Below are 274,778 nucleotides of genomic sequence, written 5' to 3'. Positions count from 1 at the left end.
CAGGAAAAGCACCCTCTGTGACTATCCCTCCTCCCCCCAGAGCTTCTCTCTGATGGAAGTCTGAACTAAACTGGAGTATTGTCACTTGGATTCTCTGTTACAGATTCTTCCATCCAGGGTAGGAGTTACATACCAGATGTGTAAATATTCTAGAGAGAAGTCACTATAATATAGTACTATAAGTACTATAAGATAGGACTATAAGAAGTACTGTAAGATAGTACTAACAACACACATACATTCGTGCATGCACGCACTCACACACACATACATCCTTTCATGGCCACTGCTGCCCTGAGTTCTGTTTCCCTGGTATACTTGAGGTGATTTCATTAATGCCTTTTAACACAGGAACTGCATCCTGAATTCTCGTGTAATGGAATCACTTCATTTGGTGACCTCTATGAGAAAAGAGGACTTAGAGATCAGCAGATGATTTGGCCCTAATCATGGGCAAAAGGCATGGAATTCTGCATTCTTCACCACAGGTGCGTCAGGACATTAAAAAGACACCATGTCAAGTAGTAGGCAGTCTCCTGCCAGTGTACAGAGTTTGTGGGGGCATGACTTGGGCCAGAGTTTGAGAACCCATCTGGGTCAGTGGAGAATTTTGACAAGGACCTTGAGATAAGATTGAGCTCAATTCGCAGAGGCCCCTCCATATTCCTAAGGGAAACTTCCAGTCATCATTGGTGTGGGCATGACTCTACTTGTAAATGCTTCAGCAGTAGGTGAGATGAAATCAAATGGAGTGATGAGACAAAAGCAGTCTTTTATTTGGTAGTATAACTTATTTTCATATCAAAATTATTGGAACAGTGCAGAAGCAGACAATAGTCACAAGATATAGGAAAATAGGTATAGAAGATTATAGTGAAAGTATGCAATGCGTTGTACATAAGTATGCAACAGAAACCATTAAGTTGCCATCGATTTTAATTATGAAACTTTATTCCCTGCATAAATGCTTTATATCCACATATTTAAAATGGAGCTCAGGGTTTCAGGCCTTTATTTTTCAATTTGCATCACATGTTTTGGTGACTTATCCTTGGAAAAAGCAAAATCCAATGTCTGATCTCCATAAGATGATGAGCAATGTCTTATCCTGAGCCCACAAGCCAAGTGTCTGTCTCATGGAAGCTCCTTTGCAGCTGGCAGGTCCTGGACAGGAAGGTGACCCTCCTGGCACAGATAGCACAGAGGTAGATATCCCCAAATAGGCGAACCTGGTAGACTTCGGGACCTCCTGTAAAGCCCTGCTAGTCCCACACTGGAAACACAGCCAGGCTGCAAGCTTTGAGCAGCTTCCCAGAACAGTATCTGTAATGGCTGTTGAGGATCAGAGCCCCTGAGATTTCTGATTCTGCCTGGTTCCACAGAGAGCAACAATCCATTGTAGTAACAGTGTGATGCTGATGGGGGTTACTGTCTTGCCACTGTGGTGCCAGGGGCTTTCAGGATCCTGGGGATCATTACAGGTGTTTTTGCTGGTCTTGGTACACCACTTGAGGCTGTCAAGCAACGTTTCACATCCATCTGCCTTTTCTGTGCGGTCTTCAAGAGCAAGAGTAGCCTCTGTGCCTGAAAGAGTGCAAGGCAGCTGTTGCCACATAGCAATACTTTAGCTCTGAACCATACCTAAGTGTGGACTTCTTTTTGTTTTAAAGACAGTAATTATATGATACCAGACTTTTCCAGATAAAACTATTTTTTAAATTAATTTATTTGGTTGCACTGGGTTTATAGTTGTGTCAGGTGGGCTCCTTAGTTGCAGCAAGTGAGCCCCTTAGTTATGACTTGCAGGCTTCTTAGTTGTGGCTTGCCAGCTTCTTAGTTGTGGCACGCATGTGGGATCTAGTCCCCTGACCAGGGATCGAACCCAGGCCCCCTGCATTGGGAGCATGGAGTCTTACCCACTGCGCCACCAGGGAAGTCCCTAAGTGTGGACTTCTTGGCACATTACACCTACAGATTCTGCCAACATAATTTTTGTCTGGGTAGGGAGACAGATTCCTGGTCCTTCCTAATCCCACCATCTTCCCTCTAACTCCACCTCCTTTTCATATTATTTAAATTTACAATGGTAAGGGACAGTGTTTTGTTTTATTTCTATAACAGCATTTTTAGCCATATTAAGTTCTATTGCTTATTTCTGAATGTTCTCCAGTTTGTGGCTTGGAAGTTCTCAGAGCTAAAGTCTCTATCCTCAATCACTGTAAAGCCAAGTATATTGTTTCTAGGAAGCTAAATGGTTTGGTCAGGTGTTTGATGTATGATTTATGTTGTATTTTATCTACAGGATTGTTCTTTAAGCCCATGGGAAAGATTTTTAATTTGGGGGGTAGTTTTCTGAGAGTTAAATCTCCCTACCCAATTATCTGGCAGTCTTGCTGTCAATTAACATTAATTTCACTCCATCTGGTGAGTTTCATTAAGACTATTTGTGAAACTTAATTATGGAAGACCTGGCATCTTTTATTTCCCTAATCAGACATGGCTTTCAGGTAGCCTTTATTTCTGTGGAAGGACTGTTTAGTGCTAGTAAACCAAAGGCCCCCTGAATGCCTATTGACCCTTGGGCAGACAAATCCATCATGAAAAGCTAGTACCTTGGGCTTCCCTGACGGCGCAGTGGTTGAGAGTCCGCCTGCTGATGCTAGGGGACATGGGTTCGTGCCCCGGTCCGGGAAGATCCCCACATGCCGCGGAGCGGCTGGGCCCGTGCGTCCGGAGCCTGTGCTCTGCAACGGGAGAGGCCACAACAGTGAGAGGCCCGTGTATCACAAAAAAAGTTAGTACCTTTTATTTTTTCAAAAACCACCACAGCTAATTAGCATTGGTTGGTTCCTTCAAGTTTCTTATTGGCATGTGGCCATCAAAATTAAGCCACTGCATTAAATAAGCATGTTGTATTTTAAACTAAAAATGTAGGGAAATGTGAAGAGCAATATTATTAAGTAATGTCATTCAAATTTAATAACAAAACAGTCAGAAAACAATTAACAAAATGGCAATAGTAAGTCCTTACCTATTAATAATTACTTTAAACATAAATGGGTTAAAGTCTTCCATGAAAATACAGAACGGTTGAATGGATAAGAAAAACAAAAAAATCCCACAATATGCTGTCTACATTAAACTCACTTGAATTTTTAAAACACAGGCTGAAAATGGAGAAATAGAAAAAAAGATATTCCAAGCAAATGGTAATCAAAAGAGAGCAGGGGTAGTTATATTTATGTCAGACAAAATAAACTTTAAGCTGAAACTGGTCACAAGAGACAAAGAAGGTCATTATATAATGATAAAGGAATCAATTCAAGAAGATATAACAATTGTTTAATATTTATGTACCCTACATTGGAGCAACTAAATATGTAAAGCTTGTACTAACAGAACTAAAAGAAGAGATAAACAGCACTACAATAATATTAGGACCTTAATACCCCCACTTGCAACAATGGATAGATCATTCAACACTTGTGAATTAGTGTTCATTGAACAACTCTATAGACCAAATGGACCTAACAGAACATTCCATCCAACAACGGCAGAATACATTCTTCTAAAGTGCACATGGAACATTCTCCAGGATAGATCATATGTTAAGGCAACAAAACAAGTCTCAACAAATTAAGGAAGATAGAAATCATATCAAGTATCTTTTCTGACCACAGTGGTATTAAACCATACCATACTGACACTTTCTGTGCTTTCCTTATTCAGAACCTTCACCCTACAAATATGTGTTAAGTTAATTTGCCCCATATATAAACCTAATAAATAACCCATTGTGTGTTCAGTGTAAATGGAAATGAAAGACTTATCCTTTCAGTTTATTTATGCACTTTCTCTCCCCTGCCCTTGTCAGGTGGAAGAGATAGCTAAGTATCACCACATCAATCAAGCACATTTTTGCAGTGGTAAATTTTTCACAAACAAACATTAATGATGCCTTTTTTATTTTGCCAAAGTCTTTTGTTGTTGTTCATTTATGTTGGTGATACAGACAAGTAAGAGTGTATAATTATTTACTAATCTTTTGATATTGTTTGTCAAGAAAATGTTGAAAAACAAAGCTATATAAATAACAAATGGAAACTTCTTTAACTATGTTCATTTTATTCTATGAATTCATTTTATGATGATGTGCTATGGACCCACTGTTTTGTGGCATTCTACTTCTTTTGGACATTTGTAAACATGATGAGCCATGATCTCCATCCAACCTGTGGACATGTGGGCAACACTAGAATTATGCTCAACCATTTAGTTTGGTCAGGTTTACTTGGGCAAATGGATGCTTATGTCTTTACAATCCAAACGTTAATCAAGTAACATTTAATGTGATAATTTATTTGGCCATATTTCCAACTAACTGGAAGTAACATATTCTATTTTTCCATCATTGTTCTTCAGGCACTTATTCATTTATCTTAATGGCTCCTGACTGTCTCTTGACAGTAACTGACCTTCCCCTCACTGTACTATCACTGAATTTTAAAGCCAATTAGTTACTCTTGATCACAGGCTACAATGATCAATTCTCAGATTTCCCTACTATTTCAGTCACTGACATAGGGAGCCCCTGAATAATGCCTCCCATAACCCCCATATCCCTGATCTTCAAATACTAATTTCTGACCACTCACTTGAATCTCTAACCATCACAGATTTTATGTGTCTGAGTCATCAAACAACATTATATCCCTTTATAATGGACCATATTGTTCACATATCACTGAACCTTGTGGCACTCTCCAATACCCATTTGTCCCAGCACTATACCCACAGGTCACTGATCAATACTCAGCAGAGACTATGATCATTGTCGGTCCCTTGCACACAATTACACAGCTACTCAGATCACCCAGTATCTCACCGCCACATCCCAAGTAGTGATTCCCCAAAGTTCTCAGTTGCTGTAAGCTGCAGAACTCCATTTCTTTTATCCCGTTTGACACCAATTAATTGGCCTTCACTTTCTTTGGACATCAACTGAACTAAACATTGAAGCTGTGTCTTTAGTTCCAGAATGGTTGAGGCTGGAGACCGATTTTGCAGTGAGCTTCGTACAGACACTGGATAACACGTTTAGAGTGGTTGCGCTTGCCCAAAGAGAGTAGGTGAAAAATAGTCAAGGTCAGAAAGTCACAAATCTAAGAATAAAGGGAGATGCAGAGAAGAGTATACAAGAAAGTCCAATAAGAACTATTTCCTGCTGAACTGTGCTGTCCACAAAAACAGACTTAGCTATGCTCACTGCTATCTCCTCAGGACCTAGAACAGTATTTGATACAGAATAGGCACGCAGGAGACATTTGTTGGCAGAACTCCCAGAAATATTTATGGAAAACTAGGAAAGTTAGTGTCACAGATGTCAAGAAAGGAATTTTTCTAACTGAGGGGATTGTCATCAGGACAAATTCAACAGACTACCAGTAAAACTAGAAAATCAAAGTTGTATGAGGTCTTCATATATCAAATATATTAAACTCTTTTCAGACAAATGTTTTGAAACTTATTCCAAGGTCATCATTTTTTTAAAAATTAGTAAGAATTTATGCTTTGGATATATAATATGTAAATGTGTATATATTCAAATAAATCAATCTTTTTATATTGTGTTTTCCTCACCTTATTTGAAACTACAAAACAACTCCATGTAATATCAAATGGCAAACATCTCCCAGAGATTTCAACATCAAGACCCAGCACCACTCAACGAAAAGCAAGCTACAGTGCAGGACACCCTATGCCAAACAACTATCAAGCCAGGAACACAACCCCATCCATTAGCACAGAGGCTGCCCCAAATCATAATAAGGCCACAGGGACCCCAAAACACACCACCAGACGTGGAACTGCCCACCAGAAAGACAAGGTCCAGCCTCATCTACCAGAACACAGGCACTAGTCCCCTACACCAGGAAGCCTACACAACCCACTGAACTAACCTTAGCCACTGGAGACACCAAAAATAACGGAAACTACGAACCTGCAGCCTGTGAAAAGGAGACCCCAAAACAGTAAGTAAAGCAAAATGGGAAGACAGACAAGCATATAGCAGATGAAGGAGCAAGGCAAAAACCCACCAGACCTAACAAATGAAGATGAAATAGGCAGTCTAACTGAAAAAGGACTCAGAATAATGATAGTAAAGATGATCCAAAATCTTGGAAAAAGAATGGAGAAAATGCAAGAAACTTTTAACAAGGACTTAGAAGAACTAAAAAGCAAACAAACAGTGATGAACAGCACATTAATGAAATTAAAAATTCTCTAGAAAGGATCAATAGCAGAATAACTGAGGCAGAAGAACGGATAAGTGACCTGAAAACAAAATAGTGGAAATAATTACTGCAGAGCAGAATAAAGAAAAAAGAATGAAAAGAACTGAGGACAGTCTCACAGACCTCTGGGAAAACATTAAATGCACCAAAATTCGAATTATAGGGATCTCAGAAGAAGAAGAGGAAAAGAAAGGAACTGAGAAAATATTTGAAGAGATTATATTTGAAAACTTGCCTAATATTGGAAAGGAAATAGTCAAGTCCACAAAGCACAGAGAGTCCCAAACAGGATAAATCCAAGGAGAAACATGCCAAGAAACATATTAGTCAAACTATCAAAAATTAAACACAAAGAAAACATACAAAAGCAGCAAGGGAAAAACAACAAATAACACACAAGGGAATCCCCTTAAGATTAACAGCTGATTTTTCAGCAGAATCTCTGCAAGCCAGAGGGGAGTGGCAGGACATATTTAAAGTGTTGAAGGAGAAAAACCTACAACCAAGATTACTCTACCCAGCAAGGATCTCATTCAGATAGGATGTAGAAGTTAAAACCTTTACAGACAAGCAAAAGCAAAGAGAATTCAGCACCTCCAACACCCTCTTTACAACAAATGCCAAAGAAACTTCTCTGGGTAGGAAACACAAGAGAAGGAAAAGACCTACAATAATAAACCCAAAACAATTAAGAAAATGGTAATAGGAACATACATATCGATAATTCCCTTAAATGTAAATGGATTAAATGCTCCAACCAAAAGACATAGCCTGGCTGAATGGATACAAAAACTAGACCCATATGTATGCTGTCTACAAGAAACCCAATTCAGGCCAAGGGACACACACAGACTGAAAGTGAGGGGATGGAAAAAGATATTCCATGCAAATGGAAATCAAAAGAAAGCTGGAGTAGTAATTCTCATATCAGACAAAAGAGACTTTAAAATAAAGACTATTAAGGGAGACAAAGAAGGACACTACATAATGATCAAGGGATCAATCCAAGGAGAAGATATAACAATTGTAAATATTTATGCGCTCAACATAGGAGCACCTCAATACATAAGGCAAATACTAACAGCCATGAAAGGGGAAATCAATGGTAACACAATCATAGTAGGGGACTTTAACACCCCATTTTCACCAATGGACAGATCATTCAAAATGAAAATAAATAAGGAATCACAAGCTTTACCTGATACATTAAACAAGATGGACTTAATTGATATTTATAATACATTCCATCCAAAAACAACAGAATACCCATTGTTCTCAAGTGCTCATGGAACATTCTTCAGGATAGATCATACCATGGGTCACAAATCAAGCCTTAGTAAATTTAAGAAAATTGAAATTGTATCAAGTATCTTTTCCGACCACAAAGCTATGAGACTAGATATCAATTACAGGAAAAGATCTGTAAAAAATGCAAACATACGGAGGCTAAACAATACACTACTTAATAACCAAGTGATCACTGAAGAAATCAAAGAGGAAATCAAAAAATACCTAGAAACAAATGAGAATGGAGACACAACGAACCAAAACCTATGGGTTGCAGCAAAAGCAGTTCTAAGGGGGAAGTTTATAGCAATACAAGCCCACCTTAAGAAACAGGAAACATCTCGAATAAACAACCTAACCTTGCACCTAAAGCAATTAGAGAAAGAAGAACAAAAAAATCCCAAAGTTAGCAGAAGGAAAGAAATCATAAAGATCAGATCAGAAATAACTGAAAAAGAAATGAAGGAAATGATAGCAAAGGTCAATAAAACTAAAAGCTGGTTCTTTGAGAAGATAAACAAAATTGGTAAACCATTAGCCAGACTTATCAAGAAAATAAGAGAGAAGACTCAAATCAATAGAATTAGAAATGAAAAAGGAGAGGTAACAAATGACACTGCAGAAATACAAAGAATCATGAGAGATTACTACAAGCAACTATATGCCAATAAAGTGGACAACCTGGAAGAAATCTACAAATTGTTAGAAATGCACAACTTTCTGAGACTGAACCAGGAAGAAAAAGAAAATATGAACAGACCAATCACAAGCACTGAAGTTGAAACTGTGGTTAAAAATATTCCAACAAGCAAAAACCCAGGACCAGATGGCTTCACAGGCAAATTCTATCAAACATTTAGAGAAGAGCTAACACCTAGCCTTTTCAAACTCTTCCAAAATATAGCTGAGGGAGGAACACTCCCAAACTCATTCTACAAGGCCACCAACACTCTGATACCAAAACAAGACAAAGATGTCACAAAAAGAAAACTGCAGGCCAATATCACTGTTGAACACAGATGAAAAAATCCTCAACAAAATACTAGCAAACAGAATCCAACAGCACATTAAAAGGATCATACATTATGATCAAGTGGGGTTTATCCCAGGAATGCAAGGATTCTTCAATATACGCAAATCAATCAGTGTGATACACCATATTAACAAATTGAAGGAGAAAAACCATAGGATCATCTCAATAGATGCAGAGAAAGCTTTCGACAAAATTCAACACCCATTTATGATAAAAAAAAAAAAACCTCCAGAAAATAGGCATAGAGGGAAATTTCCTCAACAAAATAAAGGCCATATATGACAAACCCACAGCCAACAAAGTCCTCAGTGGTGAAAAACTGAAACCATTTCCACTAAGAGCAAGACAAGGTTGCCCACTCTCACCACTATTAGTCAACATCCTTTTGGAAATTATAGCCACAGCAGAGAAGAAAAAGAAATAAAAGGAATCCAAATCGGAAAAGAAGAAGTAAAGCTGTCACTGTTTGCAGATGACATGATACTATACATAGAGAATCCTAAAGATGCTACCAGAAAACTACGATATCTAATCAATTAATTTGGTAAAGCAGCAGGATACAAAATTAATGAACAGAAAACTCTTGCATTCCTATACACTAATGATGAAAAATCTGAAAGTGAAATTAAGAAAACACTTCCATTTAACATTGCAACAAAAAGAATAAAATATTTAGGAATAAACCTACCTAAGGAGACAAAAGACCTGTATGCAGAAAGTTATAAGACACCGATGAAAGAAATTAAAGATGATACAAATAGATGGAGAGGTATACCATGTTCTTGGATTGGAAGAATCAACATTGTGAAAATGACTCTACTACCCAAAGCAATCTACAGATTCAATGCAATCCCTATCAAACTACGAAGGGCATTTTTCACAGAACTAAAACAAAAAATTTCACAATTTGTGTGGAAACATAAAAGACCCTGAATAGCCAAAGCAATCGTGAGAAAGAAAAATGGAGCTGGAGGAATCAGGCTCCCTGAATTCAAACTATACTACAAAGCTACAGTAATGAAGACAGTATGGTACTGGCACAAAAACAGAAATATAGATCAGTGGAACAGGATAGAAAGCCCAGAGATAAACCCACGCACATATGGTCACCTTATCTTTGATAAGGGAGGCAAGAATATACAGTGGAGAAAAGACAGCCTCTTCAATAACTGGTGCTGAGAAAACTGGACAGGTACATGTAAAAGTATGAAATTAGAACATTCCCTAACACCATACACAAAAATAAACTCAAAATGGATTAAAGACCTAAATGTAAGGCCAGACACTACAAACTCTTAGAGGAAAACAGGCAGAACACTCTATGACTTAACTCACAGCAAGATGCTTTTTGACCCACCTCCTAGAGAAATGGAAATAAAAACAAAAACAAACAAGTGGGACCTAATGAAACTTAAAATCGTTTTCACAGCAAAGGAAACCATAAATAAGATGAAAAGACAACCCTCAGAATGGGAGAAAATATTTGCAAATGAAGCAACAGACAAAGGATTAATCTCCAAAACATACAAGCAACTCATGCAGCTGAATGTCAAAAAAAACAATCAAGCCAATCCAAAAATGGGCAGAAGACCTAAATAGACATTTCTCCAAAGAAGATATACAGATTACCAACAAACACATGAAAGAATGCTCAAGATCATTAATCATTAGAGAAATGCAAATCAAAATTACAGTGAGATATCATCTCACACCAGTCAGAATGGCCATCATCAAAAAATCTAGAAACAATAAATGCTGGAGAGGGTGTGGAGAAAAGGGAACACTCTTGCACTGCTGGTGGGAATGTGCATTGGTACAGCCACTATGGAGAACAGTATGGAGGTTCCTTAAAAAACTACAAATAGAACTACCATATGACCCAGCAATCCCACTACTGGGCATATACCCTGAGAAAACCATAATTCAAAAAGAGTCATGTACCAAAATGTTCATTTCAGCTCTATTAACAATAGCCCGGAGATGGAAACAACCTAAGTGCCCATCTTCGGATGAATGGATAAAGCAGATGTGGCACATATATACAACAGAATATTACTCAGCCATAAAAAGAAACGAAATTGAGCTATTTGTAATGAGGTGGATAGACCTAGAGTCTGTCATACAGAGTGAAGTAAGTCAGAAAGAGAAAGACAAATACCGTATGCTAACACATATATATGGAATTTAAGAAAAAAATGTCATGAAGAACCTAGGTGTAAGGCAGGAATAAAGACACAGACCTACTAGAGAACGGATTTTAGGATATGGGGAGGGGGAAGGGTGAGCTGTGACAAAGCGAGAGAGAGGCATGGACATATATGCACCATTAAACGTAAGGTAGATAGCTAGCGGGAAGCAGCCGCATAGCACAGGGAGATCAGCTCGTGCTTTGTGACAGCCTGGAGGGGTGGGATAGGAAGGGTGGGAGGGAGGGAGATGCCAGAGGGAAGAGATATGGGAACATATGTATATGTATAACTGATTCACTTTGTTATAAAGCAGCAACTAACACACCATTGTAAAGCAATTATAACCCAATAAAGATGTTAAAAAAAAATCTAGAAACAATAAGTGCTGGAGAGGGTGTGGAGAAAAGGGAACCCTCTTGCACTGTTGGTGGAATGTAAATTGATACAGCCACTATGGAGAACAGTATGGATGTTCCTTAAAAAACTACAAATAGAACTACCATACGACCCAGCAATCCCACTACTGGGCATATACCCTAAGAAAACCATGGTTCAAAAAGAGTCATGTACCAAAATGTTCACTGCAGGTCTATTTACAATAGCCAGGACATGGAAGCAACCTAAGTGTCCATCAACAACTGAATGGATAAAGAAGATGTGGCACATATATACAATGGAATATTACTCAGCCATAAAAAGCAATGAAACTGAGTTATTTGTAGTGAGGTGGATGGATCTAGAGACTGTCATACAGAGTGAAGTAAATTAGAAGAGAAAAACAAATACTGTATGCTAACACATATATATATGGAATCTAATAAAGAAAAAAAATGGTCAGAAGAACCTAGGGGCAAGACGGGAATAAAGATGCAGTTCTAGTAGAAAGTGGACTTGAGGGTATGGAGAGGGGGAAGGGTAAGCTGGGTCAAAGTGAGAGAGGGGCATGGACATATATACACTACCAAACGTAAAGTAGATAGCTAGTGGGAAGCAGCCGCATAGTGCAGGGAGATCAACTTGTTGATTTGTGACCACCTAGAGGGGTGGGATTGGGAGGGTGGGAGGGAGGGAGATGCAAGAGGGAAGAGATATTGGGACATATGTATATGTATAACTGATTCACTTTGTTATAAAGCAGAAACTAACACACCATTGTATAGCGGTTATACTCTAATAAATATGTTTTTAAAAAACCCCAAAAAACTACCATATGATCCAGCAATCCCACTCCTGGCCATATATCTGGAGAAAACCGTAATTCAAAAAGGTATGTGCACCTCAATGTTCACTGCAGCACTATCTACAATAGCCAAGACATGGAAGCAACCTAAATGTCCATCAACAGAGGAGTGGATAAGAAGATACGGTACATATATACAGTGGAATACTACTCAGCCAATGCTACTGGCGCAGTGGTTGCGAGTCCGCCTGCCGATGCAGGGGACATGCGTTCGTGCCCTGGTCCGGAAAGATCCCACATGCCGCGGAGCGGCTAGGCCCGTGAGCCATGGCCGCTGAGCCTGCGCGTCCGGAGCCTGTGCTCCGCAGCGGGAGAGGCCACAACAGTGAGAGGCCTGCTTACCGCAAAAAATAAATTAATTAATTAAATAACGAAATAATGTCATTAACAGCGACATGGATGCATCTAGAGATTGTCATACTGAGTGAAGTAAGTCAGACAGAGAAAGACAAGTATCATATGATATCTCTTACACATGGAATCTTAAAAAATAGTACAAATGAGCTTATTTACAAAACAGAGTCACAGATGTGGAAAACAAACTTATGGTTATTAGGAGGAAGGAAGGGAGAAATAAATTGGGAGACTGGGATTGACATATATACACTATTGTATATAAAATAGATAACAAATAAGGACCTATTGTATAGCACAGGGAACTCTAAAACTCTGTAATAACCTATATGGGAAAAGAAACTAAAAACGAGTGTGTACATGATTCACTTTACTGTACACCTGAAGCTGACACAACATTGTAAATCAACTATACTCCAATAAAAATTTTAAAATAAATAAATAAAATAAAACTGATCTAAAAATAAATGTAAAAAAGAATAGCATTCTTTCCCAGCTCTGTAAGGGGTCATGGTGAGTTTATATAATATATTGGAATGTCATTTTGATGTACAATCCTTTGCCTCAAAAATGTATATGACTGTACCTTCAACTTCTAACAGGTAGAACAGTTCTCAGAGCTTTCCAAGTGTCTATCTCCTAGGTTATGATCCTCAGTTCGGCTCAAATACAATTCTCTTTTTTTTTCTTAACTTGATTTTTAATTGAACTTTTGTTGACCTTTCCTTGGTATAACTGGCATGATATCAGAGACACCCACCAGAGGACACCTAGAGTCTACCCTAAACTGGCAGTTGGTACCAGCATGGGCCCTTTGAGCTCCACCCACTTCTCAGTATTACTCAGGTGCTATGTGAGTTCTCCTGGTATCCAGACATAATTGCTATAAATGGCATCCTGAATTTTAGTCAAGCTTTCTTGGGACTTGGAGCCCTAAGGGGGTATTGGTACATTACCTAGGCAGGGACATAGAGGGAACTTTGGAGTTGGTTGGGCTTTTCTAAAATTTTGGCTTAAATTGGAAAACAAGTTGATGTACAGTCTAAACAAACTGTTTGCTAGTGAAATGAGAGACTGAGCCTGCTCAGCTCCAAAGAAAAGGGACATTTGCTCCTTCTGGCCACAGGAATTCTCAGGCAACTTAGAACCTAGTGTAAGTATCTGAGGATCAATTCTCATGATATGCAGTGCTCCCACAGGGGATCCCACTACAACCATTAAGTAAATTCTCCTCACCAGGGGACAACAAGGCTGACCACCTAGTGCTCCGAGCACCCAAGGCAGTTTTAGACTGTCAGAGGGAGAAATTGAGACATGTAAGAAAGGCAAATCAACCCAAGATTAATTCCTTGAGGAGCCAGACTTAGAAGCAGCACACATTCAATCCGTCGTACTACCCTCAGAAAGTTGCTCAGATCATATCTGACTTAGGCTACCAAATTAATAACGGGAAACCATACCTCAAAGACCAAATAGCTCCCTGATGGACAGCTGCTCACTGGAACCCCAGCAGGCTTCATGTACAATTGGAAAGAAGGCAATGTTTGCAAGTACTGACCTTAACTCTTAAATGGCTAGGATGGAGATCTTCTGACATTCCAAAACTGTAGAGAAAGGCAGCTTGATAAAGCATCTTTTCAAAATTCTGACTCTGAGAGAACAAAAATATTTCTAGGAGAAAGTCTGAAGTTATAACTTGTATTTTGTTCTTGAAATGTAAACACACCCCATGTCACCTGTGACTACAGCATTGGCTCAATTAGAAGAATCTAAAACATGAAAAAAAAAGGGAGTTTGAAGCCTTTTTTTAAACTCAAGAAGGAAAACTATGAGATCTGTGTCTATCTCGAGGTATGTATGTCTGTGTGTATGTTATAAATATGTCTCTACCTCTGGATGATACTATCAAAATTAATTTTAAAAGAGCTTTATTTAATTGACTTAAAAGTAAGTGCTTACAAATAAAACACCTCTAAATGTAACTTAAATTAGCCCAAATTTTTAAAGTATCATGTGATCTAGGATTAATCTTTAATAAATAAAAACAAGGTTAAATTCACTTAATATATACATGGCTTTAGAGTCTAAACACTAAGTATAACACTTTTATCATACCTAGGTTTCCTGAAAGTCAATACATTCATGTTATTTCTGTTATAAAATTCACCAACAAGAAAATTAACTTGGTACGTTGATATTTTCATAAGCAATGAAATAGAGAGAAATGGGATAAAATGTTTTGGGTGAACTCTAAAAATAACTCTCCTTTATGGCAGACATAAAACATAATTTATGTTTCATTTATGTAGAAACTAAAAACAGTTTCTCCAGATTTTGGGTAACTTGAAAGGTTACAGTTCTGCTAAATTAAGTTAAATGATGGAAATTCATTGAATGTCTGGATAATTTTAATAAGATAAAATACTGAAACGTTAATCACTAAAGAAGTCTATGTTTACCTACTTTTGACTTCTTATTACAAGGAGACTAAATATGTTTGACACTTTTAACATATTTTGTGCTTTATTGAAAGATTGTACTATGGAAATGCCATATATTACTAGAATTTTTTTTTTTTTGCGGTACGCGGGCCTCTCACTGTTGTGGCCTCTCCCGCTGCGGAGCACAGGCTCCAGACGCGCAGGCTCAGTGGCCATGGCTCACGGGCCCAGCCGCTCAACCACTGCGCCACCAGGGAAGCCCCTAGAAATTAATTTTTTTAACATCTTTATTGGACTATAATTGCTTTACAATGGTGTGTTAGTTTCTGCTTTATAACAAAGTGAATCAGTTATATATATACATATGTTCCCATATCTCTTCCCTCTTGCATCTCCCTCCCTCCCACCTCCCCCATCCCACCCCTCTAGATCACAAACCACCGAGCTGATCTCCCTGCGCTACGCGGCTGCTTCTCACTAGTTATCTATTTTACGTTTGGTAGTGTATATATGTCCATGGCACTCTCTCATCTTGTCACAGCTTACCCTTACCCCTCCCCATATCCTCAAGTCCATTCTCTAGTAGGTCTGTGTCTTTATTCCTGTCTTACGCCTAAGTTCTTCATGACCTTTTTTTTTTCTTAGATTCCATATACATGTGTTAGCATACAGTATTTGTTTTTCTCTTTCTGACTTACTTCACTCTGTATGACAGACTCTAGGTCTATCCACCTCACTACAAAAAACTCAATTTTGTTTCTTTTTATGGCTGAGTAATATTCCATTGTATATATGTGCCACATCTTCTTTATCCATTAATCTGTTGATGGACACTTAAGTTGCTTCCATGTCCTGGCTACTGTAAATAGAGCTGCAGTGAACATTTTGGTACATGACTCTTTTTGAATTATGGTTTTCTCAGGGTATATGCCCAGTAGTGGGGTTGCTGGGTCTTATGGTAATTCTATTTTTAGTTTTTAAGGAACCTCCATACTGTTCTCCATAGTGACTGTATCAATTTACATTCCCACCAAGAGTGCAAGAGGGTTCCCTTTTCTCCACACCCTCTCCAGCATTTATTGTTTCTAGATTTTTTTTTTTTTTTTTTTTGTGGTACGTGGGCCTCTCACTGCTGTGGCCTCTCCCGTTGTGGAGCACAGGCTCCAGATGCGCAGGCTCAGCAGCCATGGCTCACGGGCCCAGCCGCTCCGCAGCACGTGGGATCTTCCCGGACCGGGGCATGAACCTGTGTCCCCTGCATTGGCAGGCGGACTCTCAACCACTGTGCCACCAGGGAAGCCCCTGTTTCTAGATTTTTTGATGATGGCCATTCTGACCGGTGTGAGATGATATCTCATTGTAGTTTTGATTTGCATTTCTCTAATGATTAATGATGTTGAGCATTCTTTCATGTGTTTGTTGGCAATCTGTATATCTTCTTTGGAGAAATGTCTATTTAGGTCTGCCCATTTTTGGATTGGGTTCTTTGTTTTTTTGTTATTGAGCTGCTTGTAAATTTTGGAGATGAATCCGTTGTCAGTTGCTTCATTTGCAAATATTTTCTCCCATTCTGAGGGTTGTCTTTTCATCTTGTTTATGGTTTCCTTTGCTGTGAAAACGATTTTAAGTTTCTTTAGGTCCCATTTGTTTATTATTTTTTTATTTCCATTTCTCTAGGAGTTGGGTCAAAAAGGATCTTGCTGTGAGTTAAGTCATAGAGTGTTCTGCCTATGTTTTTCTCTAAGAGTTTGATAGTGCCTGGCCTCACATTTAGGTCTCTAATCCATCTTGAGTTTATTTTTGTGTATGGTGTTAGGGAGTGTTCTAATTTCATACTTTTACATGTACCTGTCCAGTTTTCCCAGCACCACTTATTGAAGAGGCTGTCTTTTCTCCACTGTATATTCTTGCCTCCTTTATCAAAGATAAGGTGACCATATGTGTGTGGGTTTATCTCTGGGCTTTCTATCCTGTTCCATTGATCTATCTTTCTGTTTTTTTGCCAGTACCATACTGTCTTGATTTCTGTAGCTTTGTAGTATAGTCTGAAGTCAGGGTGCCTGATTCCTCCAGCTCCATTTTTCGTTCTCAAGATTGCTTTTGCTATTCGGGGTCTTCTGTGTTTCCATACAAATTGAGAAATTTTTGTTCTAGTTTTGTGAAAAATGCCAGCGGTAGTTGGATAGAGATTGCATTGAACTTGTAGATTGCTTTGGGTAGTAGAGTCACTTTCACAATGTTGAGTCTTCCAATCCAAGAACATGGTATACCTCTCCATCTATTTGTATCATCTTTAATTTCTTTCATCAGTGTCTTATAATTTTCTGCATACAGGTCTTTTGTCTCCTTAGGTAGGTTTATTCCTAGATATTTTATTCTTTTTGTTGCAATGGTAAATGGGAATGTTTTCTTAATTTCACTTTCATATTTTTCATCATTAGTGTATAGGAATGCAAGAGATTTCTGTGCATTAATTTTGTATCCTGCTACATTACCAAATTCGTTGATTAGCTCTAGTAGATTTTTGGTAGCATCTTTAGGATTCTCTATGTATAGTATCATGTCATCTGCAAACAGTGACAATTTTACTTCTTCTTTTCTGATTTGGATTCCTTTTATTTCTTTTTCTTCTCTGGTTGCTGTGGCTAAAACTTCCAAAACTATGTTAAATAATAGTGGTGAGAGTGGGCAACCTTGTCTTTTTCCTGATCTTAGTGGAAATGGTTTCAGTTTTTCACCATTGAGGACCATGTTGGCTGTGAGTTTTTCATATATGGCCTTTATTATGTTGAGGAAAGTTCCCTCTATGCCTACTTTCTGCAGGGTTTTTATCATAAATGGGTGTTGAATTTTGTCGAAAGCCTTCTCTGCATCTATTGAGATGATCCTATGGTTTTTCTCCTTCAATTTGTTAATATGGTGTATCACGTTGATTGATTTGCATATATTGAAGAATCCTTGCATTCCTGGGATAAGCCCCACTTGATCATAGTGTATGATCCTTTTAAAAGCGAAAGAGTTTTATGCATGGTCAAGAGTTTTATGCATGGTCAAGACTGCCTAAAATTAGGAGCCTCTCTGGTAGTGCAGTGGTTAAGAATCCAGCTGTCAATGCAGGGGATATGGGTTCGATCCATGGTCCAGGAAGATCCCACATGCCGTGGAGCAATTAAGTCCATGCACCACAACTACTGAGCCTGCACTCTAGAGCTTGTGAGCCACAACTACTGAGCCCTTGTGCTACAACTACTGAAGCCCATATGCCTAATGCCCATGCTCCACAACAAGAGAAGCCTACACAATGAGAAGTCACACACTGCAATGAAGAGAGTAGCCCCCACTCACCGCAACTAGAGAAAGCCCACATGCAGCAACCAAGACCCAATGCAGCCAAAAAATTAATTTTTTAAAAGACTGACTAAAATTAGATTGAATTTAATTAAATGAATGCTTTTTAATATTAAAGATGAAATAATACAAAACTAGAATTTGGGGTTTTTCTCTCACAGTACAAAGTTTTCTTGAAATATTGATCTGTTTTTGATAACAGATTGTAAAGTTTCTTTACCGGTAGCTTTCTGCACTTGCTTTTGAAATCTTTTATTGTCACTTTGGTTAAGTGAGTAAATATTGTTTCACAGTGATTTATAATCCTACTTGGCCAAATATTGAAAACCTTTTGATATCTTTAACAAACTTTCTCAAATCAAATTCTAAATGTTCTTTTGACCTCTAGGTAATTTTGAGATGCTGAAGAGAGCCTCTGAACATCTCAAAGACAGATATTTAACTAATTAGGCTTACCTGGTCTGTTAAATTACATGGAAAACATGCTCAGATGAGTAATGATAAACTTTCTTAGGTTATATTGCATGAGTAAATATTATTAATAGAAATGTTCTAGAAATTATATGAAGTTCCTAAAATTTGAAATGTCCTGGTATATTTTCAGTCATAATTCTAGTTATCTTAAAATGTTGTATGTCACAGCAATAGCCAAATTTCTTTGACGATTGCATTGTAATCAGGTCTTTAACCATGCTTTTAAGTCTTTTGATGTTTATAGACAGTTATTGTCTTACTCTGATGCTTTAACAAAAATGCTTGTAAATGACTTGCTTTTATGTCCAAAGCTAAATTAGACTCATAGCAAAAGGACTTCCACCTTGTATGAGGACTATTTCAGCAATGTCTCTCTTATGTAAGGCTACTGAAGACATAGTAATAGAGTCTCCTTTAACTATTTATGTCCCACACTCAGCACTACGCTGCAAGCTGACTAACTTCTTACAAAGTATTGTTGATTTCTGCACCTAATACTACCTCAGTTCCATGTAATACTTTACCCTACAACTTTGTTTCCAGTACCACAGGAAGAAAACAAATTTTGTTAACTGATTTGGTTCTTGCTCCCGGCAATGATTTATAAGAAGCTTCTATTGATAATGCTGACCTAATTTAATTTACAGATGGGTCCTCCTTAAAGGATGAGTAGGGATTTACTGAGCTGGATATGCAATAACTCCCACAGTAGACATAATTAAAAGCTCTCATTTACCAGAAAAAAAGTCATGACAGCAAGCCAAATTAATTGCCTTAACCTGAGCTTGTCAGCTAGCTAAAGACCAGGTAACAAATATTTATACTAGCAGTCACTATGCTTTTGGAGTGGCACACAACTTTGGAATGCTATGAAAATAATGAGGTTTATAACTTCTTCCAGACAACCTATTTTAAAAATGGAAAACAGGTTACAGAGTTATTAATTGTTATACAACTGCCTAAACAGTTAGCAAATATTAAAACAGCAGGGCATTCCAAATCTGATATTATGGAAGCTACAGGAAATCAGCTTACTGATGCTGCAGCCAAACAGGTAGCTTTAAAATACTCATCCTGTCCAGCCTCAAGAACATCCACTGCTCTCCATTAACTCTGCTAACCCAGTAAAAGATTTCCTTCTTCAGGCTCAAGAAATTGCCACCAAAGTAGAGAAACAAATATAGCAGCAAAAAGGGGGAATTTTTAACCTTTCACGTAAATATGGTTTAGACCTGATTTAAAAAACAAAACGAAATTGATAGTGTCTCTTGGAGCACTGTGGCCATTACTCCAGCATATGTATTCTTTAACACATTTTCTTACCTGAGAAAATAGTTTTATGGGGAAAACAATATTTTTGGAAACTTTCACTCATGGTGTTCAAGAGAAATATATTATATTATTGTCAGGGTCTTATTGAGGCACTGAAAATAAAATTTGGTAACTAACTCCATTTACAGCAAGTTCCCAAGAGATGAAAACTTTAAGGATTATAAATTGCAAACTAAAGATTTTGTTTATTGGAAAGGACAACAAATAAAAGATTCTTTGAAGCCATGATGGGAAGAACCTTATCAGGTATTATTAACTAATCTATGTGCAGCCAAACTGAAAGACATAAATTCTTGGATTCACATCTCTCATTTTAAAAAGTCCCCTCCACCTGAATGGACTTTGGCCTCTGTTTGTAACACCTGCCTTCAACTAAGACAAGCATCACCAAGCTAGGACCAGAAGATGACAACAATAGCAGACAGCTCACCCAAGAGACTGAACCAGAACTTTAAGACCTATCCTACTAGTTCAATTGTACTGATTACCAAATGTCTCTCTGTCAAAATTGAAACTTATTGTTTTACTTCAAGCTATACTTTTGCCCCAGTGTTTAAGATGGAAGAAAAATTCTTTAGTAAATTTGTCACAAATTATAGCTACTGGAGGCAATTTGACTGATTCTTGGATCTGCCATCAAATTCCTTAGTCAAGGGCTGCCCAGGTGGCGCAGTGGTTGAGAGTCTGCCTGCCGATGCAGGGGACGCGGGTTCGTGCCCCAGTCCGGGAAGATCCCACATGCTGCAGAGTGGCTGGGCCCGTGAGCCATGGCCGCTGAGCCTGCGCGTCCGGAGCCTGTTCTCCGCAACGGGAGGAGCCACAACATTGAGAGGCCCGCGTACCGCAAAAAAAAAAAAATTCCTCAGTCAATACAAAGCCAATACAGGTCCCTCATAACTCCTGTCACTGACATTTTTCAGATGTTCCTATAATCTATAAAATGTTTCCCCATCAGCATATACCTCCATGTTATTTTACTACCTTAGATTTATTTACTCAATTCTGAAGTTTCTACGATAGGAAAGTGATTTGCAAAACTGAATGGCTCTTGGTTTTTTAAACTGCTTTGCAAAGAGAAACTTGTGCTATAATCCAGACAGACTGTTGTGCTTTCATACTGAATGAGTCTTCTAATATAACTCATCTAATGACTCACATATAAAATAAAATTCTTGTATTAAAGGATCCCCTTCCTAATCTAGGTGAAATCTTGGGTAGATGGTTCATCTCTGGGGATTCATGGCTTAAATGCTCTGCTTATGACTTTGTTATGGCTGTTGGCTATATTGACTGTGTTCTGCATAATTTATAGAGTAATCTCTTGTGCTTCTCAATGTATATTCAAAACTCCAACTAAAATAATGGTGGTTAAATGACTTTAAACTATTGATCATATCTATAGTTCTAGATAAGATAATGGACATGCACAGTGCACATACAGGGTAAAATTGACATAAATCCTATTGGACAACCTAGAATTGACTATCAGTCCTTGCTAAGCATTCTACTAGCATAACTCCCTAAAAGGAAAGAAAGAACCAGACTATTAAAACCTGGCATTGGGGGACATAATGGATTCAGGGCAGGTAAGCAACCACCCTGGCATTGGGGGGCCAAATATTTAATCACCTAATGCTTTCTATTGAATGATTAATGATCAGAAGGGGGGAAATGGTGAAATAAAGTTTGTATTTTAAGGCCAGACAAGAAAAAATTAAACATAAAATTCTCTGTGTCTGTTTGGACCTCCTCCCTCCCTCCCTAATGTGTAGTGTGCATCTATATTACACATTAACCAAACCTCCTCAAAGATGGGAGAGCTTGCTCAACCATAAAGATCAACTTTTTTTCTTCCTTCTGACACTAAGAATGGAAATTTTCACAAAATAGACTTTGGGGAATTGTCTTGCCTAGTGGTTAGAATTCCGGGCTTTCACTGCCATGGCCTGAGTTCAATACCTGGTCAGGGAACTGAGATCCCACAAGCCACACGGCGTGGCCAGAAAAAAAGAAAAAAATAGCCTTTGTTCCCAACTCTGTAAGGGGTCATGGTGACTTGCTTCTTGCTTTGTATGCACTTACCTGGACTATGTATATTTGGTGAACTATATATAAAATATCAGTATGTCATTGTCATGTATGATCCTTTGTCTCAAAAATGTATATGACTGTGCCTTCAACTTCTAACAGGCAGGAAGTACTCAGAGCTTTCCAAGATTCTGTCTCTCAGGTTATAATTCTGTTTGGCTCAAATAAAATTCCCTTTTTTCTTCTTAACTTGATTGTTAATTGAAATTTTGGCAACAAATCTAATAAAATATGTACAATATCTATATAAGGAAAACTACAAAACTGAAAGAAATGAAAGAATAACTAAATAGATGGAAAGGTATTCCATGTTTATGGATAGGAAGACTAGATATTGCCAAGATGTCAGTTCTTCCCAATTTGATCTATAGATTCAATGCAATCCCAATTTAAAAAATCACAAGTTATTTTGTGGATATAAACAAACTGATTCTAAAGTTTACAGAGAGGCAAAAGACCCAGACTAGCCAACACAATATTGGAAGAGAAGAATCAGGTCAGAGGGCTGATGTTACCCAACTTCAAGACTTACTATAAAGCTATAGTAATCAAGAAAATGTGGTATTGGTGAAAGAACAGACTGAAAGATCAATGCACCAGGATACAGAGCCCAGCAATGACCAACACAACTATAGTCAACTAATCTTTGACAAAGGAGCAAAAGTAACACAATGGAGAAATGACAGATTTTTCAATAAATGATGCTGAAATAATGGGATGTCCACATGCAAAACAAAATTTATCTGGACATTACATCCTCTACAAATATTAAATTTAAATGAATCATAAACCTAAATGTAAAGTGCAAAACTATAAAACTCATAGAAGATAACATAGGAAAAAATCTAGATGATCCTGGGTTTGGTAATGACTTTTTAGATATAAAACCAAATACATGGGCTTCCCTGGTGGCGCAGTGGTTGAGAGTCTGCCTGCCGATGCAGGGGACACGGGTTCGTGCCCCGGTCCGGGAAGATCCCACATGCCACGGAGCGGCTGGGCCCGTGAGCCATGCCCGCTGGGCCTGCGCGTCCGGAGCCTGTGCTCCGCAACGGGAGAGACCACAACAGTGAGAGCCCCGCGTACCGGAAAAAAAAAAAAAAAAAAAAAAAAAAAACCAAATACATGATCCATGCAAGAAATAATTGATAAGCTGCACTTCATTAAAATTAAAAGTGTCTGCTCTACAAAAGGCATTGACAAGAGGATGAGGAGACAAGACACAGCCTAGGAAAAATTATTTGCAAGAGACATATCTGATAAAGGACTGTTATCCAAAATATATAAAGAACTCTTAAAACTAAACAATAAGAAGACAAACAACCCGATTAAACAATGGACAGATCTGAATAGACACCTCACCAAAGAGAAGCATATGAAAAGATGCTCAACATCATATGTCATTAGGGAATTGCAAACAAAAACAATGAGATACACCCATTAAAATGGCCAAAATCAAAGACACTGACAACACCAAATGCTGAAGAGAATTCTCATTCACTGCTGGTAAGAATGCAAAATGGTTCAGCCACTTGGAAGTTAGGTTGGCAATTTCATACACAACTATACATACTCATACATATGATCCAGCAATCATCCTCCTTGGTAAACACTCAAAGGAGTTGAAAACATGTCCACAAAAAAACTTGCACATGGATGTTTATAGCAGCTTTATTTATAATTTCCAGAGCTTGGAAATAACCAAGATGACCTTCAGTAGGTGAATTGGTAAATAAACTGGGGTACAGCTAGACAATAGAATATTATTAAGTATCAAAAATAAATGAGCTATCAAGCCATTAAAAGACATGAATTAGTAAATGCATATTACTAAATCAAAAATGCCAATCTGAAAAAGCTACATACTGTATGATGCAAACTATAATGACATTATGAGAAAGTCAAAACTATGGGAACAGTAAAACATCAATGGTTACCAGAGGTTAGAGGGGAGGGACGGATGAACAGGCAAAGCACAAAGGATTTTTTTTTTTTTTTTTTTTTTTTTTTTATGCGTTACGCGGGCCTCTCACTGTTGTGGCCTCTCCCGTTGCGGAGGACAGGCTCCGGACGCGCAGGCTCAGCGGCCATGGCTCACGGGCCCAGCCGCTCCGCGGCATGTGGGATCCTCCCAGACCGGGGCACGAACCCGTGTCCCCTGCATCGGCAGGCGGACTCTCAACCACTGCGCCACCAGGGAAGCCCCACAAAGGATTTTTAAGGCAGTGAAACTATTCTGTATGATACTATAATGGTGGCTACATTGTTAAAACCCACAGAATGTATAACACCAAGAGTATACTCTAATACAAACTATGGATTTGGGTAATAATGATATATCAATGCAGGTTCATTGAGTGTAACAAATGCATGGCTCTGGTGCAGGATGTTCATAGTGCAGAAGGCTGTATGTCTGAAGGGGCAGGAAGTATATAGGAACTCTCTGTACTTTCCTCTCATTTTTTCTGTGAACCTAAAACTGCTCTAAAAAACAAAGCCTAGGGCTTCCCTGGTGGCGCAGTTGTTCAGAATCCGCCTGCCAATGCAGGGGATGCGGGTTCGTGCCCTGATCCGGGAAGATCCCACATGCCACGCAGCAACTAAGCCCGTGTGCCACAACTACTGAAGCCCGCGCGCCACAACTACTGAAGCCCGCGCGCCGAGAACCCGCGTGCCACAACTACTGAAGCCTGCGCGCCTAGAGCCCATGCTCCACAACAAGAGAAGCCACCGCAATGAGAAGCCTGCGCACCGCAACGAAGAGTAGCCCGCACTCGCCGAAAGTAGAGAAAGCCTGCACGCAGCAACGAAGACCCAACGCAGCCAAAAATAAATAAATAAAATAATTTTTTTTTAATTATTTTAAAAACCTATTAAAAAAAGAGGGAAAAGGACACAGAGCAAGCTGAAGGATCTCCCAATGGCAAGAGCTAGAACATATTTAGCAAAAAATATAGTAACGGATTATAGCCCAAGGAATGACATAAATCTTCACCTGTCTATACAGATAAAAACAAATGGTTGAATAAATAAATTGGGAGAAAGGACAAATCCTCCTTACAGAAGTCCAAATAATAACAGTAGAAGACATTAATGTACTTCAGCCAAATATCACCAGCAACATACTGGTAGTTGAACAATTTGGACTTTAATAGTCGTTGCAATGAGGCAGAGTGCACACCATATGGGAACCATAAACTGTTTTAGTAAAAGGGTATTAGGAAGGAATCATTGGATTTGAGCTTTGGTTAGTTCATTTTGCAGAGGTTCAAAGGCAGCTGAATTTAGTCTGGATTGGGTGTTGTTAAAAAAAAAGGCAGCAGTCACTCATATCAGCGGAGAGAGGGATATTTCTAATTTTGAGAGTAGCAGAACAACCTTGTTTTTGTCCCTACTTATGCAAAATTATAAACTAGTCTTGCTTGTCTTACATCATCATAGTCACAAAATGACCTTGTCCACTTGGTGTTCAGTGAGATTATGTCCAACACGAAAACAGCTCTGTTTAGCTCTGAGCACCAAGACAGCTTTAACAGACAGCCAGGTTCTAAGTGTCAGGCCAGTTCCCTAATGTCAGAGGCTGCTTTATACTTTCTCAAAGGAAGGCAGAAATTGAAAACCACCATTAGAACACCAGAGTAATCACTGATGCAGGCAAGATCCACAGATGAATGCTAAATTGGGTGGGTGATGCTATAAGGAGACACAGAATGTTTTACAGCCTCAAAGTATTTTTCTGCAAATATTTATTAGTAACTGTAGTGGTGCTGCATCTACACTGGTAGCACTGGACTTGGAAGAGGTGGAGCCCGGATCATGTCTGTGGCCCCTCTCAGGACATGAAGGCTGTGTTCCCAAGCCTGGCGCAGTGTCCTAGGCATGGGATAGGAGTGAAGGTCAAGCGTTTCCAAGGAAAGGAGCTGAAAGGCCTTATATTTTTTAAATGTTTGTATTCCTTAAGAACTTAAGAAATTTAGAATTTAAATTTTAAAACTTCAAAATTGGGACTTCCCTGGTGGTCCAGTGGTTAAGACTCCACGCTCCCAGTGAAGGGGGTCCGAGTTTGATTCCTGGTTAGGGAAATAGATCTTGCATGCCGCAACAAAGATCCTGCGTGCCACAAATAATACCTGGCACAAGCAAATAAAAAATAAATAAATAACTGATTTAAAAAAAAACAACTTTAAAATTGTCTTTTAAGTGCTTATAGCTTGAATCCCTATGAAAGTTATTTATTGTAATATGAATGCAATGGATATGGACTTACTTTGTTCTGGCACCTACCTCATTGTTCTAACGAGGTTACTGAATGTCCTTTTTCCACTATTGAAACCAGCTCTGATACACAATATGTTCTCACTTTCTTTTCTTCCTGGACCTGAACTTTTATTGCACAAGGATCAGTTGTTAAATATTTTAGCAGTACCATACATGTTAATATGGACACATTGTTATGCATTTTCAATTATTTTCTAATCATTACTAAATATTTTTATTGTGATGAAAGTCATAATTTTTCCTTTAGGTTTAACAAACAAAAAATACAAATGTCAAAGAGAAAAACACACATAAAAAACTTTTTTAGAATTCTGATTGGAACTTTAATTTTATTATTTTCATCTAGGAAAATACTACTTATTAAAGCTTCTGAAGTGTCAACAGATTAAAGTTTTATAACTTGATTCACAAAATTGCACTTACTGATAACATTAATCCTTTTTTCTTGCTAATCAAAACTTAACCACATTTTATCATTGCCATATAATCAGTGTTACAAAATATCAACCAAGAAAAGTGTGCGTGTGTGTATTTATATACAAGTATAAGCAGAGGTTTCTAATTTGGTTCTAATTTCAGAAGTGTGCACACAAATTTTAAGCAAGTTCATCCCTAGAAGATGCATAATTTGCATGATAATCATTTCCTTATTTGAGTTATGTGTACTTTCAGTTATTGCTTTTTCTTTTTTCCTCAGAAATAAACTCAGAGGATTACAGATCCTATTCTTTTATGTTAATCATAGTCTCCATTTTCCAGCATTTGTTACATTTTACAGTTTATTTACAAAAGCTGTTTATATGATAAAGTTAATTGTCTATCAGGACCCACAAAATGGGGGCCCACATTGCAAATCTAAACCTAAGTTGGGCTGCACTTATGGAACACATATCACAGTCGGGGAAATTTAACATACATCAATCACAATCCTCCAACTCAGCTTTAACTAGATTAACTTTAACCTAGAAAATAGGACCTGCCTTATACGAAAATCACCAACCTCCTAGCCAGTGATGTCCTGTTTCTATGCTGCCTCCTGCCCAAAACCCCTCAGAATAGTGTTCCACTGCTTGTTTCGAGAGGTAGACATTCTCAACATTTTACTATATTTGCCTTTTCTAGTTATTTTTATTACAAATATATAATACAATGCTAAGTACTTTAACATGCATTTCTAAAAAATAGTAAACTTACATAATCCCAATATTATAACAATTAACAAAGGTAATGATAACTTCCCTTAATGTTTCCAACATCCTGTCCATATAAAAATTTCCACAGTTGTTCCCAAACAGCCTGTTTTCTCCAAAGAGGATCACTGATCCAGGACCACACACTGGATTTGCTGTACTATCAGAGTTTAACACATAACCTCTGGGGCTTTGGTAGAATTTGAGCGTCATTCATCAGTACAGACAGTTAACAATATCTTATTGCTCCCTAACTCCCACCGCCTCTACACACACACACACACACACACACACACACACACACACACACACACACACACACACACACACACACACACACACACACACACACACACACACACACACACACACCCCAAATTTGCGAGTGATTGTAGCGTTTATGGGAAACGTAGTCTTGAACGTTTCCGGTTATCGCGCAGCATTCTGGGAACGGATGTCCTGGGCTTTGCTCCGCGCTGGTGAGGTAACCCAACTCTTCTACTTCCGCCCTTTCCCGACGGGTGGGCGCGGAGGCTTTGCGCCTGAGGCGAGGACGTTTTAGGCCCGGACATCCAGCTTGGAAGGGTAGGCTTGTGTCCCGGGTCAAGGAACGGCAAGTCCCGGAAACCCCTCCTGCCCCAACGTGGGACTCCCACCGCCTGTCTCCGTGCCCGGCCAGTGGATAAACCTGGGAAAGGTGAATGGGGGCGGGCTCCGGGGCCGTAGGTGGCGCTGAGTGCTGGGCAGAAATGCTCGGTGCGGCACGGGTGTGGGAGCTGACCGCAGCCGGACCTGGGAAAGTCCCTTGCCAGCAGTGGAAGGGCAATGCACGTTTATAATATTAACCGTGAACCTGCCACGAAGCGCGCGCGGGCGGTGGGTCTGAGTTGAGCTCCCGAGCTTAGGAGCCAAACAGATCGAGTAAATTCCTTCTCTGTTACTTGGGCATAAGTCAGGTTTCTCACCTAAAAATAAGGTTATTGATAACTGTTTCGTGGCGTTGTTCAGAGAGATAAGTCTTCACCGGTAAAGCATTCAGCCAAGTGCTAGGCAATAAGCACTAATAAGTAGTAGTTAATAAGCCAACATATAATGTTGGCTCGCATCATAGTTAGGAGACACTTTGTTCTTTTTTTTTTTTTTTTTTTTTTTTTTTTTTTGTGGTACGCGGGTCTCTCACTGTTGTGGCCTCTCCCGTTGCGGACCACAGGCTCCGGACGCACAGGCTCAGCGGCCATGGCTCACGGGCGCAGCCGCTCCACGGCATGTGGGATCCTCCTGGACCGGGGCACGAACCCGTGTCCCCTGCATCGGCAGGCGGACTCTCAACCACTGCGCCACCAGGGAAACCCAGACACTTTGTTCTTTTCATTTAGATTTTAATCCTCACAGCCACCCTATTTATAATAAAGGTATAATTCCATCATTAAAAAAAAGAAGAAAATGGTCTCAGAGAAGTGAAATAACAGACCCAAGGTCACAAAGGTGAGGAAGCTAGGATGTAAAAAAAGGTATACTTTCCTCCCAAATTAAAGCTGTTCCTAATATCCTGCCTACCCAAAACCCAGTGTTGCAGCTATCACAGCACTAGCAGAGTGACTTGTCCCCAAATCCCCAGGACTGTGATTGTAAAGTCAGTGTGAACTGAATCTCACTCTGTGACAGGTGTGTTTACTCTAGGATTTGTGGAATGTTTCCATGAGCCTCTGGGTTAAGACTAAGGCTCCTGGAAACTTCTGCACTGTCCAGGCTGTTTCTGTCCTCGGAAAGCACAGTCTGATGTTCTAGTGCAATGCTGTCCAATAGAAAGAGAAGGTGTGCCACGTATGTAATTTTAAATGTTCTAATAGCCACGCTAAAAACTAAAAAGAAACAAGTGAAATTAATTGTAAGAACATATTGTGTCTGTCTCAATATATCAAAAATGTTACTTCAACATGTGGCAGGAGCCACATTTCAAGTGCTTGATAGTGGGATGTGGCTAGTGGCTACCATAATGGATAAAAGAGTTCTAATGAATTCCAGGAGAAGCAAGTTTAAGGCCCTGCACCGGTGGTTCCCAACCAGGGTGATTTTGCTCCCCAGAGGACCTTTGGAAATGTCCAGAGACATTTCTGGTTGTCACAACTGGGAGAAGTGTTACTGGCACCTGGTGGGTAGAAGCCAGAAATGCTGCTTGACATCCTACAATGCACAGGACAACACCCCTCACCCCCATGACAAAGAGTTATCCAGCCCACAATATCATTAGTGCTGAAGTTGAGAAACACTGCTCTATATGAAAGTTTCAACTAAAATGCATTTGTTTCCTAGGCCTAAGTCTCAGCATCTCTGGAACAAAGCAGCTCTTTTGTGGCAGAAAGGCGGGGACAAGAGTCCCATCTCAGAGGAACCACCCTCATCAGAGCTTCAGAACAGATGCAGAAGAACCCAGAAAGGAGCAGGTTGTGATTCGCTCCAAGGTTATTAAGAACTAGATCTTAATCACCTTGCCTAGAGAGAGCCAGACTTGGTGATGTCACCACATCCAGAATCCATCACAGACTGTGTGACCGTGGAAACTGTGGATCAGCTTGCAGAAGGTGGTGAGCAGGGGTGGAAAGGGATGGGTGACTGATATACTGCACAGGTAAAGCCACAGCCAGAGTCAAGGAAGTTCTGTCTTCAGTCCTTAAATAACCCCCCACTTTCTTCATGCTCTCATTCTTTCAGATTCTGAGCCACTGTCACGCCATGTTCATTACACATGGCATCTAGAGGTAGGCTGTGGCTTCCTTTATGCTGAACATATAGAATCACAAAATGATAATATAGGAAAAGATTTCTACTTTTGACTCTTAAAACCTTAAAACAAAATACTGAACTTGAGATGTATGTCCCCTGGTCACCCAGGACAGAGCTCAGAGCAAGGCACAGTGCTGTTCAAAACACAGCACTGTTCATTCTGTCACAGGTAAGTCACTAAAAGTGTCTTATCAAAAGTCTTTTTGAGAAATTGCAACAAATCAGAGCAAAAAGGTTTAAAAATATTTTGTCATTATCTTTTTGTTCAGAGTTTTCTGTTGATTTTCTAACTCAAGGTGTAAATAATAGGATATTAATATTAATCCTCTGTTTTAGTTTTTTGTGAATTAGTCAGGGAGGACATACATTTTTTTAAATCAATAGGAAAATAATTTACATCACCCAGTGAAAAACAGCAGGGTTATATCCATATGATCATATCAGAGATGTACATATTCAGGGAGTGCTGTCTCTATGTGGTGCTTCCTGCTCCTCAAGGATCAACAGAACATTTTTCCATAGAGAGACTTTTTTCCCAACTGGTGTGATGAGATTAGGCTAGTGAATACAGAAGCTCACCAGACCTTTCCTGACTCCATCCCTCTTTTCTTTACACCCAGCTTATTCTTCACAGTTCTCTGCATTCTCTCAGGAGCAGCAGAAAATGAACATATCTCAGGTGAGTTGTTCATTAACACCTTTTTTTATAATGGATTGTATAGATGGTTAATTAACATGGCAAAGTAGATATAGAAGTGGATCAGAATTATTCAAGGAAGATAATAGAAAAGCAGATGAATAGCACAGCAGAGTTGTCATGTGGATAGATAAAGGTCCTCTGATATTACAGATTTTCCAAAGTGCAGCTGCAAATTTCTTCTGACCTTTCTGATAGCCGTGGCAGAGAGTTAGACGATATTTGTTTGAAGAATTATGTTGATGAGAAGCTTAAACCAGACATTCCTCATGGAATTTAAAGTCGTCAAAGTCAGGAGAAATGTCTTTGTTGGTCTTCATGTAGGTGATAGTGCAGATCTTTCCAATGACAACCCTGAAAAGAATTCCACTGAAAATAAAGGGCATATTGCCAAAGCAGGGCTTTTGTTAAAACAGGTGTTTGGATAAGTAAAACAGAAGTTTAGTTATCCTGTTGGATCCAGGGATAATTCTTAGACTAACTTAGAGGTCAGTATGAATGGCTGTACGTTCATGTCTATAAAAATAGCTCTCCATAAATATTCCTCTCAAGTACCTGTCATAAACAAGTTGTTTAGCAGACAGTTTAAAGTACTGTTCTTTGGCAAATGTTACCACACTTTCCATTCATACTTCATTCCACTGCATGAAGCCTTGGTGTCTCTCTTCATATGCCTGTGACCTGCACTCACCAGTGACCTAATTACAGTCAAATCTAATGGGTCTTGTGTAGTCCTTACCTCACTAGACCTGTCTCAGTGCCTGACTCCCCCCTCTCTGTGTCTCTGGAAGGTCTCCTGCATTAGTATGTGTGACACCCTCCTCTGCCACTGTCCTGCCTCTTGTTTCTTTCATGGAGTCATCTTCCTTCTCCTGCCCTTTCACATGTCTCCTCCACAAGTTTCTATTCCTTCTCACTATTCTTCTAACTATTCTTCTTGACTCATTTCATCCCATTTCTGGTTTTAACAATGATGTATTTGCTGGTCTCCCAAATGAGGCTCTGCAGCCCACCCTGACCAACGGCACTTTTTGTGATGATGGAAGTGGTCTATATCTGCATTTCCAAAATGGTGACCGGTAGCCATATGTGCCTCTTGAGCAGTTGAAATGTGGCTAGAGTGGCTGAGGGACTGAATTTTTAAGTTTAAAATAGTCATATGTGGCTACCGTACAGGACATAGTTGACTCAACATTTCTCTGTAGGTATCTAAAAGTATCTACAGCTCAACTGATTCAAAGTAAAAGTCAACATTCACAGCCCTTCCCAAACTAATCCTCCTCATCTTTCCCTATAGATGGTATCACCCCATTCAGCCAGGCACCCAAGCCACAAAAAATGGAATGCATGCTTGACTCCCGTTGCTCTCTCTCTCACTCTCTTAACTCCTGCCACATCTGGCCAATATCACGTCTGGGTACTTTTCCTATTTGTGTAGATCAGAGATAACAGCAATTTTATATGGTTCAATTTAATGTATTTTAAACATGTTCCTCTACGTTATTCCTCCTCTCAACTGAACTGGTGGAATAACTTCTTTACTGATCTGTCCCACCTCTTTCTTCACCTACTCAGGCACATCTTCCACATGGGTAGTTCATCTAAATGCTAATGAGGTAATGTATCATGCATTTGTATATCACCTCAGTGGCCTCTCATCCCTAAACAATAAAATTCACAATTTCTCAGAATAACATTCAGGCTTTGGAGAATTACAGATTTCATTTTGTCTTTTTACTTTATTGCTGCTCTGACTTTCTTGACAGCTATTTATTGAGTAGCCAAGATGTTGCAAGGAGGTGACACGTGCTCTAGTTACAACTTAAATAATACAGATACTTTTCTTTCTTAATAGTATTTACAACCTAGTGGGAAATATGACATTAAAAAATTCAGTATATAACTTTAAAGCAAAACCAAACCTCATTTAGTTTCTTAAACACATCCTACTGTTCCTGACTCTTGCCTCATATCCCATTCTCATTGTCTTCTCTGGATTGACCAAGTCTTCATTTCATTCACCTGGTGTTGTGGACTGATTTGGGTCCCCCCGAAATTCCTATGTTGAAGCCCTAACCCCCAATGTGATGGTATTTGGAGATAGGGTTTTTAGGAGGTAATGAAGGTTAAATGAAGTTGTTATGTGTGGGAATCCTAATTCAATAGGATTGGTGGCCTTATAGGAAGAGGAAAAGAGAGAGACTTCAGAAACACAGGCACTGAGGAAAGGCCGTATGAGGACACCTTGAGAAGGTGACACCTGTAAGCCAGGAAGAGAACCTCACCAGAACCCAGCCATGCTGATACCCTAATCTTGGGCTTCCAGCCTCTAGAACTGTGAGGAAATAAATTACTGTTGTTTAAGGCATCCAGTCTGTGGTATTTCATTATGGCAGCCAGTGCAACTGAGTCACCTGGCTCTTTACTTTCTTTTTCATTTTATTTTTAATTGTAAAATATAGACAGCATAAAATTTACCATCATAGCCATTTTTTAAGTGTACAGTTCAGTAGTGTTAAGTACATTTATACTGTTGTGAAACCAATCTCCAGAACTCTTTTCATCTTGCAAAACTAAAGCTCTATATCCATTAAACAGCATCTCCCCACTCCTCCCTCTCTTCGGCTCATGGCAACCACCATTCTGTTTCTATGAATTTCACTGCTCAAATAGGTGGAATCATATAGTTTTTGTCTTTTTGTGACTGTCTTATTTCACTTAGTATAAAGTCCTCAAAGTTCATCCATATTGAATCATGTATCAGAATTTCCTTCCTTTTTAAGGCTGAATAATACTGCATTGTATGAATATACCACATTTTGTTTATCCATTCATCCTGTGATGGACACTTAGGTTGCTTCCACCTTTTGGCTATTGTGAATAATGCTACTATGAACATAGGTGTACAAATATCTCTTCAAGACTCTGCCTTTAATTCTTGTGGATATTTGCTGGATCATGTGACAATTCTATGTTTAATTTTTCAAGGAACTGCCATACTGTTTTCAACAGTGGCTGCACCATTTTACATTTTCACCAATAGGGCACAAGGATTTCAGTTTCTCCAGATCCTTGTCAACACTTGCTATTTTCTGTTTTTCTCATAGTAGCCATTTTAATGGATGGGCGGTCTGGCTCTTTGCTTTTGACCTGTCATGAGTCAGCTTTGGTTGCCTCATCCAGGAAACAATGCTCTTTTTTTTCCCTTTGTGTCCCTCTGGGCTAATTTCCAGTCCTCTTCTGAATCTGCATAGCCCTCTGTCTTTCACCTATCTGCACTTCATACATCAGTGGAAATTACCTGATATGTGTTTGTCTGTCTGGTTAGACCATTAGCTCCAAGATCTGGAACCACCATGGGTTCATCTTCGTAGGCTTTCAGCTTTCCTAGTTGAGATTGCTCATTAAACTCTGTTCCAAATAAAAGATCATCCCCTATGTATATGGAACTGGGCCACCAAGAGAATATGGATTTATATTCTTCTCAGACCACCACTTCATTTCTTACAAGATAGAGCCCATTCCGTTATTATCTTCTCTTTTACAAACCTGTGCACATTTGTTCTGCTTGTGACAAATAGGCCTGTTCTTCTGAATGAAAGGCTTTCCAAAAGGAAGTTTTTCTGACTTTCCCTCTATATTGTGCTTCCTCTAATATGTTGTCATTTAGCCTCTTAACCTTTAAGATCATATCGCCTCTGGATTCTTTTCATGCTTATAAGAAGGACTAAACTTCTTGTGGACAAATACAGTCTCCTTGAAGGAGGTAATACACAGGAGATACTGGGAATAATGTGACGATTTCTTCCTCATACATGGGAAACAAAGTCAGGATTAAAGGAATTAGTTGATTGATTGATCACTTGAATTCAGTGAGTATCAGGATTTGAAGTTTGTCAAAGAAAGGACAGCCTGGTGGTATAGGCTCAGTTGATCAAAGGTGGAAGTTGAAAAGAATTGTGTCAGTCCTGAAGAATGGGTGGAATTTTGTTGCAGAGTATGAGCGGGTTACTGCATCTTGAAAGAATAACATCAAGTGGACTAAACAAGGGATACAAGGTCCAGTAAGAATCCTTGCCTATTACACTTTGGACTTCCTCTCAGGGAACACTAAGAGAGAAGGAGAAATCTTGGGACCAGACTAGGTGTATTAGTTTGTTATGGCTGCCATGATAAAGTACCACAGACTGGATGGTTTAAACAACAGAAATTTATTTTCTCATGGTCTCAAGGCTGAAAGTCTGAGATCAGGGTAAAGACAGGCTTGGTTCCTTCTGAGAGCTGTGAGGGAAGAATCAGTTCCAGGCCTCTTTCCTTGGCTTATAGATAGCTGTTTTCACATAATCTTCCCTCTGTACATATCTGTGTCCAAATTTCCTCCTCTTATAAGGACACTAATCAAATTGGATTAGGGCCTACCCTAATGACCTCATTATATATAAAATAAATCCTATCTTCAAATACAGTTACATTGTGAGGTGCTGGGGGTTAGGACTTCAATGTATGAATTTTGAGTTGGACTAAAGCCCCTAACACTAGAAGTCCTTCGATTACATCCTTAAGGGTGTGATGTCATCATGAGTTCTAGCATATGATATGGGGAAGAAATTCATGTAATAAAAGCAATTTTTTTAATGTGGAAGTACTAGCAGAATGGGAAAGACATGAAAGGGGTAAAGTAAGAGTCCAGGTGACTCCAGAGTTTTTCTGATAGGAGGGCAGAATGGTGATCCCTGTTGTAGAAGTGTATGAGAGCTGAGATTTTGCATAATTTCATATATTTTTAAAGTCATTTATATTTCTTTTTTGTGAATCAGTCTTCTTTTTTGCTAATTTTAAAGGCTTCTTAATTATTAAAGAATTTTTTAATTATTAAAGAATTTATCCTTTTATTCTGACATATGTGACAGATATTTTTCCCTATTTCACTATTTGTCTTTGGACACTTTTTATCCAGAGTTGACCAAGTTCTTTCATTTTTACTAGTGGCATTTTGAGAAATTGTTAAAATATAGAAAGATACAAAGGGATAATGTAATAAACCTTCCCTAATTATCAACTATAAAATTTTTTTTAATCTTTAAAAATTTTTTACTTATTTATTTAACTGAGGTACAGTTTTAATACTAGTAAAGTACACTCTAATTGTGAACTGAGTGGATTTTTACATATGTATATACATATAATTTACCACCCAGATTAAGAGAACATTTCCATCATCCCTGAAGTTTCTTTCCTTCCTTCCAATTTTCAGTTAATAGTAACTGCCCTCTTCTGCAGAGGTAACCACTAATCTAACCTCACTTACCAGGAAAAAAAGTATAAATTCATTTTCAACACCATATAAATGGCACCATACCAATGCATGCACTTTTTCAGGGGAAGGGGCGGCCTGGCTTTTTTCTCTGTACATATTTTTAGATCATCAATGTTGCTATGTATTTTAATACTTTTTATTGCTGAGCAGCATTCCATTATATGAATGTATGATGGTATGCTCATTCTCTTGTTGGTTTTTCATTTGTGTTTTTTCCAGTTTGGGACTATTATGAATAAAGCTTCTGTGAACATTCCTTTGTGTCTCTTGGCATATCTTCATTTCTCTTGGTTATACAAGTAGCTTTCTAAAGTGGTTGAACCAATTTATACTTCTATCTGTACCAAATTCTCACTATTGTTAGCCTTTTTGATTCTAGCCATGTGTAGTGGTCTCTCATTGAAATTTATAATTTGCTTTCTGTGATAAATACTAGCATTGAGCACCATTATTTGTGTTTTGGCCATGTAGATATCTTTTATGTAAAGTAACTGTTCAGTTCTCTATTTTAATTTAATTATTTGCTTTTATTGATTAGTAGGAGTTATGTCTACATTATCAATACAGGTCATTTGCCAGATGTACGTATTACTAATGTTTTTGCATTCTGTGACTTGACTATTTCTAGTGTCTTTTGATGAACTAAGTTATGAAATTTAATAAAGCTCAGTATCAGTGTTTCTTTAATGGTAATTCTTTGTGTGTCATGTTTGAAAGATCTTTCCCTACTCTGAGATCATGAAGATATTCTCCTGTGTTGTTAGTGGATGCTTGATTATTTGAGCTTGATTCACCTGGAATTACTTTTGTGTATGGCACAAGGTAAGTGTCAAGGTTCATATTTCCATATGGATATCCAGTTGCCCTAGCACCATTTGTTGAAAAGACCATCCTCTGTCCACTGAATTGCAGCAGGGCCTCTGTTGTTTAATCAAGTGAACCAGTCAAGTGGTCTATATCTAGACTGTATTCTCTTCCTTTGATCCAGTTATTTCTCTTTTTACTAGTACTTCACTATCATAATTACTGTTGTATTTCAGTAAGTCATGAAATCGGGTAGGCCTTAAAGTTTTACTTCTTAAAAAACTTATTGGCTAATTTTGATCCTATGTGTTTTCATAGAAATTTCGTTTCCACTGAAAATCCTGCTGTTTTTTTGTTTCGTTTTGTTTTGTTTTGTTTTGCGGTACGCGGGCCTCTCACTGCTGTGGCCTCTCCCGTTGCGGAGCACAGCTCCAGACGTGCAGGCTCAGCGGCCATGGCTCATGGGCCCAGCCACTCTGCGACACATGGGATCTTCCCAGACCGGGGCATGAACCCGTGTCCCCTGCATCGGCAGGTGGACTCTCAACCACTGCACCACTAGGGAAGCCCCTGCTGGGGTTTTTTAAGAGTAGAGGTGAAGTCTGACATTTCATTAGATTTACTCCTATGTATTTGATCTATTTTGATATTGTAAATTTTTTCTTTTTCGTTTTTGGGGTACGCGGGCCTCTCACTGTTGTGGCCTCTCCTGTTGCGGAACACAGGCTCGGGATGTGCAGGCTCAGCGGCCATGGCTCATGGGCCCAGCCGCTCCGCGGCATGTGGGATCTTCCCGAACGAGGGCACAAACCCGTGTCCCCTGCATCGGCAGGCGGACTCTCAACCACTGTGCCACCAGGGAAGCCCTGTAAATATTTTTAAATTTCATTTTTAGTTGTTGATTTATCAAAATACAATGGATTTTTAAATATTGATCTTATATCTAGCTATTTTGTTAAATTCGCTTATTCTAATAGCTTATTTTGGTAGATTCTTTTGGATTTTAAATGCACATCATGTCTTTTTCAAATAAAGAAAATTTTACTTCTTACTTTTCAATCTTTATGTCTTTAATTTCTTTTTATTCTTCTAGTACCATGTTGAATACAAATGATGATAATAGAAATCTTTTTCTTCTACCTCACATGAGGGGGAAAATACTTAATGTTTCACCACTGAGTGTGGTTTTAACTTTAGAGTTTTTGTACATGCCCTTCATTAGAATGAGGAAGCTCTCTCTGTTTTTAGTTTGCTGAGAATTTTTATTACACAGAGGTATTAAATTTGGTCAAATGCTTTTTGTGCACCTGGTGAGATAACAGTATAATTTTATTTCTTTATTCTGTTAAAGGGGCAGATTATACTGATTGAATTATCAGTGTTTAACCAATCTTGCATTCCTGGGATGTCTCACACCTGGGTCTGAAGTACAATCCCTTTCATGTATCATGCACCTTCTTGTTTAAATTTATGCTTAGTATTTACTTTTTATTCTATTCTAAATGGAATTGTTTTCTTAATTTTTTTATTGCTCATTGCTAGTGTTTAGAAATACAAATGTTTGTGTGTTGATCTTGAATCCTGAAAATTTGCTGAGTTTGTTTATTAGCAATAACTTTTTGTAGATTTAGTGTTTATGTATTATATATATTTATATATTAGATTATGTAGTCTGACTAGAGGTGGTTTTACTTTTTTCCTTTCCACTTTTATCTTTTTTTCTTGCTCATTTGCTCTGGCTAGAACTTCCAGTACAATGATAGAATTGGTTACAGTGGACATCCTTGTCTTATTCCTGAACTTTGGAGGAAAACTTCCTGTCATTTATTTTAGCATTGTGTATGGCATTAGCTGGGATTTGTCAAAAGTGCTTTTTAAAAAAAAAAAAAAAAAAAAAAAAGTGCTTTTTATTGTGTTGAGGAAGTTCTCTTTTATTCCTAGTTTGTTGAGTGTTTTTATCATTCGTGTTGGATTTTGTCAAATACTTTCTCTGCATCAATTGAGATGATCATGTGGTTTATTTCCTTCATTCTATTACTGTGCTGTTACATTGATTGATTTTCCTTTGGTGAGCCACTCTTACATTCCTGGGATAAATCCTACTTGGTCATGGTGTATAATCATTTTAATATACTGCTAGGTTTGGTTTGCTTGTATTTTGCTGAGGAGATTTGCATCTATATTTCTAAGGAATATTGATCTTTAGTCTTGTGATTTCTTTGTCTGACTTTGGTTAAAAGTAACTCATAGAATGAGTTAGGAAGTGTTCCCTCTTCTATTTTGGAATGAGTTAGAAAAGGGTTTGTGTTCATTCTTCTTAAATGTTTGGTAAAATTCACCAGTGAATCCAACTGGTCCTAAGCTTTTCTTTGTTGGGAGGTTTTTAACTACTAATTCAGTCTCCTTACATGGAACTCTTCAGATTTTCCATTTCTGTTTGACTCAGTTTTCATAGTTTGTATGTTTCTAAGAATTTGTCCTTTTCATCTAGGTTATCTAGTTTGTTGGTGTACAGTTGTTTATAGTGCTCTCTAATAGTCATTTTTATTTCTGTAAAGTCGGTAATAATGGCCCCATTTTCATTACCAATTTTAGTAAATTAGAGTCTTCTTTTTTCTTCGTTAGTCTGCCTAAAGGTTCATTGATTCTGTTGATCTTTTCAATGAACCAACATTCAGTTGATTATATTGTTTTTTATTCTTTATTTGGTTTTTCTCTGCTTTAATCTTCATTATTTCCGTCCTTCTGCTAGTTTTGGGTTTAGTTCACATTTATTTTTCTAGTTCCTTAGGATATACAGTTAGGTCATTGATTTGAGATCTTTTTTTAATGTAGGTGTTATAGCTGTAAATATCCCTCTAAGCACTGTTTTAGTTGCATCTCATAAGTTTTTGTATGTTGTGTTTTTGTTTTGTTATCTCAAAATACTTTCTAACTTCCCTTCGATTCCCTTTGATTTATTCTTTGATCTTTTGGATTTTTAAAGAGTGTGTAGTTTTATTTCCACATATTTTTGAATTTTCCAGTTTTCCTTTCCTTACTGATTTCTGGTTTCATTATATTTTGGTCATAGAAGGTACTTCATATGATTTTAACCTTTAAAATATATTGAGACTTGTTTCATGGCCTAACATATGGTCTATACCAGAGAATGTTCCATGTTTACTGAAGAACGTGTATGCTTCTGGTGTTGGCCTGAGTGTTTCTGTAGATATCTGTGATCTACAGTTCACAGCTTTGTTCAAGTGTGTTCTTCCAATATTGATCTTTTGTCTAGTAGTTCAATCCATTATGAAAGTGGGGAATAAAATCTCCAACTATTATTGTTGAATAGTTTATCTTGTCAGTTCTGTCAGTTTTTGCCAACGGAAGTTCTGTTGTTAGGTACATGTATGTTTATAACTGTTTTGTTTTCTTGATTTATTGACCCTTTTACCATTGTAAAATGTTCTTTCTCTCTCTCTCTCTCTCTTTTTTTTTGTCTTAACACATTATTGACCAGAGATATATTAATACTTAGTCTTTTGTTACCCAAACATTATTGACTGGAGACGGATCAATATGTTTGTAGAGAGTGATAAAATTAACATCACTGTGTGAAGTTGTTAGACCTTAAAATTGATCAAGAGTTCATTATACAACTTGTGATTGTCATTATCATTCACATTTTGCTCCGTTAGCTTTTTTGTTCCAACCTTGTGTATATTATAAATGTAAAATTTTCAAAAATGACACATCATGAAATTTTGAGTGAAGAAGAATTTTTTGGTGAATTTTATGCAGATACTTTCTCTGATTGTCCAAGCGACATATATACTAGTCTCTCAGGAGATGATAGTTCTTCAGAATATAGTTCTGATTCAGATGATTTGAATATTAGACCAACAGAATCATTGATTCTGATATGGAAAGTGAAAATGAAACTCAAGGTGCTGGAACTTGCTCCTTTGCTTCTACAGAAGAGAGGACTGAAGACAACATTTCACAAAAATTAGAAGACTTTACAGGTGTGTCAGGTGTAACTATTAAATGTAATAACCTGCAAAGTGTCAGTGAAATAACAGAATTAATTTTTGGCCAGCCGAAATAAAAATCGCCAGCCACAGGCATTAGTTTTTGCAAAAATCCCCCAGTCAATAATGAGTTAAAGTCTGTTTTGTCTAATCCTAGTATAGGCAATCCAGGTCTATTTTGGTTACTGTTTACATGATATATCTTGTGTTAGTCTTTTACTTTCAAACTGTTGTGTCTTTGAATGTGAAGTGTTACTTGTAGACAGAATATAATTGGATCATATTTTTTCAATCCATTCTGTAAGTCTCTGCCTTTTAATTCAAATATTTAACCATTAACATTTAATGTAAGAAGCATTTGTCTTCTATTTAGACATTTGCTCTGAGTATGTCCATTTTGTTTTTCTACTTCACAATTTTTGCTTTCTTTTGTGTTAAGTCAATATTTCCTAGTATACCATTTCAGTTACCTTGTTGTGCCTTTACTACATTTTTTCCCAGTTATTAGTGGTTACCTTGTTGATTACAATTAACAACTATAACAGTATTGTTCAGATGAATACAAACTTAATTTCAATAGTATACTAAAACTTTGCTCTTCTATAGCTTCACACCCTCCTCACTCCTTTATGCTGTTATTGTCATCTAAATTAACAACTTTATACATGTGTGTATTCTAGTAGCAATTTCTAATTACTGCCTCATGTAGTGGTCTTGAAATCATACAGGAGAAAAATAAATACAAAAAAATACATTTATAGTGTCTTTTATATTTTTACCTGTGTAGTTACTTTTACCTACATAGTTTTCTTTATTTCTTCATATGGATTTTTGAGTTATTGTCCAGTGTACTCTCATTATAGCCTGAATGACTCCCTTATTAATATTTCTTATACAGCAGGTATACTAATGACATTTTCCCAATCCTTATTTACCTAGGAGTGTCATAATTTCTTCTTCGTTTTTGCAGGATGGTTTTGCCGAATATTCAAGTCTTGGTTGACAGTCTTTCCCTTTGGTACTTTAAATATGTCATGCAACTGCCTAATGATTTCCCTGGTTTCTAATGAGAAATCAGCTATTAATCTTATTTGAGACCCTTTGGAGGCAATGAGTCACCTCTCGCTTGCTGCTTTCAAGTTTTATTCTTTGTTTTTCGGCCCTTTTTCCTCTCTTCTCTCCTACTTCTGGTATGTGAATGTTGCTATGTTTGATTGTGACCCACAAATCACTGAGACTTTTTGTTCATTTTCCTTCATTATTTTTACTGTATATTCTCAGGTTGGGTCATCTCAATAGATTTATATTCAAATTGGCTGATTTTTCTGCCTATTCCACTCTTGAGCCCTCTAGGGACTTATTCACTTCAATTATTGTACTTTCTACTCCAGAATTTGAGTTTGCTTTTTCAATATATGTATACTTTCTGTCTCTTTATTGATATTCTTTATTTGATGAGGCATTGTTTCCATACTTTTCTTTTGTTCTTTTGATGTGGTTTCCTTTAGTACTTGGTATATATTTAAAACAGCTGATGAAAAGTCTTGGCCTAGTAAGTCCAATGTCTGGACTTACTCAGAGACAGATTTTACACTGTTTCATATGTAGTCTGTTTGTTTTCCTATATATGAGTAATAGTTTCTCATCTGTTTACGTCTCAAATTTTTTTTGAAAACTGGACATTTAAAATATGTGTAATGTGTAAGCAGAATCTCAACAACTGCAGCTGTTGTTATGTATTTGTCTAGTGACTCTTTTGAACTAATTCTGTAGAATCTGTATTCTTTGTCCTGTGTGGCCAACTGAAGTCACTGCTCCATTAATTAAATAGCCAGCTAGTAATTGGACAATGATTTCCTTAAATACGTGTAACCAATAAGGCTCCCAATATTTGCTAAGTTACTCTGTGTGTATGTTGGGGCATGCCTTCAACAATTAGCCCAGCATTTTATTACTCCACATTAGCCTTCACTTTTTTTTCATTAGAGCCTCAAGGTTAGTGAGAGGCAAGGGTTTAGCACCTTCTCAGGTCTTTCCTGAATGTGAACTCAGCCCAGGGATTGTGTGTCACCTTTTAGATCATCAGGAATATACCTGAGCTTTTCAAAGCCCCTTCTGGATATCTCATTCTCCAGCTTTTCCCTTTAAGCTTTTTAGTAATACTGTTGTTTCCCTTAGCTGTTAAAAACTGCCTGTAGTAGTCAAGTAGCCATGATGGTAAACAATATCCCATGATTTTTTTTAAAAAGTAATGTCTTATCCCCAGGGAAAATGTTATTTACAGCTTTGAGTCATATCAAATGAAGAGGGGTGGTCTAGGAAACCACCGGACAGGCCAAATAACGCCAGTTCTCTGGGAATGGGGTTTATCTTCTAATTGAACCTCAGTCTTAGGTACTGAGAACTTGGGTCTCAGCATTTTATTACTTAGAAGAGATAGGACAGATAGGTCTAGGCAGCATTTTTGGTAGTGTCTGCTACTGCTCTCTTCCTACTGCAGTGAGATCCCACCAATCACATTATGTGTTCTGATGACTTTCCCCTTACAGATTAAGTATTCTTTAGTGGAGATATGCATGAAAGTATTCTTTAGTGGAGATATGCATGAGTCTGAGTGGATTTAAGCACGGACTGTTCTTCCTCTACACTAGCCATCACCACATGGGACAGAAAGGGGCTTCTTCTGAATTCTCCCCCAATCCTCTCTATGACAGATTGGCTTCCTTGAGAAAATCTCACAAAGAAGGTAGAAATTACCCTATGTCTGTGACACATACCATCTCCCTAGGGACTTCACACTCTTCACATTTGCATACATGTGGTTTTTATAGCTTAAGCTTCCTATCTTCTTATATGGAGTTTAGCATATGGTTCAGTAAGCAAATGAATGGGTCCTGATTCTCCCTATAGGTACCTATCTCTCCTGATTTCAGATTGTTTGCCATGCAATTTCATTTCTCTAATAAGTTCAAAAATACATTAATTTTCAGTTCACCAAGCTTTGTTCTTGTAAGATGTTAGTATTGCTCTTTTCAGCTTTCTACATCTTTGAGCTAAAATCTGAAGCCACACTGTATGATTGTAAGTTTTTCTAATTTGGCGAGACTTACTGTTTTTGTTTTATAATATGCAAAGTGTAGCAGAAAATAATTTATGTTATGATCAGATTATGCTTTATATTTCAGTTAGTCAAGTTGGGTAATTACATCATTTCAGTCTTCTGTCTCAGTGGTCAGCAAACTTTTTTGGTAAATGTCAGATAGTAGGCTTTGTGGGAGATATGGTCTCTCTTGGAACTACTAAACTCTACAGTTTTAGTCTTATAGCAGCCATAAATAATACATAAACAAATGAACATGAGCTGTGTTCTAATAAAATTTTATTTTCAAAAAAACAGGTAGTGTGCCAGATTTGGTCTTTGGCCCATAATTTTCTGACCCCTATTCTAAATCTCTATTGGTTTTTCAGTCTGCTTGTCCTGTGAGTTACTGAGAGAGTTGTATTAAAAACACTAATTATAATTGTGTGTCTGTATATCTAATTTCTCTCAACTATTGTTTATATATATACAATATACAGTAATACTCATTGTTCTCTGTAGCTATGTTCTGTAAAGTGGCCATGAACACTGCATTAGCAAATACTGAATCATTGCTCCCAGGGGAAATACAGGATTAGGTTCCTGCAAGCCCCTGGTCACAACGTTTTGGTTAGCCAATCAATATGTAACCTGGTTATGTGTGTTTCTGTTTAAGAACATCTTATTTAGTAATATTGTTGATTCATGAACATGAACTAACAGCCAACAGCACTGTAATTAATGCTTGAACACAGCCTATTAAACATGCTTGTTTTCTGCATAAGGCATATCACAACTTTTTTGCACTTAGGGACACTAGATAGCACTTCTTTTTCTTTTTTTTTAAATATGGAATTTTATAAATTTATTTTATTTATTTCTGGCTGCATTGGGTCTTTGTTGCTGTGAGCGGGCTTTCTCTAGTTGCAGCAAGCAGGGGCTGCTCTTCATTGCAGTGCACAGGCTTCTCATTGGGGTGGCTTCTCTTGTGCAGAGGATGAGCTCTAGGCACATGGGCTTCATTAGTTGCAGCACGCGGGCTTAGTAGTTGTGGCTCACGGGCTCTAGAGCGCAGACTCAGTAGTTGTGGCGCATGGGCTTAGTTGCTCCATGGCATGTGGGATCGTCCCGGACCAGGGCTCAAACCCGTGTCCCCTGCATTGGCAGGCAGATTCTTAACCACTGTGCCACCAGGGAAGTTCCTAGATAGCACTTCTGTACTACACAATGGGGCCATTCTAAAATGTGAAACCACCAAGAAATAGCACAAAAATGAAAAAAAGTGCTAAATAGACCACAAAAAGGATATGATTACTGTACAACAGCTGAAACAAAAAGGCAAGGCATTATCTTGTTCAGATTCAGCTGGGAAAACGTGTATTGGGCAAATTTTTTATCATTCTGTGAATGTGTGCAAATGAATGCAAAATCACAAGTACTGATTTGGAAGTTAAAAGTAAATTTTAGTGAGTAGGTGAATTTGCAAATACAGAAATCTGAATAATGAGAATTGACTGTATTTGGAAGCTGTGTTGATATGCTGTATTTGGAAGCATATCAATTTATGTTACATCTTCTGTTAAAAGAATCATTATATCATTATATATATGTGTATGTATATATATATATATATATATATATATATATGTATATTTCATACTTTCTTACATTCAGGTCTACTGCTTTTCATGTTAATATAACCATATCAATTTTCTTTTGGTTAGTGATTATGTATATATTTTTTGCATCCTTTTCCTTTCAATCTTCTTACATCTGCCTCTATAAATTGTGTTTTCTTTGTTATTTTTATGCTGTCAGTCTTTCCTTTAATTGTATTCGTTAGTCCAGAGGTTGGCAAATTTTTTCTGTAATGTGTCAGGTAGTAAATATTTTCAGTTTTGGTAGTCATAAAGTCTCTGATGAAACTGCTAGGGTCTGCTTGTTTTTGCATAAAAGCAACCATAGACAATACAAAATTATTGGGGGTAGGGGGGTTGCTGTGTCCCAATAAAACTTTTATTTTAAAAAGTGGCAAGCTGGATTTGGCCACAGGTCATAATTTGCTGACTGCTTCACTGGAGCATGCCCAGGGTAGTAGAGTGAGATGAAAATTGTAGGAAGTGTATTTATATTTTTTTGCTAAAAAATAAATTAAAAAGACAAAAGTTTTACTAATATACTTATTGAGAGTACAAGTATATAACTCATAAATACATACAAATTAAGTTATTAATGTTTTTACTAATTGAGTACCTCCAAAGTATAAGCTAAAATTAGATCCAAGATAGGCATCCTTTATATTCATTTGTTTCAGCTCTTTATGGTAAACATAAGAACTGTTTTCATGTGTATTTCCTATGTCATCTAATTCTAAACCCAGATTAAACAGAAATGTACTCTTGCAGGCATCAGTGTCATTCAAGGACGTAACTGTCGAACTCACCCAGGAGGAGTGGCAGCAAATGGGTCCTATTCAGAAAACCCTCTACAGAGATGTGATGCTGGAGAACTACAACAACCTAGTCTCAGTGGGTGAGCATATAAGCATAACTTACCCTCATAACTCCATACAGAAGGCATTTTCTTTTTATGCATCAGTACACATGAATACTTTAGATTTTAATGTCATTTAGGCTTTTTATGTGACCAAGCCCTACTGAGGAATAGAAAGTGTTTGACTGCCGTTGCCAACTGCCAATGATAAATTTAGCTGAGGGCCTTCAGGATGCTGTTCCTGAAGCTTTTTCCACTTCTGGAGACTAAAAAGCTCATCATCTGGCCTAAGTACTCAGTTGTTGCCTGTTTACAGGGAACTGCATTTTCAAACCAGAGGTGATCTTCAAATTGGAGCAAGGAGAAGAGCCTTGGTTCTTAGAGGAAGAATTCTCAAACCAGAGCCATAAAGGTGAGTTACTGAGCACTAATAGAATTCTGTGGGGTAGTTAGACTCCAGAAGGTCAGTTTTGCAGTGAACACCTTCATATTTCAAGACTTCTTATAAGTCCCAAAGGCACAAAAAACACCAGTCAAAAGAGAATGATTAATAAACTTGACTACATTAAAATTGAGAATTTTGTTCATAAATGATACCATTAAAAGGATGAAGAGACAGGCCACAGAGTAGCAGAATAGATATACAATACAAGTAACCTAGAAAGGATAAGCATCCTGAAAATGTAAAAACTTCTGTAAGTCTAAATAGGAAAGCATAGCAACTCAGTTTAGGTGAAAGACTTTATATATAGGAGCTTTCAAACAGCTGTTAAATCTTTGAAAATGTGTTCAATCTCATTACTTTTCACAGAATGCAAAATAGAGTATAAGGTGAGGTAAGTAATATGTATAGCATGAAATGAGATGAACAAATCTGGCAATGGCAAGTCATGGGGAAGATGTAAAATATTAAAGACCCTTATTTATTGACTGAAAATGTAAACTGATAAAACCACTATGAAATCAGGAAGATGTTATCAAATAGTTAAAGTTTTACATACCTGTAACCAAGTAATCATTTTCCCAACTGTATACCCTATAAAAAGGCATGATTGTATTCTCTAGAATGAATAAAACAATATTTATGGCAATATTGGTTATTTTTGCCAAAATTGGGCTCATCAGCAACAGAATAAAGGAATAGTATTTCTTAAGGGAGAATTATACAGCTATATGAAATCTTATACAATGATTGCAAACATAATATTAAACAAAAAATATAAATATGCATGTATGGTTACATTTATGTAAATGTCAGAAACAAGCAAAACTCAATTACATTTTTAGGAATTAATATATAGGTGGTAAAACTGCAAAGAAAATCAAGGAGGTAAATATCAGGAGAGTGATGAACTCTTAAGCATGAGGAAGTTGTTACCAGGCAGGGATTTTTGCAGAGCCATTTATGTTCTGTTTCTTGACATGGTTTCTAATTCGATGAGTGTTCACTCTATACTGTTAAATTGCACATATAAGTTTTATGCAAATATAAATTATGTTTCATGCTTAACAGAAAGTTACAAGATGAACCAAAAGTAAAATAGTATTCACAGTTCATATAAGCCAGAAAGGATGGGCATCTAGAATGCATAAGGAATTTGGATCTTTGCAGTAAGGTCTTCCATGATACCTCATTTAAAATTGCACCCCTCATATCAAACTGAAATGTGGAAATTTAGAATGAAGTGATCAGGTTCGCTTATCTGCACTTTTGTTAGATGATATAAGTCAAAGGTATCACAGCCAGAATTGAGCAGTGAATCTAATTTAATTACAAGAATTGATTTTCCTTTTATCAGTCTTATACTTGTTTGTATTTCTATGACTCACAGCTGCAAGATGGGTTTTATCCTGAGCTATAAACCTCTTCATTTAATCATGAGGAGGTTGGTGCTATCAATTTAATTTGATTTTGAAAGACTGAATGGAAATAAGGAATGATATCAAATTGAAGTATGAAGACTCTTGAGGATTCTACCAGTAGAGCCTAGATAATGTTGGACCTCTACTGTAATTTACTTCCTCAAACCAAACCATTCTCCTGTTGGACCTAGCCTATCAATGCTTATTATCTCCTAATTTTCTTGTTACTCTACTTAAGTTTATAACCCCTCATGTTGTATTAATTATCTGGTTTTCCTGCTCCCTAAAATCATTCCCATAAAAGTCTTAATTTCTCTCCCTTCTCTGCCCAGGTAGGAAAATCCAATTTATCACAATCCAACTACAGATAATGTATTTATAACCAGTTTCCTCTCTAATTTTCACTGTGTCAATATTATTTTTTAAAGGAGGGTGTCTCTCTCTCATACACACAAACCCACAAATTAATCTTGAGAAACCAAAAAATGAAATGCAACAAAGGCTGTATGTTTATAAGCCCCATCCATAAGAATAGTAAGATTCAAAGTGTTTTCAATTTTTCTGTTGTAGAAGACTACAGAGATGAAAATCTAATCAAGAGAAACAAAAAAATCAAAGACAAACACCTGCAGCAAGTAACATCTATAAATAATAAACAGTTGCCTAGAGAGGAGGAAGAAGTTTTGAGAAAACCATTTAATCTGCACATAGTTCCTGTTTCTTCATCAAAAATGTCCTGTAAATGTGACTCATACGGAGTGAATTCGCAAAGTATTTCTCAATTTATCATTAATAGTAGAACCTACTCAACAAAAAAAACAGATTGTTATAATGTATGTGAAAATTTGCCTTTCAAAATTAAGCTTGAAAGAACTCATACTGGAGAGAAATTTTATGAATATAATAAAAATCAGGAAACCCTCAGTTATAAGGAAAATCTTCCTGAACATCAGAAGTCTCAAACATTAAAGCAAGCTTTTGAATTTAATGGGATTGGAAAAGCCTTCTATGTTGAGGCTGCCTGTGTTAAACATAAGAGTACTCATACAGGACAACAATCCTGTAAAGATGAAGAGTTTAGGAAAAACTATGACAAGATAACTCTCTTTGACCACGAAAGAACTGGGACAGGGGAGAAACACACTTATCTTAACCAGTGTGGGAAATCCTTCTGTGAGAAGTCAGCTATCAAGGAATACAATAAATTTAACATGACTGTGAAACATTGTGAATGTATTACAAGTGGGAATAATTTCAGCAGGAAGTCATACCTTACTCAACCTCGGAGAACTCTCACAGAAGAGAATCCATTGGTATGTAATGACAGAACACAAACTGGAGATAAACACTTTGAATGTCATGAAAATAGGAAGTCTTACCAGAAAGCCCACAAAGTATGCCAGAGAACTCACTATGAAGTAAAACCCTATAAATGTAATGAATGTGGGAAATCCTTCTGTCAAAAAGGACATCTCATTCAACATCAGAGAACTCACACAGGAGAGAAACCATTTGAATGTAATGAATGTGGAAAAACTTTCTCCCAGAAGTCACACCTCAGTACACATCAGAGAATTCACACAGCAGAGAAACCCTATAAATGTAATGACTGTGGGAAAACATTTGTCCAGAAGTCAACCCTCAGGGGACATCAGAGAATTCACACAGGAGAGAAACCCTATGAATGTTGTGATTGTGGGAAAACTTTTGTTCAAAGGTCAACCCTCAAAGATCATCACAGAATTCACACAGGGGAGAAATCCTTTCAGTGTAACGAATGTGGGAAAAGTTTTGGCCAGAAGTCAAACCTCAGAATACATCAGAGAATTCACAGTGGTGAGAAAACTTATCACTGTAAAGAATGTGAAAAATCCTTCTGGCGAAAAGACCATCTCATTCAGCATCAGAAAACACACACAGGAGAGAAACCATTTAAATGTAATGAGTGTGGGAAAACTTTCGCCCGGACATCAACCCTCAGAGTTCATCAGAGAATTCACACTGGGGAGAAACCATTTAAATGTAATGAATGTGGGAAAAAATTTGTCCGGAAGGCAATCCTTAGTGATCATCAGAGGATTCATACAGGGGAGAAACCCTTTCAGTGTAATAAATGTGGGAAAACTTTTGGTCAGAAATCAAACCTTAGAATACATCAGAGAGCTCACAGTGGGGAGAAATCTTATGAATGTAATGAATATGGAATATTGCATAAGAAGTCAACCCTAAGTGTATACCAGAGAATTCAGGGAGGGCGAAAACCAAATTGATATAATAACTGTGGAAAATTCTTCTGACTAAGAGACCAACCTATTTGACATCAGAAAAGTCACAAGGAGAAAAACCATATAAGTCTGAATATAGGAAGAATTTTGCCCAAAAGGCAACTCCGAGAGTGTATCAGAGAATTCACACAGGATTTCTTTCAAGGTGCTCTGGAAACCCTGTTGGATAGAGTCATGCCTTGTTAGATAACTCATATCACATGCACTGGTAATCTCATTAGTAAGAATTTTATAGCTAAACTAAATTTCCCTATCTCCCTTTCATCTAACTGGGGCTTTGTGACTGTCTAGTAGACTGAGAATGCTCATGTTGTATGCCACACCTAGTTCTGACTTCCCTGATCCCAGCAGTATCTCAGTCATACATGGAATAGTAGCAACTATCCCTTAGAGAGGAAATGTATCCCCCACTTTCCTGCCTTAAGCAAAGCTGCTGGCTCAGTAGGACCCTCAACTCATAAGTACTCTAATTGGGCCTGTTTCACTGATGGTTTTGCTAGTTGAAACCTCTTGGACACTGTGACTGTTCAACCTCAGTGCCATTATGCAGACCACAAAACTAATGTGGCTGCTCCTGTCACTGGGCAGAACACAAAGATGTTCTCAACTCTAGCCAGTATTCCCTCTGATGAAACTTGGTGCGTTTTCATTGACTCTTGGGTTCTTACTGTACCTAGCTATCTGACATGCCTGTTGTAAAACTATAGGCTTATAAAAGGAACCCTGTTTGGCACTGTGAACTGTGGGGGGAAAATCACAGCTGCTGAGCACAACGTCTGGGTTGTTCAACTAGATTCACATGGTAAGAGACTATTCTCTGGTAAGACTGACTGGAATCAAGTTGCTGATCAGGCCCCCACTACCCTTATTCAGGATTGCTACCTGAATCCATATCATACTGATGGCAAAACATTTACCATCTTACCCTGGATACAAAGTAAAGGTCTGTGTATATATCCAGTGTTTCCTTTGATGTCATTTGATACAAGAATGTAGTTTTTTTCTTCTGGATTAGTAGCCTGTGCTCCATATGCCATTTGGTTAATTCATCCCTTTCCTACTGATTTTAAATATCTTCATATACTAACTTGTCATATGTAAACATATTGCATATAACTTATGACCATATTAGTAACAGATTCTTCTTTTATGAACAGGGATGGCACATACCTCATATGAGCCAAAATACCCTGTCTTTCTGGCCTGATACTGAATGTTTCACTGAAGGGTATTTGAATCAAGTTTAGAAAAGGAGAATACCTCCTAGGACTTCGGTAATGAAACATCACAGACCAGTTACATTGTTACTCCAGAGCTGCCAGCAGCATTGGGAAGAAGATTCAACTGTGATAAGAGAAAATAATGTCCAGTTAGTACTATATTCCCTGAAAATCAAGAGATTACTGTTTACTCCGTTTTTATAATTGTTGGTAATATAAAGTCATTCTTTCATAAAATTTCTCTGTTTTCTTAAGATATGTAGAATCATCTCCTTTACACCCCCTTTCAGATATCATGTTTTAGGATTGTGATTGGATTTGCTATTAAGTTCAGGACCATCTACCCTCCAAGATGGAACCAATTCACCCAAGTGGCCTGAATGGGAGGCCAGGTGACAAAGTCCCCTGATGGCACTCATGCTGTATCTGCTGTCTCCTTGGTGGGGAAGCCTCTCCAGATAATACATTATCAACTGGAGACCATGGTCTATGCTGTAGTCACAAACGCTCCATTCTCCCTGCCTGGTTCATCTCCTTTCCAAGTATTAACTTTTATTCCAACAGATGGGTGCCTTATCTAGAGACACTGGCAGAGTCAATTTTCTGTCTGCCTGCCTACTAAGGGTCTTCGAGCTAATAAAAGAAGCCTCCATGAAGGCAGGAAATTTTATCTGTTTTGTTCATAACATGTCCCTCTACGTATTGGACATTAAAAAATTATGAAGAGTCCCTCTACATATTGGGCACTAAAAAATACTTGTTGAACATAGAATTATTAAAGTGATGTCTGAAAATTGTTCCTTTTGAGTCTTCAAATTATATTTTGAGATTATTCATTATTACTATAAATAGTTAAGGAAATTATTGCTCTAAGCTCCCACTCAGACTCCTCTTTTGGATATTTTCTAAAATTGCTAAGAGAAAACTCAATATTCAGAAGTGTTCTTCAGATCTCTTTCAGCCAAAACAAAATTTGTTTTCAATAAACTAGTATTCCCAGTTCAAAATTATGTCTGCATAGCTATGTATGGGTACATAGCTATAGCTAAGTACCAATCCAAAAAATTGTGCATAACAAAAACAATGATAAATTAGATTTTCAGGATCAACCAAATGGGAAGGCAAAATAATTAGTTCTTGGGGTCATGTATTTAATTCATCATATCATTAGTTCTGCTCATTTTTACTTTACAATCAACTTCCTGACAGTTACAAGGAAAAGTTTTTTATTTTCTCAGGTCCAAGAATCTATCTCCTAGGAGACATGTCTGACCCCAAAAGAACAGGTATAACATCTGCTCTGACCTACCTCCACGTTTTGTTTTTCCTTGCCAGGTATATACTACCTCTTCTGTCACATTAAAGGTCTCCCTAGAAGCCTAGCAGAAATAGTATATACTGTCCTTCTACCAAGGCAGCTTCACACTATAATGGGTGTGAAACAAATTTGTTTTGTGGAGACTGCAGTCTCCAAGTACCATTAACCTGCCTGACCAACTGGCTATTTTAGTGATCTTCCAGTTTTCTAAGGAACTGACTGCCAACTGACAAAAGCATAATTAGCTTAATTATCAGCTAACTAGCTTGATACACAATTAATAAACTGAGAAACTACTTGGAATATTACTCAGCCATAAAAAAGAACAAATTTAAGCCATTTGCAGCAACGTGGATGGACCTAGAGATTGTCATACTGAGTGAAGTAAGAGAAAGACAAATATATGATATTGCTTATATGTGGAATCTAAAATGGAAATGAACATATTTACAAAACAGAGTCACAGATGTAGAAAACAAACTTATGGTTACCAGTGGGGAAAGAGTGGGGGAGGGATCAATTGGAAGATTGGGATTGACATACATGCACTACTATATGTAAAATAGATAACTAATAAGGACCTAGTGTATAACACACAGAACTCTATACTCTAACGAACTATATGGAAAAAGAATCTAAAAAAGAGTGCCTATATGTATATATATATAACTGATTCACTGCTGTACACCAGAAAATAACATGACATTGTAAATCAACTCTACTCCAATAAAAATTGTACAAAATAAAATCTTCAAACACTTGCAAATTAACACACTTTTAAATGTTTCATGGGACAGAGGAAGTTACAAAGGGAATGAGAAAATAATTTGAAGTGAACAAAAAGGAAAAATCTTGTCAAAATTTGTGCACTGGCAGTGGTTGAGAGTCCGCCTGCCGATGCAGGGGACACAGGTTCGTGCCCTGGTCTGGAAGACCCCACATGCTGCAGAGCGGCTGGGCCCGAGCCATGGCCGCTGAGCCTGCGCATGTGGAGCCTGTGGTCCACAACGGGAGAGGCCACAACAGTGAGAGGCCCGCGTACCGCAAAAAAAAAAAAAAAAAAAAATTGGTGCACTGGAGCTAAAGCAGTGCTGAGCAAGAAATTCATACCACCAAAAACTTACATTAGAAAAAAAGAAAGGTCTCAAATCAATAGTCTCATCTCTCATCTCAAGAAACAAAAAGAGCAGAGTAAAAAAACCCAAAGCAAGCAGAAGCAAAGAAATAATGTAAGAGCAAGATTCAATCATGTTGAGAAGAGAAAATCTAAGAAACCTGAACTTAATCCTTTGAAGATAGAAATAAAACTGATAAAACTCTACTATGACTGAAACAAAAATGATACAAATTAATTCAGGAATGAAAACTATGATATCACTACACAAATACTGAAAGGATAATCAAGGAACACTACAGAAACTCTGTGTGTGTCACTTTGACACTTTATGTGAAACCAACCAATACGGACGTCAATATCACAAAGCCACAAATTATGAAAACTCAAGATAAAACAAAATCTAAAATTTTCTATAACTATTAAATACATAGAATTCATAGCAAAAAGCATTCCTGAAAAGAAATGTTCAGGCTCAGTTGATTGCAATGAAGAATTCTACATTTAAAGAATTAACACCAGTTCTACCCAACTTCCTCCAGAAAAGGAGGGAATACTTTACAACTCATTTTATGAGGGCTGTACACAAAAACATGACAAAGACAAAAAGAAAACTAAATATTTATATCTCTCATGAATTTCCATTAAAAAATCCTCAAAAGCCTATTAGCAAATCAAATCCAGCAATATATAAAAACTTAACATCACAACAAAGTGGAATTTATTCCAGGAATGCCAGGCTCATTCAACATTTGAAAATAAATTAATGTAATCCAACATATTAAACTAAGAAGAAAAATGACATGATCATATTAATGCAGAAAAGCATTTGACAAAATCAATTCCATTTTATGGTTTTTTCTTTAAAGTCAGCAAATTAGGAATAGAGAATGTCACCAACTTGATAATTGAAAACACAGCTAACATTGTACTTAATAATGGAAGACTGAATATCTTCCTCAAAATTAGGACTAAGGCAAAGATGCCCACCTTCATCACTCTTATTCAACATAGTACTGGAAGTCTACCCAGCACAATAAGGCAAAAAAAAAAAAAAAAAAAGGCATATAGATTATAAAAGAAAAACATAAATATATACCTATTTACATATGACATAATTGTCTATGTATGTACAAAAATCCCAGAGAATCCAGAAAAAAATAAAAACTTCCTAGAATTAATAAATTAATTCAAGTTTGCAGGTTATAAGATCAATACAAAAAAGAAATTATATATCTGCTACACACACACACACACACGTATCTAAACCTAAAACCCTATGCAAAATTTAATTCAAAATGGATCAGAGATTTCAATATAAAATGTAAAACTATAAAATTTTAGAAGAAAAAGGGAAAATATTCTTAAAGAACTTAGTCTTGACAGAATACTCATAATAAATAGAAGATAAATATAGAACAGAAAACTGATAAATTGAACATCAAAATAAAACGCTCTGAGAAACACAATAGCAAGCAGATGGAAATAGGAACTTCCATGGTGGTCCAGTGGGTAAGACTCCATGCTCCCAAGGCAGGGGGCCCGGGTTCAATCCCTGGTCGGGAAACAATCCCACATGCATGCCGCAACTAAGAAGTCCGCATGCCGCAACTAAGAAGTCCGCATGCCACAGCTAAGCAGTCCACATGCCACAGCTAAGGAGTCCACATGCTGCAACAAAGATCCCACGTGCTGCAGCTAAGACCTGGCACAGACAAAATAAATAAATAAATAAGATAAAAATAAATACAAGCTACAGACAGGAAAAAAATTGCAAACTATATATCTGACAGAGGACTTGTATCCCAATTATACAAAGAATTTTTTAAACAGTAGCAAAACAACTCAATTTAAAAATGGACAGGAGGACATTGGGAAGGCTCACACAGGGCATACTTCCCAGAACTGCTGCCAGTGTCGTTGTACTAACAGTGAGCCACACCCACCCCCCACCTCTGCAGGAGACCCTCCAACACTAGCAGCTTCCATGGACCCCTGATTGCTGCTTGAGGAGAATTGCCCTGTGGATTTGACTGACCAACGATTATGCTATAAGCAGTTTCAGGTGACTGGCCCAGCAGGAGTAAGAAGAATTTATCTTCAGTATAAACTTCATTATTCTACAGCGTCTCTTCATTTGCCTGGGAGGTGAGAATATTGAGACTCAAGGAGATTAAGCAGTGGAGTACTTTCACTGCTCAAAGGTAATGATGCCATGACTTTCACGGAGTGTTGACCACCCTCATACACTGCTTTCTTCACCCAGGTGCTAATTCCTGCTGTGATGCTGTGTCCTTTCCTGCTGAGGAAACCAGAATCTACAGTGCCATGTGGATGAAAGGCTCTTGGTGCTCCAGCCAGGCGTCAGGGCTGTGCCTCTGAGGTGGGAGAGCCAACTTCAGGAAACTGGTCCACAAGAGACCTCCCAGCTCCACATGATATCAAATGGCAAAAATCTCCCAGAGATCTCCATCTCAACACCAAGACCCAGCTTCACTCAACGACCAGCAAGCTACAGTGCTGGGCTCCCTATGCCAAACAACTAGCAAGAGAGGAACACAGCCCCATCCATTAGCAGAGAGGCTGCCTAAAATCATAATAAGGCCACAGACCCCTCCAAAACGCACCACAAGACATGGACCTGCCCACCAGAAAGACAAGATCCAGCTTCATCCACCAGAAAACAGGCACTATTCCCCTCCACCAGGAAGCGTACACAACCCACTGAACCAACCTTAGCCACTGGGGACAGACACCAAAAACAATGGGAACTACGAACATCCAGCCTGAGATAAGGGCACCCCAAACACAGTAAGTTAAACAAAATGAGAAGACAGAAAAACACAGAGCAGATGAAGGAGTAAGGTAAAAACCCACCAGACCTAACAAATGAAGATGAAATAGGCAGTCTACCTGAAGAAGAATTCAGAATAATGATAGTAAAGATGATCCAAAATCTTAGAAGTAGGATAGAGAAAATACAAGAAAAGTTTAACAAGGAACTATATAGTATCATATCATCTGCAAAGACTTACAGTTTTACTTCTTCTTTTCTGATCTGGATTCCATTTAATTCTTTTTATTTTCTGATTACTGTGGCTAAAACTTCCAAAACTATGTTGAATAATAGTGGTAAGAGTGGGCAAACTTCTCTTGTTCCTGATTTTAGTGGAAATGGTTTCTGTTTCTCACAATTGAGAATGATGGTGGCTGTGGGTTTGTCATATATGGCCTTTATTATGTTGAGGTAAGTTCCCTCTATGCCTACTTTCTGAAGAGTTTTTATCATAAATGGATGTTGAATGTTGTCCAAAGCTTTTTCTGCATCTATTCAGATTATCATATGGTTTTATCCTTCAGTTTGTTAATATGGTTTATCACATTGGTTGACTTGCGTATATTGAAGAATCCTTGCATTCCTGGGATAAACCCCACTTGATCATCCTTTTAATGTGCTGCTGGATTCTGTTTGCTAGTATTTTGTTGAGGATTTTTGCATCTATGTTCATCAGTGATATTGGCCTGTAGTCTTCTTCCTTTGTGACATCTTTGTCTGGTTTTGGTATCAGGGTGATGGTGGCCTTGTAGAATGAGTTTGAGAGTATTCCTCCCTCTGCTATATTTTGGAAGAGTTTGAGAAGGCTAGATGTTAGCTCTTCTCTAAATGATTGATAGAATTTGCCTGTGAAGCCATCTGGTCCTGGGCTTTTGTTTGTTGGAAGATTTTAAATCACAGTTTCAATTTCAGTGCTTGTGACTTGTCTGTTTATATTTTCTATTTCTTCCTGGTTCAGTATCAGAAGGTTGTACTTTTCTAAGGATTGGTCCATTTCTTGCAGGTTGTCCATTTTATTGGCATATAGTTGCTTGTAGTAATCTCTCATGATCCTTTGTATTTCTGCAGTGTCAGTTTTTCCTTCTTTTTCATTTCTAATTCTATTGATTTGGGTCTTCTCCCTTTTTTCTTGATGAATCTGGCTAATGGTTATCAATTTTGTTTATCTTCCCAAAGAACCAGCGTTTAGTTTTATTGATCTTTGCTTTCGATTCCTTCATTTCTTTTTCATTTACTTCTAATCTGATCTTTATAATTTATTTCATTCTGCTCACTTTGGGGTTTTTTTGTTCTCTAATTGCTTTAACTGTAAGTTTAGGTTGCTTATTTGAGATGTTTCTTGTTTCTTGAGGTAAGATTGTATTGCTATAATCTTCCCTCTCAGAACTGCTTTTGCTGCATCCCACAGGTTTTGGGTCATTGTGTTTTCATTGTTATTTGTTTCTAGGTATCTTTTGATTTCCTCTTTGATTTCCTCAGTGATCTATTGGTTATTTAGTAGTGTATTGTTTAGCTTCCATGTGTTTGTAATTTTCTTTACAGTTTTTTTTCCTGTAATTGCTATCTAGTCACCATTGATAGCGTTGTGGTTGGAATACATACTTGATGCAATTTCAACTTTCTTATTTACCAAGGCTTGATTTCTGACCCAAGATATGATCTATCCTGGAGATCGTTCCATGAGCACTTGAGAAGAAAGTGTATTCTGTTGTTTTTGGATAGAATGTTCTATAAATATCACTTAAGTCCATCTTGTTTAATGTGTCATTTAAAGCTTGTGTTTCCTTATTTATTTTCATTTTGGATGATCTGTCCATTCTTGAAGGTGTAGTCTTAAAGTCCCCTACTATTATTTTGTTACTGTTGATTTCCACTTTTATGGCTGTTAGCATTTGCCTTATGTCTTGAGGTGCTCCTATGTAGGGTGGATAAATATTTACAATTGTTATATCTTCTTTTTGGATTCATCTCTTGATCATTATGTAGGGTCCTTCTTTGTCTCTTGTAATAGTCTGTATTTTAAAGTCTATTTTGTCTGATATGAGAATTGCTACTCCAGCTTTCTTTTGATTTCAATTTGCATAGAATATCTTTTTCCATCCCTTCACTTACACTCCGTATGTGTCCCTAGGTCTAAAATGGCTCTCTTGTAGATAGCATATATATGGGTCTTGTTTTTGTATCCATCCAGCCAGTCTATGTCTTTTGGTTGGAGCATTTTATCCATTTACATTTAAGTTAATTATCGATATGTATGTTCCTGTTACCATTTTCTTCATTGTTTTGTTTTTGTTTTTGTAGGTCTTTTTCTTCTCTGTGTTTCCTGCCTAGAGAAGTTCCTTTAGCATTTGTTGAAGCTGGTTTGGTGGTGCTGATTTCTCTTAACTTTTCCTTGTCTGTAAAGGTTTTTATTCCTCTGTCGAATCTGAATGAGATCCTTCCTGGGTAGAGTAATCTTGGTTGCAGGTTTTCCCATTTCATCCATTTAAATATGTCCGGCCACTCCATTCTGGCTTGCAGAGTTTCTGCTGAAAGATCAGCTGTTAACCTTATGGGGATTCCCTTGTATGTTATTTGTTGTTTTTCCCTTGCTGCTTTTAATATTTTTTCTTTGTATTTAATTTTTAACAGTTTGATTACTACGTGTCTTGGCATGTTTCTCCTTGGGTTTATCCTGTATGGGACTCTCTGTGCTTCCTGGACTTGAATGACTATTTCCTTTCCCATATTAGGGACGTTTTCAACTATAATCTCTTCAAATATTTTCTCAGTCCCTTTCTTTTTCTCTCCTTCTGGGACCCCAATAATTCGAATGTTGGTGCATTTAATATTGTCCCAGTGGTCTCTGAGACTGTCCTCAATTCTTTTCATTCTTTTTTCTTAATTCTGCTCTGCAGCAGTTAGTTCCACTATTTTATCTCCCAGGTCACTTATCCATTCTTCTGCTTCAGCTATTCTGCTATTGATCCCTTCTAGAGAATTTTAAATTTCATTTATTGTGTTGTTTATCATTGTTTGTTTTCTCTTAATTCTTCTAGGTCCTTGTTAAACATTTCTTGTATTTTCTCAATTCTATTTCCAAGATTTTGAATCATCTTTACTATCATTACTCTGAATTGTTTTTCAGGTACACTGCCTATTTCCTCTTCATTTGTTTGGCCTGGTGGGTTTTTACCTTGTTCTTCATCTGCCGTGTATTTATCTGTCTTCTCATTTTGCTTGACTTACTGTTGTTGGGGTCTCCATTTTGCAGGCTGTAGGTTCATAGTTCCCGTTGTTTTTGGTGTGTGCTCTCAGTGGGTAGGGTTGGTTGTGTGGATTGTGTAGGCTTCCTTGTGGAGGGGACTGGTGCCTGTGTTCTGGTGGATGAAGTTGGATCTTGTCTTTCTGGCGGGCAGGACTGTATCTGGTGGTGTGTTTTGGGGTGCCTGTGAAATTGTTATGATTTTAGGCAGCCTCTCTGCTAATGGGTGGGGTTGTGTTCCTGTCTTGCTAGTTGTTTGGCATGGAGTGTCCAGCAGTGGATCTTGCTTGTAGTTGGGTGGAGCTGGATCTTAGCATTGAGACAGAGATCTCTGGGAGAGCTCTCGCCGATTGATATTACGTGGGGCCAGGATGTCTCTAGTGGTCCAATGTCCTCAACTTGGCTCTCCCACCTCATAGGTTCTGGCCTGACACCCAGCCAGAGCACCAAGATCCTGTCAGTGATATGGCTCAGAAGGAAAGGGAGAAAGAAAGAAAGAAAGAAAGAGAGAGAGAGAGAGGGAGGGAGGGAGGGAGGAAAGAAAAAGAAAGAAAAACATAAAGTTATTAAAATAAAAAATATTGAAATAGAAAAATAAAAAAGGTAATAAAAAAGAAGAGAACAACCAAACCAATAAACATATCCACCAAATATAACAAACGCTGAAAACTAAAATAAACATAAAAATCAGAAACTAGTCAGTCGCATACAGCAAACCCCAAGTCTACAGTTGTCCCACAGTTCACTGCCTCAATTTTGGGATGATTTGTTATCTATTCAGGTATTCCACAGATGCAGGGTACATCAAGTTGACTGTGAAGGTTTAATCTGCTGCTCCTGAGGCTTCACAGAGAAATTTCCCTTTCTCTTCTTTGTTCTCACAGCTCCTGGGGTTCAGCTTTGGATTTGGCCGTGCCCCTTCATGGTGGTCACCCTCTGGAGTCGTTTGGGAAGTCTGAGTCTTCTGCCAGTGTTCGGTAGGTATTCTGTAGGAGTTGTTCCACATTTAGATGTATTTTTGATGTGTAAGTGGGGAGGAAGGTGATTTCCACATTTTACTCCTCTGCTATCTTGAAGGTCTTCTCCAGCCAATTGATTTTTGACAAAGGTGTACAGGCAATTCGATGAAACGACAGTCTTTTCAACAAATGGTGCTGAATAATTAGATATCTATAGGCAAAAAAAAAATCACAGAATGTTGACCTAAACACCACATCACATACAAATATTAGGGCTGTTTCTCTTTCTTATCATTCTCGTGTTCACTACAGTAGCACTTTTAATTCCCTTCAAGAACTTTTCCTTGCATTCACACCTTGGCTGTTTGCACAAGAGGCCTGGGTTTTAGTCTCTCTCAGCTTTCAACACACCTTCCTCACTAAGCTGAATCATTTCTAGCTGTTGATTTAATATGAGAGACCCATGATTCTTCCTTTTACTGAACACTTAGAGGCCACTGTGGGGTTATTAATTGGCCTAATTTCAATATTCTTGTGTCTCAGTGAATATGGAGGCCTGAGGAGAAGGGAGAGAGACAGGAATTGCTGGTCAATGGAGCAGTCAAAACATGCACAACATTTATCAATTAAGTTCATTGTTTTATATGAGTGAGGTTGTGGTGTCCCAAAACAGTTATAATAGTAACATCAAAGATCACTGATCACAAATCACCATAACAAATATAATAATAATGAAAAATTTGAAATATTGCAAGAATTACCAAAATGTGACACAAAGGCATGAAACAAGGAAATGTTGTTGGAAAAATGGCACTGATAGACTTGCTCAACTAAGGGTTGCCACAGACCTTCAATTTGTAGGCAAATACTTCAGGCAATGCAAAAACTATGTATCTGTGAAGCACAGTAAAGCAAAGTGTAGTAAAACAGGGTATGCCTGTATTTCCTTATTAATCTTCAATCTAGTATTCTATCCATTATTAAAAGTGTGATAGTTAAGTTTCCAACTATTATTGTTTGTTTCTCCTTTCACTTGTCTCCTTTCACTTAGCTTCTTGTATCTTGCGGCTCAGTTGTTAGGTGTGTGTATGTTTATAGTTGTTATAGTATCTTTCTGATGGAGTTACCCTTTTGTCATTGTAAAATATCTCTTTATATCTAATAACATTTTAAAATTTAAAGTCTATTTTGTTTGATATTAGTATAACTTTCTTATGGTTGCTGTTTGTATAAAATATCTTTTTCCACCTCCTTACTTTGAACATTTTTATATCTTTGAAAGTAATGTGTCCTTAGACAGCTCAAGCTGGATACAATTCATCTTGGTTTTGTTTTGTTTTTTTTAATCTAGTCTGACAATCTTTACCTTTTGTCTGAATTATTTAGTTCTTTCACATTTAGTGTTTTTATTGAGATAGTTGGATTTTTGTTTGCCATTTACATTTTGTTTCCTATGTCTCATGTTTTTTTCCCTCCTCTATTCCTCTTTTATTGTTTTGTTTTGTAGTATGTGAATATTTTTTCATGTAACACTAAATTCCTTTAATCATTTTTTTCACTGTATTTTTTAGAGTTTATTTCTTTAGTTGTTGCTCTAGCCCTTACCATATACACCTGAACTTATCAGATCACTTCTAGTGATCAGTCTGTTCAAATTATCTATTTCTTCTTGATTCAGTTTTGGTGGGCTGTATGTTTTTAGAAAGTTGTCCATTTCTTCTAGGTTGTCAAATTTGTTGGCATACAGTTGTTCATAGTATTCTCTTATTTTTTTTTATTTCTGAGGTATTAATTGAGATTTCTCCTTTTTCATTTCTTATTTTGTGTATTTGGGTTCTCTTTCTTTTCTTATTGATGAGCCTAGCCAGAGGTTTGTCAATTTTGTTTACCCTTTCAAAGAACCAGCTCTTCATTTTATTGATTTTTTTTCTGTTTTTTTTTTTACCTCTATTTTATTTATTTCCTCCCTGATCTTTATTATTTCCTTCCTTCTGCTGACTCCAAGTTTATTTTGTTTTTCTTTTTCTAATTCTTTTAGTTGGTACGTTAGGTTGTTTGAGATTTTTCTTGTTTTTTGAGGAAGGCCTGTATCACTATGAACTTCCCTCTAAGAACTGCTTTTGCTGCATCCCGTAGATTTTGTATGGTTGTGTTTTCATTGTTATTTGTCTCAAGGTATTTTTAAATTTCTTTTTTGATTTCCTTGTTGACCCTTTGGTTTTTTAGTAGCATGTTGTTTAGTCTTCATGTAATCATTCTTTTCTCATTTCTTTTCCTGTGGTTGATTTCTAGTTTCACGCCGTTGTGGTCAAAGAAGATGTTTGAAAGAATTTCTATATTCTGAAACTTGTTGAGGTTAGTTTTATGCCCTAGTATGTGGTCAAACCAAGAGAATGTTCCATGTGCACTTAAAATGAATGTGTATTCTCATTTTTTTGGATGTAATGTCCTGAAAATATCAATGAAGTCTAACTGTTCTATTGTATCATTTATGATGTCTGTTGCCTTATTGGTTTTCTGTCTGGAAGATCTGTCCATTGACGTGAGTTGATGAGTGTAAAAATCCTCTTCTTGTATTGATCCTTTTATCATTATGTAGTGTCCTTCTTTTTCTTTATAGCCTTTGCTTTAAAGTTCATTTTGTCTGATATAAGTATTGCAACTCCTGTTTTCTTTCATTTCCATTTGCATGAAACATCTTTTTCCATCCCCTCACTTTAAATATATATGTGTCCTTTGCCCTAAGGTGGGTCTCTTATAGGCAGCATATTGTAGGCTCTTGTTTTTTTTATCCACTCTGCCACTCTATGTCTTTTGATTGGAGCATTCAGTCCATTGACATTTAAGGTAATTATTGATACATATGTATTTATTGCCATATTAAACCTTGTTTTCCAGTTGATTCTTTGTTTCTTCTTTGCTCTTTTTCTTTTTGTGCTTTGATGATTTCCTTTTATGCTTGTGTTCTCTTCTTTTTGGTTTTTTTGAATCTATTGTGTGTTTTTGATTTGTGGTTGCCCTGTTTTTCAAGTATGTTAACCCCTTCCTATATCTGCTTGACTTATAGTCATATACGCTTAAGCACATTCTAAAAAAAAAAAGAAAGAATCTGCATTTTCTTACTCTCTTTTCCCACATTTTATGATTTTGATGTCCTTTTTTACATCTTCATGTTTATCCTTTTGCTATTCCTTTTATTTATAATTGCTTTCACATATAGGTTTTTTTTTCTTTTTTCTCATTTTGATCTGTATACTGGCTAATTTAAGTGATTTAATTTCCAATTATTATTTCCTCCTTCATATATCTTCTTGGTTCTTTTCTATTTAGAGGATATCTTTCAATATTTCTTTTAGGATAGGTTTACTATTGCTGTATTCGTTTAGTTTTTGCTTGTCAGAGAAATTATTATTTCTCCTTTTCTAAATGATAATCTTGCTGGCTAGAGTATTCTAGGTTGCAGATCTTTCCCTTTCAAGACTGAATATATTTTGCCACTCCCTCCGGCCTGCAGTGTTTCTGTAGAGAAATCAGCTGATAACTTTATAGAGGTACCTTTGTAATTAACTCTTTGTTTTTCTCTTGCTGCCTTTAGAATCCTCTCTTTAACTTTTGCCATTTTTATTATAATATGTCTTGGTGTAGATCTGTTTGGATTCATATTTTTGGGGACCCACTATGCTTCCTATATGTGGATATCTGTTTCCTTCTTTAGGGTTGGTAAGTTTTCAGCCATAATTTCTTCAAATACATTTTCAATCCCCTTTTCTCTTTCTTCTCCTTCTGGAATCCCTATTATGCATAGATTGGGACATTTTATACCATCTCATAGGTCTCTTATATTGCTTTCATTTTTTTTTAATTGGCTTTCTGTCTGCTGTTTCAATTGGGTAATTTCTATTTTTCTATCATCCAGATCACTTATTCTTTCTTCTGCATTATTCATTCTGCTATTCATTGCCTTTAGTTCAGGTTCATCTCAGCAAATAAATTTTCTAATTTCGGCTCTTCCTTATAGTTTCTAGTTTCTTTTTACAGTAATATGCATTTCTGTCAGTAGCCTTTCTAAATTCCTTCAGTATTTTTATTACCTCCTTTTTGAACTTCGTGTCTATTAGACTGAAGAGGTTTGTTTCATTGTTCCTTCAGGGGAGTTCTCTTGGTCTTTTTTTTTTTTTTTTAATTGTTTAAATTTATTTTTGGCTGTGTTGGGTCTTTGTTGCTGCGTGGGCTTTCTCTAGTTGTGGCGAACAGGAGTTATTCTTCATTGCGGTGCATGGGCTTCTCATTGCGGTGGCTTCTCTTGTTGTAGAGCACAGGCTGTAGGTGCACGGGCTTCAGTAGTTGTGGCACGTGGGCTCAGTAGTTGTGGCACATGGGCCTAGTTGCTTTGTGGTATGTGGGATCTTCCTGGACCAGGGCTTGAACCCATGCCCCCTGCATTGGCAGGTGGATTCTTATCCACTGTGCCACCAGGGAAGTCCTATCTTGGTCTTTTAACTGGGAGTGGTTCCTCTGCTTCTTCATTTTGCTTATATTTCTCTAAGTCTGTGAGTTTAGGAGAAACAATTATCTACTGTTGTCTTGGAGGGCTATTTATATATGGGAGCATCCCTTCGTAGCTTGTGTGGGCTTAATATTTTTTGGTGTGAAGGTTGTTTTTGGTTTGGATGCTTGCTATCTCTTTCCTCCATGTGTGCTGGCCATTATCCCCTTGATAGGGGGTGTGCAGTTATGCTGCCTGTGAATGCTTCCAGGAAGGAGGGGGTAGTGGTTGGCTCCCAGTCGCAGGTCCCTCAATAGTGGCGGCAGGTTGAGTGCACTCCTCAGGAGTTGGCATTGGGTCTCAGGACCCTTGGCAGTAGCAGCCAAGGTGGTCTGGGCCCACCTCTGGAGTCCGAGATGGCAGCTTTGGCTTGTGCCCATCCCCTGAGCTCATGTAGGCGGTGCCCTGCCACTTAAGAGAGCATGTGAAAAAAGAAGTTCCTATTGCAGGCCCACCCCTCTCCTTTCACACCACCCAATGGTGGTGCCCTGCCTTTCTGGTGGGCCCAGGCCACCCCCCATACTCCCTTGGTTGTGGCATACCACACCCTTGCCCCCTCAGGATGTCTCCATGCAGCCAACGCCAGTCTTCTCCCCTGGGTCTGGTCTCTGAAGCCTGGGCCTCAGCACCCAGGCCTGACCCACCCCCTCTGTCCCAGCTAATCTCCCCACCATTGAGGGCACTTCCCAGTGTGCAGAAACCTTTATTCTTTCACAGCTCCATCCAAGGGGCACAGGTCCTATCCCAATTCCTGTCTCTTTTTTTTCTTTTTTCTTTTGCCCTACCCACTTATGTGGAGATTTTCTTCCTTTTTGGAAGTCTGAGGTCTTCTGCCCATATTCAGTAGATGTTCTGTGAGAATTGTTCCACATGTAGATGTATTTTTGATGTATTTGTGGAAGAAGGTGAGGTCCATGTCCTATTCCTCCGCCATCTTGATCCGATCTCTTATGTGTATTTGTTTTAGTTTCCATGTTTAAAAAGCTAGAAACGGACAAAGTAGTGAGAGGTAGGTACTCATTACATGTATTCCTCACAAATGTGTTTGTTTCTATAAGAGGATTCAGGTCTTGTTACGTCACCTCAGTATGGCCTTCCACAGCCTCCCTATTTATAATGGCACTCTTCATTTCAAGCAGTCCGTTTCTTCCCTTGTTTTTTCTCCTAAGCACTTACTAGCTCTTCTTACTTCTGAAATTGTATTTCAAAATCTCCACTTATCTGTCCTATTTGAAAATTTGGGGGGCACTACATCTCTTTCCCACACTCTTTCTGCTTCCTTTGATGATACTTACTAATCATGATTCCTGAAATCAGCCCAACCTTTGATTTTATCATACTTTTGTCTGTGCTTCCCTAAGTGCTTATTCACATTAGTTGACCTGGTTAAAAGTTGTATCTTTCCTGCCTCAAACATAATAAGGCACAGACTAGGCATAAAATGGATATCTGAGAGTGAAAGAATTTTGATTCCCAGTCTTTTTCTCCTCCTAATTTGTCTATCTTTGAGCACTCTATCCTCAAGTTCTGCTCTTTTTCTTCTTATACAATAACTCTTTCCAGGCCTCATCCATACCTGCAGTTTAAGCCTTTTACTTTATTCTAATGACTTGTGCCCCTTCAAGGCAGCTATATTTCAGTGTTATGGTCTCTTTATTCTCAAAATGGTTGAAAACAACTAAATTTTTTTCCCTCACAACTCAAATATCCTTCTTTTTCCCCTTCCATAATTATTTTGTCCTGGTAGCCTATTCTCATAACAGACAACCAGGAAATCACTTTAAAGTTCTGAATCATCTCTGTTATCCTCATACCAATCTTTCAGTACTTCCTGACATTTTAGTTTTCCTTTGTACTCAGTATTTTCATGTCCTCACTGCCTAATGACATCACCCAAAACTAGAGCCCTGCTCTTTAATGCCTCAATTTTTCTTATTCCTAATTGGATTTAATTTTTACATAATGTATTAAATTCATTTTTCTCTGGGCTGACAAAATAACTTATGGCTTATAAAGCTGGGTTTTACATATAACTTCATACATGAAATTTAGTGACCATCAAATAAATTATGAACCCCTCTTACATTATCAGATGTATTTCTTTCTGTTGCCTACCCTGATGCCAGAGCTTATATGATCCAGTCTCCTTGTAAGTGTCACCCATTCATGTGCCATTCTTCCTTACATCACAGTTTTCATCATTGTATGCTTTCCCTATACAGCTACTTAAATTTTATATATTCATTAAATAGCTTAGCATGCCTGGCACAAGGGAGGGTCTTGTTAATTTTTGTTATTTTTGCAATATTAAGTTTTGGCTAAGATTCCTACTTCTATAAAATGATCATGGAATATATTAGCCTATTTTAATTTCTCCTTTTTTGTAATCTCCCAACTCATTTCATGGCTATTTCACAAGAAAATGAGACTTTTCAGACACTCAGTGCTAGATAACATACAGTCATTGAAAGAACACTTTTTCTTTCCTTGAAATTCACTAAAAAGTGTGGCCTCAGTTTTATTCTTCCATACTCAGGTTTGCAATGAAAATAAATATGATTACATTGTGGACTGGCTCCAAAGCCAGGTAGAGGAGAAGTAGTTCATATCAATTCACTCTGAAAGCACTATCTCAGATACAAATGCCCAGCTCAGGTTTCTGTTTCCCCCAGCAGTTACTTTTGATTAACATGAAATTCTTCAGTTACTTGTAATTACTTCTTTGCAAACGAAGCAACTGACAAAGGATTAATCTCCAAAATATACAAGCAGCTCATGCAGCTCAATATCAAATAAACAAGCAACCCAATCCAAAAATGGGCAGAAGACCTAAATGGACATTTCTCCAAAACAGATATACAGATTGACAACAAACACATGAAAGGATACTCAACATCACTAATTATTAGAGAAATGCAAATCAAAACTACAATGACCTCATTGTAGTGGATTGATACCTATCACCTCACACTGGTCAGAATGGCCATCATCAAAAAATCTACAAAAAATAAATGCTGGAGAGGGTGTGGAGAAAAGGGAACCCTCCTGCACTGTTGTGGGAATGTAAATTGATACAGCCACTATGGAGAACAATATGGAGGTTCCTTAAAAAACTAAAAAGAACTGCCATATGACCCAGCAATCCCACTATGGGCATATACCTTGAGAAAACCATAATTCAAAAAGATACATGTACCACAATGTTCATTGCAGCACTATTTACAACAGCCAGGACGTGGAAGCAACCTAAGTGTCCATTGACAGATGAATGGATAAAGAAGATGTGGCACATATATACAATGACATATTACTCAGCCATAAAAGGAAACGAAATTGAGTTATTCATACTGAGGTGGATGGACCTAGAGTCTGTCATACAGAGTGAAGTAAGTCAGAAAGAGAAAAACAAATACTGTATGTTAACTCATATATATGGAATCTAAAAATAAAAAGGTACTGATGAACCTAGCTGCAAGGCAGGAATAAAGAGGTAGACATAGAAAATGGACTTGAGGACACTGGGAGGGGGAAGGGTAAGCTGGGACGAAGTGAGAGAGTAGCATTGACATATATACACTACCAAATGTAAAGTAGATAGCTAGTAGGAAGCAGCTGCATCACACAGGGAGATCAGCTCTGTGCTTTGTGACCACTTAGAGGGGTGGGATAGGGAGGGTGGGAGGGAGACACAAAAGGGAGGGGGTATGGGGATATATGTATACATATAGCTGATTCACTGTGTGAAGCCACTCTTCTTGGCCACCACTGTTGGCGGAGAGGCCACCTATCACTGGGGGTGGAGATACATCTTCTGATAGGGATTGAGGAGGCCACTTTTGCTGGAGATGGAGCCAGTAAGGCCAATCCCACAAGAAAAGAAGACTCATCAGAATTTAGGCGCTCTGTGTCCCCAGTTTCATCAGGGTCTTCCACATGGCCCCACCCCAAATTACAGAATCCCATTCTTTCCCAAGCAATGCATTCACTTTAACAGAAGACATGCTGTGAGGCTGGGAGGTCAACTTGCATTATAATTCAGCCAATTGCTAGGCAAGGAATCAATTTTTGATTCTCAGAAATATCAGCCGTGTGGCTACAGGAGATATGGCTGTCCCTCAGGGCATTCGTAGACGCTCTTAGGTCACTTTATGCTGCACCTGAGCACCTGGAATTTGAATCCCAGAGCTCATCCTTTTCTTTCACCACTTTGTCCAACAACATTAGAAGCAACCAACACATTATATTCCTTGGTTTTCCAAAAATGTTCAAAAATGCCAAACACAGAGTCACTTAGTTCCTTTCTTCTTTTAAGTGGTTGATGAGGATATTCAATGCAGATGTTTTGCATATCTCTATATACTTTTCACACCATGGATTATCAGGGCTCTCTACTATGAAATGGAGTCATTAGCATCTCTAAATCTAGTCAGACTAGAGAGCCAATTCCAGAAACCCCAGAACCAATTCAGAAGACTCATCCTTAACATTTTGTTCTTCTAGTACTACTCCCCATACCCAAATCTTTACTAGTCAGGGTTCTCCAGAGAAACAGAATATATATAGCTATATGTAAACAGTGTACCATAGGAATAGTTCACATGATTACGGAGTTCAAGAAGTCCCACAATCCATCATCTATAAGTTGGAGAACCAGTAAAGCCAGTGGTATAATTCAGTCTAAATTCAAAGGCCTGAAAACCAGTTGAGTTGATGGTGTTAAGTCCCAGCCCTAGTCCAGAGGCTTGAGAACCATGGTCTAAGTCCCATTCTGAGTCTGAAGGCCTGATAACCAAGAGCACCAATATTTGTGGACAGAAGGTGGATGTTTCATGACAGTGTACTTGGCAATGATCTCTTATATATGATACCAAAAGCAGGGCAACAAAAGCAAAAAAATAAACAAATGGACTACATCAAGCTTAAAAGCTTTTGTGCATCAAAGGACACAGTCAACAGGTGAAATGATGTACAAATGACCAACAAGCATATGAAAAAATGCTCAACATCACTAGTCATGAAAATGAAAATCCAAATCACAGTGAGATATCACCTTACACCCATTAGGATGTCTAGTATCAATAAAACTGAAAATAACATGAGTCTTAGCTTGGGCCCTCATAACAGTATACCATAGACTGGGCGGCTTGTGTCAGCCAGTCTCATGGTCTAAAGGCTAGAAAGTCTAAGATCAAGGTCCCCACAAAGCAGGTTTCATTCTGAGACTTCTCCTCTTGGCTTGTAGGCAGCTGCATCTCCCTGTGCTCACATGGACTTTCCTTGATGCATGTGCATATAGGGTGAGGAAAAGAGCAAGCTCTCTGGCATCTCTTAAAAGGGCACTAAATCCATCATGAAGTCCCCACATTTATGACCTCATATAAACCTGATTATCTTCAGAGGTCACATTTCCCAGATATTATCATATTGGGGGTTAGGGCTACAATGTAGTAATTTGGGAGGGAACAAAATTCAGTTCATAGAACAAGTGTTAGCAGAGATGTGGAGAAATTGGAACTCTTGTGCACTGTTTATGGGATTGTAAGCTGGTCTAACCACTGTAGAAAACAGTATACAGATTCTTCAAAAAATTAAAAATAGAACTACCACATGATCCAGCAATGCCACTTCTGGGTATATATCCAAGAGCATTTAAAAGCAGGGTTTTGAAGAGATATTTGCACACCCATGTTGATAACAGCACTATTCACAGTAGTCAGGAGGTGGAAAGCAAGCCAAACGTCCATTGATGGATGAGTGGATAAACAAAAGATAGCATATACATACAGTGGAATATTATCCAGCTTTAAAAAGAAGGAAGGAAGTCTATCACATGCTACATGGGTGAAACTTGAGGACATTATGCTAAGGGAAATAAGCCAGTCACAAAAGGACAAATACTGTATGTTGGTAAAAGCAGTCTCATGTACGCAGTATCTTGACTCCCACTTGGTCACATAAGAATGGGCCTTGGGTCTGGAACACTTCCATACCAAGAGATAAAGAGCCCACATAGCCTGTGTGAGCTTATCATGCCATGGGAATATTCTCCTTGTTACAGCCACAGTTAGTACTCTCATCTCTGCTTTAAATGTGTGTGTCATATGGCACCTGGCCAACCCCACCGTCATATCCCTCCTCACAGGGAGGGGACAGGGTTCCTTCCACTGCAACATGAGAGGGATGCACATAGGCAAATTGGCCTGAGTCAGCCAACCAGGAGAAACTCCCTGGCCATGGAGGACTGACACATACTACTGAGGCTGATCTTGTTCTGTCTCTTCTCTATGTAAGTAAAGCATTGTTCCATCCAGTGCCTAATTAACTGTGTTGTGTTTTCCTTGGCAACTCCAATACCAAGATGCAATGTGCAAAAGTGTTTACAGTCCTTCCCCTGGTGTTGGTAACCAGTGCATGGTACTCTGCTGGACACTGGGTATGAGATATGTAAAGTAGTCAAATTCATAGAAACTAAAAAGTAGAATGGTGGTTGCCAGAGGTGGGGGAGGAGAAACGGGGAGTTGTTTATGCCCTCAACATCTTCACATCCCCATCAAGTATAAGTGAGAAGGGCCAAGAAAGTGAGTCATGCCCACACTCATGACTGATTAATTAATATAAAATATCTATCATGATTTGTGTTCCTGTGCTATTTCTTAAAGGTAGAGCTAACAAATACTTTTATACATGATTGATACCTACTATAACTACACTATTAGTCTGGAATATTTAACATATATTCTAATTAAGTAATTGAATGCTCTGTGTTATTTTGCTGGATTCCTGTTAAATTGGCCTGAAAGAATCTTTATTTATTAAAGTATCAGGTGGTTTTAGAAAAGAAGTATTAAATGATTTCTATCTAGAGCACGATCAAGTTGAAATATTGCCATTTGTACAGTTAAATTCACTTACAAAAGGAAACCACTGTTCGTTCAGTTAATATTTCCAGAACGTGACTGTTTTAATTTACATTTGTACCTTATCACTTGAGGACAAAAATAAAGTGACAGTTAAAGTAACAACATTGAAATGTAAAATCAGAATAAAATCATGCCCTTTCACAATATTCTATCTAGACAAAGTTGTAGACTGGTTCTTTAAGAATAGCTCAGATGGGAACTTCCTCCTCATAACTACACTCTCCGCCACCCTCCTCAACCCCCCAAAACACAAACACAGACATTCTCCTCAGGCTCCACCAAAATAAATTTAATTGTGAGCTTATCAATTATGAGGTAGAGGTTTAATCTTACTACTACAGAAACAGCAAAGATTTTCCATTAAATACTAGATTTAGAAACTTTATAGAAAGTCCCAGATTTATAATTCATTCTGTAATACTGGCACAATGAATTCAGATTGTTCTGTAAAATTCATGGAAAAAATCTTCCAAAGAAACAAATTTTTCTCCTAAATTATTCTCCCAAATCAGTAAGTTAATAAAATATCAAAGAAGCTATGGTTTAACATAACCACATTTATTTTTGAAATTTTAAAATGAATTTTATGATCTTTCAGCTGTATAAATTATGATGCTTCACAAAGGTGAATTTTAGGCCTTAAGGAAGGTAACTGTATTTTCCCAATTCCTCCATTACTTTGAAAATATAAATACCAGGTTCCAATGTTTAAACAAATGGGAGTCACTGTTTCTGATATGGATTTAAACAGATTATAATATATGCATATTTTAAAAAATATGTTAATGCCTATTTAACTTTATTTTTTTACTTGGGAATTGATAGCAATGTCATCACCTATGCCAAACAAAGAGTGACTCTCATAACCTTCTCTTTTTGTTTTCTGCATTTTTATCCCCTCAAGACCTGAAACACCTGTTACACAAGAAACAAACTGTCTTCTGTTGTACTGCAATCCAAATTGATCTCTCCTTGCCATAGAGAAGATTTGAAAAAGTTTTCTTTAAAGTCTTAATTAACTTAACTTAGTTGATTTGATTTTGCAATAACTGCATTAATGTCATATAAATTAAGAAACTTATCTACCATCTCTGAGCAATTCCAGGATAAGAAATCAGAAGCTGTAGCTTTTCAATCACAGACTGAAAAATCCCTATCATTTAACGTATAAGTTTCTTTGTGGTTGGTTCAAAGCAGTAGTGGCTCTTATAGCTATTTTGATGGTCATCTGATACCCCACTTGCTACCTTTATCCAATGAAGTCCCTATTTTTGCCTAAGTTTTCCTCTTGTAGTGGACGTTTAAGAGATTTAAAAAGAATGGAGAAGCCAGAAAGAAGACAAGACCTATGAAGAAACAAGTCAACAAAACTGCTTCATCAAGCAATTTGGACAGTTCCCCTGAAGACGGTGAGCTGAGCAGTGCATACCTGGTAGTAAGCTCCCACCCTTGTATCTTTGAAGATGGAAGGAAATAGGGAAGATGAAAAAAATGAAGTCTTCATTAGAGCACTCATTAACCTAATGAGATCAGTAAAAATGTCAGTGATTGCCAAAGGTTAGAGAAGCAGGAGGGAGGGATAAATAGGAGGAGCACACAGAATTTTAGGGCAGCGAAGTAGTTCTGTATGATACTATAATAGAAGACACATGTCATTATACATTTGTGAAAACCCATAGAATGTACAATGCCAAGAGTGAATGGTAATGTAAATTATGGACTTTGGGTGATAGTGATGTGTTCACGTAGGTTCGTCATTTTAACAAATATACACTCTGGTGCAGGATGTCGATAGTGGGGAAGGCTGTGCATGTGTGGGCAGTGGGTATATGGGAACTCATCATACCTTCTGCTCAATTTTGCTATGAACCTAAAACTACTCTTCAAAAAAGCTAATTTTTTTTAAGTTGATATTTATTTCCCACTCACAGAAAAGATAATAGGGTTTTTGTTGAACTTATTTGACTGTATAATTATATCCCTTTCATGTATGCTGAAAAATTTTTTAAATTGAAGTATAGTTGATTTACAATGTTGTGTTAATTTCTGCTGTATATATATATATATATATATATATATATATATGTTTATATGTATTCTTTTTCATATTCTTTTCCATTATGGTTTATCACAGGGTATTGACTATAGTTCCCTGTGCTATACAGTAGGATCTGGTTGTTGATTACTTCTTTGCTTTATCCTGCAGAATACATATAAAAGTCTTGAAATAACAATGCCAATATTGTATTGATACTATGTATGAAATAGGCAACTGATAGGAACATATTGTATAACACAGGGTACTTTACCTAATGCACTATGGTAATCTAAATGGAAGGGAAGTCCAAAAGGGAGGGGATATCTGTATATGTATGGCTGATTCCCTTTGTTGTGCAGTGGAGGCTAACACAACACTGTAAAGCAACCATACTCCAATAAAAATTAATTTTAAAAAATGCTAATATTGGCTACTGAATAGAATTTAAAATTTCTTAGTATTCTTTTTTTAATCTTGGAATATATCCTCCTAGGGATGTACAGTCAAAAATGTTCTGTTTTAGAGTCATTTGAAGTAGTTCTTCAGTATGTGGTTATGCCATCAGCTTGACATACAGCTATGTTCACTATAAAAAAAAATAGTTTATTTTTTTCAATTTTTAGAAATTTTTTCATTTTTTCATTTTGCTTTTTTAATTCTGTAAATATTTGCATGGTTACAAGTCAAAATTATAAAAAAAAGGAACATTCATAGAAATTTTGCTTCCATCCTCATCTCTGCAATTCTTTTCCTCTCTTTAGACCATTAGTTTTCTTAGTTTTGGTTTATCCTTTCATTGTTTCTTTTTGAAAATACAAGCAAATGCATTTAAATATAGTCACACTCCCTTCCCTTTCTTAAACAAAATTTGCAAACTATAAAAGTATTTTGCATCTTGCTCTTTTTTTTTTGGCTCAATAATATATCTTGCAGATCACTCCATATTGGTATATAGAGATCTTCCTGCTCGTTTTTACAGCTGCATAGTACTCCACTGAATGAACGCAACAGGTTTTTTTTTGTTTGTTTCCTATGATAGAGTTTTGGGTTGTCAAAATCTTTTTGTTATTAAAAACAGTGCTGCGGGAACTACCCTGATGGTCCAGTGAGTAAGACTACACGCTCCCAATGCAGGGGGCCCAGGTTCAATTCCCGCATGCATGCCACAACTATGAGTTCCCATGACACAGCTAAGACCCAGTGCAGCCTAAATAAATAATTAATTTAAAAAAAAAACAATGCTGCAATGAATAACTTTGAAATGTGTGCCAATTTTAAAAAATCAAAGTTAGTTGTAGTAAATGCAATAATAAGCTTATAGGAGTGTTCCAGCACTGTGGTAATCATTCATTGATAGTAATTAGTAATAACCTACCTCCACATTGTCTTCTTATTGAATATTATTTTATTTGCCCAGATGTGAAACTCCCACCATCACTCAGATACACACTGTCTACTCAAGTGTCTACTATGGAGTTGCAATCCTCTTATAAACTCCACATTCCTTGCCACAATGATAGGTCTATGCTTAGGTACCTAATCCAAATTGGGTCCATCAAAGAACCTCGATTGACTGGTCTGGGTTTAGTAATCTGACTCAAACTGTGCCATTCAGGGCTCTTCTCTGGCTTCTAAACGTGAGACCTAGGAAGGGTGTTTTATTCTGATCACCAATTTCAGTGTGTGTGCTGCGGTGGAAGAGGGTGAGGGTTCCTCTCCACTCCTCCAAACAATGCTCCAGACATTAGCTGGGTATCCTAACAATTCAACTCCATTTTGACATTATCTACTGGGAGATAGTATCAGATTCCACAGGTCATGGGTTCAGTTCCACAAGAATGGCACCCCTTACTTCAGATGTCAATCACAAGTAGTAGGTCCCCAAGTTACCCACAACTTCTGTACAGTTTAGTTAAAAGTCAAAGGTTCCCATGAGGGCCCTCAGGTTTTATTAACTTGCTAGAGCAGCTCACAGAACTCAGAGAAACATTTTACCTACTAGATCACAGTTTTATCATAAAAACAATATAACTTAGGAACAGCCAGGAGGATGACAGGGCAACGTGTGGGGAAAGGACATGGACCTACTATGCTCTCTCTCTGAGCATAGCACCCGCCCCAAACCTCTGCATGTTCACAAGCCTGGAAGCTCTCAGAACCTCCTATTATTGGGGTTTTTATGGAGGCTTCATCATGAAGGCATAATCAATCATTAACTCTATTTTTAGGCCTTCTCACTCCTTAAGAGCATGGGAAGTGGGGCTGAAAATTCCAAGCTTCTAATAATGGTTTGGTCTTTCCTACCAGTCCCTATCCAGGAGCTATCCAGAGCTGCCTCATTAGAATAAAAGATGCTTCTATCACCCAGGAAATAACAAAGGTTTTAGGAGCACTGTCAGGAACCAGGGTCAAAGACCAAATATTAGAACAAAAATGCCTCAAGAGCTCTTATCACTTAGGAAATTACAAGAGTTTCAGGAGCTCTGTGCCAGGAACTGGGGGCAGAACCAATATATATTTTCCATTACCTCACAAGGCGGAAGCTCAATTCATCCCCAGTGGAGTGTGTGAGACATGATTCTGGGAGTAGCCATGTTCTCAGGAACTGTATAAGGGGACAAGTTGAGAAAAGGAAACCCACCCATAAAGAGATGCAAAACTAGAAAAGAAGGAAGAAGTACCTGGTGGTGTTTTCTTCTGAGACAAGCCATATCTATGCCTTTCCTGCTATTTTGTTACATGCAACAATAAATTTCTCTTTTATTCTAAAAAATAAAAAGGAAATTAGGCAGTGAATTAAGGCATTACATGAAAAATAGAATTAGCCAACAAAAAAGCTCATACTAGAGTCAGAACCTACGTTGATTCTTAACTCTATTGTTTTCTCTCAGTTCATCTAGTTTTTCAGACAGAAGAGTTCACTGCACCTGGGACACAGTAGGTGCTCAATAAATGAGAGCTGTTTGAACAGATGAATGAGTAAACAATAGATGCATCGTTATTTCTTTTCAGTGATTATTTTCTCAACAATCTAAACAAGTAGATTATAATTCAATCTGAAATTAGAATATGTTTCCTAAATCCAAGAGTCCCTGAATTTCAAATTGATTGTCACACAACTGATAAAACATTGCTTCATCATCTGTTTACTAAATTCGTAAAGAAAGACTCAATGTCCTGGACTGGCAAATTTTAAAGAAAGAGGGAAAATATTCTCTCTGATTGTTGTTCTTATGTGGCTATAGAACATTTAAAATCTACCCATTGCAAATCAACAAGAATTTTATCTGCATGTTACTAAACAACAGTAGATACCACAAATGTACTTTATGAAACCACTTTGCAAGCAGAGCAAACTTGTTCCATTCATCAAGGGATGCTTGCTCTTATTTACTAAAAACTCAAACAGGCATTCCGTTTGCAAAGCCTTTTGCTACAATTCAGCAAAGATATTAATCATTAAGATAAGTTACATATCTTGAGATCTTTCATCTTAAATACAAACCTACTGAATGAAGAGCCCAATGAAGAGTGATAACAAACAAATTTCTTAAATGGAAAAAAATAATATAACAAACTATTAACTATATATAGGCAGTAACTAAGGGTGAAAAGATAACTCTAAAGAATATCCTAGGGCTGAGGAAGAGTGCTCAAGGAAGGAACAAACTTGTCAGGGGCTCCCTCCGCATGGCTAGAATTCAGTTTCTTCTGAGATGTGGATTTAGCCTATTGGATGATGGAGAAATTTGCTGGGTTTCCTAAGCCAAAGTTGGTCCATAGTCCAGGCAAGTGGGAAATACTCCTTCAGGCTGCAGGTGGGCAGAGACTACCAGATAGGCATGCAAAAGGAGCGGGGCATCAGAAGCCCACTGAGTGGTATTAAGCTTGGCATGTGTGGTGTCCACATTGGGAGAACAATAGGAACCAACCCTCCAGGGTGCAAGTGGACTGAGGCTGGCAGTTGGGTGAGCAGAGGGAGTCAGGGCATCAGGAGCCCATCTATGGGCAGTGCAGTGTGAGGCCTGGGGTACACAGTGTTCACACTGTGTGGGCTGCAACAAGGTGGTCACTGGGCCTGGGCCGGGACTGCAGGCTCACCAAGGGATTACCCGCTCCCGGATGCCCAGTGAGACAGAGCATCACTGAAGTCCGCACACGTGCACCCCTGGTAATTGTGAATTTGGAGCAAAGTGTGGCAAACAGAAGCACATCAAAACAAGAAGAGAAGCCCTTTCTCCTGCAACGTCCCTCCAGCACCCCTGTTTTAAAACGTAGGTCTTATTATTATTCAGGTATGGTAAGGCCAAGTCAGGAGACAATTGCCATTGAAAAGATAGTTTGTTGTTACAGTTCCCAAGAGGAGAGAGCAGGCCATGCCACGCAGGGCCACACGGAAGCATCAGAGTCAGTCAGGAGGCAGAGGGAGTGAGGGGAAAACATGGGCAACAGCCTTTATTGTGGTTTTCATGGGAAGGAATGGGAGAGGTAGGGTAAACAGGCTTAGGACTGAGTAATTTTAGTGAGCTCCAGGGTGTAGGGCCTGCTCCTAGCTGTCTGATAACTGGCCCCGTTATAATTAGTGCAAGGCAACAATGGCCTATAGCGTGAGAGCCCAATGAAAGAGTGGTGGAGGGGTATGGGCTCTGGATTGTTTAGCGTGCATCTGAAAGCTGTGCTTGCAGGCAGGTCTTTGCTGTGTCTAGGAACTGGCTTCTAGGCAGTCCCTCCAGGGTCAGCAAGGCCCCAAATGTCAAACCATCAGAAATACATGGTTAATACAGCCCCCTACTGACAAAATGTGTTTACTGCAAAGGAGAAATGCTTATTACCATAGAGTAAGTAATGAAGGGTGGATTTGCAGCTGAGATGCATTCATTACTAACCAGCACAACTATACAGAGATTGATCATCCTGTTTGAAGATTTTCAACCAGTTGAGTTCAGCTCTGATTGTTTATTTATTTTTTATTTCATTTATTTTTGTCAGTGATAATATCATCTTTGGAAAATGGATTTCTCCTTGCTTTGTACCCTGTAATGGTCATTTTGGCTTTTTCCCCCAGTGTCTCTTTTATTCAAATAATTAATTTAAACTAATCATGGATATTTAAGTCTTTGGCCAGAGACTGGTCTAGGGAAGGGCACGACTAAGCTATGTTGACCTGAAACAAATAGACTTCCAGATTTTTCTCCAGAAAAGATGGGTTTATTCCGAATCAGCAGGGAATTGCAATTCTGGGTCTGCAACCATAGTGAGCTACATGCAAGTTCACCCACCGCAAGGGAAGAAGAATACTTTTATAGAGGGAAAAGGAAGTTGGGAGGGCTATAAGAAGCAAAGAGTCCATCCATCTTGTGACCAGCCTAGGGGCAATGCCGATACAAAGGAGGATTGAACCAAGAGAACAGCTAGGAAGGAAGCCTTGATTTTACCACACCTAGAAACTGACTTGTCCCTGAATTTCCTGTTATGGTAGATAATAAATATCCTTAGGATGCAAAACAGTTTGAGCCAAGGTTTTCTGTCACTTGAAAAGAAAAATATCGTAACTGATACAAGTTCTCATTATACTTTATTCATACTTCTGCTATATTACTTATTGCCCTTCATCACAACTATTTATTCTGAGTTTATCTTCCCAACTAGACTACTGTCTCCTTCCCTTGAGCTTGGCTTAATTATCTTAATCTTTCTAGTTTCTAACAATGCCTGACACAGGGAAGTTACTAAGTAAATATTTGTTGACTCTGTGACTGGTTCTGCCTGTTGCATCCAGATTTCAAGGATTTGGGGCGTTTATATGAAACATAGCTGGTATTCGTAAGCTTAAAGTGTAAAGGAAACTACAATACATTGCAATTAATATTCCAAAAAACAAACACATTTGAGAGTAACCAAATGAAACATCCATACCAGAATAAGCCAAATTCTGTGGTGATCATTTGTGGCTTTACTCATGCTTTCTTCCTGTCACTTGGACTCTAGAACATTTTTTTAAACTTTACTTTTGGAACTAATTTTAGATATACAGATGAATCGCAAAATAGTACAGAGCTCCTATTTACCCTTTACTCACTTTCCTCTAATATTAACATCTTATATAGCTATAATACATTTGTTAAAACCAAAAAATTAACACTGGTACAACACAACTCACTAAAGTTCAGACTTTATCCAGAGTTCCCCAGTTTTTCCACTAATGTCCTCTTTCTGTTTCAGGATCCAATTCAGGATACCACACTGCATTTAGTTATCATGACTCCTTATCTCCCATCCGTGATGGTTTCTTGGTCTTTTGTGACATTTAACACTTTTGAAGAGTATTGGTCAGGTATTTTGTAAAATGTCCCTCAAATTTTGTTTATCTAGAGCTTTTTCCATTTTTTTTCTTCTTTTCTGATGTCTGAAGCTTTCTAAAAATTCTTTTGTAGTAATAATAATGCCTTATTTTAGGATATTTTATGCTTTGCAGACCTGACGTCAGTCACTACATTCCTTTGGTGATTCTCATCTCCACCTGGAGAAGTGACTCAGAAAGAACATTTCTCCCCATGTATGGGAAAGCACTCATGGAAAGATGCTGTAAGGAGGAGGCTGAAAGCACCAAAGCACCTGTAGGAATGAAGCCTGTGAGACAGGCTGGGACTTGGGACCTGGGACGCTTTGCTGCAGTGCTTATGATCTCGGGTGGCCTCAGCCTGCAGCGGCTTGGAACAGGATTTCAGTTCCCAGCCACAGATTGAAGTCAGGTCCCAGCAGTGAGAGCGCTGAATCCTAGCCACTAGATCACCAGGGAAGAGTGGCCAGTGACAAGGCCCTGGCCTGTCAGCTGGGTAGAAATGAATTTCCACATAGAGTCAGAAAGTAGTGAAACAAGTGTTATGAGGAAGAAAAACAGCACGTATGTGTGGATAGACACACGGGCGGGCTCAGAGAGGGAGTCATGCCCTCCCGGTAGTTTGAATCACCTTTATGGGGCATTTCTTCTGGGTTTCCTTTGGCCAATCATCTTGCTTTGCCTGGTTCTGAGTCCGTATATGGTGTATCTCAGGGTTCTCCCATGCGCACATCTCATAGCCACGATGGATTCTAGCGAAGAGGCCTATGGGTAGGTTGGCATCACTTACTGTGGGGTGGTGTCCCCTCCCTTTTGACCTCCGAGGAGCCTCTCTACGCATGTGTAGTCAGGGAGGTCTCCTTGACTTCGAGAATGAGGAATATGTGGTCTTTTTTTATCTGGGCAGGGCTCAGCTCTTCTCTAGCTCCTCAACTTGGAGTATCTGTCCACAGAGGACAAACTCCAGCTGCTCAGCCTGGGGCCCATCTATCTCCTGCCTCACTTACACCTGGACAAACATCTAGTCTAGTCCCAGCAAGAGAATACAAAGAAACTATAAGGGACTAAAAATAACTGTGTATGCGCAGTTGGGGCAAAGTATGAACAACAAGATGCAAAAAAAACAAAAACCCAGCTGCCACTTCTGAGGTGTCAGGAGCAAAAGCAGGCTACTGTGCATGATCCCTGCACACAGCACCACCAAGGGGGTGGCAGGCCACCCGCGCCACCCCTTCCACCTGACACACGGGTCCGCCCCTACCCTCACCGCAGTGAAGGGATCAGCTTGCCCCAGCTCAGGGGGCCTATTACTTGTTTTCACTCCCTCGTGCTGCAGCACCAGTCCCAATAAAGCCTTGTCTGAATTTCTTGTCTGGCCTCTTATCAATTTCTACTGATTAAGGAGTCCAAGAACCCAGGTCAGTAACACCTGGACATGAGGTCAGTGAACTTGGACCAGGCCTGAAGGGAGCTGGGCTTGAACTTGTGAGTTACCCTAAGAGGGTCAGATTCCTTACCTCCATGGGCGTAAGTGGTTTATAAAATGTCTTCCAGTACTAAAAGCCTCTATTATCTGTGTATTTCATTTCTCCTGCTAACATTGCACTCTGTTGACACTAATCCTTAACAGCTAATAATAAAACCCAAAAGTTGTCTTTCAGAGATAGCGTTCTACTGTACTTTCTTCTTTCTTAGACAAAGGGAGCAAAGTGAAACCTTGCTCTCTGGGCAAGGCTCTCTTCAAAAGGCTGATAGGGTATATTGGCAACAACTTATCCCTTCAGCCTAAGTTACTTCTCAATGAATTAACCTCTTGGGAGACACATTCCTTGTTTCAGAAAAACCAAGGTTCATTAGTGACAGCAGCGGACATGAATTCACCAGGAATGTACTATTTTCAGACTGAAGTACAGCTGCAGAACTCAGCCAGGTGTGTGGGTGATAATGGCATACCAGAAACATAGTGGAGGAGAACAAAATGAAAAAGGAAAGGCTAGGGAGTGGGGAGGAAGGTAGAGGGAGAAGTACAAGAGGATAAGGACAAGCAAAAAGAAGTTTATCCATTTATGAGTATTTATTGGGTACTCTCTATATTCCAAGCTCTGTGATAGATTCTGGAGATATGCAGAACAAAATGGACATGGACTTGTTTTCGGGGAGTTTATACTCAAGAAATGGATAAGAAGGGTAAGGGAGGGATAAATTAGGAGTTTGGGATTAGCAGATACAAACTACTATATATAAAATAAATAAACAACAAGGTCCTACTGTATAGCACAGGAAACTATATTCAATATCCTGTAATAAACCATAATGGAAAAGAATATGAAAAATATATATACATATATATGTATATATATATATATATATATGTATAACTGTATAATTGAATCACTTTGCTGTATACCAGAAACTAACACAACATTGTAAATCAACTATACTTCAATAAAAAAAGAAATGGACAAAAACCAAATAATTATTTAATCATAACTGTAACAAATGCTTTTTTTTAAAAAAAAGTGTGCGCAGTGTACCAAATAACCAGAAGTTAGGAGGTCAGGAAAATCTGGTAAGTTGGAATATTTGATGGTCTGGAATATATGATGTACCAAGTAACATATTCCCAGGTTCAACCAGGAAGTTTTGGGGAGCTTTGACCAGCTATTGGTCACAGTGTGAAGACAGTGTGGTTAGAGTCAGTGGTTAGCACCTAAACCAAGGAAACCTGGGCATCTACTGTCGGGTGAGGCGCACTCCTGGAATAATGTGAATGAAATAGAGCTGGCTGGGTGTTAGGTTGATGGGTTTCTGTGGACTGGCAAGCCTGCAGTTGCATATGTCCTCTGAGCTCTGCCCTGCTTGTTTCAGACAGTGGGAAACACCATTTCTGTAAGGCACTGTGACAACGTTGCTCCCATTCATACTCGATCCACGCCAGATGGTGAAAGGTCGCTTAGCGCCACCCTATCTTGCACATTCCATGCATTCACCAATCAGACAATATTCATGGAGGCCTACAATGTGCCGGGCCTTGCGCCAGTCTGCGAAGATATTACAATGCTGCAGAAGGCAAGGAGCTTACTGCCTGATTCAAAGCTTTCCAAACTTTCTTGGTTCACAGTAGTTTATTTCTTGGTGTCAGCAGTTTATTCACAGCACCCTTAGGCCAAAAGAAATTCCTATCAGTTTCTTTTATTTGGAAGTTAGATCCAAACAACTTAATAAGTATTTATGTCTGAACAACTTAGTAGCTATTTGAAGATACAACTATAAATTAAAAGAAGTAGTAATATTTTTATTTCATCCCAGAGTGCGCCTGCCTGTTGGACACTGCACAACTTCTCCAATCTTGGAATCAGACTGGACGTCCCCAACATCATTCCCTAAACACAGTGATTTTTGTGCGGTTTTAGGCTTTTTTTATAATTTTTAAATTTATTTATTTATTTATTTTTGGCTGCATTGGGTCTTCGTGGCTGAGCGTGGGCTTTCTCTAGTTGTGGTGAGCGGGGGGCTACTCTTCGCTGTGGTGCTTGGGCTTCTCACTGCGGTGGCTCCTCTTGTTGCAGAGCACGGGCTCTAGGCACGCGGGCTTCAGTAGTTGTGGCACGTGGGCTTCAGGAATTGTGGCTCACGGGCTCTGGAGCGCAGGCTCAGTAGTTGTGGCACACAGGCTTAGTTGCTCCGTGGCACGTGGGATCTTCCCGGACCAGGGATCGAACCTGTGTCCCCTGCACTGGCAGGTGGATTCTTATTCACTGCACCACCAGGGAAGCCTGTGCAGTTCCAGCTTTTTATCACAACTGTTAGAAACCCAACTTGGCAAAGATATGACATTATTCAAAGAAATATAGTGGAAAAGAAATGAAGTCTAATGTGAAATCGTGAACTATCTCCACTCACAAGCAGGATGTCAGGAGGATAACATCTGCTTCCCTCAAGTATTTAAAATATCCTGCTGTGACCCTGAGAGTGCATCTGTGGCACCCCAGCACTGGTGGAACATGACTTAGAAACAGGTCTATGATTAGAAATGTCCAAACCCACAGCAGAGTTTCTCAAACTGGGAGCACTTAAATGTGTGTTCAATAATGTATGTCTTCACACAACTGAAAGCCAGAGGATTCAGGATCAGTCTCTCCTGCACTTTGTGGCAGAGTGAAATTGGTCACTTTTACCTCACTAGCACTCTGCCCTTGATAAGTGTGATCCTGAAGGGGTTCCACTAGACAAATACCATAAATAGAGGATCGTATTTTCTGAACCACAAATCCAGAAACAAGGGTGGGTGAACTTATAAAGACAAAGAACCTGAATGTTGTCTGGTTCTGCCCTGGAAGACTTGGACACATGGTCATCATCTATGAGAAACCCCAGTGCAAGACCAACCTCCAAGTCCAGGACCAGCTGACTCTCACAGAGCTGGCAGAAATTCCTAAATTCCTCTATGCCTGCTTGCCTGCAGCCTGCCCCAGGAGAAATTAAGGTAGAACAGAGCCATTTAACTCCATCTTCCTCATCCTTCTCAATCCATCATTTACACACACACACACACACACACACACACACACAGAGTCATATCACTTGAGGGGCCTGGTAAACAGCTTTAGCAAGAAAAGTCTGAAGAAAGGACATGGACTCCTGAAACACCCTAGCACATTTATAAATAGATTTATTACACCTGCTCTTAAAAAATATAACTGAGGGAATTTTCTCAAGTGATAGCAATGGTCCATATTTTTATAGGATTGTGGATAATGGGTGGATAATCAGGCAAAACTCACCTAACTGTGGACAGATGCACAGATTCTGACAGAGTAAAATAGAATCTAGGTGGTGGATATAGGAGTGTTCCCTGTAAAATTCTTTCAACTTTTTGGGCATGTTTTTAAATCTCCATGATAAAATTTTGGCAAATTTTTAAATTTAAAAATTTAATTAAAAAATAAAATTTAACTCCACTTAAGATTTGTACATTACACTGTATGTTAATGATACCTGCAAAAAAAAAAACAAAAAAAGCACGAGAACTGAGGAGGGAGTGGGTTAAAAACAGACTAGAAGGAAAAACAAATCTATCGGATCATAAATATGGATGTGCTTGGTAACTGGTTCTCTTGAACAGATAAGAACTAACTTCGACCCAGGCGGCTACGGAGAGCAGGGGTTGCTTTCTTCCTAATTAACTCCTTTCTCGGCTTGGATCTCTCCGTCTCTCTCTCCATCTCCCTACCATGAATGGCTGAGTCAGAAAACGCGACAGCGGTTCCGTACCTTTCCGGAGCTTCGGAACCACCGGAGATGCGTACAGACTTGGCGAGGCCTAACCTGGAAGACAACATGTGCGCCCCGGATTGCCCCCGCGCGCCTCACTCTCCCCGGGCGCCACAGCGGGTCTGCACCTCAAGCAACTCCGCGCCGTGCGCCCCGCCCCGCCGTGCGCCCCGCCCCGCCAGTACGGCCCGCCCCGCCAGTACGGCCAGCTCCTTACGCCCATCTTGGGTAGCGACCCGGCCCACCAAAGATTCTGACCCCTACCCTCGCGAACCAAGGGCCCGCGGATGCAGGGCGCGATGGCCGCCGCATCCGTGGCCCCGGTAACGCGGCAGATCAGCGGCCGCGCCCCCCCAGCCCCAGTCCCAGACCCAACTGGCCCCGAGAGCGGGCAGTCCCTGGCCGCCGCCGTGGCCGACCTGACGGTGCTGGACGCCTCCGGGAGGCGGGTGCTGTTCGGCGCGCTGTTCCGTGAGCGCCGGGCTGTAGTGGTCTTCGTGCGGGTGAGCGCGGGGTGCGGGACGATCCGGAGCAGGGACCTCACCCGCAGGCTGGGACGGAGGTTGCTTCCACGGCCTACGCTGAGGGGTGGTTACATCGGGCCCCTGGACGGGTCCAGGGCCCGAGAGCGGAGCCCGCCGGGCCTGGTCCTTCCCGTGTTCATCCACTAGAAGCTTCCGGAATGCGAACTGCTCCTCTCGCTTCCTTGAACGGGAATGGAAAAGCAGCCCGCCAAGCCAAGGCCATTTTCTCAGCGAGCGAAGAGGCCTAGCACAGACTGGGTGCGGCCTAATTTCAATGCATATTTGGGCGCCCCGACACCTCTTTCTACCCGTCTTGGGTGTTGTGTTAATTAGCATCACGCATAATGAAGTATTTGGCCCTTTCTGACCCCGGGGGGTGTTAGTTGCTAACTTGTCCTTTTTGCCCGTATTGGGATTTCAGCATTTCCTGTGTTACATCTGCAAGGAATATGTAGAAGATCTGGCCAAAATCCCCAAGAGTTTCTTACAAGTAAGTTTCCTGAGAGTGGGCAGCAGCGAGCCCCGCTTCAGGGCGGCCTTGTGAAAATCACCTGCCATTTATAAGGAGTGCAACGGGATGAGGTGCGGAGTGCACCACCTCTCCAGCGCAGACACTTACAAACCCAGATTCTCACCATCCCACACATCTCTCCAACACCTCCAAAAAGGGGAGGCAGGCGTTAGAAGTCTACTTCTGGCCTGTTCATTATTGTTATAAACATACTAACCATAATAATAATTTTGATGTGACCTAATAACCTGCCTGTTCTCAAATGTTGATTGATAATGACCAAAAACAGAAATGCTAAAAATATTTCCTTCCCTGTATTTTTGTAATAAAGATACTCCAAATAGTTGTTCGTTATAGGAAAATACTAATATATCTTAAAGGTGAAAATTTGTATTGTTAATGGAATGCATGTTCCACATTGGTCTGACAACCACATACAGGTGTGTTTCTTCAGGCATATAGAGGTTTGTCCCCAGCTGAGCTTTTGAGTGAACGCATTGGGTGGATTTTGTAAAACTAAGATCTATTTTCAGCAGACCTTATCAATTGAGACGTGAAAGAATAAAGTTGTCTGATTAAATAACCCTACTTTAATAGTTTTTATTCTTGTTTAATGTATGCCTTTGGGGGAAGTGTAGAGAACTACTGACTATATTATTTTGAAATTCTTACTTAGCAAAAGAATTATCTGAATTAATTGAACATTTTAGCATACATCTCTTTGCTTTGACTCACACATTTTTGCTCTTTATACCATTCTTATAGAAGCCTATAGGTGGCATTAGAATGGAACAAAAGAGTTGGATTAGGGGAAGTTGTATGAAACATGTGATTTCCAATAATATGTACATGTCTTTTTTCTCTCCTAAAGGAAGCAAATGTCACTCTTATAGTGATTGGACAGTCATCCTACCATCATATTGAGGTAAACATATAGCAAATTGGGACTCTAACAGGTTAAATCTCTTTCAGACGTAAAAATTATATTATTTGAATCACGAAATGTAGGCTAAATTCGCTAAAATTAAGTCAGATTATCACTATTTTTCTCCCATTTCTTTTTATTAAAATTCCAACTATATTCTTTTTTCAGCCTTTCTGTAAACTGACTGGATATTCTCATGAAATCTATGTTGATCCTGAGAGAGAAATTTATAAAAGATTGGGAATGAAAAGAGGTGAAGAAACTACCTCCTCAGGTAAGACATGATATGTCTCAAGTAGAAAACACTAATGGTGTATTTCACATTTCACATATGCATATATATGCATAGGGGAACAAATGTTAAATTCATAAATCAGCCTGCTTTTTATGATTCTAGTAAGTGATCCAGATTCATGAGACTCTAAAAGATTCATTTCCTGTATGTAATGACATGGAAGGCTGTTGGCGAAGTACTAAATGAATGAAAAATGCAAGTTGCAGAGCAGTGTTTTCAGTATGATTCCATTTTTGTAAAAATAAAAACCATTTTCATAAAGGTCTATACTATATATGTGTGAAATGAAAAATGTTTTAAAAGATATTGCAATGATTACCCCAAGGCATGGGAATGAGAAAAGCGGCTTTTGAATTTTTTACAATAAGTACATTTTACTTTTGTAATTACAAGAAAAATAATATTGCTTAAGTTAATATATTTTCATACCTCAACACCATGGCTTTGAACGCTCTATGTTCTTTAATAGATGAAATCTTAGTTTCCATTTAAAGCCCAGCTCAAAGGGGCTCTTAATAGCTCTTCAAGCAGAAGCAATTTCTTCCTTCGTTGTATTTTAATAGCACCTTGTACTCGATTATATACTCTGTAATTGCACTTAAGGTGGTGGGTAGTACAGTTAGTTGAAAAGTTTGATATTTTATTCATCTTTATATGGTCCATATTCCCTGCCCTTACACAATTCTTTACAATTAGGTGTATAATAAGCTTTAGGTGAACTATTTATGTATATTTTAGGTAGAAAGAACTTGGCTTCTGAAATACCAAATAAGAGAACTCAACTTGAACTCAAATCACTTATTCTCAACAAATGCTGAGAATGACACCCATGGCACCCACTGTGCTGGATGTTCCTGGGAGGACTGTGATAAAAGACACAGCCCCTGCCAACCCGATGCTCATAATCTACTCTGGGAGACAGAAGCAAACAGTCAACTATATTACAGTTTAGGGCTCATAAAAGAGGAGATCATGTACTGGCAATACCTGTAATGAAGAAATGCCTATAACACCAGAAATGCACAGGGAGAGAAGAATCTGGGAAGGCTTCTTAGAGGCGGTGTTGTCTAAGCTCATTCTTTAAGGATTTAGCTGGGTGAAGTGAGGCTGGGAATGGTGCAGCTGACAGAAAGTAGCACGCACAAAAGCACACAGGTATGAAAAAATGTGACTGTTGGAGAGGTGCAGTTCCCTGTGTCTGGCCAGAGTCTAGGAGCCAGTTGGGGGATTGTGTGAGCCAGGGGACTGAGTCTGGGAACATGCCAAGGAGTTTGGATTTGTTCTGGAGGCAGTGGGGGAGTCATAAAAGAATTATATTTGAGTGGAGAAGTGATACCGTCTTGTTGCCCGGTGGAGGAGCAATTGGAATGTTCCAAACGGGAGTCGTTGATATTCTTGACAAGTTTGTAGTAATAGGCTAGAAAGAAATGACACGGCCTGAAGTAGGGATGCAGAGGGACAGATCACAGAGCTACTTATGAGGTAGAGTTGACAGGATCCCTTTATTGAAGTTTTTAAAGAAAGCGACCTAAACTTTATTAAAACCAATGATGAGGTAGCATAAATACAGAATTTGCTCTTTTTTTCCCCTCTCTTTTTAGTATAGGAAATTGCAACAGTACAGATTGTGAACCTTTGTCTTTGGTAGACTGTTTTCCTGTGCTATAGCAGAGTCTCAGCATGTGTAAGGTCTGTTTGTCATTTAGCCACCTTAGATATAAACTGTGAGTTTCACTTTAGTAACACCTCACCATTCATTGCCTCAATAAAGATGTGGAATTGCAAAGAAAACAGTTGCTTGTGATTATAAGAGAGAGTATATTTAAATCATTTAAACTCCTTTGATCTGTGTTAAAGTACTGTATTTCCAAACAGAGAGCATTAGGTTCTCACAAAATAATTTTTTAAAGTTCCTGCCTGAAAAAGCACAGATCTCAGGATCAGTTTCAGAATAATCCTACTTGAAAATTATGACACTGAAAATAAAATATAATAATTTAAAATTAATGGGACAGTTTATAAAGACAAAGAGTAAGAAAATAAAGCCACTAAATTCAAGGGAGTAATGGGTTTACCCAGTATTTCATTTTGCCTTACCATAAGCCAATTTATGGTGTTAAAACTACAGTGATCACTGTAGACAGCACATAAGCACAATGCAGAAAACATGCCTCTTATAATACTTACTTAATCTAATGTTTCAAGTTAAAATTCTGGTCTTGAGTCCAAGAATCAAACTAAGAGAAAACAATGAAAAACAAGAGTTTTACACATAACTAAATTCGTACTAGCAAAATTAGATTGTGCTTTACAGCAAAGATTGTGAAATTCTAGGTCGTGAAATCTTCTTCAATTGAATTTCTAAAATTTCAGAAATGTTAAATGACCCTTCTTCAGACATGAGGAGATAGTTTGGATTTAGGAACATCTATTTTAAGTGTAAAATCCTAAAAAACAGTAAACTTTAGTCCTTTACCCATGTCTCTAAGCTAATGAGCCTGTATTTGTTTCTTGGTGAGATGAATGTCCATCCTAATATAAACATGAAAGAAATAGAAAAGTTGGAGAGATGAAGGAAATAATAGGTATCTGGAAATATTAAGAAATCGGGCAGGTCAAAGGCAGCATAATCATCAAAATAAAAAGCAAAAAGCACTAGTAGGAACCGACTGCAGGGCTGAGGGTTGAGCTCTGTGCTGCGACCCGGCAGGAGAAGATGAAGGGGACTGGTAACTCCTGTACACTGGTGGACATGCACCCGGAGGGGCAGACGGTGGGCAAGAGGACCTGGGCCATGGTGTCTTGCTGCTCAACCAGTCATTCTCTGGCCTCAGAACTGGTGGAGTCCAAAATTTAAAAAAACTAAAAAGACATAAAAGGCAGGGATAGGAAAAAGATAAGTTACAAGAAAGGTAGAGACTGAGTTTCTTTACTCAAAGGGAGTGGAGGACTTCCCCGGTCGCGCAGTGGTTAAGAATCCTCCTGCCAATGCAGGGGACGTGGGTTCGAGCCCTTGTCCGGGAAGATCCCACGTGCCGCGGAGCAACTAAGCCCGTGCTCCACAACTACTGAGCCTGCGCTCTAGAGCCCATGAGCCACAACTTCTGAAACCATGTGCTGCAACTACTGAAGCAACAAGAGAAGCCACTGCAATGAGAAGCCCGCGCACCGCAACAAAGAGTAGCCCCCACTAACAGTAACTAGAGAAAGCCTGCGCGCAGCAACAAAGACCCAACCCAGCCAAAAATAAATAAATAAAAAAAATATTAAATTACTTTTTTAAAAAAAGCGGGTGGGGGAGTGGAAGTGAAGTATCAGTTAAGGTGAGAAAGGAAATAGAAAAACTGACAGCCAAGCAAAGATGGAGTGGTAGCTATAGTTGCTATTGTTACAGCTAAACCACAAAGTCTCAGTAGCATAACGTGGGAGAAGGTTCTTTTTTTTCACATTTCAAGAAGGGTATATCTATTGCGTGCTTGTCCAAGCAGCAATTCGGGGACACAGTAGGAAAGACTCAGGCCCTTTCTATCTTGTGGCTCTGCCACTGTCAATCCAGACTTCAAAGGATGTAGAAGAAACACGGAGAATCACTCCCTGAGAGGTTTTTAAGAGGTGCCCTGGAAGTGGCACACATCATTTTACTCATTGGTTAGAGTGTAGTCACATAGCCATACCAAACTCCAGGAAATGTTTAGCTGTGGTCCCAGAAAGAGGAAACGGGTTTTGACAAGCATATAACAGTCTGTGCCACAATGTCTCCTGAAGAAGAATGTAGTTATCTATTAGTTGGTAAGAGACTAAACAAAACACAAATGGGGAATTAAAAAGGAAAGCACTACCAGTTTGACAAGTCTGTAGCTGACATTTTTCTGTGGCAGAAAATGATCTAGGTCTGTCATCACTTCTTCCTTTAAAGCAGTAGGTTCTCAACTGGGAACAATTTTGACCCCTCCCCCCAGGGGACATCTGGCATTGTCTGGAGACATTTTCAGTTGTCACAGCTTGGCGAATGGTGGTTGCTATGGCATCTAGTAGGTACAGAGAGCAAGGATGATGGTAATTACCCCACATTGCACAGGACAAAGAATTATCTGGCCTAAAACATCAGTAGTGAAAGGCTGAGAACAGTTCTTTGAAGGAAGAAAAAAAGACAAGTCAAAAGTAAGATGGCACATAAGAGAGAGACTGTTTTCTAGAAATACTAACGTTATCTTAATATCTAATCAAATATAAAATGACAACTTCTAAAGACAATTCCTAATATTTCAGGACAGAGCCCCCATATAAAATCAAATATACTCTCAGGAAGCATTCGGAGCCTGTGGCGGGCAGTGACTGGCCCTCTTTTTGATTTTCAAGGAGATCCAGCTCAGCAAGGTGGAACACTCATTTTAGGTCCAGGTAAGCATCAAAGCCCAGCTTCAGCAGTACACTTCTCGTGCTTTTTAGAAGTCCAGAGGCCATCCACTTTCTTCATAAAATAGCCACCATGTAAAGACGGGCAACTGGACATGCTAACAGTCAGGATGCTGTGCTTTCATAGGGGTCATCGTTTGTTTTCAAATGCTCCTGTGTATTTTTGATGTTTGTTTACTGGATGTAATGTGGCCATGATTCCATACCTGAGTGATTCCAGGTATTTGGGATAGAAGAAATCAGCAGTGGTTTGGTGACTTGTATGTGGCTATAACACTCTTTAAAAATTTCAGTGGAGGTGAACATTTTCAAATGGGAGAAAACCATCAAGAACTTTTTTTTGTCAATAGAAGAATCAAATCTAGTTATCTATATCTAACAAAACTAGCAGACTTGCCCTATGTCAGAAAGCAAGTCAAGGGGAATTCCCTGGCAGTCCAGTGGTTTGGACTCAGTGCTTCCACCGCAGGGGGCATGGGTTCGATCGATCGTGGTCAGGGAATTAAGATCCTGCGTGCTGAGCAGCATGGCCAAAAAAAAAGGAAGCAAGTCAATCCCAGGGGCAGCTTATTCAGTAACAGTTACTCTAAGCTGCATCCTTTAAATAGCTTTCTTTTTTAATTTAATTTAATTTTTATTCTATATTGGAGCATAGTTGATTTACAATGTTGTGTTAGTTTCAGGTGTACAGCAAAGTGATTCAATTATACTTACAGATATATCCATTCTTTTTCAGCTTCTTTTCCCATATAGGTTATTACAGAATATTGAGTAGAGTTCCCTGTGCTATACAGTAGGACCTTGTTGATTATCTATTTTATATATAGTAGTGTGTATATGTTAATCCCAAACTCCTAATTTATCCCTCTCCCCCACCTTTCCCCTTTGGTAACCATAAGGTTTTTTTTGAAGTCTGTGAGTCTGTTTCTGTTTTGTAAATAAGTTCATTTGTATATTTTTCAGATTCCACATATAAGTAATATCATATGATATTTGTCTTTCTTTGTCTGACTTACTTCATTTAGTATGATAATTCCTAGGTCCATCCATGTAGCTGCAAATGGCATTATTTCATTCATTCTTGTGGCTGAGTAATATCCCATTGTATAAATGTACCACATCTTCTTTATCCATTCATCTGTCCATGGACATTTAGGTTGCTTCCATGTCCTGGCTATTGTAAATAGTTCTGTAATGAACATTGGGGTGCATGTATCTTTTTGAATTATGGATTTCTCTGGATATATGAACAGGAGTGGGACTGCTGGATCATAAGGTGGTTCTGTATTTAGTTGTTTAAGGAACCTCCATACTGTTCTCCATAGTGGTTGTACCAATTTACGTTCCCACCAACAGTGTAGGAGGGTTCCCTTTTCTCCACACCCTCTCCAGCATTTATTGTTCGTAGACTTTTTGATGATGGCCATTCTGACTGGTGTGAGGTGATAACTTCATTGTAGTTTTGATTTGCATTTCTCTAATAATTAGCAATGTTGAGCATCTTTTTGTGTGCTTTTTGGCCATCTGTATGTCTTCTTTGGAGAAATGTCTATTTAGATCTTCTGCCCATTTTTTTATTGGGCTGTTTTTTTTGATATCGAGCTGCATGAGCTGTTTGTATATTTTGGAGATTAATCCCTTGTGGGTTGCTTCGTTTAGACATATTTTCTCCCTTTCTGTGGGTTGTCTTTTCATTTTGTTTATGGTTTCCTTTGCTGTGCAAAACCTTTTAAGTTTAATTAGGTCCCATTTGTTTATTTTTGTTTTTATTTTCATTACTCTAGGAGGTGGATTCAAAAGATATTGCTGTGATTTATGTCAAAGAATGTTCTGCCTGTGTTTTCCTCTAGGAGTTTTACAGTATCCAGTCTTACATTTAGGTCTTTAATCCATTTTGAGTTTACTTTTGTATATGGTGTTAGAAAATGTTCTAATTTCATTCTTTTACATGTAGCTGTCCATTTTTCCCAGCACCCCTTATTGAAGAAACTGCCTTTTCTCCATTGTATATTCTTGCCTCCTTTGTGGTAGATTAATTGACCATAGGTGCGTGGGTTTATTTCTGGGCTGTCTACCCTGTTCCATTGATCTATAAATAGTTTTACTGATCAATTTGTACCCCCTGAAATTCCTTTGGCTTCCCTCTACAAAATGGTTGGGCATTGGATCTCTACCATGTTCAAGTATTGCCGTCAGGGACAAACACCCAAAAAGCCTAAATCACTGTGTTGTAAACTGACTTTTCTTGGTTCTTCTTCATGTTTAAAATTGTTCATATTAGTGAGCGTAGCTTCTACAGGCTATAAAATTAACATTTACTTTAATAAATTCCAGATGTCTATAAGGAAGTCTTTAGAAGGAGGATTTTGACCAAATATCATAACTTTTTTGGTTTTTTACAGCTGGAACACTATAGCTAGCTAAAATCTTTCATTTTATTTAATCTCCCTTTCCCTCTCTCTCATGAATTTACACTAGTTAGACTAGCCAAAAAAAAAAAAAGCCTTGTTTTATGAGAATATATCCTGTAAATCAGCCCAGAATGGCACCGAGCCATATTTCTGAATGAATTATTTCCATCCTCAGACTTGTAAGGCATTATTTTTTGAGTCCCTCATCTCCAGGTTTCAGCATCATTTGAGCACACGTTCTGTTGTGTGAGGATGAAGAGCACACAGAAAGCATCATTTGTGTGCCAAGTTGGGAGCAGACAATAAAGAGAAAATTTTGATACTACCCATTGGAAAAATTGTAGCTCCTTTAAGGAAAGAGCTGGGTTTACTTACTTATTTATACAAATCTATTACACGGTTGACCAAGTATTTCATTTTGCCTTATTTGATAATAAGCCAGTTTATGATATTAAATCTACAGTGATTACTGTAGACAGCAGATAAATGCAATGCAGAAAATATGCCTCATAATATTTACTAATCTAATGTTTTAAGTTAAAATTCTGGTCTTGAGTCCAAGAATCAAAGTAAACAGAACACAGACTATAAATTACGACTATTTGGGCTTCCCTGGTGGCGCAGTGGTTGAGAGTCCGCCTGCCGATGCAGGGGACGCGGGTTCGTGCCCCGGTCCGGGAGGATCCCACATGCCACGGAGCGACTGGGCCCGTGAGCCAGGGCTGCTGAGCCTGCGCGTCCGGAGCCTGTGCTCCACAACGGAAGAGGCCACAGCAGTGGGAGGCCCGCGTACCGCAAAAAAAAAAAAAAAAAAAAAAAATTACAGCAATTTTATTTGAGCAGATAAAAGAATTGTGAACATCAAAGTGTATTGTAACGGATTGTCTTAATGCCCTTATTTTTTTCAGCCTCTTTTGGTCTATGGTTATAATGTAGATAGCCTATTAAACCAGTATTTGGGAGTGAATTTTTTAAGGAAGTGATTTATTCTATTATTATATTTAAGAAACAGATGATTTTCCAGCTTGATATTTATGCTAATTCCATATTCTGCCTGTCTGTTTGACAGGATATTTTATTTAATTACATTTAATAAAACCTAACAGACGGTTATAATTTAAGAATCTTTCCCCTTGGATCTCATAAAACATTACGTATTAGCCTTATTTAACGATAATTTTTGTCATGCTTTATTACCTTAATTAAAAATTATTATGTGATTATATAGAGAATATTATGTACTCTAGGTAAATAATGTTTTCTTTTGGACTAATTTAAAGTTAAAATGCTTCCTTGATTCTAGTAAGCAGTAAATCTAATGAATAACACTGCATGTCAACCTTTACCTTTTATTCTTATTCTCTTCTAGGTAACAACATCCATTTTATACACTGTGATAGGAATAGGTTGGATCACAAACCCATCAACTCTGTTTTACAGCTTGTAGGAGTTCAGCACGTGGACTTTACAAGCAGACCTTCAGTTATCCATGTGTGACATTACAGACTCTGTCGCTTTCAAATGGACCTTGGGATATGACCTGAATTGTGGGAACGTAGTATACTTGTGCAGTGCCTAACTTGTTGGCTCTTCCCAGCCTTTGAGGAGTTATGAAACCATAAAGAGACCATGTACCACCAGTTGAATAGCATGCTGAGAGGCATCAGTTGTCAAAAATGTGATATATATTTATGATTTTATAGCTTTTAAGGTTTTATTTTCTATAAAAATTTTTGTAAATTATTTTATTTTTGCAAAATAAAACTTTAAAAGCTGTAAAATTATAAATACCATTCTTTATTTTACATTATGATATATCCATTCAATGAAGGCTTTTTTGGCCATTAAAATCATAAATTCTTTTTTTTTTTTTTTTTTTTTTTTTGGCGGTACGCGGACCTCTCACTGTCGTGGCCTCTCCTGTTGCGGAGCACAGGCTCCGGACGCGCAGGTTCAGCGGCCATGGCTCACAGGCCCAGCTGCTCCGCGGCATGTGGGATATTCCCAGACCGGGGCACGAACCCGTGTCCCCTGCACCGGCAGGCAGACTGTCAACCACTGCGCCACCCAGGAAGCCCAAAAATCATAAATTCTTATAAAGAACATATAAGGAGAAAGGGAAGCAACCCAAGACCATTTTATCCATTGAGAAAAGCAGGATCTCAAATTCTGTAAACAGTATAATCACATTTTTGTATGTATATGTTTATATTTTTGTATGCTTAGAAAGAAAAACAGGAAGTAAACACACCAGAGTATCACCAGTTAAGTATCTCTAGGTGGTAGGATTACAAGTGTTTTTATTTTCTTTTCCATACATTTTTATATTTCCCAACTATTCTATAATGAACATGATTCATTTTTTTGGCAAGGAAAAGGTCTTTAAAATGATACGAAGAATATATCCCTACGTAGCAAGTTCCACAAAGGTACAATTATATAGGCTGCAGTCCACAAGTTTCTATCCTGATTGCTTTACTCAGAGGAAATACAGCAGATCGAACCTTCACAGAGCCTGTGTTCACAGCATCTTGACCGCACACCCACCGTCCATTTCACTAGGATTTTGTTTGGGGCAACAGGGGCGGGGGTTGCTGGTAAAAGGAGAAAAATATGTTTTAGATATTTAAGATACGTATAATCAATATGCTTTCTGAAAGGAAATTTTAAGAATTGTTTAAACTGAAAACCAAAAAAGCTTTGTAATTTAAATGTACACTGTGGTTTGGTTGTATATTCCTGGACAGTTTCTATTTCTCACCTCCAAGTTTCTTTTATTTAGTAGACTATTGTCATCTTTTATTTTTCTGGAATCATAATATGTTTTGTTGGAAGTGTCCCAGGAATTCTGGTGAAAAGTACAGCAAGGGCTTCCCTGGTGGCGCAGTGGTTGAGGGTCCGCCTGCCACTGCAGGGGTCAGGGGTTCGTGCCCTGGTTCAGGAGGATCCCACATGCCGCAGAGCGGCTGGGCCGGTGAGCCATGGCCTCTGAGCCTGCGCGTCCGGAGCCTGTGCTCCGCAACGGGAGAGGCCACAGCAGTGAGAGGCCCGCGTACCGCAAAAAAAAAAAAAAAAGTACAGCAAAATTAAAGTATTTGTAATTATTAGCAAGTATAATACTGCTTTGAACTTATACAAGCATATGGAGTCATACACAAAATATAAATTTAAAGTGTCCAAAAATTTGAATCTATTTTCATGTGTATATAAATGGAAAATCATGTTTTTAATCAATAAAAATGAGTTATCTTATAAAAGTTAAAATTAAGATATCTTGTGCTATTTTTTTATAGTAAGGAGACTGGTGGCCCAGATCCTTCTACTGATGTTAGACTTAAAACTGCTGAATCATAGCTTACACAAAATTTATATATTTACATTTATAATATACATTATAAAAATGTACACCACATTTTTTAAGATACATAAATGTTCTTTATGTGGTTTCATGGAGGAACAGTTACATAAATACAGTGCAGTAGTAAATTGCCTACCCGAACAAACATTTAATATAAAAATTACTTATAATAGGTGCTGTGAAACATATAAGCATACTCCTTATCCAATAATGTACTGGACGCAAAATTTTGAAAAACCTTTTGGTGATAAATATGTAGAAGTGCTGGATAAAAAAATAATAACATCTAACAGTTTTGTGGTGCTAATTATTTGCCAGGTACTATTGCAAGTGCTTTACATACATTAGCTCTGTGGAATTGATATTACTATCATCATTATCATTGTCAACTCCATTCTACAGAACAGAAACAACCTCTTTTTTTTAAGTTGAATTTACAAGAAAGTGAGGAAACTCCACAAGGGCCAAACAGAAGCAGAAACCAGGCTGTTGACCATGTGTTGAAGCCATGGGCTGCCCTGAGGGCTGTCCCCCTCCCAGGAGTTAGAGAAGGCTGTTCCTTGGCCAACTCAAAGGCCTTACACTGTAGAGTTAAAAGTAAGTCCAGGGGAGGGGGAAGGGTGAGTTTTGACAGGGCGAGAGAGAGTCATGGACATATACACACTAACAAACGTAGTAAGGTAGATAGCTAGGGGGAAGCAGCCGCAAGGCACAGGGATATTAGCTCGGGGCTTTGGGACAGCCTGGAGGGGTGGGATGGGGAGAGTGGGAGGGAGGGAGACGCAAGAGGGAAGACATATGGGAACATATGTATATGTATAGCTGATTCACTTTGTTATAAAGCAGAAACTAACATACCATTGTAGAGCAATTATACCCCAATAAAGATGGTTTAAAAAAAAAAAAAAAAAAGTAAGGCCACTAAAGGACTACCTGAGACCTGGAACTTCTGAGGGCTATGACAGTGTAAGAATGGGCTGCAGTCAAATCCATCTATAGACCAAGGAGCCCTGTGAGGAAATATGTTGTAAAGTTTCTGCAATGAACCTTTGTGGCAAAAAGAATTTCAGTAAAATGAAAGTTCATGTTTAATTTAAAAATTAAAAAAAATTCATTTATTTTTGTTTCTCAAGGAGATTGATAACTAATGGCCTGCATAAAATGTTTGTTCGTGTTGCCATCTACCATGGGGGTGGGGTGCAAAGTGATAACACTGACCACATGAAAACTGGAAGACAAACTTTCTAAAGAAGCAACAACATCTACTTCAAGGTTAAGAGTTATTTTAAGAAGAGTGTTCCAGAAAATGATTTAAGACATGCAGTTGCAGAAGGTACACTTACACATCATTCTGTGAAGAACGATTTTTCATTTAGATCAGCGTTCTTTTAAATTAATTTCACTTATGTTCAACTCCAAGTTTTCTTGTGCACATTTAAAAAGTGAAGTGGTAGCTCTTCATGTACTGGCTCTGTTAGCAGAAAACTCTGAAAACAGTTTCAGGATGCCAGTTTTAAATCAGTATTATCAGATGCTTCAAATAGAAAATCAGATAAACTCATTCCTTAAAAAGGAGCTTAAAAAAAAAGATTCTTGGGCTTCCCTGGTGGTGCAGTGGTTGAGAGTCTGCCTGCCGATGCAGGGGACACGGGTTCATGCCCTGGTCCGGGAAGATCCCACATGCAGCTGGGCCCGTGAGCCATGGCCGCTAGCCTGTGTGTCCAGAGCCTGTGCTCCGCAACAGGAGAGGCCACGACAGTGAGCGGCCCGTGTACCGCAAAAAAAAAAAAAAAAAGATTCTTTTTTTTAAAATCCAGTTTACAAAATCAAGGCAAAACTTTCGGAAGATGAAATATCTGACAGTATGGTGTGTGCTACTCTAAATTCAGTTTAAAAATTCAACGCTGAAGAAAAACTGATTTGTTTCTGTGGTGACAATATGAGCATAGATTTGGATGAATATATATTTTGATAAAAGTAATGTTCATACTATATTAAGAGACCTATGGGGCAGATGTGTTTTGGAATGTGTTGTGGTGCAAACAAGCTGTCAATCAAAACAGAGATTAGAGTTGTTAAAATTTACCAATTAAAAATTTTCTATTGTGGTAAAATCTATATGACATTAAATTTACCGTTATAAGCATTATTTATTGTGAAGTGTACATAACATAAAGTTTACCATTTTAACATTTTTAAGTGTACAGTTCAGTGGCATTAGGCATATTCATATTGTTATGCAAGCGTCACTCCTATCCATCTCTAGAATTTTGTTATCTAATACTGAAACTCTGTACCCATTAAACAATAACTCCCCATTTGCCCAGCCCCCAGCCCCTGGTAACCACTGTTCTAATGTCTGTCTCTATAAATTTGACTGTTCTAGGTACCTCATGTAAGCGGATCATACAATACATACCCTTTTATGTCCGGCTTATTTCACTAAGCATAATATCCTCAAGGTTCATCCATGTTATAGCATGTATCAGAATTTTATTACTTTTTAAGGCTGGATGTTCTTGGGGGTGTGTGAGTGTATGTATCCCATTTTGCTTATCCATTCATCTGGATAGTTGGGTTATTTCTACCTTTTGGCTATTGTGAATACTGTTGCTATCAACATTGGTGTACAAATAACTGTTTGAGTCCATGCTTTCAATTCTTTTGTGTATATTCCCACAGTGGAATACCCACAAGTGGGCATTCTGTTTGTTTTGAAGAACTGCTGCACTGTTTTCCATATCAGCTGTATCATTTTACATTCCCACCAGCAACGCACAAGAGTTCCAATTACTCTACATACATTTTTCTGTTTTGCTTTTAAAAAAAAAAAAAGCCATTCTAATGGGTACGAAGTGATAGCTCACTGTAGTTTTGACAAAATGTGCCAGTTTTAAAAAATGTATATACAGAGTGATAAGGCAATATAATGTGTGAGAGAAGCTGATGGTGAATAGCAATTTTTTAAAAAGCGAGCATGACACTGGGCACTTTATTGTTGTTGCCCACCATTAAGCAGACATTAGAAATGTTTGAACTGTTGAACAACTGCTCTGGTAAGTCAACCTGTGCTGTCCTCACTGATAGTGAACTTGTTTTTTTAATGAATCCTGTATGTTTTGATTTCTTCTGTGTAGTAAGTTGGAAATATTTAATGAATTTACTCAATGAATGGTGTGCCAAAAAACTATCACTTTTGAAGCTTTTAGCAAAACTGTGATTGAAAACTAACCTTACAAATAAGAAGACATTGAAATTGGTCCTTAAGAAGAAAACTAAACAAAATAAATAATTGAAATCTCAAATAAGATAAAAGATATAATTGTTAAATTCTATAACTTTTTTTTTTTTTTTTTTTTTTTTTGCGGTACGCAGGCCTCTCGCTGTTGTGGCCTCTCCCGTTGCGGAAAACAGGCTCCAGACGCGCAGGCTCAGCGGCCATGGCTCACGGGCCCAGCCACTCCGCGGCATGTGGGATCTTCCCGGACCGGGGCACGAACCCGTGTCCCCTGCACCTGCAGGTGGACTCTCAACCACTGCGCCGCCAGAGAAGCCCTATAACTTTGTTTTATAGTTTCTGAACTTATGATAGAGCTCCTATTTTTAACTGGGTAAAAGTGAATTCTACATCAGAAAGGAATGAAATTTTTTTAAAAAAGGAAAAAAATGCCCTATGATTTTATAGCGTCAAAATGTGAAACATTCAAAAGAATTTTAAGTGGAGAATTTATTTTATGAGTTTCATCTTGTAAAAATTATGTGTTAAAGAAAGGCACTCTGGGCTTCCCTGGTGGCTCAGTGGTTGAGAGTCCGCCTGCCGATGCAGGGGACGCAGGTTCGTGCTCCGGTCTGGGAAGATCCCACATGCCGCAGAGCGACTAGGCCCGTGGGAGCCTGTGCTCCGCAACGGGAGAGGCCACAACAGTGAGAGGCCCGCGCACCGGAAAAAAAAAAGAAAGGCACTCTGAGTGGAAGCAAAAAATCAGTATCTGAAAATGTTAGGGCTGAATTATTTTCTTTTAATTTTTTATTGGATTATAGTTGATTTACAATGTTGTGTTAGTTTCAGATGCGAAGTGAATCAGTTATACATATACATATATCCACTCTTTTTTAGATTCTTTTCCCATATAAGTCATTACAGAGTATTGAGTAGAGTTCCTTGTGCTATACAGTAGGTCCTTATTAGTTATCTATTTTACATACAGTAGTGTGTATATGTCAGTCTCCCAATTTATCCCTCCCCCACAAGTATTTGTTTTTAATATGAAAATATTGACCTGAAAATATCCTTCATTTCGCAAAATTTGTCCTGAGCTTACCAGGTACCTCAGTATCTGTAGAGACTGAATATTCTCAACTTGAAATGTGGACTACAGAGAAAACTCAGATGAAGAGGTCTACGATTCTAATTCATTTAACCATAAAATGCAACGTTAGAGAAGGTTGCAAGGAATTTTATATAAAAGTTAAAAATAATAAAACCATATTGAAAAATACAGTTTTCAGAATATACCAATGACGGAGTATTAGAGACAGATTCAACTTACAAATGGACTAAAGTATATAAACATGGACTAAGCATAATTATTCTGCTTGCATTATTGTTATTTTTATTACTATTATTACTTTATGCCACATGGCTTGTGGGATCTTAGTTCCCCAACCAGGATTGAGCCCGGGCCTTCGGCAGCAAAAGCACAGAGTCCTAACCACTGGACTGTCAGGGAATTCCCTTTTTAAAGTTCAGATAATCAATATAAAAAGTTTTAAAATGCATAGAAAAAATTTTTAATAGTTTTTGAGTAGATTATTATAGGTCCCTTCACACTGAAATAATTGTCAATCAATATTTCAAGAAATTATATAATCTTAATTATTCTGTGGCTTTTTTCACTCTCATATGTTCTGGTTTGGACTATAGGTTATATGGTCACCTTCATTGATGGATGAAGCAAATAAAATAAATTTTAAAAATTAAGGATAAAGAACAGTTGAACAATAGAAATAATAAGCTTGATTTAATTAGCAAATTAAAACAATAATTAAAAGCACCTATCATTCTCAAGAACATAAAATATTAACCATATATTATCCCTTAAAGTAAATCTCGATAAATTTCAAAGACTCAATTTCATACAGACCATGTTCTGTTATCACACTGCAACGAAATTAGAAATCAATAACAACAACAAAAAACCTCTATAGACATTTTTAAATTTAAAAAACACTGAAAGTCATGGGACAAAATAGAAATTGTGATGGATGTTAAGAATTAGAACTGAATAATGACAATACTCATGGAATTCTTCAGAAATAGTATTTTAATGTAAATTTATACCCTTAAACACTCATATTAGGAAAGACAAAAAAGGCTGAAAATTAATGTACTAAGTGTTCAACTTTAAGAAGTTAAAAAAGCAGCAAACTAGGGAATTCCCTGGGGGTCCAGTGGTTAGGACTCTGGGCTTTCACTGCTAAGAGCGTGGGTTCCATCCCTGGTTGGGGAACTAAGACCCCACAAGCCATGTGGCGAGGCCAAAAACAAAGCAACACAACACAAACAAACAAAAAAAAGAAATAAACTAAACCTGTATAAAAAAGAAAGGAGATAAAAATTAGATTGGCCATTGATTAAAGACACAAAGAAATAATAGAGAGGAACTTCCCTGGTCATCCAGTGGTTAAGAATCAGCCTTCCAATGCAGGGGACACGGGTTTGATCCCTGGTCGGGGAACTAAGATCCCACATGCCGTGGGGCAATTAAGCCCGCACGCCACAACTACTGAGCCCGAGAGCTCTAGAGCCCGTGCGCCACAACTAGAGAAGCCCACACACCACAATGAAAGATCCCGCATGCTTCAACTAAGACCTGATGCAGCCAAATTAATTAATAAATTAATTATTTTTTTTAAAAAAGAAATAATAGATACAACAGGACAAAATCTGATATTAAGTAGACAAATCTGTGGCAAAACTGATGAAGGAAAAAAAGAGAGTAAGTACAAATATTAGTAGTAAAAAAGGGACATAGTACATGCATAGTAGAGATTAAAATATAAAAAAACTCTGAATAACTTTACGCCAATAAATTTGAAAATTTAGAGAAAATGACTATATTTTATCTAAAAAAATAGTAACTTTTCAAAAGTCTTAAAAAATATATAATAGAATACTATGTAGCCTTATAACCATTTAAAAATTGAACCAGCAGTTTCTTCTTACAAAGAAAACACCAGATCAAGAGGTAAATTCTATCAAATTTTTACAAGTGAATTCTACCAAATTTTCAAGGAAAAGATACTTCCAATGTTTTTTTTTTATTGAAGTATAGTTGAATTGCAGTGTTTTGATGTTGTATTAATTACTTTTGTACAACAAAGAGACTCAGTTATAGGTATTTCCAATCTTATACACATTTTCTGAGAATAGAAAAATGAGACTAATTTTACCTTGCTACTTCAATTGGACTAGGACAATAAAAGAAAGGAAAATCATAACTTTGACTCTCCCATGAACAAATGCAAAATTCTTAAAATGAATATTGGCAAGCAGAATCAAACAATATATAAAACACTTAATTTACCACAATAGAGTTTATTCCAGGTATGCAAATTTGGTTTTACAGATAAAAATTAATACAATTCACCACATTATCACATTTAAAGGAGAAAAAATGTGTATAGTTATTTCAAAGAAGCAGAAAACGCACATGATAAAATTTAGCCTCTGTTCACATTAGAAAAGAAAACCTTAAGAAATCTAGGAATAAAAGGGAATTTCCTCAATTTGATAAAATCTATCTGCCAAAAACCTACAACAGATATCATATTTAATGAGAAAATGCCATAACTATTCTATTTTTAATATTTATTTATTTATTTGGTTGCACCAGGTCTTAGTTGCAGCAGGTGGGCTCCTTAGTTGTGGAATGCAAACTCTTAGTTGTGGCATGCAAACTCTTAGTTGCGGCATACATGTGCGATCTAGTTCCCTGACCAGGGATCGAACCCCAGGCATTGGGAGTGCGGAGTCTAACCAATGCGCCACCAGAGAAGTCCCACTATTCCTTTTAAACAAAGGACTATGATGAGACTGCTCATTTTTACTGCTAACATTTGACATTATACCAAATTTCTAGCCAGTTCAAAACCACAAAAAAACTAACAAAAAGTATAAGAATTAGAAAAGAACTAAAACTCTCATTTATCACATATGCCATAATTGTCAACATAAAAAACCAAAAAGAAAGTACTTAGAATTAGTAAGGTACGTTGCTGAATATGACATCAATATTCAAAATTCAGCTGCATTTCTACATACCGTTAATAAATAGAAAACCTAATTTTAAAATCATTTATGGGAATTCCCTGACGGTCCAGTGGTTAGGACTCTGTGGTTTCACTGACGATGGCCTGGGTTCAATGCCAGGTCAGGGAACTAAGATCCCGTAAGCCGCGCAGTGCAGCCAAAAATAAAATAAAATAAAATAATTTATAACAGCAATAAAACTTATAAGGGACCCAGGAATAAATCTAATGTGTTAAACCTGAGAAAATTATATAACTTTATTAAGAAATATTTAAAGGAGCTGATAAATGTAGAGGTATAACATATTCATAAAGAAGAATTCTCATTATCCTAAAAATGTTAGTTATTCCCAAACTGATCTACAGATTTTTTTTCATGGAACTTGAAATGCTGGTTCCAAAATTTATGTAGAAGAGCAAAAAGTCAAGAAAAGTTAAGATATTCCTGAAGAACAACAAGCAAGAAGTGTCTTGTTCTATAAGATATCAAAATGCAGAATACAGCCATAACAATTAAGATGGTGTGGAATTGGCAAAATATATATACACAGGGCTTCCCTGGTGGCGCAGTGGTTGAAAGTCCGCCTGCTGATGCAGGGGACACGGGTTCGTGCCCCGGTCCGGGAAGATCCCACATGCCGTGGAGCGGCTAGGCCCGTGAGCCATGGTCGCTGAGCCTGCGCGTCCGGAATGGGAGAGGCCACAACAGTGAGAGGCCCGCGTACCGCAAAAAAAAAAAAAAAAAAAAAAAAAAAAAAAAATATATATATATATATACACACATATAGAATAGAATAGAGAGTCCATACACATACATGGACACTTGATACATGACCAAGTCTATGTTGCATAAAGGATAGAGAATTAACAAATAAATGGTACTGCGATATTTGATTACCATAGGATAAGGTAAATACACTAGTGCAATATTTGTAAGCCACTGTTTTTCAAATCAATATTATTTTCAGCTAAATCTAATCCTCTTTAATAGATTCCTAACTCATACCAAACACACAAACTCCACAAGAATTAAAGACCTAAATGTGAAAAACGAAACGTTTCTACTTTTATTTCCTGTAGGAGAATGTCTTTTTGAAATTAGGGTAGGAAAGAAATCCTTAAATAAGATTTTAAAGGAAGCAAAAATCATAAGGGAAAGACTGAGACACTCCATCAGATCAAAATCTTCGGTTCAATGGGTAGAAAAAAGAAGAAAATAAATTGGGTAAAGATATACACAATGCCTATAACAACAAAAAAATGATTAACATCAAGACTATATCAGAACTTCTACAAATCAGTTTTTAAACAAGATAAACAACATAATAGGACAAATAGTCAAAAGAGATCAATGACTGCAAAATTAGAGGGTACAGTACACAAGATCACCCTCCCTTCTGACACCCACTGCCATTTCAAGGGGGTCCCAAAACCATACTCAGGTTGGATAATTTGTTAAAAGGACTCAGAATTCACTGAAAGCTGTTATACTCACAATTACAATTTATCACAGGGAAAGGATTAAAATCAATAGGTCTTAAAAATCTTTAAAAGATTAAAATGAGCCAAGGGAAAAAGCACATAGGGCCAAGTCCAGGAAAGCACCACATGCAGAGCTTCCAGTTGCCCTCTGCCCTTGGACTCTGGACACTGTTTCTTTCCTGGCACTGATGAGTGACGATAGGCATGGGGTACTGCCAACCAGGGAAGCTCATCCAAGCCGGTATCCAGAGTCTCTACTGGGGATCCATGGTTAACTCCCCAAGTGGCTGACCTCAGTCTCCAGCCCCTCCAGAGGTTAAGCTGATACCACATGACTCAAAACTTCTACCATAAATTGCATTTTTTAATAGCTTAATTTTTTTGTTTGTTTTTTTAATTTTAATTTTATTTTTTTGGCTGCATTGGGTCTTCTTTGCTGCGTGCAGGCTTTCTTCTTTGCTGGCGAGCGGGAGCTACTCTTCGTTGAGGTGCGTGGGCTCCTCATTGCGGTGGCTTCTCTTTGTTGTGGAGCACGGGCTCTAGGCACGTGGGCTTCAGTAGTTGTGACACACGGGCTCAGTAGTTATGGCTCACAGGCTCTAGAGCACAGGCTCAGTAGTTGTGGCACATGGGCTTAGTTGCTCCACGGCATGCAGGATCTTCCAGGACCAGGGCTCGAACCCGTGTCCCCTGCATTGGCAGGCAGATTCTTAACCACTGCGCCACCAGGCAAGTCCCAACTGCATTTTTTTAATTGAACAAATTTGACATTTAACACTGTGTTAATTTAAGGTGTACAATGTGTTACTTTGATATATATTATAATATGATTGCAGTTGTAACAAAATTTTTCACGTTATATTTTTATAGTACAATACTGTTGTTTATATTCATTATACTGTGTATTAGATCTCTATGGTTTATTTACTACTTGTGGCAAGTTCGCACCCTAAACAACATCAATCTTATCCCCTCACCTCTCATGCCCTGGTAACCACCATTTTACTCTGTTTCTTAATGGGCTTGACTATTTTAGATTCCACATATAAGTGACATCATACAATACTTGTCTTTCTCTGTCTGACTTAGTATAATTGTACTAAGTCCATTAATGGACTCGAGGTCCATTAATGTTGTCACAGATGGCAGGATAACCTGCTTTCTCACAGCTGAATAATATTCCAGTGTGTGTGTGTGTGTGTGTGTGTGTGTGTGTGTGTGTGTGTGTATCTCACATCTTCTTTATCCATTCATCTCTTTTTGGGCATTTAAGATTGTTTTCCTATCTTGGTTATTGTGAATAATGCTGCATATATCTCTTCAAAATCCTGTTTTCATTTCCTTTGGGTATATACCCAGAAGTGGAATTGCTGGATTGCATGGTAGATCTATTTTTAATTTTTTGTTTTCCGTAGTGGTTGGACCATAAATTATTGGTGTTCGGGTTTTTCCATAAGATGATACGGAAAAACCTGAACTAACCTTCTGGCCAACCGAGTATATTGTTAATCCTATCATTAGTCTATCTGGTATGACCCAAGGCCCTCAGGCAAACAAAAACACTCCTATCAGGCATTACAAGGACTTAGAGATTATCTCTAAGAAGCTGAGACCAAAAGCTAGACCTCTTTTGGGGAACGACCATGTTCTTTACTATACAACCACAAATTTATAGGGGAAAAAACTTCGTAAAAGGCTAATAAACATACGAAAGTATGTCGAACCTCACTAGTAATTAAGAACTTGCAAATTAAAACTACAATGAGATACTATTTTATACTCAGGAATTTGGTAAAAAACAAAAAGTATGACAATACAGGTGTTGGGAATACAGAGTCATGGGTACTTTCATACACTGACAGTGAGAGCATAAATTGAAGAAACAATTTACAGAACAATTTGGCAATACCTAGTAAAATAAAAAACATGTATAGCTCTAGAGTCAGCCTTATATAAATCAGAAAAATGCATAAGAATGTCTACAGCAGCATTGTTTGTTCATGGCTATCAGCTGGAGACATCCTAATGTTCATCACCAGGAAAGTGGATGAATTAATTGTTGTATTAGGTTTCAAATAGTATGTATTGCTAAGGATACCTACATATGTATTACAGTTTTAAAGAAATGCAAGGGAATGATAAATAGCAAATTAAGGATAATGAAAATATTTTAGGGGATGAAAGTCGAGATAATTAGAGTGGTTATGGTGGGCTATGGCTAAGTTGGCAACATTTCATTCTTAAGTGGCATAGTGGGTACATGGGTATCTGTAATGTCATTCTTTATACCTTTTGTATTCTTAAATGGTGTATAGTACTTTTGAAAATTAAATGTATAGGTGTATGTATACATACACACATAAATATATGTAATATATTCAAAAAATATATATATACCATAGCCTGTTATGTAGATGTATTAATTGCTTTGTGCCTTACATTATTATCCAATAATTGCCTTTGCAGCTTATGCATTGAAAGAGAGGGCAGTCATCAATTTTATATTTATACATGGGAAGTGGAAAAATAATTTGTACACCTTTAGAACATGTAGCTCTCCTTTCAGTTCCCACCTAAAATGATAACACAGAGGTGTATTTCTTGCTTGGGATCTGTGCTGCGGTTCTGCCTTACAGGTGATGTAGACTGATAATCAAGGAAAAGATGTTTTGGAGTTCCTATTATGTGTTAGGTACTGTGGGAGACTTAAGGGATACATAAAGCAGAATTTCTGCCTTTAATCATTCAGAATGTATTTGGGGAGGGCAGGAAGAATATCAAGGTAACCAACAAAATAGAGTAGTAAAATAAATAGCCCACTGGAGGGGCAGTAAACCTCACAGTGGTTTGAAGAAGGTCCTGCAGGGAAATGCAGGAGACTGAAGTGCTTGAAGAAGGTTTGCACGTGAATTTCTAAAAGCAGCTCACAAGGACCCCAAGTGTAATTGGCCTTATTCATCATGATGAAGTATTTGATCAAAGCTCTTTTGGAAGTAAAGCTTGTTTCTAGAAAATTATTTTAAATATTATACCAATCTTCTTACAGTGCCATATTTAAAAATAGGTAGCACTCAGAATATTTTAAAGGTTTCTTTAGAAATAATTCCAGCTCTGTTAACTTTACTCTGAGAGCAGCCTGTAATCACTGACATTTCCAGACGTTGACTCCTAAGGACTTAAAATGCCATATGTTAATGTATTTACTGATTTGATGTAAATAAAAAATAGCTTCATATTTCCAAGCAACATGCCTACATCTCTTATAAACACAACATTCATCTTTCTTTCTGCCTAAACCAGCGCACTTTCCTCTCCATTTTTTAAAACTGAAAGCTCAGCATTTTTTTTTTTTTTTTTTTTTTGCGGTTCGCGGGCCTCTCACTGTTGTGGCCTCCCCCATTGCGGAGCACAGGCTCCGGACACGCAGGTTCAGCGGCCATGGCTCACGGGCCCAACTGCTCCGCGGCATGAGGGATGCTCCCGGACCGGGGCATGAACCCGTGTTCCCTGCATCGACGGGTGGACTCTCAACCACTGCGCCACCGGGGAAGCCCGAAAGCTCAGCTTTTGATGTTTTGTTGCTTGTGTCTATATTGGCAAGTATGAGGGCCTCCTGTCAATTAATTCTGTTTGCCACACAAGAGGAAAATGAAGCAAAAGAAAATTTTTTTAAAAATGTATTGGAGGGTCTTCCCTGGTAGCGTAGTGGTTAAGAATCTGCCTGCCAATGCAGGGAACACAGGTTCGATCCCTGGTCTGGGAAGATCCCACATACTGAGGAGCAACTAAGTCCGTACACCACAACTACTGAGCCCGCATGCCACAACTACTGAAGCCCTCGCACTGCAACTACTGATATCCACATGCCCAGAGCCTGTGCTCTGCAACAAGAGAAGCCACTACAATGAGAAGCCTTCACGCCACAACGAAGAGCAGCCCCCGCTCACCGCAACTAGAGAAAGCCCGCACACAACAACAAAGAACCAACGCAGCCAAAAAAAAAAAAAAAAGTATTGGATGGGCTTACCCGGTGGTCCTGTGGTTAAGACTCCATGCTTTCACTGCTGAGGGTGCGGGTTCAATCCCTGTTCAGGGAACTAAGATCCCATAAGCTGTGTGCAGTGGCCAAAAAACCCAAACAAAAAACAAAACCAAAAAAAACCCCAAACAAACAAACAAAAACCCAAAACAAGAAAAAAAAACAAAACAAAACTATACTGGAGACATTTTTCCAGGAAGACATACAGACAGGTACATGGAAAGATGGTCAACATCACTAATCATCAGGGAAATGCAAATCAAAACTACAATGAAATATCACCTCACACCTGTTAGCATGGCTAGGAGCAAAAAGACAAGAAATAATAAATGTTAGTGAGGATGTGGAGAAAAGAGAACCCTTGTGCACTGGTGGAGGGATGATACATTGGTGCACCTGCTATGGAAAACACTATGGAGGTTCCTCAAATAAATAAAAATAGAATTACCATAAGATCCAACAATTCAACTTCTGGGTATTTATCAGAAGGAAATAGAAACATTAACTTGAAAAGATATTTGCACTGCCATATTCATTGCAGCATTATTTACAGTAGCCAAGACATGGAAACAACCTAAGTGTCTGTCAATGGCTGAATGGATAATGAAGATGTGATATATATATATATATATATATATATATATATATATATATATACATACATACAATGGAATATTACTTAGCCATTAAAGAGAATGAACTCTTGACACGTGACAATATGGATGGAACTTGAAGACATTATGCTAATGAAATGTCAGACAGAAAAGATAAATACCATATGATCTCACTAATATGTGGAATCTAAAAACAAAACAAATCAAAACACACAAACAAAAAAATAAACTCACCAATAAAGAGCACAGATTGTTGGTTGCCTGAGATGGGGCTAAGGGGGTGGGCAAAATGAATGAAGGAATTAAAATGGTACAAATTCCCATTTATAAATAAATAAGTCATGGGGATATAATGTGCAGTATGGTGGTTATAGTTAATAATAACTGTATTGCATATCTGAATAGAGTTTTTCAAATATGAATCTTGAAAGTTCTCATCACAAGAAAAAAAATTGTAACTATGTACCGTAACGAACGTCAACTGGACTTATTGTGATCATTTAAAAATATATACAGATGGGCTTCCCTGGTGGCACAGTGGTTGAGATTCCGCCTGCCGATGCAGGGGACACAGGTTCGTGCCCCGGTCCGGGAAGATCCCACATGCCGCGGAGCGGCTGGGTCCGTGAGCCATGGCCGCTGAGCCTGCGCGTCCGGAGCCTGTGCTCCGCAACGGGAGCGGCCACAACAGTGAGAGGCCCGCATACCGCAAATATATATATATATATATACAGATATCAAATCATTATGTTGTACACTTGAAATTAATATAATGTTATGTCCATTATATCTCAAAAATGTATTGGAAACAATGATCCATCTATGTTTTGTAATGAAGAAAATAAAATATAGTACCAGAGACATTCTGGTAGAGAGACCTGTGACCACAAACATTTTAATCATCTTTCTCCCACTTTTTTAGGGAAAAAATGTAGCTAATTCTTAATGTTGAGATATTATTCTAATATTGACTTAGAATCTATGGATTGCAGTGTAATCTTACATATCTTTGTTAAAAATTATAGAAGTCATTCTGCTTGTAAGTTTTTTTGGGTCCTTTTGTTTTAAGATATAAAAGTAAACCACATATAGGGTATATAATAACCAATATATGCTTGCATTTACATAGACTATATATGGATACATAAAAAAATTGAAAACATTGTTTACCTATAGGAAGGCAGCCAGGTGATTTGCAGATGCCAGAGGGATGAAGACTCTTTACTGTCTATTGCTTTGCACTTTCTGAATTTTGAGCCATGTGGGTGTATTATCTATTTAATAATTAAATAGCTATTTTTATAAATAATAATCATCCAAATTGTCACTGCACTATAACCTTCTCTACATTATTTGATACTATTGGTTATAGAAGATTCAACTGCAGTACCACAAAGAATAGCAACCTCATTGCTTTATAATCCCAGTTCTCCTGTTATCTTGAACCGTATTATTTTCTATTTCCCACACACAAAGCAAATATTCTCAGTTACACTGGTAATCAGGCAAACGTAAATTAAAACAATGAGATGCCATTTTTCTACCATGTGAGAGGGGTTCTGGAGGAAGTGCTGCAAGGAGCGTAGCTCAGGGTAGGATTCTGTGGTGGTCAGAGAAGACCACACATCAGTTAATACTTGAATAGTTGTGAAAAGGAGTAAGAATTGGCCATACAGAAAAGTAGTGGCAAGGGCATCCAGGAAGAGCAAGTATATGGAGGAGCATGGCACTTTGGGGACTCTATGTGGCTGAGCACAGGAGGCAGTGACAGAGTCACAGGAGGGGATTTTCAGATGAGACCAAAGCCAGATCACAGAGGTCTCATATACTTTCTAAAAATCATTACCCAATGAAGGGAACTGGGCTTTCCTGAAAGAATGGATGATTCTAGGACCAGGACTCAGAAAGGACAACTTACACATGTTCTTGTGCCAGAACATAACAAAGCACTAAAAAATTGATGAGGACGTGTCAAAAAGACACAGAAGCTAGTATGAAGAGCCACCCACTAGTCAAATCTGGGACAATTTGAGCATCAAAATATACAATGTGAGGGATTATAACCCATTGTAGAAAACAAGTGATAATCCATAATCCATCCATCCGTCCACCTACATGTATACATACATACATTCATACATACATAAAAGGGAGAGAAAAGAAAGCTCTTTTTTCTATTGAATATGAATTTTTAAAAAAATTATTGAAATATAGTTGATTTACAATGTGTTAATTTTTGCTGTACAGCAAAGTGCCTCAGTTATATATATATAACTTTTTATTTTTCATATTCTTTTCCATTCTGGTTTATCACAGGATATTGAATATAGTTTCCTGTGTTGTATTTGTTGTTTATCCATCCTATATATACTATGCATCTACTAATCCCAGCACCCAAGCCTTCCCTCCCCCACCTCTCCCTTGGCAACCACAAGTCTGTTCTCTATGTCTGTCTTTCTGTTTCATAGATATGTTCATTTGTGTCGCATTTTAAATTCCACATATAAGTGATATCATACGGTATTTGTCTTTCTCTTTCTGATTTACTTCACTTAGTATGATAATCTCTAGGTCCATCCATGTTGCTGCAAATGGCATTATTTCATTCTTTTTTGTGGCTGAGTAATATTCCATTGTATATGTATACCTCATCTTCCTTATCCATTCATCTGTTGATGGACATTTAGGCTGTTTCCATATATTGACTATTGTAAATAGTGCTGCAATAAACATTGGGGTGTGGGACTTCCCTGGCAGTCCAGTGGTTAAGACTCTGCGCTCCAACTGCAGGGAGCATGGGTTTGATCTCTGGTCAGGGAAATAGGATCTCGCATGCCTCACGGTGTGGCCAAAAAACAAACAAACAAAAAACATTGGGGTGCATGTATCTTTTCGAATTATAGTTTTGTCTGGGTATATGCCCAGGAGTAGGATTGCTGAATTATATGGCAACTCAGTTTTTAGTTTTTTGAGGAACCTCCATACTGATTTCCATAATGGCTGTACCAATTTCATTCCCACCAAAAGTGTAGGAGGGATCCCTTTTCTCCACACCTTCTCCAACATTTATTATTTGTAGACTTTAAAAAAAAAATTATTTTGGCCGCACCCCACAGCATGTGGGATCTTAGTTCCCAACCAGGGATCGAACCATTTCCCCTGCAGTGGGAGCACAGACTCTTAACCACTGGACCACCAGGGAAATCCCGTATTATTTGTAGACTTTTTAATGATGGCCATTCTGACTGGTGTGAGGTGGTACCTCATTGTAGCTTTGATTTACATTTCTCTAATAATTAGTGACAATGAGCATCTTTTCATGTGCCTATTGGCCATCTGTATGTCTTCTTTGGAGAAATGTCTATTTAGGTCTAGGATGCCAACTAATGAATGTAGAAGACAATTAGAAAATCACCAGTCTGCATTGTATAGTATAATACAGAATAGTAACAACTCATTTGGAATCATCAATGTGTACTGAATCACTGGGTGAAAGTTTGTGGTCTTAAAGTATCTCCCCACAAATTGTTTATTAGATACAAAGGGAAAAATTACACCTCTACAGTGGAAAATCTGACAGACAACACCTTAATGAATCAAAGTTCATGAATTACCCGGAATGGGGGAAATTGACATCCTGGAGTCCTAATCTGATACATCAAGGATACACCATCACAGCAGAGAACTCCTGCAAAAAATGTACATCCTGAGGCTAATCTTTAGGAAAAGCATTTCTTCCTGGGTCAGGGGAAAAAGTGCTATAAAGGACAGTATTAGGACAACTGGTGAATTTTGAAGATGGACTAAATATTCGATAACATTGTAAGGATGTTAAGTTTTCTGAATTTGACAATGACATTATGGTTATGTAAGAAAATGTCCCTGTTCTTAGGAAATACAGTCATGATGTCTGTAACTTACTCTTGGATGGTTCAGATACTAAAGTTTTCCCCCTAAATTAAATTTTCCATAGGTTTGAAACTTTTAAAACTAAAAATCCCAAATCCTTATGCTGTACACCTTAAACTTATACAGTGTTGTATGTCAATTATATCTTAATAAAACTTGAAGAAAAAAAAGATAGAAAATAAAGATCACTCTCATAGAAATGTATAGGATGGTCCAGAAAATAAACTCAAGAAGACTTTCCCTACATGGGGCAGGGAGCTATTAAACATTTTAATTGATAATATGATGCTATTAGATTCGCCGTTTTGAAATTTTACTAGGGGAGCAGAGGGGAACATAGTCCAGAGCAAGTCTGATCCCCAAACTCATCACTTGGATTCTCTAAATACATTTTAGTGTTATTTTGGCAGCTAGATTTAAGTCAGAAGCATAGGTTTTAAATGTAATTTTTAGTAGTGCACAAACTAAAAGAATTAATACATTAAATGTGAAAACATAATTGCTTTTCTTTCAATAAATATTGTTAAATGAATATCCACTTTTACATACAATTTCTAGAAACTGATTGCCTATATTATGGATCGTTTCAGGCTTCTGTTTTTTTCTTTTGCATAGTCTCTACGTTTGGATAAAATAATTCACTGCTCACTTGAATCTGTATTTAAAAATGAAAAGAGGAAATTAATGAAGAATCCAACTTAATCTGCCCATTTGTGCTCTTGTATCATTGAAGAAGAAAAAAAGTCATGAATAGTGAAAACCTCTCACCATGTAAGAATTTAAAAGTATAGATCTGTGCATTTTACTCTTGCCTGCTTTCCCTACTCCTATAGGAAATAGTGGGTGCAAGTGGAGAACCAAGACTGGGCTAGGATTTCCTCATAGATGGGAAAATTTATAACAAAAAGACAGAAAAATCACCCAATGTATTGAAATTGGTAGCTAGTTTTCTCTGAAAACCTTTGCAAGGAATTTCCTTCCTAGCCACAACAGGAGATAAAGAATAAATTGCTCTTACACTTCTACAATTAGAGAAGTGACTTGAAATTGATGCCTTTAATCTACTTCTTTGTGGATGGGGCAGAGTCAGACAAGGATGTCTTTCTTGTCCTGCAACAATTGGAAAGAATAATGTGTGTAGTAAAGTGAAGGAGGCTATTAGCTACTTTAGATTACCTGGTTATCTCTCCTGATTACTAATCTCGCAAGCTCTATCCTACCACCACCAAGCCCCAGTGGGAGGAGACCTGGTGGACTTGGCCCAGCAGCTGGGGCCAAAGGCAGGGACAACTTGGGTCTGCAGCAAATTTTGCAGAGTCCAAGAGAAAACAGTCAAGTCCTGTATGAAGAAAAAGACTGAGACTCCAGCCAGCAGAGACCATCCAATTCAGTCAGGGTGAGAGAGCAGGAGGAAAGTTTCAGAAGCTAAGGTATGGCACCAAGGGGTGTCAGAGACGATGGAGAGCAGTAAGCAGGGGCAATGGAGGAGTGGGGGAATGGATTGGAATGGTAAGGGGGATTGTCAGGATAAAGGCCTGACACAGGGAACCATGCTCACCTTTGCATGGATGGTATTTTTAAAAGGTCCGTGATTCTGTATCTTGTTTTGGGTGGTGGTTACACAGGTATATATAATTTTAAAACTCATTGAGCTAATACCTAAAATCTTTGCTTTTATTGTACGTTAATTATACCTTGATTTTTTAAAAGCCTGTTGGAAGTAAATACAGCAGGAAACTTCTGTAGCTGAAATCACAGTTTTACCAACTGTACCCCCAGAGTTTACTCTGAACATAGGTTAATAAATCCTCACAAGGCCTCCTTTACACTTACAAAAATGAGATGATGAGAGACTGCACTGCCCAGAAATCGGGCTAAAATAAAGAAGAGTTTAATTTCAAAGTTGTGTTCGGCCTTGGTGTAAATAAAAGTGTCCCAGATGTAGTAGATTCTCTTTTTTGGTCAGAATGTAATAGGTGTAATTTCTTTTGCTCCAGTAGACCTCTGGGTCTTGTGAGAAGCCAGGAGAAGGAACTGAAATTAGTCTGGACAATAATTTAAAACACTGTCTCCCTGGTGAACAAAAGAAGCTGAGAAATATATGTTTAATGAAATAAAAACTTTGTATATCTTAGTATGGATATAGGCTGTACCTTGTAGAAACAATCGTAGGATACAAGAACAATACGTAAAATCAATAAGCTTCCCTGTCCACCAGCAATGACCAAGTAGAAACTGTATGAGAGAAAAAAAGAGGCCCTTTCACAATTGCAGCAAAATCATGCAATGCCTCATAATAAACCTATGATGATTTACTTACTGAAGGGCATAAGAGGACTTAAATAAATTGGAAGCTATACCTTTTGCATTAATTAAACAAATTTGATATTTTGTGAAATTTCTATTAAAGAAATTCAATACTGTAAATATATCAATTTCCCTCAAATTAGTCTAGCAATTGAACGCTACCCCAGGAAAAATCTAAGTAAGAATTTAAAAATATCTAAGACTATAGAGAAAAATTGGCTTTGATTATGAAAATTCCAAACACAGAAAAAAGTAGAAAGACAACGAAAAAACAAGTAACCATTACCTGGACTCAACAATTCTTACTGCTTTGCCATAGTTGCTGCATTAGACAGATGGACAGGCAGACAGAAAGTGATATAGGGTACACATTTACTGAACCATTTAAAAGGGTTACACTCTTAACACTTTATCCATAAATTCTTCAGTATGCATCTTACTGGATGTATTAGATGGTTTGGGTGCTATAACGAATACCACAGACTGGGTGGTTTAAACAATAGACATTTATTTCTCATATTTCCCGAAGCTTGGAAGTCTAAGATCAAGGTGAGGCAGGAGATAGATGGGCTTCAGGCTGAGAAGCTGGAATCTGTCCCCTGTGGACAGATACTCAAGAAAAAGATAATGGCAGGAGCAAGGAGAAGCTGAGCCTCACTTGGATAAAAGATAAAAAAAACACATATTTCTCATTCTTGAGGTCAAGGAGACCTCCCTGACTAAACATGCGCAGAAAAGGCTCCTGGGCGGGGGGGGGGGGGGGGGGGGGGGGGGGGGTCAAGGGGTGGGGGTGGGGCATCACCACATAATAGGTGGTGTCAGCCTCCTCATAGGCTTCTGTACTGTAATCCATCTTGGCAAAAAGATATGCATGCATGTTCAGGCAGGGGCCTAGGACAGGTCCCTGTGGAAAAGAAATGAGATAATTGGCCAAAGGTAAACAAAGACCTGGAAGAACTGCCCTATATAAGTGATGTGAATCACCTCTCTGGTGCACTCCTCCTCATTAGGGAGGACTCCCACACCCCTTCTCTCAGGGTGTCTATATCTGCCTTGCTTCTGTCTAAAACAAACTGTTTCTCTGTGTGCTCTCCCACTTGTTGTGCTGTGTCTCTAATAATAAATTTTGAACCTGTTTTTACAGTTTTTGCCTCCTTGAGAAATTCATTTTTCAACAGGGGCAAGAGCCAGGCCAACGTTGTTTCTAGCCTCTAGCGCCGGGTGGGCTGGTGGCTAGGATTCCTGGTTCTCACCCAGGCTACCCAGGTTCAATTCCTGGGCAGGGAACTAAGATCTTGCTTCAAGCCACTGCTCACTGCTACCTCCTCAAGATCAAAGGTGCTGGTGGATTCGATTGCTGGTGATGACTCTCTTCCTGGTTTGCAGACAGCCACCTTCTAGATGTGTCCTCACTTTCTTCCTCTTCTTATAAGGGTGCTAATCACAACATGAGGGCCACACCCTCTTGACCTCCTCTAAACGTAATTACCTCCCAAAGGCCCCATCTCCTAACACCATCACACTGGGGGTTAGGACTTCAAAATATGAATTTTGAGGAGACACAATTCAGTCCATACCACCAGAATAAGACCATTCTCCTACATGACCATATTATTATTATCATACCCCAAACATACAACATTTTCCTAATATCACCTAGTGCCCAATCCATATACAGATGTCTCCAGTTGTCCTAAACATGACATTTACAGCTGGAGAGTATATGCATTGCATTTGGTTTTTATGCTTCTTAAGGCTCTTTTCATTTACCACAGATCCCCTCACTCAGTAGACTCCAGTTTTTTTCCCCCAACATTTGCTTGTTGAAGAAACAGTTTGTAGAAAGTCCCACATTCAGGATTTGTTAGATTGTTTCCTTATAAGTCATTTAACTTGTTCCTCTACCCCCTATATTTCCTGTAAACTGAAATTAGATCTCAAAACTTGATTAGATTCAGGGTAAACATTTTTGGCTCTAATACTTTATTGGTGATGCTGTGTTCATCAAGAGGCACATCATCTCTCTTTGGCTCAGTCTTAGAGAGGCAACATTTAATATTTGGTTTAAAGTGGTGATAGTTTTATAAAAATATTTTTGGAAAAGAAAAACTGTAAGGAGGAACTAATCCCATTGGACACCAAACCATTCTATAAAGCTACAGTAATCTAAATAGTGTGCATAGACACAGAAATAGACAAAAAAGATCAATAAAAAAGAACAGAGATTAGAATCAGGCCACAGTATATATGAAAACTATACATACAAAAGGGTAGCATTTCAAATCACTGGAGAAAAGATGGACTATATCATAAGAAATGTTGGGGAAAAAAATAGATGCCTACTTTATCCTACATCCTCCAAATAAAATCCAGGTGGATTAAAGACCTAAATATAATAACATCTCTAAAAAAATAGAAGAAAATAAAGAATGCTTTTAAAATATTGGGATGGGACAAACAAGATACAACATCTAGAAGCCTTAAAAAGATTGGTAAAATTGATTTGACATTAAAACACAAAACTTTTGTAGAAACATGAAGAGAGTAATATGACAAAGAATAGACAGACAGGTAATATCAACCAAGATTGAAGGGATGATACCCATAATATATAAATATTCCCACCAATTTAAAAGAAAGTGAAAACAAATAGAGAAACGAGCAAAGGACATAAATAAGAAATTCTTAGAAAATATACTGTAAACATCTAATAAGCACTTTATAATATGCTTAGCTTCACTAGCAATCAGGGAAATGCAATGAAAATAACCGATATCATTTTTATCCTCAAACTTAAAAATATTAATTATATCCAGTGATTCAGGGTGCGGGTGTGGGGAAACACCCAAAATATTGTTGGTATCTATTAACTTCTAAAAGTGAATACCTTTTGATTCAGCAATTCCGTCTCCTGTGGATATACATACGTTAGGATATTCATCGTAGGACTGTTTGTAATAGCACCCCCCACAACACAACCTAAGTGTCTATCTATAGGAATATAAATATGGAAAACACAGGGAAGCCTATGCAGCCATCAGAGTGGATGAAATTGTCCATAAGGACTGACATAATTTTCAAGACGCAGTATTAAGTGAAAAAAATAAGTTCACAGAAAAATATGCACAGTATAAACCAATTTATTTTTACAAATCTTTTAAATCTAAATATAGACTGTTAAAGGTGGTTATGTAGGAAGGTAGGATTGAGGTGTGAAGGAGAACTTTCATATATATATGTACATATATACATACATATATATATATTTCTGCTTTTCATTTAAATTTAAAAAAATACAACCACATGTTCATGCATTATTTGGTCATATGCTATAAAATCAAGGAGAAAGAAAAACTCCTTACTAAAAAATCTTTGAGGTAAAAAGCCACTATCACAAAATAAGACCTAGATTTAAGAAGCTAATATTGATCATGTATGTTCATTCAGTCTTGGTAGAAGTGTTTAGTCAAGGGGCGCATGAATGTGCTGATTTACATGTATCATTTTCCATTTTTTCCAAATTACTAAATTCTACTCTACTGACATACTGAATATCTGACAGTATGTCAAAGGCATGTCAGCATGTTTCGAAAGGTAATGTGAGAGAAAGAGTTTGGTACTGCTCACTCAGCCCCCTAGGGACAGGGCTCTTTGGCTTTGCGGTGAAAGCATCCTCAGTCATACTTGATCACAAGACTCAAAATAACCAGAATTCTCCTCATTTTCTACCCCACCTCCACCCCAGCATTCCATTATTCCATTATTATTACTATTATTATTATTTGGTGGGAAGAAGCGTACATGACCAAAAAATCCAAATTACCATCAGGAATATTGTTTTAAAAATCCACAATGTTAGGGTCTGATCTGAGGTCCAAAAAATGAATCAAAATTTACAATATTTACACAACTATAGAGGTTATTCCATTTCAGAAACCTACCTACAAGGAAAGATCCCTTCAAACTCCGTTCTCAACCTGTGATGCACGGTGCTGGCCCCAAGAAAGAGCCATGGGTTTTCAAACCAAACTCACAGCAGAAGGTGGGTGGGATGACTGCTTTGACCTGTCAAATGAGGGATTTCTCACCAATAAAATAAGAACAATACCATCAAACAGGGCATTTGTGTGAAGCCCTTAGCACTGTGGCCAGCATGTGGTGGTAGCTATATATATATATATATATATATATATATATATATATATATATATATTTATTTATTTATTTTCTTCCTTTTTTGCAGTTCTAAGAGATTTTCAGTCTCAGGGTCGGGAACATAGGGGATTTCAGATTAACACTGAGATTACCAGAATAGCCAATGAAATAAAACCAACTGTTCTTAAATATGCTAGTGAAGATTTTAGTGTGTTTTCCCATATGCCTGCTACCTAAACCCTCTAGTTTTTATGGAAATTTGACTTTAAACAAATTATCTTCATATAATTAAAGCTGTAATTCACTGATTCTGATATTTATATTATCATTTGAAACTTTAGCATCATATATATACCCACCAGTTTTTACTAATTTTAGGGCAAGATTTAAATTCTTCAGAATACGAGTTACCTAAAATGTATAAGAAAATGTTCCATAATTGTTTTCCTTTCAGGGTCAATTTACCTAGTAGAAAGGACTATTTTAGAGAACTCCTCCCTTCCCTTTTTATTTAGCTTTTCACTGTGTTGCCCATGATGTTGAGGAAACAACCAAAAGACGATCAGAATCCTGGAGAGTGTCTGGATTCTGGCCCCAGGGCTGCCAATGCCACTTAGGTGGGTCCCCATGTCCTGACTGTAAAAGAACAGCCTTGCGCCAAATATTGTCTAAGGTGCTTTCAAGCTCTAAAATTCTATGATCAATGGTCAGTCTGAACAACAAACTAGCCAACCAACCAAGCAAACTAAACTATATTTCCTGTGGCCAAATTCTCAGAGCCCAGGAGCCCAGAGGTCAGCTTATTGAATAGTGGGAAGAGTCAATTTGTTCAAAAGACATGCTACACACAAAACAAGTATGAGTAAGAAATAGCACTTTTCTGCCACTATCTAAACATGACCTAAAAACAAAATATAAATAAGGTTTTAAACTTCAATATGTATACTTAGCATATGGACTATCTATTCCCCAAAATGGAAGATATTTCTGCATAATTTCAAAGTGTAATCATATAACTTCTCTCCTAATGATGTTATACTAACAAAACCATAAAATTTTAATGTTTTTAAAATGTGAAAATACTTAACGGTGTAGTTATCTGTATTTATAACACTTTTTCTTTTATTTAAATCATATACATTTCATTAGAATTTCTAGCCCAAACATTGTATTTGAAGGTGAGAGAAAACAAACTGATATAGGTGAACTTCTTGGCACTTTAGTCTTACTCTGACATTTAGATAAGTCACTCTCAAACAAATACAATGTCAAAGTGTACTTGAATTTCTTTAATCTAAGGAGCCAAGTGGACAACACCCAAGTATTACCTATTCAAAACAAGACCTACTCAGTGTTAACTAGATTTATTTTGATCATTTTGCAGTATATACAGATATCAAATCACTATGTTGTACAACTGAAACTAATATAATGTTATATGTCAATTATACCTCAACACAACAAAACAAAAACCAAGACCTACTCTTGTAAAATGCCAGATAGTCTGGGAAATGGCAGCCTTTCTACCGCTGAGCCTCTAGGCCAGTGTGAAAGGCCTCCTCTTCTCAGAATGGAGGACCTGGGATGGGTAGGTTTCTGCTTACCTAGACTCATTTGCACAGCACTTCACAGTCTCCCAAGTCTCTTGCTTCTTTGCTGCCCTTACAGACAACACATAGGCCTTTTTTTTTTTTTTCCCATTTTTAATTTAAGGCCTTCACTGACTGATTTCCTTATGGGAAATGGGAAGAATGAACATGATTACTAAATTTCTGGTCTAAGTGTCAGATCTCTAGCTCCAGACTGTTCAAATGCCACTGTCATGCAGAGCCCTCTTTCCCCCAGCCCCCATTCCTCCTTAATTGGTAGTGTTAAGGTAAAGGCCTTCAACAATAGAAGTCAAACAGCCTCTCTCCCCCTCCAGGTGCTCCATTGAAATGTGCATTTCTGAGAGGTTTCCTGGGTGACTGACTCAAATTCATCTTTTTCTTCTAGAGGTTGGCAGTAACTGCGGAACTGCAGGGTAAAACGTTAAAATACTGGTGAAAAATTAGGAAGAGCTTGCAAGATGTAGAATTTTGGGGTATGAGATCTAAATACTGCCCTCCAGTCTTAACACCCTTTTCTATGCCACCATGGAAATTCATTTAAAAGCTTTCCAAAATGACAGTTTTGGTGAAGTTCTAGAAAGATCAGGCATTATTTTAACCCAGTAGAAAAAAAAAAAAGAAATATGATTATACAGTTTGCAAGATAAAAGTTAAAGGATTAAATTCGCCACTTGCTTCAATATTTCAATAATTGGACCTGTCAATACCTTAGGTAAGAAAAACATAGCAACTGGTGTATAAAACTACTGAGTCAATTCGGGCACAGGATTCCGAGATGAAGAACTTCGAGGTGCAAACCTTTACAGTATATCGTGTTTCCATGGTAGTTTTATTGACTCCTTAAGAAGCTTTGCTTGGTCTATTTGAATCCTGGGCATAGGTCAATAAAAAGACCGTAGCTGATTTAGATAGTTCCTAAGTTCTGACATCAACTCTACCTTAAGTCTATATAACAGCAGACAATTTAAGAAGTCCATATTCTTCCAAGCCAGCAGCCATGGCAAGAGTCCCTTTCACTTGGCGCTATTACTGGGAAAACCAAGAAATACTTAAAAAAATATACAGGCCAAAGAACTGGAGTTAAGTTACCAGGGTGGGGCTGTGTAAAGCTTTGGTGACTCACTAAATGAAGTTGTGAACTGGGGTCTTGGCACTAGGGGAACACAGAAGAAACAGAAAAGTTGGGGGTCTTGCGTAGGGTGGCGAGCACACTTTTATCTTTGATTGGCGGAATCACTCAGACTTTTCTTTATGGCGTCACCGGCTACCTGCCTGTAGAAAAGCTCCGTCTCTGTGACGTCACGCCTCACTGACCAATGAAAGGCCTCAGTCTGCGGGCCCCGAGGAGGGTTGTGGGCCCCTTTTTGTGAATGAAGCTTTACGGACCAACCCTCCTGGAGTCCCTGGGAGCCGCGGCCCGCTGTGCTCGGGCGCCTCGGCGGCAGCGTCCGCGGCTGCGGTGGGCGCGCACGGTTACTCCGGACAGCCCCAGGCGCCGGCGGCAGCACCGTCGCCTCTGCCGCGCCAGCTGGCTGCAGGCACCTGGGGGCGGGCTGGGGGTCGCCGGCAGCGGCAGGAGGCGCTGTAGCGAGGGCTGTGGCGCGGGTCCCGCGGCGGCCGCAGGAGGGAGCGGGACAGCCGCGGTGGGCCAGGCCCCTCCTCCGGCTCCTGCGCGGCCACCTCCCGCCGGGCTCCGCCGGCGCCTGCAGTCGGCGCAGCGCCGCTCCGCGCCCGCAGCCCTGAGCGCCCGCGCGCGGGGCCAGCGGGGGCTTCGGCGGGCTAGCGGGCGCGCGAGGCCATGGTCGTGGTCCCTTGACGGGCCGCGGCCGCCTCCATGAAGCGGAAGAGCGAGCGGCGGCCGAGCTGGGCCGCCGCGCCCCCCTGCTCGCGGCGGTGCTCGTCGTCCTCGCCGGGAGTGAAGAAGAGCCGCAGCTCCACGTCGCAGGAACTGCACCACCTGGACCAGCAGGACGACCTGTACCTGGACATCACCGGTGAGCCGGCGAGCGATCGCATGGCGGGGCACCCCGGACACGCGGCACCCGGCGCGGGGGTCCTAGCCCACCCACCCGGGGCAGTAGAGGCGCCTCCCCGGGCCAGACTGACACGCCTCCACCCCCACCCCCATAAAAGCCAGAGCCGGCCACACCCCCTTCAGGATCCGGGCCCTGGGAGCGCCCCCCTACCCCGAGTTTTCTTCTGCGTTTGTTGCAAGCTGTAACTTTATCCGTTTTGCACCCTCCTACCCCAGCAAGATGGCCCCAGGGGTCACCTTTCTAAATTGCGGGCGTCTGCTCGGCGCCTCGGGATTTTCCTAAATTCGAGTTGATACCGCCTCCCGGGTTGCAAGCTCGGTTGGCCCTTAAGGAGTATGAACCTCCGAATCACTCCAAAGGATTCCCCGAGCGCGCTGAACACGCCGGCGCGGGAGCTGCAGTGTTTATTTGGCGTTTGCCAAACCTCCGCTGCTCTGTGGGAAATGGAGTCCCTCCCGCCTGGGGCGGCGTTCCCCGGCCCGGCGCGGAAGCCAGATCCTTGCCCTGGTCCTCATTGCACTCGGCCCCTCCCCAGCGCGCGTATGAGCACGCCCCAGACCTCCTAGGGATAATTCCCCTGCCTTGCTTCTGGAATGGCACTTAGATGGCATTTGAACCGGTCAGCTTGATGAATGTCCAGAGTTGTCACTTTTGAGAAATCACAGGTAGCTGTTTGATAACTGCTTTATTACTAGTGCCTATTCTACAATTCTTGAAGACTTTATAAATCCAATTTGGGAGCCGTTGGGTTTGCCAGGATTGACACTGCAGCGTGTGAAGGCATTAAATGAGATGATGTTTGTGGAAACGCTTTGTCTACAATTGTGAGGGATTTTTCAGTCTGTTTTCTGTGGCGCAGAGTGTGTAAACCTCGGTGTGTTGGATTTTTATAAACTGCTTCCCGCCCATTGATAAACCAGGTAAGCTGGAGTGGTCAGAACATTAATTAAGAAGATGCTCAAACACAGAAATTTAGTAGAAATTATTTTCTAGGTCGATGGATAGTTGTTTTGGAACTAAGGTCCGTTTCACAGAAAGTTGAGAGTAGAGCGGAAGGTATCTCGGCGTTGAGTGGATGGACCTTGGCGACAGAGGAGGTAGGCAGGAAGGGGTTGCCTTAAGTACCTGTCTCCAGCTGGCACCAGCCCAGGTCCACCGTAGCGCCTGGCGCTTTAGGAGGTGAAGGCCACTTGCTGAGGCTGAGACCAGATCCCACCACATTGTGTGCTCCCGGGGAGATGGCCCCGCAGAGGAGGGCCGCGGGTGCAGGACCCACACAGGCCTTATGCCTTGTTATGTATACCTCTTCGAAGGACATTGTTGAATAGCATTTAATTTGGGGGCAAGTAACACACTTACTTGGTACAGAATTCTTAATTACAAAGGTAAAGAGGAGTATTATACGTAGTGAAAAGTTGGTCTCAGCCACCGGGTGTTTTTCCCCAGAGGCAACTTATGTTCCTAGTTTCTTGTGAATCCTTACAGAAATAGACTGCATGGTTACACGTATACATTCTCTACCGTACATAAGCACGGCAGCATACAATGCGTTGTTTTGCACATTGTTTTCACAGTATTTCTTAGCAGAAAGATTGTTCTGTATTAGTACATGCAGAACTGCCTCATTTGGTTTTAATTACTGCTTCTGCCAAAATAGATATGGTTTAAAAGTATAAAACCATAAAATGGTGTACGTGGATTTAAATGTATATGTTTTATGACTTGTTTATATATATGTGTATGTTTTATGACTCGTTTAGATAGTTCCCTATTGGAGACACTTGTCTCCAATCAAAAAGGAAGAGTCTGACAACAAAGTCATTGGGGTAAATCTTGCTTCTTTATGGAAAAAAAGATGCAATGTGGCTGGCTTTCCTGAGGTAGTTAGTGATCAATGAATTAATTTCAGAAAACATCACCAAGCAGAATATTGAGGAAATAGTTGGTGCACTATATAAAATCATAATACTCTTATTTAGATGACAAGCCTAGATAATGGAAGGGTCCGATCTCAGTGTAAGATCACTCCAGGGGAGTTAAGGAAATCAACTTCCCCTACGATTTCTCCAGATGTCCCTTAGTGACAGTCTTGTATTCCTGGGAATAATAATACTTAATCAGTTTGATTGGTGTGATATACAAGACAAAGTAACTTTGGATGCAAGGTGGGGATTTCTTTTTACTGGGCTTGTAGGAAACGCTTGAGGCCTCATCCTCAGCAAATGGCAACCTGGTAGCATCCTTCCCAACTTGTTTTTCCCTCAGTTATTGTTTTCTAAAAGCAGTGCATGCACATTTTTAATGTCAAACATTACTAAAGGAGATATATAAATATAGTTAGTCCCCCTCGCCTGGTAATATTTTCTTTCCCTTCAGTTTTCTACTCATATTCAAGTTTCTACAAATTGTACTATACCAGTAAGAGTGGTCCTCTTTTTAATGGCTGCATGTTGTTGCATTGTATGGCTGAATTGTGATTTATTTAATGCTAATAAATAAATGGTTATTTGGGGGTTTTCCAATCCCTACTGCAAATGGCTGCAGTAGCATCAGTGTACATGTCTACCTACATGTGTAACTGTGTAAACTTGAAGTTAAGAGGCCAGGCCAAAGTATATATAGGTTTATCCATTTGTGAGTGGACTTTTGGGGCAATTATCAATAATGCTGCTATGAACGTTCACATACAAGTTTTTGGGTATATACCAAGGAGTAGAATTCCTTTGGGTATATACCTAGGAGTAGAACTGCTAGATCACATGGTAACTGCCAGGCTTTTTTCCAAAGCAGCTGTACCACCAGCATTCTCACTAGCAATGTATGGATTATTCCACATTCTCACCAACACTTGTTATAGGATTGTGAAGTTTCTTTCCCAGTGGGGTTGGTTTGTAAACATTATTACTTCTGCCCACTCTGCCTTTAAATACATTACTTTTTTTTTTTTAAACTTTGGTCCCTTCACATTTTTATTGCAGTCTATATCTATAGGTTGAATTCCCATAGATCCCAGGGTATTTCATGTGTGTACATTTAACATAGGAGGCCTAATTCCTATTTTTCTTCCTCTCTCTTTTGTTATGTGGTCATTATTTATTGTCTATCCTGCCACCCCGATATACTGGACACTACTCTTACTAGGAGCAGACTGACCCAGGTTTTATTCCTAAGCAGACCCCATCAACCTCTCATTGACCATTCATTCAGTTCTTGCCATATGCAATGATATGGAATTTTACCTGTATTCCTGGTGCAGTTCCAGTGCACCATGTGAAAGAAAGGTTATAAATACAGTATAAACTGTGTATGTTAATGCTAAAGAGACAACTGAGTAAAGATAAGATCCTAACGAGTTATCAGTCAGGAAGCAGGGGGAAGAAGGGAAGCGAGGAGGGCTTTCAGTTGGATTTGGAACTAGGTATCTAGATGAGAGAAATACCAAGGGAAAAAATGTTGGACACAGTCAGGTTTTGTTGTTGTTGTTTGTCTGGTTTTGGGTATTTTTTTTTGGCCATGCGGCTTGCGGGATCTTAGTTCCCCAACCTGGGCCCTTGGCAATGAAAGAGCGGAGTCGTAACCACTGGACCACCAGGAAATTCCCCACAGTCAGGTTTTTGATTTTCCTAGGAACCTCCTTGTGGCCAGAAGTCTGAATCTTTTTGATCTCTATACATTCCTGTCCCTTAAATAGGGCCCTCTGTAAATGACATTGCACATTTTCCTTTCCTCTTTATTAATATAGAAAAAAAATTAAAGATTATAACATTACTGCATAATCTGTTTTTGATAATTTATAGGATTTAATAGTTGGTATAGAAGTTCAATTTATTTTACTTTTTTTAAAAAATTTCTGACTAGTAACAAAAATTGTCAATAACTGTTGACTTAAAAAATATTCTTGGTGGTTTGTCTTAAATAGAAAAATACTTTTTTTCAGTGTCTGCCATTATGTTCTACCTTTTAAAGAGTGTCTATATTATAACAGTAACTAATTTTATTGGAGAAGCTCTAATTGAGGTCAGGATTGTTACTTAAAAGCATTGATTAATGGTGTATTGGATACTCATCAAATAAAATGAAACAGATACAGCACTACCCCTCCCCCCTTCTTTTTAGGATTTTAAAAATCACGCTAGACATCATTAGACAGGGGAAATTTATTCATTAATTGAAGTATTTTTTGAATGCTTACTATGTAAAATAGTCATGCGTATTCATTGTTTGCAGGGATAGAAATATATTTTTCTTGATAGAAAAGGAATGCTGTTAACCTGGGGCACTGATTCAAGGAGGAAATAAATTAATTTTTCTTCAACGGTTTCATGTAGTAGATTGAGCTTCAGTAACTGAAACTCATCAAAGTCTGTAGTGTTCATTTTTCTTCTTACTTATGACTTATGTCTATACTTACTCTCTGCGTAATGTGAATTTACTTTCTTGATTTATGTGCTCGCTTAATTCTTCAACATCTTTACTTCTGATGGCATTATGTTAGTCATCTGCTTTGAGTCTCATTCCTTAGGCACCAATAAAAAGGCAAAAACTTAACACAGTTTCAGTGTTGCTGCCACATAAAGAGTGTTTGGGCATAAAGATGAGGGGGAGGTGGAATAACTGGGTTACACAGATAGTTTTTTTTTTTTTTTTTAATATTTCTTTATTTATTTGGCTGCACTGGGCTTAGTTGCGGCATGTGGGATCCTCATTGAGGCATGCGGGATCTAGTTGCCCAACCAGGGATTGAACCTGGGCCCCCTGCATTGGGACTGCGAAGTCTTAACCACTGGAGCACCAGGGAAGTCCCACAGAGATGGTATTAATGCCAGGAGTTGACAGCACAAATTGATTGCGCTGTGCCTTAGAATGGGAATGAATTTCTCCAAATTTTGTTGGGGTTGGGGAGAGCTGGAATGAAACCACTTTGTGGATTTTTAGGATGGAAAGAAGGCACTGGCACATACCAATGACATTTCTTGGAAATTTCTGAGATAGTCTCCTGGGAACTCTGAATTGATGGACCTGGTATTTTTGGAAAGACTTTTAAGAAATCCCCTAGGAATTTCACAGTTGTCCATTTTTCCCTGTGAAGAAGCCAAGACCAGAGATAAGTAATTTTACAAATTTGTAAAATAAGTTTACAAATTTGCAAACTGCAAATTAATGCAGTTTCTTTTTGGGAAAGTCATGATCACCTGCCTTTTATTCTTTCTGACAGATAAAGCTGCTTCACAGTTATATATAAATGGTTTCTTGAACATCTACTAGTTAGTCCTTTGCTACTTTGGCTAGTAGATGATGTCATAGTAGATGCTCCGTAAGTAGTATCTATGAAGTTGAATTTAGAGAGATGAATAATTATCTAGTGAATTTGGAAAAATGAGCAAACTAACTACACAATTCAGGTCTTTCAGAGCTCATGCTATTTTCCAAGTTGGCCATCATTACACCCCTGATCTTCCAGATATTTCATTCCTTCAGCAAACATGTAATGAATATCTATTCTGCCAGCCTTTTTTTTTTCCTCCTTCAAGTGCATAAAATAGACCACTGCTGGGAGATAGTCCCTGCTCTCATAGAGGTTATGTTCTCTGCTTTACTTGAGAAAATAAAACTTGGAGGGTTTGAAGGAGAACTAATCTGAAGAGGAACCATATCTTGGTTGAAATCTTTGGGGAAGAAAAACTTTGATGGTAGCGTTTTTGAAGAGCTAATTCTGGTAGTTAGGCTCGAGGACACCAGGGAAAGCTGGTGTCTCCCCACACAGGGGCTGAACACAGCCAGATTTAATAACCTTTTGGAGGCTGGATTCTCTCATCTGTTTAAAAATAAAAAGTCTGCAGAGTTGTTGGGAGGATGAAATGAAGGGGATGCATGTTAAGTGCCTGGCTTGGTGCCTCGCTGACAACCGGGGCTCCATAAATGATCTCTGGTATTACAAGTTTGCCAGCAGTGGGCAAGGCCAGGGGGTACAGAGGGCACACTGAGTCATCATGGTTGGGAGGGTTTCAGGCTCAGAAGCAAACATTTCCCCCATATGTGTACTTGCACAAAAGGTTCGGTGAATCAAAACAGTGAAAATGCAGTGTGTTCCTCTCCCTGCTTCTGAATGTAATCTTCAGGGCAGAAACGCTGCACATGAGGCTGGCTCAGTATGTCAGAGACGTGGAGGAGGTTTGGCGCCGTGTTGATAATCTTTTCTGCCTTGGGGAAAAACGTTACAGTTTCACTTTAAAGATTTCTTGTAAGAGGAAGAATAAACCAAAACTCTTCGGAGGCTATTATTACATGCTTTTATTATACTGAAGAGTTTGTATGTTGCTACTATTAAATTGCAGCTAAGTTTATGGGGGGTGGTTCTTCATAAAAATGCAAAGTCCTCATGGGAGAGCCTCAGGTAGAAGGTTATTTTTAAAAAGTGTGTTAAGTTATTTACTGATAAAATACAAATTTTTCAGAGTGGCTAACTAAAAGCATGACTGTGCCCTAGTACATCCGTTTTAAAAGAGTATTTCACAGATCCAAAAGCTTTGACACTGGTGGTGCATATTATTGGCAGACAGGGTGTTTGTTTTGGGTAAAACAAATTACCTTTCAAAAGGCCTTTCTAATGTTTAATGTGTGGCACAGAGACCCAATTTATTTGGAAGGGGTGGGAGTTAGAAAATAAGATAAATAAGAAATGATATCTTTAAATCTATTTTCTTTATTACACTGGGAAAAAATAATTTTAGTAGCCAGTATTTTGTTTTTCTTCCCATCCTAGCTACAGAATATTTTTATTTTAATCTTAGTAAGTCCTTTAAGGTCCTTCAAACTAAAATTACTTTTATAATTGTCTTTAAAAAGAAATGAAAACATGGGTAGATTGGTTTATCTGAGTATTTAAAAGCCAGTCAGTCCTCACTTAGGTCAGGTACCATTATGAGTGAGGTAAGTAGGTCCAGGGGTTGCTCTGGGCCAAAAGTGGAGAGATTGTATGGAGACAAAGAAAGTGGTGCGGCAGGAGCTAACCAATTTTCAAATACTGTTTCTTTACATTTTTTGATTTTTAGCTTCCAAGGTTGGTTAGTCACTTAATTTGTAGAAGTGCTGACTACCACATTAGCCAGGGATTACCTTAGAAAACAATTTCCAAAATAAAATTGATTTTAACTTCTGAAACACAAGGCTATTTAACTGGAATTTGTACATCTCATCTGAATTCTCTAGTTTATTTGAAAGTTTTACGCCCTTCTCTCTCTCTCTTTTTTTCTATAGCTTTTCATGGATACTGCTCCAACAAAGGTATTCAGATCATTGACTCTATTTGCAGTTCTTTGATGATTTTAAAATTGTAGATTTAATCTGTTAGTTGTGATTCTTGGTTCCGTCTCTTCCTGTTTGCTTGTCTTAATTTTAGTCTTAGGTAGCAGTTTTAGTTTTCTATAACTGTAGAGTATCTTTCATATGTTTACGACTTAAGTTGAAATCTGTCTTTATATGAAAAGTTCTGTTGGTTTCTGTGTACAGGTAATGCTGGAAGTAGTTTCTGTGATATTTTATGGAGTTAATTATGAATGCTATGTTTTGTATGGTGGATATTTTTGGTAATACTAAATTTTTATTTTAATTAAATCTCACTTTTGTAAGCGCTTGCCGAAAGGATACTTAGAATGAGTTGTTATGACAGCTGTTCTTGATTCCCCCCCCTCCCCCCCCCCCCCCCCCCGTTACTTTAGTTATTTCTAGGCATTTCTTTGCTTAGTGGACAGGCATATATCTCACTTACTGTGTTTGGTAAGAGGGAAATCTCATGAAATGCCAACCTGAACTTTGGGAACAGGGGAGTTCTTTTGTATCCTATTAAAAAAATTTTTTTTAATATTCTGATTCCCTTTGATTTTCAGGCTCCTCAACCAAGGCCATTTACCAAAAGAACAAATCTGAATGGCCCCATATACTTATTATTTTCAATTGAAAAATTTCTGACTTTATCCTCTTCATCTTTTATTCAGCTCCTTTAATTCTTAGTATCATTTATATTCTAGAGGAGCAATTCTCTTAAGAGTCCTTTATTCACCAGTCAGTTCAAAGGTTTGGTCCCATTGTCTTTGAGGCTGAAAAGCTGAGGAAGCTAGGCAGGGTAAATTCATTCTAATTGCATAATATCGCATATTGATCTCATTTCTCAGGTAGTTTACTTTTACACCATTAAAATGTGGTTGACAGTGCACTTTTCACAAAAGAGAAAAACATCTTGTTCCTGATATCAGTGATATTTGTTGTTCCTTCAAGTTCTAATTTGACAGTAAAATTACTTTCTTGGCACTGCTATGCAATTTATGACATTGATCTTTTTATACCCAATCCGTAATGCTATAATATCATTACAGATTATGAATTCTGCAAAGTCCTCTATTTTAGGACCATCTCAGCTGAATCATTCTCTGCATTTTGCTCATTTATGCTCATTTGTATCCGTATGAATTGTGCTATGGAATTTATTCAACAAATATTTATTGAGCAACTACTTTGAACAAGGCAGTGGGCCAAGTATTACTGAGGAAGGGAGGAGGGGATATGAAGACTTAATAACAACATGCTCATTAGCACTGAAAGATTGAGAAGGCATACACTCTTAAGTCATCATCTCAATGAAGACAGGCAGTGAAGGCATCAGTCATTATGTAATTTTGCTCTCTTAAACAGTGTCAGTTTGAGAGAAATTTGTGATGGAAATGTTACTTGATAATTCCTACACAAAGTGAGTTGTTTTTTTCAATATGTGGTCAAAATGACCTGTCTTATGGTGTCTTTCTCGTGTATGTGTGTGTGTGTGTGTGCGTGTATGTTTTAACCTTTAAAAGATGAGAAAAAGCTTCATTTTGGTATATAACTAAGCATATATATGTATGATATGAATATATGCATACAGTTAATAATATCCTGGAAACTATCCCTCTACTAACACAGAGCCAAAGTGAAAGGTCTGAATTCCAATTAATTCTGTATCACTAATTTGAATGTCAAAGTATCCCACGGGACATAACTTAAAATGAGATACTTTGTTCTATTTTTAAGAATACCTTATTTGTTGGTAAGAAGTAATTATAGAGCACCTTTTAAGTTGAGTATTGCTTCTTAAATTGGAGGCACTAAAGATGGCTAAATATTTTAAGAACTATATTTGGTATGTGTGACTTTTAAACCGAAAAGCATTCTGATTTTCACATTCTTTTATAGGTGCTGAGGAAGAATTGCTTTGACACGAATGTGTAGCAGAATTAACATTATGGTTTTACATTTTGGGGAGCTGTTCTCAATCTGCTCTTAGAATTTTTTTATTGTACTGTTGTCATTAGATAGCTTTTTGGAAGCACTTAATACACGAAACAAGCATCTTAACATTCATTTATTTCCTTTTTGACAGTGTACTGTCAAAAAAGCTTAGAATTTAGCTAGCAAACACAACTGAGGTTGGGATTTTAACTCCACTATTATATTCTAATTTTAAACTATTGTGACTAAAAGGGCTTGAAGTAAAAACATATCCATTCAGGGTATGTTTGAGTGCATATTATAGTCTCATCCTTGCAATGGGTGCTGCAAGAGCTGCGATAGAGATTTCATAGTTGACCCCAGATCTCTGGAAAGTGACACTAGTACATGGAACTGGGTGATATCTATATATCTTCTGTATCACACAGAGGAACTTATCTGTGAATATCATGGACACTCAAAGATAGATGCCTCTGAATGAATGTGATCCTTGGAAAGGAGGCTTGAGCTATGTTTTAAAAGATTCTCTTCTATTCCCCTGCAGAACCAGCAGGAACTGTTCTTGATCACAGTAACACACAGTAGTCTTTGCTTTCTCCTTCCTCCTGACAATACCATTGCTACTACTGTGGTGGCATTTGTATGTGTGAAGGGTGATTGCTGGGATTGGGGATAGACTCTATCCCAGCATGGGATACCCCCCCTCCCCAACCTGTCCTGTTCTTGTATTCAGCAGTTAACCTGAATTAAATAATAACTTTGCTCCAAAATGGAAAAATACTTTATTTAGTGAAATCTCTCTTACTCAAGAGGGCAGGAAATGGAAGATAAACCTTAAAACATTCTTTATTTAATAGAACCTATTCAGATTATTTTGAACAAATACATCTTTAGAGGCTAAATTTGTGGATTCAGAAGACAATCATTTCCAGGCACAGTGCTAAAGGAATTTTTTTTTTCTTGTGGAACACTTCTGCGAATTTCCAAAATAAAAATGTTGGCTATTCCAAAGGCTAAGCAATAAACTTGGATTTTTAAAAAAAATCCATGCTTTGGATTAAGGACTGTATTTTAAAATGATTTCAGAAACAAGTATTATTCTAATATAGAGATTTATGAAAAGGATTAATAAATTTTGTTTTATGCCACAAAAGCAGTTTTTAAATAATGCCAATTTCTTTTGTGTACCTTTTACACACCCCATTTAACATAACCATAGGCAGTGCTGCTTTGTTGTAATTGTATTGTCTTCAGAACATTTTACTAAGAATAAATAGGCATGTATAAAACTGCAGTCAATGTCTTGTTTCGGATTCCCCCAGAACAGACTGAGTCAAGGATTCCAAGGCAAGCACTTTCTTTAGGAGACGGTCCCAGGCAACTCCCAAAGTGAAGTAGGTAAGTGAGAGGATCAGGAGGTGCAGGCCATAGACTGCTCATTAACAAGCAAGTTACTGTGGTAGCTGTAGTTTGATCCCACAGGGGAAATCTGGGAGCCAGTGTAGAACAAGTGAGGATGGAAGGGGGCTGGGATATTTGTACACTAGTAACTCAGAGGGTGAGTGATAATTTTGAAGTGCTGTGAGGGCAGCCCAAATGGGCTCTGCAGGTGGGAGAAAGTCCTGAAAGAAATGTTGGTATAATTGCAATGTGTGCTGAGAAGGGGAGGGTGGGAGCGGTGACTCCTGCAGTCGGTCATAGTATGGTTAAATTTTTTCTGTGTGCTCTTAGTGCTATTAGTGTTTTTTTTTTTTTAGCTATTTAGCCCTCAACCATTTTCCCAAGTTGAGTGTGTTATTGTCACTGTGCTGTGTCCTGGTGAGGCAATTTTGATAGCAAATGTTGGGAGAAGGCACACACGTGACAGGGCGGGTTTGTTAGAAAGAACCAGTGGGAGAGTACTAAGCTGGATGTTTATGATGCGAACTTAATGAACCATTTGCAAGGAATTGTTTAAGGAAACTAGGTAAAGATGTGTGTGCAGTTAAGGATAGTTGGAAGTTCTTTGATTTTTATGAAAGGCTTTATAAAGATCACTGTAGCTTGGAGATTTAACTAACAGTTGTGATTAGCATCTAGAAGAATTATGGCCAGAGACAATCCTGACTTCAGCACATGTGAAGTGACTGGAAGGAGCTGAGCCATTGCCAATGTAGAATGCCAGGACTGATCTCCTTGGACACTCTGGATTCCATGCAAGTACCATTTCCAAGAACTCCTCACCCCCAGCTAAATGGAGTTTATGCATACATGTGAAGTCAGCCACCTTATGTCATTTATTTCCAATAAGGCCAGATAACAAGCATTAGGTACTCTTGTGAGTGGTTCAAGATAAATAAATCTACTGATTTAATTGCTCAGGAGTTTATAATCGATGTATCATATGCGTGTACAAAGTGTTACACAAAGTAGGGAAATCACAGTTTACCTTGTGTAAGTAAGAGTTATTTTCCTGCCTTTTGGATGCTTTTCCCATATTATTAAAGCTTTGCATAGTCCCTTTTCATTTTTCTTTGGAAACAATAATTCTGTCTCTTTAACAGAGGGGGAAGATAGTCATACTGCTAATCTTGTGAGAGGTAGACTTTAACAATGCTGAAGCTTTCACAGGGGATCAAGATTCAGTAATAAAAGCCTTGACTTCGGAGACATTAGAAATAGTTTTTCATCATTTTCCTAAATATGAGTGGGCAGCTTTTAGAACTTATTAGAAAAACTAGTGCTGGTGATGTTTCCTGCCCTATAATCCTGTTCCATGTTCTTGAGGTGCATTCCTGATCCTGGGTTCCTGCCATTGGTCCGTGCAAGCCCCTTTATTAGGCTTTCTGTTTCTGAAATACGGCCCACTAAACAACACTCAGTATACTCTTCAACTAGAGTTGCTTGCTTTTCTTTTATGATTTTTCTTTTCTTTATTTTTTGAATAGATAATACATGCACATGGTTCACAATTTAAAAGATACAAAAGAGTAAACAGCACAGAGTAAGATTCCCACTTTCACCTGTCACCTAGCTGCCTATTTCCCCTCTTCAGAATCAGTTGACGAAGCTGACCTCTTGTGTCTTACCAGAGGTTTTCTATGTATTTACAAATATATGTATATATGTGTATACAGATGTCTGTGTGTTTGTATCCTCTCATACAAATTATGGTCCATTGTTTCCACTGATCTCTACCTTGCTTTTTTTCACTGCTCTTAGGTTGCTCATTGAGCCCAGAATTGGAATAAAGTGAGCTGGAGGATCCTAGTGGGCCATGCTTTCAAGATGCTCTAGATTAAGATGTGATGATAATAGCCTCTGGGTTAGTCGGTGTATGCTCCATGTTAAGGCCCATGCTAAAACCTGTGTCTGTCCTCCACCTCCAATAAAGTTTCTAAGATATAGATGCTCATTATTTTTTAAAAAGACAACACATAAAGAAAAAGATCAGTGATGCTACTAGCAAGGGTGTTTTCTCTATCAGTTAGTTTAGGCTTGGTTATACTGTAATAGCAAGCCCCCTCCCAATCTCAGCAGTTTAAAATAAAGATTTAATTCTTGTTTCTGTTTCACAGCCACTGTGGGTCGGCAGGGGTTTCTGCTTCCTGTAATTGTTTGGGAACCTAGGCTTATAAGTAGCAGTGGTCTCTAATATTGCTTGTCCCTGTGCCAGAGGGGAAAAGAATGCTGTGGAGGGTCTTGATCAACAATTAAATGCTCATTTTTGTCACAGTTCATTGGCCGGAATTAACCGTGTGGTCCCACCCAACCACAGAGGGACAGGAATGTGCCTGTTAGGTGAACAGCATTAATGAGTACCGCAGTTAGCCTTTTAGATTGTTCAGTGTATATTTGTATACATAGATATCTCGATAGAGAGATGTATTTTTATATCAATAAGATAAACACTAAGTAATTTTATCATTCCTTTTTTCCACTTCATATGTTATAGCAGAATCTTTCATTGTTCTAAGTATGTGTCTAAATATGTATCTCTTTTGGATGCATATTATTCTATTATATGCCTATATAATAATGTATTTCCTTGTGGCTCCTCTCCTAAGGAAAATGTACCTTAATTTCCATAAAATTGGTAGAAATATTTAGAGGTTGTAGACCCTCCCCAGCCAAGCATTGGATTCCTATCATGGTCTCTAGGTTGTAAATATAAGTGCTATTTAGAATAACCTCTCTTCATCCCCTTTGTCCCCTCATAAAGTACCATTTTATAATTTTTTTAACTTGGTATTTTGTATTTTGTATTGTTTTTTGTTTTTGGCCACACCGCGAGGCTTGTGGGATCTTAGTTCCCTGACCAGGGATTGAACCCGGACCCTTGGCGGTGAAAGCATGGAGTCCTAACCAGTGGACCACCAGGGAATTCCCATAAACTTGATATTTTGTATAGGTAAATACAGTTGTCCCGCAGTATCCGTCGGGGATTGGTTCCAGGAGCCCTGTGTATATTATTAGGGAAATTATTATCTGTGATGATTTACAAATGTGTTTTCTATTTGCCATTTGCCTTTTGATTATCTTATAGTTGTGGTTGTGACGTGTGTTTACCATGCAAAGTTTGTAGGTGAACCTGCTAATCATTCCTCTTATGGCTTCTGGATTTTAAGTCATAGTTGAACTCAACAAAGCTATTAAGGAATTCTCATGTGTTTAATTTCTCCTGCACTGGCCTGCATGCTGTTGTTCTTAAGCATTTTACTCACACATATCATATATTATAAACACCACAATATTGCGTTGGCCAAAAAGTTCGTTCGGGTTTTTCCGTAACATGCTACCGAAACCCGAACGAACTTTTTGGCCAACCCAATATATTGTTATTACTTCTGTTAAAACAATCATCTTTTAAAGAGATATAATTGAGAAAAACCTTATATATTTACCCATGTAGTTACCATTGCTAGTGCCCTTCATTCCTTTGTGTAGATCCAGAGTTCCAAAAGGTATCATTTTCCTTCTGCCTGAAGGATGGTGTTTTTTTTTGTTTTGTTTCTGTCTTTTAACATTTCTTATAGTCGGGTCTCTTTTACCTTTTTTGTAAAAAAGGTAAAAAACATTTTGAATGTTTAAAAATGGCTTCATTTTTGAAACGTTCTTGCTTCTTATGGAATTCAAGTTTGGCATTTTTCTTTCTGTACTTGTAAAGACATTGTTCTATTGTCTTATCACTTACATTGGTTCCTACAAGAGATCTGATGTCCTTATCTTTGTTTCTCTGTATGTAATATGTACTTTTTCCTCTGGCTGCTTTTAAGATTTTCTCTTTCTCACTGGTTTTGAGAATTTGATTATGGCATATTTTTCTTCACATTGTGCTCAGGACTTGAATTTCTTGGAGCTGTGGGTTTAAAGAGTTTATCAGTTCAGGAAATTTTCAACCATTATTTCTTAAAATTTTTTTTTCTGCCCATTCCCCCTCCTTAATATACAATTACCTGTATATTAGGCCATTTTAAGCTGTCCAAGAGCTCACAGATGGTCTTTTCAGTTTTGTGGGATTTTTTTTCCTTCTCTCACTCACTTTCATTTGGATAGGTTTACTGCTATGCCTTCAAATTCACTAATATTTTCTTCTATTTTCTTATCAGCCATTAATCAAATCCAATGTATTCTTCATCTCAGATTGTAGTTTTCATTTTTAGAAAAACTCGATTTGGGCGTTTTTTTAATATCTTCCATGTCTACAATTTTTACTCTATTTAAAAAATAATAGCCCTTTGAGATGTAATTCACATACCATATAATCCACCCATTTAAAGTGTACATTTCAGTGGCTTATTTTTTTGTAATAGTACATTTTATGTAGTATTGAAATACTAAATATTTAAAAAATAGTATTTTGGGGGGGATAAATAGTATATTTACAGAGTTGTGCGCCTAGCCTCATAATCTAATTTTAGAACGTTTTCATTATTCAAGAAAGAAACTTTGTTCCTAATAGCAGTTACTCCCCATTCCCTTCACCTTCTCTTCCATCCCAGCCCTGGGTTGCCCTGGGCAACCACTAATCTACTTTCTGTCACTATAGATTTCCTATTTTGGACATTTCATATAAATGGGATTATACTATTATTGATATTTTGTGAGTAGTTTCTTTCACTTAGCATAATGTTTGAGGTTCATCCATGTTGTAACATGTATCATACTACATTCCTTTTTATGGCTGAATAATATTCCACTGTATGACTAGATCACATTAAACTTATATGTGTGTATATATAACTTTAGGTGGACATATATTTTATGTGGACATATATTTTCATCTACTAACAACATATGAATGCAGTTATGATAACTTCTAATGTTTTTCTCTGCTAATTCTAACTTGTGCATCAGTTCTGAGTCTATTTTGATTCACTGAGTAGTCTCTTCATAATGTGTCATGCTTTTCTGCTTCCTTGCATGCCTGGCAATCTTTGAATGCTGAATTTTACCTTAGTGGACGCTGGATTTTTTTTTTTTTTGTGGTACGTGGGCCTCTCACTGTTGTGGCCTCTCCTGTTGCAGAGCACAGGCTCCGGACACGCAGGCTTAGCGGCCATGGCTCATGGGCCCAGCCGCTCTGCGGAATGTGGGATCTTCCCGGACCGGGGCATGAACCTGTGTCCCCTGCAACAGCAGGCGGACTCTCAACCACTGCGCCACCAGGGAAGCCCTATTTTTGTATTTTTATAAATCTTCTTGAGTTTTGTTCAGGGATGCAGTTAAGTTACTAGTGTCATACTTTCAGTTCTTGCTTTTATGATTTATTAGGTGGGCCTGGATCAGTATTCATTTGAGGACTAATTATTCATTATTGAGGCAAGACCATCCTGAGTTTTATCCAATGCCCTGTAATTTAGGAGTTTTCACAAAATGGCCTGGAAAACAAGTGCTCTCCCAGCCTGTGTGAATGCCAGACACGTTTGCTGTAATCCTTTCAGATGGGCTCCAGTGGTTTCCTAACATGCGTGTTCTGTACGCTCAAATACTTGAGAGTTTTTACAAATCTCCAGGGTTCCCTCTCTGTGCAGCTTCCTTCTCTTTGGTACTCTGTACTATGAACTTTTGCTGCTTGGTTTCCCTGGATTCAGCTTCATCTCAACACGGAGTCTGCTGGGTTCTGCCTTGGTTTACCCTCTCTGTGCAGTGGCTGTAAGTTGGGGTAATTGCGGGACTCGCCTTTTTTTCTTTACTGTGTCTTGGGGATCACTGTCCTCCATTGCCTGATATCCAGAGTCCTGAAAACCATTATTTAATGTATTTTGTCTGTTTAAAAAAAATGTTTTTTAGGAGGAATGGTAAATCTGGTCCCTGTTATTCTATCTTGGCTAGCAGTGGAAATCATGTGTTTTCTTATATATTTTATGTTTCATTTTCTTACATTTAAATATTTTCTCCATTTGAAATTTATTCTGCTGTAAGGTCATGGGACCACTTTTATTTACTTTTACAGATGGCTACCTAATACCATTTATTTACTCGACATCTGGTTTGATTTATCATCTTTATCAAGTATTAAGTTCCTGTATATGGCTGGGTCTGTTTCAGAACTTCTGTTGTATATATGTCTATCAGACACTAGGAACACTCTGTATTAGTAATGGAGCAATAATCTGGTAGTGCTAGCTCCTTCTTAGAATTCATTTAAAAATTTTTTTTCCTCCAGCTATTCCTGTTTGTTTATTCTTACATATTTTTCCATATGAATTGTAGGATCAACTTGTCTATTCCATAAACAAACAAAAATTCCTGCTAGTTCTTACATGAATTAACTTGGAGAAAAATAATCTTTAGGATGATGGCTCTCCTGTCCACAAACATGGTATATCTTTTTGTTTGCTCAAGTCTTCTTTTTGGTAGCTCAGTAATGTGTTAAGATTTCATACCATACAGTGTCTTACACTTTACTTGTTAAACTTTTTCTTAGGTACTTTAATCTTTGTTGTTACTATTATGAATGTGATTTTTTTGGTCTTCTGTTTATTTCACATATTAACAATTCTCTGAACAATTAGCTGAACTCTTTATGGAAAATATTTTAATTTTATTTAACTTTGACTCCACAGCACCTACCAAAGGGTTTGGAAAGTAGAAGTGGCAGTTCAATGTTTAGATGTTAGAATAAAGACTGAGGAGTTACTGTAACTACATTAATACTACATTTACAGTGTAGATGATTACCTCATGGCTTTGTTTTTAATTATTAAAGTTTAGGGATTGATCATTTTGATCTTGTTGCTATTTTCTTATTTACCCCTTGTAAATAAGACTCTATTATATCCTTGTTTAGCTACCTGTTTTTGAACTATGTAGAGTAAGTTAGTATGGCTAATAGTGATTGTATTCATTGAATAGATTTTTTTATTTGATAAGTGAGTAGGAATTTGCTTGAGAAGCAAAATGGTCTTTTAAAAACTTCGGGTTGGACTTCCCTGGTGGCACAGTGGTTAAGAATCTGCCTGCCAGTGCAGGGGACACGGGTTCAAGCCCTGGTCTGGGAAGATCCCACATGCCACAGAGCTACTGAGCCCGCGCACCACAACTACTGAAGCCTGTGCACCTAGAGCTCATGCTCCGCAACAAGAAAAGCCACTGCATGAGAAGACCGCGCACTGCAACAAAGAGTAGCCCCTGCTTGCTGCAACTAGAGAAAGCTGACGTGCATCAACGAAGACCCAACGCAGCCAAAAATAAATGAATAAATAAATTAATAAAAACAAACTCTGTGGAGCTAAAACATAAAAAAAAAAACCTTAGGGTTTTACGCTGCTGTAAGAAATTAAAGCAAAGACACAAATAAATGGAAGGACATTCCATGTTTGTGGATTGGAAGACTTAATATTGTTAAAATGTCCATAGTGCCCAAAGCGACGTGCAGATTCAGTCAATCCCTATCAAAGTCCCAATGGCATATTTGTAGAAATTGAAAAAACATCCTAAAATTCATATAGGAAGACAAAGCTAAGACCTCACACTTCTGATTTCAAAACATACTACAAAGCTACAGTAATCAAAACAGTGTGGTACTCACCAATTAAAAAAGGCAAAAAATTTAAAAACTCCCCATACAAGTGTTGGGGAGGATGTGGAGCATTTAGAACTCTCATACCCTGCCATAAGGAGTGTGAAATGATACAACCACCATGGAAACCAGTTTGTCAGTTGCTTAGAAAGCTAAACATACATATCCCAGTGATCCCACTCTTACGTATTTACCAAAGGGAAAAGGTAACACATATTCACACAGACTTATACATGAATGTTCAAAGCAGCTTTCTTTCTAATAGGCAAAAATTGGAAACCACATAAATGTCCATGACCAGATGAATGGATTATCAAATTTTCATATATCCATACAATGGAATAATACTACTCAGCAATATAAAGGAGAGAACTATTGATAAATGCAACAAACCATATGGACCTTGAAGTCATTAGGTGGAGTGAACGAACACTGGTAAAAAGACAAACATACTCTTTTTTTGTTGTTTTTTTTAATTGGAGTATACTTGCTTTACAATGTTGTGTTAGTTTCTGCTGTACAATGAAGTGGATCAGCTATATGTGTACCTATATCCCTTCCCTGTTGGATCTTCCTCCCACCCCCCTCCATCCAAACCATGTAGGTCATCACAGAGCACCAAGCTGAGACCCCTGTGCTTTATAGCATGTTCCCGCTAGCTATCTATTTTGTGCATGGTAGTGTATATATGTCAATCCTGATCTCCCAATTCATCCCACCCTCCCCTTCCCCCACTGTGTCCACATATCCGTTCTCTACGTCTATGTCTCTATTCCTGTCCTGCAGAGAGGATCATCTGTACCATTTTTCTAGATTCTACATATATGCATTAATATATAATATTTGTTTTTCTCTTTCTGGCTTACTTTTCTCTGTATGACAGACTCTAGGTCCATCCACATCTCTACAGATGACCCAGTTTCATTCCTTTTTATGGTTGAGTAATATTCCATTGTATATATGTACCATATCTTCTTTATCCATTCATCTGTCGATGGACACTTAGGTTGCTTCCATGTCCTGGCTATTGTAAATAGAGCTGCAATGAACATTGTGGTACATGACTCTTTTTGAATTATGGTTTTCTCAGGGTATATGCCCAGTAGTGCGATTGCTCGGTCATATGGTAGTTCTATTTGTCGTTTTTAAAGGAACCTCCATACTGTTCTCCAGAGTGGCTGTATCAATTTATGTTCCCACCAACAGTACAGAAGTGTTCCCAGTACAAAAGCTTTCTCCAGCATTTATTGTTTGTAGGCTTTTTGATGGTGGCCATTCTGACCGGTGTGAGGTGACACCTCATTGTAGTTTTGATTTGCATTTCTCTAATAATTTAGTGATGTTAAGCATCTTTTCATGTGCCTCTTGGCCATCCGTACGTCTTCTTTGGAAAAATGTCTGTTCAGGTGTTCCGGCCATTTTTTAATTGGGTTGTTTGTATTTTTGCTATTGAGCTATACATGAGCTGTTTGCATATTTTGGAGATTAATCCGTTGTCCATTGCTTTGCTTGCAAATATTTTCTCCCATTCTGAGAGTTGTCTTTTTCTCTTGTTTATGGTTTCCTTTGTTGTGCAAAAGCTTTTAAGTTTAATTAGGTCCCATTTATTTATTTTTGTTTTTATTTTCATTACTCTAGGAGGTGGGTCAAAAAAGATCTTGCTGTGGTTTATGTCAAGAGTGTTTTTCCTATGTTTTCCTCTAAGAGTTTTATAGTGTCTGGTCTTACATTTAGGTCTTTAATCCATTTTGAGTTTATTATTGTGTATGGTGTTAGATAGTGTTCTAATTTCATCTTTTTATATGTAGCTGTCCAGTTTTCCCAGCACCACTTATTGAAGAGGCTGCCTTCTCTCCATTGTACGTCCTTGCCTCCTTTGTCGTAAATTAGGTGGCCATATGTGCGTGGGTTTATCTCTGGGTTTCTATCCTGTACTATTGAGCTTTATTTCAGTTTTTGTGCCAGTACCATCCTGTCTTGATTACTGTAGCTTTGTCATATAGTTTAATGTGGGGAGCCTGATTCCTCCAGCTCCGTTTTTATTTCTCAAAATTGCTTTGGTTTTCTGGGTCTTTTGTGTTTCCATACAAATGGTAAAATTTTCTGTTCTAGTTCTGTGAAGACTGCCATTGGTAATTTGATAGGGATTGCACTGAATCTGTAGATTGCTTTGGGTAGTATAGTCATTTTCACAATATTGATTCTTCCAATCCAAGAACATGGTATATCTCTCCATCTGTGTCATCTTTGAGTTCTTTTATCACTGTCTTGTAGTTTTCTAAGTACAGGTCTTTTACCTCCTTAGGTAGGTTTATTCCTAGGTATTTTATTCTTTTTGCTGCAATGGTGAATGGGATTGTTTCCCTAATTTATCTTTCTGATCTTTTGTTGTTAGTGAATAGGAATGCAAGGGATTTCTGCGCATTAATTTTGTAACCTGCAACTTTACCACATTCATTGATTAGCTCTAGTAGTTTTCTGGTGGCATCTTTAGGATTCTCTATGTATAGTATCATATCATCTGTGAACAGTGACAGTTTTACTTCTTTTCCAGTTTGTATTCCTTTTATTTCTTTTTCTTCTCTGATTGCTGTGGCTAAAACTTCCAAAACTATGTTGAATAATAGTGATGAGAGTGGGTAACCTTGTCTTGTTCCTGATCTTAGTGGAAATTGTTTCAGTTTTTCACCATTGAGAATGATATTTACTGTGGGTTTGTCATATATGGCCTTTATTATGTTGAGGTAGGTTTTATTATGCCTACTTTCTGGGGAGTTTTTTTTTTTTTATCATAAATGGGTGTTGAATTTTGTCAGAATTTTTTCAGCATCTCTTGAGATGACCATATGGTTTTTATTCCTTAATTTGTTAATATGGTCTGTCACATTGATTGATTTGTGTATGTTGAAGAATCCTTGTATTCCTGGGATAAATCCCACTTGATCATGGTGTATGATCCTTTTAATGTATCGTTGGATTCTGTTTGCTAATATTTTGTTGAGGATTTTTGCATCTATGTTCATCAGTGATATTGGTCTGCAATTTTCTTTTTTTGTGATACCTTTGTCTGGTTTTGGTATCAGGGTGATGGTGGCCTTGTAGAACGAATTTGGGAGTGTTCTTCCCTCTGCAATTTTTGGGAAGATTTTGAGAAGGATGGGTGTTAGCTCTTCTCTAAATATTTGATAGAATTCTCCTGTGAAGCCATTTGGTCCTGTACTTTTGTTTGCTGGAAGATTTTTAATTACAGTTTCAATTTCATTACTTGTGATAGGTCTGTTTATATTTTCTAATTCTTCCTGGTTCAGTCTTGGAAAATCTTACCTTTTCAAGAATTTGTCCGTTTCTTCGAGGTTGTCCATTTTATTGGCATATAGTTGTTTGTAGTAGTCTCTTATGATGCTTTTTATTTCTACAGTGTCAGTTGTGATTTCTCCTTTTTCATTTCTAATTTTATTGATTTGCATCCTCCTTTTTTTTCCTGATTAGTCTGGCTAAAGGTTTGTCAATTTTGTTTATATTCTCAAGAACCAACTTTTAGTTTTATTAATCTTTCTGTTGTTTTCTTTGTTTCTGTTTCATTTATTTCTTCTCTGATCTTTATGATTTCTTTCCTTCTACTGACTTCGGGTTTTCTTTGTTCTTCTTTCTCTAGTTGCTTTAGGCGTAAGGTTAGATTGTTTATTTGAGATTTTTCTTGTTTCTTGAGGTGAGATTGAATTACTGTCAACTTCCCTCTTAGAACTGATTTTGCTGCGTCCTGTAGGTTTTGGGTCATCGTGTTTTTATTTTCATTTGTTTCTATGTATTTTTTTTCCCTCTCTGATTTCTTCAGTGATCTCTTGGTTATTTAGTAGTGCACTGTTTAGCCTGCGTGTATTTGTGTTTTTTACAGTTTTTTCCCCCACAATTGAAAAAGTCTAATCTAATATCACAGCATTGTGGTCAGAAAAGATGCTTGATACGATTTCAATTTTCTTAAATTTTCCAAGGCTTGATTTGTGACCCAAGATGTGATCTCCCCTGGAGAATGTTCTGTGTGCACTTGAGAAGGAAGTGTATTCTGCCACTTTCGAGTGGAATGTCCTATCAATATCAATTAAATCCATCTGGTCTAATGTGTCATTTGAAGCTTGTGTTTCCTTATTTATTTCCATTTTGGATGATCTGTCCATTGGTGAAAGTGGGGTGTTAAAGTCCCCTACTATTACTGTGTTATTGTTGATTTCCCTTTTTATGGCTGTTAGCATTTGCCTTATGTATTGATGTGCTCCTATGTTGGGTGCATAAATATTTATAATTGTTATATCTTGTTCTTGGGTTGATCCCTTGATCATTATGTAGTGTCCTTCCTTATCTCTTGTAACAGCCTTTATTTTAAAGTCCATTTTTCTGATATGAATATTGCTACTCCAGCTTTCGATTTCCATTTGAATGGAATATCTTTTTCCATCCTTTCACTTTCAGTCTGTATGTGTCCCTAGGTCTGAAGTGGGTCTCTTGTAGACAGTATATACATGGGTCTTGTTTTTGTATCCATTCAGCCAATCTGTGTCTTTTGGTTGGAGCATTATTCCATTTACATTTGAGGTTATTATTGATATGTATGTTGCTATTACCATTTTCTTAACTGTTTTGGGTTTGTTTTTGTAGGTCTTTTTCTTCTTTTGTGTTTCCTGCCTAGAGAAGTTCCTCTAGCATTTGTTGTAAAGCTGGTTTGGTGGTGCTGAATGTCTTAGCTTTTGCTTGTCTGTAAAACTTTTGATTTCGCTGTCGAATCTGGACGAGATCCTTGCTAGGGAGAGTAACCTTGGTTGTAGGCTTTTCTCTTTCATCACTTTAAGTATATCCTGCTACTCCCTTCTGGCCTGCAGAGTTTCTGCTGAAAAATCAGCTGATAACTTTATGGGGATCCCTTTGTATGTTATTTGTTGCTTTTCCCTTGCTGCTTTTAATGTTTTTTCTTTGAATTTAATTTTTGTTAGTTTGATTAATATGTGTCTTGGTGTGTTTCTCCTAGGGTTTATCCTGTATGGGATGCTCTACACTTCCTACACTTGGGTGGCTGTTTCCTTTCCCATGTTAGGAAAGTTTTCCACTATAATCTCTTCAAATATTTTCTCAGACCCTTTCGTTTTCTCTCCTTCTGGGACCCCTATAATTTGAATGTTGGTGCATTTAGTGTTTTCCCAGATGTCTCTGAGATTGTCTTCATTTCTTTTCATTCTTTTTCTTTCATTCTGCTCTTCGGCAGTTATTTCCACCATTCTGTTTTCCAGCCCACTTATTCGTTCTTCTGCCTTAGTTATTCTGTTATTGATTCCTTCTCGTGTATTTTTCATTTCAGTTATTGTGTTGTTCATCTCTGTTTGTTTGTTCTTCTGTTTTCTAGATCTTTGTTAAACATTTCTTGTATTTTTTCAATCTGTGCCTGCATTCTATTTCCGAGATTCTGGCTCATCTTTAGTATCCTTACTCTGAATTCTTTTTCAGGTAGGTTGCCTACTTCCTCTTCATTTATTTGGTTATTTAGGTTTTTACCTTGCTCCTTTATCTGTGATATATTTTTTTTGTCCTCTCTTTTTTTTCTTTGTTTTGATGGTTTGGATTGTTTTCTTGTCTTACTGGACAGGAACAGTTTGGCTTGAGGCTTCCAGCACTGGAGTTTGTACACTGTTGGGTAGAGGTGGGTCTTGGTGCCGAGATGAGGACCTTCGGGAGACCTTACTCTGATGAATATTCCCTGGGGTCTGAGGTCCTCTGTTTTTCCAGTGGTTTGGACTTGGAATTCCCACCGCAGGAGCTCAGGCCTGACCTCCAGCTCGTAACCAAGATGCTGCAAGCTGTGCAGGGCTGCAAAAAGAAAAAAAGTAGCAGAACAATAAGGGAGTAAAAAATAAAATAAGGTTAGAAAACTAACAGATATGTTAGAAAAAAATAAAAATGTAGGTGAAACAACAACCAGAAGGTAAAACAGAACCATAATACCAAAAAAGAGGAAAAAGAAAAAAAGGGCGGAAAAGGGCTTGGCTGTGGGGGATGGGGCTTAGGCAGGGGTGGGGTTTAGGTGAGGGCAGGGCCTATGCTTAGGACCCACAGGGCTGGAAAAAGCCCTGGGGTGGCGGTGGGGGTGGGGCTTAGGCCCAGTGGGGCAGGAGGGGCCCAGGAGTGCGAGTGCCTCTGGCCTTGGAGGGTGGAGGACCAGGCCTGGGACCCCAGCCGGCTCCCCCAGCCTGAGTTGGTAGGGGAAATGCTAGGCATGCTCTCCCCTGATCCTCTGATCCTGGAGGTCCCTTCCCGGTCTGCCTCTCCTCTTATCCCCCACCTCCCTCCTACACCCCTGGGACCAATGAGGCTGGAGGGGGCTCCGAGGTCGGAGGACCCGGCCCAGGGGCTCATCAGGTTTCCCAGGGCTTGATTGGGCAGGGGAAATGCTAGCTGCACTCCCCCTTGATCCTCTGAGCCCTCTAGGGTCCCTCCAGGCATGGGAACCCCTCCCCTCTCCCAGCCACCCCTCAGGGGTGCTGGTCCTGCCTGGCCCCCACTTCTCCTTCCCTCTGCCTCTCCACCACATCCTACCCGGTCACTTGGGGGTTCATCCCATCTCCTTGGGCATCGAGGTTCCCCACCAGCATCTGGCAGGTGCCCTAGTTGTGGGGAGACACGAACTCCACCAAGAAGCACATACTCTTAAGATTCCATTTATATAAAATTCTAAAAATCTTCAAACTGTTCTGAAGTGGCAAAATATAAATAAGTGGTTGCCTGGGGATGGAAATGGAAGGAGGGATGGATTACAAAGGAGCAAGAAGAAACTTGGTGGTAATGAAAATATCTATCTTGATTCATTGTGTATATGTATGTCAAAGTTGATTTTAAATATGTGCACTTTGTTGCACATAAATTATATCTCAATAAAGCCATTTTAAAAAGTAAAAACAGACAAACAAAAAAACCAACCTAGTATTATACTAGCTTAAAGACAGACATAGACCAATGGGACAGAATAGAGCCCAGAAATAAACCATCATGGGTATGGTCAAATGCTTTTTAACCAAGGTGCCAAGGTTACACAATAGGGAAAGGATAGTCTCTTCAACAATAGTCATGGGAAAACTGGATATTCACATGCAGAAGAATGAAGTTGGACTCTTACCTTATATCATATACAAAAATTAACTCATAATTAATTAAAAGTCCAAAGTTAAGACCAAAAACTATAAAACTCCTAGAAGAAAACATGGGGAAAAAGCTTCATGACCCTGGACTTGGCAGTGATTTCTTGGATATGCTACCAAAGCACAGGCAACAAAAGCAAAAACAGACAAATGAGACTATATCAAACTTAAAAACTTCTGCTCATCAAAGGACAGAATCAATAGAGTGAAAGGCAACCTATGGAATCGGAAAAATACTTGCAAACCACGTATTTGATAAATGAGTTAATATAAGGGGTTAAATATCCAGAATATATAAATAACTCCTACAAGTCAACAACAGAAAAATAAACAGTCCAATGGGAGGGAGACGCAAAAGGGAGGGGATATGGGGATATATGGATATGTAGAGCTGATTCACTTTGTTATACAGCAGAAACTAACACCGTTGTAAAGCAATTATACTCCAATAAAGATGTTAAAAAAAAATGGGCAAAACTTGAATAGACATTTCTCCAAAGAAGATATACAAATGGCCAACAGATTGTATTGGGAAGATATTTCCCAGTGTTCCCTCCTGTGTTGTCTCCTTTACTCTCACACAGAACACTTTACTTCTGACCTTTCTGGTTTTCCCCACACCAAGCAATTCTGTGGCACCGGCTGGGTGTTCTACAATTTAATTCTGACGTTATCTATCTGGAGATAGTGTCAGATCTCACAGGTTAGTGCTCAGTCCCACAAGACTACCCACCCCACCTTCAGATGCCAGTCGAAAATCCATGTTGTTACCTGTGCTTTGACCAATCAGCTATAAAGCAGAGGTTCCCACGATCCTGCCTCATGTTTGATTAATTTGCTAGAGTGGCTCGCAGAACTTAGGAAATAGTTTACTTACTCTTTGCCAGTTTATTATAAAAGGGTGTAACATAGGATATAGACAAATATCCACATGGAAGAGACGCAGAAGGCAGGTATGTGGGAAGGGGCACAGAGCTTTTTCACCCTCTCTGGGCCCACCACTCTCCCAGCACCTCTGTGTTCACCAATCTGGAAGCTCCCTGAACCCCATACTATTAGGATTTTTATGTGGGCTTCCTGACTTAGGTATGATCAATTATCAATTTCATTTCCAGCCCTTCTCTCTTCTAGAGAATTTGAGGCAGGGCTGAAACTTCAAGCTTCTAATATGACTTGGTCTTTCTGGGTACCATACACATCCTGGAGCCCACCAGAGTCACCTCATTAGAACAAGAGACTCTCCTGCTACCCAGGAAATTCTAAGGGATTTGGTATCTTGGTGTCAGGAACCAGGGTCAGAGACCAAATATTAGAATCAAAGACACTCCTAGTGTTCTCATCACTTAGGAAATTGCAAGGGTTTTAGGAACTCTGTGCCAAAAACTGGTGGCAGATATATATATCTGTGTATATCTAAATATACACACACATATATTGATATAATTTTTTTAAGATCTCACACAAGCATATGAAATAGATGCTCAACATCACTATTACTAGGGAAATGCAAATCAAAACCACCATAAGATATCTCATACCTGTTGGGATGGCCACCATCAAAAACAAAAAAACCTCCAACACATGCACAAAGTAACAAGTGTTGGCAAGGATGTGGAAAAATTGGAACCCTTCTGTACTGTTGATGGAAATGGAAAATAGTGCAGCTGCTATGGAAAAGAGTATAGAGGTTTCTTAAAAAATTAAAAATAGAACTTCCATATGATTCAGCAGTCCCACTTCTGGGTATTTATCCAAAAGAAGTGAAAACAGGCTCTTGAAGAGATAGTGGCACACTCATGTTCATTGCAGCATTTTTCACAACAGCCAAGAGGTAGAATGTCTATTGACAGATGAATGGATAAAGAAGATGTGGTATATATGTAGAGTAGAATATTATTCAGTCTTAAAGAAAAAAAGAGCAACCCTGTCCTATGCTACAGCATGGATGAACCTTGAGGACATTATGCCAAGTGAAATAAGCCAGTCACAAAAAGACAAATAATGTATGATTCCAATTATGACATATCTAAAGTAGCCAATTGCCTGGAAACAGAAAATAAATGGTGGTGGTAATGAAAATATCTATCTTGATTGGGGGGAGTTTCAGTTTTTCAAGATGAAAAATTCTAGAGATCTGTTGCACAACAAGGTATATATATATATAGTTAACACTACACTCAAATGGTTAAGATGATAAATTTTATGCTGTTTTATGCTGTGATCAAAAGATCACAAAAGGAATTTATGGTTGTAAAAAACTCAGTTTCACATCTACTTCTATTTCAAACTAATCTTAGTATTGTTATTTGTGTAGGTATTTCTTCCTGGAATTGATTAAGCTCTTGGAAATCAAGAATCCAGATTTCAGAGAATGTTTTACCTGTATTTTAAGCAAATAAATGCATCTGACAATTATAAGGGTTACTCTTAGGAATGGAACAGAATGTTTGAAATTAGAATTGTTTAGAAAATTTAGGTTGTGTGATTAAGCATAAGGAGAATGCTTGCACATATCCGTTCGATTTAAACAAAAATGATAAAATATACTTACCAGTTGTAAATTTCATCAGAATATTTAGTACTTTGTGATTTTTAAAAAATATTAATTAATTAATTTATTTGGCTGTGCCAGGTCTTAGCTGCGGCATGTGAGATCTTTTAGTTGTGACGTGCAGGCTCTTAGTTGTGGCATGTGGTATCTAGTTACCTGACCAGGGATCAAACCCAGGCCCCCTGCATTGGGAGCGTGGAGTCTTATCCACTTCTCTGCCAAGGAAGTCCCAGTACTTTATGATTTTTTTCAACAGGAAGATTTCACTCTTGTTTTGAAAGAGAAGGGCCAAACAGCTGCTACAGCTCTCTTACTGTTCCCACTCCTCAGTTACTCCCCTTAAAGTGTACTGAGAGTCAAACAACTTTGAATCTCCTGTCCAGGGATGAAGGATAGACCAAGATATGAAAGCTTGTGATCGTGAAAGGTAACTGGCTGGGATTATTAACTCATCTTTCCATTTAAGAATACTAGCTGCTGGGCTTCCTCAGGTGACGCACTGGTTGAGAGACCGCCTGCCGATGCAGGGGACACGGATTCGTGCCCCGGTCCGGGAAGATCCCACATGCCGAGGAGCGGCTGGGCCCATGAGCCATGGCCTTTGAGCCTGCGCGTCCGGAGCCTGTGCTCCGCAACGGGAGAGGCCACAGCAGTGAGAGGCCCATGTACTGCAAAAAAAAAAAAAAAAAAAAAATTACTAGCTGCTGATGCTTTATTTAAACTGTCTGCACTGTGGTGGTAGATCTTGTCCTGGTTGGAAATAGCTGTTGTTTTACCACACGTATTATCAGGGAAGTAGGGTACCCAAGTTGAGGGGAAGACAGTCTTGAAAGACTTCATTCCCCATCCCTCCCTTACTCTCCAGAAGAGTATATTTTCAATTATAAATGAACACCAAGATGTTCTAAAAACCCAAGTAAATACTGATAAAGTAAAAATTTCCTTCACCATCCCCCAATCCCAGTGCCATCTCCATAAGCAGTTTGGTAGGGATATTGTTTCAGTTGCTTTTCTGTTTATTTTCATACAAATAAATTTGCCTGTGGCTTAGATTTGTTTTATCATTTTTACATGTATCTGTTGAACAACTAGTTTTAAAAAAATAATTTGTATTACTGTGGAAATATTTCATATTGATCTACCTCATTCATTTTAAGTCATGGTATGACTGCCACAGTTTTATGTAATTATTCCTCTATTGCTAACAGTTAGTTCAGTTTACTTTTACTGCAGGCAGTGCTGCAGTAAACATCCTTACAGCTTCTTACTTGTCATGTGCTACTTTTTCTCTGTGGGAGATGTGAAGAAGGGGGACTGGCTGGGTCAAGGGATACATGCCTAACAGATTCTGCCAGCTTGCTCTCCAGAACACCTCTACCAATTTTCAGTCCCATCTTCCTTGTATAAAGGTAACAATTTCCCCACAACCTTTCCCTAACTGATAGCACTGTTAAATTTTTTTCCAGTTTGATGGTGTGAAATACAATGTCATTGTTTTATACTTTTCGTTTTTCTGTTTACTAGTTAGTTTAAACATCTCACCTTTTGTCATTTCTATTTTTCTGACTTACCTTTGCTATACCTGACTCAATATTCTATGGGACTGTTTGCAATTTTAAGATCTTTCATAGGAATTAAAAAATATTTGTATAATATGTATATTTTTTATTATATAAATTACAAATATTTTCTCCCAGTCAGTTGCTTTTTTAAAATAACTTTTATTTATTTTTTTTAATTTAATTTTTATTTTTATACTGGAGTATAGTTGATTTACAGTGTTGTGTTTCAGGTGTACAGCAAAGTGATTCCATTATACATGTACATATATCCATTCTTTTTCAGATCTTTTCCCATATAGGTTATTATAGAATATTGCATAGAGTTCCCAGTGCTATACAGTAGGTCCTTGTTGATTATCTATTATATATATAGTAGTGTATATATGTTAATCCCAAATGCCTAATTTATCCCTCCCCCCCACTTTTCCCCTTTGGTAACCATAAGTTTGTTTTTGAAGTCTGTGGGTCTGTTTCTGTTTTGTAAATAAGTTCATTTGTATCATATTTTTAGATTCCACCTATAAGTGATACCATCTGGTATTTGTCTTTCTTTGACTTACTCCGCTTAGTATGATAATCTCTAGGTCCATCCATGTTGCTGCAAATGGCATTATTTCATTCTTTTTATGGCTGAGTAATCCATTGTATATATGTGCCACATCTTCTTTATCAACTCTGTTGATGCACATTTAGGTTGCTCCCACGTCTTGGCTATTGTAAATAGTGCTGCAATGAACATTGGGGTGCATATATCTTTTTGAATTACGGTTTTCTCCAGGTATATGCCCAGGAGTAGAATTGCTGGATCATATGGCAGTTCTATATTTAATTTTTAAAGGAATCTCCATACTGTTCTCCAGAGTGACTCTATCAATTTACATTCCCACCAAGAATGCATGAGGGCTCCCTTTTCTCCACACCCTCTCCAGCATTTATTGTTTGTAGATTTTTTGATGATGGCGATTCTGACCGGTGTGAGGTGATACCTCATTGTAGTTTTGATTTGAATTTCTCTAATAGTTAGCAATGTTGAGCACCTTTTCAATGTACCTCTGGCCATCTGTATGTCTTCTTTGGAAAAATTTCTGTTTATGTCTTCTGCCCATTTTTTGATTGTGGGGTTTTTTGTTTTTGTTTTTGTTTTTTTGGATATTGAGCTGCATGAGCTGTTTGTATATTTTGGAGATTAATCCCATGTCAGTTCCTTCTTTTGCAAATATTTTCTCCCATTCTGAGCATTGTCTTTTCATCTTGTTTATGGTTTCCTTTGCTGTGCAAACACTTTTAAGTTTAACTGGGTCCCATTTGTTTATTTTTGTTTTCATTTTCATTACTGTAGGAGGTGGATCCAGAAAGATATTTCTGCGATTTATGTTAGAGAGCGTTCTGCCTATGTTTTCCTCTAAGAGTTTTCGGTCTTACATTAAGTTTTTAATCCATTTTGAGTTTATTTTTGAACACGGTGTTAGAAAATGTTCTAATTTCATTCTTTTACATGTAGCTGTCCCATTTTCCTGGCACCACTTATTGAAGAGACTGTCTTTTCTCCATTGTATATTCTTTGCTCCCTTGTTGTAGATTAATTGACCATAGGTGCGTGGGTTTATTTCTGGGCTATCCTGTTCCATTGATCTACTTTTCTGTTTTTGTGCCAGTACCATACTGTTTTGATGACTGTAGCTTTGTAGTATAGTCTGAAGTCAGGGAGCCTGATTCCTCCAGCTCCGTTTTTCTTTCTCAAGATTACTTTGGCTATTCAGGGGTCTTCTGTATTTCCATACAAATTTAAAAAGTTTTTGTTTAGTTCTGTGAAAAATGCCATTGGTAATTTGATAGGGATTGCATTGAATCTGTAGATTGCCTTGCGTAGTATAGTCATTTTGACAATATTGATACTTCCACTCCAAGAAAATTGTATATCTTTCCATCTGTGTCATCTTCGATTTCTTTCATCAGCGTCTTATAGTTTTCAGAGTACAGGTTTTTTGCCTCCTTAGGTAGGTTTATTCCTAAATATTTTAGTCTTTTTGATGCGATGGTAAATGGGATTGTTTCCCTAATATCTCTTTCTGAGCTTTCGTTGTTAGTGTATAGAAATGTGAGGGATATCTGTGTATTAATTTTGTATTCTGCAACTTTACCAAATTCATTGATGAGTTCTAGTAGTTTTCTGATACCATCTTCAGGATTTTCTATGTATAGTATCATATTATCTGCAAATAGAGACAGTTTTACTTTTTCCTTTTTCCATTTTGATTACTTTTATTTCTTTTTTTTCTCTGATTGCCATGGCTGGGACTTCCAGAGCTGTGTTGAATAAAAGTGGCAAGAGTAGGCTTCCTGATCTTAGAGGAAATGCTTTCAGCTATTCACTGTTGAGTGTGATGTTAGCTGAGGGTTTGTCGTATATGGCCTTTATTATGTTGAGGTAGGTTCCCTTTATGCCTACTTTCTGAAGAGTTTTTTTTTTTTTTTTGCGGTATGCAGGCCTCTCACTGTTGTGGCCTCTCCCGTTGCGGAGCACAGGCTCCGGACGCGCAGGCTCAGTGGCCATGGCTCATGGGCCCAGCCGCTTTGCGGCATGTGGGATCTTCCTCGACCAGGGCACGAACCCATGTCCCCTGCATCGGCAGGTGGACTCTCAACCACTGTGCCACCAGGGAAGCCCTCTGGAGAGTTTTTATCATGAATGGGTGTTGAATTTTATCAGAAGCTTTTTCTGAATCTCTTGAGATGATCATATAGTTTTTATCCTTCAGTTTGTTAATGTGGCGTATCTCACTGATTGATATGCAGATATTGAAAAATTCTTTTTTTAAAAAATTATTATTTATTTATTTTTGGCTGCATTGGGTCTTCATTGCTGCGCATGGGCTTTCTCTAGTTGCAGTGAGTGGGGCTACTCTTTGTTGCAGTTCATGGGCTTCTCATTGTGGTGGCTTCTTTTATTGCGGAGCACAGGCTCTAGGTGCACGGGCTTCAGTAGTTGTGGCACGTGGGCTCAGTAGTTGTGGCTTGTGGGCTCTAGAGTGCAGGCTCAGTAGCTGTGGGGCACAGGCCTGGTTGCTCTGCGGCATGTGGGATCTCTCCAGACCAGGGCTCGAACCTGTGTCCCCTGCATTGGCAGGCGGATTCTTAACCACTGCGCCACCAGGGAAGTCCCTGAAAATTCTTACATTTTGGGGATAAATCCCACTTGATGATGGTGTATGATCCTTTTAATGTATTGTTGGATTTGGTTTGCTAGTATTTTGTTAAGGATTTTTGCATCTATGTTCATCAGTGATACTGGCCTGTAATTTTCCTTTTTTTTTGTATATTTGTCTGGTTTTGGTATCAGGGTGATGGTGGCCTCATAGAATGAGCTTGGGAGTTTTCCTTCCTCTGCAATTTTTTGGAACAGTTTCAGAAGGATAGGTGTTAACTCTTCTCTAAATGTTTGATAGAAGTCACTTGTGAAGCCATCTGGTCCTGGAATTTTGTTTGTTGGAAGTTCTTAATCACAGTTTCAATTTCAGTACTTGTGATTGGTCTCTTCGTATTTTCTATTTCTTCCTGGTTCAGTCTTGGAAGATTGTACCTTTCTAAGAATTTGTCCATTTCCTTTTAGGTTAAATAACTTAGATTTGCAGAAACATTACAAAGATACTACAGAGAGTTTCTGTATATTCTTCACCCAGTTTTAGTTTCCTTGAATGTTATCATTTGTATTAGTTTGCTCAGGTTGCCAAAAATAAGATATACACACTCATTGGCTTAAACAACAGAAATTTATTTTCTCACAATTGTTGAGGTTGGAATTCCAAGATCAAGGTGCCAGCAGGATTGGTTTCTGGTGAGACAGCTGCCTTCTTGCTGTGACCTCACGTGGCCTTTAGTCTGTGCTATGCATTCCTGGCGTCTTTTCCTCCTCTTGTAAGGACACCAGTCCTATTGGATTAGGGCCCCGCCCTTATGATCTCATTTAACCTTAATTACCTCTTTAAAGGCCCTATCGCTAAATACTGGCACACTGAGGGCTAGGGCTTCAACATATGAATTTGTGGGGAGGGGGGGCACAATTCGGTTCATAACATAATCCTGCGTTACCATGTGGCGTTAAGAAACCAACACTGGTTGGTATGTTACTGTTACATATACTCCAGACTTTATTCATGTTTCCCCAGTTTTCCCATTAATGTCCTTTTTCTATTCCAGCATTTAATCTAGGATACCACCTTGCATTTAGTTGTCATCTCCTTAGCCACTAAGGTTCATGAGAATTTCTCAGTTATGTTTTTCATGATATTGACAGTTTTGATGAGTATTGGTCAGGTATTTTGTAGAATGTCCCTCAAATTTTGTTTGATATTTTCTAATGACTAGACTGGATTTTTGGAATAAAATACCACACAGGAGAAGCACCCTTCTTGTTGGATCACATCTGGGGGTACATGACATCCGCATAACATCACTGATGAATTATGAACACCTGGTTAAAGTAGTGTTGGCCAGGTTTCTCCTCTGTAAAGTTACTATCTTTCCCTTTCCATACTGTTGGGCTGGCCAAAAAGTTCATTCGGGTTTTTCACACGATGTTATGGGGGAAACGAACGAACTTTTTGGCCAACTCAGTATATTCTTTGGAAGCAAGTCAGTAAGTCCAACCCATACTCGAAGTTGAGGAGAGTTAAGCTCTACCTCTTAGAGGGAAGTATCTGTATATATTACTTGGAATTCTTATATAAGGAAGATTGGTCTCTTCATTTATTTATTCAATCACTTTTTTATATCAGCATATATTCATGCATATTTATTTAGTTAAAAACATTTTTTTAAAGATTATTTTTTTTTTTGATGTGGACCATTTTTAAAGTCTTCACTGAATTTGTTAAAATATTGCTTCTGTTTTATGTTTTGGTCTTTTTGGCCACAAGGCGTGTGGGATCTTAGCTCTCTGACCAGGGATCAAACCCGCACCCCCTGCATTGGAAGGCAAAGTCTTAACCACTGGACCACCAGGGAAGTCCCCATATTTATTTTATACTTTCAATTATAATCCAATATTATGTACTTACTTCATTGCTCAAGGTGTTCCAGCTTTGGCTGTTGGGAGTTTTTTCAGGTTGGATCCTGTATTCTACTTTCTTCCCACCCCCTTTCTAAAAATATTTTAATGGTGTCTTTTGTAAATTTATCAAATCCTTTCTTTTTATAGCTTTTGCATTTTGTGTCTTAGTTTAAGACTTAAATATCTAAAGATATGTATCATTCAGGATAGGCTAGGTTATGCTGTGATGACAACCCCAACATCTTAGTGGCATGTAACAAGTAAAGGTTTATTTTTTATTTATGACACATGTCTATCACTGGTTAGTAAGAACTGTTATAAATCTTCTTACTTTTGTGACCCAGCTAGTGGAGCATAACTACTACACATATAACTTTTAATTCAGTGTAACATAACTGAAGTCTAATTTATTTTATAATATACACAGATCTCTGTAATGTGTTGTAATGATTCATACATACACAGAAATGTGCCCAAAGTGAACTTGATTGACAGCTTTGTACATCATGGGTAAGTAACTAGCAGACAGATTGAGAAAGAGAATATCACTATACCCTAGAAACTACTCCTTTGTGCTCTTTCACATCACTCCCCTTCCAAGAATAAACACTATCATAATTTTTAATTGCCATAGATTTGTCTGCCTTTGAAATCTATTTGAATGGAATCAGACTGTGTGATGAAGCCATACTCTTGTTTGGCTTCTTTCACTACAGTGTGTTATTGAGAGTCATCCATGATGTTGTGCATGGTCAAAGTTCATTCATTCATTCTTACTGGTATATAATATTCAACTGTGAGAAAATACCACAGTGTTTCAGTCCACCATTTCTAGACATTCGATTTGTTTTCAATTTTTGGCTATTACAAATAATGATTCTATGAACCACTGTTTGTACCTTTCTTGATGAACATGTGTATGCATTTCTGTTGTATATATGCTTAGAAGTAGAATTACTGAGTCAAAAGATGTGTGATGTTCATTTGTTATAAATATGGCCAGTTTTCTAAAATGGCTGTATTTCAGCTATTATCTTTTTCAGTACGCGGACCCCTCACTGTTGTGGCCTCTCCGTTGCGGAGCACAGGCTCCAGGCGCGCAGGCTCAGTGGCCATAGCTCACGGGCCTAGCCGCTGCGTGGCATGTGGGATCTTCCCGGACCGGGGCACGAACCCGTGTCCCCTGCATCGGCAGGCGGACTCTGAACCACTGTGCCACCAGGGAAGCCCTCAGCTATTATCTCGATTGCTGCTGGTCAGAGAGTTCTATAGGGTTTTGTACCATCAATTAAATGGGCTGGCCTGGAAGTCGTATATTTCACCTCTGCTCATTTAATCTCAGAGGAGTCAGGACAATCCTACCATGGCCTGGAATGTAGGGAACCAGAACTATTATGTTCAGCTTTTTAATACAGGTAGAATTTAATTTTGTTTGTGAATGGTGTGACAGGGAGCCTTTTTTTAGGCAGATGATTTTCTTCAGATTTTTGTTTAAGCATATTCCACAGATTTTAACGTGAATTCTTATTGAGATTAATTTTAAAATAATTTGTGATGAATTGTTTTATTAATTTTGGGGGGTGCTGTGTTGGGTCTCCGTTGCTGTGTGGGCTTTCTCTAGTTGAAGCAAGCGGGGGCTGCTCTTCGTTGCGGTGCGCGGGCTTCTCGTTGTGGTGGCTTCTCTTGTTGCAGAGCCTGGGCTCTAGGCGCGTGGGCTCAGTAGTTGTGGCTTGTGGGCTCTAGAGCACAGGCTCAGTAGTTGTGGTGCATAGGCTTAGTTGCTCCGCAGCATGTGGGATCTTCCTGGACCAGGGCTCAAACCCGTGTCCCCTGCATTGGCAGGCAGATTCTTACCCACTGTGCCACCAGGGAAGCCCTGTTGAATTCTCTTTTAATTTCCCTTTGTTGCAAGTTATTTAGAAATGGGTTTTAAAACATTTGCATGTTGATAGATTTTTGCTTGTTGTATTTTCATCAATGAATTTCAAATTTTGTATTGTGTTAACTGTATGATCTGTATGTATGATCTTTGCTTTCCTGAATTTGTTGTGATTTCCTTGTGACATAATATGTGATGACTTCAGTAAATATCCTATGTTTTTAAAAGTTTGTGCTCTCTGTTGAAAATGGTTCTCTGTATTTACTAGATCAGGCTTCTAATTACTTATTTTATTTTTTGGAGGTGTGTTAACCTTCTATTATTATGGGTTTACTAATTTTTCCTATTTTCACTAGTTTTTGTGTTATAGATTTAAAATCTTTTGTCATAAGGTGTGTGATTGTTGTAATCTCTTGTTAGATTACATAATCGTGAAACATCTTTGTCTTTATTGTTATTTGCTGTGAATTCTATTTCATCTGCTGTTGATATTAATATACCTGCTCTTTTTCCTGGCAACTGTATAGCATACCATTTTCTATCCTTTGATTTAAATATTTTCTATATGGTTTTGTTTTAATTATCTCTATTAAACAATATATAGGTTGAATTTTTTTTAACTCAATTTGAAAAGATTTTAATAGGTGAATTTAAATATTTTGCATGTTTTATATTTACTGATATGTTTGGACTTATTTTGTTTTCTCTTTGCCATGCTTCTTCTTGCTATTTGGTGCCTTGATCACGTTTTCTTAGTTTTAATTTTTCACTGGCTCCAGTGATTTGAAAGGTATGAAAACTATTAAAATTCTTTTAGTGGCTCCCTTTTAAAAAATTCATTTGTAAAATATTTTAGAAATATAGGTGAATCTGGAGACTAACATAATTTGTGGGGAGGATGTCTGGAGCATCTTTAGACAAGATTACTCTTTTCCCCACCTTAATTCTGTACTAATTGAGGAACATACGAGTTAAACAGATAAAGATTAAAATGTAAGCTTTATTACTGATAACATTATGGGGCTTGGTTTATACCTGTGTACATTTAGATCTGTAGGCAAGTGGAATTACTTACACAAGCAGTCACTGGCAACCCCAGGGATAAATTCCAGATGGTGCATCAGCAAACTGGTGGAGCCTCCATCATCCTGGATCCTTGGGCTGAACATAGCCCCCCAGCAAGAAATAGCCTCTGTTGTAAATTAAATCACTAAGATTTCAGGGTTATTTTTACATACCTTACTCTGACTAATAAACTCAATTCATCACAGGACATAGAGTAGACCAAAACCATACTCACTGTAGGTAGATTGGAAAAAGAGGAGCAAGGTAGGACAATTAGGTTTCTTCTTTTGTGAATTTCTTACTCCCATCCTCTGCCCATTTATTTGTTGGGGTGTTAGCTTTTTTCTCTTTGATTCATAGTTCTTTGTAAATTCTGAATACTAATCCTTGTTGCTTTTATGCATTGTACCTGTCTTCCTAGTCTGTGAGTTATCTTTTTAAATTTTGTTTTTGGGGTCTTATGTTGAGCAGAAACATTACATATTCATATAATCAAATTTCTCAATCTTTTTGCTTTATAGTTTGGGCTTTTTAAGTCTTGTTTAGAAAAAAATCCATCCCTACTCCACTGTTATGAGTTATTTTTCTATATTCTAAGACTTGGCGAAGCTTTTCTTCTCATAGCTAGGCTTTTAATCCACCTGAGATTTTTTTCTTCTTTGGGGGTTGGTGGCCTGTGGTATGAGATGAGGATCGTGAATTTCCCCCCTCCTTCCACCCCAGACAATATGGACAACCAATTGTCACCATCATGTGTGTTGAGCATTCTTACTTTTCCCATTGATGTGTAATGCGTGTCATAAGGGAAGTTTCTGTGTATGTGTAGTCTCTTACTGGGCTGTTGTATATAATAGATAAAGGTCTAGTATATCTGTTCCAATTCTACAAGCCTAAATTATTGTAAGTTTTAATATTTGGTAGGGCAAGGGCTCCCTTCTTGTTTGTTTTCAAAATGGTCTCGGTTCTTCTTGGCCCTGTGGTCTTCTAGATTAATTTTGGGATCAGCTTGTTAGGTTCTGTGGAAAGCTCTGTTGGGATTTTGATAAGAATTGCATTTAGTTTGAGGGAAATTACCATCTTTGTGACATTGAATCTTCCCATTAAACACCTGCTTTATGGGGTGTGTGTGTGATGAATTGGGAGATTGGGATTGACATATATAAACTAATATGTATAAAATGGCTAACTAATAAGAACCTGCTGTATAAAAAATAAATAAAATAAAATTTTAGAAAAACCCTGCTTTATCTTTCCATATGTCCATAAATAATTAAGCACTTATATTTCGTAAATTAGTTATTACAAGTCGTATATAGAAAAACTCCTGATTTTTGTGTTAATCATCTATATCCAGAAATAAATAAATGTTTACAAACATTTATTTATTTATTCTAATAGTTTGTCTGCAGATTCTTTTGTAATTTCTAGGCAGACAATCGTCTGTAAATAAGGACAATTTTGTTTCTCCCTTTCTAAGTCTTCTCTCATTTCTTTTTCTTATCTTGGCATCAGTGAGTATTTCCAGTTATTACATTATTAAATAGGAGTAATGGTAGTAGGAATTTTTTTCTTGCTTTTCATTTCAGGGAGATACTTACAAAGTTAAGGCATGAAGTATTATATTTTGCTAGAGGTATTTGGAAGATAATCTATCAGTTTAAGGAAGTTCTCTTTTAGTCCCATTGTATAAAGGCTTAATTGGGAATGAGTTGATTTTAATGACTTCTGTAGTTAATGACATAATTATGTGGCTTTCTTCTGTAATCTATTCATGATGTTGGACTTTTTAATGTTGAGCCACTGGTAAGATTAATTTTCTTTTAATATGCTATTGGCTATTTGTATTTCTTTTCTGAATTGAGTGTTTGTAGCCTTTATAGATTTTTATTTTCTGTTGGGTTGTTATATTGCTTTACAGATACTTTTTATCAGTTGTGATGATTAGCCCTTTATTATATATTTTCTGTAAGTTTCTGTTGCTTTTTTTCCTTTATAACTTTTGAGTTTTGTGTCATGCTTAAAAACCCCATTTAAATTGTAAAATTATTTGCTATAATTTTATAGTTACCTGAAAGATTTTAAAAACTTATTTCAACTGGTATTTGTTTTATATAGTATGTGAGATTGGAACCTCATTTTCTTTTCATACTTAGACATTTGTCCCTTATTGAATATGGCTTTCTTTGTGACTGATTTGAAAAACCAGTTTTCTCATATACTAGGTTTTCATATATGCCTTGGTTCATATTTCTATGTTGCTGTGCTAAAATAGTATTGTTTTAATTACTCTTGCTTTATATTAAGGCAAGTCTCTGAGGCAGGAATTTAAAAATCTCAGGCTTCACCCAAATAGCCTGTGTTCAGATCCTAATTCTGCTACTGTACAAGTTTTGTGACTCTGCTCAGGTTAGTCATTTTGCCTCTTTAAGGTTAGGGTTCCTTTCTGGGAAAATATTGATAGTTGTAGTAGTATTTGCTTTGTAGGTTGTAATGAGCTTATTAATATAATACCTGGCACTAAACTCTCAATAATTGTTAGCTGCCATTGTTTTAGGGGGTACTGCTTCTTTTTATTAATCAGTAGTTTTATGAACATTTCTTCTTCTGCTCCCCTTGGTCACTACTTATCTCAAAGAATGAGGGACTAATAATAGATGAGAACGATGGCTATTGACCCTCTCTGAGGGACAGTCATTGTTCAGGTGGAGCCTGTTCTTTGGCCTGATCTCTCTTGTTCCCGAGGGATGTGATTCTCCCTTCTGCTTGTCTTACAGTTAGCTCACCAAGGGCAGACTTCCCTATCCAATAGAGAAGCCTTGCACTTCTCCATTTCCTCTGCCAGGACTTGTGAAGTCAGTCTAGTTCCAGGGGGGAACAGAAATAGTGAGAAGTTCATTGTGTCCACAGTAGAGTTATTTTAATCATTTCTACTAAAACGTAGATACTGTATTATCATTGCCACCTGACTGCTATATATATTTCTCAATTGGTTTAGAACAGTGGTCCCCAACCTTTTTGGCACCAGGCACCAGTTTCGTGGAAGACAGTTTTTCCAAGGATGGGGTGGGGGAGGGGGGGAATGGTTTCAGGATGATTCAAGCACATTGATTTATTATGGTCTCTGTGCAGTCAAACCACTCTGCTAATGATAATCTGTATTTCCAGCCGCTTCCCAGCTCACTGCATCAGCTCCACCGCAGATCATCAGGCATTAGATTCTCATAAGGAGCGCGCAGCCTAGATCCCTCCCACGCGCAGTTCACAGTAGGGTTCACGCTCCTATGAGAATCTAATGCCACCGCTGATTTGACAGGAGGTAGAACTCAGGTGGTAATGCCAGCAATGGGGAGCGGCTGTAAATACAGATGAAGCTTTGCTTTCTTGCCAGCTGTTCACCTCCTGCTGTTCCACCCGGTTCCTAACAGGCCACGGACCAGTACTGGTCCAGGGCCTGGGGGTTGGGGACCTCTGGTTTAGAACATACCTCTCTCTGTTTTATGATTAACTGTCCCCCAGATAGCTAGTTGTTATGCAGGAAAATGTTATTCATTTATTTAACAAGTATTTATTAAAGAAAGAAGTAGTAAACTGGAGGCCCAAAAGCCAAATCAGAACTGTAGACAAATTTGGCACAAGGATGGATTTTGAATGTTTTTGTCAGTATTTTAAAACCATGAGATTTCATTTCTTTCTACTGTATTATATCAGTCAAAGAAGCAGGAATGGTGACATTATGTGATGGGGTATAGAGGGAAGAGAGTTTACCACTTCAGTTTTTGACAACATACACATTAAAGGGAGGACAACAAACACATTAAAGGGAGGATACGTGTGTTTACAATAGGAATATAAGTTTAATCATGAACTTTTATTTTTATTTTTTGTTTGCGGTACGCGGGCTTCTCACTGTTGTGGCCTCTCCCATTGCGGAGCACAGGCTCCGGACGCGCAGGCTCAGCGGCCATGGCTCACGGGCCCAGCCGCTCCGCGGCATGTGGGATCCTCCCGGACCGGGGCACGAACCCGCGTCCCCTGCATCAGCAGGCGGACTCTCAACCACTGTGCCACCAGGGAAGCCCTAATCACGAACTTTTAAGCAAAACGTAAAGAGACCTGTTTTCTAGCTCCAGGTTTCTAATAAATAGTTCTCATCCCAGCACTCTAGCCTCTGTTGTGGTTTATCACAATATGACTCTAACAATAGAATTTTGAGAATATATTGTGCAGAGATAATTGGACATAAAATATCAGTGATTCCTCCCCGACCTGTAATATATAAAATATTTCCTAGGGAACTGAATTTCAGGTTTGGACTTGGAGGGAAAACCTCTCCCCATTTCCTTCCAGTTTTATTTGGGTTTGTTAAAAGAAACTGGATTTCAAGAGATGGTAGCAAGCAAGAGGTTACTAAGAAGTTCTGTTATTTAAATGTGTGCAAAGGACATTTTCCATATTGTCTTATACTACATTTACTGAATGCTTCGTATCTTGATGAAGAGTCAGCCTTGGAAAAACACTTTTAGCCCACAGGTTCCCTTTTCAAAAGCTTCATAATTTTGAATAGGTAATATATGTTACAAAATTCAAAAGTTACAAAAACGAATAAATCTTTCTTACCCTTCCCTATATACAGATACTCAGTTTCCCCTTATAAAGGCAAACACCAGTTTCTTGTGTTTCCTTCCAGAGATATGCAAGATTTCATATACAATCATATACATTTGTGTTTTAAATACATACCTATAAATCATCCAGCCTGTAAACACCTATAACGCTGTCCATCTTGGCAATCTTGCCCGTGTTCAATTTTCAGTCTTGGAAATTTCTGCCAAATTGCCCTTTGTTGCCCTTCATGGAGGTTGTCCCAGTTTATGTTCTAACCCACAGGCAGTGAGAGTACCTGTTTCCCCACCTCACCAACACAGTGCCTTATCAAACTCCTTTCATTTTTGCCAGTCTGAAGGAAAAGTAGTACCTTGTAGTTTAAATTTGCATTTTTGCAATAACATAAAATTGAAGTTGGGCATCTTCTTGAGATGTACTTAAAATATTTTTCCAGTTTATCCCTTGAATTTGTGTTTATTGCCATGAAGACCATTTAAAAAATGCTTATTAGTTTAACAGATTCTCATGGCTTTTAGATTTTGTTTCATTTAGAAAGGCATTCTTTATTAAAAGATAATTAATGGTTTTTTTTTTTTTTTACTTTTAAAGTCTTTGATCTGGAAGTTTAAATAAGGGTAGTAGGTATGCAGCTTTACTTTTGAGGCAAAAATGTATATATTGTGATATATAATGTGTATATTGTATTGAGATGATAAATAAAGTGTAATTCTTGGGAAAGAGTTGTTACTGTATTGCTTGTTCGTTTTAAGGAAGAGTCATTGAAAATTTTTTTCACGGATTATTAAAGTAACACTTTTCTGTAGGAAATTTAGAAGAATACAGGAGGGAATAAAAATCAACCATAATCCCACTACCATATTATATATAACAAAATTGGGACCGTACTCATACTGCAACTTATTTTTTTCTCACTTGATACTAACGTAGGAACTTAGGTTTAGAAAATAAATTGTCGTTTACCATGGTGTCAGAATTTTTTTCAACCATCCTAATATTTTTCTGAGGCGAAATCTGAGGCCTTTAAAGGAATGAGTGACCTCGGCTTTAGGCATACCTTTAAATTTTGAACAGTTTTAAAGTGCTGCATTTTAAATGAGACACCAGCACTCAGGCGAGCCCGACATTCAGCGGGTTTCGACTCCAGAGAGGACGGAGCTCCAGGCCGGCCGGGGTCCTCGAGCCTGGCCGCTGGCCTCTCAGCCCAGCCTGGCTGCAGTGCCCCCTGGTGGCGGAGGCAAGGGCGGCCAAGCACGAGGCTGAGGGTCAGATCCACCGCTGAACCCTTCTCTTCCGAGAAATCCTTTTAGTCTCTTTGGGAGCCGCTTTCTTCGCATTTGCCTGTCTGATCCTTTGCCGCACACGCCGACTTTGAGCGCAGAATTGCGGCGCTAGAGCGCCCTGGCGCTGCAGACGACCGCCAGGTGTCCCCGAGGCGGGGCGAAGCTCAGCCCTGGCGCCTGGGGCTGGTTTCCGCGCCCCGCTCCCTCGTTACCCCGTCTGGGGAGTTTGAGAAGTTTTGAACTTCCGGGTTGGCTCTCCCGGGCTTGCGGTGTGGTGGCCAGCCGAAGGGCGTCGCTGTGCCCAGTGTTTGGGCGTGTCCCTTTAAACTTTTTTGTTTTTTAAACTTCGGGGGTGTAGTCACGGCCCTCCTCTCTCTGCGACTTGCTCCCTGGCCACCCGGTCCTTCCCTCTGCCCCGCCGTCCAGATGCTGTGGATCATGAGCCTGAAGGGCGCAGGGACCCCTCTGGTGACCGAGATGATCAAAGGTTAGTGTGGAGGGCGCGCCCTCGGGACATCCCCTATTTAGAGGGCATCGGGCAGTGCACGGGGGTCGAGGAGGCCCCCATTGATGACCAAGATGTGCCTTTAAACTTCGGTGCCAGGGCCGATGCTGTCTCTTGGGAGTGGGTGGCCTCCTGGGACTCCTGGTCACCAGGCGTGGTCCTGCCTTGGGGCGAATCCGCACAGATGTGTGCAGTTCGGACCCTTGTGTCCTTACACCATGGCTGGTGGGCTCTCCACCTCAGGGAGCAAAATCCGTGGTCACTGCATGGGGATCAAGGGTCATTTTTGGTTGAAAAGGAGTCAGCCCCGTCATCCGTTTGGGTGTCTGTGGTTGCAGAACATTTAAGTTGAGGCGTTTATAGGGAAATAAATACAGCAATTGTGTGTACAGAATTGTTTAAATTACTATTATAAAAAATTGTTTAAATTACTATTTGGGGAAAGGATGCCAGCTGGCGTCCTTTGTTCCTTACTATTTTAAGGGCTGTACTTAATTTTGCCACAATTTGAATCTAAGTATTCTACTAGCACTATTATTAGTATTACTACTGCTAGGTATTAAGGATGACTTTGCTTCACCAAGGATTTTTAGGCAACTCCTTTTGGGGTGGGGCAGGAGAAGAAGGGTGGCGCCTCTGAACCTTACCCTGTTACCATTCTTGCTAAACCTCACAGCAGCCTAACTGCTTTTATGCAACGCCGGTTCATCTCATACTCATCCTGCAGAATACTCTCATTTGCCTCTGCTATAATGGTCCGATTGTAAAAATCATTACAAAAGTAGTGATTCCGAATCAAAAAATAAGTAGCGACCCCTAAGAACATTGGATAAACATGTGGTTTGTTTTGTGTGTTATAGCCGTAAACATTAATTTTGAAGCAATTTTGAAAGCGTTTTCTCTCTACTTAAAACATAGTTTCTTATTGAAATGACTTTTCAGGATGTCTTGAAAACATAGCGAAACATAGGGAAAGTCATCCAGGCTGGTGGTCTAGCTATCAAATGCGTGCTGCCATTTACCGAAATTTCTTAGTCCAGGGTAAAGTTTTCCAGAAATCAAGCCGTATCGCTGTATGAAAAGTCATTTGCTGCTGTTGAAACTTACATTAAAGGCAATTTCTCCTTTTTAAAAATTGCTTATTTATTATTACCCACCAAAATAGCCAGAACATTTTGAAGTTTACTCACTGATAACCTTACCATCTGAAACATGCATGGGAGAAAAATAAAAATTTGACTTCATCTGAAAAGAGTTGCAACATGATATATGAAACGTTTTTTCATGATGTGAAGGAAGGAACATTACAATTTTTCCATTTCAGATCGCCTTTGTTTTGCCATTCTCTACAGCAGACCAAAGAGTTCATCAAATGTACATTATTTCAGCATAGATAATGAACTTGAATATGAAAAGTAAGTATTGTTTTTTCAAAGATTGTTAGTAACTTTTTTTATTTTGAAGAATCTAAAGGTATGTTTATAAAATTGGAACATTACAAATCTGTTGACTGTTAGTTGCAGGATACTTTTTGCTTTAACCCTTGGTAATAAAATAGATCCTTAGGGAAAAAAATCAGAATGAAAGAACCTTCCTACATTTAACAATTTACATTTGAAATTCTAACAGTTTACAGTATAATGAGATATAAACTGGAGTACTAAGATGTTGTGTTTTTGCCAGTGGAAAAAAATGTGTGGAAAAACAGCTTTTTTATTCAGAAAGTATTTTTATTTGTTATTTGAGGTTAGATTTAGGCATTTTAACACTTGTCAGGTATTTTAATAGTCATCTTTTACCAGAGTATTTCTTCCATTAGTAAGGCAGTACCTTTAAGTTGTGTGACCTATAATAATTTGGTGTGTGCTTTCTTGCTTTATTTTGATGTTGTAGCTACAAAAAGGCATTTATATTCAAAGCATCTGGAATATACATACACATTTTTGTTTTTCATTTTTGCAGCTTCTACGCAGATTTTGGACCACTCAATCTAGCAATGGTTTACAGATATTGCTGCAAGATTAATAAGAAATTAAAGGTAAAGTATTCCTTACAGAAGATTTCACTTAAGTAATCATTGTTAGCCTGATCTTGCAGGGAGGAAGGGAAATCTGTTTTTAAAAAGGAAATGTAATGTTTTTCACTGGAGTGGTGTTTGAGACATACATGTGGTTTATTGTTTTATAAAGTCATAGTATATCTATTTGTTTTCCAGAGTGTTGATGAATGGCTTAAGTTTGGGTCATTTGGTTCTGGTTTGGATTGGTGATGCTCATATACTTGAAAAGCCAAAGTTCAGATGGTCAATAAAGTGAACCTCTTATTGTCTGAGCCAGTGGAACTGTCACCTAACAAGAGGAGCTTTCCTTCCTTTGGTCATTGTTCTTTCTGCCTTCACTTTGATAGGGAGTGTTAGGAAGACTAAGAGAAATTGGATTCATCTTACTTTATTTCATTATGCCTTGAAGCTCGCATGGTATTGTACTACTTGTGACTCTTCACTATGACCCTTTACGCATATGATTAAGGAGCAGAGAAGCAAGGGCAGACAGCATACAGTCTTTAAGACTGTATCACTGAATTGTAAGAGTGTATTACTATTAGTTTGAACTTAGACCTTATTCATTTATTTTAAAAAACTGTGAATTGTTGGTCATGTACAATAAAAGGTATTCATATACTGCTAGCAATTCTAAGAGTCACTGTATATTCTCAAGTAGAAATACTGGATTTGGGGGGGCAGGTGCTTTTTAAAAACAAGTTTATTCAGCTGATTACTTATTAAACTACTACACAGAAATAAAATTCATTTTCAATTAAAAATTAAGTTATACTAAAAATTTATGGGTGAGTAAGGCAGATCTATTTCCCCTTGAACATCAAACTTAAAATTCCACACCATAAATGCTAGAAGCATCGGTCAGAAGTTACTAATATGTAAAAAGGAAGTTGCAGCGTTGCTTTTTCTTTTTTCTATTAAATTTGTATTCACTAGAGATGTATACAGAGATGGAGACTCTTCTTTCTGGACTTTATTCCTCCCTGGAACAGGAATATAAGCATTTGTGGCCTTGGGTATTTATGTTCCCCCCATTCCGTTTTTCCAGTTGCCAGTGGCAGGTTTTTTGTTTCGTACAGGGCTGAGAAGCTAAAAATAATTTCCTTTTCCCCTACTGGTGTTCCTTTACTTTAATTTTGAAAGTTTTTTGTTTGTTTTAAACATACTTGGCCATCCTTTTATCCTTTGGGTCAACCAAGAATATATTTGTCCTTTTTTCAAACTTTAAAAAAAAATTATTTACCAGAACAGCTTGCAGTGTTGACCATCCCACCTGACTGAAACTTAATTCCCATTCAATTAATAGAGGTAAAAGTGTGTTGAGAATTTGTATTAAGAGTGTCTTGTGTGTATGCTGCTTGAGGGCTGGTTGGGCTGTTGTTTTTCTTTAAATCAACTTGGATTTCTCACTCTATGTAAACAACTAAAAGAAAATATGTAATATTCATCATTGAAATACCCAAACATTGGCTCACAGAAGCAAAAGAATACTGTGCTTATTCAACTGAATATATCCTGTTTCTTACCCTTACTTGAAACGTGTCTACTCACATTAGTGAAGTACAGGTGAGGAAGAGCTAATAAATCATGTGTTGCTTTGGTTTTTAAATTCCATATCCTTTTTATTTTTAACTTTTTATTGAAGCACAATGTATATACAGAAATATGTATAGATCATGAATATACAGCTCAATGAATTTTACAAACTGAATATACATGGATAGTCATCTGGATCATCAGATCAAGAACAGAACATTAGCAACACCCCAGAAGAGCCCACTTGTGCTCTCTTGGTTATCTCTGTACCACCCTCCTCACTCCACCCCTCCCTACCCCATTCACTATCCTGATTTCTAACAGAATGAATTATTTTTGCCCGTTCTTATACCCTTTGATGTTAATTGAAAGGTTTTGGGAAGAGATTAACAAAAAAAGTCAGACAGTAGGAAAAGGAAAGAAAAGGTCTCTCCTACTACCTTTTCCAGCTTTTTATGGATTCTTTCAGAGGTAGTCTATACTTAAAGTGTATCTGTTCGTAGCTTCTCTCCTACCTTTTTTAAAAAATTGAAGTGTAGTTGATTTATGATATCATATTAGTTTCAGGTTTCTCCTCTCCCACCCTTTAATTGTACACTTGTTCTACTCCAAGGGTGTGTCTTCTGTGGGAAGGTACATGGTATTTTTGGGTATCAAAGTTTATCTTTTTAAGTCTTGCTAATATGAATGCTTCAACATTATGAGGTTTGGAATTTATTTTAATCACAAAATAAAGTTTTAGAAAACTTGAAATGAGAAAGGAAATACTAACAGCTGTTTATCTTTATGCAGTCCATTACAATGATGAGGAAGAAAATTATTCATTTTACTGGCCCTGATCAGAGAAAACAGGCAAATGCTGCTTTCCTTGTTGGATGTTATATGGTAAGTATTTAACTACTTTTCTAACGTATTAGTGAAAATACATACAACAGTGGTACTTTAAATTTGTGGTTGAAATTTTGAAATCACTTTTTCTTAGACATCTTGATTTCTTTCCAGAAAGAACATGTTTTGCTTTATAAAAATTGACCAACTGGGAAAGGCTATGGAGGGGCGAAGGGGTATATGGGAGACCTCTGTACCTTATACTCGGTTTTGCTGTTCTGAACCTAAAACTGCTCTAAAAAAGTCTATTTTTTAAAAAATTGACCAACTAGTGTGAAAACCATTTTATGCGTTACGGCACTTAAGGTTAGAAAATAATGCCCCAAATCTGTGTTTTTATTAACTCATGATCCATTTAGTAAAATTGTGAAGGTGGACTCAGGACCAATAACTGATTTAAAACAAAAACAAAAAACATCAAAAGTGTATCACATGAGGTAAGAGTGCTGTATAATTTGAATACAGGCAATGTTTTCCTAAACAAGGTGTGATTCTAAATGCACCAAAACATGCCATAAGGACATGGCATGTCGGTACTGTAGGAAAATGGGTAACATACTGTGTAGATTACATACAACATTGAGTGGCTGGTCTTTTTGGGTCATTGGAAGTATGCTTTGGAATAGCCAGTATTTCATGAGTTATGAATTCCATTTATTTGTAAATATCATGGAAAGTGATTATTTAGAGGCAGATTTTATCTGGTGCCTGCATTCATCTTCAGGAGTACCTAAGTAACAGGTTTTCCTGAATAAGCTAAGAGGTCCTCCAGAGTGGTGGTCCTCATGTTTTTGGTGGTGTGGAAGCTAGCTGTTCTACTCAGTGGAGAAGAATATCGAGTAGTTATTCCAGATAAAAAAGGATTGGTGGGCTTCCCTGGTGGCGCAGTGGTTGGGAGTCCGCCTGCCGATTCAGGGAACCACGGGTTCGTGCCCCGGTCTGGGAGGATCCCACATGCCGCGGAGCGGCTGGGCCCTGTGAGCCATGACCGCTGGGCCTGCGCCTCCGGAGCCTGTGCTCCGCAACAGGAGAGGCCACGGCAGTGAGAGGCCCGAGTACCACAAAAAAAAAAAAAAAAAAGGATTGGTGTTGGAGTTCTTGAGGTAAGTTCTTGTCCCAGGTTGCTACTTGGTTCTGTCATGCTTTCTTTTAAAATTTTCTGATGTGTAGTTTGAACGTCTGGAATTTACAATGATAAGACCAAAATTTGGTGGTACTAGTTGAAATTGCACCTCAAAGTTGGGTAGTTTCCTTTTCTACGTTTAAGGTATATCATTAACAATGACTAAGGCCTTTTTGGGTTTTGTTTTTATATTTGTGCTCACAAAAGTAACTGAGAGAAATGTTTCTGAGATAACTAAGTTTTATTATCATCTCTGTATGAAACACAGTTTGTAGATTATATCTCTTAAAAATTGATTTTTTTTTAAGCTTACCCAGATAAGGCCTTTTGTTTGTTTGTTGGCTTTTGTCATCTCTCCTGATGTTTATTGTACTTAGCAGCAAAAATCCTGAGGGGGGGAGGGTGGGTGGAAAGAGCCTCTGCAGGGTCCCAAGAAAAAGAATGGAGAAGGTAGCTGTTTTAACTGGGGTAATTGGTCCCATTACTTGGCCAGTCACTGGGGAGAGGAATGCCATGGATTAGAGTAAACTGTGACAGCTTTACAGGAAAAGGGACACGGCCAGAATTCTTGGTGTTCATAAAGTGTTAAAGGGAACTGTGGAGAAATGGCCCTTGGTGTAACAGTAAAAGTCATTACACTGCCCAGGAGAAAATCTGGATGACTGAAGCAGTTCCACCTAAGAGAATGTTCTCCTGATCAGAGCACACAGAGCTTGCCTGGGCTGCATTGGAGTCAGTCATTTGTCTTTCTTTGTTAGATGAGATGTCCCTAAAACGGTGGGGTCTTGAGTAGCCAGATATGGTAAGTTCAGTGTGAAAGAACCCCTTAGAGGGTAGCTGTGGGCATCATGCAAACCAAGCATTGTCTCAGAAACAAAACACTTGTTAATTTTATAGATAAGAAATCTCTCTTTTTAGATCTTGCTGCTGTTGTTTTTTTATAGCTAGTGAAAAAGCAGTAACCCCTTGGCATACTGATTGAAAATGTGTTAGCACGCTTGTTCCTAGTTTGGTGTTGGCCTTTTGACTTTGTTTATGGTTGTATTTTGGCATGCAGAAGTTTATTTTTCTACAGTTAATATATTTTACATTTAGAAATCCTTCCAGGATTTTACACTCCCAGGTCAGCACTGATTTGATTGGTTAGGAAAGTGCCAGGTAAGCGATTTGGACTCAAGGAATGAACTTGAGCTCATTCCTCTGTTCAGTTAGAAGCCAGGTTGGCAAGAGGTGTACAGCTCTTGGCTGTAGTAAATGTCTTTGCACCATGACTGGCTGGCTAAAGTGGGAGCTTGGAGCTGTAATGATGCTAGGTGGGGAAACAGGAGAAAAACTTCTAAGAAGAGGAGGTTTATTAATAGGAGGAAAGGAGTGTCAAGACGTGATATGGATACCCCAAAAGATTAAACATCAAAAGTAAGTAAGTAGTGTAGGTTTAATCTGGTTGAAGTCTATTGGATCCTCTGATTAAAGATTTGTAGAGATGAGTGAGAATTCCCCCAAAATTGATCTTCAGGCCTGATGACCTTTTCTGGAGTTGTTTGAGGAATTTTGGAGATAAGAAGTTCTTTTTAATTATTGACTTCGAGGATGGTGTAGTAATATTAAAACAAAAACAAAGTCTGGAGGAAGTACAGACAGGATGGAAGTATTCCAAATGGACTGATTCTGTTTAAAAGGCCTGACTCTGTCCTTTTCAACTCTGGGCCTCTGAAAGGAATCATTCTCCCTTCATTCTTATGTACTCAAAAGGACCTAATAGGGGATGTGGAGAGAGTGAGAGAATAAAGTGTTAGTAATTATATTTATTTTTTTACCTTAAAAACAGAAGAGGTTAGGCTTTATAAATACTTAAAATACTCAAATACTTAAAATAGGATTGACATGCCCATACTTTTCAAATACATTGTATTTCTAAATATTAGTTTATGTGGCCTGGCAAATGGATTTGCCAACTATCTGAAATGGTAGATTCTTGGGTAACAAATTAGGGTGCAACTAAAAATCTTTTTTTACCACTCACCATAAAAGAGTTGAGGGACATAAAAGATAACTGGATTTTTTGGGTTTTTTTAACAAAAAGGTAAGTGAACCATATCATTTTACAAAATAATAAGTTTGCTACCCTGTTGTGAGAAGTCAGTGGCTGTTTCCTAGCCAGATTTTGGGTGGCGGTACTTAACCTGTCATTTCAAGTAAAGGTGAAATTCTAAGTGGCAAAGTAAGCGCTTTTCAAAACAAATTCACGATGGAGAGTGTATTTCTAAAATAAAAGTTTGAAACGTGGTCATTTTGCTATAAAAAAATGTCATGTGCAAAACCCATATTTGGACCCTTGAGAAATTTAGAAAAACTTCCTTTAAAAAATACTTTTATATTTATTTATAGAAGCAGGATACGTTCACCAGTATAATTTTATCACCTGATTTTTTTAGTTAGTGATCTGTTCTTTCACTTTAGTACATGTTTTATCATCTTTATACCCAGATTGTATTTGTCTTTCTCAATTGATCCAAAGTGTCCAAACCAATATTTCATCCAGGACCACACATTGCATGTGGTGGTAGTGTCCTTAATCTCTCTCACACATGGTCCTTTTTTACTAACACTGATTTTTTATAATAGCTAACACTATTTTCTTGTAGAAAGTTCCACCTTTTGAATTTCTCTGGTTTCTTCTTTGTGGTATTTTTTAACTTGTTTCTCCATTCTTTGTATTTCTTGTGAACTGGAAGTTTTACCTATAGGCTTGTGCATTAGTAGTATATGTTGTATCCCATAAGAAGACATGTAATACCTAAATTACCATTAGTGGTGCTAAAAATGGCACCACTGGATTAGGTGCCAACCATCAAATCCCTTCAATATATTGTTTTCTCCTTATGATTTAAGCATTCTGTGTGGTGTTATTTTGGAACTGTTTGTATATTCAGTTCCCCGTCAACCATGCATGTTGGTGTTTTAAACAACAATTGATCTTGCTTGCCTGAATCAATAATTTTATTAGGGTTTCAGCATAACATTTTTCTAATATTTCATTCCTCCTTCACTTATCAGCTGGCTTACTTTTATGGAAATTGAGCTTTCCCTCATTCAGTTGGGGCTCTTTGGTTACCCTGAAACGAATTTTCCTACCGAGAAGGCAGAAAGAGTGGCCGTTTCCCTTTCATCACCAGTGTTTGAAGTATTACATGAATAGCCACAAAACAGAATTTTAAAACCCTATTTAAAGTCATTTAAATAATGTTTCATTGGGTTTTGAACTCATTTGCTAAACATTTTAAAAATGTGCAGCACTTTCCCAACACCTGATTAGCATTTGGGAAGTTGGAAATTTACTAACCAAATGCACATCATTGCTGAATGGGATTAAAAAAGTAAGTGTAATCATTCCTGCATTTACATTTACGTATCATGGTAATGTATCTTTTTTAGTTACAGCAGCCATTAAAATCAAGAATTGGAATAGCTGAACTTACAACTAGACTTTCATTTATTTTTATATATTTATTTTATTTTTGGCTGCTTTGGGTCTTCGTTGCTGTGTGCGGGCTTCCTCTAGTTGCGGCGAGTGGGGGCTACTCTTCGTTGCTGCGAGCGGGCTTCTCATTGCGGTGGCTTCTCTTGCAGAGCACGGGCTCTAGGCACGCAGGCTTCGGTAGTTGTGGCTCACAGGCTCCAGAGCACAGGCTCAGTAGTTGTAGTACACAGGCTTAGTTGCTCCGCGGCATGTGGCATCTTCCCGGACCAGGGATTGAACCCGTGTCCCCTGCATTGGCAGGTGGATTCTTAACCACTGCGCCAGTAGGTGCAAACATTAATACCTAGTTGCGAACAGTTATTTGGAAGAGGCCATTGTATAGGGGATGAAGTTTAGGGATTTAGGTTCAGATTGAGCTAGCTTTTAATTTCAGTTTGGTAGACTATCTGGCACAAATTAAGCATTTACTAAACGTCATTCTCTTTCTCTTTTTTTGGTTCTGTCTACCATTATTACACCTTAAATCTGCTTTTTATATTAAAAAACAAGAAAGTTACCATTGTATCTTACTGATTATCAACTTTGGTTACATCTTACTGCCCCAGCATTTATATTTTCCTATAGATACATAGTACTTAGTTCTTCTATAGGTTAAATGTACTTTTGAGGGCTTGCCTGGGAAATTAACCATTGTTTCTAACAGTTTTCTGTGGTTAAAGCATCCTGAGTGTAAAATAAATGACACAAGCAAACTGTTGGTACATAATTTGCAAATTTGCCCTCCTATAATGTTCAATAGATTACTTTGGTAGAGCTAATTGTGGTAACATATAGATTCCCTGTTTAAAATGTATCACTGTATTATATTTTTATTTTAAGCAATTTTTATAGCCTTCAGAATGGTTTACCTTGTAAACACTTATACTAAAAACTGTGATACTAATTAAATTCTAGGAATATATTAACTCAGCAATCTGAGTAGAATCCTAAATTGCATTGAATTTGAGATTGCTTCAACAGTTGTAATAAGAGCTCAGGGGCTTAATTTGTTACTTAACGATGATCTTTTGAACCTGTTGTCCATTTTTCTTAATGATTTAATTATTTTGGACTCAGAGTACTCAATGCTGGGTTAAGGTAGCTACAGGGTGAAGGCATTAGACAAGAACTTAAGACAAGGAATGCTGAGGGGAGAGCATCTGGAAGCAGTGGGTGGGAATCCAGTTCAGCAAATAGCAGTCTAGACAGGGCAACAGAGACTGGAAGACAGAACCCGGTGGGATGTCCAAAGTCTTTGTAAACACCCATCCCTGGGCAAACACCCTTCCTGGGTACCTGTGAAAGGCAGAGCAAACAGCAACCAGGCAGAGGTAAATAGCATCCAGACACCAGGCAGTGTGAGGTGCACCAGAGCCACAGAAAGGGGCCAGCATGGCCCCCTGCCATAGGAAAAGGCCCTATGGTGGAGGCAGCTGGCTGTCATCACCATCATTCATCAGAACTTTACTTCGCTTTTCACCTTACTGAGCCTATCTGATATTTCAGCGGCCTGTGAGACTTGCTAGGGGCTAACAAGTCTTGGGAAAGAGTAAAGAGAAATGGCCCCTCTGACTATTTATGATCTTTGATTGCAGATCTGTTAAGTTCTGTGTAATTTTGGATCCTATTCTTGTTTCAGTGCTTCTTTTACACAGTGTGGTTTCTTATCTTTAAATAAGGCTTGAGCAGTAGGCCCTCTTCCATCAATAACAAGCAGTGTGATCTTGGGTGAGCAGTTAACACCAGAGGTTAGAAAGTAGTAGCCTGCCAGTTTTATGTAACTCAGAGTATTTATAATTAGTAGTTTGTTTTTGCCAATGTTTACAAATGAGGTGTCTTTATTTTAAATATTCAAGATTTTTGCTTTGTCTTAAAAAAGTCCCTGCCACTCACATAGAATATATCCATGTGTGCTTATACCCAAGGCCAATTCCCTCACGTTTATTAGTCTGGCCTTGGTAAAGATGTGTTTGCTACTCTAGAGTTCCAGTTTCCTTTTACCTAAATTGAGCATCATTATACCAGCATACTATACATACAAATAAAAGTAATTTGAGAAGTTAAAACTATTGAAATATAAGGCTGTCTGAATTTTTTAGAGAGATTTATGCTTTTTTTTTCTTACTGGTATTTGTGCAGGAGCTGTGAGAGTGATTTTATCTTATTTACTTACTTTATCACATAAAATTGCTTATTATATATAATCTTTTCCCTGTTCACCTTTTTTATTCAGCAGTTGAATCTTTAAGCCTGTTTCCAACTTGCATAGATTCATGAAAATTCTATGTTAATCTGGATAGAGTGATTTTTTTAAAAAAAAGATCAATCAAGTTCTTGGCATTGGGATGACTGTGTCATCTGGCTGATGTGAAAATAATTAAATATGGGAAACGTTGTGAGATTTCTCCATGAAGAATAACTGAAAATAGTTTACCGAAGTGAGAGAGTGGCATGGACATATATACACTACCAAACGTAAAATAGGTAGCTAGTGGGAAGCAGCCGCATAGCACAGGGAGATCAGCTCCGTGCTTTGTGACCACCTAGAGGGGTGGGATGGGGGGCTGTGAGGGAGGGAGACGCAAGAGGGAAGAGATATGGGAACATATGTGTATGTATAACTGATTCACTTTGTTATAAAGCAGAAACTAACACACCATTGTAAAGCAATTATATGCCAATAAAGATGTTAAAAAATAAAAATACTGGGCTTCCCTGGTGGCGCAGTGGTTGAGAGTCCGCCTGCCGATGCAGGGGACGCGGGTTCATGCCCCGGTCCGGGAGGATCCCACATGCCGTGGAGCGGCTGGGCCCGTGAGCCGTGGCTGCTGAGCCTGCGCGTCCGGAGCCTGTGCTCCGCAACGGGAGAGGCCACAACAGTGAGAGGCCCGCGTACCGCAAAAAAAAAAAAATAAAAATAAAAATACTGAAAATTCTGTCAAAAAACTAGTTTACTGGTTTATTGGGTTGGAATTTAAATATCCTTTGTTATACTTAACTCTGAGATATGATGACTTGTGTAATTTTTAAAAAAACATTTTTACTGGAGTATAATTGCTTTGCAATGTTGTGTTACTTTCTGCTGTATAACAAAGTGAATCAGCTATATGTATACATATATCCCCATATCTCCTCCCTCCCACCCGCCCCATGCCACCTCTCTAGGTGGTAACAAAGCACTGAGCTGATTTCCCTGTGCCATGCAGCTGCTTCCCACTAGCTATCTATTTTACATTTGGTAGTGTATGTATGTCAGTGCCACTCTCTCACTTCGTCCCAGCTTACCCTTCCCCCTCCGCATGTCCTCAAGTCCATTCTCCATATCTGCGTCTTTATTCCTGTCCTGCCCCTAGGTTGATCAGAACTTTTTTTTTTTTAAGATTCCATATATATGTGTTAGCATACGGTATTTATTTTTCTCTTTCTGACTTACTTCACTCTGTGTGACACACTCTACCTCCATCCACCTCACTACAAATAATTCAATTTTGTTCCTTTTTATGTCTGAGTAATATTCCATTGTATATATGTGCCACATCTTCTTCAGCCATTCATCTGTCGATGACACTTAGGTTGCTTCCATGTCCTGGCTATTTTAAATAGAGCTGCAGTGAGCATTGTGGTACATGACTCTATCTGAATTATGGTTTTCTCAGGGTTTATGCCCAGTAGTGGGATTGCTGGGTCATATGGTAGTTCTGTTTTTAGTATTTTAAGGAACCTCCATACTGTTCTCCATAGTGGCTGTATCAATTTACATTCCCACCAACAGTGCAAGAGGGTTCCCTTTTCTCCACACCCTCTCCAGCATTTATTGTTTGTAGATTTTTTGATGATGGCCATTCTGACCCATGTGAGGTGATACCGCACTGTAGTTTTAATTTGCATTTCTCTAATGATTAGTGATGTTGAGCATCTTAATAGATGTGCCTCTTGGCCATCCGTACGTCTTCTTTGGAGAAATGTCTATTTAGGTCTTCTGGCCACTTTTTAATTGGGTTGTTCGGTTTTTTGATATTGAGCTGCATGAGCAGTTTATATATTTTGGAGATTAATCCTTTGTCAGTTGCTTTGTTTGCAAATACTTTCTCCCATTCTGAGGGCCATCTTTTTGTCTTATGGTTTCTTTAGCTATGCAAAGGTTTTAAGTTTCATTAGGTCCCATATGTTTATTTTTGTTTTTATTTCCATTTCTCTAGGAGGTGGGTCAAAAAATATCTTGCTGTGATTTATGTGATAGAGTGTTCTGCCTGTGTTTTCCTCTAAGAGTTTTATAGTGTTTGGCCTTATTACATTTAGGTCTTTAATCCATTTTGAGTTTATTTTTGTGTATTGTGTTAGGAAGTGTTCCAATTTCAGTCTTTTACATGTAGCTGTCCAGTTTTCCCAGCACCAATTATTGAAGAGGCTGTCTTTTCTCCATTGTATAGTCTTGCCTCCTTTATCAAAGATAAGATGACCATATGTGCGTGGGTTTATCTCTGGGCTTTCTTTCCTGTTCCATTAATCTATATTTCTGGTTTTGTGCCAGCACCATACTGTCTTGATTACTGTAGCTTTGTAGTATAGTCTGAAGTCAGGGAACCTGATTCCTCCAGCTCTGTTTTTCTTTCTCAAGATTGCTTTGGCTATTCGGGGTCTTTTGTATTTCCATGCAAATTGTGAAATTTTTTGTTCTAGTTCTGTGAAAAATGCCATTGGTAGTTTGACAGGGATTGCACTGAATCTGTAGATTGCTTTGGGTAGTAATTTTCACAATGTTGATTCTTCCAATCCAAGAACATGGTATATCTCTCCATCTGTTTCAGTCATATTAAATGTCTTTCATAGTGTCTTATAGTTTTCTGCATACAGGTCTTTTGTCTCCTTAAGTAGGTTTATTCCTAGATATTTTATTATTTTTGTTTCAGTGGTAAATGGAAGTGTTTCCTTAATTTCTCTTTCAGATTTTTCATCATTAACATATAGGAACACAAGAGATTTCTGTGCATTGATTTTGTATCCTGCTACTTTACCAAATTCATTGAATAGCTCTAGTAGTTTTCTGGTAGCATCTTTTGGATTCTCTATGTATAATATCATGTCGTCTGCAAACAGTGACAGTTTTACTTCTTCTTTTCTGATTTGGATTCCTTTTATTTCTTTTGCTTCTCTGATTGCTGTGGCTAAAACTTCCAGAATAGTCGTGAGAGTGGGCATCTGTGTCTTGTTCCTGATATTAGGGGTAATGGTTTCAGTTTTTCACCATTGAGAACAATGTTGGCAGTGGGTTTGTCATATATGGCCTTTATTATGTTGAGGTAAGTTCCCTCTATGTCTACTTTCTGGAGGGTTTTTATCATAAATGGGCGTTGAATTTTGTCGAAAGCTTTTTCTGCATCTATAGAGATTATTTTATGGTTTTTATCCTTCAGTATGTTAATATGGTGCATCACATTGATTGATTTGCATATATTGAAGAATCCTTGCATTCCTGGGATAAACCCCCTTGATCATGGTGTATGATCCTTCTAATGTGCTGTTGGATTCTGTTTGCTAGTGTTTTGTTGAGGATTTTTGTATCTGTGTTCATCAGTGATATTGGCCTGTAGTTTTCTTTTTTTGTGACATCTTTGTTTGGTTTTGGTATCAGGGTGATGGTGGCCTTGTAGAATGAGTTTGGGAATATCCTCCCTCTGCTATATTTTGGAAGTGTTTGAGAAGGATAGGTGTTAGCTCGTCTCTGAATGTTTGATAGAATTCACCTGTGAAGCCATCTGGTCCTGGGCTTTGTTTGTTGGAAAAATTTTAAACACAGTTTCAATTTTAGTGCTTGTGATTTGTCTGTTTATATTTTCTATTTCTTCCTGGTTCAGTCTCACAAGTTTGTGCTTTTCTAAAGGTTGTGCTTTTCTAAGAATTTGTCCATTTTATTGGCATATGGTTGCTTGTAGGAGTCTCTCATGATCCTTTGTATTTCTGCAGTGTCAGATGTTACTTCTCCCTTTTCACTTCCAATTCTGTTGATTTGAGTCTTCCCTTTTTTCTTGATGAGTCTGGCTACTGGCTAATCAATTTTGTTTACCTTCTCAAAGAACTGGCTTTTAGTTTTATTGATCTTTGCTATTGTTTCCTTCATTTCTTTTTCATTTATTTCTGATCTGATTTTTATGATTTATTTCCTTCTGCTAAATTTGGGGGGTTTTTTTGTTCTTCTTTCTCTAGTTGCTTTACATGTAAGATTAGGTTGTTTATTTGAGATTTTTCTTGTTTTTTTTTGTGGTAAGATTGTATTGCTATAAACTTCCCTCTTAGAACTGCTTTTACTGCATCCCATAGGTTTTGGGTTGTCGTGTTTTCATTGTCATTTGTTTCTAGGTATTTTTGGATTTCCTCTTTGATTTCTTCAGTGATCTCTTGGTTATTTAGTAGCATATTGTCTAGCCTCCATATGTTTGTATTTTTTTACAGTGTTTTTCCTGTACTTGATATCTAGTCTCATAGTGTTGTGGTCAGAAAAGATACTTGATACAATTTCAGTTTTCTTAAATTTACCAAGGCTTGATTTGTGACCCAAGATATGATCTATCCTGGAGAATGTTCCATGAGCACTTGAGAAGAAAGTGTATTCTGTTGTTTTTGGATAGAATGTTCTATAAATATCACTTAAGTCCATCTTGTCTAATATGTCATTTAAAGCTTGTGTTTCCTTATTTATTTTCATTTTGGATGATCTGTCCATTGGTGAAAGTGGGGTGTTAATGTCCCCTACTATGATTGTGTTACTGTCGATTTCCCCTTTTATGGCTGTTAGCATTTGCCTTATGTATTGAGGTGCTCCTATGTTGGGTGCATAAATATTTACAGTTGTTATATCTTCTTGGATTGATCCCTTGATCATTTTGTAGTGTCCTTCTTTGTCTCTTGTAATAGTCTTTATTTTAAAGTCTATTTTGTCTGATATGAGAATTGCTATTCCAGCTTTCTTTTGATTTCCATTTGTATGGAGTATCTTTTTCCATCCCCTCTCTTTCAGTATGTATGTATCCCTAGGTCTGAAGTGGGTCTCCTGTAGACAGCATATATATGGGTCTTGTCTTTGTATCCATTCAGCCAGTCTGTGTCTTTTGGTTGGAGCATTTACTCCATTTACACTTAAGTTAATTATCAATATGTATATTCCTATTACCATTTTCTTAATTGTTTTGGGTTTGTTATTGTAGGTCTTTTCCTTCTCTTGTGTTTCCTGCCTAGAGAAGTTCCTTTAGCATTTGTTGTAAAGCTGGTTTGGGGGTGCTGAATTGTCTTAGCTTTTGCTTGTCTGTAAAGGTTTTAATTTCTCCTTCGAATCTGAATGAGATCCTTGCTGGGTAGAGTAATCTTGGTTATAGGTTTTTCCCTCTCATCACTTTAAATATGTCCTGCCACTCCCTTCTGGCTTGCAGAGTTTCTGCTGAAAGATCAGCTGTTAACCTTATGGGGATTCCCTTGTATGTTATTTGTTGCTTTTCCCTTGCTGCTTTTAATATTTTTTCTTTGTATTTAATCTTTGATAGTTTGTTTAATATGTGTCTTGGCGTGTTTCTCCTTGGATTTATCCTGTACGGGACTCTCTGTGCCTCCTGGACTTGATTGACTATTTCCTTTCCCATGTTAGGGAAGTTTTCAACTATAATCTCTTCAAATATTTTCTCAGACCCTTTCTTTTTCTCTTCTTCTGGGACCCCTATAATTCGAATGTTGGTGCATTTAATGTTGTCCCAGAGGTCTGTGAGACTGTCCTCAATTCTTTTCATTCTTTTTTCTTTTTTCTGCCCTGCGGTAGTTATTTTCACTATTTTATCTTCCAGGTCACTTATCCGTTCTTCTGCCTCAGCTATTCTGCTCTTGATTCCTTCTAGAGAATTTTTATTGCATTTATTGTGTTGTTCATCATTTTGTTTGCTCTTTACTTCCTCTAGGTCCTTGTTAAACGTTTCTTGTATTTTCTCCATTGTATTTCCAAGATTTTGGATCATCTTTACTATAATTACTCTGAATTCTTCTTCAGGTAGACTGCCTATTTCCTCTTCATTTGTTTGGTCTGGTGGGTTTTTATGTTGCTCCTTCATCTGCTGCATATTTCTCTGTGTTCTCAATTTGCTTAACATACTGTGTTTGGGGTCTCCTTTTTGCAGGCTGCAGGTTCGTAGTTCCTGTTGTTTTTGGTGTCTGCCCCCAGTTGGTGAGGTTGGTTCAATGGGTTGTGTAGACTTCCTGGTGGAGGGGACTGGTGTCTTTATTCTGGTGGGTGGGGCTGGATGTTGTCTTTCTGGTGGGCAGGGCTGTGTCCAGTGGTGTGTTTGGGGGTATCTGTGTACTTAGTATGATTTTAGGCAGCCTCCCTGCTAATGGATGGGGTTGTGTTCCTGTTTTGCTAGTTATTTGGCATGGGGTGTCCAACACTGGAGCTTGCTGGCCATTGGATGGAGCTGGGTCTTAGCGTTGAGACAGAGTTGTCTGGGAGAGCTCTCGCTGATTGATATTATGTGGGGCCAGGAAGTCTCTGGTGGTCCAGTATCCTGAATTTGGCTCTCTCACCTCAGAGGCTTAGGCCTGACACATAGGCCAGAGCACCAAGACCTTGTCAGCCATATGTCTCAGAAGAAAAGGGAGAAAAAAGGAAAGAAAAAAATAATTAAAAAATAAGTAAAATTATGAAAATTTTAAAAATTAAAAAAATAAAAATGTAAAAGTAATTTTAAAAAAAAGAGCATCCACACCAATAAGCAAATCCACCAATGATAAGAAGCGCTAAAATCTGTACTAATATATACGTATAAATCAGAAACAAGTCAGTCGCAGACAGCATACCCCAAGTCTACAGTTGCACCCAAAGTCCACCGCCTCAATTTTGGGATGACTCGTTGTCTGTTCAGGTATTCCACAGATGCAGGGTACATCAAGTTGATTGTGGGGATTTAATCCACTGCTCCTGAGGCTGCATGGAGAAATTTCCCTTTCTCTTCTTTGTTCGCGCAGCTCCTGGGGTTCAGCTTTGGTTTTGGCCCCATGTCTGCGTGTAGGTTGCCCTAAGGCTTCTGTTCCCGCCCAGATTAAAGCAGCGGCTGATTAGGGAGCTCTGGCTCACTCTTGCCGGGGGAGGGAGGGGTATGGTAGTTATAGTTGGAATGCAGGGCGAGCCTGTGGCGGCAGAGGCCGGAGTGACGTTGCAACAGCCTGAGGTGCGCCGTGTGTTCTCCTGGGGAAGTTGTCCCTGGATCACAGGACCCTGGCAGTGGCGGGCTGCACAGGCTCTGGGTCAGGGTGGGCTGGGGGGGCTTGCACACAGGATTCTTGGTGGCCTCAGCAGCAGCGTTAGCATTTCATGCCCGTCTCTGGGGTCCGAGCTGATATTTGCGGCTCGTGCCCATCTCTGGAGCTCGTTTAGGCGGTGCCCTGCGTACTGTGGGCAGACAGGGAAGGAATCCCCTCTCCTTGCGCACCCCGAAGCAATGGTCTCTTGCCTCTTAGTCAGTTCCAGACTTTCTTCTGGACTCCCTCCCGGCTAGCTGTGGCACACTAGCCCCCTTCAGGCTGTGTTCATGCAGCCAACCCCAGTCCTCTCCCTGGGGTGTGACCTCTGAAGCCCGAGCCTCAGCTCCCAGCCTCCACCCGCCCCGGCAGGTGAGCAGACATGCTTCAGGCTGGTGAGTGCTGGTCGGCACCAATCCTCTGTGTGGGTATCTCTCCGCTTTGCCCTCTGCACCCCTGTTGCTATGCTGTCTGTCCTTCTAGGCTCCGAAGCTTCCCCCCAGCCCATCCCCGTCTCCACCAGTGAAGTGGCTTCCTAGTGTGTGGAAACTTTTCGTCCTTCACAGCTCCCTCCCAGAGGTGCAGGTCCTGTCCCTATTCTTTTGTCTCTGTTTTTTCTTTTGCCCTACCCATGTACGTGGGGAGTTTCTTGCCTTTTGGGAAGTCTGAGGTCTTCTGCCAGTGTTCAGTAGGTGTTCTGTAGGAGTTGTTTCATATGTAGATGTATTTTTGATGTATTTGTGGAGAGGAGGGTGATCTCCATGTCTTACTCGTCCAACATCTTGAAGGTCCCCCTCAATGTTTTGGTTTTTTAAACTCTACCAGAGGCTTCTCTAAGTACATAGATTAAACTTCAAAATGTTCTGTGGGAGAATAGAAATGAGAAGTACATGTCTAAATAACTGGGCTTTATTATTTTGAGACCTGAATTGTCAAGATTAAAACTATACATGATCAAGTTGTGATCTTTTTGTTTCAGTCCACTAATTTATCCATTGCTACTTGAGGCTCTCCTAGGTTTTGAAACATTGATCAGCAATTCAAGATCAGAAGTTTTCACAGGGCTGGGTTAGGCAGATGGTAATTTTTTAAATGGGGGCAGTGGAATCCTAATGGCTACAATATTGTTCAGCAAAAAAACAAAACAAACAAAACCCCACAAAAAACAAAACCAAGAAAGTTTGTGTCATGACTTTGAAAAGCACTACCAACTTCCTAAGTATTTTCTATCCCAGTATTTTATTTTTCCTGTGAGATTGCCTTTTGCTCCTTCAGAGAGATTCCTTACCCTGGAGAGAGACAACAGGTTCTCCTTACTCATGTTTCCTAAGCCACGGGACTTCCTTACTTTTACATCTCTGCACTTGTCACATTTTTAAAAACTTTATCTACTTTCAACAAACTGAAATGATCAATTGCTCACTCTTTACTGTGTTACTTGCTGTATTACCTATTGCTGCCTTACAGATTACACCAACACTTAGTGACTTCAAACAACAATTAATGTTCTCTGAAACAGTTTCTGTGGGGAAGGTGTTTGAGATTGGCTAACTTGGGGAGGTCTGCTTCTGGATCTGGCTGGGCTGCAGTCATCTGAAGGCTTGACTGGGGCTGGAGGGTCCACTGCTCAAATGGCCCATTCACATGCCCAGCAAGTTTGCACTGGTTGTTGGCAAGGAGCCTCAGTTCCTCGCCACATGGGCTGCGCTCACAAAACAAGAACCTGATTTTCTTGGAGTGAGGAGTCCTAAAGAAAGCAAGGCAAAAGCCACAACGTCCTTGTGATCTAGCTTCAGGTGTCACACTCTACCATTAATGCAGTATCCTATTCTTCACACAATGGTGACCTATTCATTGAGGGTGGAAATAGCAGAAGATGAGCATCGTTGGGGCTGTCTTGGAAGCTGGCTACCACAGCTATTTAGGATCTCTCTTGTTCATCTCTTGTTGTTTTCTATTTTTGGACAGCAATGTGCAATTAGAGTGGCCATTCTATATATATGGCTTTCATGAAAATACACTAAAAAAATTTGAGAAGCACATAGCTTCCAAATTGCTGGGATCACACTGATGCATCATAAAATCTCATTGATTTAGAGTTTACTAATTTGAGAACTAATATAGGAGCCATTTTAAGGGTTCTTCTCAAGTAACAAATTTATAATAATTTTAATGGGGAAGGGCTTTTGACTAGAGAAGATGAGTGGGTGTAAAATTAAGAATTATAGATTGTTAGCAAACATTTCTTTGATTGTTATATGTCTTAGTCCTTTTGGGCTGCTATAACAAAATACCAGAGGCTTATAAACAACAGAAGTTTATCTCTCACGGTTCTGGAGCCTGGGAGTCCAAGATCAGGGTGACAGCATGGTCCAGTGAGGGCTGTCACATGGTGGAAGGGCCTAGGGATCTCTCTGGAGTCCCTTTTATAAGATACTAATCCCAATCATGAGGGTTTCACTCTAATGGCTGTCTCCCAAAGGCCCCATCTCCTACTACCATCACTTTTGGGAGGTTAGGATTTCAACATACGAATTTTGGATGGGACAGAAACATTTGGACCATAGCATTATGTAAAAAACTTATTCTGAATCTGTAAATTTCCTTCAACTTATTACATTGTACTTAAAATCTCTATGTATAAGCATTCCCCAGTTGGGTTTAAAGGTTATGTTTTTAAAAAGTTCATCACTAGGAATATAGGTTTTGTTTCTCCATAGGAAAAAATGTTACATTTTTCTTGGGTTCTTTGAACTGAACTTGTATTCCAAGACTAACCCACAAGTATTTAATGTATTAGAGACTATTTCTGTTTTGAAAGTTAGAAGGAAATAATACCATTGCAATTTTAGTAATTAAAGAAACCAAGGAACTGCAATCTTGAGTTGGAGGAATTGTCTTTCACCTGGTGCTTAAGAAAAAGTTTATATAATTTGAGAGAATTTCGTATTAGAAATTTAGGGAAAATCTGAATGAGGTTTCTGGATTTCATTTAATTAATTTATTTAAGTTATGTATGTATATACGTACATCAGTGAATCAAATCCTATTCTTACCCTCATTGGCCTCAAGGTATTTTTTTATTTGGTTTTATTTTGTGTTTTTGTTGTTGTTTTTTAGAGGAAATTTTTTGGAGGAGTCTTGCTAGGAAGACCTAAAATAGAATGGAGAAATGAAAAGGCTTTCCTAAAGTTATTCATTAAGTCTTAGAAGAGAAAGGAAGCAGGTTGGAGACTAGAAGAGAAGGAGTAAATGTAGAGAACGGGGCAGGGGGGCACTAGATTTAAAAGACTTTTTAGTTTTTCTTAAAGGAACTGTTATGCTCTATTTCCAAATAAAGAGTAAGACAATAGAAAGTCAATTGATAGATTGATCCTTAAAAGATCTAAATAAGTAATATATAGATAAATATAATGTTGAGTGCAATTATAGATGATTTTGATTAGTTAATTCATGATAAATTACAACCTTCTCTGAGTCAGTAATATTGTACTTTGAAAATTTGTTTGATACTAGGTAAGAAGGCATTCCTTTGTTCTTGGGATTGATTGTTCTTTGTGGGTTTGTATGCTGCTATAGATAAACGTTAGAAGATTCTGTATAGTTAATTATAGTTCTGTATTATTAGAGTAAATGGGATAAAATCATTTTCAGAAACAGGGTAAACATTTCCATTTATGAGTCTTAAAACAAAATTGGTAAAATGCCGTCTGGAAGCTGACTTGTTTTAAGATATATCCTTCTCTAAGTTTCAAAGATTCTTGCTGGATCTTTGATTTTTATAATTTTTCTTAATCCAATGATATATTTGTATTAACTTTTTATCAATTATTTTAAAATTTCCTATTATAAGTAGATTTAAGTTCAATGAATTAAGGATCGAATCTGAGTCCATATAAAAGGTATTGGGTTGGCCAAAAAGTTCATTTGGTTGTTCTGTAAGATGGGATGGAAAAGCTCAATGAACTTTTTGGCCAACCCAATATGAATCTGGAGTTACAATGAAACGTAAGACATGGGTTCTTACTTCAGAATTTTGTTGAAGAAACAGCTCATTTATATAAATTTAAGTAATGGAGATAAAAAGTTTGTAATTAAAATTTTTAATTATTTATTTTTACTGGTCAAAATTTAAAGTATATTTTCTCCCAAAGTAAGCTTAAGAATTGAATTGAATTTGAGTAATAATATGTGTGCCAAATCTAATGCTTGTGGCCTCTCTCACCCCTTGCCTCCATGTATGGGTGGAAAATGTCCTGCCAGAAGAAGATTCTGAGTTGGAAAAAGATGTGCCTTTGGATAGAGTGAGGGTCAGAAAGTCCGAGGCAAACTTAATGGGGGCTGGGGGATGACTTATTTAGGGGGATGACTTATTTAGAGGGATGCCAGTGGACATTCTCAAGCTCCAAGTTTCTAGAACAGGTTGCTTGTGAGGAAGAGGAGGGGGAGAAAAGAATGAGACCAGTAAAATACTTCTGCAGTACTGGAAATGAGAAGACAGTGGAACAACATCTATGAACTGTTGAGAGAAAAGGACTGCAGACCTGAAACCATATACATAGTCCAGTGTCAGGGCAGAAAACAAGATACTTTGGAAATACAAAAAGGTCCACCAACTGTGGACCTCAAATGCTGAAGAATCCACTTGAAGTATTCTACCAGATAAAAATGGAAGCATAACGTAGTTCTGAAGATAAAAGAAGCAAATGACAATAGTAAACAAATGAAGTTTTATAGGAAACCCGTACAATATTGTACGTTGTTAAATCTAAATGGATGGAGTTAATAAAAATATTTGTCCTGATTCTATGTTGCTCTCATCCTCCCCCCAGTCCCAGTCCCAGTCCATCCCCTATCCCCATCTCCCACACACTTCTTTACTATCATTTCGGTGTATCTTTAGAAAGGACATGAGGTCAAAGCATGTGCTCAGTCTAACATCTTGATTTAGAAAATCTGTTCTTGAAATGCTCTACTTCTTACCACAAAAGGCTGTTGTAAAAAGTTGTTGGTCAGGGCTCTGCAAGCAGCAGAAACCAGCTGTGACAGCAGATTTAAACAAAAGGGGAATTCACTGACTGGGTAGTGGGCAACTCATAGGATCCTTGGGAAGGCTAGAGAATCAGGCTCAGTTGATTGGCTAAAGATTGTACAAAGCTTACTTCTCAGTGACAGTACTATATCTTTATTTAGAAGTAAATTGCCTTTTTCTTCTCTCTTCAAATGTAGGTTATATATTTGGGGAAAACTCCAGAAGAAGCATATAGAATATTAATGTTTGGAGATACATCCTATATTCCTTTCAGGTAAATATAAGAATGTTATGGTAGATTCATTTAATCAGGCCCTTGCCAGAAATATCTTGGTGTAGTTGTTTCTGAAAAAAGACCTCATAAATAGTTATTTTGAGGTGGGTGCAAATAACACCATAGATCTAGGTTACTCAACAGTGATGCTATTGACATTTTGTTGGGGGGTGGTTGTCCTGTGTACTGCAGGATGTTTGACCGCATCACTGGCCTCTGCCCACTAGATGTCAGTAACACCTTCACCCCAGAAAATTAATTGTGAAAGCCAAAAATGTCTCCAGACATTGCCAGATGTCTGTAGTGGTGCTAGTGGTAGTAGTGGTGAATTGCTCCGACATGAGAAGTCAGAACCACTCTCACTGATGGAAACTGTGCTTTGTAATCAGATGAGAATCCTGGAGTTATAGTATGCAAAACTACCGTTTTCCAGTACTGCGGAGTTTTGGTCCTGAGGAGTTAAGAAATAAGTTTTTCCCAATAATCAGGAGTTACTTCTGGGGCAGAAACGAACCCCCTATTCCTAGGGACACAGCCAGCAGAAATAGTGGGTGAGGTTGCTAATATAGCACCACTACTTGAAAAACCAAAACGGCTGTGTCATAGAGGTGGTAGATAAGTAATGTCTTTATATAAGTTAATGACATCCTCATCCTTATGTCAAAGTTACCAGGTGATTGTGTTGAAGATATTTTGAAAAAAAAAAACCCAAAAACTTGTGTTTTTTTTTCTTTTTTTAAAAATCAAATGAAGTTCTAAAAGTTGCTCTTCCTGTTTATCAAAACACTTGACTTAGCTGTAAAATTAAATACTTGTATGGTGCTTAAGTATAATAAGTGTGTGAAATGATTTTACTCATTGCATACTGTATTGAGAATTTCAAATATTGCAGCATTCTTCCGCCTGCAAATTAGTTAATAGTTTTAGAATTGTTGCATATACCTCAAATGCCTGATTTTGAAGACGTGGGCTTGCCTTTAAAGGGGAGGTTATGAACCTGACTTAATTGTGGACAAGTTTTGGGGTGAGTGCCCCTAACCTTATGCAGAATCTGTCTCCTTCTTAAATAACTCTGTAGGACTGTCCATGGATTTACTCCATGAATTAGAGATTTTTGTTAGGATAGTCTGCAGAGTTCAGTTGTATATTGCACTAAAGACTGCATGTATATTAGTGATTTAGCCAATTAGAAGAATTGCTTTGGACGCTGTATCACTCTGCCTTTCTTCCTAGCTCAGAGATCATCTTAAGTATTCTTTTTGGTGGGTAGGAAGGGATGAAGGTTATTTTCTAAACTGGAGAGTGCTCCATTTTTCTTCTCAACTTATAACAGCAACCGTATACTTCCTTCAGAAGAAGTGATTGTGTTTGTGGTCCCTGAGTCATAGGCACATTGCTGTAGTGATAATTTTGTTCTACAGAACTCTTCTTTTATAATAGTAATCCTTTATAATAGTGCCATTCTTAAATTTTATAACGCAAGGTCCTGAAACAGGGATAAGCTTACACATTTCACATAATCTAAGTAAGGATCCATGAAGCATTGTTAATATAAGAGAAGTTTTGTGTTAATTTAAATACAGGGATCAAAAATAGAATAAATGTTGTTTACTGCTGTACTCATGTTTAACTTCTTAAAGTTTGGCACTGAAAAATGTAGTTAGTTGCTTCTGGTTCCAGGAACAAAAATCATTAATTCTCTAAAAAACAGGACTTAGCTAGAAGCAGTTCAGGTTTGTGAAATTTGAATCTCTTTAGTCATAGATGCCAGACATTTAATGATTCTCCAAGTGTGGCCTGTGAACTAGTGCCAGTCTGTGAACTTTTTGTTACCAGCTTGTGATAAGTACAGGAATTGCGAGTAAGATTTTACAGACTTTTTAGCAATTTAATAGACTATTTTTATGTCTGTGGAATCAAATAATAGAAGAATTTAAGCTTGTATTTATGTGTTTTTTTCCTTCCATTTTTGTAATAATTCATTTTTACTTACAAAATAAGATTATTGCATTATTGTGGGTATGTAATAGTACAAATATTATTGTATTTTACAAAAGTATCAGCCTTTGACAGATTTAAAAATCTGTGCTTCACCACATTTTACTGTTCTGAAGAACTTACTTATTGAGAGTAGGCGGGTGGTCCAGTGGTTCCCTGGTGGTACAGTGGTGAAGACTCCACACTCCCAATGCAGGGGGCCCAGGTTCAATCCCTGGTCAGGAAACTAGATCCTGCATGCCGCAACTAAAAGATCCTGTATGCCACAACTAAAGATCCTGCCCGCCGCAACAAGGATCCCACGTGCTACAACTAAGACCGGGCACAGCCAAATAAATAAATAAATATTTTAAAAAACCCAAAAAACAGAAAGTAGGCAAATCAGGATTAATAAAACCTGATAATATTTTGACAGAAATTACACTATAGTCTTTTATCTTTGCCAATTCAAGAGCATAGAATAAATATAACTGCTAACAAGGGATTGTGCAAGAATAGTGTTCACTTGTCTTTAATAACTGCTTTTAGGCTCATAGCAATATTTAATTAGATGTAATTTAAGTTACATATAATACTTCAACCACTGAGTTTAAAAAAATATTTATATATGATTTCTTAATGAGTTATATTAGATATTTCTCTACCTGTCTACCTGAAAAAAAAGTATAAAATATAGTTAAACATTTTCTTAATACTTTTGGATCATTGTTATATGAAGAGCATATACTTCTGTTCTTTGGTATTACCTATAATACTCCTTGCTTCTTAATTGGTTTTTTTTGTGTGTGTTTTTTTGGGTTTTTTAGTGGGGAGGGCTCTGTTCTTTATTTTCTTGAGAGGTAGTATTGCAGAGCTGCTAATAGCTTGGCTATTGACATCAGACAGATGGGAGTTTGACTCTCCGTTCTGCCACTAATATCTCCGTGGTTCTTTACAAATGTGAGCCTTGGTCTCTTAGTCTATAAGTGGGAATGATAGTAGGATCACCCTAATGAGGTGTGAGGATTAAGTAGCATCCTGCTTATGAAACACTTGGTGCCTGATCCTTAGATAACATCTGTTAAACATTCATGTTTTTTTCCTTTTAAAAACCATGTATAACTTAGACACAATTAAAAACTCTAACTCCTACGTGGACAGAACAATAAACTCCTACATATTTACATGTAACTACCATCCAGTTCAAGATACAGAAAATTGTCAGCCCCCGTGAAGATTCTCTTCTGCCCCCTTTCTAAAAGTGTTTCTTATCTTTTAATGTCATATAAATGGAATCATACAGTATACATTTTTGGAGAGCTGGGATCTAGTGTTTTAAATATATAATGTCTGTGAGATTTATCCATATGATGGCAGGTGTTAGTATCAATAGTTTGTCTTATTTTTATTGCTTTTGTAGCACTCCATTCTATGAATATACCACAGTTTGTTTGTCCATTATCCTTTTGATGGATGCTTGGGTTATTTGTAGTTTTAGGCTGTTATGAATGCAAGCTGCTCTGAAAACTGTTATTTTTTAAACTAGTATTTGACATTGTTTTGCAGTTTCTAAGCAATATTCCTTTATTGATTCTCATCTGCTTTTCCAAGTTTGTTAAATGATCTGTGACAAGGTTTTCCCCCTCACAAAGGCTTATATCCAGATTCATAGTGCTAGTTTACCATTTTGAAGAAGTCTGATTGCTAGGGTGAGAGGAAGGAGGTGTGGATGTGTTTAAAGTTGGAGGTGTTAACGAAATAAACATGAGTGAATAAAGAAAGAGTCTTGTCTCTTCAGATAATGTGGCAGAACTTTATCCAAGCTCAGATCAAAGCTTGACTAGGGCAGGGCTTGGCCCACAGTAGGTTTATTCAAAGTTATGCATTGAATAAGTGCATCAAGTTGTCACAAAAACTGAATCAACATGCCTTTAACTTGATTGGAAAAGAATTATCATAGGTTAAGAAGATAATAATCATAGCTAACTGAGGAGACATGGTGAAAAACATTGGGATGCAATTTGAGAGTTCATCGTCTTTCCACTGGTCATTTTGATTTAGACTAAACTACTTCATTTTCCTACCTTAGCTTCTTTATCTTAGAAACATTCCTTATTCCATGAAACAATTACTTGTACCAAACATTATTTGTGTTGATCCTGTAAGTCAGTGGTTCTTAAACTTGAACGTATATCACAAGAACCTGGAGGACCCAGCCCTACCCAGCAAGTGGGGTGCATGTTGGTGCTTCTTGCCCAGGGAGTATATTCTGAGAACTAATGCTGCAGGTCATTTTATTTTTCTCCTTCCTGAATATTGCCAGTAAGCTATTGGTCAAAATCATTTTCTCGGTTGCATTGAGACCTTTCCTAGCTTTTGGAAGAGCAGCATTTAAATTCAAAAGCTTACAGAACAAAAATGGCACGTTGTAAGGCCTTGCATCCAGTCCTCATGAAGCCTAACATATACCAAAGTAAATCTAACCAATTCAGACAGTAATGTCTAAAAGTGTCTTAGCTAAAAAGGATGCCCTTTTCTTTGATGTTAATGTTGCTATAATAATCTATATTCTTAAAGTTTGTACAAGAACTAAACATTTTTTAACGTGCCTTAATTTTTCAGGTAAGTGAATTACAATGTGAAAGCCCAACCACGGCAGGCAATTAATTATGGCTCCAGTAGCAGCCTGGTTCCACATAGGGACCAAATGAGTACCATTCTGATAGGCACAGTTGCTTGGCATGCCTAGAATGATCATAATAAAATTCATTTTTATCTTGCCTAATTCTTAAAATTTTCACTTTGTAATGAAATGACTCAAATTAGCCAAAAAGGAGAAGCAGGTGGGAATGGAGGAGTACCTTATTTTTCTGGACAAAATCTTAACTGACATAAGACATTTGTAGTAAGATTACTAACAGGTGTTGATGCAGTGTTGCGGGGGGGCTGTCTAACTTAATTTTAAGCTTAATTTCTCCAATGTAGAGTGATTCTCCTAACAGTAGTTGACTCCTTAGTTTCTGTGGTTTTATTGGTACTGTTGTCCTTTAAGAACCAGAAAGAAGTTATCCAGTTAAATTTTTAAAAAGTATAAGAGCATAATGAGAGGAGCAAAATGCTTTTTAGCTTGCGCCTATTATTTCAAATATTATCTTGCTTTCCAAATTTTTTTTGCTACGTGGATGGAGATAAACACACACACACATGCGCACACAACGTGCATATACAGAATCAAAGAGCAGTCTTTCCTGCCAGCAGTTTGACACAGTATTCTCCAGTTGGAAGAAAAAGATCAAATGCCTTTCCCTTTTGAGGGGAGGAGTACATACTACTGAGAAGTTGAACTCAGGAAGGAACTTTTGAAGCTCAACTATTAAAGCCAAAAACAGTCTAGACAGATCATTTGAAATTTAAGGTGTGGTCATTATTGATCCACATCTATCAAACAGTATCTACTGGAATAGGTAGAAATTACAATGAACTGTCTAACAGTGACTTATCCTTTGTTTAAAAACCAAAAGGCAAGAATCCTTTGTGTTTTTTTTGAGACTGATCCTGAGTATGTGTTTGATTTTAAATTCTAATCAACTTTGTCTTGAGATAAGTGTACAGCAGAAAATTAAATTAACTGAGCTATGTATTTCAATACTTTTGGAATTTCAGAGATGCTGCCTATGGGAGTTGCAATTTCTACATTACACTTCTTGACTGTTTTTATGCAGTAAAGAAGGTAAGTGACTCGTAGGATACACCCAGTGTTGTGCTGGAGAACTTAAGTACAGTGCAAGGAAGACAGGCCTTCTTCCCCAAAGATCTTCCAAGATGTATATGATGTGAGAGGTATCCCGTTTCCCTGCCAACATTAGAATGACACTAAACTAGAAAACAGATTATTCTGAATCTGAGTGCTTCTGTGCATGAGTTGGGGGAAAAGCCACTTGAGCACAGGGAACAATAAGAAACAGTTTTGTAATTAGGTTCTAAATTCAGAATTGGTTTTGAATGTGTTATGATTTCAAAGAAAAACAAGAAGTAAATAGGTTACTGGTTTCTAAGTTCTCTTTGATTTATGTATTTTATGGGTCTGATTCCCATCAATTCTGTTTACAACAGACATTTCTATAACACAGTAACTGTCAAATACTTTGTTTTTGTATCTTCAAGCATTCAATTTCTAGTTCAACAGAAGTATTTGAGTAGCCCATTAGTTTGTTACTAGGTTTTATATAATACTAAGTATAGGTCACTACTGCTTTGTCAAAGCTATTTAAAAATAACTCCTGTGTTTTATAACCAGGGCTACTTGCTGTCTTTGACTCCAGGGGACAACCGTCATACCACATTCTAAATAAACAGGGTCCCCTGGAGTCATGGGATGCAGCAGACCCTGGTTATAACACTCACTCCCTTAGGTATACTTCTTGAACATCAGGGCCGTGCAAGAAACTAGAATTGTCAGTCAGTAGCCCTTGGATCAAATAAGCCTTCGAAAACATCTCAAGTTTGTGTGACTTGTATTTTCAGAGGCACAAGGAACCCAGGTTTACTTTCTTGTATAATGGAACATGGTGGCTTTCTGAGAATTTTGACAGAAATTTTAGGGGTTAAACTGAGAGACTTAATTAGTATACAACTTCAGAAATTAATTATTATATCTTTGTTCCTATATAAGGCAATGAGGATGGACCTTAATTTTGGGACTGAGTCCAGCAGCTCTGTGGTGAATGGAGCTGATGGAGGTAGTTGCTGCAGGCTCTGAGACAGCTCCATGAGTCCACAGTTTAGGCAGGTCATGGGCAGAGGAGGTGATCAGGAGATGGGGAGACAGTAGGTATAGATGACCCCTTCTAGTTACAGTTACAGTCCTTGCCAGATGGACCCCAGGGAACTGCTGATGTAGCCAGGCATACTTGTCCTTGATCCTAGGGCTCCCTTCTCTCTGCTCCCAGCACCTTTAAAAAAAAAAGAAAGAAAAGAAGAGGAAGAAACACTTATGAGAGCCTTGGAGATGGTCTACTATAACATTGGCTTTGTTTTTATCAGATGTTATATCCAAAGTTTAATTAGCTATAACTACAGATCAAAGATTGCTTTTTTCATGCTACATTTAATTTTATTCAAGAGACAACAGCTTCTGATTTTACATTTAAACATTTTCTGTTTGTGACTGATTTTGAATATTATTGTGTATTTGAAATTTTTATAAATGTATCAATAACTATGTCTTGATTTTAGTAGTTTTTTTTTAAGTGCTACTTCTAATAGGGTCTCCTTATGAAATTCAAATAATAGAAATTCCCTGCAAACTGATACATTTTATGGTATCATTCTGTTATTTTATTGTGTCACTCTGTTGTTGTATTATTATGTATCATTCTAGTCCAAATATGACATATATTGGGTACTCCAAATTCAAAGAAATAAAATTCATCGTGGATTTGGTCTTGGAGTTAGGACTTAAGCCACTATATTTTATAAAATGAGGGGTTTTTTTGTTTGGTGTTATAGCCTTCTTATTTCTCATTCATATTTCAGTAGTTTACATTTTGCACACTGCGTTTGCAGAATCACCCCTTTTGAACCAAGAATACCTTCTTGATCCAGAATTGTTGCTTACATACTGTCTGGCTCAGTAAGCTGGGAGAACGGTTGTCAGAGGCTGCCAGCTTGTCCTTGTCTCAGAAAATAGATATTGTGCTTATTTTGCTTAGCATGGTGCTCTGCCCATTGCAACTCAGAGTGAGGCTACAGAGTAGAAGAGAAAATTCATATATTTTTCCTTATTGAAACAAGGGTTTTTCCCCTCAAAATTTAGCATTTTAGTGTTGATCTCTGGGCTGTCTTTAGTATAGGGAACATTAATCTTTTAATTCAAGACTGTTCAGAATTTGAAAGTGAAGATGTTTATGAAATGTGTGGGATTTGTTTGATATAAACCATATAAACATGGTTTCTTTCCTTTATATTATTTATTTAGCAACCATTGGGTTATGCATTATATTTGAAGCCTGAATGATGTTGATCTAATAAACTAGTAGGATTACTTTGAAGGCTTGATTATTTAGATGTTGCATGGATAGGATGACTGATGAAGGAAAATAAAAAATAAAATTTCATTAAAATAAATATTGTTATAACTAATTTTCCTGATAATGGAAGCATTTAAAAGACATAGCCCACCTCCTTTGAAAACTACTCAATGGAACATAATCTAAATATAAGAATGTTTTTCTGAGGTGCCTCCTGATACTTACTGTTAAGAAATTGGATTGGAAACTGTTTCCTTATTTGCATCTTTGTTATTAAAAGCTTTCCTTTGGATTTTAGGCAATGCAGTATGGCTTCCTTAATTTCAACTCATTTAACCTCGATGAATATGAATACTATGAAGTAAGTTTTCAAGGATACTGTTTTTAACTCTTTTATGCATGTTTTACTTCCAGAAGTAGTATTCTTATTTTTTGAAAAATCAAACAATTTAGATGTGTGTAGAGTGAAAAAAACTCAAGTCTTTTTTTCTCTTATTCCTATTTCTGCAGTCCTAGTTCATATTGATTTTTGCATTTGATACATCTTTCCAGAGTGAATGAGTGTGCTCTGGCATTTTTCTTTAATTTTTAGTTTAAATTTTTTTTATTATTGATGACTTTCATACAGTGATTAAATGAGATAATGTTTGTTAAACCCTTAGCATAGGAGCTGATGAAATGAATAGCCATTATACATCTGATTAACTCTGGAAAATATTTGTTTTTGTCAGAACCTATTGTTTCTGTGAAGTCAAGACACTTTTGGATGCAAATTACAAAAAGTAAACACAAATGGCTTAAATAAAGTGGGGAAAATTTATTGATTTACGTAAATAAAAAGTCCAGGAGCTAGTGTAACTTCACTCATGACCAGATTCAGGTACTCAAGCACTTACCAGAAATTGGGCTGAAGCTAGCTTTGTTCCAAGGTCAGTTCTCCCCAGTTGGGATAAAGATGGCTACCAACAGCTTTGACTTACCCGTTTGATTTACCCAACTCATTGGAAAATAAAATTCATAGCTCCAGCAGAAGACTCTCGAACTCCTCCCCTTGGCCTGGCTTAGATCATGTCTCTAGCCCTGAACTAGGTTGTGTTTTTGGTGAGTGTGGGGGATGAGTAGGTATAGAATACTTTGGCCATCACAGCAGTGGAATCGGGTCAGCCCTATCAAATCATACAGCCCAAGAAAGGTGGGGTGGTGGGGGCACAGAGAGGAGAGAGTCCAGGCAGGCAAAACCGCAGGTGTCCTCTATGTTTTTTAATGTGTATTTTTTTTTAATGTGTAATTTGATTCTACCATTCTACCTTCCAAGTAGATAATGAGTAAGATGTTATGCTAAAGGTCTTTTCCAGCCAAGAATACTTGTGGAGTCTTGTTTTTTTTTTATCTTGCTATAGTTATCTTGAGCAGACAGTCTCACTAATACTGGAATGATTCCACAGACAGCACTTTATTCAGCAGTATCTTGAATCCTCAGATAACTGTTCTTTCACAATCAATTTTTAAAATAACTATTATTTTAAACTCCTAAGTATAACTGAACTATTTTATAGATAAATTGGGTTAATAGTTACTACTAGTCATTACTGTGATGTACCAAACATATAAAAGCATATTGTGTGATTCATTAGGCCAACCCTGCCTTTACTTCTCTGTAATAGCAATACATTTATAAAGTACAATACACATCAATATTTATTTACCATCTTAACTACTGAATATAATTGAATTATTAACACCATTTTTTGTGCTTCTCCTTATAAAATTAAACATGTAAAATAAAATATACTTTCTCTTTTTAGATAAGCAAAACTAATAAAAACACCAGTTGGTATTCCCTCAGTGTAGCACAGTGATGCCTTTATGTGTTTTTTACTGAGGAGTAATATAGGTGCTAATTAGCTTCCCTCTCGCTAATGCGGAAACTGCAGCATTGCGGGAGAGTAGCAGGGTCACCCACAAATGTCTTTTACTTTCAGTGAAACTGCATTGAGACACAGGGTAGCTACAGACCACCATGGTAGCTTTGTTTAGTCTCTATAAGTATTTTTAGAAATTTTGGATTAGTGTTTTTCATTGATTCCACAATGCCCATTTTGTCCTGTTTTGAATAGGAATTCTCTGAATTCAGGATGTATCTTACAATCTGTGATGCCTGTGATTCAATGAAATCTATCACACATTTCTCATTAAAAACTCCAAACTTCTGGTTTTACTTCAAAATCAGAACATGTGGCAATACTTGTCCTCATTCCTGCTTACATCTTTTAGCTTGGAATGAACTCATCAGTTCCCTTGGCTGATAATTAAGTCAAATAAATCAGTTTTGGGTTACTTGCCTGGCCTGTAGATCTTAAGGCAACTCTTGATTTATTTCTTACCTGTTCTTAGGTACACATATACATACACATACATTGATCTTGTTTTGGTCTTCCCTTTGCAGAAAGCAGAAAATGGAGATTTAAATTGGATAATACCAGACCGATTTCTTGCCTTCTGTGGACCTCATTCAAGAACCAGACTTGAAAGTGGTATGCGAATACGTGGGACCAGTGTAGTTTTGTTATTAAAAGTATCCATCCAGTATTTTCTTTTAAAAGAGGCCAAAGCTCGACTGTCTTCATTAAGTGTACTTGGACATTTTAGCACATCATTCTGCCTGGATTTTAACTTTTTAAATTTATTTTTTTCACAGTTATAATCAAACTGGTATTGAATCCCCAGTCCAGATACTGTTTCCACCCAGTTACAAGTGAAGTTGTTATCCATTGTTTTCTTTCTGCATTTTACAGCATCTGGTGAATTTCTTTATATAGGTTACCACCAACATTCTCCTGAGGCTTATATTCCGTATTTTAAGAATCACAACGTTACTACCATTATTCGTCTGAATAAAAGGATGTATGATGCCAAACGCTTTACGAACGCTGGTTTCGATCACTATGATCTTTTCTTTGCGGATGGCAGCACGCCTACTGATGCCATTGTTAAAGAATTTCTGGATGTTTGTGAAAATGCAGAGGGTGCCATTGCAGTACACTGTAAAGGTATGTTTCTAGTGTTGGTTAAGAAATGGTGGACGTGAATGTATATGTGTGTAGAAACATACCATACTCGTTTAGATTATATGCAAGGACACATGAAGATGCCTTTGTTTTTTATAGAGTGCTTTTTTTTCCTTTTGTGATTTCCTTTTTTTTCTTAAAACTACTTTATGGGGGTATGACTGGCATAAAAAGGCTGTACATATAAAGAATGCTTTTAAAACCCTAATTTCATATGGAAAGTATAGTAAATTAAGTTGTATTCATGGGTGATACTACAAAGGCTTATCACATTCATTTATTCATCAAATATCTATTCAGTGCCTACTTTGGTAGGTTCTGGCATATGTCAGTGAGCAGAGCAGACTCCAAGAGCTTATCTTTTGGACTTTATATTCTAACAAGTTGCTAGGCTTTCAGCAGCTAGAACAATGCTTGGCACTTAATAAATATTTATTGAATGAATGTGTAATAACACATTGTATGAATGTACTAGGATTTATTTAACTTTTCTCCTTTTGTTAGTTAACTAAGAAGGCAAGGGATACATTTTTGTTAAGAAAAATCCAACACTGGGGAGAAGAAAAACTAAACAGCAAACCTGGGGAATATCAGAAATCTAATCTTGAGAGTTCACACATTATAAGATTCAAATGTCCAGTTTTCACCAAAAAATCTCAAGGAATACAAAGAAACAGGAAAGGATAGGTCATTCAAAGGAAAAAAATGAATCAACAGAAACTGTCCCAAAGAAAGACCAGATGGTAGACTTACTAGGCAAAGACATTAAAACAACTGTCTTTTCTTGTTGTTCACCACATGGCATGCAAACATCCCTGATCAGGGATTGAACCTGTGCCCCCTGCAGTGGAAGCTGATCTCTGCATCACCCTCAGGGTCATACTAACCTTCTTTTGAAGGATGAGCCATGCTTGCAACCAGTCACCTCTGTTGTCCAGTCCTATATAGGATCCCTGAAACGTAAAAGCCTTCCTTTATTTCATCCTGTTTCTGTCCCCTTTAGTCCAAACTGGCAGTCTTCCAGTGTAATCCCATCAGTATTTTTAGCTTGTGCCAAGATGGCTGATTAAATCCATGGGTAATATCTTTATGGAGCTGATTTTTCAATCATACCCTTGGTATCCAGAACACAGTTTCTCACTTTTTTCAAAATGAATAGGCCTAGAATTTTCTGAATGTTTAGTTTCTCGTTCCTTTTTGCTTAACAATTACTTCTTCAATTCATCTCTCTCTTCTCACATCAGTCAGGAGAAACCAGGCTGCACCTTTAACACTTTGCTTATGAATTTAAATCTCCTTTGCTAATTATCCAAGGTTGTCACACAGAAGTTCTACCTTCCACAAAGCACTAGAACACAATTCAGCCAGGTTTTTTTTGCCACTTTCTAACAAGGATTGCCTTTCTTCCAGTTTCCATGTGATTCCACTGGAATCACCACTAACGTCTGTATTCCTCCTACTAACAGCCCCTTCAAGGCAATCTAGGTTTTTTCTCTCTCTTTTTTTTATTTAACATCTTTATTGGAGTATAATTGCTTTACAATGGTGTATTTATCTAGGTTTTTTCTAACATGTGCCTTAAAACTCTCCCAGCCTTTAGAATTCCAATGCCAAAGTCACTTCCACATTTTTACATAATGTTTCAGTAGCATGCCACTTCACAAAATCTGTATTAGTGGGATTTTCCCAGAGAAACAACTAGTAGGATATATATATAGAGAGAAGGAGATTTATTATAAGGAATTGGCTTATGTGACTATATAGGCTGGTGAGCATAAAATCTGCAGTGTGGACTGGCAGGCTGGAGACCCAGGAGAGCCAATGGTGCAGTTGAAGTCCAAAGGCTGTCTGGTAGAATATTCCCTCTAACTTTGGGAGGCAAGTATTTTTGTTCTGTTCAGACTTTCAACTGATTGGATGAGGCCCACACACATTACGGAGGGCAGTTGGCTTACTCAAAGTCTACCAATTTCATCCAAATACACCTGCCAGGTTGACACATAAAATTAACCATCACAGGAGGTAATGATACTAGTCTAGACGAGAGTAAAGGAAGACAGCAGGAATAGAGTGGGAAAAAAAGTCCACGTGCAAATAGGTATAAAAGTAGAGTAGAAAAAACAGTTGGATGAGGGAGAAAGTACAAGATTTTAAGCCTGTAATTTTGGAAAGATGGTGGTTCCATTAACTGAAAACCCAGAGTATAAAACACTGCACTTACTGAGAATCATTGCTTAGAAAGTGATTTTCAATCTTGGCTAAACGTAGAATCATGTGAGGGATTTTAGGAACCTCTGTGTCCAGGCTGCATCACATACCAATTAAAACTCTCCAGTTGGGCTTCCCTGGTGGCACAGTGGTTAAGAATCCACCTGCCAATGCAGGGGACACGGGTTCAAGCCCTCGTCCGGGAAGATCCCACATGCTGCGGAGCAACTAAGCCTGTGTGCCACAACTACTGAGCCTGCACTCCAGAGCCCACGAGCCACAACTTCTGAAGCCCTGGCGCCTAGAGCCCGTGCTCTGCAACAAGAGAAGCCACCGCAGTGAGAAGCCCTTGCACTGCAACGAAGAGTAGCCCCCGCTCACCACAACTAGAGAAAGCCCGCACACAGTAACAAAGACCCAATGCAGCCTAAAATAAATAAATAATAATAAAAAAAAAACAAAAAAACTCTCCAGTTGATTGTACTGTGCATCAAAACATGAGAACCACTGTTGAGGGGAGCAGAATCATGGGAAGCTTTTTTAAAAAAATCCTACCTGCCCAACAAAATTCTGGAGCACATGACACCAGGTCTCATTGGTTTGTTTCTTTTCCTAGCTGGCCTTGGACGAACAGGCACTTTGATAGCCTGCTACATCATGAAGCATTACAGGATGACAGCAACCGAGGCCATTGCTTGGGTCAGAATCTGCAGACCTGGCTCAGTGATTGGACCTCAGCAACAATTTTTGATGATGTAAGTGGATGGAGAGCTTTTGTAATTCCTCAGGAACGCACGGGTCTGGAAAGTGATGGGAAGTAGAATTTTCCTTAGGCTCCAGTAACAGCAGATAGTCTAGTAGGAGAAAGTTGTTTGTATGTATCTTTCTGGAAGGCTGTATTTTGATATTGTTACTTAAATACTGTAGGAAACAGGCAAGCCTCTGGATGGAAGGTGACTATTTTCGTCAAAAGTTAAAGGGTCAGGATAATGGAAAACACAAAGCAGCTGTCTCAAAACTCCTCTTGGCTGTTGATGACATTTCAATCAATGGGGTCGAGAATGAAGACAAGCAAGAACATGAACTGGTAATCGAACCACCCCCATCACACTGTTGTCATTGCTTTAAGTGCTGTTGAGAACTTTTTAGGGCACGGAGAAAATTGTAGATACAAATAATAAAGCACATTTTGAGGGATTATCATCACACATTTTTTGTACTTATTACCCTCTCTAGAAACTTTTTAGTCAAAATAGTTAAAACAAGGTTATGTGTCCTTAAAACTAAAGTTTATTTTTTGTTTACTCACAAGGCACTGGTGATAAAAAGAGGTATGTGAAGTACACTCTTTAGATGGACCTCGTGACACCCCTTTCCCCCATTTTTTTCCTATTTCATGGTAGCTGATTTAGGGAACCAATTGTTCTCAGATGGGAACTTTAGAGAACCAAGAGTTTAGGGGGTAGCAGTACCATATTAAGTGGTGGTAAGAAGATTGTGGATTTTAAAAGAGAGTGTTTTCAATACTGAAAACCCATTATGCCTCTTCACTGTCAAAATGTTTTATAACAAGAGTGCTATTGGGTTCTTTGTCTATGAAAGTCAACTTTTGGTTGTCTTGAATTGTGTCCTGTACCTTTATTTTGAAAGCAGCAAAATATTTTAGAGTTCTTCAGAATGTTGAAGTATATTTATGTGTGTCTGTGTATGATCTATATGGGTAAATGTAGCTGCTGTGCTTCGCTGCATTAATAAGTACAGCTTAAATCATTAGCTCAGTGTTTTTCTACTTACACAGTACAGTGATGATGACGAAATCAATGCAGTGACACAAGGTGATAGACTTCGGGCCCTGAAAAGCAGAAGACAATCAAAAACAAACGCTATTCCCCTCACGTGAGTCTGATTTCCTTCGTGTGGTTGTAGTTATTTAATTCGTGTGTAAGGTCCTTCATGAACATTTTTTCCTGTACATTTTCTCCATGGTTGCATGCCCATTATGCCACTTTGAAATGAATATCTACTTTATTTAAAATCTAAGGGTGTTGCCTAAGAAGCTCTTAGTTATCCTTTGTTTATCTCTGTCTTGTGTTGCAACCTCGCTAGCTCGTATAGATAGGAAAGCACTATTCCGAGTGATTTTTCTCCATGGATAATAACTGTCGACTAAAAAAATATCCACAGCCTAAAAGTTGAGAGTTATGTTTCATTTGGCGGAAATTTTTAGGACTTGAAGAAGCCCGGGAGGCAGCATCTCAAGTTACCCTGAGAGAACTGCTCCAAGGAGGCGAGGAGGGAGCCAGGATATAAAGGAGTTTTGCAGCAAACATAGTTTGAATGTCAAAAGATTACCGTTAATAAGAGAAAACAGATTCTGAATGTCAAAAGATTACTGTTAATAAGAGAAAACAGATATCCCAAGTTAAGGAATTTAGCACTTTTCTATGTATGGGAAGATGCAGGAGTCTGGGCTCACTGAAATCCTTCCTTTGATATGCACCTCAGCTCTCTGGGGCCAGTATCCATGCTGAGTTTCCTCAGAGCTCACCGTGGGGAGTGGGAGTGGCTGAAGTCTGATGGCTGCTCGATGGCAGGTATTCTTTCCTTCCTGAGTTCCCTCAGGGCTCACCAGCTCATTGTTGCCTTGTGGCTATAATCACTGATGACCATGACATCCTTTGTTTACTGCTATGACACACAGTATTCCATTTCTCATAAACATGTTACATCCTCAACAGAGTGACAGCAGATTTAAACTGTAGAATAACTGTAGATTTGTCCAGAGTTATTAAAATTGTGAATTTCTTTAAATTTACTACCGTATTACACATAATTTGTTTTGATATGGTAAACTTTAATTAGTGGTGACATGGTGGCTTAATGTCATTTTATTTTAAGTCAACAATGAATTGATTAAACTATATTTTTGTATTAATTTTTCGTTGGAAGAATTTTTCAAGTTACAGAAGAAGGTTTAGTATGGAGATAGGAAGTTTTATAGTTATTGGGTTGTGTGTGTGTCCACTTATACTTGCTTCTGTAAGTGTTAGTTGGGATTCAATCTCATGGAACGTACAGGATTGTTAGAAAGATATGTAGAATCAAAAACTTGACCATTGTACTTTTTTTCTAGGGTATTCTTTTTGTGTGTGTGTGGTACGCGGGCCTCTCACTGTTGTGGCCTCTCCCATTGCGGAGCACAGGCTCTGGACGCGCAGGCTCAGCGGCATGGCTCATGGGCCCAGCCGCTCCGCGGCATGTGGGATCCTCCCAGACCGGGGCCCGAACCCGTGTCCCCTGCATCAGCAGGCGGACTCTCAACCACTGCGCCACCGGGGAAGCCCTCCTAGAGTATTCTTTAGTAGATGCTCCCACCTATACCAATGGATTCCTTCCTTCTAGTACCTTTCATTGTGGGGTGGGTGTCAAATTTTGCATCGCCCCCCTTTTTTTGGTGATGGAGTTAGGTCATCTTAGTATTCAGTAAGCATCTTGTAATATGGCAAGGAACTATGACATAGTAAATGGTTATGGCAGAGAAGAACAGGCCTTTTTAATTTAAAGTAGTTCTTCACTGGTATCTTCTCATAATCTTAAAATCCAAAGTAGAATTACACTTAAGGGATGTGTCATCATGGGCCACTGCCTTGGGAGATTCTTAAAAGACCCAAGGTAAAGGAATGAGTTTTCCAAAATAAAATGCCATGTGAATGAAAGGCATCAGTATTGATATAGGCATTAATTAAGCATTCTCTTTGCTGTTTAGTTGTGCATTCAATCAACTAGAATGCTTTAAATAATTTGTTTAATTCCAAATGCCATTTTGTTTTAAATTTCATTATAAGTCTTCATTTAAGGTCTTAATGGGTTTTTTTTAGGTACTATTTTTTAAATTAGTTTATTTTTAATTTATTTTATCTTTGGCCGTGTTGGGTCTTCATTGTTGCGTGCGGGCTTTCTCTAGTTGCGGCAAGCAGGGGCTACTCTTCATTGCGGTGCACAGGCTCTAGGCACACGGGCTTCAGTAGTTGTGGCACACGGGCTCAGTAGTTGTGGCACACGGGCATAGTTACTCCACGGCATGTGGGATCTTCCTGGAGCAGGGCTCAAACGCGTGTCCCCTGCTTTGGCAAGCAGATTCTTAACCACTGCGCCACCAGGGAAGCCCTTCATGGTCCTTTTTATTTAGAAATAGTATAGTCCCTCCAAATAATCATTCTGAAGCCAATATTAGACAGGAGGAAATAGCTAGTGCCCTAGAGCAGTGCTTCTCAAACTTCAGTGTGCATTTGAGTCTCCTGGGAAGCTTGTTAAAATGCAGATAATGATCAGTGGGTCTGGGGTACCATCTGATTCTGCATTTCTGGCAAGCTTCTAGGTGTTAAAAGATGCTACGGGTCCAGGGACCACACTTGGAATCACAAGCCCTAGAAGATGGATGATTTTGTGGGCTGCTTTTAGTCATGTCCAGGTTTTTTGTTCTGTTTTTAAGAATCTTCAGCATCAGTTTATTTCTCAATAGCTTGTTGCCTTCTGTTCAAAAGTCAAGCTGGGAGTCGGGGATGGGAATTCTCAGTCAAAGGTTCTGGAGTTCGATAGGGCTTATAGGAAATTTTCTTTTGTTACTCTGAGTCTGCTATCTTGTGAATATGTTTTATAAGAGTTCAAATCATTTGATGCTCCTTTCTAGAAAAATGAGACTATAAAAGTCTCTTCCATAGCTCATGGATTTGTGGAAACATAAAAGAAAACAATAAATGTAGACTAAAATTAGAAATATTGCTGGAAACCAGAAGATGACACTAGATGCTATGACATTTATCTTGGTATGTGAGGTTCCCTGGGATGGTAGTTGATGGATGGCTGAATGATAGTAACTAGCAAAGACCAGTGGAGGAAAGACCAGCCTCTGTGCTATCCATTTGCTTTGTTATCTATTTACACCCCACCTTACCCTAAAAGGAGTAAAGAACAGTGGCCCTTTGCTCTGAAGCACTCTTGGCATTCTTGTCATGTGTTAAAACAATCTTTCTTTTTTTTTTGGCCACGCCTTGTGGCTTGTGGGATCTTACTTCTCCTATCAGGGGTCGAACCTGGGTCCTCAGCAGTGAAAGCATATTCCTAACCACTGGGACTGCCAGGGAATTCCCTAAAACAACCCTTTACTTGGTAAAAGTTAAAAAAAAAAAAAAAAAAAAAAAAAGCTAGCTCCAGATTCCCTTTAATTGTAATTGTAATCCCCCAAACAATAGAATAGTCCCCAAACCACCCTCTTCCCATACACACAATTATGCGTAAACACCCTGGGAGACTTAAGATTAGTCCCAGCAGATTTTCCTTCCTTCTCCTTCCTTATCCCTTCCTGCTTTTTCAGACCCTCTTTGCTGTTACAGTCTTCTCATTTTTGCTCCTATTTGTAGCTCTTTTGGCCCTAGAAGAGGAGGTCAACTGGAGATTTCCTTTCCTTCCCAAGTGTTTGTTGTTATTTTAGAAATATTTAAAAGTCCCCTGAGAGAGAGTTTGCAGCAGCAGCTTGGGTTGAAAAATCTAAATTCAATTCCTGCCTCCTGATTTTGACCCATCTGTCAGCGTGGACATGTTATTTTGCTTCACTGTTGGTACTAAGCCAGATGAAAATGTTAAGAGGGAAAGTTAATGGAAAATACATGAGTACTGGTGATTCTTAAAAGAAAGTTATAGTACGTAAAGTAATCCAGTCATTGGTGTCTGTTTTACAGTCAATATTTGGGGAGAATTAAGTGTTAGAAATTGTAAAATTAGTAACTTTTTTTTTTTTTTTTTGCGGTACGTGGGCCTCTCACTGTTGTGGCCTTTCCCGCCGCGGAGCACAGGCTCCAGACACGCAGGCTCAGCGGCCACGGCTCACGGGCCCAGCCGCTCCGCGGCATGTGGGATCCTCCCGGACCGGGACACAAACCCCACGTCCCCTGCACCGGCAGGCGGACTCCCAACCACTGCGCCACCAGGGAAGTCCAGTAAAATTAGTAATTTTGTCAGAGAGCTTGTCTGATCCTGACTACCATGAGGACAGGAAATTATGTAGCACCATGATCTTGAAGTGATCTTCAGGACATGATGGCAAGTATATTATCGTCTGTGCCAAAACAGGTTGGGTAGATTTTGTAACTTCATCCATGCTGCCTATTTTTCTGCATTGTGCTGATGATTTCTGCTAGGTTTATTAGGGACAAAGGAAATGATGCATGAAGAGTGGAAGCACATCCTATGGGAACAGGTAAAAATACAGATATAGTTAGCCTTGAAAATCCCTTAAAACCACCTTTAACAGTACAGTGTAGGTGGGTGTGTTTCATCGTTGAAAAATAATTCTCATGCCAGGAGCTTTACTAGAGGAACAAATGAAAATCTATAAAGCAGACACATGCCTGTGTCAGTTCAGGGCTTTTTTTGTTTGTTTGTCTGGTTGGTTTTGCCTCCTTTTTCTCTGTGATTTGGTTTTCTGTGTGCATATTATGCTTTTTGAAGAATTTCAACCGCATAGCTACGACTCTAATCTCAGTATCATACAATTAAGTTGACATGGGGTAGTTACCCAACTAGAGATTGGGTCTAACCTTTCTTTACCAAATATCAAATCCGTTTAAAACTGAAGACAGCATTTTTTTCCAACGTAAAATGGCAAAATTTGATCCCTGTTTCCTGCTCCTTTGCATCGCAGGGTATCTAAAATTCACACGTGGCTTTATTTATTTATTATTTTATTTATTTTGGCTTCCCAATTTGAACATCTGTTCTTTCCCCTTCGCCCCTTTCCAGATGTTCCCTAGCTGTGCTGACCTCTGCACTGTGTAGTGTTGTCATCTGGTGGATTGTTTGTGACTACATTCTCCCCATCCTGCTATTCTGTCTCGATGGTTTAAGAACACAGTAGCCATCAGGACCCTTGACAGATAGCTGCTGTGTAAGTGTCCCATTCCACTTCTCTACTAGCGCTCACCTCTGGTGTCCAGTGTGTTTCCCATGATGCATGTTTTTCTCACTATCAGCTCTTCTAGCTTTGTTGATTTGCCTTTTTTCAAAGGTTCTTATTCTGAATCTTTGCACTTCATGGGTTGGTGGCAGGGAAGGAAGTCTTCTCTGTTACTTTCATACCAGGGATATTAAAAGTAACACGCTTCATTTAAGATGTGCTTACTCTTAACAGATTTTTTGAAATAGCGATTTATGATGACAATGACGTAGTTTCTTTTTCTTATCAAAAATGTATAGTTAGTTTGGGGTAATTGGGGTGGTTTTCTTTCAATCAGTTGTCTGTACAACTTTCCTCTGGTTTTCTAGAGTAAATATTTTTAATATATCCTTTCCAATCTAGCAAAAAGAATTTTCCCGCTGGTTTTCTGCTGTTAGTAAAGACTTTATTTTGTAGCCATGAGGTCTAGTGAGCATTGCATCCTTTTTCACCTCTGATTCTGCCATTGTACACGGTGCTCTCTCAGCAGACACCTGCTTCCCTAATAAATATTCTGTCTTGAGTATGCAGAATTTTCTCCTCTACCTCGTTTCACTTCCTCCCCTTTAGGGAATACAGTTAAGTATAGTTTTCAACACTTGGTGTTGAATGAAAATAGGAAAGCAGAGAAAACTGGAGTCCTTTGTTTATGTTTGTGTTTCCACATGACAGTCACTGTGCTCCTTTTTCCTTCCCACTTTCCTTCTTTCCCAAAAGTAACCAGAATGCTTTTATTAGGTTAAGAGAGGCAGAATTTGTATTCTCTTGATATCTTTCATCATTAAATGAATACCTTCACAGTGAAGAGACTCCTTTTCTGCAGAAGAATGTGACAAGAAGCTTTCCCGGGAACATGTAAGACCAAGAGCACAGAAAGGAGGGTGTATCCTGTGAGACTGTGGTTCACCATTACCCTCTTATGTCTAGGCTGCATCCTTTTTTTCTCTGAAACATTTTCTTTAGCTCAAATTTTAAGAATTTCTTGTCTTGTTCCAACTTGGACTTGGGGGTTATAAAGGAATACAAAAGTGCCTTCTAGGATCTCCTCCAAAGTAAAATTCCATTGCAACCAACTCTAGTACTTTGTGGTTCATTGAATGTTTTCAAATGGCTAGAAAAGATTTTTAAAAACTAGCAGATGCCATTCTTTTCGAAATTAAGGAAAAGCTGCTTAACATGAACCTATATATGACATTTAAAAAAAATCTCATTAATAACAAGCTTATTACATAGGCACATATACTATGTTTCTGATACGGATTATCCCTTTAGGTGTTTTGTTCCTTTACTTCTCTTACGGAGCCTAGATTTCACACATTTGGACTCAGGGCCATCACACACTGCATAGATTTATCCTTCTCAAACTATTCCGAGTGGCAATTTCAAACAGGTGGAGTCATTGCTAATGATGTTTAGGCGCTTCATGATTGTATTATTTTTTGCAGGGTAAGTTTAAAAAATGGTCTCTATCAGGCTCTTTTCTTTTTAATATTCTATGTAAGACATAACGTTTTTTGTTATTACTAACATTTGCCATTGTATTTCTAGCCCAAAGCAGAGTATTCACTTTAGCCTGCCCTGATTAATTTGGAATTTACAGAAACAAAAGCCTTCAACAATAACAATAATTTGAACAGATATAATCCTTATAATTATCCTTTGAGGTGACTACTCATGGGCACTGTTGCTGACATTCACCTCTATTGGCTGATGATGTAGCATCACCAGATAGGTTGTTTCCTGGCATGCCTGGAGAGCTTCCCTATAACAGCACTTCACACGCTGCTTCAGACCTTTTAGACAGTGGGAAAAGCATCTCTGCAGGTTGCAGGGCCTCAGGCCCATCATTTTGCAGGCTCTTTTTGTATCCGTGGTGGACAGCCAGTGTAAATAGTGCATGGCTGCACTGATGGATTCTCATCTTGGAATGAACATTTATTTTCAAAGTACTTTGTGACTTGATAGGTGAGAGACCTGGCTTTTCAATTTTTTGCTGTGCCTCAAGTTGCAGATATCTTTGTATCCAAAATCGGAAAATATTGGGCCTCAAAAGATACTGCAGAGAAGAAAACGAACTCTAGTATGGGCAAGAGATAGAAGGTAGGACTGAGGGTTCTATCAGGAAAAGATGGAAAGGAGAAACGACATTTGCTAAATGTCCTGCAGAGCCGTGTGATTGGCCTAGTGTGCAAGGTGGGGGGTAGTGAGTTCCCACATCCCTGTGGCAGAGTGAATACTTCACACGTTTACTAGCTTCACCCACCTTAGGGTGTTAACTTGTAGGATATCTCAGGTAATAACTAAGTGTAGTTGCTGTGTTTCCTTCCCACTTTATTGACGCATAACCTACAGATGTAATAACTGCTCTGTTTTTAATGTAAATAACTGGTGACCTGAATCAGTCACCAGTTTGCATTCCAAATCTCTAGCATGCTCTCATTTTCAAAATTGCACATAAATTATTAGCTATTAATAGTATATTACTTCCCATGAATTGTTTACACTAATTTTATAGAGAAATAAGTACTTTTAAAAAGATGTTTCCTATCAGCCTAAAATATGATTTAGCAGTAATTTCTTGTTTTGAATAGTATTTAAACATACTAGCTAACTTAAGAAATCAGGAGGTAAATTTCCTAAGCAGGCAATGTATATTGGCTCTTGTTTTTTCCCTCATATTAATGATTTTACAGTGTGATGGTTGATACTTTTGACCATAAGTGGCCTCAAATTATTTGAAAAGTAGTTGTTGTATTTCAGAAAAAAGCCAACAGGAGTCTCATCTTCTCCATTTGTAAAAAATGGAGATAAAACTCATGAACCTCACTGAGTGGGTGAGAGGCCTCGGGACAGTAGTGGCAACACCAAGCCCTGGGCCTGGGCCTTAGAAATAGCAATGGAAGCATTGCAGTTTGTTTCCGTTTTGTTTTGTTTTTTTTAATGAAAAATTCTAGATTCACATTCTTAACAAGGACAACTAAATATTTCCTCTTCACTTTATACAATCAGAAAGAATTTAAAAATAAATCCTTGTTTTCAAGGAGAGAATTTATATGCCAGGGCAGTTGGTACCCTCTTCGATAATATAATTATGTCTGCATATACATTTTCTATTTTGTTAAAACAGTCAGCATTTAGGGGTGATAAAACTTTATCAGAAATCCTGAATCAAGCATTGGCTCATTTACCCAGGATCAGTTTCCCTCAGTGAGATTGAAGGCCTGATTCATAAGGCTTTCAGAAATGTTTCTTGGATAAAGAGAAACAGCTAGGCTAGGAGTTCCCCTCCCTCAGCCTTCTACTCCTCTCCCCCAAATGGCTCGAAAACTACTGACCTCCAGACTTCTGCTCTGGTGCAGTACAACCCATTGTTTTTTTAATGATGAGAAGTTAGTATTTTACTAAATGTTGAATATCCTATGGTTTGAGTAATATTAAGATTATAAGAATTTACTACATTTTAAGGACCTGGCTTTGGTTATTAACTAATGTGGTGTTAACACAGGCATAGGAGGTAGGACTGGCTGCTAGTTCGTTGTAATGCTTTCTTTTTACGCACGAGCTGGGTTCTCATAAGTTGTTGTTGGCTATCTCACCTTTATGTTTGGATATGAGAGGAGAAAGCTTTTTAAAGTATTTTCTCTCACAGATAAATAAAAGTTGAGTATATGTAGATGTGTATGTATACAGTTCAGTGTTTTAGTCATTATCTCTTGAAGAAAAGAATTGCTTGTAAAATTTTTTGGTGTTTTCTGCTGTTGTCCCTCTGACAATTCAGTGAGGAATTTTAAAACACCCTCTACTTATGAACAGGTATTCTGTGTGGGCTTTATCTGAGGGTGTTCTTTCTGATTCATGAATTTGCCTCCTGGGCAGTCTACTCCCATAGGTCTCAGTTCTTGGAGACGTAGAGAGTTTAATTAAATCAAGTTTCACAAAATTTAAACAGCTTCACTTTACTCGTACTGGGTGACTTTGTAAGTGGTTGTAAGCCAGCCCCCAAAATTCTGTTTGAACATACTTTTAAAATTTGAAATGTTATAAAAAATTACTGTTGATTTGATGTCAATTGCTTGTACTTCCAGCTCTGAAGAGTGAATACTGTATATATATTTATATTCGTATTCTTTAGAATTTGGGGTTTTTAAATGATTTCTTGTTTTCATGACTAGAATTCTGAGAATTTATTCTTACTTTGGGGCACAAAAATTTGTCTTACTGATTGATTTCTTTGGTGTGGGAATCGCTTGACATGCCAGGTCATTTCATTTTCCAAAAGCAAAGTTCTTTGGTTATCTTTGTGTAAACCTTCATAGGGAAATGAGATGCTTTATTTCAAAAGACCTTGATGTAAAAGTGTGTTTCAGATTCTTTTTTTGGCAAATGTGCTTATGGAAAACCCTGTCCGTTCTCAAGAAAATAATTTGCACTAAAGTGCAAAAATGCCTTCCTCTGTCAAGTATTTGCAAATCGCTTCAGTGAATATAATGTTATCTTTTTCCAACTGTTTTCAGAGTAATTCTTCAGTCCAGTGTTCAGAGCTGTAAAACATCTGAACCTAACATTTCTGGCAGTGCAGGCATTACTAAAAGAACCACCAGATCTGCTTCAAGAAAAAGCAGTTTTAAAAGGTGAGAAAAGAATCCGACTCTTCTGAAATGTTCTAAGCATTGGTTTTCCAGTTTAATCTTCTGGAGATAGAAATGAAGACAGGAGAAAGCAGAGTCCCTGTGGTAGGAAATTAATCAAAAATGTTTCACTTGTTCATCATCTAAGAAAATCTGGACCATTTTAATTTGGGGTTTTGTTTTGTTTACAGAGGTGATTCTCAACCCTGGAAATGTGGTCTCTGGGTCATGATATGGGAAAGTTGAGAATGCTGTACTTCTAAGTTCTTAAATTAAGAATTTCCAAAGCTCTCTGTCAGGACTTGGAGGAAATCTTTCTGTCTGTATATCAGATCCATCATAATTGGTGGAGAATTAGTTGTAAATAAGTGTGATGGTGGAAAAATGAGAACTCCCGTGAGTTTGGGATCCTTCTTTACCTAGCGACTATCCTCTTGGCCACAGTCTCTATATACCCAAGGGCGCTAGCCTTTTCACTTTCTGGCCCAGCATCTTTCACTTCCTTCATTAATAGAAGCTTTCACAAAAAATTGGACATGTTCTGTGACCAAATCCATTACTCACCATTGTTTTTGGATGTTTATCATGAACTGAGACATTTCATTTTTAACATATTACAAAAACAGATCCCCTTTTAGGGGAGAGCAGATTGCCCACTTCCTATCATCTCAGGAGGCATAGGCAGGCAGGCACCTTTTTTGTGTTTTGTGTTTGTGTATCTTTGCCTTGAGCTGGCAACCCGTGCGGTCCTGGACAGTACCGTGCTCAGGACACAGTGTTGTCTTATAGAGACCACGAGCAAGCTGAAGATAACCTGAACCAGACTTTAAAACGTCCTTCACAGTTTTCCTTGCTTCTTTTTGGCTTCCCTGCCCTCAGATCTTTGAGGCTTTGGGCCTGCGTTGACCTTCAGTGCTAAGATAGTCTCCGGTGCAGTCCCACGGCAGCCTGTGTCCTGAGGGACTCACTGACAATCTAGAGAGCTCTGTGTGTTTTGCTTTTGTAAGGAACTGTTCCATTCTGCCACTCTCCTCCTTTGCTGATTCTTTTGTACAGTTTTACTACAATCTTTTACTTGCCAGAGAACGTGATAGTGCCTCAATACAAGTATTTGAGAATTGGGCACTGACTCCTGATTTTAGGGTTCAAAACTTTTCATTAGAAAGGTATCAAATATTCATACTCTTTGTACTCTAATTCACTGAGAAGAATATTAGAGAAATACTGACAGAAAGTCAGATTTAGGTACATTATAACATAATATCAGAAATGTTATTTATAATAGTAAGAAATAGGAAATGATTGATGAATTCCGCCAAATGAATCGAGAGTCATGTTTTCAAAGGAAAGTTAATGACCTGGGTTAATTGCTCATGGAGCAATAAGTGAAAAGGGCTACACATAAAAATTATGAAGTATTGCTCTAATTTTGTAAATGTAAAATATACTTTATATATATATATGTGTGTGTGTGTAAAAGTGTATAGATGTGTAAATATTTATAAGCTTAAATATTTATAGATGTGGACATTTCTGTTGGATTGGCCAAAAAGTTCGTTCGGGTTTTTCCGTAACATCTTACCAAAACACCCAAAGGAACTTTGTGGCCAACCCAATATATATGTAGAGAAGTAAGATAAAGGAAAAATATGCCGTAACGCTAACAGTTCTTCCAGTTGGTAGGGCATTTGGGGATTTTTTTTCTTTCTTTCTATCATTTTCTTTTTTTCTAACTTTTCTATAATAAATGAGGGGAAATGTGAGTTTTTTAAACTTTGACACTTTTATGGAAATTAAATTATTAAAAATTCAAATAAAGGGCCTGCTGTTGATGATAGTTAGACATGTTTTGAATGGACATATTCTTTTCAGACTTTTATCACAGCCGGGTGTGTTTTGCACATTTAATTCTGCTTTCTGCTTTTCTGGATGGCGCTCTGCAGGTTTCAGAGGAGTTGGCTAGAGTCCTGGAGCCGGGACTGCACTTGCCCGGTCATACCACGTTCCTCTTAGGGTGTGGCCGTATGGTAGTTTTTCCATCTAGGTCTTGTCTAGTGATCTAAACTTGTGCTTCTCAGCAGAGGTGGTTCCTGGTTGCGGTGAGCATCTGCCTGAGGTCCCTGGACTTGTTGCTTTGAGGGCTGTAAAGTAGAGTTCAGACTGAATAGCTTGACCAAATATTGAAATGGCCCAAAGAAAGCAGTTTTCAGGCATTCGGGATAGTGCTGAAAACCAAAAAAAACTTCTTTTAAATTCTGAAATGGACTTTCAGAGATTTGGAGGGGCAAAGAAGTAAAACAGCGAGAGTTAATTGGGCTTCACAGTGCTTCTAACCATGCCCTCCATGCCGGGTCTCCTTTACCTCTTTCTGGGCTTTGACCTGTGTTGGCATAACCTTAACTGTGACCACATACAGCTCACCAGAGAAAGGCAAATACGTTATGCACAGGTTCCGTTCCCTGCTTCTAGGGAATAACGGGAGTCAGCACCCAAGCTGTAGCCTGAAGTTTTTGTCCTATGGGATAGTATTCGTTTGTGGTTGGAGGGTAGTGAGAGAATTAACACAATTGTACATAATCTGATTCAGGACAAAATAATATGAGCTAAGATTATTGAGTAATTTTAAAGTATTGAATAGAAATCTTTTCTTTGAACAGCAGTACACCACACACACACACACACACACACAAAATAGTACACCGTTTTTGCACCGTTTCCATGTACATTCATAAACACTTGCAAGGCGCCAGGGTTGCCAGTCTGCTGTTACTCCCATTTGTGAGGCCTTCTCTCTTGCAGGTTGATGTTGTGTGTACGTCATCATCATCATCTCTATTGAGCCATAGAGCTTGACCTTTCATTTCCATGTTCTATTCTACTCTTTGAGGCTTTCCAGGATGAAGACCTCACCAACATTCACTTTCCATTGATTTGGCTCTTTTGATTTTTGACAGTTTACTGAGAGGCTTTACATCTTGGAAGAACTTTTCCACAAACATGTTAAAAGAGCAGTTATTTGGAGACTGAAAAAATATGAGTGTTGTCATAAGTATTTGTTGTTGGGAAGAATTGCCACCATGTTTCTCTCATGGCAGGTGACTGATTATTCTCCCATGTATCCATTGAATATTAGCCACATCTAAGCTTAAATCGTGGGTGACAAGCTCTGCTCTGGCACAGCTGTGGCAGTTCGGGCACGGAAACACTGGAGTGTCTGGTGGCGGATGGGGTGCTGAGAAGAGTCTGTGTAGCACCTTCCTCATCCCCTTTCTTAAGTCCAGAGAAGTAAATTAATGGGCTTCTACACCTCCCACTTCCTGTTAGAGCTAGAAACCCATTTTAATGTTTCTGTTTTAATAATTAATCCACTGAAGAACCAGCTAAATAGAACTGGCCCATTTTTCAGTGTTGTTGTATCAACTCTGAAGAGCTCCCTGAGAATGGGTCTCGAACATTTCATCATCGAGCCTCCGATTGAGAACGTGTAGCCACCTCATTTGATGTCATTCAGTTCGGTTCATGTCTCTACACTGCTCACCCATTGAGTGCATGTTTCTGTAAGCTTATACTGTTTCTTTGGGGCAGTCTTTTGTTTTTTTTTAAAAAATTATAACTTCATTTGTTTTCTAAGAAAACTGTCATGTATAAGTGCCTTTTTTATTCCAAGTTGCCTCATTGGGAACCATCACTTTCTGCTCCACCTGCCAAACCAAACCAATGTTCATTGCTTTGGGGCATTTTGTACTGAATTATTCATAGTTTGGAGGAAGATAAATGCTCAGGCTCTTTCTTCAGCCTCTGAAACCATGAGTCTCTTCACAAGCCCTTCAGTTGGCGTAACTACATTTAGGACTTCGGCTTTTTAAGACTTCTCATTTGTGACGTTTGCCATCATCATACCTGTCACTGCTTCTTCTTCCTTAGAGTCTCAGATCTCAGTGTCTGTTCCATCACCTCTGGGCTTTAATTCTTTGTCATTGCCATTATGTTTAAAAACTATATCACTGTAGAAGCCCCAGAATGTTGTATCTAGATACTCTTTTATGCTGGTTACCTCTGTTCCTTTAAAATATTAATCTCCCTTTGAAATTTCAGATACTTTCCCTCTTGGCTCCACCAGCTAACCTGGACCTTCACACTCAGTTCTCTATTGGGGTCTCGGAAAACTAAATGTTTGATTCAGATGAGCTGCTCTGATAGAGCACCGTTATCATCATGCAAGTGAGGGTCACCTCCAGTTTGGAATTGGTTTCTCTCTTTTCTTTTGCTTTAGTTGTTCTCTGAAAGTTGCTATTTAGTTGAAAGTTAAAGTGATCAGTTGGGGAAGGAAAGAAAGGAGGTAGGGTGAAGATCAATGTAGGTCCATTATTCACGAACAGAAGAGGGTCGGCGGCTGTCCCCTTGCAGCTGTGCAGCAGTGCGGAGCAAGGTGGGAGCAGGTGCGGGGGTGCCTGCTGCGCTCTGCTAAACTGGAAACTGCGTGCTGTGCCCCAGCTTTTTCTGTGACCGACTTCTGGCTTTGGAAATAATCAAGTAACACTTCTTTATCTTTTCATTCTTTCCACTTTTCCCACAGCCTGATTCCTCAGAGGGAAAGAAGGAAAAGGAATGCTTTGCAACAAATGCCCTTAATGGCATTATGGTACTCTCATTGCTCGGCCGCTTTTGCACTCCCTTCTTTTTTTATTGTTTTTCTATTGTTTTTTAATTTTTTGCAGAACTGAACCTTTTTCTGCTCTGCCTCTTCTCTCCTGTTTGTCTTTACTTTATGGTTGATATTGTACTGTCTTTTCCAAAGTATCTGTCATTAAAGAATTATACAAAGTGTATACTTTTTAGCATGTCAATATTTTTATTATGTTGCCTTCCTTGTCTTTGATAACTACATATGGGACACTTAAAAGCCTTCATGGTAAAATCCTTTTTTTTTTCCCCCTGTAGTCCCTCCATTTCAAGGACTAAAACAGTCTTGCGTTAAGTAAAAACCTGTGACCAGAACTTGAAGGAAGACTCTAGGAACAGAAAACTACAACGGGACTTTAGCACAATTTATTTGGAAACAAAACAGAATTGCAAAAGCCTTAGCTGCTTTCCACCTAAGAAGTTTATTCAATGAAGAAAGTGTCCACTGGAATTTAAATAACTACATGAGTTTGGGTACAAGTGAATGACTTGAAGAGGGCCCAACTCTCCTTCTATAGAAATGTCTTTAACAAAAAAGCTGTTGTAAATTAGTCTCAGGTGTAAATATCAAAGCCCTCTGTTATCAGGAGAGCTGACTAGTCTGTGTGGTGCACGTGTGTCCCTGTGATGGCAATCATTTTAGCTGCTGGCCTTCAGAAGAATTGAGGGTCTGATGGAGGTTTTTTACTTATTTATTTGCTGTTCACCCGGTGTCAAAATTTATAAAGATAAAACAAGCATTACTGAAATGGTACTTTCTGTAATTTGATACTATTTGGTTTAATCATCTTCACTTTAGTATTTGTAATACTGTTATAATGTTAACTCTGTTAAGTACCCAAGCTGCTTGTCTTCCACCAAAGAGTGCTTTATTAACAAGAATCTGTGAAAACCACATTTTTGAAGGCTGTTGCATGTTGCGGTACTTTGGTAACCTAAAACTTTCAAGAGAATGTTAATAGTAGCTTTAGAAGACTCAGGAGGAGAAACTGGCTTCAGAGTTGGAAGACTGTTGTTAAGTCATTCGTTTGTCATTTCGAGACTGAAGAATGCCAAGGCTGCCCACTATTTGGTTGCCCAGTCAGACAAATTAAAATCATATTTCCTTCCATGCAGGAAAAAACCCCACACTGTTGGTGTTTCCCCTGGAAACAGTGATCCCAAATAATGGTGACTTTTTTAAAAAGTTACTTTGTTAGGGTCTTTCTCTGTAGCATTGTGGATTTTTTTTTATTATGTGAACGACCTAAGGCCATTCACACACCCTTTGGTTTCAGTGACAGTTATTCCTATCTGGATTTCAGTTGTTTGTAAATAAGAAACTCACTGTTGCCTTTGGTTAGGGAATACAACTAATAACTCTTTGCAGAGTGCCTTCTCCCCTCAACCCCACAGAAACACAGCAGAGTCTGTAATGTAAAACAATCACAAAACAGAATTTATTTGCTGCTAAAAAAAAAAAAAAAAAAAGTGGGGCCCAAAAGAAAAAACTATTTGTAATCATCTTGGTTACCTCCATAAGAAGTGAATGGTTTAGTTATTGCTAACCAGTGCTTGCCTGTCCTAGTTTGGAGAATGGGGAGATGATACAATATTAAAAGGCAAAATGCCTTCACGTTATAAGATGAATGAATCAGGTCAGTAGGCAATTCCATTTTTAAAAAGCTGCCTTTTTAATACAAATATGAAGAACAAGGAATGGTTGGAATAAACAGATTAAAGTCTGCTAATGCAGAAAGTAATTAGAAGACGGTGGGTCTATTTTAGTATTTACTCTCTTGGAGTAAATTGTAAGGTTGCCTAGTTTTGAGGGGAGATGGAAGATGCCATTGTTTTTGGCCAAACAAGCATTTGTTTGAGGTGCTCCTCACGGCATCATGAGGGCCATGTCAGCTTTTTTCTGAGGACTAGACCTCAGAAAAACAGTGCTTTTCTATCCCTGGAAGTTCATAAATATAAAGACCTACTTACCTGAGGGAAGACAGCTCTTCATTAAGCTTTGAGTGGGAGGGGAAACCTTCTGTTTGCTGTGTTGGTCTGGGAGATGCTACTAAATATTCAAGCTGTGCCCAGGCATTAAACACTGAATTCTCAGGGCAACTCTTCTTCCCTTTATACTTTTAAAGGCCATCTCCTACATAAATAATCCCGGTAGTTGTGAAAATCAGACTTCCGTCTGAACCGTTCTTGCTGGTCAGAACAAGTAAATGTGCCGTCACCCTCACAGTGAATAAGCCATTTGGTGTCTCTTGGGCTTCAATGTACCTTTTGTTTTACAAATTGCCTTTTTGTGTGGCTGCTCAAGTTTCCAGCCAGAATTGCTGTCACTGTGGTTCTTTCTAAAAATCCTTGTATTTGACAGGCTCACTGAAATTAGTCATAGCAAACTAGTCATTTGTTAAAGAAGCCTTCCTTGGAACACACAATTTGGGATAGTGTTTCAGATGGATTGTATACAGCACAGTGTTAAATGTACTGGGGACATCTAGAATCTAGGAAGTCTCTGGATCTGATGGATGGAAAGTTCTTCCTGCTGTGAATAAAAGTAGACTCTTCCCCCGGCCCCCAACTGAAACTTTAACATACCCAAGAATCTTCTCAGATTCTCATTTTTAATTTGTTATAGAAGATCTTGTTGCTATGGAATATGAAACAGGGCATGTCAGATGGAGAGATTTCTTTAACTTCAGAGCCTTAAATAACTTTGAAAGTACACCAAGACAGTTTCCATTGGAATTAAAATTAGAAATGAATATTTTTAGGTGCCCTTGAAGCTTTCTGGGGACTCAAACCATCAAGAGTTAGGGACAGTCCAAAAGAAGGGTGGTCTGCCAAACTGGGTACCTTAGACATATAGACAGACTTCCATTATGTAATGCTACAGAAAAACTAGAAATCCCTCTAACCTGTCGGTGGAGAGGGACGGATCCTGAGCAGTGCCTCACTAAAACAAGCAGCCTTACTTGTCAAGATGTAGCTGCATCTAAGCGGCCTGCCACTCTTCTAGTCTCCAGAATTTTTCTGCTGTGAACTCGATCCTCTGAGCCTGTCCCCCACCCACTTCCTTCCCTGCCCTCCTCCGCCTCTCACAGGGGTGATTTCTACCTCTTGGGCCCCGACAAGATTGAAGGAGTCCCCAAGTGTTCTCATGAGTCCCCAAGTGTCTCCCCGTGGGTGAACCGTTTGGACCATCTGTTGTTCTGGGCCGCGTCATGCCAAGAGCTCCGGGAGCCCTTCCCTTGCTTGACCAGTGGGCCTTGCGTTCCTTTGATGTTTGTCAGAAAGTGGCTGAGCTGCTTCTCTTCATACAGCTTTTAAAGTGATTATTGCATTTTGGAAAGCAGTGCTCATCACAGACAACTTTAAAAACATGTTTTAATTCTTTCCTAGTTCTTTCCCACCGAAACTGTCCTTGTGGGGCTAGCTGCTGCTCTTCCTTTTCTCCTAAATCTGAGTATTCGCCATGTCACTAAGTGGAAATACTACAGATGTGTTTAATTGACTGGACAGTTCACCTAATCTGTGTAGGAAATTACCTCCTTAATTGCCCAGTAGAATTAACTGTCAGCAGGTATATTCATCTGATTATATTACTGCAGTTTTATATTAATGATTTGCAGACTTTTATCTAACCTGCACTCATGTATAGATTATTAAAACTTTTAAAATGTAACTGATGAATCAGTATTGGATCAATCGTCGTCTTGATTTTTTTAAATTAAAATGTATATTTCTAATCATATTTTATAAAGCTGAGAGAACTAGTTGAATGAATGTTTATTTTCCTGAAGGTATTTTTAAGATAAAGCTTCATAATGGCATGTAAACTTTGCATATCTATATAGTTTGATACATATTGTCACATTTGTGTATTGTAACTGGTTTTATACGAAATGTTGAATAGTGGAAATTGTATAATTATAATCATGTAATTAAAAGTATTAACCAAACAGCCTTTTGAGTTTTTAATTCACTTATCATTCTGAATCATGGTAGGCAGTATAAAGTGGATGTAACCCTCTGTAGTATTAGTTTGCTAGGACTGCTATATACCAAAATACTGTGATCTGGGAGGCTTCAACAACAGAAATTAATTTTCTTATAGTTCTGGAGGCTGGAAATCCAAGATCAGGGTGTCAGCAGGGTTGGTTTCTTCTGATGCCTCTCTCCTTGGCCTTTTCTCTGTGCCCTCCAGTCCCTGGTGTCCCTCTGTCTGTCCTCCGTTTCTTATAATACGAGTCAGGTTGGATTAGGATCTATCCTAATGACCTCATTTTAACTTAATTACCTCTTTAAAGCCAGTGTCCCCAGATACAGTTAGTTACATTCTGAGGTAGCGGTGGAAGGGCTCCAACTTAAGAATTTGGGGGTATACAGTTTAGTCCGTAACATCTTCCCCAGGATAAGACAGTAAGCAAGTGAGGGGGCTCCTGCTAAGAACACATTCACACACACCCACTAACCAGCTCAGACCTGCAAAGGTTTGACTTTTCTGGAAACCGCTAAGGATAAGACACAAGTAGGTCAGGCCCTTAGCGTCTTGTAGGTTATATGCACCGTAGCCCCTTCATTTTGCCTGCCAAGGTCAGGATTAAAGTGCTGAGTAAAGGGCAGGACCAGTGCTAGAGCGCTTCACATCCCAATGTATAACCCAGGATGGCATCCACAGTGTTAATCACCTGCCTTCCCTGTTGGTCTCTTGCAGGGCGGAATCCTAAAAGACCTAGCTGCCCACACCATCATGCAGAGGTTGTGTCTAGGTTGTAGGAGTCTGTCAAGGAGTGCTGTCCAGTTCCCCCAAGGAACTTAGCTTTGATTTGTGCTAGGATATGAGTTTTCAAAGTACAAAGCAAAGGGATCTGTCTTCTCACCCCTATCCAAACTCCTCCTGCACACCACTACTCGCAAAGAGCGATTTCCAGGCTCTGCAGCGTCTGCCTGCCCCTCTGTGGTTTACCCTGAGACCCGTGCTGAATCGTGTGCCCTCCTGCTGACCCACTGGAGCTCAGTTGGCATGGGCCAAGCAACTCAAGGTACATGAGAGTGTGAGAGGGGCAGGCTTGGCAGCAAGGCTCTGAGGCTTGCAAGGCTCTGGATGAAACCATAGGGCGTGTCTGTTTCTCGTGGGAGCAGCTGTGGCTTCCAGGACTGTGCAGTGTGGGCAACCAGCCTCTGAGACCCCGGCCCTGTAGATTCTTGGTCTCCTTCTCTGTTGTTGACCACTGTCCAGTTTTCATTTACCACGTGGACAATTTGCTAAATCCCTCTGCTTCTGTTTCTCAAGTAAAATGGGAATAAAGAGAATTCCCACCTTAACAGTTATAAGGAGAATTAAATGGGATAATACAGCATTTGGAAAGTGCTTAAAACGGCATTTGGCACACAGCTTTCAATAAATTAATTTTTTCATACATTTAAGGTAATTTTCTCTAGATAATTAGGTAAAGACCAATTTTTTGATAGCAGATTATGGTCCCTCAGTATCCACTATTTTTGGTACCTGTAGCATAATTCCATGTAAGTATAATGGTGTAAGTTTTTAAAGAGGTCAGACTATTTTGACTTCTGAGTCTCTTGAGAGTGGTTTGTTCAAGGCAGAGCAGGGGCATAGTTAAGTAGAAAAGGCCCCTTCCTGAGGCCCCATGAGTTTATTTAAATAGCAAGTTGATAATGGAAAGAGCAATTAGCAATGTGCGTTCTAAAATGAGCTCCGCCACTTCTTCTGTGACTTGGGGATCCTTTATCTGCCTCTTGGCCCTCCCTTTGTTCATCCGTAAAATTGGACCAATAAACGCGTAGTGTTTGGATTAAAAGAGACCAAAGTACGCGACTGTGGCATAGTATGGGGCCCGGTGCCGGCGTGGAGCATAACATCCACCACTGCTTTCTTTTCCTCTGCCCGTGGGTCTTAAGTGCAGCTGTGGGTGCGTTGGAAAGCCGTGTAGTGGGAGGACTTCTCCACAAATGTGATTTTTTACCTTCTCTGCAATATGCCATGACTTCAGTAACCATTCTCTCCCCATGTAGGTAGTTTCCAACCTCTAACCTTTATACCACTGCTTGAATGTTCCCATATGTAAATTCTTCCTGGGTGGTGCTGCTTATTTTCTTGGGATAAATTCTTTGAAAAGGCATTTCTGGGTCAGGGATATGCAAAAGTTTATAGCTTTCGTTGTACAGGGCATCAAAAAGGAGCTTGGTGTAATTGTTTGGAACACGGATTCTGGACCCAGACTGGGTGTAAACCTTTGCTCTGCTGCTTGTTAGCTGTGTGATTTGGGCCAGAGGGACAATATCTAATCTGGTTGTATGAGGATTAAATGATTTGATATTTGCTAATTACTTAGAGCAAGCACCTGGTACATACTAAGAGCCATATATATTATGTTTAATTTAAAAATTAAAATATTACCTTAATGCTCTTCAAAGGGACTATGATACATTCTGTGCTCCCTCTGTCCCCCATCAGCAGCTGTTGTGACACTGCTGAGCTGGTTAATTAACAGGAGGACACTGGCCCTAGGGCCATGGGTCATGGTCACCATCACTCCCTGCTATATATGGTCCTATCTTTTAGCTGCCCCATTATTCAGATTCGGGGCATTTTGTCTTCTAAGTGGTTGGCATAATACGCCCCTATGTTATACATAGTCTCACCATTTTCTCAGTTTATTGGAGGAGCACGTGGACTCTGGGATCCCCTTTCAGGTTCCTCTCCAGATAACCCCAGCTCCCTCAATGGGGAAGCTGGCCCAGTCCATGTGGAGTGGAGATCCTTCTGCGCTGCCCCTGAAGCATTTCTGGTCTCCTTGCCTTGTCTCTAACTGTGTCTCATTTCTTTGCTAGAAAGTCTGCATGACTTTGACATGCTTCCGGATGACGGGTGCTCTATCCACACTGAGGTGCCCAGGTAAGGAGGCCTCCTGCAGGTCGGGAGCCTGGCCTTGGCCCCTCTGATTCTTATAATGGCCAAATATCGTAGGTTAAATGAGGAGAGCCTTTGGGTGGGAATAGAAAGAGTGGGGGAGGTAGTGAGGTTTGTGCGTCGTTTTACTCGTAGAAAGACAATGGTTTCTCTTCATCGTGGGTTTGCTTCCCTATGTAAAGCAAGATGATTTTTCAGGCAGACAGTTCTTCCTTGTGTAGGACTCCAGAGAATGCAGCCAGTCTGGCATTCCTTGCAAACCTACCCCCCACCAACCTACTAAATGCCAGTCATGTCCCAGCTGTTGAGTAATCCAACCCCCCGCCCCCCGCCCCCCCACCACCACCATAGTTTCAGCCACCCTCAGGAGGCAGTGCTGCCCCCAGTTGGGAACTGCTGATCAGGTTCACAGTTTTACTTGTGATGTCACAGAAGCAGCAGCAGATGCTCTTGGGACCCTGTAAAGTGAATATTGTTCTCCTGCCTCGTTCTGCTCTGGCCCAAGCCCCAGCTGGCAGAGGAAGGGGTGGGAGAAAAGCTTTCATCTGTATAGGAGGCAGCAGAGGCTAACCCTGGGTATAGGGCTCATGAGTATTCACGAGACTGAGGGACCCTGAGACTTTAGGCGGGGCCTTCCTGCCTGGCCCTGGCTTATCAGTGTAGCAGCCATGGGGAGGTTGCCCATCCTGTTGTCTCCATCCCTGTGATGGGTCTGTTGTGACAGCTGGACAACACACGGAGTACCATAGGCAGACCAGTGATTGGCATGTCCTTAAGTGGCAGTTGAGCGTTCCCTCAACATTGGCAGGACAGGAGTGAGGGCAGGGAGCGTGATGGCTGGTGGCCACCCTAGCTCACTCCTGCTGTTGAGCCATTCTCTCTGGCCAGCCCCAGATTTGCCTTGCGGTTAACCAGGGAGTTTAGAGGATGAACCCTGGGGTCTTTTCTCCAGACAGCATAATAAACTAGTCCTTGCCATATCCAGTAACCCCCTAAGACAGGTTCTGGTGTTGTAAGTACAACTCTTGTCTGTCTCCCACCTTTTCCAGCGATGGTTGGATGTCCTGGGCTGTAACCTTTCTAGACCGACTTTTAATCTGGCTCGGGATCCGCAGGGACTAGATCTTCAGCGGTTTCTCCTGGACACCACAGCGCTCACTACCAGAGATTTTCTCAAGGTGCAGTTTAAACCTGTTTCCTCAGGCCCGTGCCTCAGAGTCACAGCAAAGGAGTTTTTGCCTCGTTCTTCCACTGGGTATGGAGATTTCAGCCCAAAGCCAGAGCTGGCACTTCCTGTAGGTGACCTGGGGGGATGACTGGGTTGGGGACATGACCAGGCTGGCGCCCTCTCTGGTAGTGGTGCAATCCCGAGTCCAAGTCGACAGCATTCCTTGAACTTTCTTACGTTAGAGGTCCTTGTGACCATCTGATGGGAGTTGGTCCCTATGGCCCCCGCAAAAGCACAATTTTGAAGACTTCATAGACAGGCCCTCCATGGCATCACAGCATCCAGAGGTGCTGTTCACACAGGTGCAGTGTGAAGGGTGCCCCCTAGAGGTGTGCCATGAAGGAGCCTATTCACCAGTCATCCCAAGGCCCCCTTCTGGGCCTTCAGGATCCTCGGTGAAAACCCCTGAAGGATGGCTTTCCACCCTGGTCACAGGACCCTGGGTTGCCACTTCCTTCGCTGGGCCACCTGGGCTTTGCCTTTCTCCTGCTTCCGTTCTACCCACCGTCCTTTCCCTCTTATGGAACACTTCTCTGGCGTCCCCGCTCACTTGCACTCTCACTTTCCCTCACCACCAGAACACGTAGGTTCTGATCGTTTTGCATTGCCAAGAATGTAGGACTCACCTCAGGTACTTTAAGTTTTCCTCCCTGTTGCTCTAATGCTGCTCCTATCTGAGCAGGTGCGTGAAGTGCAGACCAGAGCCCCCAGCACAGTTATGCGGGTGGTTCATCAAGGTGAGTGAGGTCCCCCGGGGCTGGGCAGTGCACACCTCTCTGGAGGTATCCTCGATGCCTCTGGCAGGGTGGCTGTTCTCAAGAAAATAGTTTTCCTATTTTCTGAGAACATTTGAGAACTCTCAGAGCCCCCTGAGGGACTTATGTGTAAGTTGATGCCACTCCATTCTCATGACAGGCGTTTCCCAACTTGTAAATGACTGTGCTCCCAAGTCAGTCTTCTGAAATGGGGCCACATTTTGGGAAGAAACAAGGCAGCTGGTGCTCTCCCCACACTATGGGGCCACTTTCGCCCGTAGTAAAGCTGTGATGTGTTAGAGAACCTTTGTGGTTTGGTTGGGGAAAGTCCTATTGCCTTGGAGTCATGGGAAACCTATGGCCAAGGAAAAGGCTTTCCCAGAGCAGCAGGAGATGGGCAGAGGCCGCCTGGGCCAGCGGAGGCCCCTGGAGTGCTTCGGACCTCAGGCTCCATGAGGCCCCTGGGAGAGCCCAGCTTCTGCTCCTGTCTCCACCAGCGCCTTGCCGGCAGCCTTGAAACTGGTCTCGTGGCCTCTCAAGTCTTGGCCTCTCCACCTGTGCAGGAAACCTAATAAAGCTTTCTAAGAGCACTTCAAATGTTTTCAGGAGAACGTGTCACAGTGTGGCATTGCCCTGAGCGCCCCCTCACCACAGGGAGTGGCTAAGCACGGCAGCACACAGCCCCATGTGGTCCTTCGGGCCCCCACAGAAGTCCGTGTGTCCTCTGGCCTCTCCCTGTCTCTCTCTTGGCAGCTTCGTCAGAGGGACTAATCAGTTAACTGGAAATTTCAGGAGTGTGTAGGAAGAACACAGCTTGGGCACCGAATCATCTTCTCACCCCATCCCTGCCCAAACACTAGCTAGGGAGCAAGGAAGACGAATGTCCCTTCCTGTTCCCCGACTGAAAAGTGATGAGACAATTACAGGACAGCACATAGCAGTTACTCAAGAAATGTTCGTTTCCTCAGGTTACCCAGGCTCTGCAAAGAGGGTGGAGGGGGATCCTTCAGACTTAAAGGCCATTCAGGCGAAGGGCAGAGCCGTATTGTTAGGGGTGCATCCTTGGGCAGTGCTTCCTCTAAGTCAGGAGAGTGGCTCCTTTCAGAAGGAGGGGAGGCTGTGATGGGCGTGGTCGCATGGACAGGCTTCTGGAGTTGGCTCCTTGACTTAGGTGGTGGTTACAACAAAGTTTTTGCACTTTTATCCGTGTTGTATTTTACAGTAAAGATTTCTTTATTTTCTGCTTTTTTCCTTCCTCATTCTCCTTACTGCATAAATACAGAGAGCCAGGCAGAGCCTTACACTTGGGACACGTTGTGGGCAGTGGTGCCGGCACCCCAAGCACCTGACCTCAGGCCGATGTCGGGAGGATGTGGAGGTGAGGGCAGGACCCTGGAAGCCGTTCAGCGTGTGGTCCCCATGGAGGCTGAGGGTGGCAGCAGCAGCAGCAGTGAAAGGAAAGTGGGCAGATTTTTTCTCGAAGTGAACCTCTGCTTGTCCTGCTGGGTCATGCTCTGCTGAGAGGGAGGGCAGCGTGGCTGTCTCCTGAATAGCGTAGAAGATGGTAGTTGTTTTTACTTTGAGGGCTGCCCTTTCCCAGCTTCTGAGACCCGGGTCCTGCTGCTCCGTAGGCCTTGCCTACACCACACATGGTGTGGTTCCGAAGGAGAAACAATGCCTTCACCTATGAAACACCTATGCCCTGGGCTGGCATGGAGGAGCGAGGGAACAGAGAAGGAGAGGACCTCAGCTAGAAACCAGCACTAGAAAACGGGGTGCTTGCTGCGGCTTCTGTGGTTCTGAGGAGCCTGCCTTGCATGGGATGAAAATGTCAAATGCTTACAGGTAACATTAGGCTAAGGATGTACTTTTCAAAGTAGCCTGGCAAGACGTTCAAACCATCCAGTGCAAGGTTCCCAGCCAGGAGCAGCTTCTGCAGTGAGTCCGCCTCTTCCCAGACCCTGTCAGCTGTGTGACTTAGGTTTTCATCCAGTCGAAGCAGGGTACCAAAACCTGTCAGGGGTCACACCTCCTCCTATTGATGCAGGTCCTGGGACCAGCTCATCCTCAGGAGCCCTGGCAGGGAGCGCCTGTATCAGAAGGGATCCAAGTCAGGCTTGGGGGCTGGCACACCTGCCCTTGGAATTCAAACATGCTTGACCTCCCACTTTCCAAGAGAGTCTGTTAGGCTCACAAGTTTTCTTTAATGGGGTTAGTTTGCTTAGTATTAAGGTTACCAGCCAGAAACGTGTCCTGCTTCACGACAACACGTCTACACCCAAGCACCTCAAAGGAGTCTCGCAAGGCCCTGTCATGTGGAAGGCTCTGCCTTGTATATAGGTCCGAATACACCATCCTGCCTCCTGAGTTTCCCTACAGCACATCATGGATTTCCCCTGCCCTTTGCTTCTGCTCTGTCTTCTCTGGGGCCGGACTGTGGACAACCACATGACAAAAGCCTGACATTCATCTGCCCCACCAGATTGGCAAGAGGTAGTCCTGGTGAGCAAATGAAGACCTCTAGCGGGCTCAGAAACCGTCCCCTATTCCCCCAAACTTTTTCTGACCACAAGACCCGAGACTGCTCCGTGGTACAGGCATCCTCAATGTGTTTGGGAAGGATGCAGTGTTTGCAAATACATGAAATCCAGCGCAATGGGCTTTTCCATTGTTATACACAACACTTAAGGGGATCTTCTTGAGAAGGATCTGTTTTGCCCATCTTCAAAGCCAGGGCAAGGCAAAAGGACTTAATGTGACACAGCTCAAGCCTGATGAGCAGTGACACGTCTTCACGCTGCACCCGCTGATTATCATGGCTGAACACGACATTCACTCTCACAGGACTTCTCAGGTCAGGTACTCACGTTCACTGTGTCTTTTCCGGGGAGAGGGAGTAAAATGATTACCTTAGTACTCAGATTAATAACAAGAATCCAAAAGTAGGCTGTCAACCACAGGGAAGGTCCTTAACTGGCTTAACGTGGCCGAGGGTTCAGTGCTGACTATTCAACAAAATATGAAATGACTCTTTCCGCTGTGGCCTTTTCCCACATTGTTCTCTCTTGGCCTGGGTGTCACCAAAAGGATTCTGCTCTCTATACACAGAGGAGGGAATGCCAACCTTTATTTACACTTGGGTTCAAGTTCAGAACTGCCATCTTAGTATAGCAAGGCAAAAAAAGCACAGATCCTGAGACCAAGGTTCAGATTCCCACATAAGCCTATTAACCGTGTGACAACCAGCAAATGTTACCCAGCTTCTTCAGTAAAGTGGGAAGAGTGTCACCCCAGCTTCCAGCGGCCGTTACAGCTGCCTCTGCCCCCAGCTGCCACCCTGGGCACCACCCTGCAGGCAGCTGGGCTGAGAGAACATGGGCCTCCAGGTCTCAGCCCTGCTGGTTAGGGTGGGACTCAGGGAGTTATTGAACCTCTGAGGAAGCCCCTAACCCCAAAATTCTCCAAAGGCAAGAAGCAGGAACTCGAACTGGTGCAAGGGCTAAGTGAGAAAAACTAAACATAGGTGTTCAATAAATACTAGTTATTTATAAGTCTTGCCCAGGACAGGGACGGAGGGCCTCTGTCACAGGTGTTGAATTCTGACACTAGCTCTGAGGGAGCTAGTGCAATACTCTTGCAATACTCTTGCCTGGACCCCTTTTCATTTGATTGGTGGGATAAATAACATCATTTAAAAAATCATTTACTTAATACTCATCCTAAAACCCACCCGAACACTAAATATGCACATTTATACTAAGTGCGTGCGTGTATGTGTGTGTACATACACGCAGAAACCACGAGGTAGTTTAGATCACCATGAAAAAATCAATACTTTCCCTAATTCTCTGCCACAGAGTGGTAACCAATGACTGCACGATAGCTACTTAAAATTATTGGTTAAATGAAAACCAAAAAATTCCAGGAGAATATAACATTTACAAGTAAATAGTAAATACAACTGTATTTTAATTTCTTGGTCTCGGAAAACTAGGCTGTGACCGCTTTAAATTAATGGTCCAAGTTATATGTATTTCCTTTAATACAGAAGGACATAGCCTTCCGGTATCTATACAACTTACTAAGTAGTCTCAATAGATTCTATTTTACAGCTTGCTTTACTCTCCATGCTTTTGCGGAAGATTCAATACAATCTCTATGTACATGTTTTAAACATTATTTCTGAACTACATTTGGAATTCCTTAAATAAAAAAATAATCACCATTCTCCACCTTCTCGGGAAAGTGCCAGACTAACGCCTGACCAGAACTGCTGCTCTCTAGCATCTGGAGAAATCCTTATTCCCACACCACCCCCAGGCCAAAAAAGTGCAATGAATTCAAACTACATGGGAAAAAGCAACATCTATTGTTCTTATCTTCCCCACAGCAAAAAAAGTCTCTTTATAGGTATGCCAGTGCTGTTTTAATTTGCCAGGGAAATAGGGCTCTCTCAAGCCAGAGCAGGAAAATCTTCAGGGTCATCTGGGTTTGGAGCAACATCTTGTGTCTGAAAAAGAAAAGTTTTGAAAGCAACTGTCACTTCACCCATTCCCACTTGGGTGCAGAGCTATGTGAAACACGGTGCCCACTCCCTCTCAGGGGATGAGCTAATGGGGTAGGGGTAGCGGCCCAAACATTGAGGGAGAGAGGGTCCCAGGGGGAAGAGAAGAGTGGCAGGGTCACTCTAAGTGAGGCCCTGCTCTGAGCTGCAGCCACAGACCCCGAAGAGGGGACATGGAAGGGTGCCTCTCCCTCCTCTGACCCGCTCCCATCCCTGTTGCAGAATGGCTGGCAGTGCCTCCTGGCCACCCCCGGCCCTCCCTCCCACAGATCCTTACTGAGTGACCCTTTTTGTATCTGGCACTTCCTTCATCCAATAAATATGGAGGATATTTATTGGATAAATTTGCTCCATGTAGCAAAAAAAAAATTTGCTACATGGAGATATAAGGATGATTAAAGACAGTCCTGCCCTCGGGGAGCTCACAAAGTTGGGGGGAAACATACTGGTAAGTTCAGTAACAGATGGCCTGGGAATGGGGGCCCACAGTCAGGGCATCCAATGCAATTTGGCGGCCAAGTACACATCACAGTCACATCATGGCCAAGTACACATCACAGTCAAGTAATGTTTTCTAGAAGAGAAGGTTCTCCCAGAGATAAGCCTCAATGAATAAGCAAAAAGAACAGAATCCCGAAACAATGCGAATGTGAAGGCTGTTAGAAGCTGGAAGAGCCCAGGTGGGCGGCAGGTTCGAGGACCGGATCACCACACTGCACACGCGGTGGCAGAGCTCTGCTATGGGAAAGGAGTGGATATATATTTTCTATTCCCAGAATAGTTCATTTTTCCAACGTGGCCTCAAATGTACCCAGAAAAAACACTCTTGTGTTTTTGCTCTTGTTTAAGTATAACAGACTAGTTTCTCCTCCCAGGGGCTGCTCCCTGGAGTAAGGGAATCAGGCAGCAAAAGGAACATTTCCAAGACCAGCCACAGAGAAGGGGCTGCGCCTCTTCCATCATCACAAGGGCGGCATGGCGGCCTGTGCTGGCCACCGGGCCTTGTGCCCAACTCCCACTCAACAGGTGTTTGTTCAAAAAACATTTACGAAGCACCTACTACAGCTTACATTGCGCTAGGCACTGGGGAAACCATCATGTCCCCTGGAGACAGCAGACACGGATCAACAACTGCACCAGCGAGAATACAATTACAAATACAGATGGTGCTTCAAAGAAAATAAGGACTCTGACTTGGTCTGGAAGACTTCTCTGAGAAAGGGAGGTTGGAGGATCTATTCTAGGTAAACAGGCAAAGGGGTGGGAGAAGGGCCAGCAGGTGCAAAGGCCCCGTAGGGTAAGGAACATGCTTGTCTGTTCCAGAAGTAGAGCAGTGTTGGCTGAAGAGTGGGAAAGAATGGTTTGAAGCGAAAAGGTGGCCTTGAAGCTGTAGGAAGGATTTTGTCTGCCCTGAAAGCATCAGGGCCCAGGGCAGATGATCAGACCATGGTAAGCAACCGTCAGTTGATCTAATTCAATCCCAAGCCTGGGGATCTTATCTGATGCAGATGTGTGAATTTTTCTCCAGCTCTGAACGTGCATTCATGGCAGGCATCGAACTTCCCTGGAGACCCTGGAGGCCAGGGCTATACAATGGTCTGTATCCAACTGATGTCCATCATGCTACCATGACCGTTCCAAACAATCCAACATCAGACCCACACTAGACAGAGGAGGAAGAACCTCCTCTATCTAGACAAGGCAAAACCTGATGATCTTCCAAAATTAGACTATGTAGGCCCAGGGCATCTTCATCCTCTCACTTCAGAAAACCATCCAGGGTTTAGAATATAAACACTGGGCTTCCCTGGTGGCGCAGTGGTTGAGAGTCCGCCTGACGATGCAGGGGACACGGTTCGTGCCCCGGTCCGGGAAGATCCCACATGCTGCAGAGCGGCTGGGCCCGTGAGCCATGGCCGCTGAGCCTGCGTGTCCGGAGCCTGTGCTCCGCGGCGGGAGAGGCCACAACAGTGAGAGGCCCACGTACCATAAAAAAAAAAATAGAATATAAACACTCACCACCACTTCTGCTCTGGGTCCATAGTTTTCTGCCCTTCTGATCCTTCCCCGGCCTCCCCGTGTGCCACCTCTGGCTCCGCGCCCGGGACGAGGGAGGTTACCAAAATTAATCTCCAGCTGGGATGTGATGTCATTGGCCGCTTTCCGGAAAACGTGGGCATCATCCTCATAGTCATCCTTTACCAACTGAAACACAGTTACAGCATCAAACACAGAACATACACGTGGCCGTCTCCATGGACACTCACTGGGCCGGGCTCTGGGCAGGGGAAGATGCTGCTGCTCTGCTTCCAGCCAGGTGGGTTCTGCACATTTTTGAAGCCACATGTTCTCATACTCACAGTCCTTTTTTTTTGAATTGGAGTGTAGTTGATTTACAATGCTGTGTTAGTTTCTGCTGTAACAGCAAAGTCAGTCAGCCATACATATACATATATCCACTATTTTTTAGACTCTATTCCCATATGGGTCATCACAGAGTATCGAACAGAGTTCCCTGTGCTACAAGGTAGGTTCTTATTAGTTGTCCATTTTATACATAGTAGTGTCTCACAGTCTTAATTCAAACATTTTTGAACTTACCGTTACTTCAAGTGAGACCAAATTTCTATCAGTTTAGTGGGTTAAGATGTAAGATTTGACATGACTAACAGTAATCATTTAAATGTTTTATATCGAATAAGTGTATTTTGCTGAGATTGAAAAGTTTTAGTTTCTGCCTTTTGTTTTATTTCTTCACAAATGCTACTTTGATAAATAAGGAAAATCACCTTCCTAGAATAGAGCTTGATGGAGAAACTTCTTTCAACATGGGTGCTGACTGTACAAATAACATATGTTAAAAACTGGATGATATATAATAAACAACTCTGACTCAAAATATATGGAAAGGATAGAACAATAGTATGATTTATCTGAGGGTTGCTACCAAGGCTTCATAAAGAACTCAAGCTGCTTTTGAAGAACTGCTCTAGTTCAAATTCTTTGAGAAAGTACATTTTATTGTAAGAGGTCAAATAAGTTCTACCTCTTGTTAAAAGAACACTGTATTAAATAAAACTCCTTCAAATTTGATTTGGCTTCAATTCCTAACCATGAATGAAACAAAGAAGAACTCTCACTTTTAAGTAAAATATAAACCTACAGAAAATATGCCAGTGATCGTAGATGAGACTCTCCCAAGTGCTGTAAGGTTAAACATCCCTACAGCTTGTCCAGAAAATGGAATCAAATTTCCCTGAGCACATCAGTCCCTTTTGGCCATATGTTCATTTCAGGTTTCACATTTAACACTTGTGTCCCCTTCAAAGTTTCAGATTAAAATAAATCAAAGGCCTCAGATGGGCTCTCAAAGCTAAACAGATGAAGGAAAGAACAATTCAGGAACAATGGCACTCTGGCAACAAGGTAAACACAAAAAATATAAGAGGCAAAATGATAACTACGGCCTGGTTTAGAAAACAACTGGCTGTCTGTGCCTCAGCAGAGAACGGCAGCCTTCCCAGTAAGACGGGACAACTTGCAGTGGAAGCAAAGGGAGCGAATAGTCAGGCCAAGGTGCTTTAAGGTCCCAGCTCTCTTCGTAGGCTACTGTTTGGTCTGAACTTTGCAAAGAACAGAGCTCCACGCAAACAAGAGGTGTTATTCTAGTGCTTTCGTCTCTTAGGGTACTCAGAACAAAGTCAGTGACACCAATCACTTCCGGGACTAGTGATTTGGCTTCTGTTGCTTTAAGAAAAATTCCTGGCTAAAATCATCAACGCCATAAGATTAATAAGTATACCGAAGATGTGTGCTTTACTGACACCAAGCTCGATGACTCAGCAGCTAACACAGTTGCTTCAAAGATTCCAGGAGACCTCTCTCTGGAGCCAGGGAGGATGAATCTGGTGTGGATTAAGGAAGAGCAGCTTCTATTTTTACCTAACATGTCAGCTGCACATTTCAAATCCTGACAGCACAATTGTTTTAGGCAAAGCTTTATTTACAGTGCCCCAGAACAAAAAAGAAGAAAATGGATAGAAAAAAAAAAACAAACAACTAGCTGATGGACTTGTAAAAAGGCCTCACTCGTATGTGTACAAAAAGCCATTTCTAGTGGAAAAGCTAAAAACTTATTAGACTCGGGCTTCCCTGGTGGCGCAGTAGTTGAGAGTCCGCCTGCCCATACAGGGGACACGGGTTCGTGCCCTGGTCCGGGAAGATCCCACATGCCGTGGAGCGGCTGGGCCCGTGAGCCATGGCCGCTGAGCCTGTGTGTCCGGAGCCTGTGCTCTGCAGCAGGAGAGGCCACAACAGTGAGAGGCCTGCGTACCGCAAAACAAACAAACAAACAAAAAACGTACTAGACTCCAAGAGCTTGGACTGACTGAAACAGGAGTTAGGAGGGGATCCTGTATCATAAATGACCCCCTAGGGAAACTATTCATTCAAAGAATATAACTAACCAAAGTGTAAATGGGAACAAATACAAATCTACATAGTACAAAACTCCTGAGTTTCAAATGGAAAATCAATGAATATCCAGCAGAGAGGAAGGGTGCTCACTACCGTCATCGACACAGAGACTGGTATCAAGATAAATAGCTGTGACGGAATGAAACAAACTCTAAATTTTAAAATTAGAATGATTCAGTGTACCCTTCCTTAAGTTCAGCAGCTTAAATAGAATGTGATTAAACAACTCTCTGACTAGCCTTATCAATATCTGCTGGAAGATATTTTCAAAGCTGAAGCCGCCAATGAAGAGCTGAACATAAACCTTGGAAAATCAGGACCACAAAGACAGAGGAACGCACAAGCAGTTCCAACAGGATAGCTGGCCACAGCAGCAGTGCCCGACGGTGCTGCCAGGTGCTTCAGGGCTCCTCTGGTGAGTTTCTGCGGAGGGAGCGGAGCTGCTACAATAACACAAAAAAGGCTTCACCCAACCCTGACCAGTTAAAAATGATCAACTATTAAGAATTAGAACTGTGAAAAAAACCCCACTGAATCACTTTGCTATACACCTGAAACTAACGAAATATTGTAAATCAACTATACTTAAACTTAAAAAAAAAAAAAAAAAAGAATTAGAACTGAAGGTAATCTAATCATGAGAATGCAGAGTAGTTATCCTCCGAAATGGATTCAGGAAACATTCTGTGCCTCTCTTCTGACACAAAATTGACATGCAACTAAAACATACAGTATGTGCACAGCCTTTGCACAGTTCTGGAGGGAGCAGAAAGAGCACTGTCACTATAACTGCTTTGGACTAAGTATTAATGGGTCAATTTTTTCAATTTTTTTTCTCAATAAGCAATAAAAATACAGTAAAATTAGGCACACATAATCTCTGATTACTCTTAGGTTGAAACTGGAATGTCAACTACTAATGTTCCATTTTTAAAATAGAAGTGGAAAAGCCCATTTCGTTTCCAATAAGGTAACAGTGAAGATTACCTCTAGATACAAAACATCATGCTTACATCATCTCTGTATTTAGACTTGTGTATCACCACTGCTTTGGAAGGGACAGTGGACTCAGGTTTCCGGATGTTAAATTCAGGCTTTGGTCTGGTCTGTTCTTGAAGATTTTTCCACTCATCTAGGGTCATCTCTTGAACTTGAGTTTCTTCTTCTACCTCCAACTCAGGAACTCTATAAAGAAGTATAATCATAAAGAATAATTTCTGATAGGTCTGAAATGTCTACTTTCTCAAAGAGAAAGTCATAACCATTAGGTTAACGTACTTTCATGGTTCTGTATCTTAAATTTAAATAAGGTAAGAAAATCTTTGAACCATAAGCTTCCTTATTTTATTTTCATCATTTTATGCCGCAATTGCCAACTGAAGGTAGTTCCTGTCTGTGTTCAAAGCAGTCTTTGAAAAATGGGAGCATCACCATCCCAATGACATTAATATTACACTTCACCACCAGGCACTCCCTTCCCCTATGACATTACACACAAAATGAGATAGGCAATTGTAGAAACAAATGGGAGAAGTAACTGAGACAAAACACATATAAGGAAACCACGAACAGAGGTTATAAACAATGGGTCACAAATATGTACTTTTGTAAATATCCTCCTTAAATTCATGAATTCTTAAAACAGAAGGCAGACATATAGAACAATGGAATAGAATTCAAAGTCCAGAAATAAGCCCTCACATTTATGAGAAATTAATTTTTTTTGATCAGGGTGCCAAAGACCATTCTTTTGCACTTGGATATTTAGTTTTCCCAGCCCCGTTTGTTGAAAAGACTGTTCTTTCTCCTTTGAATTAAGTTGGACTTCTCACACCATAAATATAAGAGCTAAAAGTATAAAACTCTTAGAAGAAAACAGAGGCATAAACCTTGGATTAAGCAATGGTATCTTACGTATGACATCAAAAGCACAAGCAACAAAAGAAAAAGTAAATAAACTGGACATCACCAAAATTGAAAATTTTTGTGCTGCAAAAGGACACCATCAAGAAAGTGAAGAGACAACTCGTAGAATGAGAGAAAATATTTGCAAATCATATATATATCTAATAAGAGACTTAGATCTAGAATACATAAAAGACTCATAACTCAAAAAAATAAATGATGCAACTAAAAATGTACATTTGTCAAAACAATGAATGTACACTTGTTTTTGTACATTTCACAATAAATAAATTTCATATCAGTTTAGGTGGTGGGTATAGGTGTTCACTGTAAAATTCTTTAAACTTGGCTGTGTTTGAAATTTTTCATAATGAAATGTTGGAAAAATACTAATATTAAAACATATCCCAAACATACATTTGGCAAAAATATAAAAAGACAGTAAATTTTGTAATGCCAAATACTGGAAACAACCCAAAATCATCTGGAGAGGAATTTGTTGGAAAAATTATGTATATCAAACATGAATATTAAGCAGCTAAAAAGAAATGAGAAATACATAAATTGCTATGGAGCACCTCCTGGATATACTGATGAAAAAGCAAGGTGGAATGTCTGTTACCATTCACCTAAGAAATAAGGAGACATACAAATATATATACATATAGGTTTAAAAAAAAAATCATAATACAAACCAGGGAAAGAACAGGGATAGCAGCTATTTGGAAAATATCATGTTTTAACAGATTGTACTTTGGAAACATTTAAATATTTTACATAAATAAATAAATCTATAAAACAGATTTAAATTAAAATTCAATCTCTAAAATTTGGAAGCAAAATTAATCAAATTAGCCTAATTGTTTATCAAGTTGGTGATAAAAGCATCAGAAAAAAGCTATTTAAAGTGCCTTTAAATACAAATTTATAATTATTCATCTCTCTGTATATAACTTTTTAATAATCGTATTATTGGAGGTAGTGTTGGTAATATTATTTGTTACCGTCGTGTGTGCAGCAAATGAGTAATAGTATGATGTTATTGACAACTGGGATTTTCAGCATGGAAGAAAAAGAGAAACAAACTTAAGAAAGTTTAGCTAAAAATTTTGTACTTCTAAATTTCAAATGGAAATATTGAATGAACTCATAATATATTTTAGCTTAAAAATGTGTGTGTGTGTGTGTGTGTGTGTGTGTGTGTGTGTATTCCTCAGCTCTGTCCACTTAAATGTCCTAGAAACAGTTAAGAACCTAGTAGCAGTAAGTAACCCTAGTGCCTAGACTATGGTCTCTAAATACCATATTCTATCTTTTAAAAATTTATTTTACTGGGGCTTCCCTGGTGGTGCAGTGGTTGGGGGTCCGCCTGCCGATGCAGGGGACGCAGGTTCGTGCCCCGGTTTGGGAAGATCCCACATGCCGCGGAGCGGCTGGGCCCGTGAGCCATGGCTGCTGAGCCTGTGCGTCCGGAGCCTGTGCTCCACGACGGGAGAGGCCACAGCAGTGAGAGGCCTGCGTACCGCAAAAAAAAAAAAAATTTATTTTACTGAAGTACAGTTGATTTATACTGTACAGCAAAGTGATTCAGTTATACACAGATATACATTCTTTTTCATATTCTTTTCCATTATGGTTTATTACAGAATATTGAGTAGAGTTCCCTGTGCTATACAACAGTAGGACCTTGTTTATCCATTCTATGTAAAATAGTTTGTATCTACTAATCCCAAACTCCCAATCCATCCTTCCCCAACATCCACTCCACCTTGGCAAACACAAGTCTGTTCTCTATGTCTGTGAGTCTGTTTCTGTTTCATAAATAAGTTTATTTATGTCATAGTTTAGACTCCACATATAAGTGATATCATATGGTTCTAAATACCATATTCTATTAAAGGACTCTGGCTCCCTGGAAAAATGACTCAGTATGAGACGTGAAGTATAGATGATGAGTCTGAAACATGTCTTACCAGAAAGCAAGGAAGCTATCAAAGACCACTGAATGTGTGTAAAAATGATCAAGAATCAACTTGAAGAGGCCCCCTTCAGTCAAAAAATGGATCAGTTTAAGCACCAATAAGCATAAAAACTCAGTGTATTGAAACACATCAGATATGTTTAAATCTCTAAGTTCACAAGGACACTTAAAAAAAGTCACTGGCACCTTTGAAGGATATGAGGGAACCAACTCATTATTCTGGAAATGAGTAAATTAAAAGTAAAACACGCCTTTTATGCATCCTTCATTTCCTAAACAAACTTACACTCAGTTTAATCAACTAGTTCTAGGTAAGCTTTTCTTTACAGATCATCCCAGCTACTTAACTGAAGAAAGAATGATAGAATTAGACTATCACTAATTTGCAGCCCTAATGAATTAATGGATAAAGGCAATGATAGTCAGCAGCCTTCCATAACCTATGAAACAATCTTGCCAAAAAGTTGAACCTGAATTTGATCAAACCTCTGCCTCTCATTATTAATATTCAGGGAATTTTTTAAAAAATATGAAGAACAGAGAAACATGTTGGACTACTCTACAATGCCATGCTGGGACTGGCTTGCACCAAGTCATAACAGCCAGTTGTTAAATTCTCAGGAATTTTGCGAGTTGGCTGTGAAATACAGTTGTTAAAAATTAAATTATAGAAACACATAATTAAATGTTAAAACATGTTTAAATGTTAAAACAAAGGTAATAAACCCTCACAACTCATTATTCCCTAATTATTTCACTACTTTTTGCCTTTTCCTATGCACTTGAAGTTATTTATCTCTATTTTATGTGTAGAGTGGATATACTACGCAACGATGTACTACCGCACGCATCTTTTCCCACTCTGTGTTCAATGATGTTGCTTTGGTGGTTTTAAATCAGCCATGGTAGGAATATTTACACCACAGAAACTAGCAAGTGCAATAGATCCAGGCTTTTTCATCCCAGAAAACCAGATGTTAAATATTTACCAGCACACCACTGATTACAGGGATGCAATCAATACAAGTCTGACTCTGAGAAACTATTTGGACAAATGACCCAGCTTTTTCAACAAATAAATTGCAAGAAAATTAAAAAAAGAGAAGACACATAGATTAAAAGCGACTTAAGGGTAATCAAGATAGTTTGATATTGGCAGAACAATGGAACAGACTATAGAGAAATAGACCCACACATACATGGGTGATTGATTTTCAAATAATGGTTTTCAGTATGCTGGAATAACTAGATATGCATATGCAAAAATAAAGGAGGGAACGTCTATCCATACCTCACATTGTATATAAAAGTCAACTCAAAATGGACCAAATGTTAATTTTTAAAAATGGATCATAGACCTAAATATAAAACCCAAAATTATAAAACTTATAGGAGAAAACATTTGTGGTATTAGGTTAGGAAAAGATTTCATACCAAAATCATGATCAATGAAAGAACTGATAAACTGAACTTCCTCAAAATTAAAAACTTCTCCTCTTCAAAAGACACTGTCAAGAGGGGACTTCCTGGGTAGTCCAGAGGGAAAGACTCCATGCTCCCAATGGAGGGGGCATGGGTTTGATCCCTGGTCGGGGAACTAGATCCAGCATGCAAGCTGCAACTAAGAAGCCCGCAGGCCGCAACTAAAGATCCTACATGCTGCAACGAAGATCCCATGTGCCGCAACTAAGACCTGGCACAGCCAAAATAAATAAATAAATATTTTTTAAAAAAGAAAAAGAAAATGGGTGGTCATCATTTTTTTAAAAAAATGACACTGTCAAGAGAATAAAAAATCAGGCCACAGATTTGGAGAAAATGTTTGCAAATCATGTATCTGATAGAGGACTTGAATCCAGAATATATGAAGAACTCTCAAAACTCAGTAATAAGAAAACAAACCAATTATAAAATGAGCAAATGATTTAAACAGACTATTAAAGAAGACATACAGATGGCAAATAACCCGTGAAGAGAGGCTCAACATCATTAGTCATTAGGGAAATGTAAATTAAAACCACAATGAGATATACACCTATTACAAGGCCTAAAAATTATAAAAACTGGAACAACCACTTTGAAAATGAGTTTGGCAGTTTCTAGAAAAGTTACATAAACACCTGCCATTTCACTCAGGAGAAATGAAAATGTATATCCACAGAAAGGCACACACAGAAATGTTCATAGTAGCTTTATTTATAATAGCAAAAACTGTAAACAACCCACATGATCATCATCAGGCAGATGGATAAACAAATAGTGGTCTATCTGTAAAATGGAATATTGCTCAACAATAAATAGGAAGGAACTACTGAAACATTCAACAACCTGAATGAATCTTAAAATATGCATGCTCAGTGAAAGAATATAGACAAAAAAAGAATACATGCTGTATGCTTCCATTTATATAAAATTATAGCAATTGCAAACTAATCTTTAATGACAAAAAAGTAGATCACTGGTTGCCTGGGGGAAAGGGGCGGGATGGAGGGATTACAAAGGGACACAAGGAAACTTTTTGGGTTGATAGATGTGCTCATTATTTTTATTGTTTATGGATTTCAAACTTGTAAAACTGTACATTCTAAATATGTGCTGTTTATTGGATTTCGATTGTATCTCAATAAAACTGTTTTTAAAAGGGATGTAAGAAACATAAAAATTAAAATGTATATTTCAATATTAATTAAAACAAGTTTTTTTTTTTAAAACAAATAAGTTTTAAAAAAAGATTTTGAGATAATCAGGGAAACTGACAAACTGCCTAGATATTTAATGATATTAAGGAATTGTTAAAAAATTTTAGATGGGATAATGATATTCCAGTTATTTTTATTTTTATTTTTTTTGCGGTACGTGGGCCTCTCACTGTTGTGGCCTCTCCCGTTGCGGAGCACAGGCTCCGTACGCACAGGCTCAGCGGCCATGGCTCACGGGCCCAGCCGCTGCGCGGCATATGGGATCTTCCCGGACCAGGGCACGAACCCGTGTCCCCTGCATCGGCAGGCGGACTCTCAACCACTGTGCCACCAGGGAAGCCCCCAGTTATGGTTTTTTTAAAGGAAGTCTTTTAGGTATAACATTCTGAAACATTTTTGGATAATATATAATATATCCTGGAGGCAGAGGAAGTGGGTAGAGAAATATATGAAACAAGAATGACCATGATTTGAGCTTCCCTGGTGGCGCAGTGGTTGAGAGTCTGCCTGCCGATGCAGGGGACATGGGTTCGTGCCCCAGCGCGGGAAGATCCCACATGCCGCGGAGCGGCTGGGCCCGTGAGCCGTGGCCGCTGAGCCTGCATGTCTGGAGCCTGTGCTCTGCAACGGGAGAGGCCACAACAGTGAGAGGCCCACGTACCGAAGAATAAATAAATAAAGAACTTGCCAAATTATTAAAAAAAGAAAAAAAAAAAAAAGAATGACCATGATTTGATAACAGTTTAGCTGAATAACTTACTTGGAGTTTCAATATACTATTCTTATTTTATATACATTTTTTCTATAACTTTTAACAAAAAGAGCTAAAAATAAAGAAATATTAAGGAATCATGAGGGTTTCTGTAGCCTACTTGTGATAGAATTAAGAAGTCTGTGGAACCGATGCTATGAATTTGAGGATTCTTTCATAACTAAGATAACCTAATAGAAGTTAATAAATTCCAAAAAGTTCAATAAGAACAGATTTTGTGTTAAGACCACAAAAGAAGCACTTTTTGTTTGCTTGTTTGTCTTAAAAAATATATCTAGGGCTTTATATATATATAAACATAAACAACTAGAAAAAGTAGAAGGCATGTAAGAAATGCAGCCCTGAAGTGACACAGACACCCAAAATAAAGCAAATAGTGCAGTTCAGAATAGAGAATCTGCCACAAGTGATTCCATCCATGAAAGTGATCAGCCTGACACCCTTTACTCAGATGCGCCTCATTTGAAGGTGTTCTTACAGATGCCCCCATGCATTCTCCTTTATCACCTGCCATTTCAACAAGCCATTTTGGGAGCAGTATAAAATCACCAAGGACAGGCTCCTTAATTCATTGCCTATTGACCAAAAATAATTATAAAAAACACACTCTAAACAAACAAAACACATTCTATGACAGTTCTGTAAGGCAGATTCCATTTCCCATTTGAATCAGCTCTGAATGTAGTTTTTACTGCCGTTTTAGCAAAGACTGGATATTCAACAGGAAGAGATATAGCTAATTCTCAGTTCCAGGAACGACTAATGCAAGTGTATTTCTAACAGTTATAAAAGCAACATAACTGCTACCACTCTAAATTTAACAATTCCCTTTTGAGTAATTCAAAGACCTTTACAGTTCTTGGTTTATCAGGTGGGCCAAAGAGTGCCTTCGGTATTTTAAGTAAAAATAAAAGACACATTTTTCATTTTCCCCAAGAACTTTATTGAACAATGTATTCACGCTTTTGTTCCACTACTTTCTGCCATTTTCCAGGCAACTTCATAATTCCAAAACTTTTTATCTTTTTGCGCAAAGAACTGTTCCAGGTGCCTTTTATAGTCTTCCAGGGAATTGAATTTTTTTTCCGTTAAGAGAATTTTGTAAAGACCAAAATAGATGGAAATGCGAAGGTGCAATGTCTGGTGAATACAGCGGATGAATCAGAACTTCCCAGACAAGCTGTTACAGTTTTTGCCTGGTCATCAAAGAAACATGTGGTCTTGCGTTATCCTGATGGAAGATTATGCATTTTCTGTTGACTAATTCTGGACGCTTTTCACTAGGTGCAGCTTTCAGTTGGTCTAATTGGGAGCAGTATTTGTTGGAATTAATCGTTTGGTTTTCTGGAAGGAGTTCATAATAGAGGACTCCCTTCTGATCCCACAATATACACAACATCACCTTCTTTCGATGAAGACCGGCCTTTGGTGGTTGGTGGTAGTTCATTTTGCGTGCCCCACGATCTCTTCCATTCCACATTGTTGTACAGTATCCACTTTTCATCGCCTGTCACAATTTTTTTTAAATTAATTTTTGGCTGCGTTGGGTCTTCGTTGCTGTTGGGTGCAGGCTTTCTCTAGTTGCAGCGAGCGGGGGCTACTCTTCATTGCAGTCCGCGGGCTTCTCATTGCGGTGGCTTCTCTTGCTGCGGAGCACAGGCTCTAGGCACGCGGGCTGCAGTAGTTGTGGCTCGCGGGCTCTAGAGCACAGGCTCAGTAGTTGTGGCACACTGGCTTAGTTGCTCCGCGGCATGTGGGATCTTCCCAGACCAGGGCTTGAACCCGTGTCCCCTACATTGGCAGGTGGGTTCTTAACCACTGTGCCACCAGGGAAGTCCCCAACAATTTGTTTTAAAAACGGACTGTTTTCATTACATTTCAGTAGAGAATCGCATGCAGAAATAAGGTCAAGAAGGTTTTTCTCGTTTATATGGAATCCGAACGTCAAAGTGATTCACATAATCAAGCTGGTGCAAATGATTTTCAACGTTTGATTTGGATTCTTTAAGTACGTCGGCTATCTCCCACGTGGCATAACATTGATTGCTCTCAATTATTGTTTTGATTTGATCGCTATCAACTTCAACTGGTCTACCGAACTGTGGAGCTTTGTCCGGAGAGAAATCTCCAGCACAAAACTTTGCAAACCACTTTTGACACATTTGATCAGTCACAGGACCTTCTCCATACACTGCACAAATCTTTTCGTGCATTTCAGTTGCGTTTTTACCTTTCTTGAAAGAATAAAGTATAATATGCCGAAAATGTTGTTTTTCTTCCATATTCAATATTAAAAAGGCTACACAAAAATTCACCAATTTTTATGTCTTTTTTAAATGCATGCTGATATGACAGCTGTCACATACAATGTAACAAAATTGTTTCCAGTGAAGTTAAAGACAACTAAGTGCTACTAGAGCCATCTTACAGAAGAAACCAAATGAAATTTTTGGCCCACCCAATATGATAAAAAATTTTTGGAGAGAATTTTTCATCAAAACTGCTCATAGGTATAAGTCATCAAATCTATGACTTGTAATGTGAACAATGCTGTATGCAGATTTGATAAGTATACATTTTGTTTCTAAATGGGTAAAATTACAGAAGAAATTTTAACAACAGTTATCTTTATGTAGAAATAAATGGGATAATAATGCTAATATTTACTGTATGTTTACTAGGTGCCAGATGCTATTTAAAGTGCTTTACATTAATTTGCTCATGATAATTAACGCCACAAGTTAGTTAAAATTAACAGCTCCGGGCTTCCCTGATGGCGCAGTGGTTGAGAGTCCGCCTGCCGATGCAGGGGACATGGGTTCGTGCCCCGGTCCGGGAAGATCCCACATGCCGCAGAGCGGCTGGGCCCGTGAGCCACGGCCACTGAGCCTGCGCGTCCGGAGCCTGTGCTCCGCAACGTAAGAGGCCGCAGCAGTGAGAGGCCCGCGTACCGCAAAAAAAAAAAAATTAACAGCTCCATTTTACAGGTAAGAAACTCAAGGAGACAGGCTATACAACTAACAAATAAATGAAAGAGCCAAATTTCATATCCATTCATTCTACCTCCAAAGCCCGCATTTAACCTCTGTGCTGTTTAGGGAATAAGATGGCAGAAAAAATGCTTAGATGGAAGATAGTCAAGATATGGACAGAGGAAGCATACAAATCATCAATTCAAATGTCCAAACTTCCATTCAGGTAATACTTTTTCACCTGAATGAAAATGTGCAGTGAATCAAGGAAAGTGGGCTCTAGAAATAAAACTTTACTCACTGAATACTTAACTGCGGCAAGTGGATCTAACCTAACATGTAAATAATACCTCCTACTTCCTTCCAAAATACTGAAAGGGTGACTTCCCTGGTGGTCCAGTGGTAAAGAATCTGCCTTCCAATGCAGGGGATGTGGGTTTGATCCCTGGTCAGGGAACTAAGATCCCACATGCCACAGGGCAACTAAGCCCGCGCACCACAACTACTAAGCTCGTGCACCTCAAGGAGAGAGCCCGTGTGCCGCAAACTACAGAGCCCACACATTCTGGAACCCGTGTGCCACAACTACAGAGCCCAAGCGCCCTGGAGCCCGTGCACCACAACTAGAGAGAAAACCCGAGAGCCTCAACTAGAGAGAGGTCCGAGCGCTGCAACGAAGAGACCGCGCCACAATGAAAGATCCCACGTGCTGCAACTAAGACCCTACGCAGCCAAAAAAGTAATAAAAGAAAAAAAGTACTGAAAGAGAAGTGAATTTCATGATAAACTTGGAGCTCCTCATAAAGTTGCAATAAAAATTTTAAAGAGCTGTGGTCCTGCTTTAAGAAGACTCAGTACATAACAATCTTCATTGTCTAAGCAAATACCCTTGGAAACAAAGTGCAAAATATTTCATTGCAGATATTTTTTAATAATGCTTCCTCACCATTCTCTTTTCATAGAGCTAAATTTTTAAGGATGGGAGGGAGTTGTTGATCTATGTTACTTAATAGGAAATCCTCAGTGATCCTGGCAGCTCTTCCCCTGATTACAGAACCACCTTCTCCCATTTGCAGTTCTTAATAGCAAGTTAGTCTAAATGGCACTTTTAACCATTCCTACCATTCAGTACAGTTAACAACATGAATGTTTGTGCCACAATACCTGGTTCAAATTCTGGCTCTGACACTTACTACAAGTTGTTTAACCTGTATGTCTCAGCATTAGAATAGGAACAGTACCTTCTCCTTCACAGGCAGCCAAGGGTTAAATGAGTTAAGCCATAGACTCATTTAGAACAGTTCCTGGCACACAAGAAATGCTCAATAAATGTTAGACTTACTCCTAAAGCAAAACAGGAAACTGTCACAGGTATTCTTGGACATTAGAACACCACATGACAAGAAACACGTAATACTTCTGTAATGAAATGAAGAAGGAAGGGCATAGCACATGTAACTGTCGACAAAATGTGTCCAATTTGAGGAAAATGTATGTACTTTCGGTTGCAGGTTTGAAAATAAGCAAGGGTACATTAAATTCACCTACCAAGAAGTTCTAAACCAAGAGTTGCACTAAATATACATTCTGGCTGAACGCCGAAAGCTTGGGTGTTAGATCAATATCCCGACAAAGCCAAGATCAGAGAGCATCTCCATCCTAGAATGCATATACAAGCCTAATTTTGAAATTATAAAAAACTATAATTGTATTACTAGAAATGTTAGTAATAATTCTAAAATTTGACAAGGCAGTGCAGAAACAAGAACCTCTCAGTGCGGTTGGTCACTAGACTGCAGCTGCAGTGCACTGCAGCTCCTGCAACTTTAACTGGATGCTCACTGTTCAGCATGTTCAGCAGAGGGAGAGAGATTTGCTGACTAGCTCCACTAGGATATTGCAGACAATGAGACGGCCAACAAAATCATCAAGTATTATTTTGTCTTTCAAAATAACTGATTAATTGAAAGAACTATTTTGTCTAATATTATGAATGCTAGAGTACCTCAATCAATTCCAAAGATTACAATTATGCTATAATTTACTCTCTATTATTCTGCTTTATATTACCTGAATTTGGATAAATGGTTTACTGGCTCAAAAAGGAACCAATTTTTCCTGAAGGTATCTAGTTAACTCACTTCTTAACATTCATATACACTGTTGATCTATTTTCTTAGTTAACTTACTGTCTAAATGTTCATATTAATCTATTTCTTTAATTAAATACATTACTTAGTTGTTTTGAATAGTAAAGTAACAGCTTTCACAATCATCAATCGTAGCACTTTACTCTTGTAATAAGTAACAATAATAATAGCAGGTATTTATACAGCACTAACTACATGCCAGGCCCCACTCTACATGAAACACATGCACACCCAACCAATCCTTATAACAGCCTTCTGATGTAGGTGTTATTATTATTCCCATTTTACAGATGAAGAGAACTGAGGCACAGAAAGATTAAATAACTTAGCCAAATTAGTAAATGGAAGAGCTGGGATTTGAACCCAGAACACTGGCTCAGAGTCTCTGCTCTTAAGCATTGCCTCTTCTCAGCTGAAGGATGAGTAAGAGTTAAATAAATAGGTGAAGGGTGAAGGGAGCGTGGAGGAGAGGTACAGAAAAACAAGAATACAGCACTTGCAAAAGCTCTTTGGTAGGTGTGGCATAGGAGCTGGAGAAAGGTGCTTGGGAACATGAAATAAGGGCCACATGGTGAACCTGGAGAAGGCACAGGAGTGGTCGAACTTGAGGGCTCTTCATGGGCCAGACCATGCAGGACTGTGCAGGTCAGGGCAAGGGACAGAAAAAGGACAGGAAGCCACCGGGGGGGAGGGTCTTACTCGAGGGGTGGGGGCACGATGATCAGAATGGCAGTGTGAAAGCCACTTTGGTGTGAAACGGGTGGGTTGGTAGAATGTGAGAATGCAAGGAGCCCCATTAGGAGCTCTGGTGAGAGAGTAGATAGCAGTAGCAGAGACTATGATGGTGAGTGGAGATGGTAGATATAAAAGGGGACAAATCCTCAGGGCATGGTGACAATTGGATTTTGAGGAGACAGTGGGTCAAGAAGAAGGAAATCTCAAGAATGACTCCTAGGTTTCTGGTTGGTGCAACTGGATGAATGGCGAGGCCGTTCTGCAAAACAGAAACACCTAATGAGGGTGGGGGCTTGTGGACCTCAGTCCCGGCCACACTGAGCATGAGGTGCATTTGGGATGCCCACAGGGAGGTGTCTAGGAGGCAGATGGACACATGGGCCTGCAGTCCATGTTGAAGGTTGGAGCCAGAGGTATATATTCTGGAGTCAGGGGATAAATGACAATTCAAGCTGCAGGAGTGCATGAGACCCTATAAAGAGACACTAGACACAGAGAAGAGGGCCTAAGGCAGAGCCCTGAAGAACTCAACATTTTAAAAGAGCGGAAAGACAAGGATGAGTCTGCAAAGGAGGAACTGAGCAGCAGAAAGCAAGCCAGAAGAATGCAGAAACCAATGGGAGGTTGTGGTTAAGAGGAAATCAACACAGGCATACCTTGTCGTATTGCACTTCACAGATTCTGCCTTTTTAACATATTGAATATCTGTGGCAGCCCTGCGTTGGGCAAGTCTAGCAGCACCATTTTCCCAACAGCATTTGCTCACTTGACGTCTCTGTGTCACATTTTGGTAATTCTCGAAAGATTTCAAACTTTTTCATTATTATTATATTTGTCATGGTGATCTGTGACCAATGATACAAAGATGTTACTATTGTAATTGTTTTGGGGTGCCACAAACTGCACCCACATAAGACAGTGAACATAATCAATAAATGTTGCATGTGTTCTGACTGCTCCACTAACTGGCCTTCCCATCTCTGTCCCTCTTCTGGGGCCTCCCTATTCCCTGAGACACAACAGTATTGACATTAGGCCAGTTAATAACCCTATAATGGCCTCTAAGTGTTCAAATGAAAGGAAGAGTCAGTCAATATGGCAAACTTCATTGCTGTCTTTATTTTAAGAAACTGCACAGTCACCCCAACCTTTAGCAACCACCACCCTCATCAGTCAGCAGCCATCATCAAGGCAAGACCCTCCACCAGCAAAAAGATTATGACTCATTGAAGGCTGAGATGATAAATATGTTAAAAAGGTTAGTATCTTTAGCCATAAAGTATTTTTTTTTCATAAAGTATTTTTAAGTTAAGGTATGTATACTGTTTTTTTTTAGACACAATGCTATTGCACACTTAATAGACTACAGTACAGTCTAAACATAACTTTTATATGTACTGGGAAACCAAAAAAATCATGTGACTCACTTTATTGTGATATTCGCTTTATTGAGGTGGTCTGGAATCAAACCCACAATATCTCTGAGGTATGCCTGTAAAGTCAAATGTTCTGAGAGGTCAAGAAAGATGCAGACCGAAACATCTGTTAGGTCTGGAGACATGTGGTGACTGTTTCAGAAGGGCAATGAGGACAAAGCCAGACCTGGAGTGAAGTGAGGATGAAGTGAAGGGGAGGAAATGAAGAAAGAATGCACATAACCCCGAAAAAGGCAGCTGAATGTGAATGTAGGGGCAATGAGAGGCTTAAAACAGGAGAGATTAAGCGCAGATAAAATGTTGATAAGAAGACCAGAGCTGGGAGGAAGTATGCCTAAAAATGAAGGAGCTAACTGATAGTGAGATTTCTCTGAAGTCAGTAGGAAATGGGATCCAAATGCTGGAGAGGCTGGTGGAGGGATGGGGCCTCTATTTTACCACAAGGGAAGAAGCCCAGGAGGCAGGTGCAGGCAGGTTTGCACCTTTGAGAGTGGTGTAATTTCTCTGTGACAAAGGAGGCCAAGTTGTACCCAGAAAATGAAAGAGGAGGTGTGGGTGTCAGAAGGATGGAAGAAGGGGAAAGTGGGGGGCAATGTCAGGGCTCTGAGGGGACAAGAAGGACTGAACCAGTTACTGTAATGGGTTGGGGGGGAAGAGCGAATCCAAGAAATGGGCATTGCTGGGCAGTGTTGAGGGCTCATTTCAGAATGTGGTGATGGGGAATTTACAGGGGTTCCCGTCAGCCCTGCTGAGTATCTTGCAGTGCTCAGCCTGTGGATACAGGCAGAAAGAAGGCAGATGGCTACCGGTTGTCCAGGAGGTGGGTGCATTTGCTAGCAAGGTACTCATAGACCCAAGGGGCAAGGGAGTTTAAAGCCTTGGCAAGGGTGCTACAGATGGACCAGGGAACTAAGCTCCATGAAGAAAAGAGGAAGGAGGAACTGGGAGAGAATAAAGGAACAAAAGATAGGGGTCCTGAGGAAAGAGAGACTAGTCACAGTACAGGCTGCTGATGGAAAATAAGTTGTAGGCACAGGACAGAATACTTGAATGCAACCCATTAATTATCATTAATAATCATTCATTAGATGATTTGAACTATTAATTAGTTTGATTATTCATTAACATGTTAAGAAGATAACCCTCTGTGATATGATGAAAGGCTGAGCTTCCTATTCTATGAAGACCTCTTATAAATCTTTAAGAAAAAGACCAACAACCCAATGGGGAAAATGAATGAAATACCCACTTGGCTGGAGATTCCTCCTCCAGGGGGCCCAGGGACTCCTCCACCACTGTGGTCTCTTCCATGGGGGCAGTCGGGTCCATGTCACTGCAAAGCAGCAAGAATCACTCTAGTCACACAAATCTGTTTACATCAATGCCCTTACATATTCAAGATAGAAAAAAACACATTTCAATGTCCTTTTTCTTAAGTAAACATCCCTCAAGGAATTAACATGTACATACAGGTAATCCACATCAAAATAAAAAAGAGGAAGAAAAATGCTCTTAATTGCTAATCCATATAAATTATTTCAAAAGTGTGAAAAGTACTTTGAGAAATACAAGTTTCCATGAATAGCCTAAACTTAAAAACAGATTGTAAAGGACCAGAACAATTATTCAAACTCTTATTATACTAGGAAATTCCAAATATTAACAGGGGCCATAAAAATTTTCAACCTGTGTTAAATGACTTAAAATAGATAAGAATATGCCATTTCAAACTTTAGAAAATGGCAAGAAAGTGGAAACATTCCACAAAAAGGAATGTGTAGGATTACAAACAAGCTGGTGATAACCATACCAGAAAAATACGGCTTTGAAACATCAATTTACATACCGTCACATCTAAATACATAATCTACAGATTAGAAATTACAGCACAGTGAAAAACACTTTGAATTTTAAATACATAATCTTAAATTTTTTATGTTGATATTAATCCTATCTGAACATTACTTTTAAAAAAGTACCAGCAAAAGAAATTTCATTCTCAGGAAAATGCTAAAATTGGTCAATATAATAGAAATATTTTACACTGTACATTCAGAACCCAGCACTCTTTCATCCCCAGTTCAGGAAAAATTTTCATAAAATTAGTTTTTTTTTAAATAAACATAAATTGGGCTTCCCTGGTGGCGCAGTGGTTGAGAGTCCGCCTGCCGATGCAGGGGACACGGGTTCCTGCCTGGTCCGGGAAGATCCCACATGCCGCAGAGCGCCTGGGCCCGTGAGCCATGGCCGCAGAGCCTGCGTGTCAGGAGCCTGTGCTCCGCAACGGGAAAGGCCACAACAGTGAGAGGCCCGCATACCGCAAAAAATAAATAAATAAATTTTAAAAATAAATAAACATAAATTGAACTATAATAAAAGAATAGAGTTTTTACATTAAAAGTATTTTAATTCTCAACTCAAAGCCATTGTTATCAACTTTAAAAAAAACTCAGTTTTCCAACACAAAATTTGAATAAATAATTTTTACTTTTAAAAAAGGTCCTAAATCAAATGTTCTCCCTGTTTGGAAGGACATCCCTGCTGCTCTGCCTGGCAGAAGTCCTTTAACAAAAGCAGCCTCTACACATCAGCATGACCCTCATGGGTCATGGGAGTTTTTAGCATCCAGGAGTCTAGCAGCAGTGGCAGTGCTGTATTACTCCAACTTTCTCTTTATTCCCTTGGCCATGTCATAAACCAAGGGGATAAAAACATGGATTCACTGACAGTTCATAGCTTTCAACAATTAAAAATCATAAAAGGGCTATAACGATATAGGGGAAGAAAAAAGAAGCAGAATACAAAACAGACTAGCAATTCTTAAACCTGACAATCAATTTAGAAGAAAAATCACAGACCTCCCTCCTGTATTGACCTAAATTATTTTATGAATAAACATAAATCTAATTTTGTGCTTATAGCTCAATAGAACCATAGCTTATAGAACCATATGATGAAAACTACAAAACAAGTAAGTCTCAAGATTAGCACCAATTTATTTTGGCAAATTTTATTATTTTGTTGAAAGTAAATCACCAATGTTGGATTTATTAGAAGAAAGATAAAGCTCCAGGGCCCATGTCTATATTTTGACTTCAGTTATACTAATGTAGAAAATGCCTGTTTGCACAAGTATGGTTAGAAAACAATTTTAAACACCTCAAGGCTTTGTTAACTAGTTCAAATTCAATCAGACTTCATACTTAACCAAATCTATGACAGTGAACAGATTTAATCCAGTGTTGCTTGATTACTACATAAAACTGTCTTGGCTCTTCACAATAAAAGTTGGAAGGCAGTATTATTAAAAACTGCATTTGTGGGTGTCTATCCCAGTTAGGAACAAGAAGATAATATCTGATATTACACTTTTAACATTATTACAAATGGAGAAAATTCTATTTTCAGCACAGGTACTAACAGTCAAACTCTTGAAGAAAACCAGTAACAATGGAAATGGCTCAGTCACACCACTTTGAAAGCATCTTGCCCTTAGATCTAGTTATACTGTCAATGTCTTCAAACAGGAATACTAAACTACAGCAAAACCCTCACACCTCCAATGCACGGTGCAGCACTCGCCCTTGTCAGCCACGAACATATCACTTATTGTTAGGCTCACCTCTGCTGTTTTCTCATTAATCATAACTCAGCTGCACTATACCATGGTGGCAAATCAAAGTCTCAATGTATTAAATAAGAAATTAAAGGCTTATTCTAAAAAAAACCTTTCAATTACACATTATTACCACCTAAGAGCTTTGACTTTATAACTCACAAACCAATCCAAAATCAGTGCCATGGGGCACGTTTCATTTTCACATTGGGACATACCATCTGCCAGGAGCACATGTGGTCACTTCTTCATGTTCCAAGGTCAATAATTACCTCTTAGAGTAAGTAAACACTTGGAGCCAAAATGATTTTAAACTCAAATGCAAACTGAAATGGGGTGGTAGTATTAAATAAGCTAGTAAATCAGATGATGCAGAAAGTGCCTGTATTACTTTTAAAAAATATACTATTACAGTAAAATAAAACAAAATGAAAAGGTCTGTATTTGAGATTCTATAGAACCCTAGATTGACAAACATTCAACAAGTTTCTTTTCAAAGACAACACAGATGAGCAATGGTAGTAAATTTAATCTTAGATTTGATCTTATTTTCTACATTTGTTTTTTTTGTTTGTTTGTTTTACGTTACACGGGCCTCTCACTGTTGTGGCCTCTCCCGTTGCGGAGCACAGGCTCCGAACGCACAGGCTCAGTGGCCATGGCTCACGGGCCCAGCCGCTCCTCGGCATGTGGGATCTTCCCGGAGGGCACGAACCCGTGTCCCCTGCATCGGCAGGCGGACTCTCAACCACTGCGCCACCAGGGAAGCCCTGTACATTTGTTTTTAAGGATAAAAATTTAAGAAAAATAAGTTTATGTAAAGAGCTTATATTCTTCAAAAGAAAAAGAAAGTGGAAGTCTGGATCCCCTCAAGCCTTCAAACTTGTGTAAAGTCTTCCCTGCAACACATCCTGTAGCAACCCATTCCTCGTACTTCCCCGCAGCCCTGAAATGACAGAAATAGCAGAACCAAGTACCTCCCCTAAGTAGCAAAACTGGCACAGATCTGAGATATCATAAAGCCTGAGAAATGTCAAATTTGAACCTCAGGTGAAACTTGTCATTGAGCTTTGATCTGCAAATGATTTTATAAAATCAAGATGCAGGGACTTCCTTGGTGGCGCAGTGGTTAAGAATCTGCCTGCCAATGCAGGGGACACAGGTTCGATCCCTGGCCTGGGAAGATCCCACATGCTGCGAAGCAACAAAGCCCATGCGCTACAACTACTGAGCCTGCACTCTAGAGCCCACGAGCCATAACTACTGAGCCCGTGTGCCACAACTACTGAAGCCCGTGCGCCTAGAGCCCATGCTTCGCAACAAGAGAAGCCACAATGAAAAGCCCGTGCACTGCAACAAAGAGTAGCCCCCGCTCGCCACAACTAGAAAAAGCCTGCGCGCAGCAACGAAGACCCAAAGCAGCCAAAAATAAATAAATAAACTTATTTTTTAAAAAAAGATGCAATGTATACAAAAACTTTGGAAGGTCACAGAAAAATAAAGTACAGAATATCCAGGAATTTAAAAAGCATTCTGAGGCATATGCAAATATACAGTGCCATGTGCTTGGGGTGTCAGCAAATATACAATTTGCTTGGCTAAAATAAGATAAAAGAATTTTGAAAGCAGTTTCAAATCTAACCACAACATAGCAAAACTGTTTTAAAAAGTTATCTCATGAAACAAAAGCCTAAATTCAATCGCTACGTAAAGCACACAAGTATAAAGACATGGCAAGCATAACACAGAGGACATAATTTGCAAGACAGGCAAATAAAAATCCAGATATTTCCACTTAATTGTAGGTTCACAGAAGGTACACATTTGCACCATACCTGGTATCTTTACCTGATCCCCAGGTGCGAACTCCATATCCACCCATGTTGTCTTCAGTTCTGATTGCTCTAGAAAACCAAAGAATATTCCCTTAAACTGGAAGCTGGTGTCCAGTCAATCTCCAAATCAGAAAAGTTGATCATAAAAACTGTCCCAGGATCAGCTCCCTTAGGAATAACTGCATACTAATATAAAGTCAACTAAATATTAAAACACAACAGATTCACACCAAGATCTTAAAGGGAAAGTAGCATTTACAATGAAACTTACATTTTATCATTACCACTGTATCTCTCAAATTCTCGTTTCCCTCTCTGGTCAAAACCGTCAAAAGCTCTGTTCCCAGGACCACCTCTGCCTCTGCTTCGCATGCCCCCTCTTGGGCATCCACGTCCTCTCAGTGGTCTTTCTCGATCAAACCTGTCAACTGGTCTTGGAAGAGATGAGTATAATAAAAAGCAGTGAATTGGATTAAAGAGCTAAGGCTTTTTTTGATTAAAAAAAATTCTAGAAGGACATTATGGCTACAGTATATTGGAAAGAATCGTGTATCTTGAATAAAAAAATTAATAGTTAAATTTACTGAGCACATACTATCTCTAGCACTGTTCTGAGCCCTTCACGTACAGTCATTTAATTACAACTAGTGCCCACAGATGAGGAAGATAGCTGAAGATGACGTCTTTGTTGTTAAATCCAATAGCAACTTTTGTCTCTAGGTCATCTGACCCTTATGCATCATTTGACACTGCCAACCACTGATTTTCCTCTGCCCTTTCTGGCTTCTCTTTCCCTGCTCATCCTTATAAAATGATTTTTGACACAGGTAATATCCAAACATTCACAAGGTACTCCTCTTGCTTCTTGGCCACACAATTCTACTTCTCAAAGGCAGACACTGCAGAGTCACATATAGGGAAAGGTTCTACACCTTGCCTTTTGCATGGGACATGTCTTGAATATCCCATCTTCTGGATACCTACACATTTGTCCTTAAGAGCACCAGCATTCCTGACTCCCTACCTCCTGTACACATCGTCCTCGTCCCTATGCTAATGCTACATGGCCCCTTCACGTGACCCTGTGTCTCTCATTTGGGGGTCTCTCTGATTTCAGGCCACAAAGCCAGTAACTTCCTGGACATCCCCCTGTGTCACCCCATGGCCCTGAAGATACATGACCAACACTGACCCCTTGCTCCTACTACGGTCCCTAACTCACAACATGGAAGTGTCCAAGCCAAGAAACTCCCTTTTCTCACTCTTTCCCTGCCACACCCACTGGATCCAGGGCCTGACCGCCCGCTTCTCCTCATATCCATTCTCTGCTACCATCTGGTCACTGTCACTTTTTATGAGGACTTGTCTCTCCTCCACCAGACTCAAAGCTTCTGCAGGAAGGGCCTCATCTTTTTCATTGTTAAATCCTAGTTTAATAAGAAATTATATTTTTTAATTTGTCAAGGCTTTTAAAAACATTTAAAGCAAAAAATTACTTATTGAAATCTAGTGACATTAGTCGCTCAAACACGAGAACTAGAGGTGTGTTCCAGTCTACTGAAACAGGCTGAAAATGTTACATTAAAAAGCTACTATACAATCACCGATAAAAAGATACAAAACTCACAATTCTCCTTACTCAAAAAGATAAAGAAATACAGAAGGGCCAATCATTAACTTTATGCCAGTCTCTTTCAAGAAACATCATCCTAAATCAATTCTCCAAGCTGGCTTTTCTGTCTCCCACCTCCCCGGACCAAAACCAAAATTTTAAAGAGAGGCTGTTATAGAATCTGATTCCACATTACAGTAAATATCTAAAGCCGAGTTCTAAAACAATGACAAATGAACAGTAACAGTAAGTTCTTAACCAGGAAGTTGGACAGCGCCATAAAAGAAGTCTACCTAAAAACTGAGAAGAAATGAAGCATAAAACTCTATATGGAAAATAATGCCAATAGTCAAAATCGGGTCTAAATTTACATGAACTCTAGATCAGATACTGATAAAATAAAGAATTCATTAATAATATAATAGTAACTGAAGCTGACCCTAAAAATAACCCTGTGTGTTCTAGTCTATTTTAATCCCTTAAATCATTTTTATTTATCCCACAGGTTTACCCCACCCCCAATTAAATATATGCTCAATTGCTTCTTTATAATCCCCTTCTTATAAAATATATATATATTTTTAATAGATCTTTATTGGAGTATAATTGCTTCACAGTACTGTGTTAGTTTGTTGTACACCAAAGTGAATCAACCATATGTATACATATGGCCCCATATCCCCTCCCGCTTGGGCCTCCCTCCCACCCTCCCTATCCCACCCCTCTAGGTCATCACAAAGCACCGAGCTGATCTCCCTGTGCTATGCTGCTGCTTCCCACTAGTTAACTATTTCACATTCAGTAATGTATATATGTTGATGCTAGTCTCACTTCGCCCCAGCCTCCCCCTCCCACCCCATGTCCTCAAGTCTGTTCTCTATGTCTACATCTTTATTCCTGCCCTGCAACTACGTTTGTCAGTACCTTTTTTTTTTTTTAGATTCCGTATATATGCGTTAGAATATGGTATTTGTTTTTCTTTCTGACTTACTTCACTCTGTATGACAGACTCTAGGTCCATTCACCTCACTACAAATAACTCAATTTCGTTTCTTCTTATGGCTGAGTAATATTCCATTGTATATATGTGCCTCATCTTCTTTATCCATTCATCTGTTGATGGCCATTTAGGTTGCCTCTATGTCCTGGCTATTGTAAATAGTGCTGCAATGAACATTGTGGTACATGCTTTTTTTTTTTTTTTTGCGGTACGCGGGCCTCTCACTGTGGTGGCCTCTCCCCTCACGGAGCACAGGCTCTGGACGCGCAGGCTCTGCGGCCATGGCTCACAGGCCCAGGCACTCCGCGGCATGTGGGATCTTCCAGGACCGGGGCATGAACCCGTGTCCCCTGCATCGGCAGGCGGACTCTCAACCACTGCACCACCAGGGAAGCCCCATGTCTCTTTTTGAATTATGGTTTTCTCAGGGTATATGTCCAGTAGTGGGATTGTTGGGTCATACGGTAGCTCTATTTTTAGTTTTTTAAGGATCCTCCATACTGTTTTCCATAGTGGTGGTATCAATTTACATTCCCGCCAACAGTGCAGGAGGGTTCCCTTTTCACCACACCTTTTCCAGCATTTATTGTTTCTAGATTTTTGGATAATAGCCATTCTGACCACATGAGGTGATACCTCATTGTAGTTTTGATCTGCGTTTCTCTAGTAATTAGTGATGTTGAGCATCTTTTCATGTGCCTCTTGGCCATCTGTATGCCTTCCTTGATGAAATGTCTATTTAAGTCTTCCAGCCATTTTTAAAATGGATTGTTTGTTTTTTTGATATTGAGCTCCATGAGCTGTTTGTATATTTTGGAGATTAATCCTTTGTTGTTTCATTTGCAAATATTTTCTCCCATTCTGAGGGTTGTCTTTTCATCTTGTTTATTGTTTCCTTGGCTGTGCAAAGCTTTTAAGTTTAAGTCCCATTTGTTTATTTTTGTTTTTACTTCCATTACTCTAGGAGGTGGGTCAAAAAAGATCTTGCTGTGGTTTATGTCAAAAGTGTTTTTTCTCTGTTTTCCTTGCTGTGATTTATGTCATAGAGTGTTCTGCCTATGTTTTCCTCTAAGAGTTTTATAGCGTCTGGTCTTACATTTAGGTCTTTAATCCATTTGGAGTTTACTTTTGTGTATGGTGTCAGGTAGTGTTCTAATTTCATTCTTTTACATGTAGCTTATCCTCTTTTTTAATAGGTTGGTGAGCATTAAGAATTTGAGCAGGCAAACTCAAATTCTGGGCTTTTCTACAAAATAACTGGTCCATACTCTTAAAAAATGTCAAATCCATAAATAAATGAAAGACCAAAGAGCTGTTTTAAATTAAAGAAGACTAAATGCAATGCACATTCCTGGACTGGATCCTGAACCAAAATTGTTTTTCTTCTGCTAGAAGGATATTATTAGGACAATTGGTGCAATTTGAGTAGTCTGTAGATTACATAATTTAGAGAATTAGATAATAGTGTTGCATCAATGTTAATGAGTTTGATAATTGTACCATGTATTTAGGAAATATATTTAAAGTATTTAGGGATAAAGAGACATTCCTGTAGCTTACTCTCAAATGCCAAGGAAAAAAGAGGTGTGTGTGTGTGTGTGTGTGTGAGAGAGAGAGACAGAGAGAGAGAGAGAGACAGAGAGAGAGAGAGAGAGGAGAAAGAGAAGGAGAGAGTGAGGGAGGGGTATGATAAAGCAAATGTGGTAAAATGTTATTGGAGAATCTGGATGAGGGTATATGGGAATTCCTTATATAATTCTTAAAACTTCCTATATCCAAAATAGGCATCCCTTAATAGGCAGTTTTTTTCATGGTAACATATAAAGACTTATCCTTTTAAAAAAACTCATAATTTTGCTACTAAAAAAGCTGGAAACATGAGTTATAATTTCCTTATTTCCACAGAATAAATCCCTGCAGTGAAGGAAAAAAATACACAAATGCTTCCCAAAATAAGCAGCTCTGATCCAGAAGGCTTTCTGTAAGCAAGCAGACTGCGGCTGTTACATAGCAAATTTGAACTAATCACCCAAAAAAAGCAGAATTAAGCCTTTCTCTAGCCCTCATCCTCTAACATGGTGGCAGATATACCATCTCTGTTTTGAATGTATAGTGGAATAGGTAGTCAAGAAGTTGAAAGACTTTGGGAATAACGGCTCCCTTGACATTCAACTGTACACTATTCTAGTCTCTTTTAGCCTTTTTAACTTTCTTTTCCTTTAAATGTGATTCACAAGTTGTTTTGTTTTAATCTAAACCCAGTGCTATGCAGGTTTAATAATTAAACACTTGAGGCAGCAAGCATCCATCTTGTTAGTGCCAAGCATAAGACACTAAGAACTGCTTCCCGTGTATAGGTGGGCATGATAGCCCACATGCTGCCACATTACTCAGAAGGGTGTCAGGCTGCACCAGCCTGAGATCATCTTCTAGGTCAGAGCACTTTCTAGAGAAAGCATGGGAGCCTTAAACTGGTGTCACATATTTTATCAGGTTTTTTGTCCAGTTTCATCATGATAACCTATTGACCTGACATGGGGCTAGGAATTTGTTTAAATTCATTAGTAGCCCAAATTAGTACTGCTAAATCAAGAACATAATTATATCTCTGGCCTAAATTTCAAAAGAAAATTTAATCAGTTTAGCATACTCCTATATAGTTTGTTATAAGAATGCTTTTCATAGTTACCAATAAGTAATCCATTTTTCATTGTGTAATGATTTCCGGAACCAAGACTTAAGGTCATCTATGAGATAGATGGAAGGTGCTTCACGTGTTACCTAAGGTAGTATGATTTGGTACTTAAATTTGGTACTTAAATTGGCAAAATATTCCCAGGACTGGCACCACAAAAAGGTTGCAAAGGCTAGTAGTCCTCTGAAAATCCTTCTGGTTCCCCCAACCCTCCAGGCCGAGGTCTGCAGTACTTACTTTTCATCTGTAAACTTCTCAGGTGTAAAGTCTGCCTGCCTCTCCGTCTCATAGGGTCGATATTCCCTGTAGGATCTCCGCTCTGCTCTATCAAGCGTCACCTCTGTCCCCCGGCTCTCACTCCACCCTTGCTGCTCCCCTCTTCTGGAAGTTCGTTTCAGGCCTGACAGGGAGGAATCAAAGGGGAGAGCTAGAACACAAGGTCTGCAACAGCATGTTATTACAGGTACTTTTAAATTTTACTTTTCTAGAAAACAATGTCATAGGAAAATTTGGGAAGTTTGGAAAAGTTCAGAGAAGAAAAACGGTTGCCGATACTACTACTGCCCAGAGTCGTCTTTTAATAAAACTTTGACATTACTACTGAATCCCTTATGTCCTAGAAATTATGATAAGATAAACTATACCAACTCACTTACAATTACAAATATTTAACAATGACTCTGTGATAGCAACGGAGATATATTATCAACTACATTTCACAACAGCAGCTTTATCAAAACATGGTAGCTAAGTTCCTTCCAGAAAATTAAAGGATAAATACCCTGTATTTCAGAACACATTTTTAGAATCCCAACTAGAATTTATCATTCATTGGCTGATAAAGTTTTCATTTTTAAATAGCTTGTACCATTGTATCTTTCTCATTTGAAAACAGATTTTCCTGGTCTTTGATGGGATTTATACATTTATCATCACACTTCTCAAATATAAGGCCAAGCTGGTATTTGCCAACTCATGCAAGGGCTGGCCAGCACTTGAAGGGGCATCTCCCATCCACGGAGAGGCCAGCACTGAGGAGGTAGGGGCTGGGGCACTCCAGCCTTCTCTGTTCTCTTTTTACTCCTCTCGGTTTTGACGCTTCAAAAATTTTCAGCAGGGTCTATGTCTTAAGGCAACTAATATTTGGTGCATATATTGTGAAGAACTTTGTTATTTCTTAAATTATCTTCCAAAAATGTGTGTTCATCTTTTCTTTGTATACATTTAATAGGTCTCCATCTCAAACATTATGTACAATTTTCATTTTAGTAGAAAATTTTAGATTTTTCTTGGTATGTCACCCTCCACATTTATTGTATGGCTATAAAAATATTAAATGTACTTGAATTAATGGGTATTTTTTTAAACTACCGGGTTCCTCTTCTACTTAGGCAGATACTTGTGATTCTTAAGAAATATATGTTTACATGTATTCTCCTATTTTCCCACTTAATATTTTCTATCTAAGCTTTATAAACTAGGCACATGTAAATATTAACATAGTTCCAGTATGTTACTAATCTCATTTTAAAGCAAAAATCATGTCGTGACACCACTAACACAAAACCGTGCAATTTATTACTTGTTAGCTAACAAAGTGTTTTTCTGAAATGCGAAATATTGCACAACAGACCTAAGTTCAATCTTAAGTTAATGTCCCATAACCTAGGAAATGCTTAAATCTGACTTGCTTCCTGAAGCCCCAGTCTGAGCTTGTGACATGTTTAGGATATAGGGAAGATGTTATCATAAACAGAGCATTATGCTTTTATTGCAGAAAGAGAGACTGACACTGGTGCCCAACTGCCCAGGAGTATGCAGTGCCAGATCCGAGTGCATACACGTTACTAAGAGAGATCAAATTTGGAAGAGGCATTGAAAATGTTATTGTGAAAGTTAACTATCTAACAAGTTGAAAACTATAATAGACCATGACATAACAGCAAGAACATCAACAGTAACAATACTTTTCAATACTTTTCCCTCAATATGAAAAGTTATTTTAATAGTTTCCAATTTCCTATTCATAACCTGTAATTTAAAAAAAACAACTAAATATCTCCACTCAACTACAGAATTACTTAGCTTATTCCCACCTTCTTTCTGCTTTCAAGGTTATTTAAAAAATTGTATCAATTAAATTTGGAATTCATCATTCAAAATTTAAAATGACATTTGCTGCATACTTTATACTAAAGTTTCTTCCAAAGCTTCTGTGTATAAGTTGAAAACCATTAAATATAACTGGCAACTTATTAGAATAATTATCAATACCCTGCAAACATTTCCTTTTCCTCCCAAAATCCAAAAAACAAAGATAATAGGGGTCCAGTTTTTCCCACAATTTACTACTAAGGGATCAAGAATGCAACTGAGGGCTTCCCTGGTGGCGCAGTGGTTGAGAGTCTGCCTGCTGATGCGGGTGACATGGGTTCGTGCCCCGGTCCGGGAAGATCCCACATGCCGCGGAGCGGCTAGGCCCGTGAGTCATGGCCGCTGAGCCTGCGCGTCCAGAGCCTGTGCTCCGCAACGGGAGAGGCCCGCGTACCGCAAAAAAAAAAAAAAAAAAAAAATGCAACTGAACCTAGTTTTTCTGTGTTAGATCAGCGGCTCCAAGTGGATATGCAAACATTGAATTTTACTAGCCCTTTCCAATAAAAGGCTGGCATATGCAGTCTCATCACTGATGTAACCCCAAGCCCACATGAAGGGACAGAATACAATAAAATTTACAGTGAGATTTCCCCCAAATAAATTTGAGCTTTGACTCAGAGATTAGTTCTGAAAGGCCAGGAAAAGCAAAGCTGAAACAGCCTGTGAAGACTTCAAGAACGAATTTTTTGAGCAAGGCTCATCCAAAGGTCTATGTATATTGTTAAATAGTGAAGGCCATTAAAAACCTATTTCTATGGGAAAATCTTATGATTTCCACATCCTTTTGAGATTAATGTTTCCGTTATATGTCAAACTTGTTTTGACTTAGATTCTTGTCTACACTAAGCATTCATTTATAATATTCTAACTAAATTAAAAATTTTGAGTGTTAGAAAAGTACAGTCCGTATCAATTAGGGCTACAAAACCTTGAGAGAGTAGCTCTCTAACACCCATTACAGACAAGTTTAGCACAGTAGCTACATAAACGGAAATTAATGAGCTGTTTGCTCCTGAAATAACATACTTGAAAAAGAACTAGAATTATAAAATTTCCATTTTAACTAAAAAACTAACTAAAGTTCTTTAATATAGATCTCAAAAGCCAGATCACTTGGATCATAAACAACTGACAGAAAAAAAGTTATAAATGTACTAGACTACAGTGCTAAGTTTATTAGTTTAGCAAGTTATAACTGTACTAGATCATAACGCTAAATGCAGGTTGCAACCCAGTTTATATCATGTAAATTTAGAAAAAAAGAAGTAGCTCTGTGCATTTATGTATGTAAATGCAAGGTGTTAAAATAAGAAAAATACAGGATTTTCACTATACTTCATACACTTTTGAATTGTTTAAAATTTTTATAACAAAAATGCATGACATTTTTAATAGTAAAAAGGTTAAAAAGCAATACATTGACATAGAAAACTAAATTCAGTTTCACACTAAAATACATATTTTCACTTGTTAAAAAATAAAGCTTAGCCTTTCCCAATTCTTATTACTATGATATTTATCTAAATAGATTTAAAAGAAAAGATAGAACATAATGCAAAATGTACAAATTATCTCAAGTCTCACTCACTGTTTAAATAGGCTCATAACTGTACCGGTCCACCAAGGAGTCTTGGGATATCCAATAGCATTTAAAATAATTTTCAATATTTTTATTATAGTGACTTAATTTTCTGATTTTCAAGAGATAATGCTGGATTGAACTTTCCACAGATAAAGGTAAACATTACCTAGTTGCAGGAGCCAAAGCCCCAACACTCAAATCAGGTGTTATTGTCTCAGGGCTGGGCTGCACAATTTTTATCAAGCAAGGACCAAGCCAGTAAAGCCAAGTTGAATACACTGCCAAACATTGGCTGGAGTGGTCGAATTATACATCTTAACATTCTTTTTACGGAAACTTTAGGACCACTGTCTTATTTTTGAAAAACAGAGGAAACACAGGTGGAAACTTGGAGGCTTTGCCAGTGATGCAGTTCAGGTGAGAAAAGACTCTTAAGCACCCTCCGTCCCTAGATGCAGACAGTAGTAGTACACCAAGCTTTGTACTTGCCGTTTTGGCTAAGCAGGGAGTGGGGAACTTTGAATATTCTTGTTGAAAAGGTTAATTTAAAACGCTTTTCTTAAAGCAGCTTGAGTTAATGACAAGTTACACAATCCATCAATGCTGCCTGCTACATTGAAAACCCGTGCGGGACGACTGCTGGAAGCTCCGTAAGGGGGATGGATGGGTGAAGGCACAGAGCTTGGAAGGAGCCGGGGACCCCACGTCCACCCCCGCCGCATTCTGCTCGCGGCCCTGACGTCACAGCCCGCCCCCGAGGTCACCCAGGACTTCCCTCCATCACAAAGGCCCCAGCCCCTCACCCCGGCGATCCTTCACACACCCCGGGCTCTCGCCGCCATCCCCAGGGTCCGGGTGCACCCTCCTCCACTCTCCCTAAAAGGCGCTCCCCTCCCTCCTTCCCACCACGCTACTTTTTGCCTCCCGACGCGAATCTTGCAGAGGTTGGGCTGGAGGATGGAGAAGGTCCCTGCTAGTTCTAGATCTGAGAGCCCCGGGTCAGCGACCTCAGTGTTCGCCCCCACACACCAACCCAGAAATATCCCTCAACTTTGCCCAACTTGTAAAGGCTCAGTTTCAGCGTTCTGAAACCCCCTACTCCAAGCCTGCACTCTCCTTCGCCCCCAGAAGGGACTGGGAAAGGCCAGAAGGGGCGTGACACCCTACACCCCGTCCTCTTTTCCCACCCTCCTCGGCCACAGGGACCCTCAACTCCAGCCAACTCTTCCCAGAGCCCCCTCCCCTTTCTGGAACAGATTCCAGTGATCCCAGTCTCGTAGTAGGAGGTCGTGGGGCTGCAGAGGAGAGGTGACCTCCATGACCCCATTCTCCTTCCCTCCCGCCCACCGCGCCCACCCCGGGGCATCTAGGTGCCGGGCGGAGCGCGCGTACCGGGCGGCTGAGGGCCGCCCCCTGGGCTGTCTGGCTGCTGCGCGCCGGGGGCCGGGAGGCTCTTGCGTTCCTTCTGAGACTCCCTCCGGCCGCCGCCCGCGCCGGGTCTGTGGCCCGAGGCGCCAGCCGGGCTCCTGCCGCCGCGGTTGCCGGCCCCGGCCGCCGCCCCCGCCGCTTCGTCGCGCCTCTTGCGCTGCAGCTGCTGCTGGCGTCGGCGCTCGGCCTCGCGCAGGATGTCGAACGGGTCCGACTCGTCGTCTAGCAGCTGGTGGAAGCGATTGGCCACGACACAGCCGAAACTCTCCTGCATCGCGGCGCCTGCGGCGGCCGCGGCCACAGGACTCCCCAGAGCGCCCTTCATGCCGCCGCCGCCACTGCGGGCCCGCCGCGGGCAGTCCACGCGAGCGAGTCTCAGCGAAGCCGGCAGCGAGGACCCATCCTACCCGCAGCAACCGCCCTCCCACCCCAGCCCGGTCCCATCCCTACCAGCGCCCGCCCCCGCGCCGCCGCCACCGCCCGTCCAGCCGCTTCCCGCCAGCCAATCAGCGCACGCGGACTCGCCCCCTTTCCTAGCCAGCACGCCTGGAAACCCAATCAGCGACCGGCTGCTGTCACGTCATGCGACCTCTATGCCCCTCCCCACGATTCAGCAGGGAGGGGCTGGACCCAAAGGGCGGAGCTACTGGGAGGAGCAAGGAACCTTGCGGTCCAGGCTGCTGGACCCTGCAGGTGGGTCACGGCCATAATTTATGTTCTCTCTGGGACTGGGTCCACATTCATCATCGGCCATACTTCTTTGAAGTTTATACATTGATTGAGCCATTCAACAACTGTATAGTGTACACTTATTATGTGCCTGGCGTTATGTTGTAGGAGATACTAGCTCTCTATTTTAGTAGATCTTACAGCCTATAGGCAGAAAAGTGCCCTGAAGAAAAGGCACAGACTTCTCTATGATCCTATAGCAGAGGGACTTGACCTAATTAGGAAGTTTGGAGAGGCTTTCCCAGGGAATGACGGTTAAGCTGAGATCTGAAGGATGACAAGGGCCGTGAGTAACGGCAAGTGCACAAGTCTTGAGTTGGGGTGGAGCACAGCCCATTCAAGCTCAAGGAAATGGATTGCTAAGAGTTGGAGGAAGGCCTTGTTTTGGTCTTTATTCTGGGAGCAGCGGCAAGCAAATTTTAAGCATGAACATGTGTCTGAAAAGGCCACTCTAGCTGTAATGTGAAGGACTAGGTTGGAGGGAGGTCAAAATGGATGCAGGGAGACCAAGCTGAAGATTGCTGCAGAGCTCCAGGGAAAAGGTGGTGATCACTATCCTTGGATGGTGGATACTGTCGGTGGAGGTGAAGAGAGTAGTAGATCCAAGAGCTATTTTGGAGGTTATATCAACAGGACTCAGTGATGCACTAGATATGGGTGGTGAGGAAAAAGGAGGAGAGTATGATGACTCCTATTTTTCTGGCTCTTGCAACTGGAATGGTGATGCTATTCACAAAGAAACAGAGCATTTATAGACCACTTTGATGAGAATCATAAGTTCAGTCTTGGACATGTTGAAGTTTAGGGTTTGGGTGTTTGTTTTGTTTGTTTGTTTGGTTCGTTGGTTGTTTTATTCAACTGAGGGCTTGAAGTTCAGAGAAGAACTGTGAATTGGACTTTCTCCAGGAATTCTTGCCTAGGCACCGATGGAGACACTCTTGGCTGCCTATACTACAGCCCTTCCTTTCCCTCTTACACTTTCCCAAAATCTGTATTTTGTTAGGGCATCAGGGAGCTGTTTGCCCCAGGGGGGAACTGCGCCCTTTTCCAGCCTCAAACTTGATTAATCTTAAATCACCCATTGTAATTTCATTCCCCTACCAATGATTGGTGTAGGAATAGGCTTCTGGTGCAAATCTGGCAGAACAGACCTGAGGGAAAGTATTCTGCAGGATTTCTTGGAGGGATCATTCATCTTATACCTAAAAAGGGATTGCGACAGGATCTTCTAACTTTCCACTTCTGTACTTTGGTCCTTGTTATGTGAGGAGGACATGATGCCTAGAGTGCTGGCCCTTATTTTGTGACTATGAGGATGGCAGAGAAGAAGGTGGAGAAAACCTAGTTCCTTGATGATGTGGAGCTGCTGACTTGCCACAATCGGGAAACTTCCTGCCTCAGACTTATTATTATGTAAGACAATAAATGCCATTATTGTTTAAACTAGTCTTAGTTGTACTTGTTTCTTGCATCAAAAGGATTCTATTACAGCATCTTGCTCAGATACATCAGTACCAGCTTTTACTTTCCTTTAATTGCAAATGGAAAAGGAACCCTTAATCTTAACTGCTGCCAGGTCTGTGTTTTACTCACTTATTCAACTTTCTGTCATTCCCAAGGAAGAGAACAGGGATGATGTCTGTCTTATTCATTATTACAACATATTCCCAGTGCTTAGCATTCTA

General features: G+C 39.0%; 4 protein-coding genes across 14 annotated transcripts; 3 read left to right on the top strand and 1 right to left on the bottom strand.

Moving 5' to 3' along the window:
- The first annotated feature begins 28,065 nt into the window (after window positions 1–28,065).
- ZNF510 (zinc finger protein 510) lies at window positions 28,066–53,728 on the top strand. Of its 6 annotated transcripts, none has more exons than XM_032635991.1 (6): window positions 28,066–28,228; window positions 29,864–30,135; window positions 30,955–31,013; window positions 46,650–46,776; window positions 47,054–47,149; window positions 49,171–53,728. In XM_032635991.1, the coding sequence occupies exons 2-6, from the start codon at window positions 30,066–30,068 to the stop codon at window positions 50,868–50,870; spliced, it is 2,052 nt and encodes a 683-aa protein (XP_032491882.1). In that variant the 5' UTR covers window positions 28,066–28,228; window positions 29,864–30,065; the 3' UTR covers window positions 50,871–53,728. The 6 variants fall into 6 exon arrangements, with proteins under 6 accessions (XP_032491882.1, XP_032491887.1, XP_032491885.1 ...); XM_032635996.1 differs by having other exon boundaries at window positions 28,066–28,232; window positions 29,864–30,012; XM_032635994.1 differs by having other exon boundaries at window positions 28,066–28,247; window positions 29,864–30,012.
- Window positions 53,729–86,902: 33,174 nt separating this feature from the next.
- PRXL2C (peroxiredoxin like 2C) lies at window positions 86,903–97,667 on the top strand. Of its 3 annotated transcripts, none has more exons than XM_032636429.1 (6): window positions 86,903–87,197; window positions 87,640–87,708; window positions 88,601–88,654; window positions 88,823–88,928; window positions 93,309–93,350; window positions 97,146–97,667. In XM_032636429.1, exons 1-6 carry the CDS (start codon window positions 86,982–86,984, stop codon window positions 97,271–97,273), a joined length of 615 nt encoding a protein of 204 aa, XP_032492320.1. In that variant the 5' UTR covers window positions 86,903–86,981; the 3' UTR covers window positions 97,274–97,667. The 3 variants fall into 3 exon arrangements, with proteins under 3 accessions (XP_032492320.1, XP_032492318.1, XP_032492321.1); XM_032636427.1 differs by having other exon boundaries at window positions 93,219–93,350; XM_032636430.1 differs by lacking the exon at window positions 93,309–93,350.
- A 28,260-nt stretch (window positions 97,668–125,927) lies between these two features.
- On the top strand, window positions 125,928–225,322 carry CDC14B (cell division cycle 14B). Of its 4 annotated transcripts, none has more exons than XM_032635299.1 (14): window positions 125,928–126,555; window positions 171,880–171,970; window positions 172,518–172,593; window positions 174,943–175,035; window positions 194,184–194,260; window positions 199,901–199,967; window positions 202,565–202,627; window positions 204,713–204,800; window positions 205,086–205,316; window positions 208,159–208,297; window positions 208,470–208,629; window positions 209,341–209,438; window positions 214,341–214,485; window positions 224,103–225,322. In XM_032635299.1, the coding sequence occupies exons 1-13, from the start codon at window positions 126,396–126,398 to the stop codon at window positions 214,453–214,455; spliced, it is 1,458 nt and encodes a 485-aa protein (XP_032491190.1). In that variant the 5' UTR covers window positions 125,928–126,395; the 3' UTR covers window positions 214,456–214,485; window positions 224,103–225,322. The 4 variants fall into 4 exon arrangements, with proteins under 4 accessions (XP_032491190.1, XP_032491189.1, XP_032491191.1 ...); XM_032635298.1 differs by lacking the exon at window positions 224,103–225,322 and adding an exon at window positions 219,048–219,164 and having other exon boundaries at window positions 214,341–214,483; XM_032635300.1 differs by lacking the exons at window positions 125,928–126,555; window positions 214,341–214,485 and adding exons at window positions 170,270–170,537; window positions 219,048–219,164.
- A 10,538-nt stretch (window positions 225,323–235,860) lies between these two features.
- Window positions 235,861–272,788, bottom strand: HABP4 (hyaluronan binding protein 4). The gene is made up of 8 exons (XM_032636107.1): window positions 272,329–272,788; window positions 267,438–267,600; window positions 262,165–262,326; window positions 261,894–261,962; window positions 257,692–257,775; window positions 242,806–242,977; window positions 239,336–239,521; window positions 235,861–237,262 (listed from the first exon to the last, which is right to left on the bottom strand). The coding sequence occupies exons 1-8, from the start codon at window positions 272,687–272,689 to the stop codon at window positions 237,206–237,208; spliced, it is 1,254 nt and encodes a 417-aa protein (XP_032491998.1). The 5' UTR covers window positions 272,690–272,788; the 3' UTR covers window positions 235,861–237,205.
- Window positions 272,789–274,778: the final 1,990 nt, after the last annotated feature.

Source organism: Phocoena sinus, chromosome 6 (genome assembly GCF_008692025.1).
Source record: "Phocoena sinus isolate mPhoSin1 chromosome 6, mPhoSin1.pri, whole genome shotgun sequence".
Classification (NCBI taxonomy): Eukaryota; Metazoa; Chordata; class Mammalia; order Artiodactyla; family Phocoenidae; genus Phocoena; species Phocoena sinus.
The sequence above is the reverse complement of the archived record's forward strand: the minus strand, read 5'-3'. Positions and strand labels throughout refer to the sequence as shown.

Coding starts and splice junctions, on each gene's coding strand:
- ZNF510 (XM_032635991.1), top strand. CDS start 30,066: ATGTCACCACATCCAGAATCCATCACAGACTGTGTGACCGTGGAAACT. Junction 31,014..46,649: donor AGAAAATGAACATATCTCAG/GTGAGTTGTTCA, acceptor GTACTCTTGCAG/GCATCAGTGTCATTCAAGGA. Junction 46,777..47,053: donor CAACAACCTAGTCTCAGTGG/GTGAGCATATAA, acceptor GCCTGTTTACAG/GGAACTGCATTTTCAAACCA.
- PRXL2C (XM_032636427.1), top strand. CDS start 86,982: ATGCAGGGCGCGATGGCCGCCGCATCCGTGGCCCCGGTAACGCGGCAG. Junction 87,198..87,639: donor CTGTAGTGGTCTTCGTGCGG/GTGAGCGCGGGG, acceptor TTGGGATTTCAG/CATTTCCTGTGTTACATCTG. Junction 87,709..88,600: donor TCCCCAAGAGTTTCTTACAA/GTAAGTTTCCTG, acceptor TCTCTCCTAAAG/GAAGCAAATGTCACTCTTAT.
- CDC14B (XM_032635299.1), top strand. CDS start 126,396: ATGAAGCGGAAGAGCGAGCGGCGGCCGAGCTGGGCCGCCGCGCCCCCC. Junction 172,594..174,942: donor AGATTAATAAGAAATTAAAG/GTAAAGTATTCC, acceptor ATCTTTATGCAG/TCCATTACAATGATGAGGAA. Junction 205,317..208,158: donor CATTGCAGTACACTGTAAAG/GTATGTTTCTAG, acceptor TTCTTTTCCTAG/CTGGCCTTGGACGAACAGGC.
- HABP4 (XM_032636107.1), bottom strand. CDS start 272,689: ATGAAGGGCGCTCTGGGGAGTCCTGTGGCCGCGGCCGCCGCAGGCGCC. Junction 262,327..267,437: donor GAGAAGTTTACAGATGAAAA/GTAAGTACTGCA, acceptor ATCTCTTCCAAG/ACCAGTTGACAGGTTTGATC. Junction 237,263..239,335: donor GACCCAGAGCAGAAGTGGTG/GTGAGTGTTTAT, acceptor TTTCTTTTTCAG/ACACAAGATGTTGCTCCAAA.